Source organism: Lissotriton helveticus, chromosome 7, assembly GCF_964261635.1.
Source record: "Lissotriton helveticus chromosome 7, aLisHel1.1, whole genome shotgun sequence".
Classification (NCBI taxonomy): Eukaryota; Metazoa; Chordata; class Amphibia; order Caudata; family Salamandridae; genus Lissotriton; species Lissotriton helveticus.
This window is the reverse complement of record NC_136068.1, coordinates 668346406-668634763: the sequence shown is the minus strand read 5'-3', so window position 1 is coordinate 668634763 and position 288358 is coordinate 668346406. Positions and strand designations below refer to the sequence as shown.

Genomic DNA, 288358 nt, shown 5'->3' with positions numbered 1-288358 from the left:
GGGACTTAAGGTTCTGGGGTTTGACTCAGGGGTCTCCTAGGTCAGTGAGGCACTGTTGTTGCACTCTCAGCGGCACTAGGGCGGCCGGGTGCAGTGTTGAGGCGCAATGTTATCCTGTGGAGGATAGGGGGTCTCCCGTTGGTGGCTGCTGGAAAGCAGGCCACAAGGTTGTGGGAGCATAGCTCCTGGGGTTTAGCTCAGGCCAAGTTGGGGACCAAAGTAGCACCAAAAGTGCACCCACAGTGGCACTCGGGCGGCCGGGTGCAGGGTGCTGTTTTGAGGTCGGGTGCCCTGTGGTTTCCAATGGAGAACCTCCAGGGCAAAGAAACACTGCAGGCTTGGACACGAAGATCTTCCAGGTACGACCACCACTTCGAGTGGTAAGTTGGGATGTCGTGGTTGGTTAGGCACTGTTGGTTTGGGTTCACAAGGCTGCGGGGCACCGGGTGCAGGGGTGTCTTGGGATGTTGGATTTTCTTATTTGCTCTGGTCACGGTGTCTGGATTGAGGCTGCAGGCGTTGTCTGGTGGCTTGAGGGAGGTCAGGGGTTGTGAGAAAGTGCCATCTTTCTTGCATGGTATGCCCCCACTTTTTGCTCCATTCCTGGGCCCTGTACGTGCAGTGCTGTCATTAAGAGTATATGGTGCTGGGAGGTCGTCATCACAAACTTCACAGCACCATAATGGCTTCATTGAAGACTGAGAAGTTTGCTATCAAACTTCTCAGCACATTAAACCCACACTGATGCCAGTGTGAGATTTAATGTAAAATGCACAACAGAGGGCATCTTAGAGATGCCCCCTGAAACTAACCAACAACCAGCGTCCGGACTGAGTGGCTGCCTAGGCTGCCACTCAGCAGACATGTTGCTGGACCCCTGGGTCTAGAGCCATCTCCTCTCATGGGCCTGCAACAATGCACATCCTGAGGCGTGGTGCTAGGCCTCCTCCCCCAGGATGGGCCGGGGAAGCTTCAAAGGCATGCCGCCTTTGTGAGCTTCTCCAGACCACTTGATGTACCCAGCAACTGGCCCCCACCGGTTCTGACCCCCACTTTGGCGGGAAAACCTAAGTGAGGAAAGGGGGGTGCCAGCCTCTGCCAACCCCACTCCTCAGGTGGGGGAGGTGAGGTGAAGCACAACTGCGGGCTCCTGCCATCTTGAGGATGGGGAGCCCTACCCAATCAGAGACAGGCTCCTGCCCCCCCTCCCACTGGAGAGTGGCAGGATGGGGGTGTACTCACCCCAACGAAGGGACCCATTAGTCCCTGACCTTTCCCTACCTGTACGCCCCTAAATTTAGTATTTAGGGGCACCCTGTACCTTCCTTCCTCAGATTCCATTTCCGAAACTAACAAGAAGAAGACCTGCCGTGCATCTGCTAACAAGAGGACAACACCAACTGACTTAGCCCCAGCCATACCGGCCTGTCGACCCTCGAACCTGCTCCTGCTATGTCGTAATTTGGCAGTGACTAGGTTAGCATTTAGCTCAGCTACACAAACTTTCGTGTTTAAATTGACCATACTTGCGGGGGCCATTTTGTATTTCCTGGCTTCCATTTGTTAAGAACATGCGGCCTCGTGGTCAGCATGCCCTTTTGTCCTTTCTTTGTACCAATGACCATTTAGCTTGCCTAGCAACAGGGTATTTTTAGCACTGCAAAACAACAATGGGAGAGGTAGGGAGAGTCAAGGAGGCTTCTCTCAGTCCCCGGTTCAATGTAGATAAACAAAAAGAGAGAGGCCAAATCAGTCTCAGAATTGCCACTTAATTGGAGCGAGATAGATAAGGATCACACACTCACTTTGGGTGAATAGGAAAGCCCTCACACACCGACCTGGTCAGTGTCATGCTTCATCATCGGGCCCCACCAAAGAGGCCGAGTGCCTCTTTGGTGTGCTACAACGCCAGAAAGACTGCGGAGCTGGTTGTGTGAAGAAGGGCGTGTTGTGAGGGTGAGTGAAATTAAAAGTGTCTAGAAGAGTATCAAAATAAAACATTTTTAATAGATGATCCCTAAGACACGAATTTACAAGTATTATGTGTCTGAATTTAGTTGCCAAGGTTTAGGAATGGTAAAATTCAGAGAAATACAATCAATTAGTCAGTCAACATGTTTCTGCCATTTTAGAGGCGTAAATTTACCAAGGCATTCATCAGGACTATACCCCGGCGGTATGGACTCTCTAATCGTCCACCCTAACCAAGGGACGTGAAAGTGAAAAAAAGGGGTGAAAAAAGTGCATAAAAAGGGAGAGCAAAGGCTCGATCCCCAAAAAACCTCCAGATTCAGGAGAGTTTCTGCACCTGTGGAGTGAAAGTACACATACAAACACAAACAGACAACAATTAATAAATGCCATTGCGTTTGGTTGTCGTGCTCCTTATAATGTGGCAAAATTCGTGTGCCCAAAGTAACACTAGGTTTAACACCATCCATATAACCCTATAGGGATGATATCGGTAACTCTGGGAAGTGGGGTGATAAGGGTGTCTTAAAAACTCAATTGTTCTGGGAAGAAATCGTTAAAAAACATACTCAATGTACTCCTTCTGAAGGGATCAATGGACCAAAAGGTCAGTGACCCCCTAGGTTGGTAGTATCACACACAAATCTCACTTTAAAATTTGGCGCTACTTGCACCATGGGTCTCGGGAGGGGGGTTGGAGCGTGCCTGGCACATCTTGAAAATGAAAAGAGGTTTAGCCATTAGGTCCCCGATTTTCGGGCGGTACTAAGCTTCGTTTTGTAGCAGATCGGCGTTGTATATGAGCCAGGTACACTCACGCCCTAGACGCTCACAGCCCGCTAGACACCTAGGATCTCCCTCAGAACCGGACCCCGACGATGGAAAGCGGGGCCGGTAACTGAGTATTAGAGCAGGCGAGCTGCGCGTCGCGTTCTTCCTGGTGGGCGTGTCCAGCCAAGACGAGGCTTGGAACGCGCCCGCCCATTGTCGGAGAGGAGGCTTGACACGCACCAGCCCAGAATGGGAGGGACGTGGCTTCCACGAGGCAAAACCAAAACATTATTCAGTTGAATCTGAGGCTGTAAAAAATAGGAAAACGGATTGTAAATCAATTTGCCAGCGTCATGAAAACAGAAACGGGCGTCTAATAAAATTAGCCGATAGCGCCCTAGCTGTACACTTTGGTTATAGTGGTAGTGTACAAAATTGTCAGCGGTGTGAATAGTGGGAAACCTGATGCTCTGTAAAGTACAGGCACGTGGCACAGATTCTTATTACAGGTATGTGCTGAGGCAAAAAGTAAAGGGCACAAAAAAGGCATTTACTCAAAGGGAACCTTATCATTATACAGAGCAGTGAATCATATTGTCATATAGGTGCTCAGGCATCCTGCTCAAGATAATACAGTATTCCATGGGATGTCATCATTAAGGCCGTTGGTATTCGTGCCCAGACGGTACACCCAGCGTTGCTCTTTTTCAAAGAGTCTGCTTGAGATATTAGTGGTCCCTTGGAGTGCTTCAATTACAGTCCACCTCATATCATTGGGTGTGTGATTACTGTCTAGAAAATGGCGGCTCAGCTTAGTGGTTACTTTTTTGCACCTTATGTTACTCCGGTGTTCGCATATGCGCTGTTTAACCCTGCGCGTGGTCATGCCAATATAGCGAAGCTGGCACGGACAGGTAATCAGGTATACTACATTCGTTGAGTTACAGTTAGTATGTTCTCTCTGGTCCATTGATCCCTTCAGAAGGAGTACATTGAGTATGTTTTTAACGATTTCTTCCCAGAACAATTGAGTTTTTAAGACACCCTTATCACCCCACTTCCCAGAGTTACCGATATCATCCCTATAGGGTTATATGGATGGTGTTAAACCTAGTGTTACTTTGGGCACACGAATTTTGCCACATTATAAGGAGCACGACAACCAAACACAATGGCATTTATTAATTGTTGTCTGTTTGTGTTTGTGTTTGTATGTGTACTTTCACTCCACAGGTGCAGAAACTCTCCTGAATCTGGAGGTTTTTTTGGGGATCGAGCCTTTGCTCTCCCTTTTTATGCACTTTTTTCACCCCTTTTTTTCACTTTCACGTCCCTTGGTTAGGGTGGACGATTAGAGAGTCCGGGGTATAGTCCTGATGAATGCCTTGGTAAATTTACGCCTCTAAAATGGCAGAAACATGTTGACTGACTAATTGATTGTATTTCTCTGAATTTTACCATTCCTAAACCTTGGCAACTAAATTCAGACACATAATACTTGTAAATTCGTGTCTTAGGGATCATCTATTAAATTTTTTTTATTTTGATACTCTTCTAGACACTTTTAATTTCACTCACCCTCACAACACGCCCTTCTTCACACAACCAGCTCCGCAGTCTTTCTGGCGTTGTAGCACACCAAAGAGGCACTCGGCCTCTTTGGTGAGGCCCGATGATGAAGCATGACACTGACCAGGTCGGTGTGTGAGGGCTTTCCTATTCACCCAAAGTGAGTGTGTGATCCTTATCTATCTCGCTCCAATTAAGTGGCAATTCTGAGACTGATTTGGCCTCTCTCTTTTTGTTTATCTACATTGAACCGGGGACTGAGAGAAGCCTCCTTGACTCTCCCTACCTCTCCCATTGTTGTTTAGTATCATAGCAGCGCACAGCTGTGAGAGCCTAAATTTATTCAAGCAATATAATATTCTATTATTATTGTTTGTTTTAGCAACATACTCATACCTCCTTTAATTGCTATCTCACTATGGCGAACTTTGGCCTAACATTCTCCGAATCTGAAATGGAGGCTTTGATGGCCGATCCTGCAGTTTTTGCAGATCCACATATATCACAAGCAATAGCAAACACTACTGAGTGGGAAAACCTTACTGAGAAAAAAGAGAGCACATACGTACCATCCTTCATGGCACCATCCTCAAACAGTACCTTGTCTCAAACTCAGCACCAAAAGGCCTGCTGGTAACTAATGCCCCCCGCATTTTTCTCAACGATGCAGCCTTTAGAAAAGACTGGGCAATGATCGCGTGGCACTGCACGCACGACTGGTTGGTCCTGATAATAAAAACAGCACTGAGACTCTCTGAAGCACTAATGGTGGAAATCAGAGAAACTGAGTCTCATTTTAAGGCAACAATCACGGGGTACAAAAAACGGCTTGATGAAATTAACAAGGATCTAAATGAATATAAAGACAACCTCATGCAGTCGAAAGTTACTAAACTCCAGAAAGACCAGAAGAAATTTGACTTTGAGAAAGTGTACCCATACTCTGCGGCAACCTTTACCCCACCAGCACGTAATGAGAGCAAATCCGACTACACGGATGATGACTCCTCAAATAGTAGTGGGTCTAGTAACAACTCATTCAGACAGACAAAGAAAAGAGGCAACCGTGGCAATAGGAACAATAGGGGCAGGCAAGGAAACCAGGACAACCAGCGCCAATGGTATCCCCCCCAAATGGGAATGGGCCCGCACCCTTATGCCTTCCAACAGCCACAATTTCCATTCATGAGTTGGAACCCTGGTTTTATGCCTCCAACACACTTCCAGAATCAATACAGACAGCCTTTTTTAGAAAACGGCCGAAGGGGCAGAGGCAGAAGAAGAGGGAACAACAGAGTGACCTGGGAAGAGGAGGACCCTGTAGCGAATCACACCCGCAGCAACCAACAGCCGGGAACGAGCGGGATCTGAGTTTGGTGACGAACTTGTCTGACAGGTTATTAACCACCACAGAAATCCAAGTACTTGAGAAAGGCTTGGGTTTTGTCCCGTTAGCAAGACCGGACAAATTCAAGTTACATTGCGAACTTGCAGGTTTCTTTCGAAAATTAAAACTCAAAGCCTTCTTTGAAGGTAAAACAGACCCGAATGATATAGTCAGGAAAGGTGACACGGGACTTAGACCAAGTTCCACTTTCACCCCTCCTACCCATACTGTCCCGGCGGCTATCACCGCCTTTGAGCATGCCGTATTTAAAGATCTGGAAACACACCATAATCCTAAGACCTTTGGAAATTTCAGCACTGCCGAACATCAAGCGCTACGGACGTTACAGAGTGACACCTCTATAACCATAAAGCCGGCAGACAAGGGTGGAGGGATAGTTATCCAAAACACTAGAGACTACGAGCAAACCTGTAATGACCTGCTTGCAGATACCAGAAACTATACCCCACTCACCAGAGATCCCACAACAGATCTCACCAATAGGATCACAACCTTGGTCCGTCATGCAGAGGAATGCGGACATTTGTCTAAAAACGAAGCGGACTTCCTCAACAGTCCTAGCAACGTTGTACCATACTTTTACACTTTGCCCAAGATGCACAAAAACCGATTGCCACCCCCCGGACGTCCCATCGTGTCAGGGATCGGTTCGCTTCTGGAGCCCTTGTCACAATTTTGTGACCATTTTTTGAAACCTCTAGTACAATCCACTCCCACGTACCTCAGAGACACCAAGAGCCTCTTGAAACTACTATCAGAAATCACGTTCACTGAAAACTCAGTTACCCTAGTGACCCTCGATGTAGAAAGCCTCTACACGAGTATTCCACAGGACGATACCATCAATGTCCTTGGAAAATCACTAGACTCCATCGAATGGAACTACCAGACACCTAAAGCCTTTATCATTGTATGCGCCACCATAGCCCTTAAAGAGAATTTTTTCTCTTTCAAAGACAAACTGTTCCTACAATGCTCTGGGACATCTATGGGCAGTGTTTTTGCTCCCAGTGTGGCCGGATTGTATGTTGCCGATTTTGAGGCTAAATTTATATTGCCCCCCAATGCAGCTTTCTCTACTTACTTGCTTTTATGGAAGCGTTACATCGACGACATTCTGCTTCTCTGGACAGGGAGTGATAGTGAACTGGACACCTTTCTGATCTGGATCAACACGCTAGACCAGAATCTGAGATTCACCAACACTGTAAGCAAAACAGATATTGTCTTCCTCGATGTGGTCATTTCTGTTGTTGGCACTGGGCTCACTACTAAGACCCACCATAAGCCTACAGCTAAAAACAATCTTCTTGACTTTAGAAGTTTTCATCCTCGCCCACTCAAAGAGAATCTTCCGTATGGGCAATATCTGAGACTCAGAAGAAACTGTAGTGCCCTTTCTGATTTCAAGGAACAGTCCATCTGTCTTACAGAGAAACTGAAAGACAGGGGTTACCCAGCACCAATCTTGAGCAAGGGTCTGAAAAGAGCAAGAAACCAACCAAGAGAGGCACTCTTGGAAGAGAAGGTAAAGAACCCGGATTCAACACCACTGACTTGTGTGACAACATACAATAGCCTGTCCAATGTAATGAAAAAGACAATTAATAAACATTGGAATATTATTGCATCCTGCAAAGAAAACTGGGAAAAAACGATTTTTTTCTTTCAAAAAAGGTCGAAGCTTGAAAGATGCCTTAGTCCATACTCGGCCAAAAGAGAAACTTACCAACAATGTGCCGTCAATAACCGCAGCGTGGGGTCTACCTAAAATCACTGGGCACTACCCGTGTTCTGACTGCATTGTCTGCCACTTGACAGAAGCAACCAAAACTTTATCATTGGAACCAGGGAAAATCTGGGTACAGAGAGAACATACTAACTGTAACTCAACGAATGTAGTATACCTGATTACCTGTCCGTGCCAGCTTCGCTATATTGGCATGACCACGCGCAGGGTTAAACAGCGCATATGCGAACACCGGAGTAACATAAGGTGCAAAAAAGTAACCACTAAGCTGAGCCGCCATTTTCTAGACAGTAATCACACACCCAATGATATGAGGTGGACTGTAATTGAAGCACTCCAAGGGACCACTAATATCTCAAGCAGACTCTTTGAAAAAGAGCAACGCTGGGTGTACCGTCTGGGCACGAATACCAACGGCCTTAATGATGACATCCCATGGAATACTGTATTATCTTGAGCAGGATGCCTGAGCACCTATATGACAATATGATTCACTGCTCTGTATAATGATAAGGTTCCCTTTGAGTAAATGCCTTTTTTGTGCCCTTTACTTTTTGCCTCAGCACATACCCGTAATAAGAATCTGTGCCACGTGCCTGTACTTTACAGAGCATCAGGTTTCCCACTACTCACACCGCTGACAATTTTGTACACTACCACTATAACCAAAGTGTACAGCTAGGGCGCTATCTGCTAATTTTATTAGACGCCCGTTTCTGTTTTCATGACGCTGGCAAATTGATTTACAATCCGTTTTCCTATTTTTTACAGCCTCAGATTCAACTGAATAATGTTTTGGTTTTGCCTCGTGGAAGCCACGTCCCTCCCATTCTGGGCTGGTGCGTGTCAAGCCTCCTCTCCGACAATGGGCGGGCGCGTTCCAAGCCTCGTCTTGGCTGGACACGCCCACCAGGAAGAACGCGACGCGCAGCTCGCCTGCTCTAATACTCAGTTACCGGCCCCGCTTTCCATCGTCGGGGTCCGGTTCTGAGGGAGATCCTAGGTGTCTAGCGGGCTGTGAGCGTCTAGGGCGTGAGTGTACCTGGCTCATATACAACGCCGATCTGCTACAAAACGAAGCTAAGTACCGCCCGAAAATCGGGGACCTAATGGCTAAACCTCTTTTCATTTTCAGGATGTGCCAGGCACGCTCCAACCCCCCTCCCGAGACCCATGGTGCAATTAGCGCCAAATTTTAAAGTGAGATTTGTGTGTGATACTACCAACCTAGGGGGTCACTGACCTTTTGGTCCATTGATCCCTTCAGAAGGAGTACATTGAGTATGTTTTTAACGATTTCTTCCCAGAACAATTGAGTTTTTAAGACACCCTTATCACCCCACTTCCCAGAGTTACCGATATCATCCCTATAGGGTTATATGGATGGTGTTAAACCTAGTGTTACTTTGGGCACACGAATTTTGCCACATTATAAGGAGCACGACAACCAAACGCAATGGCATTTATTAATTGTTGTCTGTTTGTGTTTTTGTTTGTATGTGTACTTTCACTCCACAGGTGCAGAAACTCTCCTGAATCTGGAGGTTTTTTTGGGGATCGAGCCTTTGCTCTCCCTTTTTATGCACTTTTTTCACACCTTTTTTTCACTTTCACGTCCCTTGGTTAGGGTGGACGATTAGAGAGTCCATACCGCCGGGGTATAGTCCTGATGAATGCCTTGGTAAATTTACGCCTCTAAAATGGCAGAAACATGTTGACTGACTAATTGATTGTATTTCTCTGAATTTTACCATTCCTAAACCTTGGCAACTAAATTCAGACACATAATACTTGTAAATTCGTGTCTTAGGGATCATCTATTAAAATTTTTTTATTTTGATACTCTTCTAGACACTTTTAATTTCACTCACCCTCACAATACGCCCTTCTTCACACAACCAGCTCCGCAGTCTTTCTGGCGTTGTAGCACACCAAAGAGGCACTCGGCCTCTTTGGTGGGGCCCGATGATGAAGCATGACACTGACCAGGTCGGTGTGTGAGGGCTTTCCTATTCACCCAAAGTGAGTGTGTGATCCTTATCTATCTCGCTCCAATTAAGTGGCAATTCTGAGACTGATTTGGCCTCTCTCTTTTTGTTTATCTATGTTTAGCACTGGTCAAGCTCACGCATGCGTACTCGAACATTTAGATTAATGAGTGGTCACCTCTTAGGAATGTTCTCTAAAACTGACCAGTGGTATTAAACTCCTCCCACATGTTGGCTGTGTTCCAAAAATGCCCTTATATGTACCTAAACTGCGTAAAAGTATACCGCCTACCCTTTTTATTACTATCTAAATTGTATAAAAGAGGTCACACACCGATGTCCGGTGTGATACTTCTTGCATTACCGAAGGGTGCTGTAGGAATGTACCACCACCCCATGGGGTCTTAATAAACTTGTCTTTTGCATTTCCAGTTTCCGTGCCAACTTCTATTCTATGGTGTTCGAGAGTTTTTTGCAGAGTATGTAGACCTGACGAAACCCAATCCCACAAATTGGCGACCACGAAGGGACTCATCGGCGACTCGGATGCCCGAAGGAGTGGTCGCGACGAAGGATTGGAAACTTGCCATGGACGCATACGCTGCCACTGAGTGACCCGAGTCTTGGCACCCACGGTGTTTCTTCCTTTCCTTCTGACCTGACCTTCCAGGTGGCGCCGGTCCTCGACTGAGATCCTGATCGATTGGGTTGTCGTGCAGTGCCCGTTTGGCTGATTCGATTAAGGAACTTGGCAGTTGGAACCTGGACATTTGGGAATATTTGGTAAGCTTGTGATTGGTAAGGTAGTCTACTGACACTTACTGTGGCTTTTTGGATTTGTTTGAGTTAGCTAACATTTGGACCTATGATTTGATTTATATGTGGAGTGCACCTCACATAGACAGGTATGTAGAGATATTTCTCTGAATTTGTATTTGTTTGAACGGCACACTGTGTGTAAAACATATTAAGTGCCATTTTTGTAATATTGCGTTTTCGTGATATTTTGACATGCCTGTTCTCAGCACACTTCGAGGAATGTGCTGTCTTGAAAATGGTACCAATTATCGATTAAATGAATCTCAGCCGGCTCCCCCAGAGGGGACACCTAATTGTGAAATGTACATAAAATTTGGCCTTCCTCCCATTATGTATAGTACATTGTGGCACAAATATACGAAAACTGATCATGAATTACAATGGCCACTACATGGGTCGTTTTATTTGCGAAAGGTTCAATATGTGGAGCAGTGTTTGTTTCAGCGCAGGTCTAGACAGGATATGTTTGATTGTGTGCGTATGTGGGAGAAAGCGGTGCGTGAACGAATGAAGCGTGAACAAGCCTTGGCGGACAAAGAGCAGCGAAAGGCTGCTCGTGATAAAGCTTTACAGTTGCAGGAAAAAGAATTGCAGGAACAGAAAGAGAGGGAGATTCGAGAACGTATTTTGCAAGTTAATGGTCAGTTTCCTATTCGACGTCCTCTTTATCCTGTCCTTACTAATGAATCAGATGATTTTTCATTACTAGATCGTTGGCCGCCTCCGTATGTTCCGCCTACGGCCCCGGATGAGGACTCGGGTGAGGATGATCAGAGGGATAATCGTACCAGGCTAAGTGTTGATCGAGCCACGGAATCACGCGGGTTTGCTCGTAAACGTAATATTAGTTCTATAACTGTTTCAGAGATTGATGGCCACATGCGTAAGTGGCCCGAAAGAGAACGATTGTATTTTCTGGATCATTTTGGAGATGAAGTTGTCGAACGATTTAGACGTTATTCATCTGAGTTGGAACCTAAGGATATATCAGTTGGTCGTGATAATTTACGTAAAGGTACTTTTGTTCTTGCAGATGTGGATGAGTTTTTCCAGCGTTTGGTTCAGCTACGGGATGAGACGTTACAACTACAGGCGGCGAAAAAGGCATCGAGTTCGCCTGCGTCTGGATCAACGGAAGTATCCAAAGAGTGCCCTATCTTTGGAACAGATAAGAGCGCCGCAGTTCATGTTATGCCTATGCGAGAGGCTGCGCCTTTGTATGTCCCTCCTAAAGAGCATCACAGATGATAATAAGTTGTCTGCGGATGCGAAGGGTTATTTTATATATAATTGGGTTTATACGCCTTGGAATAGAACAGATGTTATGGCACTTAAGAATGCTCTGCCTGACCCTCGCAAAAATCCAGCAGCTTTCTATGAAGGTGTGGAAGGTGCTATTTCTTCTTGTGTTATGACATTAGTTGATATTGATCTTTTCTTTGGGTTAATACTGCCTCCTGATATGTGGAGGGTGATTCGTAAGTTCGATGATCGAACGATTTTAGGTGCAGATTGGAAGGAATTAGCCCGAGCTGATTTAGATAGAGAACCCGCATGTAAGCCATGTCAATTGATTTTAGATCTCCCGGTGGCTATTTTGAATAAATTAAAAACGCTTGTTCCTCCTAAGAAAAGTGACTGGCCGATGTTGGCTTCTTGCAAACAGAAGTCAGATGAATCGGTCTCTGACTTCTTTTCACGTTTAGAGGAAGCATTTCATGATTACAGTGGTCAATCATTAACAGAGGACACAGGCAGGCATTTGTACGTGGCTAATCTCCTACCGGAGATTGCAAAACGTTTAAAAACTAGTGAAAGTTCATGGACCACGGCAACCCCTGCTTCTTTATTGACTATGGCTCAGTATTATGAACGACAGGAATTGGAGGCTAAAGAAAGTAATGATAAGAAAGCGAAGGATTTAAAGACGAAGGTGATGTTGGCTCAGGTTTACGCTACGGAGTCGAGAGGAAATGATAGGGGTAGACGTGGATCGTATGGTACGTCTTCTGCTCGTTCCGATATTTCCGAGGATCAGTGTGCATACTGTAAACAGTTTGGACATTGGGCTTCAGATTGTCCGGTGCTTCGAGAACAGCATAATCAGCGTGGTCGAGGGAGTGGAAGGTCACGGAATAGTTATTCAGGGTCGAGGGGTGGAGCGAATGATCGCGGTAGGTTTGAAGCGAGGGGTCGTGGTCAGGCTGATCATAATACCTTTGATCGACGGAATCAGTTTCAGATAGTTGAAGGAGAGTTTACTGAGTCTCAGGATAATACTTATGCATAGGTTTGCGTAGGATGGGGTGTGGAATCGGTTGAAGTACCAGTTGATCAAAGGGGTCCATATATATCAGCACATGTTTTGGGTTCTACTGATCAGTTTCTGGTTGATACTGGAGCTACTCGTAGCTCTCTGTCCAAACACTTGGTATCAAGGGCTCCCCTGTCTGGCGAAATGATTACATCAATAGGGTTCGATGGAACACCTTCTCTTAGCCCATTGTCTCAACCCCTTGCATTTCACATTGATAAATTTACTACCCCATGCCCGTTTTTGTTATATCCAAACACGCCAGATAATATTGTGGGACTTGATATGCTTAAACATTTTCGAGGAACTATACGCTGTGCCCCTGAAGGGGTACGGGTTATTTTGAATGAGAACTACCCAGAGGTTGAGAGATTGTGCCTCATGCAGGAGGCCGATGCGTTAGCCCTTTATGGGCTACTAATGATACTGATGTGGGACAAATGATTATCCCTCCCGTACGTATTACTGTAAAGGAGGGAGTGTCTTTGCCTCGTGTACCACAGTACAAAATTTCCAGAGAAGGTGAAGTTGCCTTGACACGCATCGTAAACGACTTGATTATGGCAGGGGTGGTGGAGGAAGTCCCCTATAATGTTTGTAACAGCCCGATTCTTCCGATCCTAAAGAAAGACACAGACACTAAGATCTATCGTTTTATTATTGATTTGAGGGAAATTAATAAGATAGTAATACCCCAGTATCCGGTGGTGTCTGACATTACCACCTTACTTACCTTGATTCCACCTACAGCCACTACATTCACTGTTATCAATTTGAAGAATGCTTTCTTCTCGATTCCCATTCATCCCGATAGCCGATATTTGTTCGGCTTCACATTAAATAACAAATCATATAGATTTTGTCGAGTACCTCAAGGCTACACAGAAAGCCCTAGCATTTATAGCCAGGCTTTAAAAAGACAGCTTGATTCTTTCGACTTACAGTCTGGGGTGGCTCTTATTCAATATGTTGATGACATTTTACTTGCAGCAGACACGCAGGAACAATGTGAGGAGAGTACTTTTTCCCTGCTTTCTTTTCTTGCTAAGAATAATCACAAGGTCTCGAGGAAGAAGTTGCAATATTGTAGACCAAAGGTGACCTACCTCGGTCATCTTTTGTCTAAGGAGGGACGTGCATTGACATCAGACCGAATTCAAGCAATTTTAGATACGCCAGTCTCTTGCACTCAGAAAGATGTTCGTGCTTTCATAGGTTTGACGTCCTTTTGTAGACAGTGGATACTAGGATTTTCGCACATTATAAAACCTTTGTTAGCGTTGTTGTCCAAAACTACACCAATTCCCCTTGAATGGACAGATGAATGTCAAAATGCTTTTGAACAATTGAGACAAGCCCTTTGTTCAGCACCAGTGTTAGGTACGCCAGATTATACAAAGATATTTACGTTATATGTACACGAGAAGGATGGGTGCGCATTGTCAGTCTTAGTACAGACACACGGAGATAAACAGAGACCTTGTGCGTACTTCTCAGCAGTACTCGACCCTGTGGCTCGAGGACTGCCTGGGTGTTTTCGAGCAGTTGCAGCGACAGCTGTGGCTATAAGACAGAGTGAGGGAATAGTTTTGTCACACAAATTGTCGGTGTTAGTTCCCCATGCGGTAGATGCTTTATTGAACCAACCGAAAACACAGCATCTAACTAGCGCTCGTTTAACAGGATACGAGCTAACGCTGTTGGCGCCACATATTACACTGAAAAGGTGCGCCACTTTGAACCCTGCTACTTTATTGCCATATCCTGTTGCTGAGACCCAGAAGGAAGAACATCATGATTGTGTTTTTCTGACTGAAGAACAAACAAAGGGTCGTATCGATTTACAGGATACGCCACTTCCAGATGTAGATGGGGAACTGTGGGTTGATGGATCGTGTTTAAAGCTGCCAGATGGTACAACTTCCGCAGCCTATGCGATCACGACACTTAAGACAGTGGTAGAAACAGCACGAATACCGCAGAAATCGGCCCAGCTGAATTGATAGCCTTAACGAAAGCATGTGAGTTAAGTGCTGGATTATGTGTGAATATCCACACTGATAGTCGTTACGCTTTTGGAGTAGTGCACGATTTCGGCCTACTCTGGAAGGAACGAGGGTTTCTGACCTCGCATGGAGTACACATCATGCATGGAGAATTGGTGCGTGATCTCCTGAATGCACTATTATGTCCAAAGAAAGTGGCGATAGTCAAATGTAGTGCACATAAGAAGGTGACAGACAAAATTGGACAAGGAAACGCTTTTGCAGATCGCATAGCGAGAGAGACTGCAATGTTACAAAATGTCTCTCCTATGTATGTGGTAAAATCACAGGCTGAGCGATGGCATGATGCCAGAGAGGAAATATTAGACATACAAAAATCAGCATCTGAAGCGGAACTTGCAACCTGGGCAACAGAGGGAGTGTTGGATGATGAGGGTTGTTGGCGTAGCAAAGATATGGAGAGATGGAAATTGCCTGCCGCTTATTTGCAAGCAATGGTTCAAATGACACATGGGCTGGCACATGTTGGAGCTCTTGCAATTACTAAAATGCTTACACGAGTTTGGGAGCATCCTGAGATTGCCAGCACGGCTAAGAGAGTAGTGCAGACCTGTTTGATATGCTTACAGTACAATCCTGCTAAAGGGACTTATACTCCTAAAGGAGGGTTCATTCCACCTACTGCACCATTCAAAGTACTGCAAATGGATTACATCCAGCTTGAGCATTGTAATAATCTGAAGTATGTCTTAGTGGTGGTGTGTGCCTTCAGTAAATGGATCGAGGCCTACCCCACGAAGGATAATACAGCATTGACAACAGCTAAGGTGTTACTCAAAGAGTAATTCCTGCGTTTTGGTGTTTGTAAATTTTTGTGGAATGACAATGGTCCTCATTTTGTTGGGAAAATAGTGGAGTATTTCCTGAAAGGATTGGGAATTAAACAGAAGTTCCACGCTGTATTCCACCCGCAGTCAGCAGGTCTAGTGGAAAGGTATAATGCAACTCTGAAGCTGAAGCTAGCAAAGATCGTGTCATCCACATCTTTGAAATGGCCGGACGCTTTGCCCTTGGCATTACTGTCTATTAGATCAGTGCCACATTCCCGATCTGGCCTCACACCTTATGAAGTGGTGTTTGGAAGGCCTATGAATATATGGGGAGTCCCTAAGCCTCGCTTAGTACATGATGTGCCTTGTATAATGATGAATGATTATTTGGCACAATTAAGAAATTATTTACTTTCTATTCATCAGCAGGTTCGAGAGGCGCTCCCCGACAATTCCATTGGAGAGGCTCATGATCTCCGTCCTGGGGATCATGTAATGGTCCGCTCGTTCGAGAGAACCAGCAGTTTGGAGCCGAGGTGGCGTGGCCCTGAACAAGTATTGCTGGCAACTCGGACGGCTGTGCGAGTCACAAATAAGAAGCGGTGGGTGCATTCCACTCACTGTCGTCGTGTCTCTCCGGACCTGGTGAATCCTGCGGTGCTGTCTGATTATCGAGACATCTTGGATGCAGAGAAGAGCCTAGCTATTACGCCTCACGAATCGGAGGGAGCCTTCCCAGACCACACAGTTTCTGGTGGAGCGAAATATAACCTACGGCCAAGAAAGTAGTTGTTTTGTGCGAGACTGGTTGAGTTACCGTTCTGAGGTTTGTGAAAACGGAAGCCAAGAATATCAAGGGGGGGAGCAGTTCTGTCCAGTGTAGCGACACCCGTCTTGAATCTCGGAGAAGAAACCAGCGGCTACCTCGGAGCTCAGCACTCATTTTTATTTTTTAGCTTTGTTTTGAAACTTTTGTTCTTTGCACTATGGCACTTACTACGATGAGAAACAGAAGGATTCTTGGTGCAGTGCTTTTTGTTACGACTATAGTGGTAATAGCAGTAATAGCCTGGATCGTAGAACGATTGATTCCGGCGAGAGAATATTTACTGCCTACCACTCCAATCCCATCTGAGCATTATCATTTTACTCTGCCTTATCATGAAGAGAGACATAGACAGACTTACCTAAATAACAGCTTCATTCAAATTCTACATCATACTCATAATATGACGAACACTTCGAACTGTTGGGTATGTGGAATGTTGCCTGGACATCAGAAGAAAGGAGGAACTCCACTTATTCCTCTTCCGTTTTCTCATAATGGTTCTTGTAATGCTTGGTACACTCTACTTTTTACCTTGAGATGGCCAACAAAAGGTGCACTACTTTTTTGGCTTAATAAAGTTTGTTATAATGACAGAGATGGCTACCCACAGGCAGAAGGAACTAAATTTGAATGGGAAGAAAATCGACCGGACAATGCATCAACGCCTCGTATTTTCACTAATCAAAGAATTACAAATATGTCCAGTTTACATGTGATTACTGTTATTGATACCAAAGCCGATTTATGTGTACGAAATAAAGGTACTATTCCGGTAGGGAAGAGCGAATGTACTATTACTCTAACCTTTGACACACCCACTGGTATTGCCTTTGTAGCCTCACGAAATACTTATTTTATTTGTGGAAATAAAGGATACCATCGTCTTCCCATTGGGTGGTTAGGAACTTGTTATATATCTTTTGTGCTACCCCCTGTATTTATTGCCCCGCCTATGTATCATAATGATTTTGTATTATATCATGATTTTATATTAAATAGGGTTAAGAGAACATTAGAGATTGAGAATATTGATCAAACTGACACCTCTTTACAGCACTATGTAGATTTTAATTTAGGCCTGTTTTCCTTTGTTGGTGCTGCCTTAAATAGCAGGAAAATAAGACGGCTAACACGTGTTGTGGAAGCTGTTGCTAATTAAACTGCTTCTGCCTTAGGGAACTTGACTGAGGAACTCCAAATTAATAGAATTGTAATGCTTCAGAACCGAATGGTTCTGGACGTAGTATTAGCTGATCGTGGGGGTGCATGCCGCATTATCGGTAGTAGTTGTTGTGTGTACGCCCCAGATAATTCACCTTCTGTGTATGATGCCATTTCTAAATTGCACAAAATTGCTGCTGAAATTCATCCCGAAAATGGTACATGGACATTCTCTAATTGGTTCTGGACTTTGCTTAGTACCTGGGGTTGGAAGTTATTGACAATCCTGTGTATGATTATTGGAATACTCTTCTTCTTTAGTTTATGTATTCAATGTGGCCCTACCTTATGTTCTGTATGTATTACAGCCTGTATTCCGTCCAAACGAGCTATTGCCAAAAACGAGCAAATGATTAGCACAGAAACGATGAATATAATGTTGATTAATATTGATGATGAGTATCCTGATTACTTCCGTTATTAGGTAGCTTCAGCTAAATGCTAAAAGGACCGTCTGTCGTAATTTGACAGTGACTAGGTTAGCATTTAGCTCAGCTGCACGAACTTTCGTGTTTAAATTGACCATACTTGCGGGGGCCATTTTGTATTTCCTGGCTTCCATTTGTTATGAACATGCGGCCTCGTGGTCAGCATACCCTTTTGTCCTTTCTTTGTACCAATGACCATTTAGCTTGCCTAGCAACAGGCTATTTTTAGCACTGGTCAAGCTCACGCATGCGTACTCGAACATTTAGATTAATGAGTGGTCACCTCTTAGGAATGTTCTCTAAAACTGACCAGTGGTATTAAACTCCTCCCACATGTTGGCTGTGTTCCAAAAATGCCCTTATATATACCGCCTACCCTTTTTATTACTATCTAAATTGTATAAAAGAGGTCACACACCGATGTCCGGTGTGATACTTCTTGCATTACCGAAGGGTGCTGTAGGAATGTACCACCACCCCATGGGGTCTTAATAAACTTGTCTTTTGCATTTCCAGTTTCCGTGCCAACTTCTATTCTATGGTGTTCGAGAGTTTTTTGCAGAGTATGTAGACCTGACTAAACCCAGTACCACAGCTAAACCCCGGCCTCTCCTGTGGTCAGCAACCTCGAAAACCCCGGAGGACCGGACTGCCTTGCTCATCCAAAGACTGGGACTCCCACGAGCAGTGTTTCTGCTCAAAGATCTACAACCCCCGGTGCCAGCCAGGAACCGCAAATCCAGCATACACTGCACCCGCAGAACCCGGCCTGCGCCTGAGTGAACCAAGACCAAGAGGACATCCCCCAGCGACTGTGACCACGAATTCAGCACCCAAAGACCATCCTCGACGCTCCTAACGACGCCTGCAGCCTCACAACAAGGGACCCATCCAACCGCGACCAGCTGAGGATACGTTTTTCCGACACCAAAAGACACCCATGCACCCGGCGCCCCACGGCCCCCCTGTGTCCAACTCCTGGGTGTCTACCCAACTTACAGCTTCCCAACTTATCTCTCAAAGTGGTGGTCGCACCTAAAGAATCACCGTCCCCGAGCTTGCAGTCTTTATTCGTCTTGCAGCTTTCCCATTGAAACCCATTGGACGCCCGAAGGCCCAAAAGCACCCTGCACCCGAGTGCCATTGGAAGTGCAGCATCTGTTCTATTCTACTTCACCACTTGCACTGTGCAAGTGACCAGGAGCTCAGCTCCCACAGCCACATGGTCTGCCTGCTAGCAGCCACCAACCACAGGCTCCCTACCAGCCATTGGCTAATATTGGGCCTATTGCACCCGGCTGCCCCTGTGCCGCTGAGGGTGTAACTACTGTACCTACCTGAACTTGGGAGACCCCTGAGTCTATCCCCAGAACCTTAACTCTGCCAGTCGAGTACTTACCTGAAAACCGATAACCTACATTTTCTCCATAGGGTAACATTAACTGTTTTTCACTTGGAAATTCTTGTGTCGATTTGTGAAACATACAAATATTCCTTAAAAATCGCCTGTGTAACAAAAACAATTTGTTTTCAACTGTTTACAGGAGCTGCATCAGGGCTGAATCCAGGATCCAGCCCTGAGTATGAAAAACCTATGCAAAGTAATTGATATTGCATTTACTTAAAATTCCCCTAGACCTCAATGTTATAAGTATGTTTAACTTGCGTTGCATATTGCAACAACTGCACCTATTGCAACAACTGTATCTATTGCATCTATTGCTATTTGAAAGTATACAACTGTAGCATTTCATTCAGAGAAAGTATTTTTATACCTACTTGTGGTTCTAAAATAAAACAACAATATATTTTTATATACCAAACCATTGGCCTAGAGTTCAGTTCTTGAGTGTGTGTGACCATTTGCTGACTGAGTGTGTACAACAAATGCTTTACCCTGTCCTCTGATACTGCCTTACAGCTCAACCAATCTACCACTTGAGAGAGTAAGGTTATATCTAACTTTAACCTCTGCCAAACCTCTGGGGATTTTGGACTCTGTGCACACTGTACCATACTTTGGTGCAGTGTATACAGAGCCACTTTCTTACAGGGGTCGCCGGATCTTGGATCAGGATCGCCGTGGGGACGCCCCTCTTGGTGTTTTTCCACTTGAGCTCGGGCCGGGTTCGGCGGGTGCAGAGTGGGCTGGATTCGCTATCTCTGGCTGCCACCAGAAGCAGCAGTTTGAACAAATCTGGTGGTCACAGGCGATTCAGTCTTTGAAGTGAAGGCAGGCAGGTCCTCCGGGGTTTTTGAGGTTGCTGGCAGCAGGACACACCAGGATTTCGCTGGAGCAGGTTCGAGGGGAGACAGGCCTGTAGGGCTGGGGTCAATTTAGTGGGCGTCGTCCTCTAGTTAGCTCTGCATGGCTCTTCGTCTTTCTTATCTTCTTTTCTTGTTGTTTATGGATCTGAGGAAGGAAGGTTCAGGGTGCCCCCTAAATCCTAAATTTAGGGGCCTTTTAGCTAGGTAAAGGGCAGGGACCAATGGGTCCCTTTCCCGGGGTGGGTACACCCCCTATTCAGCCACTCTCCAGTGGGAGGGGGCAGGAGCCTGTCCCTGGTTGGCTGGATCCACCCATCCTCAAGATGACAGGGACTCGAGGTTGTGCTTCATCTCGCCTCTCCTCTCCCACCAGAAGGGTGGAGCTGGCAGAGGTGGGCACACCTCTCTTCCTCACTTGTTATTCTCACCGGTTCTCCAGCCCAAAGTTGGGGGTAGAACCAGTTTCTGAAAGCAGCAAATGGTCTGGAGAGGCTCACAAAGGCGGCATGCCTTTGAATCTTCTCCTTCGTGAACCCTGCCCATCCTGGAAGAGGAGGCTTGGCACCTCGTCCCAGGATGTGCATTGTTTCAGGCCCCCCGAGAGCAGCAGCTCTCGACCCAGGGATCCAGAAACATGTCTGGTGGTGGCAGCCTAGGCACCCACTCAGTCAGGTCACTAGAAGTTGGTCGAGTTTCAGGGGGCATCTCTAAGATGCCTTCTGTTGTGCATTTTACATTAAATCCCACACTGGCATTAGTGTGGGTTTAATGTGCAGAGAAGTTTGATACCAAACTTTTCAGTCTTCAGTGTAGCCATTATGGTGTTGTGGAGTTTGTAATGAAACTAACAGCACCATATACTCTTAATGGCAGCACTGCACTTACAGTGCCCAGGAATGGACTTGGGCACTGTAGGGGTACAGGGCTCATGCACCTGTACCCTCACTGTTGAATATTAGATTACGGAGTGAACATTACCAGCGCCATCTTGTCCCATTTTAGACCTTTGCGAGCACGTAAGCGGCAGCCATTTTAGAAACTATGGCCACTCTCGTAACATTGCCGATTACTTGCACGTCTCCCCGACCTTGCGATCATCCCCCGCGCGCTGGCGGCCCCCAAGCATCTGTCGAAGCCATAAAGCAGCTTCAGCGCGACCCAGCCCCGGAGCCACATCCCGTGCAGAACCCACATACCCTTTCATCCCTTTCACGCAAACGGATCCTTTGATAACCCCTTCCCCTGTGCCCGATTGTCCGAGCTGATCCCAGGCCATCGCCTAACCCTGCGGATGCGCTTTATTGCCCCCTTACAGTAGAAACTCGCCTCTCTTCAAAGGAGCTGAGATTAATCAATGTCTTCACACCACAAGATCCGCCCGATTACACATATTCCCGTTCCCAGCGAAGTGTCCAGCTGCGCGATTGCCATCATGCTGAGATTGGGGTGGGAACCTCTACTGTAGATATGTGTGGGAACGGGCCTGGAGCGGGGATTCCAGGGATGTCTTTCCGTACATCAAAGCATTGCCAAGAATCGGTTGTATGTAATAAAGCAATAAACCTGTGCATAAGAGGCCAGGCCTCAGAGATGTTGTCAGAGCACCTCGAGAAGATACCCTCTTGTCCGATCTGACGTGTTCTGCTCTGGAGCGAATTCAACTCTGTTTCCCGCTTTCCAATTTCCAGCGCCTGCCTCTTTATTTGATAATCGTCGAAGTGGTTTAGAGGCGACTAAAGCCAAAGCAGTGTGTAGAAAGGTAACCTGGAATAGCTGCTTTTCCACAAATTGGTGACCCAAACGTGGGGCCCATCAGCGACACGTGGATCCAGTGGGAGAGGTCCTGACGACAGAGTGAACGACTGCAACGATCGGGAAGAGCTCCCGCCTGAAAGACACTCGTCTGGCGGCCGATCATCCGAACTTCGCTGGTTCCGAACAGACCTCTCTCGAGTGATCTACGGTCCTGACTGGGCACCCTAAGGAGCGCCGGGGCAATAACGGAGAATAGAGGACGATCGGGCGCTGGAAGTGGAAGACGAGAAAACTGTCCATACAGTCCGGGTAAGGTCGTGCAGCACGACTCTCTTTGTTTGTTTGATTGTTTGAAAATACTAGTTATTATTTATTGATTGAATCACTTAACCTCGGTTGTTAAGCGACATTGATTCTTCTTGAGACATTCTCTGTCTACAAACGGTGTAGAATAGGAATATTCTCTCTCCCTTTGTGAATAGTGAAGGATAGGTAGCGCGGACTTTTTGTCCATATCGGTAAGGGCTGATAATACGACGCACCTATCTTCTCCCCATTGATTGATTGATCCTATTGGTTCTTTTGAGATATTCCCTGTTTGCAAATAACGAAGAATAGGAATATTCTGTCTAGTCTTTGCAAGTAGTGAAGGATAGGTAGTGCGGACCTTTGTCCACCATTGTTTGAAATACTTTTTATTCGTTATACGTCATGCCTATCTTCTCCCCACTGATTGGTAGTTGGTTCAGCCCGGACCGTTTATTAGAGGTAGATCATCCAGCTCCACTGGAGGGAACCCCTAATAAGGACATGCTCACGAAGTATGGATTAGTTGGCGTAGCCTACAGCAAGCTATGGCATAAAAATACCAAGAAAGATCGAGAAAGTCAGTGGCCACTGATGGGATCTTTTGATATAAAATAGAAGCACTAGAAACAGCCCTTCTTAAACAGAAAACCACGCCAACCATGCTCGATAGTCTCGGCATGTGGCGGAAAGAAGCAATGCAGCGTAAAAAGAGAGACGAAGCGAAGGTAGAAAAAGAAATGCGAAAAGCAGCCCACCTGGCTGGTCAGAAACTAGAGGAAGAGAAGAGAGGATAAAGAAAGAACGGGAGTCCGAAACATCGGGCCAATGCCCTGTTAGAACACCCTCTGTACTTTACCCTGAGCTACCATCGAAGCAAACTCCTAGGTCCCCCAATCATCTATATGCCCCATCTATATGCCCCCTCCATATGCTCCCTCCCATCCTATAGCTCAGCACCAACAACCCTCAACCCCTATTGAAGCTAGTGCTAGGGCCTCGGTACCCACGGCCTCCGCGCCGACCGAGCCTCTCGTACTAAACCCCGCATCAACTGAAGCTTCAAACCAGCCTGAAGCTGTAGGAAAGGAAATTACGAGAGCAAGCCGCTTGAACAGCCATGAACGAGTGGGTATTGACAAAATTGTGAAAATGTTAATAGGCCGAAAAGAGACAGAGGAATATATTTCAGATATATGTGATACATATACTAGCAAGTACCAACAACAAAGAATCTACAGAGTTCCCCGGAAAGAGTCAACTAAATGACTAACGTAAACCTCTCTCTCATTGAGTTCAACAGAAAAAGTGAATGTTGTGAACCCTTTACGGAATTTGGGGATGCCTCACACAGGTCACCGGTTGGACGACTATTGTCATCCCACCCGGCGATCGTCCAGCGTCATCATCGGTATCCTGCCCCTGCGACAGACTGGCGGTGCAATGCCTGTCGGGCAGCAACGGATGCTGCACTTTGGCGGGGTTCTTTTATTCCTTAGCCAAAGGGTGTGTGAGTGTGAGGGGCCTAAAAAAGTGCAATAGTGAGCGTGGGTGTGGTCTAAAAAAAGTCAGTAGAGTCCATGGGGCAAAAATTTTTAATGGTATGGCTCACTGCTTTATTAAAAGGAACGATAAGGGGTATTGAGGCGAGACAATGAAAGTAATCGGGCCTCATTCAACCCTTAGTGAACGTGTGGTCAACATGTTTCTTGCCACTCAGGCAATTCATCAGGACCAAAAAGAAGCTCATATAATTGCTATAGATCCCTCAGTAATCAGAGGAATCAAGTATACGACCTGGTGTGTGTCGTAGGGACAATCCTTCGTCCAGTCCCTCCCCAGAACCGTGATCCCAGGGTCGGAAAGCTCTCACGCTGACCTGGTGGGGCCAGAACTGGGTGTACGGAACCTGTTAGTTGCTGGCAGAGGGCGTCTAGTCACCTACCCCTCCCACATCGGTATTACCGCAGGACAGCCGATATACTAGCAGCCATAGACGACACTTTATTGTACGTTTTTGCTACCATACCCTCACAGCCTATGAGGAGAGATATCAGGACAAGAGACCTGAACGCCTTGCAAACTTGTACCGAAAGGTAGATGTAGGAGACGAGAGCGAGTGTGACGTGACGGAACTCTTCGCACGTACGCTGGAAGTCTTCCGCCTCCTCACTGAACAAGGACCGATAGCTAAAAACACGACTCCTGTAGTGACCGAACCACCGATAGGAAAAGTTGATACCATGATGCCGATAAAGGAGGCCGCTCCCTACTGGGTCCCCCCACGAGGTCAGGGAACCCATGACGACATTAACCATCAGGACGCAAAGGGGAGGGTAGTTTATAACTGGGTATCCCAACGCTGGGATCGACAGGACAACCTGACATTCCGAAAAACCTTACCGGACTTACGAAAGAACCCCACAGCCTTTTATACAGAACTAGGTACGGCCCTAGGTTCCACAGTCATGACGTTAGCAGACATCGACTTGTTTTTCGGGTTATGTCTACCAGCTGATGTGTGGAAGCAAATCCGGAAAGTCTACCACCTTGAGCTGTTCGGACATACCTGGAAACAACTTGATGACATAGATAGGCAACGAGATCCCGGACAGAAACCCCTAAAGGCTATTTTAGAACTCCCAGACAAAATTGTTCAAAAGCTAAAGACACTGATCCCTGAGAAAAAGGTAGACTGGTCAATTGTAACGGCTTGCCGTCAGAAACCCCAAGAAGATATCTCCGAATACTTTTCTCGATTCGAGACAGTGTTTTCTGACTATAGTGGTCAGGACATGACCACTGCGACCGGACATCACCTGGTTGTCCAAAATTACGTTAAAGGTCTGTTACAGGAAGTCTCACAGAAATTGCAGACTAGCGAGAGTAGTTGGGTGGCCTTCAAACCCGCGGCTATCCTTCAGATGGCCCAGTACTACGAGCATCAAAAGAATGAAAATAACAGGGCATCGGAAAAGAAGAAGAAAGACCTGAAAGAAAGAGTTATGATTGCACAGTTGCAGGGAGTGACGATAGGAAGGGAGCCCTATAAAGGAAACTACCAACCGACTACCCCTAGAAACCCACCTCCTAGAGATAACGCACCCACATCCTACGCTGGACGTAGGGATTTGACCGAGAACCAATGTGCGTTTTGTAAAGGGCTCAGACATTGGAAATTCCAGTGTCCGATTATTTTAGAAATAATCAGGAATAAAGAGACGAGAGACTCCACCAACGATCCAAGAAATAAAGGACATGGGCGAGGACACCCGAGTGACAATAACGACGAAAAGCCCAGTAAAACGAACACATTTGACCGACCCCGACAGAACCAGTGCCAACAGTCTGATCACGACAACACGTACGACTTTGCATAGGACTGCCAAAGGCAAGGAAGGGATCCAGTCGAGCTCTATGTTGACCAGCAAGGCCCTTATGTCACCGCTAAGGTCCTAGGCACGAAGTCTCCATTTTTGGTAGACACAGGAGCAACACGTAGTGCTTTATCTAAACGACTGATTCCAAAGGCACCCTTGTCTGGCTCACATGTAACATCGATAGGTTTCGATGGAACGCCCTCCACAAATCCCTTGCCCACACCAATCCCTTTTGCTTTGGAAAACCACGCTACTGACATGACATTCCTGTTGTCCTCCAACACCCCCGACGCCATTATGGGTCTCCACTTATTGAAGCATTTCCGAGCCACCATTAGATGTTCACCGGACGGAGTCCGAGTCATTTTGTACGACAATCCCAACCAGCTCAGACTTTGTCCCACACGACATATGCTCTCTGTGACTGACGCCGTCATATCATTGCTTGACACCCTACCCCTGTACTTATGGGCAAAGACCGACTCAGACGTAGGACGAATGATGATCGACCCCGTGCACATAACTGTGCGACAGGATGCGACGCTCCCAATCCTCCCACAATACAGGATATCTCCTGAAGGCGAGAAGGCACTGGTAGAGATTATTCAATCCTTAGTAGATGCAGGAGTGGTAGAGGAGGTGGTCAGCAATGTTTGTAACAGCCCCATCCTGCCGATCATCAAGAAACAAGGAGAGGGAGATGAGAAAGCGTACCGCTTCATCATAGACCTCCGAGAGGTTAACAAGGTAGTCGTGCCACAATACCCTGTGGTCTCCGACATCACCACCATCCTGACCCTGATCCCGTCCACTGCCACCACTTTCACTGTCATTGCCCTCAAGAACGCCTTCTTCTCTATCCCTATCCACCCTGACAGCCGCTAGCTTTTCGGATTTACCCTAAAATCCCAGCTTATGTAGATTTTGTCGAGCACCCCAAGGCTACACCGAAACTCCCAGCATCTATAGCCAAGCTCTCAAGAGACAGCTAGACGCAGTCCAGTTGCCAGATGAAGTGGTGTTAATCCAATACGTAGATGACATCCTCCTAGCAGCTGACACCACTCCCCTTGCAGTCACAGCCACCATCCAGCTCCTACATTTCCTTGCAAAGAATGGTCACAAGGTTTCCAAAAAGAAATTGCAGTTTTGTCAACCCCAAGTGACATACCTAGGCCACCTTTTGTCCAAAGAAGGGAGGAAACTTTCGCCCGACAGAATTCAGACCATTTTGGAAACTCCCGTCCCTAAAACCCAGAAGCAAGTCTGCTCCCTGGTAGGCCTCACCTCCTTCTGTCGACAGTGGTTGCCAAACTTCAGCCTCATTGTCAATCCATTACTTTCCCTCCTAGCCAAAGATGTCCCCTTCCCACTCCCTTGGACCCCTGAATGCCAATCTTCATTCAAAGAATTGCGAGATGCCCTCTGTTCAGCTCCTGTCCTAGGAACCCCAGACTATTCCAAGCCTTTTCCCCTTTATACTCACGAAAGGGAGGGATGCGCTTTATCTGTCCTGACGCAATCCATCGGCTTCAAACAACGCCCATGCGCTTACTTCTCTGCCACTCTTGACCCTGGAGCCAGAGGTCTGTCTGCCTGCCTTCGAGTCGTAGCTGCCGCTGTGGTCTCCATCCGACAGAGTGAAGGAATTGTGCTCTCTAATTCCCTCACTGTGCTGGTACCCCATTCTGTTGATACCCTCCTGAACCAGACCAAAACCCAACATCTGACTAGCGCACGACTGACTGGGTACGAATTGACTTTACTGGCACCCCACATAACTCTGAAAAGATGCACCACTCTGATTTCAGCAACCCTATTACCCTTGCCCGAGAATGACCCCAATTTCGCTCCCCTCCATGACTGTGTGACCCTCACTGACGAACAGACCAGGAGCAGGGTAGATCTCCGAGATACTGCTTTCCCAGAACCTGACGGTGAACTGTGGGTGGATGGTTCATGCATTAAACTCCCTGACGGTACCACTTCCGCTGCATACGCTGTTACTACAGCCCGAACTATTGTCGAGACAGCTCGCATCACACAACGATCCGCACAAGCAGCAGAACTGATTGCCCTTACACGAGCATGCATCTTAGCAGCAGGGACGACCGCTAACATATACACGGACATCCAGTATGCCTTCGGGGTGGTTCATCACTTCGGGCTCCTTTGCAAGGAGAGGGGATTCCTGACCTCACATGGCACACCGATCTTGCATGGAGACCTAGTCTCTGCCCTGACCGAAGCAGTCCTCCTCTTCAAACAACTAGCGGTAATCAAGTGCCAGGCACACAAGAAAGTCACTGACATCATAGGACAAGGGAACGCACTAGCCGACATCACTGCAAGAACTACTGCTGAGAATAGGACGACTACCCGCATGTACGTAACCCGGTCTCAAGGAGAGAAATGGAAAGACGCAAGAGAGACCAGAAGAGACATTCAAGCGACTATCACCCCACACGAACTGACTGAATGGGCGCGGGTGGGACTAAAAGACGATGAAGGCTGCTGGCGAACGAAAGACACTGACAAATGGTTGTTTATCCAATTCCTATCTGATCCCCATACTGACCATGGCACACTCCCCTGCACACATAGGATCTGCCCCCATGACTGAACTCGTCTCTAAAGTTTGGCACAATGACAAGATAGCTGACGCAGCAAAACACCTGGTTCAACAATGCCTGATATGCCTGCAACACAAGGGACTGTAGTACCCCGGGGAGGGTTTGGGGTCCCCGACCACCCCTTCGAGGTCCTCTAAATGGACTACATTCAGCTAGAAAGGTGCCATGGTCTAAAATACGTATTGGTTATTGTGTGTGCGTTCAGCAAATGGGTGGAAGCCTACCCCACTCGAGACAACACCGCCATCACCACTGCTAAGGTGTTGTTGAAAGAGTTCTTCCCCCGCTACGGCCTTTGTCGAATTTTGTGGAGCGACAACGGCCCCCACTTCGTAGCCGAAGTTATCCAACTCATACTGAAAGGGTTGGGTGTAAAACAAAAGTTCCACGCGGTCTTCCACCCTCAATCAGCAGGCCTAGTGGAACGACATAACGCCACACTGAAACTCAAGCTAGCAAAAATAGTTGCCACCACAGGGCTGAAATGGCCAGACGCTCTCCCACTGGCATTGCTATCTATGCGCTCCACTCCCACCAAGCACCACTTAACCCCCTATAAAGTTGTCTTCGGCCGACCTATGTACATATGGGCCGCGCCGAAGCCGACATCCATCCATGATGTCCTAGACATCCCAATGTCTGATTATCTGCATAATTTGACAAAAACACTAACCGTTATCCACGAACAGGTGCAGCAAGCCATTCCGGACACATCCAGGGGCCCCGGACACGACATCCAACCCGGTGATTTTGTCCTAGTGAGGAACTTCCAGAGGACGAAGACTCTGGAACCCAGGTGGACGGGCCCCTGGCAAGTCCTGATCACCACTCGAACTGCACTCCGGGTGGAAGGCAAGCGCAATTGGCTTCATGCGCACCAGTCGGCGGATCTCACCAACCCTAACGACGAACGAAAACATGGACACCCAAGAAGAGTTCCTGAAGAAAGACCGACCAGCCCTGAGTTGCTACCCTGACCCAGAGACACTTGAACTGACCGAGTCTCCCGATCCCACTGTGCCAACCAGGGAAGGGTACAACTTGCGACGAAGGGGGAGGGTTCCGGCAAAGCCGGCCACTAACTGAATCAACAGTCTCAGAACGGCAGCTAACACTACAAAGGCTGCCGGGAGAGACGCCGACAAGGTGTGTGGTTCTGCCCGCTACCGGGCCCTCCCGAAAGTGATGGAAACCCTCAACATGAAGGTGATGGAAGCAACCGGACGTCCGAAGATCAACTACAGAAATCCAAAGACTGAAAAACTGCATCAAACAAAGACAATTGCCCTCTTCATTTCTTTTCTCTTCTGCCTCCTTCTCATGGCCACCTTCTGGGTCGTGGAAGAAAATGTACCGGCCCATGAGACTTTGATACCTACTGTGCAACCCACCACCAAAAGAGAACACTATCTCATTTCACTTCTGCCCCAACTCCGAGAAAGACGTAAGGAGTTCTGGAACAATTCCTTTGTGCAATTGCTACACCAGCACAACCTCGCTGCCAATGCCACCAACTGTTGGATCTGTGGGCTGCTGCCACATGCAACTGAACATTCAATCCCCTTCATCCCTTCACCTTTCTCCGTTCATGGGTCCTGCCTTGCCTGGCTGATGCTCTTGCAGGAGAGTTACAAGGACAATGCAACTTCTGGTGAAACCATTTCACACTTCTACGATGGGTTCTGGCTGGGCAAAACCGGAAAAGCCTCCACTCCCTTTTGCCCTCAAACGCAACACTTCAACTAAACATTCCGGAGAAAGAACGGCTCGAGATGCAGGTTTTCAACAATCCAGCCAGACCCACTTTTCATATCTGCGCAAACGGACTGCTGCAACTCTGACTGTGGCCATATCTGTGGTAAATGTCTCTGGCCTGGTTTGCATCGAAGGCCTTGGGACCAAAATCGTGGGCCACCTATGTGGCACCGGCAGCATATCACAGGCAGAAGCGCTCTTTGGACATAGAACGAGCAGATTCCACCTCTTCGCAGTTCCTTGATGCTGCGAAGGGACTCATTCCTTTCTGGGGTCCGATGTCAAACAGTCGGGCCATCCGTCATTTGACCCAAGCAGTCGAAACAGCATTGAACGTCACAACCGGCATCCTTGCTAACAACACAGCTGAGCTGCAGGCGGTCCGCCTCGTGGCTTTACAGAACCGCCTTGTGCTTGACGTGGTGCTGGCGGACCGCGGAGGAGCATGCCGCATCATCGGTGCCAGCTGTTGCACCTTTGTCCCAGACTATTCGCCTTCTGTCTACAAAGCGATAGAACACCTCCACAGACTATCTTCGGAAATCCATCAGGAACAAGACGGCTGGACACTCGGAAGCTGGTTTTGGACCACTTTGAAAGACTGGGGCTGGAAATTATTGATAATTGTATTGGTGCCAATTCTTGTTTTATGTGGGTGTTGCCTGGGGATACAATGCATACCGCCCTTGTGCTCTCTGTTTACAAATTCGTTATGCCCTAAGACTTTGGACAATAGATCTGAGCACATGAAAGTTTTGTACGAAACAGAGATCCACCACATAATGAACATTGACATAAATTAACAAGATGTCGGGGTATGTTCAAAGAGTACACTGTTGAATATTAGATTACGGAGTGAACATCAACAGCGCCATCTTGTCCCATTTTAGACCTTTGCGAGCACGTAAGCGGCAGACATTTTAGAAACTATGGCCACTCTCGTAACATTGCCGATCACTTGCACGTCTCCCCGACCTTGCGATCATCCCTCGCGCGCTGGGGACCCCCAAGCATCTATCGAAGCCATAAAGCAGCTTCAGTGCGACCCAGCCCCGGAGCCACATCCCATGCAGAACCCACATACCCTTTCATCCCTATCACGCAAACGGATCCTTTGATAACCCCTTCCCCTGTGCCCGATTGTCCGAGCTGATCCCAGGCCATCACCTAACCCTGCGGATGCGGTTTATTGCCCCCTTACAGTAGAAACTCGCCTCTCTTCAAAGGAGCTGAGATTAATCAATGTCTTCACACCGCAAGATCCGCCCCATTACACATATTCCCGTTCCCAGCGGAGTGTCCAGCTGCGCGATAGCCATCATGCTGAGATTGGGGTGGGAACCTCTACAGTAGATATGTGTGGGAACGGGCCTGGAGCGGGGATTCCGGGGATGTCTTTCCGTACATGAAAGCATTACCAAGAATGTGTTGTATGTAATAAAGCAATAAACCTGTGTATAAGAGGCCAGGCCTCAGAGATGTTGTCAGAGCACCTCGAGAAGATACCCTCTTGTCCGATCTGACGTGTTCTGCTCCGGAGCGAATTAAACTGTGTCCCGCTTTCCAATTCCCAGCACCTGCCTCTTTATTTGATAATCGTCGAAGTGGTTTAGAGGCGACTAACGCCAAAGCAGTGTGTAGAAAGGTAACCTGGAATAGCTGCTTTTCCACATCACCACTGGCATAGGGCACCCAGCTAGAGGGGGGACTGATGTATGCCAGGGCAGTGATTTGTGGGCATGGCACACAGGGATGTGTACCTATTCAACGCTTCACTTTGTTCTGCTCCAAAACATGCAGCCTGCAAAGGCAGTGTGTGAGCGTCAGGGTACAGGGCCTCTAAGGGTGGCACAATAAGTCCAGAGAAGCCATTAGATGCCTTCTCTGGTCACAGTGCCCTGGGTACCTGTGGTACCATTTACCAGGGGCTGACATGTGGCCAGAAATGCCAATTGGGTTTAGGCTTCGATGCAGTTTTAGGGAAGGAACATAGGCCCTGGGTACCTGATTAGCAGGAGCCCAAGGCACACTCAGTCAAAGAACATCAGCAATTCAGCAAAACGTGAGGGCATACCATGAAAGAAAGTGGGCACTTTCTAACAGCCAAATTACATTGCCAACTACAACTTACTGGTTATGCTCACATGCAATGTTTTGAAATCTGCACATTCATTTCAAGAATATAAACATCACTCATGGACATTTTTTTAAACATCTTCTAGACGGTTGCCCAACATTTCTCCTAAACATCTGTATATATTACCAGCTTTGTAATTTGCCATAGTTTGGCTGTATTTCGGTCTGAATTTGGGGCTGAATTTTTACCTCACAAATTTGTACTTCTGCCTGTAAACATTCTGGATCATAATTTACTTTTTCCTGAAGCTACTGTCAACCTTTCTCCTAATTAGTGGCTATTCTTGTTGCTTGCCCCAGTTTGCTGCTGTTATCACGATTCTGGTCAATGGTGTCATTTTTCAGCTCAACTATAGTAAGTCTCTTCTTCCTTAAAGCCATTACAACACCTCCTCCCTTTTTACAAACTCCATGAAAATCAACTGTTAAGTTGAAGACGAAGTTTCAGTAACACATTATCTGGTAGTGTCTCTATCTAGCTGCAGATTTCTTACCTTTGAATTTCCCAGGCATCAGACTGGATCCTGAAACTTTTGCTGAGCAATACCACTTATGCGCGACGTCGGGTGGCTCCATGCAGCCCCGCGTGACGTGTTTAGCAGCGGTTATGTCCAGGTGCCTATATAGGTGCCACCCAGGCGCGAGGACTGCAGTACTTTTCATTTTTTCCACGCCAGAAGCACAGAGCCAGGAAGTAACTGACGTAGTCATGTGAAAAACTAGGTACCTGAAAAAGGGTGGGGAAACAACCCTAGTCCTACAATATCAGTACGCAAAGCGGGGAAGCATGGGTGAGGCTGTAAGGAATCTGCAGCAAGACAGAGTCTGTACCAGATAATGTGCTACCGAAGGTAAGTAACTGTTCATCGGATAGAGACTTCTATCTGCAGATTCCTTACCTCTGAATCAGATACCCGAGCCATACCATCCTGGCAGTTGGTTGCAGACTTGCATCCTAAACTAAGAAGTCTTGCAGGACTGAAAGGGCAAAATGTCCGTCCCTGGGCACCTGAGCATCAAGGCAGTAATGTATTGCGAAAGTGTGCAAAGAAGTCCACGTCGCTGCCTGAAAGATGTCTTGGACTGGGATACCCCGAGCCAAGGCTGTAGTTGCAGCCTTTCCTCTGGTGGAATGAGTTCTTAATCCCTCATGAGGCTGCTTCTTTGCCAAGGCATAGCAGATCTTGATGCAGAGAACAACCCAGTGAGATATGGTTCTTTTTGACACTGCCCTTCCCTTCTTCGCTCCCATGTACCCCACAAAGAGTTGGATGTCCACCTGAAACTCTTTTGTGAAACCAAGGTAGAACGACAACACTCTTTTTGGGTTCAGACAGTGGAGATGCTCCTCGTCCTTAGAGGGATGCGGGGGAGCAAAGGAGGTGTGAAAAGTGATGGTCTGACCCAGATGGAAGGGAGTCACAACCTTTGGCAAAAAGGAGGCCCTGGTGTGAAGCACCACCTTGTCTGGAAAGGACATAAGATAAGGAGGGGAACAAGATAACGCCTGCAACGCACTAATACTCCTGTCAGATGTAATCACCACTAAGAAAGCTGTTTCGATGGTCCACAGCCGGAGGGGACAATTGTGCAAAGGCTCAAAGGGAGAACACATCAGATAGGTAAGGACCAAATTAAGGCCCCACTAGGGCATAACAAATGGCGTGGGTGGAAACTAGTGAGTCAGCACTTTTAGAAATCTGGCAGCAGCAAAAAAGCAGAGAGAGCAGAAAGGTAACCCTTGAGAGCTCCCAAGGCAGAGCCCTGCTGGGCAAGGGTTAGTATGAATAAAAGGACAATAGAAAAAGAAGCAGAAATATGGTCAATAGACTTTTCTGTACAGTATAATACAAATATCTGCCAACGGCAGGCGTATACCGTTTTAATGGAGGGCCGCATGTACGCCAGAGTAATGTTGCAGAAGTCAGGAAGGGTCAAAAGCTATGAACTGTCGCCGCTCAATCTCCATGCATGGATGCACAGAGTTGACAGGTTCGAGTGGAGAACCCTTCCCTACTGCGGGGATGGAAGATACCCACGATGGGGTAGTCTGATTGGAGGATCGATACACATTCTCAGCAGCTCTGGATTCTCCTCACCCAGTCCGGAGCCACCAGAATGACTTTAGCCCAGTTGCTCCTGATGTTCTTCAGAACCCTGGGTAGAAGTGGTATCAGCAGAAAGGGGTACAACAGGCCTGAGGTCCACTCATGATGAAAAGCACCGGAGAGAGATAGCCACCTTGGAAACTCCAGCATGCAGTACTGCTGACACAGCCTGTTCTCGGAGGCGAACACATCAAACCAAGGTTCTCCCCATTGGTAAAAGGGACCATGTGCCACCTCCCACTGGAGATGCTACTCGTGATCTGCTAGGCATCGTCAGCTGAGTTTGTCAGCCCTGGCATTTAGAGAACCTGCCAGGTGTTGAACCACCAGGGTAATGCCCTGCTGTTCCAGCCATATCCAGAGACGCAGGGCCTCTCGGCAGAGGGACCACGACCCCACCCCGCTCTGCTTGTTGCAGTACCACAAGGCGGTGTTGTTGTCTGTGAACACCTGCACTAACTTCCCCTTGACAGAGGGAAGAAATGCCTTCAATGCCAACCAAATCGCTCAGAGCTCCAACAATTTTATGTGGAGCCCTGTCTCAGCCGGAGACCAGTGTGCCCTGATCTCCACCTCTCCCAAGTGCCACACCCCACCATCCTAGGAGTGATGAATCTGTCACAACTGTTAGGTCTGGTTGGGGAAGGTAGAGGGGTCTGCTGCTGACCCAACTGTGGTTTGTTGACCACCACTGCAGATCTTTTGTAGTGCCCTCCGAGATCTGAATCATGTCAGTGAGCTTTCCCTGATGCTGTGCCCATTGGAACTTCAAGTCCCACTGCAGAGCCAGCATACGCCATCTGGCGTGTTTTACCAACAGGATGCAGGAGGCCATGAGGCCCAACAGCATCAGAGTCAATCTCACCAAAATCCAGGATAGAGGCTGAAAGATCAGAATCATAGCCTGAATTACCTGGACTCGCTGCTCGGGAGGATAAGCCCAAAACTGCACTGTGTCCAGAACAGGTCAGATGAAAGGGAGTGTCTGAGAAGAAGTCGGGTGTGACTTCGGCACGTTTATAGAGAACCCCAGCGAATGCAGAAGGTTCGCCGTAGTATGAAGGTGGGAAATGACTGCCCGGGGCGAGGACGCCTTCAACAGCCAGTCGTCGAGGTATGGAAAGAATGAGGCCCCCTAACCTGCACAGATGAGCAGCGACCACCACTATCACCCTGGTGAAAACCTGAGGGGCACTGATAAGGCCGAAGAGGAGCACAGTAAACTGAAAGTGCTTGCGGCCTACCTTGAACCGCAAGTAAGGCCTGTAGACCACCAGAATGGGAATATGAGACAAGACCTGAGCCAGGGTGAACATTTTGAATTTTTCCTTTTTGAGGAAGAGATTGGCAGGCTGTAGCCCCTAGTTCTTCTTCGGAATCAGAAAGTAGCGGGAATAACAACCACTGCCTACTTCTGGAACTGGAATCCTTTCTATAGCACCCTTGGCCAAGAGTGCTGTAACTTTCTCTTGAAGCAACTTTAAATGATCTTCCGTCAGCCGTTCCTAGAAAAGAAAAGGTAGGGACTAGCCTCCCTGAATTATCTGCAAGACCCCCTTTTCTGATGTTACGGATCTCAAGTGGGGGGAGATGATGACAAATTCTCCCACATACTGGAGTAGTGTGGTCCTGCATAATCAGCCTAGCATTGCTTGGAGGCTGCAGCTGCTGGGGCAGTGGGGTCGATGACTTCTGGCCTCCATTCCAAACCGGAATGCACTGCATCAAAGTCCTCACATCGCTTGGGTAGTCTGTATGGGACAGTGGCTGCCATATTGCTGGCGCAGCTGGAAACCCCTTCTCTTTGCAACAAAAGGGGCGAAAGAAAGACTGGTCACGGGGGTTGGAGGAGAGGCCCAAGGATCTGGCCATAGTGTGAGATTCCTTGAACCTGACCAGGGCAGTCTGCATTATACCAAAAAAGGAGGGTTCCATGAAAGGGCATGTCTATCAAATTGGCTTGGACGTTGCCCGAGAAGCCAGTTGTAAGAAGTCAGCTGTGGCACCTTATTGCCACCGTAGTTGAAATCAATCTGCCCAGTGAATCGGTCGTATCTAGGACACACCGTATGGTGAATTCTGCTGTCTCTCCCCCATTCTTGACAGCTTGGGAGAGTACAGCCCGGGCCTCCTCCAGGACTTTTGGTAGCACTTGCGCAACCATCGCACAAAGGGAATGGTCGAAACGGCTGATTAAGCATGCAGTACCAACCACAATCCCAGGCTGTAGGAGGAAAACCACTTCTTGCTGAGTGAATCCAGCCTGCTGGATTCCCTATCCGGAGAAGTGGAAGGTAATGCGCCTTGGGACGTAGAAGCCTGCGATGGCGGCGTGCAATCGTCCTATTCAAAGGAGCCCCTGTGTTAGGTTTGGACCATGTTCCAAGAAGGACGTCTGTAACTGCCTCATTAAAGGGAAACAGCGATTCAGACATGGAAGCCTCAGGTTGAAGCACCTCAGTCTTGAGACTAGTCTTTACCTGCACCGAGGGCCTCTCCCTAGGTTCCCCATACCAGTCCAAATTCTCCTCAGAGACCTACTGGGTTTCATGAGGGTCCCCAAACCCCTCACATTCCTCTCCTGAGGCTAGGACATCCTCAAAGTGTTCTGGCGACAACATAGAACCACTGGGTACTCTCGACATTGGAATCAGCACCGATTGACGCCATTCCACCTCTGTCTCGCCGGAATGAGGATGGGCCTTGCGCCACTGATGGACAACAGTGACATCGTAGGCACTGACCTTTGATTCAACGCCCGGGAAGGCCGTATTGGCACTATCTGTGCCGAACCGGAGCCGGAGCCGGAATTGGATCCCTGGAGCCCCCAGGCGTTGGGGCCGGAGCGGACTGCGTTGAACCCAATAGGGACCCTTCTGACTCCACGGGGCACAAAGGCTCACCAGGGGGGTCGTTCTGCTCAAAGACTCAGAGCATGGACTGGTAAAACTCATCTGAGCAGGAGTAGCTCCAGCTCCCGGAAAGGGGGAACACGAAGTCAACTCTGGCTCTGCTCACCCGTGCCTAGAGCGTTGTTGCTCCTTACCTCTCGGCTCTGGACGCCAGTTGAAAAGTCAAAGTCAGCTTGGACTTCTTCTTATGCCTCTTCCTTGAGTGTCCAAAAGACCTCCAATGGGAAGAAGATGACTTAGGGCTCCGTGAGCGGTCCCACGACCTCCTCTTCTTCGATCGGGACCATGACCTCCTCGGAGTCTTGCTTGACGGTGTCGACTGCCAAGCCACGAGTAACTTCATCACCCACTCCCTCAAGATCTTCAGAGCCATCGCCCAACAGTCCGAACATGACTTCCTATCGTGGTCCCGCTCAAGACACCACAGATATATGCAGTAGGGATTGGTGACCGACATCATGAGGGAACAAGTCCTGCACGGCTCGATACCGGTCTTCCTCGAAGACATCCCTCGCACACAAAGTCAGATATCCCAAAATTTCGACAAAGGTCGAAAGAAAGTCTGCCATAAAGCAGCACAGGGGTAGCTCTTCTTGGATCAGCTCTTAACTGGCACAGAAAGAAAAGAACTGATGTCGTGCACCTATATAGGCACTGCAACATCATAACAGACGTCGACATGATGCAGCCGAATGGAGCCACCCAATGTCGCGCACAAGCGGTATTGCTCAGCAAAAGTTTCCAGATTATGCCTGGAAAATTCAAAGGTAAGGAATCTCCAGCTAGAAGTGTCTATCAGATAGAGTGGTTCAGAGCATATAATGCTTATCTTGGGGCCCTTGATGGTTAAGGGTCTAGACATTTGAGGCTGGCATCATCAGGGTTGCCTGAGAATCACTCTGAGACCAGGTTCTCACTCTCAGGTTATTAGGATGGCTGACACGGTCATACACAATAGTGATCTACAAACAGATTTAAAATCAATTTTGGAGTGACGTATGATTATTTTCAAAGAAGAAATGGGTATGGTACCTTGATTTGAGCCTATAATCAAAGTAAAATAATGGATTTTATCAATGAAACACAAATTAAATTTTGTTCTTTTAAGTGTCAGAGTGGAACGCTGTGCTCTGCGCAAAGGTTTATGCAATAACATTGTGACAGAGCCCACAGATACTGCTTTATTGTTCTCACCATAATGGGAGTTTTCAAAAGGAATGATGAATTACGAAGGTGCATAGACCTTAGGAGTCTTAATATTAGGATCTGGGTGGATGGTTATTCTCTCCCTAATATTGATGAATTGCCATCAACTTTGAATAAAGCGGCAATGCTTTATAAACTGGATTTATGCTCAGCCTGTGACCAGGTATTTCTGAGCAACGACTGGAGGCACCTTGCTGCTTTTGTAATCCTGGATGGAGTTTTCCAGTTTTGTATCATGCCATTCGGATTAGCCTCTGCAGCAGACATTGTTCAAAGAATGGATTATATTTTGCAAAGTCTCTCAGGTGTGTCTGTGTTTTCAAAGCGATGTATCAATCATGGTAGCAATCACGTGGAACACAACCGCAGACTGCATTTTGGAGTTATATGTGTGTGTGTTTGGGGTGGAAGAAGTGAAGTATTTAGGACATGTTTCTAGCATGGAGATTTCACCAAGCTTGGTCTGCTGAAAGCTATTTGAGATGTGTCTGTCCCAGATGATTGAGACAAACTGTGTGTCTTTATGGGGATTTGTGCATTTTATGCCAAGTTCATACAATTTCTTTCAACCATTTTAGATCCTTTAGTGTACTTCAGAAAAATGAAAAATCTGTATGAGGAAGAGAGCAACAGTGTGCGTCTGAGGAAATTAAGAGTGAACTACCTAAGGCACCATTACTCAGTCCATTTTTGCCTGGAGGAAAATGGTTTATTGCATGGATGCTACTTGTGTGGGGGTTGGAGATATTTTAACACAAGTTCAAGGTAACCGTTAAATACAATTGCTTTTGCTTCACGTACCTTGAAGCCTCCAGAGAAGTCTTATTCTGTCATAGAATGTGAAATGTTAGTTTGTACATGGGCAGTAGAAAAATTCAAGCTGCATATAAGGGGACTAGATTTTCAATTAAAACAGATTCAAAGCCCATGTTTCCTTTGTTGAGCAGCTCTAATGCGAATTCCAATAAAGCTACTGCCGGATTAGTAAGACTCTGTTCCAAGTTAATTGAATACCATTTTGATGTTGTCCATACTTCTGGTGGGAGAAACAAGTAGGCAGACTGGCTTGTTTACCACTACCTTTAGGCACTTTGAGTACACAGCATGAGTGTGATGATGATTAAAATGGTGAGTGTTTAATGGCCAGTGTTAGTTGGTCCAGTTTAGGATGTGTGAGTGAGCTTTACAAGAAGGTTTAACTTCAGAAAAGGGTGGTTGAATATGTCACTAATGGTTGGCCAAGAGAGAAACATTTACGGATTCACAAACATTTAGTAAAGTGTCATTTTAATTGTATGTGGTACGAGGTATTCTTTTCTGAGATGTGTCGATACCTCCTTCCGGTCTAGGAAGTTAGCAGATGTCCATTTCTCATTTGGGTAATACTTTCAAAAAGAAATGGTTGAGGAACCAGTACTGGCACCCAGGGACGTGGATGCTCTCAAAACAACAGTACCGCCATTGATGGTGCTAGATTCTATTGTGGTGTGGGAGAAAGCGGTCACTGATTTTATTGGACCATTTCAACATATTCCCTTTTAGTAGAGCTATGTCAGTGTTTTGGTTGACTTTGTCTCCAAGTGGTTGGAGGTGAGATTTGTGCATGAACCTCACACAAGTGTGATTACTTTCTTGGATGATGTTTTTGACAGAGAAAGTTTCCTTCTGAAGTGGATCCTCACAGTGGGAAGCAATTTGTTTTTTAAGAAATGAAGGAGTTCCTTGAAGGAACAGGCATTAAACAAACAATGCGGCTTGTACCATCCCAAAAGTAATGGGATGGTGAAGCGGATGAATAAGATGGTGGTTAAATGTGAGTGGGGATAGTTTGGATGGTACCAATATTGAAGATGCTGTAAGAGTAATGTGTTGAGCACATCACAATACATCCAATAATATCACGGGGTGACTCCCTTCCGTGCGCTTAGGGGGAAAAGTCTTGATTTCCTCAGTCCAGCATGGTTGTGTAGTTCTGAAATAATTGATTTTGATGTATTCCACAAGAATTTTGGTGTGGACTTTTCTTCTGAATAAGTTTGAGAACATGGCTTGAGAACAAAAAACAGATTTGAATCTATTAGAGGAACAAACAAGTTGGAAATCAACAAAAGAGCCTGGGTACGGGTGAGATTACTCAAAAGCAACCTGAGAAAAAAGAGGACGTGAGGTTCAGTGTTTCACTAGTTGTACAAGAAGTGAGTGAAAAGGCCAGTGCAGTTGAGTTGCCAAATGCTCATTAGTAGAATTGTGAAAGAATTGCAAAGCAAGTTTGAGCTGGAGTAGAAATTAGGTTTTATTTTCTCAGGACAGCAGTCATGGAAAATCTATTAGCGAAAGTTATGGGATGATTCCTACAAAATAGCAAGATTCTATTGTATTGATATATCAGCTTTGTCTCTTTAACTTGTTCTGGTTTCTTTGTACTGTGTTAAGATCTAATATTGCTTTGACTCTTTCTGTGTAGTTTAGTTATGTGTGGATCATACACTATATTTTTGTTTGGTTGTATATTGCTTTTGTTTTTTTCTTCCATATGTTCTATTATTTATTTTCCTTGTTTTTATTGAAAGATGGGAAATGTGGTGTGCTTTGGTCACTGGTTTCTAGTTTAGAATCCATCTGACATAAGTGATGAGGTCATACGGATTAGAAAATCAATGGAGCAGTTGGAGATGGACAATAGTTACTTACCTGTAATCTGTGGTTCTCCAGTATTGGTGTCTTTCATAGATTCACATGCCTGAATCATTCCCTGTCGTGGGAGTCCCACGGTATATAAAAAAGCAATAATATGCTATAATAACATTGGAAAAACCAGTCATTCCCAACCAGGAAGTAAAGTAGCCCAAGCTACAGTAGAAAAAACTTCCACACTCATGACTATCCTAGTCATTTTGTATAGTCCAAACTACAACCAATCAGGCGACAGCACCCACCAGAAGGGTCTCCCCAGAGGCTCAGGCTCTCAGATTTTCTCGCACAGGAGTGAAGCTAAAAACATCCTAGCCTAAAGAGCCTCAGAGGTGAGGTGGGCGGGTTGCATGTGAATCTATGAAAGACACCAATACTGGAGAACCACAGATTACAGGTAAGTAACTATTGTTCTTCTCCAGTATTAGGGTGTCTTTCATAGATTCACATGCCTGAATCAGAGTAGATAGCAGTACCGAAATAATGCTTGGAAGACGCTTTTTGTAACATAAGTTTGTACATAGCAAGAATATACATTCACATAATAAAATGCCAACATTCATATATGCATGAGAAAACTTGCAATCACATGAGAATGCAACCAACTAAGGCATGGAATAAGCGTCTGGAAAGCAGTACAGAGGAGGAGGGAAAAAAACAGAGACTCATCTTATCTGAAAAGATTGCGTAGAACCGCTTGACCCACTGACGTATCAGCCTCGCTGGCAGCATCCGAACAATAATGCCTGGTGAAAGTATGTCTGCTGGACCAAGTCGCTGCTCTGCAGATTTGCTGACGAGGAACTCCAGCGAAAAGAGCAGTCAAGGAAGAAACAGCTCTTGCAGAGTGAGCTCTTGGAATTGTCTGTAAATGTCTTCCAGCTTGAAGATGGCAAAAGTCAATAGCTGCAGAATCCATCTAGCTATGGTTTGTTTAGACACTGCTTGTCCTTGCCGTATCTTTCCATAGGCAATAAACAGTTGATCAGATTTGCGAATGGCAGAGGTCCTTTGCAAATAGAATTTTAAACATCTTCTGATGTCAAGGGTATGTAATGCCCTCTCCGCAGGGGATTGCGGATTAGGTAAAAATGTCTTTAAGATGACTGGTTCGTTCAGGTGAAAAACCGAAGGCACCTTAGGCATAAACCTTGGGTTTGTACGTAGCACCACAGAATTGGACGTGAATTGCCAGAAAGGTGAAATGACGGTGACAGCTTGAACATCACTGACTCTTCTAGATGAAGTTAATGCTACCAAAAGAGAAACGTTCCATGTTAGGAATTTGAAATACACCCTGTGAATTGGCTCAAATGGGTGGCGTATGAGCTGCGTTAATACTACATTAAAATGCCATGATGGAGGCGGACGACGTACAGGAGGAAACATTCTGAATAGTCCCTTAAAGAACTGTTGTATTCTTGAAGAATAAAGAGAGGTTGACCCATCCTGACGTTACCTTGAAATGGCTGCCAAAAAGACCTTCAACGTTGCATGAGATAAGCCTGATCTTGCCAAGTGCAAGAAAAAAGGTAATATCTGGTCCGGCGTTGCATGAAATGGGTGAACCCCAGCAGATTAACACCAAATGCAGATTCTTTCCCATTAAAGTCTGTATGTCTTTATTTTAGCAGGTGCTTTCGCGTAAGCCAGAACCTCCTTACAATCCGCCAAGATATTCAGATGAGCTAATTCAAGGTGCTCAGAACGCCAAGCTGCTAATTTTAGAAAAGCCGGGTCCGGATGGCAAATCCGACCATTCTGAATGGAGAGGAGATTCGGTATTGGTCGAAACTATATTGGATCGCACTCAGAGAGGAGAAGAAGTTCGGTGGACCAGTATTGGCGAAGCCACCTAGGGGCGATGAGAATCAAGCGACACAGCTCTTTCTTCATCTTCCGGAGAACCAACGGTATCGGAGGAAAGGCGTAAGCATATATTTGAGACCAGCTTATCGAAAATGCCTTCCCTTGCGAGTCCCTGTGGGGAAGCCAGCTTGCAAAGAAACAGGCATTTGCTGTTCTTTTTTGTCGCAAAGCGGTCCAGATCGGGATGACCCCACTGCTGGAAGATTCGATCCGCTGTTGGCTGATGCAATTCCTATTCGTTGTTGGACAGCGTTGACCTGCTGATGGTGTCCGCCAGCACATTTGCAACTCACGGCACATGAACAGCCAAGAGATTGATCCTGTTTCGTACCGCCCAAGCCCATATCTCTTGGGCTTCATGAGATAGAAGAACCAACCTCGTTCTTCCCTGTTTGTTTAAGTAATGCATACTTGAAGTATTGTCTGAGCGAACCAATACTGTGGCCCCTTGAATGATTGCACAAAAGGATTTGAGGGCTAAGAAGATGGCACCTAGCTCTAGCTGATTGATGTGCCAAGCCTTTTGTTGAGGGTTCCATTTCCCGCCGACCTTCAGCCCTTGAAGATATGCTCCCCAACCATCGAGGGATGCGTCTGTGGCGATTGTGTAATTTTGGCGCTTCTTGAAGGAAAAGCACACACCTTCTACAAATGTCTTTCTTGGACCCACCAAACAAAAAGGCCTCTTGCATCCGAGGAGTGATTAGAATGAGATCTTCGATTGAACTGGAGACCTGCAACCACTTCTTGTCTAGCTCCTCTAGCAATTTTCTCATGTGTAATCTGTAGTTGGGAACCAACGGGATGCAGGTGGAGGCTGTGGTCAGGAATGACTGAGAATCTTCTGAAACAGATTTTTTTGTACGTAGAAGAACCACCAAGTGGGAGCTGCAGGCCCGTCGTTCGTGTGAGACAAACACCTTTGCTAGGTTTGTATGGATTGATGCTCCGAGAAACGTTCATATCGGAGCTAGTACTAGTTGGGACTTGTCATGATTTTTGAAAACCAGGTTTTGAAACAGTGACTGACAAGTCTGGGTGTGCTGGACTGCTTGTAAACAAGAGCGAGCCCTTATTATACAGTTGCCTCAGTAATGATGAATTTGTATGCCTTGCAGACGTAGATAGGCTGCCACTGGTGCCAGGATCTATGTAAAGACACGTGAAGCCGACCTAAGTCCAAAAGGTAGGACTTTAATTGAAAATGTTTTGTACCTATTGTAAAGCGTAGCCACTTCCTGTGCTTAGGAAGAATTGGCACATCAAAATAGACATCTTGGAGGTTGAATGTAGTTATAAAGTCGTTCTGGCATAAGAAATTTAGGACTTTCTTGAGGTACAACATTGGTCAAGTTTGCGCAAAGATCTAAAATCATGCGCTACTTTCCTAATTTGCTTGTTGAGGAGGAACTGAGAGTAAACCCTAACGCTGTTGGAGATTCGGAACCACTCCGACGGTCCCTGTTTGTATCCATATAGACACTTGTGCAAACGACTCCCGTGGATGAGAAAGAACTAGTTACTTACCTGTACACTATGGTTCTCCAGTATTATCTTTCATAGATTCACATGCTTGTATCTTCCCCGTCGTCATGGTGGGAGTCTCCCGGTATATAATAACCATAGCAGTAGAAGAAAAAACTGCCTGGAAGCCATAGAGTAGTGAAACCACTAGGTAACCTCTCCTCCTCATTATGTGGCCCAAACTACAGCCAATCAGCAGCCAGCACCAGCCTACACCATTCCCAGCAGAGCCACCATACCTCAGATTTCCTACCGCCCAAGAGTGAGCTATGCAGGAAACCAGAGATAAAAAGGTGGTCTGCCTAAAGGAAACGGGGAGGCGGGAGGGCGCATGTGAATCTATGAAAGATAATACTGGAGAACCATAGTGTACAGGTAAGTAACTAGTTCTTTCTCCAGTATTCAATCTTTCATAGATTCACATGCTTGTATCAGAGTAGATAGCAGTATTTGTAGTTAGAGCGTTTCTAGGCTAGACCCCTTTCTTTTCTCGGGGCTGCGTGCCATAAATTCCTTTCAGAAAAAGAAAATACTAACAATAAAACTTTGCTATTTCAGATATTAGCACATATGGAAAAACCACATTATATAGAAAAAACATTTGAATAACATTCATAAACATGTACCTTATTTAAAAAGATGACGTAGAACTGCCTGTCCCACTGCCGCATCTGTTTTCCATTCCGTGTCCAGACAGTAATGTTTCGTGAATGTATGCACATTCGACCAAGTCGCTGCTCTGCATATGTCTGGAAGTGATACTCCTGCTAGCAATGCAGAAGACGTCACCATCTTCCTTGTATCGTGGGCACGGACTTTCATGTCGAGAGGCCTTCCTGCTTTCTCCTGACAAAAAACAATGGCGGATGCAATCCATCTGGAGATGGAGGAACGTGACAGGGCCAGACCTTTTCTGGGCCCCGAGTAGGAGACAAACAGTTGGTTTGATTTGCGAAAGCTTTTAGTCTTTTCAATGTAGAACTTTAGGCATCTGCCAATGTCTAAAGTATGGAGAGCTTTCTCAGCCGCTGTAGAAGGATTTTTAAAATATGTAGGTAGGATCACTGGTTCGTTTAGATGAAAAGACGAAGGTATTTTAGGTACAAACTTCGGATTAGTTCTTAGCATCACCTTATCTGGCCTGAATTGTATGAAGGGATCCTGTATAGAAAAAGCTTGGATCTCGCTAACCCTTCTGGCTGATGTGAGCGCCAGCAGTAATGCAACTTTCCATGACAGAAATTGCAGTTCAGATTTGTGGATAGGCTCGAACGGAGCTTTCATAAGTTGTGACAAGACTGTGTTAAGTTGCCATGTGGGTGGAGGACGCTTAATTGGAGGGAACCTTCTGAATAGTCCTTTTAAAAACTCCTTGATCAGTCTGTTAGACCACAAAGATGGACATCCTGGAGATCTTCTGTATCTAGATATTGCTGCCAAATGGACTTTAATAGACGAGTGCGCAAGCCCTGATCTGGCTAAATGCAATAAATAAGGAAGAATTTGCTCTGGAGAAGACGTCAAAGGATGTACTGCATGAGCAAGGCCCCAAATACAGAATCGCTTCCATTTAGCGGAATATGTTTTGTTGGTAGACAGCGCTGCGGAACTTTGCAAGATTTCACGACATTCCGGGGTGATATTTAATGACTGGAACTCGTGCTCAAAAGGTTCCAAGCCGACAATTTTAGAGATGTCAATTGCGGATGAAGTACTTGGCCTTTGTTCATGGAAATCAAATCCCTGGTTGGTGGTAGCTGAATTCTTGGCTCCACCGACAACTGGAGAAGCTCTGTATACCAAAACTGCCTCGGCCAGGCTGGGGCTATCAGTATTATTTGGCAAGGTTCTGATCTCATTTTCCTCAATAATAAGGGAATTAGGGGAAAGGGAGGGAAGGCATAAGCAAATATCCCTGTCCATCGGAGGTGAAGAGCATTCCCTCTCGAGCCCTGTTGGGGGAACCTGCTGGCATAATGTCTGCACTTCTTGTTGTCTCGAGTTGCAAACAGGTCCAGACTTGGCTTGCCCCACACATTGAAAATCCGATTCAGCTGGATTCGACATAGTTCCCATTCGTGGCAAATGTCGGATGACCTGCTTAACAGATCCGCTTTTGAGTTGTCTACTCCTGGAACATGTTCCACTTGCAGCGATATGTTTTGACACAGCAGCCATTTCCAGATTCTTTGTGCCTGAATCGACAGAGGTTTTGATCTCGTTCCACCTTGCTTGCGCAGGTAAAACATTGTTGTCGTGCTGTCCGTTCGCACTAAGACCGATGAACCTTGGATCCTGGGAAGGAATGCCTGAAGACCCAGGAAGACAGCTTTCAATTCCAAGAGATTGATGTGAAGTGTTGTCTCCTGAGGAGACCAAAGGCCTTGAACCTCTAGGTCTTGTAGATGTGCCCCCCAACCTCGTAATGAAGCATCTGATGTCATGACGTAGCTTGGAGATTGAGTTTCGAATACCAGGCCCTTTGTTAGGTTGCTCCTGATACCCCACCATGACATTGCACATTTGATCTGATGGGTTATGACCAGCTTGTCTTCGAAGGAACCCAGGGCTTGGACCCATTGTTTGTCCAGGGCTTCTTGCAACGGTCTCATCTGTAAACGGCAATTGGGAATCAATGGGATACAAGAGGACATCATTCCCAGTAATGACTTGAATATTCTGATGGAAGTGAACTTTTTTGTTGCTAGAGATGCAGTCAGATTCAAGATTTTTGTTACCCGTTCTTCTGATGGGTAAGCTTTCATTTCCTGAGTTTTCAAGATTGCTCCTAGGAATTGCAGAGTACAAGTCGGAAGAAAACATGATTTTTCTTTGTTTATCCGAAGGCCTAATTTGTGGAAGAGATCTGTGCACCTCCGAAGGGATCTCTGTGTTGCCTGAAACGATGGTCCTTTTATTAACCAGTCGTCCAGATATGGAAACACCTGGAGACTTTGTAGTCTTAAATGCGCCGCTATTGGAGCCATGCATTTTGTGAATATTCTGGGGGCAGACTTCAGGCCGAAAGGCAAAACTCTGAACTGGTAATGGCGCCCCGCCACCATGAATCGCAGATACTTCTTGTGTTTTTTGTGTATCGGAATGTGGAAGTATGCGTCCAACAGGTCTAGAGAGACCATGTAGTCTCCCTTGCGGAGCAGTAGAAGAATTTCCTGCAAGGACAGCATACGGAAAGAAATTTTCTTTATGTATGTGTTCAGATCTCTGAGATCCAGTACCTGCCTCCATTTTGATGATTGCTTTTTCCTTATAAGGAAGAAGTGTGAATAAAACCCTGTTCCTCGCTGGTCTGATGGGACTTCCTCTATCGCTCCTTTCAGAATGAGTGATGAGATCTCTGCTTTGAGAGCTGCCATATGTTGATGAACTCTGCAGAGAGGAGGACGATCTGGAGGCCTTTGCGAAAATTCCAGGGTGTGACCCTGTGTAATGATGTCTAATACCCATCTGTCCGATGTTATGGACTGCCAATGCGGAAGAAACTGAGAGAGGTAGTGGAACTGGTCGATCTGAAGAGGAATTGGAGGCGCCTGATAAATATCACTGTCTGCGACCAGAGTCTTGTTTCCCTCTGGCGGCGGACCTTCTTCTTCCTTGTTGTTGGAAAGAAGAGTTCGAGGACCGGTATTGCTGGTTGGAGGAGTATTGGCGGTATCCCTGTTGGTTGTAAGGTTGGTACCGATTTGATTGGTAAGAGGAACGTTGCTGTTGAAAGCGTCCTCTGGATCCTCGTCCACGAAAGGACTGATAACGACCTTGCTGTAAAGATCCCAAGGATCTAGCAGTATCAGTATCTGCTTTTATACCTTGTAACGTTTCATCAATCTGTTTACCAAAGAGGCTTTCGCCATCGAATGGCATGTCCAATATTTTAGCCTGGACTTCCGGCCGAAAGGACGTAGCCTTGAGCCATCCTTGTCTCCGTAAGGTTACCGCCCCTGCCATCTGGCGGAAAGCTATAGACACTATGTCCATTGCCACGTCTATGGACTCCGACGCCGCTCTAGCCCCATCCTGCAGGATGGTAGTCGCCTCCTCTTTCTTGTCCTCCGGAAGGTGCGACAGTAACGGAGCGATGTCAGACCACATCTGTCTATTGAATCGGCTCAGAAGGGCCATCGCGTTGGTAGCCTTGATAGAAGCTGCTGCCATGACTGCAAAACGTTTACCTATGCCGTCCATCTTCTTGCCCTCCTTATCGGGGGGCACCAGACATGTTGACATAGGGTTCTTGGAGTGCTTTTGCGCTGCTTGAGTTACAACTGAGTCCGGCCGAGGATGACCAATAAGACATGCTGGAGCCTTCTCTACAACACGATACTTTTTGTCCAGCTTGGGTATGGATGCTGGGACTGATGCAGGATTCTTCATTAGTTTGAGCCCTTCATCCCATATATGTTCAATAATAGGAATGGCTCTTACCGACTTCCTGGAGGACTCCTTGAAATCATAAAGGAAGCATTCGCTTTCCTTGATTGGCATATCCAGCTTAAATCTCTTTGCCGCTTTTCCCATCAAATCATGAAAGCTTGCTATGTCCTCTGGAGGAGAACTTGACTGAGGCAAAGGTGAAGCCGGGGACGTTGGAGCAATATATTGATCCCACTCATCTCCAACTTCCTCATCCTGAGGAAGTTCCCCTTCCTCCTCTTGATCATCCTGATCGGAATCATTTAAGTCATCACGAATTGTAATAACGTTTTGGATCTCCTTCTGAAGAGGAGGAGGCGGCGGCTGAGCCAGTGGTATTTCCTTTGCAGGTTGAGAGATTTTTCCAGTGGCCGCAGGAGCATTATCTTCAGGAAAGCGACGATAATAACTATCAATCATGCTTCTAAGGTCCGATATTAAAGAAATAGGCACCGACATGGCCTCTTCCCGCACAGGCGTATCCACCTCTTCTTCCTCATCATAGTGGTAGGCCTGGTGAAATGACTCGTATCTCATCTGGCCTTTGACCGGCCGCTCCGTAAAAGAGAAGTGTTCCTGTGCCTCCTGGTGGTCTTCCTCCTCGGAATCCTGATGTTTAATATGGAGTTGCGAAGGACTGTAAGCAACACCACAAGAACCTTCCTCCTCTGATTCCTGACAGTCCAGAATGGTAGAGGGCAGCAAGGGTGAAATTTTGGGCGTAGAAAATTCACCTTTTTTGCTCGTCAACGCTCCCGTCGACGGAGCAATGCTCTTTATAGAAATATATGTTGATGTTATTCTTGTTGGAGATGGCATCGCCAACGATTTTTTCATCGTCGACGGGGCCGTCGACGGGGCCGTCGACGGGGCCGTCGACGGGACAATCATTCGCATCGTCGGCGGGATACTCGTCGACGAAGATCTTGCCGTCGACGAAGGTCTGGCACTCACCGTCGACGGAGTCGTCGTCGTCATCGTCGTCGACGAAGCTGTCGTCGTCGAGATTGTCGTCGTCGTCGTCGTTGACGAGACGGTCGTCGTCGAGGTCGTCGACGGCCTCGTCGACGGTCTGACTGAAATTTCAGTAGATTTCGTCGACGGAAGCGACGACGGAGCCTTCTTTTCCGAGGAAGGCTTGAGAGGAGTTGGAGGGAGTGAAGTAGAAGGTTCACCTTCCTTAGATCTTCCTGATTTTTGTTTCTTCACCTCACCCTTTTCCTCAGAGGACCCTCTTTTCAATTTCTTAGAGGTGTGTCCCTTGGCTTCTCCCTCAGACTCCGAGTCATGAGTTTTCCTTTTCTGAAGCCATAACAAGAGGCGCGCTTCTCTATCCTTCAGTGTTTTAGCAGAGAAGGTGCGGCAATATTTGCAGTCCTTAGGAATATGCTTAGGGTACAAACAGTACAAGCATTCCTTGTGAGGATCTTCAGAATACAGTCTGGCCTTGCCACAGGACCTGCAAGCTCTGAAAAGGCTCTTCTTGGGGTTTTCAGCCATATTGAAAGAAATCAAGTTTGATAATGAAGAACAGTACCTGACTTCCAACTGTGAAAGGTCAAAAGTTCAGTGAAGAGAGAATAAGCTGAGCAGAGCTCAGGGAGACTCCTTCTCACACGAAGGCGGTTGGAAATCTGAGGTATGGTGGCTCTGCTGGGAATGGTGTAGGCTGGTGCTGGCTGCTGATTGGCTGTAGTTTGGGCCACATAATGAGGAGGAGAGGTTACCTAGTGGTTTCACTACTCTATGGCTTCCAGGCAGTTTTTTCTTCTACTGCTATGGTTATTATATACCGGGAGACTCCCACCATGACGACGGGGAAGATACAAGCATGTGAATCTATGAAAGATTGAATACTGGAGAATGATGGAGGTCCCTTTGGAGGTGTAGAAAAAGGGAAATTTGACAAATTCTAGAGTGTGCCCTTGGGCATGACGTTTAAAAACCCAACGGTCCTCTGTCACCTTTGACCAATTGGAAAAAAAGTGAGATATTAGACCTCCGACGTTTTTGGAGGGAATAAAGGTGGGTTCAAGGTAATCCATAGTTTTTTAGAAGAGTTGCCCCGGCTTCATTTGAGTAACGCAGTTGGTTCTGATTGTAGGAGTCAATACTGGATGGAACTCCCTTGAAAAAAGGCCGTGGATCTACGTCCTCGGCACCACGAAAAGGCTGCGATTCTATATCCAGAGGGTGCGGGCAGTATCTGTGTGCTGGCCAGAAGGGATCCTCAATCAAAAGGCAAGTGAAGTATTGAAGTCTGAACCTCCTTGCGAAAGACGTAGCATTGAAGCAAAAACGTCTTCGCCAGACTGCCCCTCTTGCGAGCTGTCGAAAACATGTACACGCAATGTCCGCTGCACAGTGTATTATTTCTGATGCACTTCTCGCTCTCTCTCCCTCCTGCAGGATCTTCAAAGTGTGAGGCATGGAGGATTCTGGAATAAGTTCTACTAGCGCCAACATGTCAGAGCATATCTGGCGGCATACCTGCCCACTGGCTTGCAAGATAATCGCTGTGCCGCCTGAGTAATGACTGAGTCAGGGTAGGCTGAGAGACTAGAACAGCAGGTGATTAGTGGGGAACTTCACACGTCTTGTCAAGGCGTGGAAAATACGCTGGCACAGAGTTTGGCCCCTGCATGAGTTTAACACCTTCTTTCTAAATAAAGTCTATCATAAGAAGTGAACGAACTTGCTTCTGTGGTTTCCCCAAGACGAGGGGAAAGGGGAAAACCGATTCGCCGCTCTCTTCATAAGGAGGGGAAAACCTCCAATATTCACCGAAGGTGAATGCAAAAGAACTCCAGTTGTAAGAGAAGACGTAATACCACCATGGCACAGGCCGTGGCAGTCTTGCTGTCAGAAATACATATTTCTGATCTGAAGAAAAAACATGCTCATACGGCTATGTGCTGTCCAAGAAGAATAATGGCGGAAGTAAAAAGCCATCACACCATCACGTGGATGTAGCGGAAAGCTGCAGTCGACAAAATAAATCGTCTACAAAAGCACTGTGCATAAAAGTCAATAGTGTGTGAAACCAACTATCAACGGGCTCAACCGTCGACGAATCCAACAGTTGACAGGGTCATCCGTTAATGAAGTCAACTGGCGTCAAAGCTGAATGTTGACGGAGCTCACCGTCTGCGGAGCTCACCGTCTGCGGAGCTCACCGTCTGCGGAGCTCACCGTCTACGGAGCTCACCGTCTACGGAGCCCACCGTCTACGGAGCCCACCGTCTACAGAGCCCACCGTCTACAGAGCCCACGGTCTACAGAGCCCACGGTCTACAGAGCCCACGGTCTACAGAGCCCACGGTCTACAGAGCCCACGGTCTACAGAGCCCACGGTCTACGGAGCCCACGGTCTACGGAGCCCACGGTCTACGGAGCCCACGGTCTACGGAGCCCACGGTCGACGGAGCCCACGGTCGACGGAGCCCACCGTCGACGGAGCTCACCGTCTACGGAGCTCACCGTCTACGGAGCTCACCGTCTACGGAGCTCACCGTCTACGGAGCCCACCGTCTACGGAGCCCACCGTCTACGGAGCCCACCGTCTACGGAGCCCACCGTCTACGGAGCCCACCATCTACGGAGCTCACCGTCTACGGAGCTCACCGTCTACGGAGCTCACCGTCTACGGAGCTCACCGTCTACGGAGCCCACCGTCTACGGAGCCCACCGTCTACGGAGCCCACCGTCTACGGAGCCCACAGTCTACGGAGCCCACAGTCTACGGAGCCCACAGTCTACGGAGCCCACAGTCTACGGAGCCCACAGTCTACGGAGCCCACAGTCTACGGAGCCCACAGTCTACGGAGCCCACAGTCTACGGAGCCCACAGTCGACGGAGCCCACAGTCGACGGAGCCCAGTCGACGGAGCCCACAGTCTACGGAGCCCACAGTCTACGGAGCCCACAGTCTACGGAGCCCAGTCGACGGAGCCCACAGTCGACGGAGCCCACAGTCGACGGAGCTCACCGTCTACGAAGCTCACTGTCTTCGGAGCTCACCGTCTACGGAGCTCACCGTCTACGGAGCTCACCGTCTACGGAGCTCACCGTCTACGGAGCTCACCGTCTACGGAGCTCACCGTCTACGGAGCTCACCGTCTACGGAGCTCACCGTCTAAGGAGCTCACAGTCTACGGAGCTCACCATCCACGGAGGTCACCATCCACGGAGGTCACCATCCACGGAGGTCACTGTCTATGGACGAGCCTACCGTCTACAGAGCTTACCGTCGACGAGCCTACCGTCGACGAGCCTACCGTCGACGAGCCTACCGTCGACGAGCCTACCGTCGACGAGCCTACCGTCGACGAGCCTACCGTCGACGAGCCTACCGTCGACGAGCCTACCGTCGACGAGCCTACCGTCGACGAGCCTACCGTCGACGAGCCTACCGTCGACGAGGCCACCGTCGACGAGGCCACCGTCGACGAGGCCACCGTCGACGAGCCTACCGTCGACGAGGCCACCGTCGGCGAGCCTACCGTCGACGAGCCTACCGTCGACGAGCCTACCGTCGACGAGGCCAACTGTCAAAGACATTTACCATCGACAAAACTCCCAGTGGTCGACGAGGCTGCAGTCGACAAGAGGGCACTGTTGTCGACGAAAGCCTGGAGGCGCTGTCATTGCAGAGCACCAGTGACGGCAGAGATTGTCCTCAGAGTACATCAACCGTATCGTCGACAAGCTGGCACATTTTCACGTAGAAAAGTGCGCAGAGTGAGTCTAGACGCCTGAGAGTAAATCTCGTGGGTGTAGATGTGGGAGGCACAGACTCAAAGAAGGCCAGAGACCCCTTAATTGTGATGTTACTTCAGCTGGTGAATTAGAGGAGAAGCATCACTTAAAACCTTAATGTGCAGGACAAACAAAAAATCCTCCCACATCAGAAGGGGGGTATAGTCTAAGCACAAGAACAACCCCTTCTCCTTCTACCATGTCAGAGACAGACAGAGTGCTGGTCCATATACTCTTCATGAGGGTTCACAGGAAAAGGTCTCAGCTTTCCACAAGTGACGCAGGGTCTGAAGGTAGACTTCATGTAAGAAGACATTACAAAACTGTGATATTATGAAGAAAAAATTGAAGAAAACTGAGCAGAGCTCAGGGAGACTCCCTTCACACGACGTGCGGTAGAAAATCTGAGAGCCTGAGCCTCTGGGGAGAACCTTCTGGTGGGTGCTGTCGCCTGATTGGCTGTAGTTTGGACTATACAAAATGACTAGGATAGTCATGAGTGTGGAAGTTTTTTCTACTGTAGCTTGGGCTACTTTACTTCCTGGTTGGGAATTACTGGTTTTTCCAATGATATTATAGCATATTATTGCTTTTTTATATACCGTGGGACTCCCACTCCGACGACAGGAAATGATTCAGGCATGTGAATCTATGAAAGACACCCTAATACTGGAGAACATTAGCTGAAGCAATGATTTCCCACAGCTGCCCTACCATCAATAAAGGAACCGTTTTATTTCTTTGGCGAGCAATGCAAAAGTGTTTCACAGAGTTGGCAGCACATACATCGCAATAGCACATACCAGTCAAAATAGCTATGCACAACTCGATCACTCACAGAAAGCTAGGCTAAACAGAACACATCCACATTTCTTAACACTGAAAAAAAATAATGCAGTCTGCTACTTTTGCCACTCAAAAGTTCAGGCTTCTCATACCAAGCATACTAATGTTTTATTCAACTGGAACTAAAATGTCCTTTACCACACACGTTCAACTAGACATGAAGTAAAGTAAAAAAGGCCCCTTTTTCTACAAGTTCAATATTGATATGAACCAATACAAACTGTTATGAAAAAATACATTAGGCAAACCAATGCGGACTATCCAAAAACAATGATATCACACAATCACAACTCTAATGGACGGAAATCCAAGACTATTTGGAAAAGGGTGTCTTGTATCAGAAAACACTACAGAGACATGCAAATGGGTTAAGTATACTCTACAAATGCTCATAACATTGTAGAAAAATAATTAACATAACTGTAAATTGGTCTGATAGGTGTAAGTGAAGATGTTCAGCAGGTTAACTCTTTATGTTGACAGGTCAACATATGGACCGGGAAAACGATAACTGCATCGTGGTCCCACAGCCTAACCCAGGATGCCTCCGGGCAGCACACCTGCTTTACAAAATGGCCCTCCGTGAGTCCTGTACAGAGCATGGTGTGAAGGTCTGACCATCCATGCTGCAAACAGCCCGCCTCATGAGGGCAAATTAAATATGTATCAACTCCTGCTGCTCAGAGTTTCACCTTGCGGGTACCTGTCTGCCAACTAAGGAGGCGCAATCCCTGAGACCCTCTACGGTTTGAAGAGGCGAAGTGCCACACGACACGCAAGTGGGTGCCATGTATGTGTGACTGCCCTACGCACTCACTGTGGCGCCAGGACCAAACCTGCCTTTATTGATCATCCCACGGCCAGCTTCTATAGTCCTACTCCCTCGAGCCCAAGACATCTCTCTGCCATCACAGTGGGGTCCTCCTGGGCCCACCCATATGCCGCCAAAGAAGACGACTAGCAAAACACCCAACAAGGTCTCAAACTTTTTCGCAACGGCGGAAATGCGCCCCTCGCCGAACTCAGCTGAGGTAGTGGACAACATGGCCCTGACGAAAGACGTTTTTCTGAGCATGTTTAGGGACTTTAAGACAAAACTTCGGCAGGACCTCAGCCAAGACATCCAGTATCTGTTTATAATCATGTAACTTTTACTGAACTACCTACCCCCTACCACTCCCCGCTCTACTCCTCCCCACTTTCCTGCTATTGATTTCTTCCTTTACCTGTCCTGGCCCTAGTCCCCACCCTGTTTACCTGTGAATTTTCCCACGTCATTTGAGAGTTAGCTATTCTGTTTGATGCCCGATGGAGCTACCTGGTTTAGCTATAGGGGAGACAGGTCGGGGATTCACTCCTTGGACGTCAATTACCCAGTCGGTCTTTAGCCAGACTTCCTTTCCTCTCTCCTGTCGTCTCTTCCCGCGTCCTCCCTCTATTTATTATCTCTACTTCTCTCCTCTCTCAATGTATTGAGACTGAACTTTTCTGTCTGATGCCCGATGGAGCTACCTGGTTTAGCTATAGGGGAGAAGGGCCGTGGACTGCCGCCTTGGTCGTCACCTACCCAGTCGGCCTTTAGACAGTTTTGATTTCGTCGCTCCTTGTTGTCTCTTCTCCTATCCTCCCTTTCTCACCTTCCCTGTCCCCTCCCCTCTTTATTTTGCCATCCATGTTCCTTAAATTGTTTGTTATTGAGACCTAGCTATTTGGCCAAAGCCCGATGGAGCTACCTGATAGCTGTAGAGGAGATGGGGAGGGGGATTTATTATGTAATTGTTGAATTTTATTTGTTACATTGGTGATTCTCTTGTAAAGCGCTCTGATACCTCCGGGTCTAGCCAGCGCTATATAAAACTCTTTAAATAAATAAAATAAATAAATATCTCTAGGGGATTTCACAATCAGCCACTTTAATTTTGTGTCATTAATGCACTGAGAGAATATAGAAAATAAACTATGCCCCATAACCTAGAATATTAAAAGGCTCCATACTCAGCCATGACACCAGAGGAATATTTTGCATTTTATCTATTGAAGGTCTGTAAGGAAACTAAGGCAATATCCAAATTGTTGTGACATTTTTGGTCTTATTGACTAATGCATCCTTGTCCCAATCACACACGAAATAACAGATTCCTAGCAAAATAATACACAGAAAATGGCAGTTTTCAATTGTTTTACTTAGTGCAGACCATATGATGGTCAGGGGGAAAGGAAATGAAGGCACATATTAAAAAAGTCAGAGAACTCATCTTCACATATCAAAGTTTTCTACAAACAAAAGCTGTATCATACAGTGATCTATGAATAAACAACCCGTTCTTGATCATCCACCCTCTTCAGTGGAAATGTTCTGCCTTCCCACAAGAAGCCTTTTAAATTAAACAGTATAAACACATGAAAAACAGTATAAGAAAAAGAGTAATTTTTAGTTTAATGCAATATCTGTACAAGAATTTTTATCATTTTATACAAGTTTCCTTCTTTATTGTGTTGTAAAAGTGCAACCAAACTCTGAGAAAGAAGCCGAGCAATCCCTCTTGTGCCAGCTGTCAACATTGTTCCCAGTCTGTCAGTCAAGCAGCCAACAAGACAGACCCAAAGAGTCAGGTGGAGGATTAAAGGAAGGAGGTGCCCCTTCTTCAAATGTAATCATCTTCCACAGGCTCACCGTTGACATCACAGTAGTGTATAAATATGGCTACCACACGCTGGAACACGCCTCTCTTCATCTGCCGCAGCTCAGAGATCTCCTCCCCAATTGTTTCCATGCAGATATCAGCAGAGAGCTGGCCCTTTCGTCGAGGTGCATAGATGGTGGCTGCAAAGAGAAAGAGTATTTTAGTTGGTAAGAAACAAAGGCGTATGGTCACCAAAAAAAACCTCTACTCTAGCCTAGAACTATCATGAACAGTAACTTATTGAAGTTTTGTCATGCCTCCCTGTATCCAAACATCCATATCACTCTCACATATATACAAGTGCACATATAAACCACACTAAATGAGCTATGGTCCCTTCCAGAGACATCTAGTATGCTAAATCAGAGAAAGTCATTAATCACAAAACAATCCATCTGTAGATGTTCTGGCTTAAAATCAACAAACGCTTACAGGCACCAGAGTAACAAGTACCCTTCAAGTTTAGTTCAAGATCCTTTCCTTGTGAAATGAGAAAAACATAGCCCTTCTCTGTAATAAACCGAGGAACTGTGCCGTCATTTTACATTGATTGACAAGGAGGCTCAAAATGAAGGTACCAGATTTATTTGAACTTGCCAGGATCATTAAGTTATCGTAGTTTATAAGGACATTTCTACTCTCATAATGAACCCTTCTTGGTAGTATGAAAGAAACTGACTGACAGTACACACAGTGCAAGCCTGTCACGTATCTTTGCCGAGCAAAATGCCTCAAAGAAAAATGCCTAAAGAAAAAGTTACTTGCCTTCAGTAACACCTTTTCTGGTAGAGAGACTAGCTGCACACTCCTCACCTTGTGAAAATCCCCAAGCGTCAGACAGAATCCAGAAACTTATGTAGCAATTCCAAGGTGCATTGGTGCAGGGAGCTGGCTCTTTTTGTGATATGTAAAAATCTGATATCCCAGGAATAGTCCTGGGGTTCCCTTAATAGTGGAGAGGGGCTTGCTATGCAATGCCAAAGTACTCTATTAGGGGGTAGCGTGGTCGAGCAGCCCTAGGCTTAACATACAGGTGTGCAAGACATTTGCAAAATACACAAATTTGTTAATAAATGACAACACACCTCAAGAAGGAGATCCACACTAATTTATGAAGATAGCAAGTATCTTTATATATATTAAGGCACCAGAGAAATATCGTTCATGTTTAAATATAAATTCTTTTCACTTTAAAAAGTGCTATTTCCTTCATCCTATCAAAGGAAGAACAAGTTCTGCAAACAGGTACAGTATATCGACTTACAGGACCAATCAACATGAATTTAGGTGAGTGGTCATGTAAGTTGATATACTGTATCAACAGTACACCATCAGTGGCATAACAGCGGCTGGGTTCGGTGTACAAAACAGTGTTAGAAGCCCAGTGTATTTCAATTAAGATTGGTTAATGCGAAAAGAGGCTGCAGGCTCTGGTTAGGAAGCCAGAACGGCTTAACCAGCAAGTGGGCTCAGGCCTTGCAATGCTTGAGGATGGGGGGACAACCTAAGTCCTCTTCTGCAAGGCCCAGGAATGAGGGGTGCAGCGGTGTCATCAAGCGTTGTTTTTTTTCCTTACCAGAGCAGTCGCAGGAGATGGCGCCTGTGTGCAGAGGCTGCAGGTGACATCAGGGATCCCAAGAGGGGTGAAAACACAATGGACTCGGGCTCTTGAGGGCTGGGTAACCTCGTTTGAATTATTGGCTCACTTCGATTTGGGCAGGAAGTGACCGGTGCAGTGGATGCTTCAGGTGTCCAGTTTTGACAGCTCCCGAGGCTCTGCTGAAAAAGGTCCACTTTTCATAGTCTTTTTAAAAAGCAGGCACTTCTCCCAAATTTCTGGAGTCACAGCGTAGGACGAGTCAATTTTGGTGCAATTTTCAACAAGGGCTACAGACAAGCCGGCTGGGCTAGGGCGCAGACAGGTGCTCTCTTCAGTATTCTCTGCTTATGCGCCTCTTCAGTGGCCGCTCTCTTTTTAGATCATCAGGATCTGCTTATCTGGTGCCAAGCACTGCCCTAAATACAGAATTTAGGGGTGTCAATCGAGTGCAGGGCATTAGCCAAGGGGCAACTGACCCTGGGGTCACTAAGCCCCTCTAGGACGACTTACTGTGTGAAGTGAGCATAACCCTGTTGCACAAGTTACTTACCTTCGGTAACGATTAGTAGTGATAGATTCCTTATCTTCAGCATTACCCCCAGGCGTCAGACAGGATCGGAAAGTTTTTTGTCAGCATTACCCCTGCGCATCGGTTGGCGTCGGGAAGACGTCGCTGAAGCTACTTAGATGCGCCCACGCGCGCTGACCTCAGTTCTGTACACGACTTTCCACGCCAGGAACGCAGAGCCATACCGAAGGTAAGTAATTTGTGCTTCTGAAAGAAACACGTAGTGATAGATTCCTTACCTTAGAATAGATAACCTAGCAATACCAACCCAGGTGGTGGGTCTGCGAACCAAGATCACACCAGAAAGTCCTGGAGACCAGAATGGCCAAAGAAGCCGTCCCTCCGGACTTGGCTTTCCAGGCAGGAGTGCTTGGTAAACATGTGCAGGGAGGCCCACGTAGCTGCCTGACAGGTGTCATGCAAGGGAACTCCCCGTCCCAGAGCAGTAGTGGCTGCCGTCGCCAAGGTAGAGTGTGCGCGCCACTCCACTGGAGGCTCCTTTTTAGCCAAGGAGGAACAAGCCTTTATGCACAGAACAACCAACCGAGAGATGGTCCGCTTGTGCACAGCCCGACCTTTCTTGGTGCCCAGGTAGCCAACAAAGAGCTGGTCGTCCACCCAGAACTGTTGTGTGCGGTCCTCAACTTTGTCCGGATGGACAGAGAGAAAAGAAGGCTTAGAAGAAAGAGCCTGAAGCTCACTCACTCTTCTGGCAGAGGTGATGGTAACCAGCAAAGCAGACTTTAGCGTGAGATAGATGCTCAGTTGCTTTCTATCTGTTTTAGCACCTCCAGCAAGCCTTTGTTCCTCTCATGAAGCATAACGACTTTACCACCTTTCTGAAATTGGCATCTTTGTTTCTTCCACGGGTGATTGCTTTTCAGAAACTCATTTTTTCTTTTTTTTTAGGCACTCCATGGGATTGCATGCTTTTTTGACTTGTCTCCCTTGTTTGCTTCTCGCTTCTCTTTGGGGTTTGTAAGGTGATCATGCAGGATACAATATTTGAGAATTTTCCTAAATCTATTCAAAGTTTTTGATAGAGTCTTGGTATGAAAGTTATTTGGGCTTAGTCTGAGTGCTGGGAAACATAGCTGTAAAACTACTAAAGTTTAACAAAAAGGGCATTTTACAGAGATCAAAAACAGACTTTTCTCTTGTGTAGGGCTGAAAGAATGAGCGTAAGACTGCTGCTGCCAGTGGGGGCGAGCAGTGGGACCTAGCAACAAGTGAGAGAGAAGGTTCTGGTAAATCATTAATGCTCTGTAACCTCTGAAGTGCCTGGAACTGTGATGGCTGTCTATTAATTAGAGGAAGGAATTTGTAAACCTGTTTACACAACATAGCTTTATGTTTTCCTTGCATGATACTGTCATGCATCCAGCTGAGCTGCACCGCTCTTCTTTGCCTTTTGGATTCATTTTTGATGTCTTCTGCTGGAATACTTCCAGAGAATGGCATTTGTTTGCATCTATAACCAACGCAATGATTTTAGAAATGTTGAAGTGAAATTATTTAGTAAAACAAATTTCTGTTTGGCTCATTTAGCAAATGCATTTGTGAGAGAAGACTGTCTTATGATATTAATCTGTTTCTCCATATAGCACTTTGACTTTGTCTAGCAGTGGTGTCTGCAGAAGCTAATTTTAGGTAGGCACACATTTGGCCACATATAAAACGGGCAGGGCCCTCTACAAAAGTCAATCATTAAGCTTATATATACATTTACAGGGTTAGACCTGCCAGCCTTACTGTGGTCTTCTTCCAAGCACTTTGTCTGCTTCCCTCAATTTTTGTGCTCACTCCCCTAAACTGTTAATTCGACTTGGCAACATAACCCCCTTGCAAGAACTAAACTCCCCTTTTATTGCACATAAGTCACTCCTAAGGTAGGGCTTAGGTAGTCAACAGGGCAGGAGGCTTTGTAATTAAAAGGTTGGACATGTACTCTTAAGTTTTACAAGTTTTGTTAGAGAAAAACTATTAGATTTGTTTTTCACTACTGTAATGCCTACCTGTCCCTTAGGATGACATTGGGTTGCCTTATAATATTTAATAAGTGCTTACTTTTGATTGGGGACGGATGAGCATTTCATGTTGGGTATCTATGCAACTGTATTTGAAAATCCTCTAATGATAATGTTGGAATTTTAATTACAATTTAGAATATGTCACTTCAAGAAAGTTGGCGTTTTTCTGCACTTGTGACCGACAGATTGTCTCTGCAGCAAGCCTGGAGCCAGAGCAGGGAAGTAGGGAAATTCCAAGCACTTCAAAGTTGAAACTTCTAGAAATTTCCACCATCTCAAAGAAGGCACCGGGTATACAAATAGGGCCCTCTGACCCACTCTTTAGTTCACTTTACGGGCCTGCGGATGGATTCTCAGTAGACTGCCTGCTGCTGTGGCCTGCTGCATACTCCACAAGTCTGCTTTGCTGTATGGAGCCTGCGTTAAGCCTTGCTTCTTCTCCTGGACCCAGGACTACCAGAGCAACTCATAGGGCTAGTTTGCTGGTCTCCTGTTCAGAGCCCCTGGGACATAACCGGATCCCACCATCTTGAACGTGCATCTGGGCCCAACCTAAGTGAATGCTGATACCCCAAGTGGTGCTCCTCCAATACTGGACCCTTGGTGGTGGTGCCAAAGGCACCTGAATAGTCAAAATCCAAAACCTGGGACGTTGTGGCTAGAAACTGCTCTGAGAACCGAGAGTAGCCCCCTCCCAACCTGCTTGTGTATCTGCCAGACTAACTTTGCAGAAGGACCCCTATGCTCTTCAACACAGGAGCAAATTCTGTTAAGCGGTCTTCGCCAAAGTGGTATCCGGCCTTCTGAAACTCTTGTTGGCTACAGTTTCCTGCATCGTCCCGCTGGAGATTTTTGACTTTCATAAAAGTGACTAAGTCCAAACGTGGAAATCTCTGACACCGTCTGCAGCCTTGCTTCGCTAAATTTTACCTTCTCAGAATACTTTTGTGAGAAAATGGTGATCTGTTGCAGTACCCCCTCCCAACACACTTTTTGCCTGGCTTTTGACGCAACTTTCACTGTAGAGTACTGGGTCCCTGCAGTCCAGTTCCCAGCACCAGTGTTCCTTTCCTAAAACTGTTCCACAAATGGCCCTTCAAGTCTTTTAGTACCTAGTAAATGGTACATGGGTGCCTAGGGCATTGGGACTTTAGAGGGTCCCCTAGGGACCCCTCACCTAGGACATGCAGACTGCCACTACAGCATGCATGGCCTGGTGTGAACAAAAAACAAAGTTGACATGGCACACTGCCTGTATGCCATGCCAACTAGCACAGCCTAATGCACAAGTTACTTACCTTCTTGTACATAGCCTTCCGTGCCAGGAACGCAGAGCCATGCCAGAGACAGACACTGGTGCCATGAAACTAGGGCCCTGAAAGGGATGTCCTTAACCCTAGATATCGGTTCGCAGAACGGGGAGGATGGGTGGGGCGGTAAGGAATCTAACACTAACTATTGTTTCTTACATATATATCGTTACCGAAGGTAAGTAACTTATGCATCTGAAAGAAACAGGTTAGTGTTAGATTCCTTACCTTAGAATAGATACTCCAGCAATACCAAACCCGGTGGTGGGTCTGCAAACCAAGATCACACCAGAAAGTCCCGGAGAGTGAAACGGCCGAAAAAGCCATCTCTCCGGACTTGGCTGTCCAGGCAGTAGTGTCTAGCAAACGTGTGCAGTGAAGCCCACGTAGCTGCCTGACAGATGTCCTGCGAGGGGACTCCCCGATCCAGGGCAGTGGTAGCCGCTGTGGCTCAAATAGAATGGGCCCTCAGCCCAACAGGAGGCTCCTTCCTCGCTAAGGAGTAACAGACCTTGATGCACAACACGACCCAGAGATGGTCTATTTGTGCACCGTCCGTCCCTTCTTCACGCCCACGTAACCAACAAAGAGCTGGTCGTCCACCCGGAACTGGTGATTGCGGTCTAGATAAAAAGAGAGCGCACGTTTTGGGTCTAGATCGTGGCGCCTCTCTTCCTCCTTCAAGGGATGCGGAGGCGGAAAGAAGGTGGGCAAGGTGATGGACTGCCCAATATGAAAGGTTGTGACCACTTTGGGTAAGAAAGAAGGACGAGTTTTCAAGACAACTTTGTCTGGATGGACAGAAAGGAAAGGAGGCTTAGAAGAAAGAGCCTGGAGCTCACTCACTCTCCTGGCAGAGGTGATGGCAACCAGGAATGCAGTCTTAAGAGTCAGAAGAGGTAGAGGGCAATTGTAAAGTGGCTCGAAAGGAGCACCCATCAAATTTGTTAAGAACAAGGTTCAAGTCCCACTGAGGCATCACAAAAGGAACAGGAGGAAACATGTGCGAGATGCCTTTCAAGAATCTATTTACAACAGGGGACTTAAAAAGAGAAGGCTGATCAGGAAGCCTCAAGAAGGAGAAATGGCAGAGAGGTAGCCCTTAAGAGTGCCCAAAGCAGAGCTCGGCTGGGCAAGAGAAAGAAGGAAGAGGAGGACCTCTGAAAGGGGGAAGAGGATCCTCAACCTTTGCTGTGCACCATGCCACAAATTTGTTCCACCTGCAGGCGTATACCGATTTTGTGGAGGGACACCTGCCTACCAGAATTACATCACAGACATCAGGAGGAAAGTCAAATGGCCTCAACTGCCGCGGCTCAATCTCAACGTGTGGAGGTGGAGGCTGGACAGGTTCGGGTGAAGGACCGTCCAAGGCTCCTGCAACAGAAGGTCCTCCTGAACAGGCAGACAAATCGGGGGATCGACTGACATGCTGAGTAGCTCGGGATACCAGTAGCTTCGTGCCCAGTCCGGAGCCTTAAGGATGACTTGGGCCAGGTCGACCTGATCTTCTTCAGCACTCTGGGCAGAAGTGGTATGGGCGGAAATGTATACAACAGACCGCAGCTCCACTCGCGACGAAAAGCGTCTCCGAGCGAGTGCCACCTTGGAAATTCCAACACGCAGAACGGATGACATTGCGCGTTCTCTTCAGTCGAAAAGATCTAACCAAGGCTCTCCCCACTGCTGAAAGAGGCCTTGCGCCACGTCTGAGTTCAGATGCCATTCGTGATCCATCATGCAGCGGTGGCTGAGTTCGTCCCCCCTGGCGTTCAGGGAACCTGCCATTTGTTGAACCACCAGGGTGACGCCCTGGTGTTCCAGCCATGTCCAGAGGCGCAGAGCCTCCCGACAAAGGGTCCACGACCCCACCCCGCCCTGTTTGTTGCAGTACCACATGGCGGTGGTGTTGTCCGTGAACACCTGCACTACACTTCCCTGGACAGAGGGAGGAAATGCCTTCAGTGCAAGCCGGATCGCCCGCAGCTCTAGAAGGTTGCTGTGAAGCCGGGACTCCGCCGGAGACCAGAGGCCTCTGATCTCCCGCTCTCCAATGTGGCCCCCCCCCCATCCCAGGAGTGACGCATTCGTCAGCACTACGTGCTCCGGTTGGGGTAGGGCGAGAGAGCTGCCGCTAACCCAATCGCGGTTCGTGAGCCACCACTACAACTGTCTTGCAGTGCCCTCCGAGATCCGGACGTGGTCGGACAGGTTGCCCTGATGCAGTGCCCACTGAAAATTCAGGTCCCACTGCAGAGCCCGCATCCGCCACCTGGTGTGATGCACCAGAAGGATGCAGAAAGCCATCAACCCCAGGAGCCGCAGCGTCAACCTGACCGAAACTTGGAATAAAGGCTGAAAAATCGGAATCAGAGCCTAAATATCCTGAACCCGCTGTTCGGGGGGATAAACCCGAAACTGCGCTGAGTCCAGAACCGCTCCGATGAGAGGGGCACAGGTGTGACTTCGGCACGTTGATGGAGAACCCCAGCGAGTGCAGGAGGTCGGCCTTAATCTGGAGATGGAAGACGACTGTCTGGGGCGAGCCCGCCTTCAACAACCAATTGTCGAGATTGGGGAAGACTGAAACCCCTAATCTGCGCAGATGAGCTGCGACCACCGCCATCACTTTCGTGAACACCCGTGGGGCACTGGTAAGGCCGAAGGGGAGGACCGTGGCCTACCCTGAACCGCAGGTAAAGCCGGTGGGCCGGCAGGACGGGGATGTGGAAATATGCGTCCTGCAAGTCCAACGCTACCATCCAGTCTTCTGGGCCCAGGGCAGCTAGGACTTGAGCCAAAGTCAGCATCTTCAACTTCTCCTTCCAGTGGAAGCCGTTGACGCTCCGTAGGTCCAAGATAGGGCGTAGGCCTCCTTTGCCCTTCTTGGGTACCAGAAAGTAGTGGGAATAGCAACCACGTCCTACTTCTGGCTCAGGAACGCACTTGACGGCCCCCTTGGCCAAGAGGGCCATAACTTCTTCCTGTAGAAGTCGTAAGTGATCCCCCGACATGCGGTCGTACTGCGGTGGCATGGCTTGAGGGGTCGCTTCGAAGGGGATGGAGTAGCCCCTTCAGACGATTTGCAGCACCCACCTGTCCGATGTGATGAGCACCAGTGAAGGAGGTGATGGCGAACCCTGCCCCCCACTGGCGTCGAATGGGCCTGAAAATTTGGACTAGGAGGATTTTGAGGCAGATGCTGCGGGGGCGGGTGTGGATTGACTTTGCCGTGCCCCCCAGCACCGCCATGGCAGTTACCATGTCCGCGACCGCCTTGAGGTAAGTTCTGCGGCCTGTTGGTAGCTGGACATTTGGGGGCGCCCCTTCCTTGGTCACGAAAGGCGGAAGTTTGCTGGTGTTGGCCAAGGCCCAAGGACTTGGCCGTAGCCCTGGAGTCCTTAAAACGCTCCAGAGCACTGTCCGCCTTGTCGCCAAAGAGGTGACGGCCATCAAAGGGCATGTCCATAAGGGTGGCTTGGACATCCCCCCAAAAATTGGCGGACCTCAGCCAGGCGTTGCGGCCAACCGCCACCGTCGTCGCAATCGCCCTGCGAGTCCATGGTATCAAGTTCACACCGAATCGAATAGCGTGCTGTATCCCGTCCCTCTGCTAGGGCTTGGGTAAGCTTTGCCTGGACCTCCACCGGGCACTGCAGCAGCACTTCCACAACCGTATCCGACAGAGAGTGGGAGTAACGGCCCGAAAGGCAGGCGGTGTTGACAGACCGCAACCCCAAACTCAGTGCGGAGAACAGTTTTTTCCCAAACTGATCGTACCTTTTGGATTCCCGATCCGGGGGAGCGGTCGGGAATGCGGTCTGGGAGGTAGAGGCCTGGATCACCAGGCTCTCGGGGTGGGGTAAACGGACAGGAAGCTTGGGTCGCCCGAAGCCGGCGTCGGGCCACGTTCCGATTTACAGGGAGGCCTGTAGAGGGCTTGGACCAGCTGCTCACCAGAACGTCAGTGAGGGCTTCGTTAAACGGCAGTAGAGGCTCCGAGGAGCTTGCCTGCGGTTTGAGCACCTCAGTGAGGAGGTTAGTCCTCACGGCCGCGACCAGGAGCTCAAGAGCCAAGGTCTTGGCTGCCCTAGTCAACACCACGCTGTAAGTAGCCCCCTCCTCCGTAGCCACATAGGAGGGGAGACAAATCCAGTGTCAGGCGAAGTGTCCAGACCACTGGCCTCCCCCAGCTCGCCTGCCCAGACCTGGCTCAACTGGCACTGCAGTGCCAAAGGGTCCTCAGACCCCTCCCAGTCCCCCTCGTCTTCCATCTCCTGATAGTCAGGAATAAATGATGGAGTCGGGTCGTCAGTGAAGGGCTCACCGATCGGCGTCAAAGACGGAGCTGGGCGGTGCCGGTCTGACGCCGGGGCTGGGACCGGGGACGTCGTCGGAGGTAACACCCTTGGTGACAGCGCCAGCGGAGGGGTCATAAGGTCGACGCCACGACGGTTTGCGACGGAGGGAAGCGCAACCTCATGGCTGTGAGGAAGAGACTGATCTCCTCCGGCGTCGCGTGCAGCCCAGGGACCGGAGGGTGTGGAGCTGGACGCGGCGCTTGCGGCTCCGGTGGAGCCGCTTGGGAGGTGTCGCTTGGGAGGTGTCGCCCGAACCCCCGGCCGTGTCACGCGAGTGTCGGGGGGAGTCAGAAGAGCGATGTCACTTCTTTGACTTCTTGTGCCTCGACTTACCTGAGGACTTTGAGCCCGACGAGCGGTGTTGACTCGTCGAGCGATAACTGTGGCCCGGCGACCGGTCCCTCGACCTCCTTCTGGACCGGGACCTCAAGCGGCGCGGGCCGACTGCCGGAGCTCGAGACGCATACGGGACCGCTCCTGCCTAGCTTTCGAAGTCAGGGCCCGGCAGTCCGGGCACGACTTGTCATCGTGGTCGGCCCCGAGACAGTAAAGGCACCGACGGTGGGGGTCGGTCACCGACATCAAGCGGTGGCAATCGTCGCAGGGTATGAACCCGGGCATCCCTATCGGCACCGCAAGTCAAATTATCAACTCGAGAGGGATCCAAAAGAGATCAAAAAGTTTAGTCAAAAATTGACTAGGAGTACTGCTCTTCCCAGATCTGCGCTTGCTGGCGCGGAAAAAAGCGTGCGAGGGCAGTGTCTAAGTACTCAGACGATGTCATCCAGGCGACCACGACGCCAGACATGGTGGAGCCGCAGATGAAGTCTACCGACGCGCAGGGGTACTGCTACGCAAAACTTTCCGGATCCAGTCTGACGCCTGGGGATATTCTAAGGTAAGGAATCTAACACTACCGGTTTCTTTCAGATGTATAGGTAAAGTCACCCCTCTAGCAAGTCATACAGCCTAAGGCAGGGTGCACTATTACACAGGCGTGGGTATATCTGCATAGGCAGATATGCCCCTACAATATTGAAGTCCATTCTTTGATATTGTAAGTGCCAGGGAAGCTATATGGAGTACACGGGGTTGTACTCGACAACTCGTGTTCCCCAGCACTATGATGGCTTCTCTGAACCAGGTAAAGTGCCCACTGGCCCTCCTTGTTTCTCCCATAAAACGTCCCCAAATTTAGAACTTAGGTGGCTCCCCCAGACCATGAAACTAGTTCCACCCAAACTAAGAAGAAAAAGGGTGAAGAAGAGGCCGTGCAGAACACTGAAGATTCCTAATGACTTGGCCCCAGCCCTACGAGCCGGTCTGCAACCCTCGAAAATCCTGCAAAGAAACGGGGCCTGTCCAGCAGTCAGCAACCTCCATGAACCCTGGGAAGACTGCCTGCCTCTGAAGAAGACCAGAACTCCAGAGGAAGGCGACTCTGTCCACAAAGGAAAATACACCAAGGACTTTAGTGCCCTACGGATCCGTGATCCTTAACCACTCTGCAACCGACACCTCCCGTCTGTGTCCAGGTGGCCCACCGATCCAGAAAAGGTTCCCCAGAGATCCTGAGTCCAAGTCCAGCGTTGGCTGAACCCTCCTGGACTACACAACGACGCCAGCAGTGTGAAACCAAAGGCTCCTGCCAGCCAAAACCAGCAAGAAGAATCTGACGTCCAAAGGCACCCCTGCACCTGACGCCCCTTTGCCTTGGGGAGCTTGACCGACGGTGTTCCTATGAACCCCAACGTCTCACCTTACCTCTGCTGTCACTGGTTCCCTTTGTGCAGGCTCCTGCTCCACGTCTAAAGCATGTTTGTCCATCCAAGTTTCCCTGTTGAAAAGCATTGGGCGTCCGACGCTGTATTAACACCCTGCACCCAGCCGCCCCTGTGCCGCTGGTAGCGTGTTTGGTGCTGCCTTGTGGCTCCCCTTGCCTGCTCCAACCCATGGAGCTTGACCCTTGCAACCGATTTACCTACATGCAAGCAGCGTGGCTTCAAACACCCCCAGTGTCCATTGAAACGCATAAGGCCTATCTTCAAATAGCCACCCGACCGCCGTTTGCCACTGGTGGTGCAGACTTTGTGCTTCCGAGAACTGGCCCTCTGCTGACCTTAAAACCTGAAGGCTGGAAATGCAAGTTGGGTACTTACCCGTGAAACGGCATTGTTGTTTTCCGCCATAGGATAACATTGAACTGTATGAAAACTGCACTTTAATGTTAATTAGCCCCCATGGGAGTCAAATCCCGGGGTCTTTATAAAAATAAAGTGTGGGGGGGCCCAATCCCCCCACACTGCCCCGGGGACCGCCACCCCCCAAGGCAAAGTATGTATTATAGCGGGGGGCTTAAATGTATAATGAGGGGGGCCTCTAAGGCCACTCGATCCCCGGGGACCGCCACCCCGAGGCTTTAATATGCTGTATGCGGGGGGGCTCACGGCCCCCCCACATGCACCAGGGACCGCCACCTCCCAGGGCACTACATATTTAAATTGGCGGGTCCATGACGGACCCCCCAGCCCCGGGGACCACCACCCCCAGGGCTTTTAAATGTTGGGAGGGGGGCCACGCGCCCCCCCTCCTGGAGCCTTGTGGTGGCCCTGGGGACCGCCACCCCGCAGGGCTGGCTCCTGCAGTGTCCCGGGGTGCCCACCCCCGGGACACTGTAGTTTGCTATGGTTTTTGAAAGAGAGAGCAGGAAACCTGCTCTCTCTTTCAAAAACCAAAGCAGATTGCTTTTCTACATGGGGAGTAGCATGTTAGCTGCTCCCCATGCAGAAAAGCAATGTCGGCAGGGACCGTGGGTGGCTTGGGGACCCCCCCACAGTCCCCAACGGAGAGGGCCAGAAGTGGCCCAGGAGGGGGGCCACGCAGCCCCCCTCCCCTAATAATAAAAAAAGAGGCAGGCCGGCCCCGGGGGATGGGGTCCCCAGGACTTTAAGTGGCCTGAGGAGGCCTTAAAAATATATTTTAACAAGCATTGGAAATGCAATAGGTCTCGCATTAGGAAAGTTTGAGCTATTGGTATTGTAAATTACAATTTTTTTTATTTATGTGTTGGTTTTGAAAATAGCGAAATTAGTAGCATTGTTATTTACAATGCCAATAGTTATAACTTTCACAAATGTGACACCTATAGCATTTGTAATGCAATATGTGTTGTATTTACGTGACTTACATGTATTGATATTACAAATAACAATGGCTTTTAATTTTGTTTCAATAATTAATACTTAAATAAAAGTTATTGTAATTGATAATGGCAATAGCTTAAAGTTTTGTAATTAAGTTTTGTGAAGATTATTTTCAGTGTATTTTATTGTGACGAAAATCCAAGAACAGAAGTGAAATATTAACATTTTTTTGTGACATTTGTCATAAAGCTTGAAACATTGAGAGAACATATTTGAACCAGTTGTTGTTGAATGGTTGCACAGATTGATGCTGTGGTGGCGCTGAGTGATGTTGTGGTGGCGACGAGTGATGCAGTGGGGTTCAGTGATGCTGTGGAAGAGCATAGTGATGTTGTGGTGCCCCTGAGTGATGCTGTGGTCGTGCTGAGTGATGCTGTATGCTATGTTTTGTTTTGCTATCCTATGTTTTGTTTTGTTATGCTATGGTATGTTTTGCTATCCTATGCTTTGATTTGTTATGCTATGCTGTGTTTTGTTATGCTATGTTTTGTTATGCTATGTTTTGTTGTGTTTGATATGCTATGCTATGTTTTGCTATGCTATAATATGTTGCGTTTTGTTAAGCTATGCTACGTTTTGTTGTGTTTTGCTGTGTTTTGTTATGCTATGTGTTGTGTTTTGTTATGCTGTGTTTTGTTATGCTATGTTTTGTTATGCTATGTTTTGTTTTGCTATACTATGTTTTATTTTGTTATGCTATGCTATGCTATGTTTTGCTATTGTATGCTTTGATTTATTATGCTATGCTATGTTATGCTATGCTGTTTTGCTATGCTATGTTATGCTATGCTATGTTTTGCTATGCTATGTTTTGCTATGCTACGCTTTGCTATGTTTTGTTATGCTATGCTATGTTTTGTTATGCTATGCTATGTTTTGTTGTGTTTTATAATGCTATGCTTTGTTTTGCTATGCTATGTTTTGTTATGCTATGTTTTGTTATGCTATGTTTTGTTGTGCTATGCTACGTTTTGTTGTGCTATGCTATGTTTTGTTGTGCTATGCTATGTTTTGTTGTGTTTTGTTATGCTCTGTTTTTTGTGTTTCGTTATGCTATACTATGTTTTGTTATGCTATGCTATGTTTTGTTATGCTATGCTATGTTTTGTTTTGCTATGCTATGTTTTGCTACCCTGGGGTGTGGTTGTGTGTTTGTGGGGTTGTGTGTGTGGGGTTGTGTGTGTGTGGTTGTGTGTGTGTGGCTGTGTGTGGTTGTTGTTGTGTGTGTGGGGATGTGTGTGTGGGGTTGTGTGTGTGGGGTTGTGTGTGTGTGGGGTTGTGTGTGTGTATGGGGTTGTGTGTGAGGGGGTTGTGTGTGTGGGGGGGTTGTGTGTGTGTGTGTGGTTGTGTGTGTGGGTATGTGTGTGTGGGTATGTGTGTGGGTATGTGTGTGGGTATGTGTCTGTGGTTGTGTGTGTGTGTGGCAAAACCATGCACAAATTGTTTAAACAAAGGTAAGCCACTCACCTCTGTCTCCTACCTGTAATCCATTCCACGGGCAAACATTTCTTTATTTAAAACCACCTTTTAGCTAAGTGAAATACTTTAATCTTGAGAGCCACTGGACATTGCACTATTAATTATCGACCAGGTATTGCTTTATATACATTCAAATGAGTTGAAAAGTGTGAGGAGCCACGGCACATTATTGGCTGCACCCCACAGCTGCCGGAAGGAAGGAAGTAGGGCTTTGGAAATAAACAGATGTGATGAGTTTCACCTCGGCAGCTGTCTGTGGACAATTAAAGGAGACCCCGCGGCTTTCACAGAGCGGAAGACTGTCCGGTCTGCAGAAAGAGGTTTTACGACAACTTGCCTTTGATCCTGCAGTTTTATCACAGAGGAATCTGCCGTGGGGACACAACAGGCGGTGACTTTAGAAGTTAAGCTGCTCCCTCCCGTTGGGAGCCGGGAGCCTAGCGTATGGGCACTGAATGGCAGCAAAGTGGGGCTGAGACATCTGGAGGCCTGCACGAAGCCCCCACAACATTGCTGTCCATGTTAAATACACTCATGGCGGACCGCGACGCAGTTGCTATTGTCCACTTGGGAGCTGGAGGTGACCCCTTTGTGTATGCTGTGCCCCCTGTCTGTCCCAGTAACACTTGTGCAGTGAGCCAACGGGAAGAAGAGGGCAGCCAGCATGTAAAAATAGCCCTGAAAATGTAATAGAATTATGTGTCTGGCTCCCTGTGGCTCTGAAAGCCACTGCAAAGACGGCTTCTATTCAGAGAAGTGGCGATGGACCTGGGGAGTTGACAAATTTGTAGGGGAGTGGGAAGTTGAGTGTACTCAACTGCAAAACAAGTCATTTTTCAGAACACTGCTACAATGTTTTAAGTATTATAAAAAGGAGGAGTGTGTTTTCAACAAAAGAGGCATGTTTTCTGAACCTCACTAAGATTAAAAACAAGTATTAAGCAAAGAACTGTGAAAGCTGAACACCGTTCTGTTATCTTTCACAGGCATTAAATAAAACCAAGCGCACACACAAACAACTGTAAAAGATGAAGACAATTCGGGCATGCGTGTCTGATGTTGGCTGCGCTGTCAGAACGCCTGTCATTAGCACATGCCTTGGCGACATAAAGGAGGTAAATAAAGCCATATGACTGACGCTCTTTATTTCGGTCAGCCTACTTTGTTGTGCCACTGTGCATATTTCGTGATCACAAATACTGCCAGTGCCTGTCAGCGGGCGACTGGGACATATGGATGCACGTAATGCATTCATGAAATATTTCCCAAACCTACCTTCAGGTCGAGTTTGCGCTATATAAAATGAGTAAGAGCAATTTCCATATGCATTAAGTAGGTGTAACGGGTAATTTCCTGCCAAAACATTTATTTGTGGTATTCATTCAAAAAATTTAGTCTGCATTTGTTGGGAACGTTATGGCACCGGTACAAACAAAGCCACGGAATAACTGTGTGATCGCTGGCAGTTATGCTAAGTTAGGCCACACACAAAGTGAAGGAAGACAAATGATCACAAATCCTGCTCTTGCCAGTCAGCGGGCAGCTGGGACATGTGGCTGCAAGCGAGGGAAAGCCACCGACAGTTGATCCTGGGAATTGTTTCGGCCTTTCATCAACGTAAATGTAGGTGGCGCCAGTTAGAATGAAGGAATGGCTCTGCAGGATATCGAGACCTGTGTTTAGGCCACAGTGTGCTGTTTGAGGGGGTGGGGAGGGGTGTTAGCAATAAGAGTAATGCTAAATCGCTAAAGGAGGAGGCAGCTGAACACATTTTTTGTTTTATTTCACCGTCCTTAAAGTAAACCAAGAGTGCACGCAAAGAACTGTGAAAGATGAAGACAATTCGGGCGTGCACGCAAAGAACTGTGAAAGATGAAGACAATTCGGGCGCCCTTAAAGAAAACAAACACGCACACACAAAAGAGGTAACCAGTCACGGCGGTGGAAAAGGGGTGCGGGGAGGTAGTGCTGCAGTGATCGGGGAAAGGCTCGCGATAGAAGGGAGAGCCCGTGCTGGGAGACGGGCGAGGCATGGAAAGCAAACCACTGAGGAGGGCAGGTGAAGTGCGGCCGGGGAAGGAGGCTAGCCAGTGCTGTGGGTGGCTGGAGGGACAGTCGAGGTGAAGGAGAGGGAAAGGGGCGGCCACAAAAAGGGAAGGGTTGCAGTGCTGAAAGTGTGGCTTGATCCCGGGGAAGAGGCCGTAAGAGTGAGAAGAGGGAGTGCCAGTGTTATTGTGTATCGGAGGCGTTGTAGAGGGAGTGAAGGACTATGTATTTGTGCTGTTTGTTATAGCGCCAATCTTCACCCAAATGTGATAGAGCGCTTTACATATGATGATTGAGTACCAGGAGGCCCCAGAGAGTCCGTGGTGCAGGACGATAAAAGTGGGACAGTATAGAGTCAGTGAAAAGGGGAGAAAAAGTGATGCCTGGGAGACGGGCGAGGCATGGAAATGGAAAGGCAGAGAAGGGGAGGGGGGAGGAGAAATACGACACAGCGGGCAGGGGAGGGGGCGGAGCGGGGAGAGCGGCCTTTGAAGCGCACTTTACACGGCCGGCCGGCAGTGAAACTGAAAGCACGGCCGGCCGTGAAAGCCTTTGATGACGCAGCAGGGGGAACAGACGGCGAGAGGGTGTGAAAGCAGCAGGGGCAGGCAGGCGGCTGGGGGCATGTGCACGCGCTTTTAAGCGCATGCGCATTAAGCTTGTATTTCACGGGCACTGCAAGGAATCGCCACGATTGCTTGCAAGTTGGTTAAAGACTGTTTAAGCCCCAATAGTCTCGCAAGCTCGATGCGCATGCGCATCGACAGGCGAGACCTAAAAATGAACCCCCTTCCCGTTAATTAAAAAAAATATATATATATTTGGAGGTCAGGCCCTGGGGGATGGAGTCCCCAAGGCCCAAAGAAAAGAAAAAGAAGGGGGGCTGTTCAGCCCCCTTCTAAAAAAAAAAACCAGGATCGGGAGGAGGCCACGCCCCTTCCCTGCACCCCTATGCAAACGCGCCCCCTGGAGCGTTTGCAGAGAGGGAAGAAATTCCCCTTGAATACTGGGGGTACCTGGGGGCCAAGTAGCCAACCAGGAACCTCCTGGGGGCTGCGTTACAGAGAGATGTAATGAGGCCACGCCCCTTTTTACACCTCTCTGCAACGCAGCCCCCTGGCGCATATTGGAGGTTCCTGGTGGGCTAGTTGGCCCCCAGGGACCCCCAGTATTCAAGGGAAATTAGTTCCCCTCTGGAAACACTACGCCAGGGGGCTGCGTTGCAGAGAGGTGTAATGAGGCCACACCCCTTTTTACACCTCTCTCCAACGCAGAACCCTGGCGCATACTGGAGGTTCCTGGTGGGCTAGTTGGCCCCCAGGGTCCCCCAGTATTCAAAGGGCATTAGTTCCCCCTCTGGAAACGCGCCAGGGGGCTGCGTTGCAGAGAGGTGTAATGAGGCCATGCCCCTTTTTACACCTCTCTGCAACGCAGCAGCCCCCTGGTCCATACTGGAGGTTCCTGGTGGGCTAGATGGCCCCCAGGGACCCCCAGTATTCAAGGGGATTTAGTTCCCACTCTGTAAACGTGCCAGGGGGCTGTGTTGCAGAGAGGTCTAATGAGGCCACGCCCCTTTTTACACCTCTCTGCAATGCAGCCCCCTGGTCCAAACTGGAGGTTCCTGGTGGGCTAGTTGGCCCCCTGGGACCCCCAGTATGCAAGGGTACTTAATCACCACAATTAGAACGCGCTACAGGGCACGTTTGCACAGTGATGAAGGTAGGGGGGGCGGGACTTGAGGTGATATGTGTGCAACCACGCCCTGTGGCGCGTTTCAAGTTGGGGAATTAATTCCTCTTCAATCCAGAGGTCCCCTAGGGGCCAACTAGCCCACCAGGTAACTCCAGCAATCGCCACGGAGTTTTGTTCCAGAGTGTTGTAAAAAGGGGCGTGGCCTCTGAACACCTCTCTGCAATGCAGCTCCCTGGCGTATACTGGAGGTACCTGGTGGTCTAGTTGGCCCTTAGGGGACCTCTGTATTGAAGAGGAATTAATTCCCCATCTTAAAACGCGCCACAGGGCGTGTTTGCACACGTCACCTCAGGCCCGGCCCCCTTCCTTCACTATTGAGCAAAATATTCCTCTAAAATCAGCCGAACTACGAATTCCGATTTACTCACCTGTAATTCTAACCATACTTAAAGTAACTTGAATTTCCTTTCATAGGCTAACATTGACTGGTTTCACTTGGAAATTCTTGTAAGTGTGGAGTTTTGGAACTTTAAAAAATTCCTCTAAAATCAGCCGAATTACGAATTACGATTTACTCACCTGTTATCAGGAGAGACCTCAGTGCTTCATCTTTCAGCCCACTACTGATCCTGAAAAGTAATTCTAACCATACTTACAGTAACTAATAGTTTCTTACCTGTCGGTGTAGTTTTGCAGCTTGAAGATCTTTCTGGATTCACTATGCTGTGCATATTCCGCAATCTGGTGGTTGGGTCCGGAATCGTAGTGTTTTTTTTTTTTTGTAGCCCAGGTGGGTGTCGACGTCCCACCATTTGGTGTACCTTTGGTGACGTTGGCATGCTTCCGGCGAAAGCTCCCACCCTTGGGCGCCATTTTCGGATTCTTTTTTCTGTCTCTTTTTTTCTTTTTTGTGTTTGTAGTGAATCCATGGCTATGTTTGTTAATCCTTCTTTCAACGTAATTCTTTTCACGTATCTTGTAAGCTTCAACTTGCCTTCTTTTCTATGTGTTTCCACCTTCTTCTCCAGCCTCATCTTTCTGGCGGAGGCGGGTGGGTTCGCTAGTGAATCCAGAAAGATCTTCAAGCTGCAAAACTACACCGACAGGTAAGAAACTATTCGTTTTGCAGCGTGAATCTTTCTGGATTCACTATGCTGTGCATAGATTTTGTAGCGGTTTTGTTACTTTTGTGGCGGCGGGGTGGAAGATGAGCGTCGGTTGTTGAATATATGTTGAAGCACTCTTTGTCCTACTTGTGCTTCCTTGTGCATCTGTACATCCACGAGATAGTGCTTAGTGAACGTGTGCACTGAAGCCCATGTTGCAGCCAGGCATATGTCCTGAATTGGTGTGTTGGCCAGAAAGGCAATTGTTGCTCCTTTCTTCCTGGTTGAGTGGGCCTGTGCCCCTCCTGTTAGCTCCTGCCCCACTTGCTTGTGGCAGAATTGTATAGTTTGTGCGATCCATTGAGCTATGGTGTTCTTAGTCACTGGTCTACCCATGTAACTGTTTGCGAAGGATACGAAGAACTGTTTTGTCTTCCTGTGTTCCTTCGTCCTTTCAATGTAGTGCATCACTGCCCTTCTTGCGTCTAGAGTGTGGAGCGCCCTCTCAGCGCTTGTCGTGGGGTTCTGGAAGAAGCTAGGAATCTGAATACTCTGATTCATGTGGAACCTTGACACCACCTTTGGCATGAAGTGCGGGTCTGTTCTCATCACGACCCTGTCACTGTGTATCTGGATGTAGGGTTCCTGCAGTGTTAGTGCCTGTAGTTCGCTCACCCTACGTAGCGAGGTGACAGCTACCAGAAAGGTCGCTTTCATCGTCAGCATTTGCAGTGATGCCTTGTGGATGGGTTCGAGAGGTGCTTTCATGAGCTCTGTCAGTACCACATTCAGGTTCCAAGCCGGCGGCGGCATCCTTTTTGGTGGCGCTATTCTCTTAGCCCCTTCCAGGAATTTTTTTACTACTTGAGATGTAAAGAAGCTTCTCCCTGTTTCTCCTCTTGTGTATGCCACAATCGCTGCCAGGTGTACCCTCAGCGAGGATGAGCTTAGCTTGGCTCTTATTAGGTGCGTGAGGTATCTTAGCACCGTTGATTCCTTGGTCAGCTTTCTCTTCGTGCAGCACCATTGAGTGAATCTTTTCCCTTTTTCCCCATAGCACTTGCGTGTGCTGGGCCTCCTTGCCTCTCGCAGCACCCGTAGGGTGCTCTCTGGTAGTTTCAGATGTGCGAACTCCATGTCCTCAGGATCCAAGCTAATAGGATGAGGCCCTCCGGCTCTGGGTGTAGAACTTCTCCGTTTTCCATGGAGAGTAGGTCTTTTCTTTTTGAGAACTTGTGGGGAGGACCCTGTGCCATCTCCATTATCTGTGAGTACCAGGTCTGCCGGACCCATTGTGGTGCCACCAGGATGAGCGTCATGTTGCTCATCATGCATTTGTTGAGAACCCTGGGAATCAGTGGTATCGGGGGAAAAGCGTAGGCAAATGTTTTTGAGCAGCTTATCCATAGGGCATTCCCTTGGGATAGTGCCTCTGGTTGTCTGGATGCAAAGTACTGGCTTTTTGCATTCTGGCGTGTTGCAAACAGGTCTATTGTCGGAGTTCCCCACCTTCTGAATAGTCTCTCGGTTTCCTGTTTGTTGAGTTCCCACTCGTGGGATGCTGAAGTTTGCTGCTGATCCAATCTGTTTCTACATTGTCCTTCCCTGGCAGGTGTATGGCTAGCAGGTCTATTTTGAGTGGTATTGCCCATCTCCAGATCTCCTGTGCCAAGCTTGACAGAGGGAATGATTGTGTTCCCCCCTGCTTGCTGATGTAAAACATCGTTGTGGTGTTGTCTGTCTGTATCAGCACCTTCTGGTTGTACAGTTGTTTCTGAAAGGCTTTGAGGGCAAGCAGCACGGTTTTCAGCTCCAGGTAAATCGATGTGTTTGACCGCATCCCCTGGGCTCCATAGACCCCTCACTCTGAGCTTGTTCATGTGTGCGCCCCATCCCTTCGGGATGTGTCTGTGGTGATGGTCACTGTTGGGTCCGGTGGCGTTAGAGGATTCCCTATTGTTATCCTTTCTTTGGTCCACCACTTTATTTCTTCCTGCACTTTGTGTGTTACAACCACTAGATCCTCTCAACTTCCTGTAGCTTGTGGCCATTGCTGTTGCAGCCACTCTTGGAGTGGTCTCATCTGCAGGAGTACATTGGGGACCAGGTGTATGCATGACGCCATCATTCCCAAGATCTTGCTCACTGTCCTCACTGTCAGAGCTCGCCCCTTCTGGTAGTGACGTTTCTCCCTCAGAAGGTTGAGTGTCCTCTTCTCGCTGGGTAAAACCCTGCATTGGACGGTGTTGATTTGAGCTCCCAGGAAGATCTTCACTTGCTCCGGTTCCATCGAGCATTTTCCCCAGTGTATGGAGAATCCCAGGCTTGCTAGCGTTCTTGTGACCTGTGCTGCATGATCTTTGCATGCTTGCCTTTACGAGCCAGTCGTCGAGGTAGGGGTACACGTGTATCCCCTCTCTTCGCAGATGTGCGGCCACTGCTGCGAGGCATTTGGTGAATACCCTTGGTGCGGACTTTAGACCGAATGCCAGGGTTGTGAATTGGTAGTGATCCTTGTTTACTGTGAATCTTAGCATGTGCTTGTGCTGCCTGTTCATGGGATGTGCAGGTTCGCATCTTTGAGGTCTATGGTGGACAAGAAGTCCCCGGCCTTTATCTGTGGGATGACCTCTTGTAGGGACATCATCTTGAATTTTTGAGTCTTTACATATTTGTTTAGGAACCGTAGATCTAGGATGGGTCTTAGGCTTTCGTCCACTTTTGGAACCAGGAAGTAGTTTGAGTACACTCCCCTGTTCCGTTCTTTGAATGGGACCGGTTCGATGGCCTCTTTGAGGAGGAGTTCTTGGGCTTCCTCTAGGAGCAATTGCAGCTCCCTTCCAGAGTGCTCTCTTTTGTTTGGCTTTCTGTTTGGTGGTCTCCTTTCCAACTCTATGCAGTATCCGAATTGTATGATGTTGAGTATCCACTTGTCTGTGGTTATTTTTCTCCACTCTCGGAGGAAAAATCTCAGCCTGCCTCCTACTGGTGTTACATGTTCCTTTGTGTCTTGTCCGTGTAGCCCTCTCCTCTTTGCTTTTCCGTGCTCTTCCCTCGGAGGGTATGAGTGGGTGAGCACCTTTTACTGTGTGAAGTCACTTAGAGGGGGGTTGTTCACCGCCTCTCCTTCTCTGGCCCCGTCCGTTTCCTCTCCAGCGAAAGGACTGACCCCTGTTCTGATAGTTCCAGTTTTGCTTCTGCTGGCCCTGGTGACCTTGGTTGTCACTCTGTTGACCCTGGTGGAAAGCCTGGTGTGGTTGTCCTTGCTGGTTTCCACCCCTTCCGTTCGGCCTCCGCGTAGGAGTGCCCCTTCTCATCCCCCTGAATTGCAGGGCCCTCATGGACCTTGCCGTCTCGTTGTCTTTCTTCAGTTGGGTGAGTTTCTCATCAACTGGGGCTCCAAACAGTGTTTCTCCATTGAAAGGGGTGTTCAGAATGTTGTTTTGAACCTCCGTCTTGAAGTCTGAGATCCTGAGCCAGGCTTGCCTTCTCTCTGTGATTCCTATAGCCATCAGCCTGCTGGATGTTTCTGCCCCGTCCAAGGCTGTCTTCAGGCACGAGTTTGCGATGCCTTTGCCCTCTTTCACGAGGTGAGCAGCTCTCTGCTGGTGTTCCTCTGGGAGGTGCTTGAGCAATTGGCCCATTTCGTCCCAATGCTGGTACTGGTGCCTGTTGAGAAGGGCGTTGGAGTTTGCCATCCTCCAGTGCATTGCTGAGTTTCTCTAAATTTTTCTGCCTGTTAGGTCCATCCTCCTGCTTTACAAAACCATTGAAATTCCCCCGTTATAATTAGTTCAACTAACTATAACTCGCGCGCCCGCAATGCACTGCTGATGACGTCACATATTACATCACTCATGACATCACTGATGACATCTCAAATGAAATCACTGATGACATCATCCAGTGAATGTGTGTCTTTCTGAAAAATATATATATTTTTTTATATATGCATATCTAAAGGTCGATGGAAGAATAAATGCATAAATAAGTGTGAAGCACAGAATTATCCCAAGTAACAATGGCTAAAAAATAAGTAAGGTGACTAATTAGCCAAGACAATGCACAATTTTAGCTCAGGAAGTGATGTATCGCAGTTACAGTTCCCCCTTAAATAAACTGCATCAAGGATGTCATTTGAGGGGTCATCAGTGTTGTCATAAATTATGTCACAGAACAAGTCATCAGTGATTTGACATGTGAGGTCATAAGGAGTGCATGTCGGGGGCACAAGTTATAGTTACCTTTGCTAACTATAAAATTGCTGAATTTCTGTCGTTTTTATGTAGTTCAAGTCGTTTATGTTATCACCAACATATTCACCTAGCTATACATTTACTTTAACCCTTGGCTTTTTTAATACATTTCTAAGTTTTCTCTTAACACAAAGCCAATCCCCCCAGTGCACAGAGTTTGCCATGCGCAGCGGGGGGGGAGGGGGGGTTAGGGGTTGCCACATGCTAGGCCCGGTGGCATACCCCACCAACAGGCAAGCAAACCATGCTGTGCACAGCTTCTCATCATGCACCGGGTGGGGTAGTCGGCAGGCCCTGGCTTGCAGCCAAGCCCTGCATCCAACTCTCCACAGACAGCCAAAGTCATACTGCACAGAGCTTTTGGCAGTGAGCAGCAGGAAGTTGGCCACAGGGCTTGACCGGACGCCAGGCCCTTTAGCCAAACCCCAAGCAGGCTGGCAACCCCAGACCATGCACAACCAATGGTGTATGCAGCGTAGGGTTGGTCTTCAGGTCTGGAGATCGCATTTTCTGGGGAAAAACATATTGGGGATGAGGACATGCAGACCCCTCCCAGACCCCAAATTAGCCCTGGCAACTCCATCTCCGGGGCTAGCGCCGAGAAAACGGGGAGCAGACTAGAGCCATGTGACCTCCCTCCCAAGCCTTAAAAGGCCCCAGGGACCCTATACTCCTGGGGCCAGGGAATAATTTAACAGGGGAGGGAGGCGCGCAGACCCCTCCCGGGCAATGTTAGGACCCAGGGACTCCAACCCCCGGAATCGCAAATGTATTCATTTTTTAAAGGGTAGGTGGGCTATGTGGTCCCCCACCCAATGGCTTCTTCAGTCGCCGGGACCCAATTCCACACAGGGCAATCCATTTTTATAAGGGGAGTATTGTACGCGGCCTACCTCCCCGAGCCTCCTTTAGCCCCAGAGAACTCATCCCCCAGGGCCGGCTATTTTTTTTTTTATAAGTGGAGAGCCACATGGCCCCCATCCCCAAACCCATATCAGGCCCTGTGGACTCTTTACCCCAGGGCTGCGTTATATTATAAAGCGGAGGGAGCCGGGTGGTCCTAATGCCCAAGCTCTATAAGACCCCAGGGTTGTGTTACATTACAAAGGGGAGGGTTCAGCGAGGCCTCCCTCCATGAGCCTTATTAGACTCTGGGGACCTCATCCCCCTGGGCCACATTTCATTTAAAACAGGAGGGAGGCCAGGCAGCCTAGTCTACTGAAGGTTATTAGGCCCCAGGGAACTCATCCCACGGGGCAAAGCAATTGAGAAATGGAGGGGGCCCGTGCCCACCTCCCTGGGCCTAATTAGGCCCCAGGGATCTCATAGCCGGGGGCCAAAATTTAGACAAAAGGGCAGGGGGCAGTGGGCATGTCCCCCAAACTTTTTTCTGACCCAGAAGTCAATTCCCCAGGAACCAATGTACTTGCTATCGGTAGAGGGCCCCCTGTAGAATTCGTCCCCAGGTACTCCATCCCAAGGGGCAAAATCTACTTATTTAGGGGAGTGGGTATGCAGCCAACCTCCCCAGGACATATTTGGTCCTGGAGACCTCATTCCTGGGGCTCAATATATTTATATGGGGAGAGAGGGCTACTCAGACCCCCCCCCCCCCCTCCCTGAGCCGTATTAGGCGCTGGGGACCCCATTGCGTGAGGCATGATTCAATACGTGGAAAGAGAGTGCATAGACCTCCCCCCAGAGCAGTTTTTTGGCCCAGGGGAGCTCTACCCTGGTGCCCTATGTATTTAACTAGGGAAGGGGGTGTGCAACCCATTCCCAAGCATTGAAAAGGCCCTGGGGTCCCATCCACAAAGGTGGCTACTTAAATTAAAAGGGAGGGGGGCTCCTACCTGCCGTATATTGGCTGAGGGAGGAGAGCTGTGCAGCCATCCCAATTCTTAACGGATTTCAACCCCAGGGGTGGGCACACCGGGGCTTCTAATAGCTTAGGAGGGGGTTAGTGCCAACCCTTCTCATATTTGATGATTTGGGCCCCAGGGAGATAGGGTGCCTGGGGCAGAATAAGGCACAGGGAGGGGGCCGTTCGCTCCCCTCCCCTGAATTACACAATTTGGGTGGGTCTGGATGCCATTTTTGTGGGATCCTGAGGCAGTCCAGAAAGATCTTGGCATTAATTGCCAATTCTTTTTTATTTTGGCACGGGGGGTCCCCTATGCGCATAGGGTGGCAGCGTATCCCTACCTTGTCCCATTATATCTTTTTTTTTGCAAGTTCAGGACTATGTTCCAGAGTCCTGTAATGGCTGCCAGCAACGTTTCTGATGTAGCTGGCAGCCAATCACAGGGCTCGCTACCGCAGGAGCAATTTGGCCAAATGGGAAATAAAACGTCCTGGGTCAATCAAAATACTTTTAAACTTGGGACCCTCGCCTCTCCATATTTACTAATGTTTGGCCGTTAATTTCCCAAAAATTAAAATTTACTGAACAGATTTACACCAAATCACAACAAGCACTTACAGTGCAATAGGTCTCACATTTACTAGAGTTTGATCTATTGGCATTGTAAATGCTACTTCCTTTTATTTATACTTTTATAAAACCTGGAAGCGGCGTTTGCGCACCGCTTGCAGGTTTTGTACACATATATAAAAGGCATCATCATTTACAATGCTAATAGATCAAACTCTAGCAAATGCGAGACCTATTACACTGCAAGTGCTTGTTTTAGGTGGCATTCGTTTCACGCTCAGCTTTGAAGTTGTAATGCTCCCTACCAGTCCAGAAACTCTATTGAAGCATTCTCCTCCTATATGCAGGTAAGCTATATCCTCTGCTCAAACACTCAGAAAACAAGGAATGCCTCTGATATTTACTTTATTTCTTGGCTACAGCCGTACGAAGAGCCGCAGAATCTCTTTTCTCTAATCCCACCTACAGGCTACAGCTATGGCACAGAGAAGGTGTGGCGCGTGCAAGCTTCTGCCCGGAGCGGAGTGCGCCCCTCTGGCTTCCCCCAGGAAAGGCACCCAAATTAGGTGCGCGCTCAGCCAGTCGTGGAGCTGTGCCAGGCCAGAGGAGACCCGCGCAGCAGCAAGAATCCCTGGGAGTGGGAGGTGAGCTTTCTCTGGCCGCAGAAAGCGCGCACCCTTGTAAGACGCCGTGCGCGAAAGCTACATCGACCAGGAGATGTGCACGCGTATTTCTTTTTCTTTTTTTTTTTACACGCGACATGCATAGGCACACGAAAGCTACATCGGGACAGGAGATGTGCACACGTACACGACCAGTACGCGTGCACATCAACTGTCCGGGCGCGCACATGTTGTGTCCCCTTCGCGCACCAAACTGACAACAATAGTCTCGCCAAGGCGAAGCAGCGCATGCGTTGCGTTCGCTAGGCGAGACCTAAAAAGCATAATCAATGGACAAAAATCGAGCTTCCTGCTTAATCTAGTGTCGTTTTTGCGGTGGCGCTTTTTAAATTCGTCTTTGCAAAATGCATGGGGATTTTGCATTTTGGGACACCCTTTTTTCTCAGGCCCTGCGAGACGGATCGCCCTAAAAGCACAAGTTACTACTTGTGTAACGATATATCTGTAAGAGACATTAGTTAGTATTAGATTCCTTACCTTAGAATATCCCCAGGCGTCAGACTGGATCCGGATATTTTTGCGTAGCAGTACCCTTGCGCGTCGTTAGGCATCATCTGCGGCTCCGCATCCGTCGTCGGCGTCGTGGGCGCCGTGATGACGTCGTCGGAGTACTTAGACGCCGCCTCCGCGTGCTGACGTCAGTTCTTAGACACAGCTTTTCCGCGCCAGAAACGCAGAGCCATGTTAAAAACCAACACTGGTGCCATTGAACCTAGGGCCCTGAAAGGGGATAACCCTAACCCTAGATATCGGTTCGCAGAACGGGGAGGATGGGTGGGTCGGTAAGGAATCTAATACTAACTAATGTCTCTTACAGATATATCGTTACACAAGTAGTAACTTGTGCATCTGAAAGAGACACGTTAGTATTAGATTCCTTACCTTAGAATAGATACCCCAGCCCCGGAGGTAGGTCTGCAAACCAATAATCACACCAGAAAGTCCTGGAGGACGGAAAGGTCAAAGAGCCATCCCTCCGGACTTGACTGTCCAGGCAGTAGTGTCTTGCAAACGTGTGCAGCGATGCCCACGTAGCTGCCTGACAGATATCCTGTAAGGGCACACCCCGGCCCAGGGCAGTTGTAGTCGCCGTGGCTCGGGTGGAATGAGCCCGTAATCCAACAGGGGCTCCTTTCTAGCCAAGGAGTAGCATGCCTGGATACACAAGATGATCCACCGGGAGATGGTCCTCTTGTGCACCGCTTTCCCCTTCTTAGCGCCCACGTAACCAACAAAGAGTTGGTCATCCACCCGGAACTGGCGTGTGCGATCCAAGTAAAATGAGAGCGCACGTTTTGGGTCCAGGCGGTGGAGCCGCTCTTCCTCTTTAGAGGGATGCGGTGGCGGGAAGAAGGTTGGCAAGGTGATAGACTGCCAGATGTGGAAGGCCGTGACAACCTTGGGCAGGAAAGATGGTTTGGTACGCAGCACCACTTTGTCCGGATGGACAGAAAGGAAAGGCGGAGTACAAGAAAGGGCCTGGATCTCACTCACTCTCCTGGCAGAGGTGATGGCAACCAGGAAATCAGTCTTCAAAGTCAGAAGGCGAAGAGGACAGTTGTGAAGTGGCTCAAAGGGAGCGCACATCAGAAACGTAAGAACCAGGTTCAAGTCCCACTGAGGCATCACAAACGGAACAGGAGGAAACGCGTGAGTGATGCCCTTTAGAAATCTATTTACAATAGGGGACTTGAACAAAGAAGGTTGATCAGGCAGCCTCAGAAAGGCCGAAAGGGCAGAAAGATAGCCCTTGATAGTGCCCAGAGCAGAGCCCTGCTGGGCAAGAGAAAGAAGAGAAGAACCTCAGAAAGAGGGTCAGCAAGAGGATCCACAGCTTCGCTGTGCACCATGCCACAAATCTGTTCCACCTGCAGGCGTATACCGACTTTGTGGAGGGATGCCTGGCTGCCAGAATGACGTTACAGACTTCAGGAGGCAAATCAAATGGCCTCAACTGTCGCCGCTCAATCTCCAAGCATGGAGGTGGAGACTGGACAGGTTCGGGTGGAGGACCGTCCCCTGCTGCTGCGACAGAAGGTCCTCCTGAAGAGGCAGACGAACCGGGGGATCGACTGACATACTGAGTAGCTCTGGATACCAGTACCTTCGTGCCCAGTCCGGAGCCACAAGGATGACTTGGGCCCGGTCGCGCTTGATCTTCTTCAGCACTCTGGGCAGAAGTGGTATAGGCGGAAAGGCGTACAGTAGACCGCAACTCCACTCGCGACGAAAAGCGTCTCCGAGCGAGTGCCGCCTTGGAAATTCCAACGCGCAGAACTGATGACATTGCGCGTTCTCTCTTCGGTGGCGAATAGATCTAACCAAGGCTCTCCCCATTGCTGAAAGAGGCCTTGCGCCACGTCCGAGTTCAGACGCCATTAGTGATCCATCATGCATCGACGGCTGAGCTCGTCCGCCCTGGGTTCAGAGAACCTGCCAGGTGTTGAGCCACCAGGGTCACGCCCTGTCGTTCCAGCCATTGCCAGAGGCACAGAGCCCCCTGGCAAAGGGTCCACGACCCCACCCCGCCCTGTTTGTTGCAGTACCACATGGCGGTGGTGTTGTCCGTGAACACCTGCACTACACTCCCCCGGACAGAGGGGAGGAATGCCTTCAGTGCTAGACGAATCGCCCGTAGCTCCAATAGGTTGATGTGGAGCCGGGCCTCCGCCGGAGACCAGAGGCCTCTGATCTCCGCCTTTCCCATGTGGCCTCCCCAGCCCTGGAGGGACGCGTCCGTCACAACTACGTTTCTCCGGTTGGGGAAGGGAGAGGGATCTGCCGCTGACCCAATCGCGGTCCGTGAGCCACCACTGCAGCTGTCTCGCAGTGCCCTCCGAGATCAGGACGTGGTCGGACAGGTTGCCCTGATGCTGGGCCCACTGAAACTTCAGGTCCCACTGCAGAGCCCGCATCCGCCACCTGGCGTGATGCACCAGAAGGATGCAGGAGGCCATCAGTCCCAGAAGCCGCAGCGTCAACCTGACCGAGACCCGGATTAACGGCTGAAAGATGGGAATCAGAGCCTGAATATCCCGGACCCGCTGTTCGGGTGGATAAACCCGAAACCGCACCAAGTCTAGAACCGCTCCGATGAAGAGGAGCTTCTGAGAGGGGCACAGGTGCGACTTTGGCACATTGATGGAGAACCCCAGCTGGTGCAGGAGATCTGCCGTAGTCTGGAGGTGGCTGACGACTGTCTGGGGCAAGCCCGCCTTCAACAACCAGTCGTCGAGGTAGGGGAAGACTGAAACCCCCAACCTGCGCAGATGAGCTGCAACCACCGCCATCACCTTTGTGAACACCCGTGGGGCGTTGGTAAGGGGAGCACGGTAAACTGAAAGTGCTCGTGGCCAACCATGAACCGCAGGTAGCGCCGGTGGGCCGGCAGGACGGGGATGTGGAAATAAGCGTCCTGCAAGTCCAACGCTACCATCCAGTCTCCTGGGTCCAGGGCAGCTAAGACCTGAGCCAGTGTCAGCATTTTGAACTTCTCCTTCCGGAGGAAGCCGTTGAGGTTCCGCAGATCCAAGATAGGGCGTAGGCCCCCTTTGCCCTTCTTGGGTACCATAATGTAGTGGGAGTAGCAACCACACCCTACTTCTGGCCCAGGAACGCGCTCGATGGCCCCCTTGGCCAAGAGGGCCATAACTTCCTCCTGCAGAAGTCGCAAATGATCCCCCGATACACGGTGGTTCTGCGGTGGCATGGCTGGAGGAGTCGCCTCGAAGAGGAGGGAGTAGCCCCTTCGGACGATTTGCAGCACCCACCTGTCCGAAGTGACGGTGCGCCAGTGGAGGTGGTGATGGCGAACCCTGCCCCCCACTGGCGTCACATGGGCCTGAAAGCACGGACTAGGAGGGTTTTGAGGCGGATGCTGCGGGGGAAGGTGTGGACTGACCTCGTCGTTGACCCCTACCGCCCGGACGGCGGTTCCCACGGCCGCCACCGCGTTGGGTATTGCCCTGCGGAGCGTGGCTGGCAGCACGTGTGGGTACACCCCTTCCGTGGCCACGATAGGAGTGAAAAGCAGCCGATTGCTGGCGCGGGGCCGAGAGGCCCAAGGACTTGGCCGTAGCCCTGGAGTCCTTAAAGCGCTCAAGCGCATGGTCTGCTTTGTCGCCAAAGAGGCGACGGCCATCGAACGGCATGTCCAGCAACGTGTTCTGGACATCTGCCGAAAAGTTGGCGGACCTCAGCCAGGCGTGGCGTCTGACCGCCACCGTCGTTGCCATCGCTCTACCTAGCGAGTCGGTGGTATCCAGCCCACACCGGATGGAATATTTGGCTGACCCCGGCACTCCACAAGGGCTTGATCGAGTTTGGCCCGTACCTCCAACGGACACTCTGGCAGCACTTCCGCGACCGTATCCCACAGAGAGTGGGTGTAACGGCCCAAGAGGCATGCGGTGTTGGAAGACCGCAGACCCAGACTAAGGGATGAGAAGATCTTTTTACCATACTGCTCATACCTCTTGGATTCCCTGTCCGGCGGTGCCGACTGGAACGCGTTCTGGGAATTGGAGGCATGGATGACCAGGCTCTCGGGGGTGGGGTGGGTGGACAGGAAACATGGGTCGCCCAGGGCTGGGTGGTGGCGTCTGGCCACGTTCCTATCTACGGGCGAACCCGTAGCGGGCTTGGACCAAGAGCCCAGAAGAACGTCGGTCAAGGCCTCATTAAAGGGCAGCAGAGGCTCGGCCGAGCTTGACTGCGGTTTAAGGATCTCTGTGAGGAGATTAGTCCTCACAGCCGCGACGGGGAGCTCAAGGCCCAAGGCCTTGGCAGCCCTTATCAACACCACACTATAGGTTGCCCCCTCCTCCGAAGCCACGGTAGGAGGGGAGACAAAACCAGTGTCTGGAGAGGTGTCCAGGCCACTGGCCTCCCCAAGGTCTCCTACCCAGTCCTCATGAGACTGATACTCTCGGGTCAGAGGGTCCTCAGACCCCTCCCAATCCTCTTCTTCACCCATCTCCTGATGCTCAGGGGTTTCAATCAATGGGGCCTGTTCATAGAAGTGAAACTCTCCAAACGACGTCTGGAGCGGCGCCCATCGGGGCCGTCCCGGCGCCGGAACAGGAACGAAGGTGGAACCGGGGACGGCGTCGCCGGAGGCGACACCTGATGGTCCGACGCCGGGGAGGTCGTAAGGTCCACCGGCAAACGACCCAGATCCCGAAGAAGGTCTAGCGGCGTCCCGCGGCGCCGGGCCCGAAGGCGCCGGCGGTGCCGGGCCGCTGAACCCTGCAGCGCCGGACCCGAAGGCACCGGCGGCGTCGGGAGAGTGGGGCCTAGCGGCGCCGGGCCCGAACGCGTCAGCGGCCGAAGCACCCGAACGCGTCGGCGGCCGAAGCACCCGACGGCGTCGGGGCCGAAGCCCCCGACCCGCTAGAGGCCACAGACGGGTCCGCTGGGCCCGAAGGCGCCGCGGAGCCCGTCGGAGGAGAGAGTTTCCTCATGGCCATGAGGAAGCGCTCGATCTCCTCCGGCGCCGCGTTTAGCCCAGGGACCATAGGGTATGGGGCTGGACGCGGCGCCCGCGACTCCGATGGAGCCGCGTGGGTGGTGTCACCCGAACCCCCGGCCGCATCGCGCGAGCGTCGGGGGGGGGGGGGGGGGGGGGGTGTCCGAAGAGCGATGACGCCTCTTGGACTTCTTGTGCATCTTACCTGACGACGACTTCGACCCGGAGGAGTGCGGCCTACTCTCGGAACTGTGGTGGCTCTGAGCCCGCGACCTCCCGTGGGACCGGGACCTCTCGCGGCGCGGGACCGACTGCCGGAGTTTGAATCGCCTGCGGGTCCGCTCCCGCCTGGCTTTCGAAGAGAGGGCCCGGCAGTCGGAGCAGGCCTTGTCGTCGTGGTCGACACCTAGACAAGTTAGACACAGGTGGTGAGGGTCCGTGACCGACATCGTGCGGTCGCAAACCTCGCAGTGTTTAAAGCCAGGCATCCCTACGGCACCGATCGGAGTCGTGAAGACTTCGAAAAATGATCAAAAAGATCCAAAAAGTTAATCAAAAATTGACTACGGGTTACTGCTTTTTCCAGATCTGCGCTTGCTGGCGCGGAAAAAAGAAGAACTGACGTCAGCACGCGGAGGCGGCGTCTAAGTACTCCGACGACGTCATCACGGCGCCCACGAGGCCGACGACGGACGCGGTGCCGCAGACGACGCCTACCGACGCGCAAGGGTACTGCTACGCAAAAATTTCCGGATACAGTCGGATGCCTGGGGATATTCTAAGGTAAGGAATCTAATACTAACGTGTCTCTTTCAGATCTTTCCACGCACAAACTAGTCAAAAAGGTAGCACCTTTTTGGAAAGATTCACAGAGATTTGTCAAACAGGGACATAGTTATAAGCAACACAAAATAATGCTTTTCCTATGGAACACCAGACCAAACTATAACTATCCAGTGGCAACCGCATGAATGCAGTGTATGGGATAGTGGCGAGTTATAAGGAGTAGTTTCTGTCCTGTAACTCCAGTTCTGTAGTAGGGGTATCTCTGTTATAGTCATAATCTAGTAAATAGTCCCGCCCATGTGCGTGGACCCCGGCAATCAAAAATAATCTCTTAAATTGTCAGAAAATTGCAGAACTGCAAAGACACTTAAGAGAAAATTTAAAGACAAATAATGCAGCCTATATCCACAGGCTACACTGTCCAGTACTTCAACTAGAAAATTCCACCAAAAATCCACAAACAGCAAAGCCTGTCCAGATTTCCCTTGCTTTTACTGCAAAACCCCTCAGAAATGATAGAGAGGAAGGCATGGACAGACAAGCCCCATAGGCTGCCATTATGTGGCTTAAATAGGATACTGTGCCTTTAAGAGAACCTTCCAGAACTTTCTCTCAGTATCCCAGAATGCATAGCAGGTCCAACTTACTTTCAGTTCTTTTTGAAGGCGTAATACGCCAGACCTGTCGCATTCCTTAAATGAATATCTCTCCACCGGGGAGGCGGGAGGGCGCTTATGACTATAACAGAGATACCCCTACTACAGAACTGGAGTTACAGGACAGAAACTACTCCTTCTGTAGTAGGGGATCTCTGTGTATAGTCATAATCTAGTGAATAGAATGGCAAGCCCATCCCCACACCAAAGCGGTGGTGGAGAAAAGAGAATTAACACCACTATTGTGCGAACAGATTTCGCAGCAAAGCCTGTCCAACCTGAGCGTCTGCCCTGGCATCAGTGTCCAGGCAGTAATGCTTAGCAAAGGTATGAACCGACTTCCAAGTAGCCGCCTTGCAGATTTCTGCAATCGGAACATTACGGAGCAAGGCTGTCGTGGCAGCCTTGCCCCTGGTGGAATGAGCCTTAGGCTTACCTCCTAAGGTCTTGTTAGCTTTCTGGTAACATAGCTGTATGCAGGACACAATCCACCTAGAGATAGACTGCTTAGAGTTCGCAAGACCCGTCCTGACTGATCCATAATTGATAAACAATTGGTCAGACCTACGAATATCTTTGGTCCTATCCAGATAAAATGTCAATCCCCTCCTAACATCCAGGGAATGTAAAGACTTTTCCGCTGGAGACGAAGGATTCTGAAAAAACGTAGGCAAAGTTATAGTCTGGTTAACATGAAAATCAGAAATAACCTTGGGAAGAAATTTAGGGTGAGTACGCATAACAACCTTAGCAGCATGAAATACAGTATAAGGTTCTTGGCAACACAACGCCTGAATTTCACTCACCCTGCGGGCCGATGTAATGGCCACGAGGAACGCCGCCTTCCAGGACAGGTGCTGCAACGAAGCCTTATGAATAGGTTCAAAAGGTTCCTTCATCAATCTGGACAGCACCACATTCAATTCCCATGAAGGCGAAGGAAGCCTAACAGGAGGGAACACTTTCTTCAAGCCTTCCAAAAAATCTTTGATCACAGGGATCTGGAAAAAAGAAGTCTGTGAAGGGCATTTCCTTTAGGCAGCAAAGCAGCAAGATGAACCTTAATAGAGTGGACATTAAGGCCAGACTGCGCCAACTGTAGGAGATAAGGAATGATGACATCTTCCTTGCATGTCGTCGGGTCATAGTTCTTGGACTTGCACCAGATACAAAACCTCTTCCACTTGTACGCATAAGAAGTCCTGGTGGAAGGTCTCTTAGACTCCTTCAGTATGTCCATACAATCTGCAGGAAGATTCAAATGGCCATATTGCACTATCTCAGGAGCCATGCTGCCAAACTCAAAGACGAGAGGTTGGGGTGCAACATCAGCCCCCCGAACTTCGTGAGAAGGTCCGGCCTGCACGGCAGCCTCATGTGAGGAAGGAGAGACCGGTGAATCAGGTCCGTGAACCACCACTGCCTGGGCCATTCCGGGGCAATCAGTATCATCTGCGCCCTGGACTGGGACAGCTTGATGAGAACCGTCGGAATCAGGGGAATTGGTGGAAAAGCTTACAGAAAGCTGTTCGACCAGTTGATCCATAACGCGTTCCCCAGCGTCCCCGGCTGGTAGTACCTGGAGGCGAAGTCTCGGCATTTGCTGTTTTCTGCGGTGGCGAACAGATCTACGTCTGGAGTTCCCCACCTTGCGAAGACTTCTCCTAGCACTTCGTCGTTTATGACCCATTCGTGGTTTTCCTGAATCAGTCTGCTCAGTGCGTCTGCCTGAACATTCTGCACACCTGGCAGATGTGTAGCCGTTATCGTCAGTCCTCGAGCCAGAAGCCAGTGCCAGATCGCCTGCGCCTCCTGCGTCAGAGTGCGTGATCTCGAGCCCCCCTGCTTGTTGAGGTAATACATCGTGGTCGTATTGTCCGTCTGTACAAGCAGAGAGTCGGTCTGGAAGGACGGATGAAAGGCCTTCAGTGCCAAGTGAACAGCTCTGAGTTCCAGGAAATTGATGTGGTACGTGGACTCCGTCGGGGACCACGTCCCTTGAATCTGTAGGTCTCCGGAGTGCGCTCCCCAGCCCTGGAGAGAAGCATCCGTCACGATAGTCTGAGTGGGAATGTCCTTGTGGAAGGGAACCCCTCTGAGGAGATTCTCCGCTGAACACCACCACTTCAGAGACTGAATAGCATGCTGAGACAGTCGTATCTTGTCGTCCCAGGATCCTCTCTTCTGATCCCACTGATCCTCCAAGCACTCCTGCAGCGGTCTCATGTGCAGCCGTGCATGTGGCGTCAGGAAGATACAAGAGGCCATCGATCCCAGTAGAGAAGACACCGTCCTCACTGTCGTAGATGGAGCGGACATGAGAGCCTGAGCCTTCCGAAGGAGTGATAATCGTCGCTCCTCCGAAGGAGACACGCTTGCCGACAGCGTATTGATGGAGGCTCCCAAGTACTGAATGCACTGGACCGGAGTCGGGACAGACTTGGACATGTTGATGTGCAACCCCAGCTTGTTCAATAGAACGCACGTCTTCTGGAAGTGAGCTTGCGCTTCCGTGAAGGAGGAGGCCTTGATCAACCAGTCGTCCAGGTACGGGTAGACAAACACCTTGTTCTTCCTCAGGTGTGCGGCTACCACCGCCATGCACTTTGAGAACGTCCTCGGCGCAGACTTCAGTCCGAATGGCAGTACTGTGTATTGATAGTGATTGGCGCCGACTTGGAACCGCAGGAACTTCCTGTGTTTGTGTGCAAAGGGCACATGGAAGTACGCATCCTGGAGGTCTATGGCACACAGCCAGTCTCCCCGTTGCAGCGGAGGATAAATCTGATGCAACGACAGCATGCTAAATTTTTCTCTGCGAATCCATTTGTTTGCCTGTCGCAAATCCAGAATGGGCCTGAACTCGTTCTTGTCCTTTTTGCGAACCAGGAAGAACCTGGAGTACAGACCTCTTCCCCTTTGAGACAGAGGTACGTCTTCTATCGCCCTTTTCCTTAACAGGATATCGGCCTCCGCCTGGAGTTCTCGCAGTTGATACTGTGAGCCTACCGGAGGAATCGATGGAGGCGGGCTGGTGAACCGAAGACTGTATCCATTGCAAACAATATTCAGCACCCACTTGTCCTGAGTAATTTTTCTCCACTCTGCCAGAAAAGATTGAATGCTTCCCCCCACCGGAGCGGGTAACAGTCGCAGGGGAAGTAAGTGCTCAGGGCCTAGACCCGGCCTGGCCTTTAGTCGTTGGGGTCGACTGATGGCCGCCTCTGCCCCTCTGACGCTTTTGGAACGGTCTTCTGAACTGCTGCTGTTGTTGTTGCTGCTGTTGCCCAGAAGATTGGCCACGTCCTCTGCCCTGGCCACCAAACCGTCGTTGGAACGGACGGTACGTTTTCTTCGTCTCCTTGGGTTTCTCCAAACCCACCGCTGTGAGAGTTTCGGCCTCCGCCTTCATGCGGGCCATTTCATCGTCAGCGTGCTTTCCAAATAGGGTCTCGCCGGAAAATGGAAGATTGGCGACCCTTTGTTGAGCGTCCGGTTTCAGAGAAGTGAGACGCACCCATGCATGTCTCCGTTGGTTAATACCATGGCAGAAACCATTGTCTCCTTTCTGGTGAAGAATTGGCTTGGTAGTTTGGTCTGCCCTGTTCCCATGATGCACTGGGCCAGGGACAGACTCATTTGCATATAGCCAGGTTCTGAGCTGGGATGGGGCAGTGAGCTAAATAACGGTGATGGATCAAGCCCTGATCTTTGGACTGGGTAAGAGTGGCCTGCTTAATTCAGACACTCTGTTCATCACCACCCCCTTTTCTGAATCGCCAGCAGTGAAGAGTCAGCAGCAGCACTGATGACTTGATTTGCCACCAACATCCCTTCATTCAGCACCTCCTGAAAATCTTTCCGCTTGTCCCGCGGTAGAAGTTCCACAAATTGTTGAAGGGATTCCCAAAGGGCTCTGTCATACCGACCCAACAAGGCGGTGGCACTAGCAGCCTTCATTGAGGTCGCAGAAGTCCCACAAACTTTTCTCGCAGATGAATCCAACCACCGAGATTCTTTATCTGGTGGAACCGTGGAGGAAGGCGTGGTGGAGTGCTGTTTGCGCGCCGCCGTCACAATCACTGAATCTGGAGGGGGTTCCACCCTCAGAAAGGCCGGATCCGAGTCCGGAGCCCGGTACTTCTTCTGTAGCCTAGAGGGGGCCGCCCTAGTCACCGCTGGGGTGAGAAAAAGATCCGTGGCCGGTTCTTTCAGACCCGGCACCAGTGGCAATAGCGGCCGAGACAAATGCTTCTGGTGTAGCGTCTCGAAGATGACAGAAGTCTTGGGAGTGGGCACTGTCAAAGTAATGCCCAATTTCGCCGCACCACGTAACAGCACGTCCTGGAATGACACCAGATCGTCAATCGGTGAGACCCTCTTATCTGGCGAATCCGACAAGGTCGGGGAGTAATCCCTGGTCCCCGACGACCTGGTCCGCGAACGAGACCTGTGCCTCCTATGGCGCCGTCTAGATCGTGTGGAGGACCTGTTGCGTGAACGTTCCCTTCTTCCGGAACGGGAGCGCGACCTCCCCGTACGTGGACGCTCCACCGGTTTCCGTGGAGGCGTCTTCCGTGGCCTATCCCGGGGCTTCGGGGTCGGAGTCCCCTTGGGAGGTGTCGGAAGCAGAGGCAGTGACACCGACCTCGGTGGCCTGACAGGAGGCCTCTCTGGCAAAGGCGCTGGTCCATGAGGTGGGACCGGCGGCGGAGGTTGCCCTGCAGGCGGAAGCGGAGGAAGTGGAGGTAGAGGTGGAGTAACCGGAGGAGCCTCCTTCGGTAGAGGAGGAGGAGGAGTCGTAGGCCGAGGCGGTGTATATAGCACCGAGTACACCGAGCCCGGTGACTTCTTCGGGGGAGGGACCTGTGACCCAGACCCTCCAGAGCGTGAGCGACGCCTCAGACGTCCTTCTCCACATCCAGCGTGACTTTTGGCGCCAGAATCTCTCCTGCGCCGCTTAGGGGAGGTTGAAACCCTCGAGGACGCTGATCTCTTCCTGCTCGACGTCGAGCGTCGTTTTTCAGGCGTGGAACGGCGATCCCCCGACTCTGGCGTCGAGCGCCGTCTCCTCGACGTCGAGTGCTTCTTCCTCGACACCGATCGCCGTCCCCTCGACGACGAACGGTCAGATTTCGACGGCGAGCGTCTACTCTTCCTCCTCGTCGACCGCTTCCTCGACGTCGAGGATCCCCTCGACGGCGATCTGGTCGATGTCGACCGGCGGTGTCGCTTCGACGGCGAGCGCCGGTGTCTCCTTCGTCGACGGCGATGTCTCGACTCCGACGACGCCGTCGGCGGTGACCTCGACGGCAGCCTACCCAGGCCTCTCGACGTCGATCTTCCACGCTGTCTCGACCCGGAGCCCCGGGGAGAAGGGGAACACACCGTCGTCATCCCTCTCGACGTCGACGGAGACCGGGACCTTTTGCTGGTCTTCCTGCCTCTGGGGAGCCCCCCAGAGGCCTCAGCAGGGGCAGAGGGAGCCTTCCCAGCCTGCCCAGACCCACCTGCAGCCTGCAGTCGCCTCTCTTCTAGGCCTTGGAGCCTAATCTTCAGCCTTTCTCTCAGGGTCCTGGTAGAAAAGGTCTGGCAGATGTCACAATCCTCAGGGACATGCTCTTCAGGGAGGCAAATAATGCAGACGTCGTGTGGATCCGACTTGGCCTTCTTCCTTCCACATGCTGGGCACTTGTCGAACAAGGCAGGCATTTTAGATCCCTAAAAGCCTGGACAAACACACAGAAGTGAAAAGGAAACACCAAGAATCAAATGAGAACACTTTTAAATCCAAAAAGTGTACAAAAACTCCAATAAACCCTTAAACAAGGGAGAGCTCAATGCACAGGGTCCTGTAAGCAGGAGCCGGAAAAAAGAACTGAAAGTAAGTTGGACCTGCTATGCATTCTGGGATACTGAGTTAAAGTTCTGGAAGGTTCTCTTAAAGGCACAGTATCCTATTTAAGCCACATAATGGCAGCCTATGGGGCTTGTCTGTCCATGCCTTCCTCTCTATCATTTCTGAGGGGTTTTGCAGTAAAAGCAAGGGAAATCTGGACAGGCTTTGCTGTTTGTGGATTTTTGGTGGAATTTTCTAGTTGAATTACTGGACAGTGTAGCCTGTGGATATAGGCTGCATTATTTGTCTTTAAATTTTCTCTTAAGTGTCTTTGCAGTTCTGCAATTTTCTGACAACTTAAGAGATTATTTTTGATTGCTGGGGTCCACGCACATGGGCGGGACTATTCACTAGATTATGACTATACACAGAGATCCCCAACTACAGAATTAGTGTTGTCTGTTTAGCGAGCTGAAAAGAATGTGTAACAAGTTCCACTACTAACAATAATTTGAAGATGGTGGATGAATTGCAAATGAAAGTTAGAATAATAACTTTAGAAAAGTTTATGTAGTTTAAATGTGTTTTGTATTGGAAAACACAGGTTCCTAACTATAACTAAGCTTTAACCTTTGGTTTATTCATTGAGATTTCACCAATTGAGTCCATCAGTAGTGCGCTCTTTGCACAGCTGGTGCTGGCCTGGAGGGTGGAATATCCAACAAAATTGTAAACAAGTCGCACTTCAAGAAAGTAGGTTTCTTCAACACAATTTATTCAACAGATGCAATCTCCATAACCCCCACCAACACGTTAATACTTTCACCCATTTCAGCCCATTAGGAGGCATTACGGGAGCTGTAAGTTTTATTTATTAATCACAAGGATATTTCTATTAATAATCTGTTGCTATTATTTATCTTTTCTTTTCTTATCTCATTGGACCCAGTGTCTTCTGGTGCCATGAGGCTAATGAGCGGGTTGGGGTACTGATCCACAGATTGATGTCTTCAAATATATTAGACTTCATTGACTTTAGGGCATTCTCTCTATTTAATAGATTACAGATATATTCTTATACGTTTCTCATTACGTCCACTTCATGCATGGTAGTGACGCTAAATGAGGTAGTTACTTCCCAGGGAGTGAGAACATTATTTGTTCATGTTTACTAAAGCACAAGTTACTTACTTGTGTAACACATATCTGTGAGACATTGGTTAGTGATAGATTCCTTACCTTAGAAAATCCACAGGAATCCGACTGGGTCCGGAAAGTTTTTGTCAGCAGTACCCCTGCGCGTCGGTAGGCGTCGTCGTACAGCTCCACGCACGTTGTTGGCGTCGTAGTCACCGAGATAACGTCGCTGGAGCTACTTAGACGCGCCCGTGGGTGCAGACGTCAGTTCTGTACACGACTTTCCACGCCAGGAAAGCAGAGACATGCAAGATACTGACCACTGGTGCATTGAAACTAGGGCCCTGAAAGGGATTACCTTAACCCTAGAAATCAGTTATCAGAACGCGGAGGATAGGTGGGGCGGTAAGGAATCTATCACTAACTAATGTCTCTTACAGATATATCGTTACACAAGTAAGTAACTTGTGTATCTGAAAGAGACAAGTTAGTGATAGATTCCTTACCTTAGAATAGATACCCCAGCAATACCAAGCATGGTGGTGGGTCTGCGAACCAGCTCCACACCAGAAAGTCACGGAGAACAGTACGGCCAAAGAAGCCATCTCTCGGGACTTGACTGCCAAGGCAATAATGCTTGGTAAAAGTGTGCAACGAGATCCACGTGGCTGCCTGACAGATGTCTTGCAGGGGGACACCACATCACAATGCAGTAGTAGCTACTATCGCCCTGGTAGAATGGGAGCGCAACCCCACCGAGGTTCCTTTTTAGCCAGAGAATAACAGGCTTTGATACACAAGACGAGCCAGCGGGAGATAGTCCAATTGTGTACAGCCCGGCCTTTCTTGGCACCCCGCGATCACGTAGCCAACAAAGAGCTGGTCATCCACCCGGAACTGTTGTTTACGAATCAGGTAAAATTAGAGCGCACATTTTGGGTCCAGACGATGGAGCCTCTCTTCCTCTCTGGAAGGGTGCGGAGGCGGAAAGAAATTGAGCAAGGTGATAGTTTGTCTGATGTGGAAGGCAGTGACAACCTTTGGCAAGAAGGAAGGACGAGCGCGAAGAACAACCTTGTCCGGATTAGCCGACATAAAAGGAGGCTTACAGGAAAGAGCCTGTAGCTCACTCACGCGCAAAGCGGAGGTGATGGCAACCAGGAAAGTAGTCTTCAAAGTTAACAAACGAAGAGGACAGTTATGAAGCGGCTCAAAAGGAGTGGACATCAGAAAAGGAAGAACCAGATTCAAGTCCCACTGTGGCATCACAAATGGAATAGGAGGGAAAAGGTGAGTAATGCCTTTGAGAAATCCATTTACGACAGGGGACTTGAAAAGAGAGGGCTGATCAGGGAGCCTGAGAAAGGCCGAAATCGCAGAAAGATAGCCCTTGATAGTGCCCACAGCAGAGCCCTGCAGGGCCAGAGAAAGAAGGAACAAAAGGACTTCTGAAAGAGGGGCAGAAAGGGGATACACAGCCTTTGCTGTGCACCATGCCACAAATTTGTTCCACCTGCAGGGGTTTACCGATTTAGTGGTGGGACGCCTGGCTGCCAAAATGATTTCACAGACTTTAGGGGGCAAGTCAAAAGGAATCAACTGTCGCCGCTCAATCTCTACACATGTAGGTGGAGGCTGGACAGGTTTGGGTGGAGGACCGTCCCCTGCTGTTGGGACAGAAGATCCTCCAGAAGAGGCAGTCGGATCGGGGGATCCATGCTTATACTGAGTAGCTTGTGATACCAAGCCCAGTCCGGGGCCACAAGAATGACTTGGGCCCGGTCGCACCTGATCTTCTTCAGCACTCTGGGTAGAAGTTGTATGGGCGGGAAGGCGCTCCACTCGTGATGAAAAGTGTCGACGAGCGAGTGCCGCGTTGGAAATTCCAACACGCAGAAGTGATGACATTGCGCGTTCTCTTCGGTGTCGAATAGATCTAGCCAAGGTTCTCCCCACTGTTGACGCCATTCGTGATCCATCAGGCACCTGCAGCTGAGTTTGTGCGCCCTGGTGTTCAAAGAACCTGCCAGGTGTTGAACAGTCAATGAAATGCCTTGACGTTCCAGCAGTGTCCAGAGGCCCAGAGCCTCCTGACATATGGTCCACGACCCCAACCTGCCTTGTTTGTTGCAATACCACATGGTGGCGGTGTTGTCTGTGAACAACTGAACCACCCTCTCCTTGACAGAGGGAAGCAATGCTTTCAGTGAAAGAAGGGTCGCCAGAACGTTGATATGGAGTCGGAACTCCGCCGGAGACCGCCGCACCCTTGTGGCCACCCCATCACAGGAGGGACGCATCCGTCACCACTGTGTGCTCCGGCTGGGGAAGGGAGAGGGATCTGCGGCTGACCCAATGTTGATTTGTGAGCCACACTGCAATTGTTGTGCAGCGCCCTTCGAGGTCTGGAAGTAGTTGGACAGGTTCCCCTGATGCTACGCCCACTGGAACTTCAGGTCCCACTGCAGAGCCCACATACGCCATCTGGCATGGTTGGTTAGCAGAAAGCAGGAGCCCATGAGGCCAAGCAGCCTCAAAGTCGTCCTGACCGTAACCCAGGACAAGGGCTAAAAGATCGGAATCATAGCCTGAATGTCCCGGACACACTGTTCGGGAGGATAAACCAGAAACTGAGCCATGTCCAGAACCGTTCCGATGAAGAGGAGGTTCTGAGAGAGAATCAGGTGCGACTTTGGCACGTCGATGGAGAACTACAGCAAATGCAGGAGGTCGACCGTAGTCGGAAGGTGACTGTATGAGGTAAGCCCGCCTTCAACAACCAGTCATCGAGATAGGTAAAGACTGAAACCCCTGATCTGTGCAGATGAGCTGCGACCACCGGCATCACTTTGGTGAACACCCGAGGGGCGATGGTTAGGCCAAAGGGGAGCACGGTGAACTGAAAATGCTCCTGCCCTGCTGTGTATTGCAGGTAACGCCGGTGGGCCGGCAGGACGGGGATATGAAAATACTCATCCTGCAGGTCCAACGCTACCAATCCAGTCTTGCGGGTCGAGGGCAGACAAGACCTGAGCAAGTGTGAGCTTCTTGAACTCCTCCTTCCGACGGAAGGCATTGACGTTCCGATGGACTAAGACCTGGAATCATTGGCGTGGGTCTCCCTTCCTCTCTACTCTCCCTATCTTCTATATTGGCTGGATTTAGATGATCTGGGTGCCGTGCCACTGCTACTCAGTGCCACAGCGCGAATGCTCCCTGTATATAAATGATTGCATGAATAAGGATAACTATAATACCTACATCGGTGTAGCCTGTTTCAATAGTGAGTTACCCTCCATTTCACTGTCGCTACTGCGAATTTGTCCATTCTCATAGGCCAGGACGGGCCAGTTAAAGATTGCTTTCTATTATCATATCAGGCCCTAGGAACCTGATAGGAACCTCAAGTTTGATATGTATATGCTCAGGACATTGTAAGGACCGTTTATATATTACATGTTTTGAAATACCTTTCCTGGAAACATGATAGTTTCTTGTCTAACCTTTACTGTAGGCTGTTGCGTGTATGTGTATTGACCGTCTGGTTTTGGAGCAGCAGGGCCAGCTGGGTCAGACCTGGCTGGAGAGAGAGAGATCGGTCTTCAGAGCATGGGGAAGGGTGACTCTGATACGAGCAGGGCCGTGCCTGGCAAGGTGAATGATGGCTCCACCTCCCACTGGGTGTCTGTTAGCAGACCCCCTCATTCTGAAAGGACAGTATGTCGCCTCATAAACCAAGTGCTCCCCGACCCCACCGAATTTTGACCGGAGTCAGTGATTTGCAACCTTAGAGAACAAAGACTTTTTAGGTATAAAATGCTGTGCTGGAACTTTGGTCAAGTGTGTTCCTTCTGGATGTCAAGACGAAACTGTCCGAGTGAACAGAGGAAAGGACTTTGCAACTTTCATCAAGCTTGCCAAAGAAACTACCAGAGGGCCTAAATCGAGAGCACCTCCTGCAGAAGTCTCAGGGATATTAGACTTCACCCTGTCAGCCGTCGGAATTTCTGTGCGAAGAGTTCTGCTTGCAGGTGAGGCCTCCGTCGAGTAATCCGGAGCCTCTAGTTCTACTGTGAGGACCACAGACTGGGCACTGCTGAACTTTTGCTAAAACTGTGCAGGCCGCTGCAGCTAAGAAAGCTGCTGCCGCTGAGAGCCCGCCTGAATCTGATTCGAGACTTTCTAAACTTTTGCTGAACCTGTGCGGGCCGCTGCAGCTACGAGAGAGCTGCTGCCGCCGCTGAGAGCCCCCCTAAATCTGTATCTTCAAACCCTTCGCTGGATCCGTGTTGGCCGCTGCAGCAGAGAATAGAGCTGCCGCCGCTGAGCGCCCGCCTGAATCTGCACCTTCTGACCTTCAGCTGAATCTGTGTGGACCGCTGCAGTTGAGAGAGAGCTGTGGCCTCTGAGCGTCCACCGTGGTGCCCGCCTGGTAAGACAATCCATTGTCGTACGGGCCACCGCAGCTGAGATGGACCTGCTGCCGCTGAGTGCCCTTTGCCACTTTGCCTCATCGTGATTTGTCCCGTGGGCCGCTGCAGCTAAGAGAGAGCTGTGACCGCTGAGCGCCTGCAGCATTGATGTCTTTTCTTCCTCGTAATTTGCCCCGTGGACCGCCACAGCTAAGAGGGAGGTGTGGCCGCTGAGCGCCTGCACCATTGACAACTTTGCATCCTTGGGATTTGTCCTGTGGGGCACCGCAGCTAGGAGAGAGCTGCTGCCCCTGTGAGCCCACCCCTTAGCTGCACAACAAGAGCCATCGCCACCACCAGCCCGGTCCGCCGCAGCCGCGTGCTGCTGCCCCTGAGTGCCCGAACCACTGTGAGTACACGCTGCAGATCTCAGCCTCCAAGACTTGTGGTCGCTGGGAGTACGCCTGTCATAAGACTATTACTGCGCAGGCCTGTGGCTCTGAAAAGAACATGCTTGGGCGCCCCTTCCTTGACCACGAAAGGAGCGAAAAGCAGAAGCGGAAGGACTGCGTGTGGCCGAAAGGCCCAAGGATTTCGCTGTAGCCCGCGAGTCCTTTGAACGCTCCAACGTGCAATCTGCCTTATTGCCAAACAGGTGAGTGCCATCAAAGGGCATGTCCATCAATGTGTTCTGGACATCCCCAGAAAAGCCAGTTGTTCTCAGTCAGGCGTGGCGACGTAGCGCCACTGTCGTGGAAATCACCCTGCCCAGCGAGCCAGTAGTTTGTTATATTGAACAGTGGTCCTTGTTAAAGCAAAAAATGGAGAGAATGAATATAGAACACAATTGATTCTATATGGTCTACCCAGCTGGATAGACAGTTTAAAATAAATGAATAAGTATTCTGTCCGAGGACAGTTGCAATATCCAGTGGGATACAGTCCTGTATCCAAAGCAATACATATAAAGTGTGACATGGTGACAGGGTGACATTTTAAACACATAAATCAACAAGCATTTACAATGCAATAGGTCTCGCAGTTGTTAGAGTTTGAGCTATTGGCATTGTAAATGGCAATGTCTTTTATTTATGTGTTGGTTTTTAAAACATAAATAAAAGGCAGTGTCATTTACAATGCCAATAGGTTAAACTCTCGCAAATGCGAGACCTATTGCATTGCAAATGCTTTTTTTTATGTAGTTGTCTGTGAAGTTCCACTTGCAAGTCATGGAGCACGCCCAGGTCAAGCAGAATCTGTGGTGTTTCTAGACAACTGAAACAGCCAATTGTTTTATGGCCATTTCTTGCAGGGGCTTCACAAAAAACAACCACGAGGACTGACAGGGGAGACCCCTCAGCAATCCTGCATATTAATATTTTAGGAGAAAAGATAGTTGCAAAAAAATACTAGGCGTGACCGTCTGGACAAGATTGGACAAAACCAAAGAAAAACAGCAGTCTTTTCCACGTTTGGGGTGTCTTTAAAGCCCTAGCCTAGCAACATTTTAACTGCACTCTGCATCTGCACTCTGCATCTGCACTCTAAATCTGCACTCTGAATCTGCACTCTGAATCTTGAATCTGCACGCTGCACTCTGCACTCTGAATCTTGAATCTGCACGCTGCACTCTTCAATCTGCACTCTTCAATCTGCACTCTTCAATCTGCACTCTTCAATCTGCACTCTTCAATCTGCACTCTTCAATCTGCACTCTTCAATCTGCACTCTTCAATCTGCACTCTTCAATCTGCACTCCGAAACTGCACTCCGAAACTGCACTCCGAAATTGCACTCCGAAACTGCACTCCGAAACTGCACTCTGAAACTGCACTCTGAAACTGCACTCTGAAACTGCACTCTGAAACTGTGCTTACCCCTCTTCTAGTGCACTTCCTCAGAGGTAAGAAGCACTATATACATTCAGCTACAATACAATACACGCCTTTCGCGAAATTATTTTCTTCCTTTGGTTGTCTGCCCTGGACTATATATATATAGATATATATATATATATATATATACTACGTGTAGAAAACAAAAAAAGCTTAACACAAAAAAGAGACAGGACGCTTTATTACAGTTTTATAAACATCAACTTTATCGACTGTTAACACCTCTCTTGGATCCGAAAAACCCAAACAGGAAATCACGATGATCATCACAAAATATGTAATTGCGCAGACAAAGCTTGAGAATACTTTCATCGTTAATAGCCCATAGCCAACAGCAAGATCTCAAATACTCTGTACCCAACAATACCTAGGGTACACTGCTAGATTGATTTAGTATGGCACTGGAAGGGGAGGTGTGTGTACGAGCCCTGTCATACTGTCTTCATAAATGTAAAAAGCCTACCTGTTGTGCTGTTCGGTAACTTTGCCCTACGGCTCCGAGAATATTTGCCGAAAGAACAAGCGGGAGGCGGCTCGGGCGAAGTACGTCGTCCGGAGACGTGCGCGTCCACAGAGCTGAGTCGGCTCGTGCACAGGCCAGTAGCGGCTCGTGCACAGCTCTAGACTCCCTTGCCAGTGAACACGGCGACTATAGAACTCGCTGGCGGGAGCGCTTCGCGCTACAACGCCAGCTCGACCTAAAAAAAGGGGGACAGCAGTGTCAAGGCCAAAACGGATCGTGAACTTTGCTGAGTCTCTCCCCTCAGCAATAGCTTGGGAGAGTACTGCCCGACCCTTCACCAGACACGGAGGCAGCACCTGCGCAACCGTATCCCACACAGAATGGGAATAACGGCCCAAGAGACATGCGGTGTTCACAGACCGCAGTCCAGAATTGGCAGAAGAAAGGAAAATGCTTCTTACCAGTATGCATCTGTTCTTGGCATGTAGTGCTGCAGAGTCCTACACTTAGCAATAGATCGCCACCTGGTGTTGGGCTCGGATGATTGCAGGTTGTTGTCTTCTTGGAAGAAGTCTTTGTAGTCACGAGATAGGTGACTCTTCCCTTGGACAATACTGCGCATGGTCATCGACTCCATCCTCAGATTGTTTTTCGCCATGATGGGAAATGATGGAGTTAGTAGAAGTAAAGAGAAAGGATGTCCATGCGTGTGCATCTAAGTAAGATGAGTACTGGAACGGATACAAGTCCAGGGGAGGCGGGAGGGCGTGTAGGACTCTGCAGCTCTACATGCAAGAACAGATGCATACTGGTAAGTAGCATTTTCCGTTTGAGGCATATGAGCTGCAGATCCTACACTTAGCAACGATTGTGCAGCAGTGCCTCCCCTAGCAGTGGTCGCTTGTATCCGTTGCAGCATACTGAAAAAGTGTTTTAAGGACAGCTTGGCCCACTGCAGCTTGCTGCTTGGCCTGCACATCAACACAATAGTGTTTAGTGAAGGTGTGTATTGTAGACCATGTTGCTGCCTTGCATATTTCCTCTAGTGGTATGTTTCCTAAGAAAGCCATAGAGGCTCCTAGTTTGCGAGTGGAGTGACCTCTAGGAGGAACTGTTATTGTACGTTTAGCTTTTTGGTAGCATATTTGAATACACTTTACAATCCATCTGGCAATTCCTCCTTTAGAGATGGGATTGCCTTTGTGTGGGGGGGAGAAAGATACAAATAGTTGTTTTGTTTTTCTGAAGGATTTAGTCGTGTCTGTGTAGTATAGTAGAGCTCTTCTAACATCTAAGGTGTGTAAGGCCCTTTCTGCAACAGAGTCCGGTTTTTGAAAAAACTCTGGTAACTCTACTGATTGGTTAAGGTGAAAAGGACTAATCACTTTTGGTAGGAATTTAGGATTGGGTCTAAGAACCACTTTGTTAGGATGCATTTGAAAAAATGGTTCTTCTATTGTGAATGCTTGTATTTCACTAACTCTTCTGAGAGAGGTGATGGCAACAAGGAAGGCAGTTTTCCATGTAAGGAATTGCAGTTCACACTTATGTAGGAGCTCAAAAGGGGGACCTATGAGTCTTGTAAGGACCACATTTAGGTTCCATACTGGAGCAGGTGGTAACCTAGGTGGGATTATCCTTTTTAATCCTTCCATAAATGCTTTTATTGCAGGTACTCTAAAGAGAGATAGATGTTGCCTATTTTGTAAATATGCTGCAATTGCTGCTAGATGCAGGCGTATGGAAGAATAAGCCAAATTGGACCTTTGTAGGTGTAAAAGGTAGCAAATCATGTTTTGGATGGAAACATCCAGTGGATCAATGTGATTGTTGTTACAGTATATTGCAAATCTTTTCCACTTAGCAGCATAACATGCTCTGGCAGTGAGTCGTCTAGCTTCTCTAATTATATTCATACAGTCTGGTGGTAAATTTAAGTAACCAAACTCTAGGACTTCACGAGCCATATCGCCAAATTCAGTTGGCTTGGTTCTGGGTGCCTTATTTCTCCATGGTTCTGTGTTAACAGGGATGGCGTGAGCCGTAATTTCTGATGTGGAACCAGTGAGAGATCTAGTAGCGTGGTGAACCACGGCTGACGAGCCCATGTGGGGGCCACTAGTATTAGTTTGAGAGACTGTTGCCTGAGTTTGCGTACTACTAGTGGAATGAGTGGGAGAGGCGGAAAAGCGTACGTAAATCTGCCTGACCAGTTCATCCATATTGCATTCCCCTCCGACCGTGGGTGTGGGAACCTGGCGGCGAAGGTTGGGCATTTTGCATTTTCGTGCGTGGCAAACAGGTCTATCTGTGGATGCCCCCACATTTGGACGAATGGTTGTAGAACTTGTGGGTGCAACTCCCATTCGTGAATCTGTTGTGACTGACGACTCAACAGATCTGCTATCTGGTTGTGAATTCCTGGAAGGTGTGCTACTGTGAGGTGTATATTTTGAGGGATGGCCCATCTCCAAATGTTCTGTGCAAGCTGGGACAGTTGCAGAGAGTGTCCCCCCCCCCCGTTTTTGTATATAATACATGGCTGTCATAGGACTAGGACAGCTTTGTTTTGTCTTTTTTTTTTTGCAGAGTTTTATTTAGCGCGAACTAGACCCGAACCGAATCAGGTATCAAAGCACTTTACATATTTTCCAGTTACGTTACACGAGGACACACTTTCATTTTTAGGCACGGGGAGATTAAGTGATTTGCCCAGAATCACAGGAGGTTTTGGCGTCGTTACCGAGACTCGAACCCAGACCCCCAGGTCCGAGGTCGAGCGCCCTAGCCGTTAGGCCAACTCCTCTCCCCGCTTCTACATTCCACTTCAGGAAGCTCAGTGTCTGCTTTCCTGTGCCTTTTTCTGTCTCAACCACAGGTTCCATTTGTATTGATTAAGGGGGGAGCACACTATTGACATTAGAACAGCTCCTATAATCCAGGAATTTAGAAAGAAAATGGAGACATCTCTTCGAAGAGTACAACAAACCTACTCAAGAACCTATCACCGGCCTCATTATAAACAGTCTTTAATCACATCTCATGTCCACAGTTGAGACTTCCTCGCTCTTCATCTAGGTTCATACCATACAGGTAAGGAATGTCCAGATAGAGGCTCAGATTCTTACTAAACAGTCGGCCAGCAGACACTCCTGCTGCAGAAGACACCACACAACAAACTCCTACTGTATTTGTACTTGAAAAGTTTTGAGTGCTAGGAAAATTGCTAGCAACTCCAAATGGTTGATGTGGAACTGTTTCTGTTGATTGTTCCACTGACCTTGTGTGGTATAATGCAAGAGATGGGCTCCCCATCCGGTGAGGGATGCATCTGTCGTGAGCACTATTTGTGAAATAGGATCTAGGAATGGCCGTCCCTCTGTTAAGTTTTTGGTGTTCCACCATTGCAGAGAGCGATATGTACGGCTGTCTACCAACACCAGGTCTGTGAGCTGACCTTGAGCCTGATTCCACTGTTGTGCCAGACATTCCTGTGGTGGGCGCATAAAGATGCAAGACGCCATCATGCCTATTAGTTTCATGAACACTCTGGCTTGGAGAGAGTGCTGGCATTGAAACAGGGAGACTAAGGTCTGAATGCATTGAATCCTGGCTTGACTGGGATACGCTAGAGCTGCAGATGTGTCTATGGTAGCTCCTAGATATTGATGAACGTGCGAAGGCTCTAGGTGCGACTTGGTGTAGTTCATCGTAAACCCTAAGTCGTGCAGTATTTGAATTGTTTGTTTCGTGTGTTGTACACACTGTTTGAACGATCTTGCTTTTATGAGCCAGTCGTTTAGATAAGGGAAGACATGTATTTGTTGCCTTCTGAGATGTGCTGCTACTACTGCTAAGCACTTTGTAAACACTCGTGGTGCTGTTGTGACCCCGAATGGAAGGGCTTTGAACTGGTAGAGTTGTCCTTGTATGACAAACCTTAGATACTTCCTGTGTGCAGGATGTATAGGAACGTGAAAATAGGCGTCCTTTAGGTCTAGTGTGGACAGAAAGTCTCCCTGTTGTAGTAATGGGAGTACTTGTTGTAAAGTGATCATGTGAAAATGATCCGATTGTATGTAGTGGTAGAGGGGCCTGAGGTCGAGAATTGGTCTCAGTGTCCCGTCCTTTTTGGGAATTAGGAAGTACAGGGAGTAAACTCCTGTTCCTTGTTCCTCTAAAGAAACTACTTGAATAGCATCTTTTTGTAGAAGTGCTAGAACTTGTTTGACACTACCAATGAGTCTAGTGGCAGATGTCCCTTGAAATAGACCGGATCAGCTGGTGCTGGTCTATACTTTTTTTCTATTCTGGGATTTAGCACCCTACATCTTACTGGATGTCCGGAGCATGTTTAATGACTCCTCTGATCATGGGTAATATTTGAGTAGACCTTTGCGACTGCTCAAATGTGTCTAGTAAGAAATCCTCCTCAATGGCATCAGAGTGCATTGATACTCTGTGGTAAAAGGGCAGCTCTGTTTAATAAATGATTAAACCCAATACTATCTTCTGGAGGGGAAAGTTTTGTTGGGTAGTACGGAGGATCAGGGATGTCTGGTGCATTGTGTGGTGTAAAACCATATGCCTCGTCCTCCTTGGGGTTGACCTCCTCCTCTAAAGGGTATGTTACGTTATCCCCCCCACCTAAATCATACTCCTCGTCAGTGTGGTGTGATGTGATGATGCAGGAGATTGAACAGGAGAAGTTATAGGTTCAATGTTAGGAAGGATAGGTGAGGAAGAAGGTGAAGGAGAGGAAGGGTGCATTGGAGAGGTTGCACAATCCTTCTTTTTGGTACGAACTACAGGTAGAAGTGGTGTGTCTGCTGGTCTCTTCTTGTAAGTATTTGCTTCCACATGTCTAGTTTTTGGGTTAATATAGACTTTTTTTTGTTTAGGATCTGGTCTAAACAGTTCTTCTTGTTCTATAATCTTCGGCGTCGATTTTTTCGGTGCCGATAGAGGTTGCTTAGTGTTCTTTGCCTTAGGAGGAGTGATTGAGTCCTGTGGCAATTTGTTCGGTGCCGAAGGTGGTTTAGGCTTGGTAGGCTTGTCAGAGGGTTTAGGCGTGTCTGTATCATGCCTTGGAGTCTTTGGTACCGATTTTGGAGATTTTGGCGTGGAGACAGGTTTTGTTGCGCCTGCGGCGCCGGAATCTGGCTTCCCTTTTTTATTTTTGGAACCGGAGGGTTTCGGAGTCAAAGTTTTTGGGTCCAGTACGGTTCTCGGCTTCGGCACCGATGTGTCTTTTGGTTCGGGTGCCGAAGGGTCGTTGTCTTTGGGCACCGAAGGGCGTATTGGCTTCGGTGTCGAAGAGTCCTTCGGTGTCGAAGGATGTTTCGGTGCCAATGGAGGAGGTGGAATTGGCACATGTTGTTTTTTCGGCGCCGAGGCACCGGAAGGCGTAGTCTTTTTCCTAGGAGCCGAGCCCGAAGGCGGGGCGTCGGAGGGTAAATCTCGGTCTCGCTGGGGCCCATGGGCGGAGAGTGCCGACCGCTGCCTTTGTCTTGGGTAGTGTATGTTGTGCGGGGGCAGTGGTACTCACGGGTTGTCAAGATGGAATCCAATCGTCCGAGACCTCTGCCCCCGATATGATCTGGCGATCAGGCGAGTCTTCCTCGGCGACGAGTGGAGCCTCGTCCTCTGAGATATCTTCGATTGGATCTTCGTCCTCGGAGAAGTCTTCTTCAACGATCTCCTCCTCAAAGATGGCCTCCGGTGCTGGCGCTGATCTCCTCGTTTCATGTGGACGGGCGCTCCGATCCCGAATGGTCTTCTTCGATCGGAAGGAGGCACAGGCTGTGCAGGTTGACTCATCGTGTTCTGGCGAGAGACAGAGGTTGCAGACCTTGTGATGGTCGCTATGAGGGAATTTTGCTCAACATACCGGGCATCTTTTGAATCGAGTTCTGTCCATGAGGCGTAGGCCGTACGGCGCCGATAGGCCCAACGGCCCGCGCCAACGCACCGGAATGTAGCTGGTGATGTCGAAAAGTCTATTCGATGTCGAAAGAAGTTTATCTAAAGTTTCTCGCTTCGAAAATGCAGAAAAACTCTTTTCTAGCCAGAGCGGAAAACTTTCATCCGAACCCAGTGGCGGAAAAAAACAATCTGAGGATGGAGTCGATGACCATGCGCAGTATTGCCAAGGGAGGAGTCACCTATCTCGTGACTACAAAGACTTCTTCCAAGAAAACAACAACCTGCAATCATCCGAGCCCAACACCAGGTGGCGATCTATTGCTAAGTGTAGGATCTGCAGCTCATATGCCTCGAACAAATCTTCTTCCCAAACTGCTCCAGTTTCTTGGATTTCCTATTGAGTGGTGCAGAAAGGAACGCGCTCGGGGACGCAGAGGTTTGGACAACCAAGCTCTCAGGGGTAGGGCGCTGGGAGAGAAAAACTGGGTAGCTCAGGATGGGTCGATGGAGTCGGGCCACGTTCTTATCCACAGGAGCCCCAGTGTTGGGCCTGGACAGGTGCCCAAAAGAACGTCTGAGATTGCATCATTAAAGGGCAGCAGTGGCTTCGTAGAAGAAGACGCCGGCCGTAGCACCTTCAGGGCTCAACAAATCCAATCGCCCGCTCGCATTTGCGAGGGAGAATGGATGAGGACGAGCTATTTTTAGGTCCTACTCGCCCTTTCTGGCAAGTAGGAAGACAAACTAACTTGTGTCCTCTATCTTTGAAAACGGAACAAAAGTGACAAGATAAGATTTAAAGGCATTTTTATTGCTCACAAAGGGACTGAGCAATAAAGAGGCCTTTAAATCTTGTTAACTTGTCACTTTTGCTCTGTTTTCAGAGACAGAGGTCAAGTTGGGTCGAGGGGATTAAGTTACTAGACCTGCAGGACTAGTACAATTTTTCAGATTTGTCGAGCCCTGACCTTTGTCAGGAGGTTAGCCCTGACGGCCACAGTAGGGAGCTCGAGGTGGAGAGCCTCGGCTGCCCTACGCAACACCATGGAATAGGAACCACCCTCCTCCGTAGCCACGGTAGAAGGAGACAGTGAGCCAGGTTCCGGAGTATAATACCAGTCACCTGCATCCCCCAGATCCTCATCCCAGTCCGGGTTTAACTCGCATTGTGCTGCGAGAGGGTCCTCAGACCCCTCCCAGTCCTCCCCGTCCTCTACATGACGAGCAGGTGGAACATAAGGAGGTGGGTGAAGAAAGGGAAAGAAATTCCACATTGGCATCGGTCGACACCCTTCTGGCTTCGGCTCCACGTCGGGGAGGAAGCTAGGGACAGCGTCAGCTGGGACTGTGGCTGGGGCCGCCGTCGATCTTACAGGGCCAACCGACATAGACGGGGATCCATGGGAGTCTCTCGGCCACGAGACCGAAGTTGTTGATGATGTCAGGGCCGGTGACGTCGAAGCATGAGGACCCCCAGTCGGGCCGGCGGGACCGAACTGTCCGAAGACACGTGCAATGGCGGAGAGAAACTCCTGCAGCTGGGCCAGAGTCGCTGATGGACCCGGAAGGGGTGGGTAGGCAATCGGCAACGCGCAGGCTCATCCGGAGCCGCAGGGGCGGCGCCACCCGCACCCTCATGGGCGACGGGTGAGGGGGAAGGCGAAGAGCGACAGCGCTTTTTGACTTTTTGTGCTTCGCCTTACCTGACTGAGTGCGAAGACTTGGAATGGTGGTGGTGGCTCCATGGCCTGTCCCTCGATTTCCAACGGGACGGGGACATGGAACGGCGCAGAGCCGACTCCCGGGTCTCTAGTCACTTTCGGAACTGCTCCCGCACAGTTTTCGGAGCCATGGCCCGGCAGTGGGGCACGACTCAGAGCCGTGGTCGCGCCCCAGGCAGTAGAGACACTCGCGGTGTGGGTCCGTAACCAACATCGTCCGGGGACATGCAAGTACTCAAAAAACAGAGACAAAAGTCCCACGATACATAGTCAAAAAATTACTGGGGGTACCACTCTCTCCGGATCTGCACTTGCTGGTGAGGAAAAATAAAGAACTGAGCGACGTCATCTCGCTGACTACGATGCCAACGACGTACGCGGATCCAGTCTGATGCATGGGGATATTTTAAGCTAAGGAATCTATCACCAACGTGTCTCTTTCAGATTGGAGTGGCATTTTCAGGGGTTCCCTTATTTTCAAAATGCATAGCTGAGTGCCTTTCATGGTGGTTTTAGTCTCCATCTATTTTCAGTGCGACCAATGTTTTAACGGATCGCCTGTACTTTATGTCATAGCCTGGTGCTAATATTTCATCAAGGTTGTAAGTACATTGTTGGTTCATATTCATTATATGGAATGGCATCATTTTCAGGGGTTCCTTTGATTTACAAAAGACATGGCTCAGTTGTGGTAGAAAAAATAAACAAGCTCTCGGTATTGGTTTGAAGTCTGATGCGGGATAGGCTCTGTGCTATGTGCACGCGCCCGGGTCACATGAACTGTACCTGATCTGCAATTTGGGTAGACTTTTGAAAGCCTTACTATAATTTCAACAAACCAGCAATGCTAAAGCAATGCTGTAGTCGAGACCTAAAAAGAAAACAAGTAGTCTCCTGAATGTGAGCAGTGGAAAGATGCAAGCCATCCAATCAAATGCATGATAAAGAAGGTATACTTCAGGGGTGAGGAATAAACACAAAAAGCGGAAGAAAAGCCATCAAATAAGTAGAAATCGAATGACACTTACAATAAAGTCTATTAACAGTAAGCAATGGCCTGGCCATAAGCCCACTGTACGTTTTTGGAATGGCCCAAAAGAGGTATTTCGCAAGCAAACTGCTAAAAGAGTTTTGCAGTTGAGACCTAAATATGAAATCGCAGATTCTGCTTTTCCTAATCCTAGAGGTCTCTTTCAAAGAAGAATTACTTCTTTGCAAGCAGAACTGCTGACACAACTCAGTACGCAACCCAAGGTTTTTACAGATCTGGCACAGGAAAAAGGCGGAAGGTCACCTCCTGTTGTGCAAAACAGAGGTAAGTAGTGCTATTGAGATTGCGAGAGAATATGGTATGGTGGATCGGCAATACTGGGAGAAAAGTGGCCTACAGCAGGAACAATGTTGTTAGCAGCAAAGGTATTTCAATTACATATCACAATTGTGTTGTTCAAGCTTAACAAACTTTTACTTTGAGGTCATAAGTTTGTACAGGGTGACAACAATGTAATACAACCTGAGAAAAACATGTTCCCCAAAGCAGCTAAATGAGCCGCTTGCTCACATCTCTGTAGCAGAAATCACAAACCATACATGCTTACCTCTTTCATCATCTTCAAAATCATATCTGGCATAGCCATTAGGTTCTGCTGTTCTAAGTGACCGGAGCCATGGGAAATCTGTCACCATAGAATATGGCGCCCCATCAACAGTGCCTAGAAAAACATTGGAGAACGTGAAGTGAAGACAGTCATGGACATGCAAACACTATGTTGTGAGGAAAACAAACCTGAGATGAGATAAGCAGTGCTTAATTGGCAAAAACCGTAAGCGCCAGGGCTCTTGTCAGGAGACCACTGCAGCTTGCACTACCCACAGCCCCTGACAGCATTGCCAACACAACTATTAACCATCACACTCCTACAAGTGTGACAATTCTGACAATTCCAGACCCCTAAAGCAAGAGAAATGGCTTGGGAGGCAGGTATTACTAATTTTAAAAAAATGTATATGAAGTTAATGAACAGCTGATTTCTAAATTAAACAGACAGTGCCACCCACTCGCAGACTGTCGTAAGAGGCAGTTTTGACATTTATGTTCAAGTGCCAAGTATTTTGGTATTTAACAAGGCACCAATAAACTAGGCTACAAAGAAAATACATGATTACCAACCAAAATGAAAAAACAGATCTTCAAAACTAATATTAGAGGCAAAATATCCAGGATGTTTCATTTTTTTGTAAAGGCTGTTTCAACACCCTTCCACACCATCTTACTGCTAGTGCCTGGGCTGAGGGTTTACATCACAAAAGGGAGTTAAAAAAAGGTTTCGAAGCAGATGACCAGAGATTCCAATATGAAGATCGTTTTTCTTAAGTATTGAAGATATTTGCCACCAAACGCAATAACTTAAATGGCCATTAATCACACAATAAAAACTCCTCTGATTGCGCGACAAAACAGGCCATCCTCTACACAACTACACAGGTAAACATACACAGTATATAAATTACTATCACGGTCTCTCTTGCAGTGCATTTTAAGAGACAATGTTCCTCAAACAGCTAAAATATGTCCACTAGTTTCTGTAGGCAATCCATGAACCTTCTCTTTTAAACAGATTAGTTTTACCACAACAATAGTTTTCTTCATCCTTGCAAGCTTAATTCATTGGCACCTGAAATATGCTACCTGCTAAATGTAAAATCTTACCTTCTAAAGTGTAAATATCTCTCCCCCATGGATACTTGGGGAATTTCTTCACATCATCCTCTGTTCTTGTGGCTTCAGGGAAGAATTCATACTTAATGAGCTCCCTGGAGGACAAAAGGCGAAAGTACAGGTTTGTAGTGCCCGTAGTAATTGCAGGAAGAGAGATAGATACAAAAGGGAAATACAAGATTAAGCCGGGCAAAAGTGTTTTGTAAGTCATTAGTCCTGGTAATGGCAAGCAAATCGGACATCTTTGCAATTGAAGGTGTCAATTGGAACAAGCATTGCAAATGCAATAGGGCTCGCATTAGGAAAGTTTGAGCTATTGGTCTTATAAATGATTTTTTTTTATTTATGTGTTATTTTTTTAAATAGTTAAATTAATAGCTTTGTCATTTGCAATGCCAATAGTTATAACTTTCGCAAATGTGACACCTATAGCATTCGTAATGCAACATGTTTTGTGTTACGTGACTTAGATGTATTGATATTACAAATAACAATGGCTTTTAATTTTTTTAAATAAGTAATACTTAAATAATTTATTTAATTTGTAATGGCAATAGTTTAAACTTTTGTAAATAACTTTTGTGAAGATGTTCAGTGTTTTTTATTGTGACGAAAATCCAAGAACAGAAGTGAAATATTAACATCATTTTGTGATTTGTAATAAAGCGTGAAAGCTTGAAAACAGCTTGAAACATTGAAAGAACATATTTGAACCAGTGATGCTGTGGTTGCGCTGAGTGATGCTGTGTTGGTGCTGAGTGATGCTGTGGTTGCGCTGAGTGATGCTGTGGTGGCGCTGAGTGGTGTGTGCATCAGTGGAGCTTAGTGGGTGCATTGGTGGAGCTGTGTGGTGGGTGCATTGGTGGGTGCATTGGTGGAGCTTAGTTGGAGCATCGGTGGAGCTGTGTGGTGGGTGCTTCGGTGGAGCTGTGTGGTGGGTGCTTCGGTGGAGCTGTGTGGTGGGTGCTTCGGTGGAGCTGTGTGGTGGGTGCATCTGTGGAGCTGTGCGGTGGGTGCCTCGGTGGAGCTGTGTGGTGGGTGCCTTGGTGGAGCTGTATGGTGGGTGCCTCGGTGGAGCTGTGTGGTGGGTGCATCGGTGGAGCTGTGTCGGTGGAGCTGTGTGGTGGCTGCATCGGTGGAGCTGTGTGGTGGGTGCATCGGTGGAGCGGTGTGGTGGGTGCATCGGTGGAGCGGTGTGGTGGGTGCATCGGTGGAGCGGTGTGGTGGGTGCCTTGGTGGAGCTGTGTGGTGGGTGCATCAGTGGAGCTGTGTGGTGGGTGCATCGGTGGAGCTGTGTAGGTGGAGCTGTGTGGTGGGTGCATCGGTGGAGCTGTGTGGTGGGTGCATCGGTGGAGCTGTGTGGTGGGTGCATCGGTGGAGCTGTGTGGTGGGTGCATCGGTGGAGCTGTGTGGTGGGTGCATCGGTGGAGCTGTGTGGTGGGTGCATCGGGGAAGCTGTGTGGTGGGTGCATCGGGGAAGCTGTGTGGTGGGTGCATCGGTGGAGCTTAGTGGGTGCATTGGAGGAGCTGTGTGGTGGGTGAATTGGTGGAGCTTAGTTGGAGCATCGTTGGGCCAGGTTGGTGGGTGCATCGGTGGAGCTGTGTGGTGGGTGCACCAGTGGAGCTGTGTGGTAGGTGCATCAGTGGAGCTGTGTCGGTGGAGCTGTGTGGTGGGTGCATCGGTGGAGCTGTGTAGGTGGAGCTGTGTGGTGGGTGCATCGGTGGAGCTGGCGGGTGGGTGCATCAGTGGATCTGTGTGGGTGGAGCTGGGTGGTGGGTGCATCAGTGGAGCTGTGTGGGTGGAGCTGTGTGGTGGGTGCCTCGGCGGAGCTGTGTGGTGGGTGCATCGGCGGAGCTGTGTGGTGGGTGCATCGGCTGTGTGGTGGGTGCCTCGGTGGAGCTGTATGGTGGGTGCCTTGGTGGAGCTGTATGGTGGGTGCCTCGGTGGAGCTGTGTGGTGGGTGCATCGGTGGAGCTGTGTCGGTGGAGCTGTGTGGTGGGTGCATCGGTGGAGCTGGGTGGTGGGTGCATTGGTGGAGCTGTGTGGTGGCTGCATCGGTGGAGCTGTGTGGTGGGTGCATCGGTGGAGTTGTGTGGTGGGTGCATCAGTGGAGCTGTGTGGTGGGTGCATCAGTGGAGCTGTGTGGTGGGTGCATCAGTGGAGCTGTGTGGTGGGTGCATCAGTGGAGCTGTGTAGGTGGAGCTGTGTGGTGGGTGCATCGGTGGAGCTGTGTGGTGGGTGCATTGGTGGAGCTGTGTAGTGGGTGCATCAGTGGAGCTGTGTGTGTGGTGGGTGCCTCGGTGGACCTCTGTGGTGGGTGCATCGGTGAAGCTGTGTGGTGGGTGCATCGGTGGAGCTTAGTGGGTGCATTGGTGGAGCTGTGTGGTGGGTGCATTGGTGGAGCTGTGTGGTGGGTGCAATGGTGGAGCTTAGTTGGAGCATCGGTGGAGGTGTGTGGTGGGTGCATCGGTGGAGCTGTGTGGTGGGTGCATCAGTGGAGTGCATCAGTGGAGCTGTGTGGTGGGTGCATCGGTGGAGCTGTGTGGTGGGTGCATCGGTGGAGCTGTGTGGTGGGTGCATCGGTGGAGCTGTGTCGGTGGAGCTGTGTGGTGGGTGCATCGGTGGAGCTGGTTGGTGGGTGCATCGGTGGAGTTGTGTAGGTGGAGCTGTGTGGTGGGTGCATCGGTGGAGCTGGGTGGTGAGTGCATCGGTAGAGCTGTGTGGTGGGTGCATCGGTAGAGCTGTGTGGTGGGTGCATCGGTTGAGCTGTGTGGTGGGTGCATCGGTTGAGCTGTGTGGTGGGTGCATCGGTTGAGCTGTGTGGTGGGTGCCTCGGCGGAGCTGTGTGGTGGGTGCATCGGTGGAGCTGTGTGGATAACATGCATTGGTTGAAACTTCTTTTTTTTTAATTGAGAGCGCAGTAAATAGAAAGGCAGTTTACTGTTTTGTGATGGGGAAGTGCAGTAGATTAATATAAGCTTGCAAGCTTTATTTTCAGATACAATGAACTTAAATGTTTTCCTATTTGGTTTCAAACACAATTCAAACAAATAACATGTGTGTAACAATCTCGCACTTTTTATAAATCATTAGTGAAAGAGATCAATGAAATTCAACTAAAACCCATATATAGCAGAAGAGGAGAAAGCTCTAGTAACGGTATTCAGGATGAATGTATTCCTTTGAAGCAAATCGCCAGCATGTGAAAGGTGTAAAATAGCAATCAGTTTAAAACGAAAATGCCAGCAAAAGACTTTATAAAATTCTGTGTGGCCCTGATAAAATAATTAGAGCATTTAATTATATCATGACCAACAACGGTTATTGTTTCAAGAGCAGCGTGCGAGATGGTTAGGTTGCAATATAAAAAAAAAAGCCCTCGGCATTGCTGTGGTGGGGAGGGGGGGCGGGGAGAGGCAAGAAGGGAAGAATAGGCGACAGTAAGGGTGAGGAGACGCACGGGGAGCAGCAGCCTTTGATGTGCCGGCCGGCCGTGGGCAGTGAATAATTAGGGGAGGAGAAATGCCAGAGGCACGCTGGGGAAAGCTTGTGGAAGGGAGGCTGGTGGCTTTGATGCTGTGCACGCGCTTTTTCACGGGCACAGCATCAAATCGCCACTTTAGTTAAGCTCTGGATAAGCCCCAGTATGTCTCAACATCTGCAATGCTTGCGCATTGCCAGAGGTCGAGCCCTAAAAAGGGCACAGGTCTCAATTACTTACAGTGACAAGCAAAGCCAGTTAATGGAGAGACTACTGCACATTCTTAAATTCAGAGGTACTCACTGGTTGACGTTGGCTATTGTATCCATCCAGCTCCGAATGCGCACCTTATTCCTCACGTTTGGGGGGTTGCTGAACTCATGGATTAGACAGATGTGATAGGGATATGGCCCACTGAAGATTTTCTTTTCCAAGGTCAGAGTATCGACCTGTAGAAATAGCAAACTTAGGCTTACATTCAACAAGGTTAAAGACAATGTCACCTAATCGAAATACTACAACATAGTTTTATAGCAAACTTTACGTTACCTAACTGAAAATCTTCATTTTGACAGTCACAAGCTAGTACATCACTTCAATAAGGCAGAAGGTGACGAAGCTAATAAAATAATTGTCTTTTTTAGGTCGAGCTTTGGCAGTGCATGCGCTGCTATGCGAGGCATGCTGAGTTCAGGTACGAAAGTTCCGCCCACCCTCGGCCCATAATTTTCATTGGATTTTGTCATTGTCCTTTGTAAACTGTGGATTTTCATTGGTCTACAGGTGTTGTAGTCCCTTCTTGGTAAAGCTTTGTCTCGTCTTGTAACCACATATATGTGTTGCTACTCTGTTGACATTAATTACAGCCTTGGAACACTATTTTTTAAAATGGTTTTCACCTGCCTGCTGTCGTAGGCAAGACACGCTTTATAAATATTTTTTTTAATTAAATAGCAGAGCACGCCATTGATGGCTGTGCCTCTGTTTTATTTGATTCTGAAAAGGGGGTGGTGATGGACAGAGCATCTGAATTAAACAGAACACTCATACCCAGTCAAAAGATCAGGGCTTGATCCATCACCGTTTTTTAGCTCACTGCACCATCCCAGCTCAGAACCTGGCTACATGCAAATTAGTCTGTCCCTGGCCCAGTGCATCATGGGAACAGGGCAGACCAAACTACCAAGCCAATTCTTTACTGGAAAGGAAACAAGCATCCGGGGACCGGTTTCTGGCATTGCAGCCGTCTTCGGCTCTGAACTGGGATGGTGCAGTGAGCTAAAAAACGGTGATGGATCAAGCCCTGATCTTTTGACTGGGTAGGAGTGTTCTGCTTAATTCAGATACTCTGTCCATCACCACCCCCTTTTTGAATCGTTTTGGCCACCACAAGTGTGGAAGGGTATGCTCAGATGTGAGTCCCTTGCTCACTGCACCATCAGGATTCAAGCAAGCCGGGCCGAAGACGGCTGTAATGCCAGAAACCGGTCCCCGGAAGCTTGTTTCCTTTCCAGTAAAGAATTGGCTTGGTAGTTTGGTCTGCCCTGTTCCCATGATGCACTGGGCCAGGGTCAGACTAATTTGCATGTAGCCAGGTTCTGAACTGGGATGGTGCAGTGAGCTAAAAAAACGGTGATGGATCAAGCCCTGATCTTTTGACTGGGTAGGAGTGTTCTGCTTAATTCAGATACTCTGTCCATCACCACCCCCTTTTTGAATCGTTTTGGCCACCACAAGTGTGGAAGGGTATGCTCAGATGTGAGTCCCTTGCTCACTGCACCATCAGGATTCAAGCAAGCCGGGCCGAAGACGGCTGTAATGCCAGAAACCGGTCCCCGGAAGCTTGTTTCCTTTCCAGTAAAGAATTGGCTTGGTAGTTTGGTCTGCCCTGTTCCCATGATGCACTGGGCTAGGGTCAGACTAATTTGCATGTAGCCAGGTTCTGAACTGGGATGGTGCAGTGAGCTAAAAAACGGTGATGGATCAAGCCCTGATCTTTTGACTGGGTAGGAGTGTTCTGCTTAATTCAGATACTCTGTCCATCACCACCCCCTTTTTGAATCGTTTTGGCCACCACAAGTGTGGAAGGGTATGCTCAGATGTGAGTCCCTTGCTCACTGCACCATCAGGATTCAAGCAAGCTGAGCCGAAGACGGCTGTAATGCCAGAAACCGGTCCCCGGAAGCTTGTTTCCTTTCCAGTAAAGAATTGGCTTGGTAGTTTGGTCTGCCCTGTTCCCATGATGCACTGGGCCAGGGTCAGACTAATTTGCATGTAGCCAGGTTCTGAACTGGGATGGTGCAGTGAGCTAAAAAACGGTGATGGATCAAGCCCTGATCTTTTGACTGGGTAGGAGTGTTCTGCTTAATTCTGATACTCTGTCCATCACCACCCCCTTTTTGAATCTGATTTTATTTGAGGCAAATGCAGCTGCATATTTATTTTACCCCTATTTATTCACTTAAAAAAAAAAAGATTTGTTTAGAAGTGCCCGTGCCAAGTTTTTACGTTTATAGAGGCCACACCCCTTTCTTTAGACAAGCCACGTCTAAAGAAGGGTGCGATGCTGCTATTAAAGTGAAACCGCTGCATAGGGCGATTTTACAAAAAACAGCAATTTGTCAACTTGACAAACAAAAGCGCCCCATACCATTCTTATACTTTAATGGCGGCTGCGCATCTTTCTTTAGACGCGGCTCATCTAAAAAGTGGCATGGCCTCTATTAACGTGAACAGGCGACATGGGGCGCTTTTATGAAAAATGTATTTGCAATGCAATAAGTCTTGCATTAACAAAAGTTTAAGCTACAGGCATTTACAATTCCAATAGCTCAAACTCTTGTGAATGCGAGACCTATTGCATTGCAAGGAAAGGAAAATGCTACTTACCAGTATGCATCTGTTCTTGGCATGTAGAGCTGCAGAGTCCTACACTTAGCAATAGATCGCCACCTGATGTTGGGCTCGGATGATTGCAGGTTGTTGTCTTCTTGGAAGAAGTCTTTGTAGTCACGAGATAGGTGACTCCTCCCTTGGACAATACTGCGCATGGTCATCCACTCCATCCTCAGATTGTTTTTCACCATGATGGGAAATGATGGAGTTAGTAGAAGTGAAGAGAAAGGATGTCCATGCTTGTGCATCTAAGTAAGATGAGTACTGGAACGGATACAAGTCCCGGGGAGGCGGGAGGGCGTGTAGGACTCTGCGGCTCTACATGCCAAGAACAGATGCATACTGGTAAGTAGCATTTTCCGTTCGAGGCATATGAGCTGCAGATCCTACACTTAGCATCGATTGTGCAGCAGTGTCTCCCCTAGCGGTGGTCGCTTGTATCCATTGCAGCATACTGAAATAGTGTTTTAACCCCTTCGACGCTCATGACGAGCAGAGCTCGTCATGAGTTACGCCTCTCGTACGCTCATGACGAGCGCAGCTCTTCATGTAACGCAGGTTTTTTAAAACCGCCGCGCACAGCGGGAAAACCGCTAGCGCGCATTCGGTTAAGGACAGCTTGGCCCACTGCAGCTTGCTGCTTGGCTTGCACATCAACACAATAGTGTTTAGTGAAGGTGTGTATTGTAGACCATGTTGCTGCCTTGCATATGTCCTCTAGTGGTATGTTTCCTAAGAAAGCCATAGAGGCTCCTAGTTTGTGAGTGGAGTGTGCTCTAGGAGGAACTGTTAGTGTACGTTTAGCTTTTTGATAGCATATTTGAATACACTTTACAATCCATCTGGCAATTCCTCCTTTAGAGATGGGATTGCCTTTGTGTGGGGGAGAGAAAGATACAAAAAGTTGTTTTGTCTTTTTGAAGGATTTAGTCCTGACTGTGTAGTATAATAGGGCTCTTCTAACATCTAAGGTGTGTAAAGCCCTTTCTGCAACAGAGTCCGGTTATTGGAAAAACACTGGTAACTCTACTGATTGGTTAAGGTGAAAAGGACTAATAACTTTTGGCAGGAATTTAGGATTGGGTCTAAGAACCACTTTGTTAGGATGTATCTGAAAAAATGATTCTTCTATTGTGAATGCTTGTATTTCACTAACTCTTCTGAGAGAGGTGATGGCAACAAGGAAGGCAGTTCTCCATGTTAGGAATTGCAGTTCACACTTATGTAAAGGGTCAAAAGGGGGGCCCATGAGTCTTGTAAGGACCACATTTATGTTCCATACTAGAGCAGGTGGTAACCTAGGTGGGATTATTCGTTTTAATCCTTCCATAAATGCTTTTATTGCAGGTATTCTAAAGAGAGATAGATGCTGTCTATTTTGTAAATATGCTGCAATTGCTGCTAGATGGAGGCGTATGGAAGAATAAGCCACATTGGACCTTTGTAGGTGTAGAAGAAAGCAGATAATATTTTGAATGGAAATATCCAGTGGATCAATGTGATTGTTGTTACAGTATATCGCAAAACTTTTCCACTTAGCAGCATAACATGCTCCGGTAGTGGGTCTTCTAGCTTCTTTAATTATATTCATACAGTCTGGTGGTAAGTTTAAGTAACCAAACTCTAGGACTTCAGGAGCCAGATCGCCAAATTCAGTTGGCTTGGTTCTGGGTGCCTTATTTCCCCATGGTTCTGTGTTAACAGGGATGGCGTGAGCCGTAATTTCTGATATGGAACCAGTGAGAGATCTAGTAGCGTGGTGAACCACGGCTGATGTGCCCATGTGGAGGCCACTAGTATTAATTTGAGAGACTGTTGTCTGAGCTTGCGTACTACTAGTGGAATGAGTGGGAGAGGCGGAAAAGCGTACGCAAATCTGCCTGACCAGTTCATCCATATTGCATTCCCCTCCGACCGTGGGTGTGGAAACCTGGCGGCGAAGGTTGGGCATTTTGCGTTTTCGTGGGTGGCAAACAGGTCTATCTGTGGATGCCCCCACATTTGGAAGAATGGTTGGAGAACTTGTGGGTCCAACTCCCATTCGTGAATCTGTTGTGACTGACGACTCAACAGATCTGCTATCTGGTTGTGAATTCCTGGAAGGTGTTCTACTGTTAGGTGTATGTTTTGAGGGATGGCCCATCTCCAAATGTTCTGTGCAAGCTGGGACAGTTGCAAAGAGTGTCCCCCCCCCCCCCCTGTTTTTGTATATAGTACATGGCTGTCATATTGTCCGTCCGGATTAGGACAGCTTTGTTTTGTATTTGTACTTGAAAAGTTTTGAGTGCTAGGAAAATTGCTAGCAACTCCAAATGGTTGATGTGGAACTGTTTCTGTTGATTGTTCCATTGGCCCTGTGTGGTGTGATGCAAGAGATGGGCTCCCCATCCTGTAAGGGATGCATCTGTCGTGAGCACTATCTGTGGAACAGGGTCTAGGAACGGCCGTCCCTTTGTTAAGTTTTTGGTGTTCCACCATTGCAGAGATCGATATGTACGGCTGTCTACCAACACCAGGTCTGTGAGCTGACCTTGAGCCTGATTCCACTGTTGTGCTAGACATTCTTGTAGTGGGCGCATTTGCAGTCTTGCGTGAGGAACTATAAAGATGCAAGATGCCATCATTCCTATTAGTTTCATGAACACTTTGGCTTGGAGAGAGTGCTGGCATTGAAAAAGGGAGACGAAGTTCTGAATACTTTGAATCCTGGCTGGACTGGGATACGCTAGAGCTGCAGATGTGTCTATGGTAGCTCCTAGATATTGATGAGCGTGCGAAGGCTCTAGGTGCGACTTGGTGTAGTTTATCGTAAACACTAAGTTGTGCAATGTTTGAATTGTTTGTTTTGTGTGTTGTACACACTGGTTGAACGATCTTGCTTTTATGAGCCAGTCATCGAGGTAAGGGAAGACATGTATTTGTTGTCTTCTGAGATGTGCTGCTACTACTGCTAAGCACTTTGTAAACACTCGTGGTGCTGTTGTTACCCCGAATGGAAGGACTTTGAACTGATAGTGTTGTCCTTCTATCACAAACCTGAGATACTTCCTGTGAGAAGGATGTATGGAAATGTGAAAGTAGTTGTCTTTGAGGTCTAGTGTAGTGAGGAAATCGCCTTGTTACAATAATGGGATTACTTGTTGTAAAGTGATCATGTGAAAATGATCTGAGTGTATGTACAGATTGAGAGGCCTCAAATCTAGAATTGGTCTTCGAGTCCCATCCTTTTTGGGTATTAGAAAGTAGAGTGAGTAGACCCCTGTTCCTTGATGTTGCAATGGAACTAGCTCTATTGCATCTTTTTGTAGCAATGAGAGAACCTCTTGTTGGAGCAGCGTTAGATGTTCTGTGGACATTGGACGCTGTCTGGGTGGTATATTTGGAGGGGTAGCTGCAAGTTCTAGGCAGTAACCATACTGGATAATTTGTCTTACCCACCTGTCTGTTGTGATGAAGTTCCAGACAGGTAGGAACTGTGTTAATCTCCCCTCTACAGGAGTGGTATGCTGTTGGGGGAGCTGAAGGAAGTCACTGTTTAGTGGTGGAAGAGGATCGATTGTTGTTGTTACCTCGACCTCTTCCCTTATTATTACCTCTGTAGCCCCCTCTAAAGAGTCCTTTATTAGGTTTCGCCTGTCGAAAGCTGCGCAAGCAGCGTTTCGCGCAGGCGAAATCTAATGAGAACAGTAATGTGGCTTGGTCACCGCCTCTCTGTACATTGGCTAGCTCCATAAATGGAGGCTAGCCATTGGAACAGAGATCTGTCAGTCATAGCCGGAGCAGATTCGTGGGCGTTCCGGCGATTTTTAGGCTTTTCGCAACGTCATGAAGACGTGTCCACTGTGGGCGTTTTTTTTTTGTTTAACTTTGTTTTCGCCATTTCGGAAGCATAGTAGCAGCATTGGGATTTGCAGAAAAGGGTTGCGTGAGGTGCCTGCCGTCGCACTGACGCCAGAAGAAAGCAGAGCGAAAAACGGGTAAGTGCATTTATTATCTTTTTGCCCCCCACTGGGCTTGTCTCTCGTTCCCCCGATGGCCCTCCAGTGTCGAGGGTCACCGTCGGCCACTGCTGCATGGTTGACTGCATCTTGACACCCAGGGTCGGCGGTTGTGCTGGAATGAGCCGTGGTAGCCTCGGCTTCCCAGGGGAGTACAATGCGGCCTATTGTCCCAGGGCAGCCTTGAGAAGGTTAGCTCTGTCTCACAACACCCCTCCTCTCCCCGCCAGATTGCATCCTTCCCAAAGCAGACAAGCCTTTGTTCATTAGGAGCTTCTGTTCATGACGCCATAACGGGCCTCGCCATTAGAAGCCTTTGAAGAAAGAGCCGCATTCCCTGAAAGCCTCTCTGTCCCTGTGTGCGCGCATGCACTGCCTTGGGTTTGTTATTGTGTCTCGGTGTTTGAGCTGCTCTGAGTCGATGCCAGCTTTTATTTTTGTGACTTCGGCCTTCAGGCCATGTGTTTGCCGCGGTTTCATCCTCTATTAATCTGGAACTTTCTTTCTTTCACATGACGCATCAACAATTGGTGTCTGCATTGCTCTTTTTATCCACCCATGACAGAGAATCCAAGTCCCCATTCGTCCCAGTGATATCTCCCTCATAAGTGCTACCTTTCCACCCAAAGCGCCGCAGCGCAACGCTTCATACTATCCATGGCCTTCGTTCTCTCTTTTTGCTTTTGTTATAGCTTGTTTTCTGCTAACATTTCCCTTTGCATCTGTGTGTATCGCATCTGGGGCTGTGGCTGTGTCTTAGCTGAGTAATGCGTCCACTGTAGGGGCCTCTGTTATACCGCATGGTCACAGGTTAAAATCCTGGCGGGTCCACTCTGCCTTTCATCCATCTGAGGTCGATAAAATGAGTACCATTGAGTTGGGTAGTAATAATCGTCTGTTATTCAGCGCCTTGATACCCTTGGGTGATACGTGCGCATATTAAATGTGGTGGTCTGTAGGTTCCTGCGCCTGGCAGTCTCTTCCTGTGTTTCCCGATTTGTATCCCCGCGTTTTATGATGTGTGGTAACCTGCCTTCCTTCTATCCAGTGACATATCGGAGTGGTATATGTTGAGGTTCCCGGTTGACTCTCCCTGGCAGCGAGGCCTTGGCTGAGCTACTGGTAACTTCAGAGCCTTGTGGGGTCTGCTATACATGCTTGTGCCTGCCTGCTGCCAACTAACAAGGGTTCTGAGTTCTTGTGATCTCTGCCTGCCAGCCCACTTCGCAGTAGGATATTTATTAAGTGCGTGCATTGATGTGTGGGGATCTGAGGGTGTTCGTTTCTTCCCTGTGGGAGAAGAATCACTGCTGGAGTCTGCGTTTTGTGCCTCTTTTCAAGCACACACTTTGTCCAGTTGGGTTTTCTTGTTATCTCCACATCCGATAACCGAGGAAGCGCAATCTGACGCTAAAGTGGAGAGGTGTAGGAGAAAATTGAAGTAGGCAGTAAAGAAAACATGGCCTCTGATCTAAAGAAGTGGACAGGCTTTCAAAAAGTGACAGGCGAGTCTGTGGCTTTATCATTCTGATAAACCTCTTTGTAGATATGTTGAATTGTAAGCTGATGGACACCTACTTTAATGTTGAGGTAGCAAACTGTTAATTGAATATTACAGTCTGAACATTTAGGATTGCAAAATGGGAAACTAAAACAAGCATGCTATATGAGGCAAAAATAAAAAGATATGATTGTAGCTTTAACTAAGTTGACAATATTTGCAACTGGAAAAGGACAAGTATCGTTCTTGGATTGATGAATCCAGGTCCTTCCCAATCGAATCCCTTTTGGATGTTCACCTCATGTGAATGACTGAATAAATAAATAAACCAGACTGGGGTTTAGCACACCTCACATACTCCTCATTTAAGGATCCGTTCAGCCACAAGTAATCTGTACGATTCAACAAAGCCTCAACTCCTGCAAACAGCCCCAAAATATTGTGCAACCTGAAATATTCACCTTTTATGCATTTGCTGTTACTTTCCAAATCAAGACCAACGAGGAGATAAAACTAAAATTACAATTTTGTTCCCCCATAATACTTCGTTGAGAGTTAATATTTCATCACAGGATCCCAATAGCCATTACCAGCGACAGGTTTCAGTGCTAGACTGGCACAATACATACCAAGAGAAACTGAACAAATTGCAGGAATGCTTGTGTTAATATTAGCCATTTGTGATTGCTCTGGACTGCATTCCATTCCATTGTTTTTAACTCATCTTTGCCCTAACACATTACTCATAAATACATCTAAAGCTCAAAGAGCTTATTAGGTAACTGCTGCCAGGTGTATTGTTTATTATAAAGGGGTTAGAGCCCGCCCTTTACTTGCCATTTGTTAGCATCATTGTCACTCTTTGCTCTCTCCTTATTGGTCCGCGTATATCGAGCGTCAGTTTTAGGTTTCGCCTGGTCGATAGCTGCGCACCGCGCAGCTTTTCGGCGCAGGCAAAATCTAATGAGAACAGTATGTGGCTTGGTCACCGCCTCTCTGTTCCATTGGCTAGCTCCATAAATGGAGGCTAGCCATTGGAACAGAGATCTGTCAGTCATAGCCGGAGCAGATTCATGGGCGTTCCGGCGGTTTTTAGGCTTTTCGCAACGTCATGAAGACGTGTCCACTGTGGGCGTGTTTTTTTTTTTTTTTAAACTTTGTTTTCGCCATTTCAGAAGTGTCCTTTGCAGGGGTGGGTTGCGCGATGTTCTGCTGTCCGTTCCCGCCCCCCTCCCGCTGTCCTTGTGCCTGATATGAGATATTCATTCACCTTTGGCGTGTTGTCTCTCTTTGAGTCTTGAAGAAAGGATTGGAAGTCGATCATCAGGCCTCGTGATCGAGAGCCTGAATGCAAATGTTACCGCCACAGCTGCTATGATGTATTGCTTTTTGGTATGAGATGACAGAGATATCGATTGCCCGGGCTTGTCAGCGTTTTGTCCCGTTAGATGCAAATCCACAGTGATGGTATCCTCTCGAGCTCACAACAACACGGCAAGTAGTTTTATTCGTGGGCCACCACTGCTGTTTACCTTTGGTGTCGCTCTGTCTGATCTCTGCATTATTTCGTTTTCATAGCACGTTATGCATCGTTCAAGATTAATGTTATCACAGTTTGCGGTGATATGCATCCTGAAACTCAGATGGATTTTACATTTATCTTTTTTACTCTGATTCATAAGAGATATAATCTGCCATCCTTAGCTCCGTGCATCACGTGCCGTATTTTGTAGCTTCTCATAAGAGACCATTAACCCAAGCATTCAGAGCTGGTGCCTTAGTGCGTATCCGCTTCTTGCACATCCGCTTCCAAGCTAAAGTGAGCAAAACAATCATTACTTCTTCCAGATTGGCATCTCACCCATGGGAAGTGTGGCTAGCCGGAAATTGTGCACAGCACTGACGCCGTTTAGTGCTTGATTATTCTGTAAACCTATCTTTAAGTGCGCGTGACTGTCCCCCAGTTTGATCGGGTAGATCTGGAGCACAAATGTTCCCATTTAGGACTGGCACTTTTTGGAGAAAGGTTTGGTATTCGATTCCAAAATTCTGGATTCATAAAGCAAAGCACATCACTTGTGCAGCGACAGTGTTAGTCCAGTGGTCCTTTACCAGGGTCCTTGCCGAGGCTTTGTTATGAAGGCTTGAAAAGAACACGTTCCAGCCTGATGCCTGGCTCCGGTTCAGCTTGAGGTTCCTTATGGACATTGGAGCCCTAAACCAGCCGATCTTTCATGTGGCGTGAGTGTGAGTGCAGAGTGCAGAGTGCAAAGTGAGCGTGCAGAGTAGTGAGTGCAGAGTGAGTGAGCAGAGTAGTGAGTGCAGAGTAGTGAGTGCAGAGTAGAGAGTGCAGAGTAGAGAGTGCAGAGTAGAGAGTGCAGAGTAGAGAGTGCAGAGTAGAGAGTGCAGAGTAGAGAGTGCAGAGTAGAGAGTGCAGAGTAGGGAGTGCAGAGTAGGGAGTGCAGAGTAGGGAGTGCAGAGTAGGGAGTGCAGAGTAGGGAGTGCAGAGTAGGGAGTGCAGAGTAGGGAGTGCAGAGTAGGGAGTGCAGAGTAGGGAGTGCAGAGTAGGGAGTGCAGAGTAGGGAGTGCAGAGTGACTGCAGAGTGCTAGGGAGTGCAGAGTGACTGCAGAGTGCTAGGGAGTGCAGAGTGACTGCAGAGTGCTAGGGAGTGCAGAGTGACTGCAGAGTGATAGGGAGTGCAGAGTGACTGCAGAGTGCTAGGGAGTGCAGAGTGACTGCAGAGTGCTAGGGAGTGCAGAGTGACTGCAGAGTGCTAGGGAGTGCAGAGTGACTAGGGAGTGCTAGGGAGTGCAGAGTGACTAGGGAGTGCAGAGTGACTAGGGAGTGCTAGGGAGTGCAGAGTGCTAGGGAGTGCAGAGTAACTAGGGAGTGCAGAGTGACTGCAGAGTGCTAGGGAGTGGAGAGTGACTGCAGAGTGCTAGGGAGTGGAGAGTGACTGCAGAGTGCTAGTGACTGCAGAGTGACTGCAGAATGCTAGGGACTGCTAGGGAGTGCAGAGTGACTAGGGAGTGCAGAGTGACTAGGGACTGCTAGGGAGTGCAGAGTGCAAGGGAGTGCAGAGTGCAAGGGAGTGCAGAGTGCAAGGGAGTGCGAGGGAGTGCAGAGTGACTAGGGAGTGCAGAGTGACTAGGGAGTGCAGAGTGACTAGGGAGTGCTAGGGAGTGCAGCGTGCAGAGGGCTAGGGAGTGCAGAGTGACTAGGGAGGGCTAGGGAGTGCACAGTGACTAGGGAGTGCTAGGGAGTGCACAGTGACTAGGGAGTGCTATGGAGTGCTAGGGACTGCAGAGTGACTGCAGAGGCTAATGGCAATGTAAATGACAATGCCATTTATTTATCTGTTTTCAAAACCAACACAAATACAAATTTTGTCATTTACAATGCCAATAGCTCTAACTTTTCCAAAGGCGAAACCATTGCATTGTAAATGCTTGTTAGAGGATGCTTGTGTGTTTGTCTTGAAGGAAGCTGAATTGTCTGCTCCAGCTTGTTTGGAGCCTCCTCCGTAGAAAGAGCGACGAAAGGAGCCTCTAGCTTTGGTGGACTGCAGAGCTCCCATATACTTGACTGTGTCCGTGTCTTTTTTCAATCTTTTCAAGGGCTGTGTCTATTTCTGGACCAAATAATTGTTGTTGGTTGAATGATTGATTTAAAATAGTGGCCTGTACCTCTTGCTTAAACCCTGAAATGCATAGCCACGTGTGACGTCTAAGAAGGACACTGGTGTTTATTGCCCTGGATGCAGTGTCTGCTACATCTAGTGCACATTTAATGGAGTCATTAGATATAAGTTTACCCTCTTGTATGAGGTCATCTGCTTGTGCCTTATATTGATCAGGTAGATGTTGTAAGAGCTTCTCTAGCTGGTCATAGTGAGCCCTATCATACCTTGCTAGGAGGGCATGTGTTAGCAATGCGCCATGCATTACTAGCTTGGGCAGCTATTTTTTTCCCTGAAGCATCTATGCTTTTGGATTCTTTATCAGGAGGTGGTGCTTCTCCTGATGTTTGTGAGTTTGCCCTTTTCCTAGCGTTTGAAACTGCTAGGGAGTCTAAGGGTAGCTGTCCTTTAATGTAAGCAGGATCCCCAGGAGCTGCTCTGTACTTTTTCTCTATCCTTGGGTTTAAGATTCTAGCCTGTACAGGATCTTTAAACACTTCTGGTGCATGTTTAATGACTCCTTTAATCATTGGCAGTATTTGCACAGATTGTTGGGATTGTTCAAAAGTGTCTAGTAAGAAGTCCTCTTCTGCCTCGTCTAAATGCATGGTGACATTGTGGTAAATGGCAGCCCTATTAATTAAGTGTCCAAACCCAATATTGTCTTCTGGAGGAGAAGGTTTAGATGGATATATATGTGGGTCAGGAATATCTGGTATATCCTGTGGGTTTGGATACTCCCAGTCTGGTGAACCTGAAGGGTAGGGAAAGTGTCATCTGGGTCTTTCCCTACCCCCATGCTATACTGATCATCATCAGCATTCTGAGGAGCTGTATGTTGTGGAGAATGAAGAGGAGAATTTTGAGGTGAAATGTTTAAAGGGATAGCAGGAGAGGGAAATACAGGAGAAGAAGGGTGCATAGGAGATGTGGCAGAGTCCTTCTGCTTGACAGGCACTGGAGGTGTAGGTGCTGTATCTGATTTCCTCTTCCTGTGTGGTGTGGTGGAAACATGTCCTGTTTCTGGGTCTATGTATATCATCTTTTGCAGAGGATCAGGTCTGAAAAGCTCTTCTTCAGAAATTGCTTTTGGGCTGATTTTTTTGGCTCCGGGCCTGGTTTTTGTTTGTCTTTAGCCTTAGGAGTTGTTGTATGATCCTGTGGCGTAGTTTTCGGCACCAAAGGTATCGTTTTCGGAGTCGAGGCCTGGTTCGAGGGCTTGGAGGCATGGGAAACAGGTTTAGTGGGTTTCGGCACCTAAGATTTTGGAGTCAACGGTTTCTGGGTCTTTTTCGGAACCAGGACTTCTTTCGTTTACGGTGCCGAGAGAGCTGGTCGTATCGGCACGTGCGGTTTGCTCGGTAAGGAGCTACCAGAAGGCTTTAATATTTTCTTCTGAGCCGGGCTCGATGGCGGGGCTTTAGAAGCAATGTCTTGGTCTCGACTGGGCCCCAAAGGCGGAGTTTTTACCTTAGCCTAAGGTTTAGGTGGTTGGGCCAGGGTAGGGGCAGTCGTAATCACGCGTTGACCTGATGGTATAGAGTCATCGGAGTCGTCTGCCTCAGATACGATCTGGAGATCATCAGAATCTTCCTCTGGGACACATGGACCTTCGTCGAAGATATCCACCGGTTCCGGAGTCGATCTCTGCATGTCGTGTCGCCGGGCCCTCCAATCTCGAATGGTCTTCTTGGATTGAAATGACGCACAAGCTGTGCAGTTCAACTCATCGTGTTCCGGTGATAAACACAGGTTACACACCTCGTGATGATCGCTGTGTGGACATTTTGCTCCACACTTGGGGCATCTTTTGAATGTTGTCCTTTCCATGAGGCGTAGGCCTCACCGCGTGGGTAGGCCCGACGGCCCGCATCGACGACCGGAATCGAAGTGATGAGGTTGAGTCTATGTATGTTGAAATTAAAGTTAGTTTTAGAAAGTTTTTGCATGTCGAAGTCTTCAAAAAGTTGATTTTCGAACCGGAGCCGAAAAGTTGCATCCAAACACAGTGGCGGAAAAAAACAATCTACGGATGGAGCCGATGCCCATGCACACTATCATGCAAGGGAGGAGTCACCTATCTCGTGACAACAAAGACTTCTTCCAAGACGACAACAACATGCAATCATCCGAGCCCAACACTAGGTGGTGATCTAATGCACAGTGTAAGATCTGCAGTTCATATGCCTCGAACATGCCTGTTTTTCATACAGACACAGTGACGTCAGCAAAGAATATTGGTAAGAAAAAACTGTAGGATCCTTACAAACCACACCACTCTGGACTTCCCCTGACAGAACAAGCTACTTGCCTTCAGTGTTGTTCTTTCTGGTACAGATTATCTAGCCTCAGATTCCACACCTTTTGAATGAACCAGTTTGTCTGGGAAGAAGGTAATGTATGGTGTATTGACATAGTTTAAAGCTTACCCACCATGCTGAACTAATGGCGACGAGAAAAACAGTCTTAATGGTAGGAAGGTAGGAAGTAAGCTGTGAAGAAGCTCGAACAGAGTGCACATCATATAAGTGAGCCCAAGGTTAGAGTCCCATTGAGGTATTACAAAGGAAGGAGGAGTATGTTGTGCCCCAATCTAAAATTGCAGCACAACCAGTGACTTAATCAAAGAGGGTTGATCTGGCAACCATTAGAAGGGTGAACGAGCCAAAAGATAGCATTTAACTGTACCCAAAGCAAAGCTTGGACAGCAAGAGACCAGACAAACAGAACGTTAGATAAGCCTGAAGTGCGTTAATCTGGCGTGTGGCACACCAATCCACAAATCTGTCCCAACAACAGGCATGTACAGTTTGTCAAGGGTCAGCTGGCTGCAAAGGTGGAAGAAGGCCGAAGATGTTCAGCTGTTGCAGATCTATCTCCCAGCATGAAGGTGGAAATTAAGAAGGCACAGGTGCAGAAACCTGCCTTGTCGCTGCAACAGCAGGCCCTCATGCAGGAGCAGCCGGCTCAGAGGACATATGTTCAAGCCCAGGATTCTGGATACCATACTCTCCATCAGTCCAATTAGGAGCCACTAGGATGAATTTGGCCCAGTCTGTAGTGATCTTCTTGAGAACTCGGGGCAGAAGTAGTATCAGCAGAAAGGCATATGGATGTCCCAAGTTCCACTCGAGGCAGAACCGGTCTCCAAGGGAGAGAAGTCTAGGAAACTCAAACATGCAGGGGTGCTGACATTGCACATTCTCAGTGGTCGCGAACTGAAAAGCCATGGTTCTCCCCATTTGCGCAAGAGGCCTCTGGGTCTAAATGCCAGACGTGATCTGCTATGCACAGATAGCTGAGTTTGTCTGCCCTGGTGTTCAAAGAACTCATCAGGTGGCTCACCACTTGAAAATTTCTAGGCAGTCCAGCCATTTCCAGAGGCCCAGCACCTCCTGGCACAGGATCCAGGACCCTACCCCATCCTGTTTGTTGCAGTGCTATGTGGCGGTGGTCCGAGTGTATCTGAACTAGCCTGCCCTGATTGGACAGAAGGAAGGCTTTCAGCGCCAAGTGGCCCTCACCGTCAGAAGGCAGACGTGGAGACCATACTCTGCTGGAACCCAGAGTTCTCGGATTTCCACCTCTCCCAGATGGCCGCCCCGACCCAGAAGCGATGCATTGGACACCACTGTCTGTTCTGGGTAGGGTTTAGTGAGGAGTCTTCCAGTGACCCAATCGTGGTCCAGCAACCAAAACTGCAGGTCTTTTGCAGTCTCCTCTGAAATCTGAATGTGGCCAGAGAGGCCCCCATGTTGTTAGGCCCACTGGGACTTCATATTGCACATCAAAGCCAACATAAGCCACCTGGAGTGCTAGACCAGTAAGATTTCAGACAAGACCTGGGTCAGGATGAGCATTTTGAATTTCTCCTTCCAGATAAACCGTTGAGAGGGTTCATGTTTAAAATTGGGCAAAGCCCTATGTCATTCTTGGGTACCAGAAAGTAGCAGGAACAGCAAGTTCTACTTCTGGAGCTGGCACCCTCTCAGCAGCCCCTTTGGCCAAAAGGGAGTACACTTCCTGCTGCAAAGATGACCCTCCGTCAGTTGCTGCAGGGTGCGGTGGAGAAGAGAGAAAGAGTAACAGCAGCACCCATGTGTCTGACATAATTGCCTGACATCCCGGGAAGAATCTGTGGATTCTGACTCCCACCGGGGGGGGGAACATCCTTTAAGACGCAACTATTACCCCGCACTACCATTACAATGCGGGGATTACAACGAAAGTCGTTACGACTTTCGCTGGAGAGCACTGTTGGATAGGGAATAGTTTAATTTTCTATCTAACACCTTCCCTACTATCCACAGGGACTGGAGTTGGAATAGAAAATGTTACTATTCCACTATCGAGCGCCCCCCAACGCAAGTCATTGTAACGACTTGTGTTGTAATGGCATGCGGGGTAAAAGCATGCGCTGTACTGACATACAACCCCACTGGGTGGCTGTTGTCTTGTAAGGGGCATGCTAAAGAGGTTTGCCAGGTGGGGCTATGGCAGGAGGAGTGGACTGAGCGACTCAAGAACTTTGACGACTGAGGCAGTGGGCAGCATGGCCTTATCAGCAAAACTGCTGGGCTCTGTGTGGAGGCTGGCGGTAAGGGGCACCTCCACCAAAGCCACAAAAGGAGCAGTTGATTGACGTGGTTGGCAAGAAGGATAGACTTGCCCAGACATCAAGCTGTAGCCCTGCACTCCTTAAAATGCTGTAGAGGAGAATCAGGCTTGCCCCTAATCAAATGACTCCCATCAAGGTGCATGCCCTTCAGAGAGGGCTGGGATTCGCTGGAGAACCCAGGCCCTTGCAGTAATGCACGGTGGCAAATGGCAATATTGGTGTGGCTAACTCGCCTGAAGGAAACAATGGTGTCCAACCCACAATGTACTGGGAACTTGCTGCTTCACAACTGTCCTGGATCACCTGAGCGGGAACAGGTTGGATACACCTAGGAGGACTGGTGCCACAGAGTCCCCAAAGGTGTCAAATACCATCCTAACAGGCAGCTGGGGCTAACCGATTGGAATACCAGGCTGGTGGAGGAAAACATGTGTGTCCCAAACATCTCCACACGCTTAAATTCCCTGTTGGGGGCAGTGGTAGGGAAAGAGTTTAGGTTAGATCTATTTGGTGGGCTTGCACCACTAGACTCTGGGGTAAGGAAGCAGGGTTGCCTGGAGAAATTGATGTTGGGTAATTTGTCAATTAACTATCAGGCCATAACAGGGATTGGCGCCTGCCCCCAATAAGATATCTGTCAATGACCTATTTAATGGAAAGAGGGGCTCAGAAGATTGTTTGCCCAAATTGGAGGACTTCTGCCAAAATATTGGTATTAACCTCCAAGGTGGGGAGCTGGAGGCCAAGGAATTCAGACGACCTACACATAACCATGATGCAGGAAGTTGATTTCTCGATGGCTGGTCAAGGGGGTTAGTTAGGCCCATTTCCAGGACCACTTGCCTCCTTTAAGTGATTGAACCAATTATCATCCGGTAGCGTTGAGCAAACTCATCACAAGGGTGACAGACTATACCATAAAGGAAATGTAATGTGTATGTTCTCCCTTGTGGAGGTGGTAAGCCAGATGGGGTAAGTGGCGCCTTGGGTATTGGGCCCAACTTCGATTGAGGTCGGACAAGCGAAGATTTGGCATCAGAGAGCACTATCTGAGTCTCATCCTGTAGGGCTGATGGAATCAGCATCAGCATAGGAGTTCCTGAGGCCACCACAGCTCCCTGTGCCTGGAGTGGGGTTGGAAGTGGAACCAGAGGCAAGGCTGACTCAGAGTGTCCAGCTGGCGCAGAGGATGAACCTGCTGGCGGTAGTATAGATGAATGGCCTCTTCCTGGGTCCAGAAGGCACACAGAGGGAATCAATGGAGAGCCGGAGAATGGTTTAGCTCAACTCTTTGATCTGACGTAGCGTAGCTGTTGGCCGCGGTTGTGCCAGAACCAGCGGCAGGATTATCTGCAAGTCTTCAGACTTTGGAAGTGAGAGTCGCAGCGCAAAGGGGCAATTCTTGTAATTCTCTGTCGACTTACTGGATGTTTTCGACAGAGACAAAGAAAGGCCTCTCAAACAGCTATGTCGACTCCAAGAACGAGACCAGGAGCAAACTTTGGAGTGGTCGCAGCAGGAAGTCTTATTATACTTGTATAGGAAAGTAGGATCTGCTTTTATGGTTACTGCCCACTTTTTGCCCGGTCCTATGCCGTATCTGGCTAATTTGACTGGGATCCTGCTAACTAGGATCCCAGTCTCTGTGATTTCTCCCTTAAATTGACTATGGTAAGTACTTGGGTATATCACAGATTGGATACTGGTGTACTCTTATAAAACCCTAGTATATGGTACTGAGGTACCTAGGGCATAGGTACACTAAAGGTCCCCCATGGGCTGAAGCATGTATTATGGCACCCATGGGTGATCACTCAAACTGTAACAACAGGTCTGCCATTGCAGCCTGTGTAAGCTGGTGCTAGCACCGCTTACGACAGAAACAGGTTTCCCTACATCTAAGGTCATTGCCTTTAAAACCTATAAGTCAACCCTTATTGAAGGCCTTTCAATCCTGAAGGCAGGGTGCTAGGTTCTAAGTGTGAGGGTGCCTCTGCATGAGCAGAACACCCCTCCAACCTTCAGAGTCCATTCTCCCCGGTTGTAAGTGCATCAGCCATTCTGACACATGGAGTGGCCATGCGTCATTATGCGATGACTATCTCTAAACTGGCTGTAATAAACCCTGTCATGTTTGGTATCAAAATGTTGGAATCATACCCTCACACTGTAAACAGTGTCAGAAGTATGATTCCATGCACTGTAAAGCTCCTCCGGGAGGCCCTAAGTGCTCCCGGTACCAGTCTTATAGACCCAGACAGGACAACATGGCTGCTGCCGAGCAGAGACACAATTCTGCCCTCCTGCTGCTGAGGCAAGCTCGAGCAGGGAAAGGCAGAACAATAGGTAGCCTGTCACAGGGAGGTGTGACCACCTCCCAGACAGTGTTTAGTGTATTGGGGATGGGTGGGAGCTCTTGCCAGCGCCATTAAATCTACTTGAGGGGCACACTTGGCAACCTCTTTGCATAGTCCAGTTCAAAACAGCTCAGGGAGCTGTTGGATCCCGCTCTGGCGCAAAACTGGACAAAGGACATGGGAGTATCCTCCCCAATGACCAACTCCATCCCCTGGGAGGGAACCCTGAATCATCCCAACCCTTTCCTTAGGGTACGTAGGGGCTTACCTGTAGGTGGGTCCCTAGATTCATTGTGGGAATAGATTCATTTCAAGACACCACTTCTTCTACCGTCTGGGCACTCCGGACTTCGCTGGACCTTGCTCTGGTCTCCGAGACTGCAACTGGGAAGACTCCTGCTGCTCCTTGTCTCGTCATCCTGCAAGACTTCTGAAACGTCTATGCCTGTGCTCCATACAGGAACCTTCCACGTCATGTGAACATCCAAGACATCTGAAGGAATCTCCCTTAAAGTGAAGGATTCACTTCCCTGCAACTGCAGGCATCGCAACAAAGATGACCGGTCTGCTGATCCTGGGCTCCCAAAGACTCTGAAAGGCTCAGCAGCACAGGTGGTAGTTCTCCATATCCCTCGAGGCCTGTCCTGTCCTCGCACCAAGTTTGAGGCTAGTATCCCTCATCGGAGCCGCAGGAACAGAACCCCTATGAACCGGGTCGACTTGCCGTCACAAAGGATTGTTGGCTTCCTTCCTCTTTGATCTTCAAGCTTCAAGTAGCCCCAACCTCAAGCATCTCCTGTGACCAAGATCTTCATCCTCCCCACATCACCTGCACCGTGGACCTGCATGTCTGGTGAGCTGCTAGAGGTCCTCTTGTGACTCCAGTGCCTCCGGTCTGTGGGTCTTTCATTTCAGTGAGCTTCCCCGATTACTTGGGGCCTGCTCTGACTCCCCTGCTTGCGGTGAGTCACCTGGACCTTGGTGGTCCCAACACTGCACCTTCTTCGCTTTCCACATTGGTTGCATTTGCCAAGACTTGTTGGTGCTCCCAACAGACACTGACCCTTCAACTCTCGACATCCGACGTGGGACAGCTCGTGAATGGCTCTTGGTCTTCCACAGTGTCGCCTTGTCTGCACAGCTGCAGGTCCAAGGTCACCGTCAACTCCCCTGGAGCACCGACATCGATGGCCATTCTTCTTTCGTGCCTCCTGGTTGCACGCTTACCTGACTAGATAATTTTCCCGCCTGTCCAGGTGCCAAGTGGACTCTGGACAAGTGGGTGGCTTTCTCTCCTGTGAAGAGAGCCAGATTTGCATTCCATGGGAGGCAGCGTTTTGAACCTTGCCGGCCATAGGAGGCTAATGAGCAGGTCATTCTGTCAGAGGGAGTGACACACCCTCTTCACAGACATGCTTTTGTTCTGGGTCTCCTGAGAGCAAAAGGCTCACACCCTAGGAGGTCAAAACAGCATCTCAGGTGGCAGGCTGGCAGAAACCAAGGACACCAGAGACTGGTAGGTTTTCAGGGTGTCGCCTCTAAGGTGCCGCCTGAGTACCTTATTGGTAAATCCAACACTGGTATCAGTGTGGAGTTACCAATACAAGATGTTTGATACCAAACATCCCTAGTTTCAGTGAAGCCATCATGTAGGTGGGGGAAATCATTTTCACCAGAGTCCCCGCACATGATTAGGTCTCGCCTTTTCCATTCCGAAGGAATGGGAAATGGAGAGAATTCAAGTGCTCAAAATACTCGTGAAACCAAGGGCTTTTTGGTGCGGTTTTCTTTGAGTTCACGTGAATCACGTGACCAAACAAGCACGCGTATCAGCCTCCCTCCCTCCCTCCTAATTGCATTTTGTTCACGGCCGCCACCACATCAAAGGGCTTCTCCCAGCGTGTGCTCTGCGGCTTCTCCTCCCCTAATTATTCAAGGCTGGCCGGTGGCCGGCCGTACTTTCAGTTTCCCGGCCGCTCATGTTGCTTGCGCTTCTTGTTAAACTTGTCTCCATTCCTGCACGGGCTCTAGCCTTGCCTACCACAAGGTTGGTAATCTCACATTAAAGCCATGTTTCCTGAGGGTTGAATCAGCTTTTACTCACAGTAGAAGCATGAAAGTCGCATGCAGACGTATTTCATGCAAAATATGACTTCCGCATATCGTATACGATGAAATGTTTCAATGTTTGGTATACTGTTGAAATATGGGATGCATGCATGTGTAGAACCCTTTCCCTGATTATACAACCATCAGAGGAGGGAACCTATAAATTCAGCACAGAGCAACTAACAGGCATTTTTGTTGCTGCTCTGTAGAAGCCCGAGCCGTGTTTGCGTGCTATTCCCGGCCGCTCTTGTTGCTTGCGCTTCTTGTTAAACTTGTCTCCATTCCTGCACGGGCTCTAGCCTTGCCTACCACAAGGTTGGTAATCTCACATTAAAGCCATGTTTCCGGAGGGTTGATTCAGCTTTTACTCACAGTAGAAGCATGAAAGTCGCATGCAGAAGTATTTCATGCAAAATATGACTTCCGCATATCGTATACGATGAAATGTTTCAATGTTTGGTATACTGTTGAAATATGGTATGCATGCGTGTGTAGAACCCTTTCCCTGATTATACAACCATCAGAGGAGGGAACCTATAAATTCAGCACAGAGCAACTAACAGGCATTTTTGTTGCTGCTCTGTAGAAGCCCGAGCCGTGTTTGCGTGCTATTTAGTTGTGCCTGAAAACAAAATGTACTGCGTTCTGGGTGTCTTGCTGCTGCTTCTCAGCGCTACTTCTTCCTCAGGGACAAAGTCTGCAGACAGCAATCGGACAACTCCCCGCTTCAGCAGCTCTCGTGACTGTCCCAAGTACGAGTTAGTATAGAAATACGATGTAAGAAGAGTGTCTTACTAAATGCTGATCTACTTTTTTAACGTTATTGAATATGTTTTTGTTTGTTTTTGTCCCAGTGTTCCCTGGCATCATTAGGCTCTGTGGAGATGTAGGTCCCACGTGCGAGTGAAAACATGTTTTTCTTTTGTGATTTTTTGTTTTGTTTTACTTTTTATATTTTTACTATTTCTGAAATCAAAATATGTCCATATGTCCAATGCATTTGCTGTCGCTGTTGAAGGTTGTGCTTCTTTGCGGTTCAAACCAAGTCATAGTAAAGTGGATTGTTGGGAAAATAGCATGACTGTATTTCTCTAAAACATTTCTTTCTGGTGGTGTTGTTTTTCAAGTTTATTTTTGCAGAGTTTACACTCGCAGAAATGCATGGGTTACGCTTGTTTGAACTTACCAGTCTGTATTGTGCGCCGCTTTGAAAAAAGAGCCTGCAGACTTAGCCGTTGTGTGTGAACGCTACAGAGATGTGTGACGAGTGCACTGGCGTTTTCTAATGGTCCCCTCTCTATTTTTCTTTCGGCTTTACACCTGTTCTCGTACTTGATTGAATTCAGAAACAAAAGATATTGATATATTTATGGAAAGATTTGAGCTTTTCAGCACTTTTTAAAAGTCGAAGCGCTATGCAAGTGTTGCTTAACTTTCTGAATTCTGAGGACCTCCAATGAATCCCTTTTAGTAGCCACTGATCTCCGCCTAACCAATTTTTATCGATGTCAATCCCCAAACAATACACCATAATACAGAAACGTGTACATCAAACAAATACATTAGGAAGTAATTTATTTAATGCACAAATCAAAACCGCAGACATTTTAATGGGGAGGTATGACCTTTTCAACATTTAGCTTTATTTCTAAAAACTGAAGCTATATGCTAGATTCTGCATATCCCTTTGTCTTCTTTGCTTCCAATACATTCTCTCTTTTTATCACTGCATGCAACTGCTGCTTCTTTTCACTTAAGTATGTGACATTGTCACCGTGTTGCGCCCCTCCCCCCCACGCATTCCCAGCCCTTTGATGCTTCTGCCGCACTCCAATTGCTCCCCTCTCCCGTGGCGTTTGTAATCCTGCCCCCTGCGTTGCCCCCTCACCCTCACACTGTGCTCGCATCTTTTTGTTCTTCTTTTCATGTGCTTGTTTGACTAATAAACGCCAATGCTTGTTGTACTTCGCTACTTTGGTGGTTGATTTAAAAAAAAAATGCCCAAAACACTGCAAAGATTTAGAACTGTTGTACCAGGGTGAACATATGCATTTTAAAGAAATGTAGTTGTTTAAATTTAGAAGAGAGTTTGTCTCATTTTTACATGATATACATGCCAAACATTTTTCGGGCTGGGCTCGTGCACACGCTCTTAGAGCCCAGGAAGACCCCTGGCTCAGCTCTGGTCCGACTCGCTGTGACTACTTTTTTTACTTCCACCCCTACATCCATAGAGTTTGTCTGGGGGGACTGAGTTGTTTTGGACTCAGCAAATTACACCCGATTGTTTACAGGATTCATTGGAAAAGGAAACAGCACCCACAGTCAAAGGTCACACAACACCCATCTGTTGACTATTTCTTTGCCTTTGACCATGTACGCATCTACTCTGTTGTCTTTTTTCCCCTACCTTCACGCTGCATTAATACCGTACACAAGCTTTAAGACACGCACACACTACCCAGCTGCCACAGCTCTCTCTCTGCCTCTCTCGCTACCTCTCTATCTCTCTCACTCTCTCTCTCTAGTCTCTACCTCTTTCTCTACCTCTCTCTCTACCTCACTCTCTAACTCTCTCTCTCTAACTCTCTCTCTCTAACTCTCTCTCTCTAACTCTCTCTCTCTCTCTACCTCTCTCTCTACCTCACTCTCTCTACCTCACTCTCTCTACCTCACTCTCTCTACCTCTCTCTCTCTCTCTCTCTCTCTACCTCTCTACACCTACCTCTACACCTCTCTCTGACTCCACCGCTCTACCTCCACCTCTCTACCTCCATCTATCTACCTCCCTACCTCTCTCCACCTCTCTCTCCACCTCTCTCTCTCCACCTCTCTCTCTCCACCTCTCTCTCTCCACCTCTCTCCCTCCACCTCTCTCCCTCCACCTCTCTCCCTCCACCTCTCTCCCTCCACCTCTCTCCCTCCACCTCTCTACCTCCACCTCTCTACCTCCACCTCTCTACCTCCACCTCTCTACCTCCACCTCTCTACCTCCACCTCTCTACCTCCACCTCTCTCTCTCTCTCTACCTCTCTACACCTACCTCTACACCTCCCTCTACCTCCACCTCTCTACCTCCACCTCTCTACCTTCACCTCTCTACCTTCACCTCTCTACCTTCACCTCTCTACCTCCACCTCTCTACCTCCACCTCTCTATCTCCACCTCTCTACCTCTCTCCCTCCACCTCTCTCCCTCTACCTCTACCTCTCCCTCTCCCTCTACCTCTCTCTCTCCCTCTACCTCTCTCCCTCTCAAATATGGCTGCGTCTACGTGGGATGCGGTGGACTTAATGGCAGCTGGAGCTGACAGCACTGCTTGTTTTTTATTCCGCACTCCCCATTGCTCTGTTACTAATTGTGGACATTGCAGATTTTTTTGAGGTCTTGCTTGCCAGCTGTCATTTGCTACCATGTGCTCTGCCACAAGAAAAGTGCTTTCATTCTCTTAAGTTTTTATTTTTTGCATTATTGAAATTTACGATCTTAGTAATGCCCATCTTAGATTGGTCAATAAAAAAAAACATAGGCAACAGCGCCATTCTGTAGGCGTGCGTAGTAACGCATGCGGGTATAAGTCATAACACATGCAGGCCATACAGCACAAGGTGACCAGCCGTCAGTGCACACTTCCACCAGGCACACACACCACCAGCCGGCAGTGCACAATTTCTACAGGCACACACACCACCAGCCATCAGTGCACACATCAATTGTTAACGCATCTACAATTAACTATTGTAGCAATCGCAGCATAGCACTCTTTACTTTTAAACATATTCATTTAAAGCGCAGCATGGCACAATTGCTACAAAAATAAATACATATTTTTTTTGGTCTACAATTTATAGACTTTTGTTGCAATTGGTGTTGCAATATTTAGCAATGCCAATAGCTCAAACTTAATTAATGCGAGACCTATTGGCAACGCCAGTGCTTGTTACTGGTAGCAATAGGACTCACCAGCACAGGGGAATATCTGGTGATGAAGGTATGCTCTCACATGTAATATTCAGCACCCTGCCTTAAGGCTGTCAGGCCTGCTGTAGGGGTGACTTAAAAATATCACATGCAGTGTTAAGCACATGGTACACAGGGATGTCTGACATGTTGGGTTTTAACTTTGGTGTGCACCAAGACACGCAACCTGCAATACCAGCCATGCATGTGCTTCATGAGGGGTCCCTTAGGGCGGCACCATTCATCCTGCTACCCTTAGGGACCCTCTTTAGTACCTCAGGCCCTCGGTACCAGGGTTACCATTTACTAGGGACTTACAGAGGGTGCTAAAGGTTTTGCCAATTGGGTGAGGGGGGGGGAGAAGAATATATTCAGTTTTGGGAAAGAGCTTTGGCACTGTGGACCTGGCTAGCAGGAACTCAGTGCACTTTCAGTCGAAATCACACCATTGGCCAGGCAAAAAGTGGGAGTGACCATGTCAAAAAGGGGCAATTTCCTACAGTCAGCAAGATCATGCCAGTGGTCCAAGAAGATCTTAAGTCTTTTTTAGTACACACAATACTTGACAGACATGACGGGCAAATTTTGTATTTGTGCTAGCTGAGTCAATACAGATTACATTGGCACGGCTATTTGGCCCACTGTGGTTTTGAGGAGGCACACATTGAATGAGGTCTACCACATTTTTAAGTGACGGTCCGACATCCTTAATAGACATGCTCTTTGATAGGTTTTGGTGAGAAGTCAGACTTAGATGTAAAGAGGATGAAATACAACCGAGTCACTGCACGATCCTTAGGACAGCTAACCCCTAAAAAACAATTTGCCCACTGTTCCGCAAAATCAGACTATATGTCAGGGGATTGGCCTATTGACAGAGGCAGCCACCGCAACCGTTGGTGCAGAATCCAGATAAGACCTTTAGGGGCGGTGGACACAACGTTGGTAGACAGCGTGCAGGGCAGCAGAGAACAGATTTCCAACTTCTCCCTGGTGCAAAGTCTACCAAGCTGCTTTATATTGTCCTCGGTGACCCATGCCAGGCCAGGGGCAGGCAGGATCCAACATTTATGCCGAGCCATTACATCATTGAAATGTGCCTTGCAGATAGTTCAAAGGAGTTCTGCCTTACACTTAATTTTCTTCCCAATCTCATTTACTTTTCAGACCAGAACAAACATCTTGCAAATCCCAACAACGGCAGACACTTCTTTTGCTCCACAAAGGTGCCCTCAGGCAAGTATCAGATTCAGAGCAAGGCTAGGTATGTTTTGCCAGCTTTTTCATCATCCTCAAAAAGTAAGGAGGTGTCGGGCCAATTTTGGACCTTCGCCTGCTAAATGTATTCCTGTGGAAGGACAAATTAAAGATGCTCACAATGGCCCAAATTCTGTCTGCTGCTGACCAAGTAGACTGGCATTGCAGGATGCACATCTTCATATACCGGCCCTGCAGTTCCCACAGGCAAAACCTGTGGCTCAACATGGGCCAAGAACACTTGCTCCACTTCCTTTTTCCCTCGGCTCATAGGGTGTTCACAAAAGTGAAGGCAGTGGTCGCCACCCATCTTCGAAGGTAGGTAGTATATGTTTTCTCGTACATCTATGACTGGCTGCTGAAGGCACACTAGCCAGTCAATCAATCAATAAAAAACTTTATTCGGTTACATATAAATAACCATAAAAGCACACAATAAAAACATTGTTAAAATATACAGGGCAGATATGGAATATGCTACTTACCAGTATGCATCTGTTCTTGGCATAGAGGGCTACAGAGTGGTACATTTATGAACAGATCGCCATCTGGTGTTGGGCTTGGATGATTGCGCTTGTTTTTCTCTTGGAGAAGTCTTTTGTAGTCACGAGACTGATGACTCCTCCCTTGGGTGCTAGTGCGCATGGGTATCGGCTCCATCCTTAGATTGTTTTGCCATAGTAGGGTTAGATGGAGTAGTATGATAGAATACAGAAAGAGATGCCCATGTAAGTGTATCTAAATAAGATATTGTTGGAACAGACGCAGGTTTCCGGGGAGGCAGGGAGGGCATGTACCACTCTGCAGCCCTCTATGCCAAGAACAGATGCATACTGGTAAGTAGCATATTCCGTTCGAGGCATATGGGCTGCAGATGGTACATTTATGAATAGATTATACAGCAGTTACCTCCCTAGCGGTGGTCACCAGTGACTGTTGCAACAGTTTGAAATAAAGCTTTTAGTACAGCCTGGCCCACTCTTGCTTGTTGTGTTGCCTGCACATCAACACAGTAGTGTTTGTTGAAGGTATGCGGTGTAGACCAAGTTGCTGCTTTGCATATGTCATCTAGGGGAATGTTTCCTAAGAATGCCATAGATGCCCCTAGTTTACGTGTAGAATGAGCTCTAGGAGGAACAGTTAATGTTCTCTTTGCTTTTGTGTAACATATCTTTATGCATTTTACGATCCACCTGGCAATGCCTGCTTTAGAGATAGGCTTGCCCTTATGTGTTGGGGAAAAAACTACAAATAGTTGTTTGGTTTTTCTGAAAGTTTGTGTTCTTTCTATGTAATACAATATTGCCCTTTTGACATCTAATGTATGTAGGGCCCTCTCTGCTACCGTCTGTGGTTTTGGAAAAAAGACTGGTAGTTCCACTGGCTGATTGATGTGGAATGCTGAAATTACTTTAGGCAAGAATTTTGGGTTTGTTCTAAGAACCACTTTATTTTGGTGTAACTGTAGGAATGGTTCTTGTATTGTCAATGCCTGTAGTTCACTCACTCTCCCGAGGGAGGTAATGGCTATAAGGAAGGCTACCTTCCATGTAAGGAATTGTATTTCACACCTATGCATAGGTTCAAAGGGTGGTCCCATTAGTCTGGTGAGCACTATGTTGAGATTCCAGACTGGGGAAGGTGGCAGTCTTGGTGGAATGACTCTTTTGAGGCCTTCCATGAAGGCTTTAATTGCTGGCACTCTAAACAGGGATAGATGTTGCCTGTTTTGCAGGTACGCTGCTATAGCTGCAAGATGTACTCTAATGGAGGTGTAAGCAAGGTTACATTGCTGCAAGTGTAGTAAGTAGCAAATAATATTTTTTGTGGATGCGTCCAGAGGGTTGATGTTGTTACTGTTACAGTATACAGCAAACCTTTTCCACTTTGCTGCATAGCATGCTCTGGTGGTGGGACGTCTTGCTTGCTTAATAATTTCCATACAGTTTGGAGGTAAATCTAAGTATCCAAATTCTAGGACCTCAGGAGCCAGATCGCTAGGTTCATTTGTTTGGGATCTGGGTGCATTATTTCTCCATGGTTCTGTGTAAGGTGCATGGGTAGGATTCTTAGTTTTTGATGTGGCACCTGTGAGAGTTGCAGGAGCGTGGTATACCACAGCTGTCTTGCCCACGTGGGTGCTACTAGTATCATGGTCATTGAATGTTGTTGCAGTTTTCGAACCACTAATGGAATTAGTGGAAGAGGGGGAAAAGCGTATGCAAATTTGTTGGACCAATTTATCCATAATGCATTGCCCTGCGACAGGTGGTGTGGGTACCTGGATGCAAAGCTTTGGCATTTTGCATTCTGATGAGCGGCAAAGAGATCTATCTCTGGTTGTCCCCATTTTTTGAAGAATGGCTGCAGTATCTGGTCGTGCAGTTCCCATTCGTGTATCTGTTCTGACTCCCTGCTTAAGATGTCTGCTATCTGATTTTGAACTCCTGGAAGGTGTTCGGCTAACAGATAGATGTTTTGAGGAATGGCCCATCTCCAAATTTCCTGCGGGAGTTTAGATAGTTGGAGAGAGTGCCCCCCTGTTTTTGTATATAATGCATTGCTGTCATGTTGTCTGTTCTGATCAGGACTGTTTTGCTGATAATCTGCACTTGAAAAGCTTTTAATGCTAGAAACACTGCCAGTAGTTCTAGATGGTTGATGTGCAGTCTTTTTTGCTGTACACTCCATCTTCCTTGTACTGTATATTTGTCCCTATGCGCTCCCCATCCTGTGAGCGATGCATCCGCTGTTAGCACCACTTGTGGAATTGGTTCTAGGAATGACCACCCCTTGGAAATGTTTGTTGTGTTCCACCACTTCAGAGAGCGATGTGTGCGGTCGTCTACCAACACCAGATCTGTAATCTGACCTTGAGCCCGATTCCACTGTGTTGCTAGACATTCTTGAAGCGGACGCATTTGTAGTCTGGCATATGGTATTAGCAGTATGCAGGATGACATCATTCCTAATAGCTGCATGAACACTCGAGCTGTTAGTGAGTGTTGTGGTTGAAATCTTTGAATCAGTGTGAGCATTGTTTGAATCCTGACTGGATTGGGGTATACTTTGGCTTTTTCTGTGTCTATAGTAGCCCCTAGATATTGTTGAACCTTGTTTGGTTGCAGGTGGGATTTGTGTAGTTCACCGTAAACCCTAGCTGGTGCAGCAACTGAATTGTCTTCTGTGTGTTTTGAAGACATTCTTGTTGTGACTTGGCCTTTATTAGCCAGTCTACCAAGCAAGGGAAGACATGTACTTGTTGTCTTCTCAGGTGTGCTGCCACCACTGCTAGGCATTTTGTGAACACCCTTGGTGCTGTTGTAACCCCAAAAGGAAGGACTTTGAGCTGGTAATGTTGTCCTTCTACCACAAACCTGAGGTATTTTCTGTGGGCTTTGTGAATTGGGATATGAAAGTAAGCGTCTTTTAGATCCAGTGTAGAAAGAAAGTCCCCTTTCTTCAGTAAAGGAAGTACTTGTTGGAGCGTGACCATGTGGAAATGTTCCGAATTTATGTATGCATTGAGAGGTCTGAGGTCTAGTATTGGCCTTAGGGACCCGTCTTTTTTGGAAAGTAGAAAGTATAGAGAGTATACTCCTGTTCCCTGTTGATGTTGTGGAACCTTCTCTATGGCATGCTTTTGTAGTAGTGGTAGTACCTCCTGTTTTAACAATGTTAGATGATCTTGACCCATTGGACGCTGTTTGGGGGGATGTTTGGTGGGGTAGCTGTTAGTTCTAGGCAATAACCATGTTGGATAATTTGTCTCACCCACCTGTCTGATGGGATGTTTTCCCAGACAGGTAGGAACTGCGATAGACGTCCCCCGACCGGTGTTACATGGTCTGGGCGGAGCTTTATGAAGTCACTGTTTTGGGGTTGTCAATTCTTGGATTTAATACCCTAGCCCTCACTGGGTCTTTAAATATGTCTGATGTGTGATTAGGAAGACCCTTAAGCATTGGTAGGGTCCCTGAGGTTCTTTGTGCAGCAGGTAGTGTTTCTAAAAGGAAATCCTCTATCTGAGGTTCTGTATGTAAGTCTACCTTGTGGTATTTTGCTGCCCTATTAATTAACTGTGCAAAACCTGTATTATCATAAGGTGGTGAAGGTTTTGAGGGATACAGGTCAGGGTCGTTATCATTATCTGATCCTGCATTATAATCTTCCGATGGGTCTGTATCTTCTGGGATAGTGTCGTTATCATCCCTAAGAAGTTCTCCCTCCCCCATGTCACTTTCTACATCTGTTTGAGGTGTAGATGGGCGTGGTGTAGTAGGAATAGCTGGCAGAATGTGAGGAAGAGGAGAAGAGGGTGTGTCTCTAGGTTGTGGAGAAAGGGGAGGAGTTGTATTTGTCCCCATTGTTCTCTTCTTAGGAGGAGGAGCTTTGTCGTCCAACTGTTCATTCTTCCTCTTTTTAGGTAGTTTTGTCACCACCTTGCCAGTTTGCGGATCAATAAACAAAGTCTTTTGTTTTGGATCTGTCTGATGCTCCTGGGTCGGTACTGAAGTTTTTGGTTCCGAAAGGTGCTTTTGCTTTTGACTTTCAGTGTTATATGTTTTCGGCACCGAATGTTTGTTCGAGTCCGATCTTTTCGGTGTCGAGGAAGTCTTCGACGTCGAAGCTTGTTTCGGTTTCGACATGGAATGTTTCGACTGCGAGCTTTCCTTGTTATGGAGCTTCGGTGTCGATGTCGATGCCGACCGTTTCTCGGATCCGACATGATGGGAGGCCAAATGTTTCGGTTTCGTTGCCGAGCCTAAAGGCGGGGCGTCGGAAACTTTTTTCGGTTGTCTGACCGGGCTCGAAGGTTGGGTCGACACCAAACGGGGTTGTTTTTTTGGTAAAGGGACGTCGTCACTCACGGTTTGATGAACGTCGATTTCTTCTACGTCGGACTCGTCCGCTTCCGACCCCGACTCGTCCTCATTTTCTTCTTCTTCTTCTGGATGTTGTGCCTCAAACAACTCCGGCATTGCCTCTGACTGCATTCTCGACGCCTCGTGTCTTCGGGCTCGACGGTTTCTAATCGTCGACTTGGAGGAGAATGCCGCACAGGCTTCACAGTCCCTGGATTCGTGCTCAGGTGATAAACTGAGGTTGCACACCTTGTGTAAGTCCTTGTGTGGGAACTTAGCACCACACTTTGGACATTTCTTAAATGGAGTCCTTTCCATGGACTCCGGGCTGGACTAAATCGAGATGGGCCTCCCGGTCTGGTCGACGTAGAAGTTGCAAATTTGTTGTTGACGTCGAAGCGCGTCGAAATGGAAATGAAATCAAGCTCGATAACAATACCGTCGAATTGGAAAGGGAATATGCACGGATTTTATTTTTTTCTCAAAGTCGATCCGGAGCGCTTCGATCCTCATCCGAACCCGATGGCGGGAAAAAACAATCTAAGGATGGAGCCGATGCCCATGCGCACTAGCACCCAAGGGAGGAGTCATCAGTCTCGTGACTACAAAAGACTTCTCCAAGAGAAAAACAAGTGCAATCATCCAAGCCCAACACCAGATGGCGATCTATTCATAAATGTACCATCTGCAGCCCATATGCCTCGAACCAGTATTTACACCAATTAACACCGTTCTTCATACACAGCAATGATTTCATTGTCGTAATTTTCACATCACAATCGTTTTCCTATATCTAAAAACATTTTTAGGTCTCGGACCGTCGCACTGCGTAGCAGTGGGCGGAGCCCGAGATGTAATGTTTCTTAGAGCGGGGCTTGGAACCCGCCCTTCTCCATTGGCTGGCCTAGTAAATGCTGGCCAGCCATTGGAGGAGAGGGGAGTCACTCGGTTCAAGCCCTGTCTTTTTCGGAGGCGTGTTTTTTGTGTTCTTTCTATCGGTGACATCATCCGTCACTCAGCTAAAAACACGCCCCCGATTCCGAAAATGTCGGACCTTTGCGGCAGCCATTTTTCTTTTTTTTTTTTTTTTTGTCAGGAACAGCCCCGCTGCCATTCCAGGTAAGTTTTTATTTTTTTCTTCTTTCTTACTGTCGCTGTGTGTTAATCCTTGGTTCCTGTTTGCTTTTATTGTCCTCCTCTAATATTTCGTGCATTACCAACAAATATCATGGTGCCTCATATTTAAATGTTCTCTAATGCGTGCTCCCGCAGTGAACACTCGACTGGAGGCACAACCCATAGTAATCACACTGCACTCTCAATTTGGGTGTTAACCAAACAGGCAAGCGTATAGAGTGGCATCATTAACACATTGCACGCAAAGAGAGTGAGTACAGTAAACCTACGGATGAGTGATTACTGGTATGGCTAAGGCTGCAGTTAAAGCCGATTTGCTCCTAGGCGGCCACTAGCATGAAGCGAGCGCACCGGTCATTTTAGAATAACCAGTGTTCGTGGGTCGGCTATTGAAGGTCAGCGAACGATCTCTCGTTTTGGTCGTTTTTGTGATTTTTTATTGTTATTACCTTCAAAACGTTCTAGACTGCGTTGTAGAATTTTGAATACTGATTTGCTGGCAGACAATATTGTTTATGTTCTAATCAAGAAACTCATAAAAGAGATACGTAATATTCGTGTTTTGTTTCTATAAATAAAAAGGCGTGTTTTACGTTATATTGGTGGTAAACGTGTGTCCGCAAAGGCGAAATCTTTCGGTATTAAGGGGGCCGAGTTGTTTGCATAGCGAAATGTAGTCTCTTTTCTCTCTCTATCAGCGGCAGGGGTATGTGTGCTGGTAGGTGGCACCAACGCTTCTTTCATGTTCCCGGTTCTGTGAGTCTCTGGAATTGATCAAGCTCAAAAACCCGTCCTGGTTACATATGCCCTCTGCCATGACAGTATACGCTCTGGTGGTCGTGTCCTATTTCCTCATCACTGGGGGTGACTGCTGCGCGAAACACTGTTCTGTTTACCCAAGACATAAAACACCTAGTCGCCTTGTCAGGAGAATGCTAAACAGGGAAATAAAAGACTCTCTCTTTGCATGAATCTCACTGGGCATATATGAACGAGCTGTAAGCCACAGCACAGATGGCTACATCTCTGTACATTGGGTACATTTTTGCATGTTTTAAGTAGGGCGAACTGGCATATGTATATTACATTATTTGTCCGGAAGCCCAGGTGTTTGAGCCAAAGCTGGGATTCTAACTTAGTTCTAAAGTTTGCAGCTCTGGCTGTGCTTGCTCTCCTGCCCCCTTGCTGTGCTTGCTCCCCTGCCCCCTGGCTGTGCTTGCTCCCCTGCCCCCTGGCTGTGCTTGCTCCCCTGCCTCCTCGCTGTGCTTGCTTCTCTGCCCCCTCGCTGTGCTTGCTTCCCGTGTGTGTGTGTGGCTCTGGGTGTGTGTGTGGCTCTGGGTGTGTGTGTGGCTCTGGGTGTGTGTGTGTGGCTCTGGGTGTGTGTGTGTGGCTCTGGGTGTGTGTGTGTGGCTCTGGGTGTGTGTGGCTGTGAGTGTGTGTGGCTGTGTGTGTGTGGGGCTCTGTGTGTGTGTGTGGGGCTCTGTGTGTGTATGTGGGGCTCTGTGTGTGTGTGGGGCTCTGTGTGTGTGGGGGGCTCTGTGTGTGTGGGGGGCTCTGTGTGTGTGTGGGGCTCTGTGTGTGTGTGGGGCTCTGTGTGTGTGTGGGGCTCTGTGTGTGTGTGTGGGGGGGGCTCTGTGTGTGTGTGTGTGTGTGTGTGTGTATGTGTGTGGGGCTCTGTGTGTGTGTGGGGCTCTGTGTGTGTGTGGGGCTCTGTGCGTGTATGTGGGGCTCTGTGCGTGTATGTGGGGCTCTGTGTGTGTGTGTGTGTGTGGGGCTCTTTGTGTGTGTGGGGGTGTGGGGGTGTGTGTCTGTGTGTGTGTAGCTCTGTGTGCATGTCTGTGGCTCTCTGTGGGTGGCTCTGTATGATTGTGAGGGTGGCTTTGTGTGTGTGTTGCTCTGTGTGGGTATAAATGCAATAGGTCATGCATTTGCGAGCTATTAAGCTATTGGCATTGTGAATGACAATGCCATTTATTTAACGATTAAGCTATTGGCAATGTAAATGACAATGCCATTTATTTATGATTTTAAAAAAAAGAAAAGTCATGAGCAATGCCAATAACTCTACCTTTAATAATGCCAAGACCATTGCATTGAAAATGCTTGTTTTTAAAGCGGAAACAGAAGCTACAACAAATACTGTATCTAACTGTTGGAGAGCCACAAAAGCTGGGCGACACAACCTCATACAAAGTGTTTTTAAGACTGGAACAATCCACCTTTTTCTCTGTACGGAGTAACATTTACAGAAAAATTCAACATCTATGGTGGACTGATCAGAAATGTCGTCACATTGGCATTTACATAGCTGTTTTGACCAGTCATTAATAGTTGGGAAACTTAGAGATCTATATAGAGTCCCGATGCGAAAGCGCATCAATAAGAATTTATCGGAGTTGTTAGTTATAAGGCATAGGTATGGCTGCATTTTAAAAGTAGTTAATGTAAGGTTGTGTGCTTGTACCGTAACCTTACTCAATTCAGCATTTGGTCTATGTTCGCTCAGATAGTATAAGCATTCGTTCTTAAGATCTTTCCTAGAGTGCCTTGCCATAGTGGGCGGATCATCATACAATTATCGATGGCCTAAATTGTATAAAAACATTTTAACATAGGTCAGCCATCTAATATTCGCCACTCCATCTAGGCCCGTACAACCTGATAGGATCCCAGGATTAAACTTTGTTTCCTCTGTTGTCCATATCCTATGCCACAGCAGAACCGGCTGAATTTTTAAGATGTCTTCCAAATATGGCAAACCTAGTTCTGTGTGGCAAACGAAAGAAGTACCATTAGGGACCATTAACGAAAAATCTCAAAAACGTATTTTCAGCTACCTGACGGGAGCTTACATCCGCATACCCCCAAATACCCGCTCCATATGAAGCTACAGTAACTCTTTTTGCCTTATAAATATTCAGTGGTTCCACCGTGGGGCGTGTACCTAGTTTCCTACTATAATTTACGAGTGCAGATAGAGTTTTTATATACAGTAATATCCTTGTTTTTACTGCCTGCACCTATGACCCCGTACGATCACATAAAATTCCTAAATAAGAGAGTATCTTAGTATTTTCGATCCGGTTTCCCTCGATAAAAATAGATCTGGTCTAAATACATCCAGCTCTACAATTTATAATACATGTTTTGGTTGAATTAATAGTAAGACCACGTTCTGTAAAACTTTACAAAGCTGGATACCACTCTTTGGATTCCTCGTGGTGTGCGGGCCATTAGGACCGCATCGTCAGCATATAACAATGCGGGAATAGGGCGTTTACCAGCCACAGGCAGGTCGTTACATTCTTTCACCAAAACCTTTTCAAAGTCGTTTATATACAAGGTGAAGAGGAACGTGGCGAGGACGCAACCTTGCCGCACACCACGTCTTATATTAAGAGGACCTGTGCATTTCCCGCCCACCCCAAATCATACTCTAGCCTTTGCCCCTAAATATAACTCTCTTAGAAAAGAAATTAAAACTGCTTCGACACCCAGCTCCTCTAGAATTAACCACAATTTATTGTGCCTCAAGCAGTCAAAAGACGAAGATAAGTCGACAAATGCCAAATACAGGGCTCCCTTTTTTGCTTTAATGTATATATTCAGTATAATATGTATCTATCTTGCTCAACAGTGCCTAGTTTCTTGCGTAAGCCAAACTGCAGATCACTTATCACAAACTGGTCCTCTGCCCAATCCTGGAGTCTATTTAATATGACCCGGCCCATAATTTTCACAGTTGAGTCCAACAAAGATATCGGACGATAACAGGCCGGGTCAGACCTATCCCCTTTTTAGGTCTCAGCCTGCGAAAGACTGGCGAGATTTAATGACTTGGAGTATTTTTCACTAGTGAGGTTAAGCTCCGCCCCTCTTTTCCATTGGCTGGCATCACCGTTCATGCTAAACGGTGGCCAGCCATTGGAGAAGAGGTCCCAGTGACGTTCTTCTTTCTCTTTTAGCTCCGTCCTTTTCAGACTGGGTTCCTTGACTACCGTTTGTGGTAAAAGCTTTCTTATCTTCTTTATGGGGCGAAACAGATAAAGAAGATAAGAAAGCTGTTTCCACACATGTAAGTCAGGCCAAGCCAGTCTGAAAGGGACGGGGCTAAAAGAGAAATTTCTTTGATTTTAGTATAAGCACGGCACCCGTGCTTTACTTTTAAAATGTTACAAGTAAAGCGCGAGTGCCACGATTATCCCAAAATTAAAGTAATAGAAAAAACATCTATTTCTTTCATTTTGGTATAATCGCGGCACCCGCACTTTAATTGAAACATTTTAAAAGTAAAGTGCAGGTGCCGCGATTATACCAAAATGAAAGAAATAGATGTTTATTTCTATTACTTTCATTTTGGGATAATCGCAGAACCCGCACTTTACTTTTAAAATGTCCGTGGGTGCCACACTTGTACCATACAGTATAGCAGCACACAACAAGTAAACAGCATAACAAAACAACAACACATTCCCATCCACTTTCCTAGCATTTTTTTTGCATGAAATGGACACTTATAATACTTGGATATGGTTCTAAAATATTTTTAGAGTAATATTTTAGGTAGTCAGTAGAATCTAAAATTAAAATTTATCTGACACAAAAAATGCATGTTGGTTCAGTTGCTTACTGAATCATTTTTTTCTGGGCTGGAACAACTACGTTCACTGACCCGATTACAAGTGAAGCTTCGAAGGTGAACTTTGTTAACGGCTTCCTCCGGCTTTAAAGACTATGTTCGCCTTCCGTGTGCTCGGAATTTCAATGTCCCCTACTCTAAAATTCCACATGGAAGATTCCATTTGTTTCTGCTCTAGGAAGTCGGTTGTTTTACAGGCTGCAGTAGCTGAACAGGCATGAGCGGAGCCGTGTTCGCCTGCAGGTGGAAGTTTGCTGCCTTTTCTGTTTGAAGAGCTGTTCACTTTCTGATGAGATTAAAGAAAGCCACTTCCTGGGACATTCTGCACAACATTTAATCAAAAGCCGCTCAGCAACCCTCATGTTCCAAGTAATCCTGACAGGGGGTAGATTAAGGAAGCCACCTCCCAGGCAACAGTTGTGAACCGGCATGGACTGAACGGTCATCTTCCCGGTTCAGCCTTTTAAACAGCGATATTTAAAAAATAAAGCAGCTTAGGAGCCAGATTTGGGGTGCTTACATCTTCGGAGCTGGTGCTCAGATGATCAAATTAGCTTTCCACCTTTAGGTCAGAGGGGGAACTTGCCAAGCCCGCGTGCTGCCTCTGATGACCAGCCTTCTCATTTTTGCACTCAGTTTATCGTTTGCTGAAGGAGTCTCCGAAGAACCGACAAATACTCTGATGTGCGTGCAAGTCGCTGCTATGCCAGAGCAATGGACTGCTTGTGCATCGTAACAACAAAGGTAAGTCGTGCACCGACAACTAGTTGCAACAGTGATATATGTGTGTGTGTGTGTGTGTGTGTGTGTCTGTGTGTGGGGGAGACTAGTTTGGCACATAATGGCTATTACATGTCCATAACCAGATCTCTCTGCTTTAAAGCTGCTTCTCTCTGCTTTGTGGCTTCAGGTTCCTGGTTAAGGCCAGTGCCCCGCACATTGCTGCTTTAAAATATCATGTTACCCGCTTCTAATTTTGGCTGGGTTGAAAGAGCCAAGTCGATATTTGAAAATGGTTGCAATCGAAATCAGTGGAACATAATACCATGCTTTTAACTACAAAGGCATAACATTAAACATGCAAGTAAACTGGAATGCTGGGCCGTTCGTGGAGCATATGTTTTGATGAAAGAGAATGTGCACAATGAATGGGTCACAGGAGCAATGAAGGATGATGGAGCGTGGGTGGTGTGTGTCGTCACAGAGGTTACAGTTCAATGACTTTGTCATCATTTATTCACTTTACTAACTACTTCTCACTCTCTACTACTACTCTCTGCTACTCACACTCTACTCCTCTCTACTCACTCTCTACTACACACTAACTACTCTCTACTACTCTCTCTACTCACAACTCACTCAATTACTTTCCACTATCTGCTACTCACTCTCTATTACACTCTAGTACTCTCTAGCACTCACTAACTACTGCTCTCCAATCGCTACTCAATTTTACTACTCATTCTCTACTACTAACTCTACTAAATCCATCTACTACTCACACTATCTACTGCTCACTCTACTACCCTCTGTTACTATATAGTACTCTTCATTACTCTCTACTACTCACTCTCTACTACTCGCTATCTCCTACACACTATCTCCTACTCACTCTATACTACTCTCTAATCTATACTACTCACTCTCTATTACTGCCTACAACTCACTACTACTCTACTCTCCATTAGTCTACTACTCACTACTACTACTCTCTACTGCTCAGCTACCGCCAATGTAAATGACAATGCCATTTATTTATCCGTTTTCAAAACCAACACATACATAAAAAATGTGTCATTCACAATGCCAATAGCTCTAACTTTTGCAAAGGGGAGACAGTTGTATTGTAAATGCTTGTTTAAATATTGGTACCAGAATGGACTCATACCATGTCGAGACAAGGCCGGCAGAGATACAGGCATTAAACACTTGTGTCAGCAATGGGCCCCATAAGGTGGTATTAGCTTTAAAGATATCGACAGGGACACCATCAGGCCTTGCTGCCTTCCCACTCGTACTTGAAGCAATGGCTGAATTTACCTTGTTTAGCTCAGAGTGGAGCAAATTTCCTTGATCCATAAGGGAACATAATTGTACTGTCCTGTGACCCCGAGCATAGCCCATCATACAACTTAGAAAAGTGCTCTATCCACTGATGTTCTGGAATTGCCACCTCAATTGTCGCTGCATTTTTGTCCCTAAAAGGCACTGGAATATCTTAAACTGGAGGCTTCACGCAGGGTTATCCATGCATCTGCTCTTAGCATGCCTCTAGTCCCTTTTAGGGCACATTTATATTCTCTCCGGTGCTCTCTGATCTCGTTCCTATCCGTTATTTTGCTGTGTAGAGCATTCTTAAGCTTTTTATAGGCCTTAGTACAATTTGAGTCAAACAACCCTTTTTTTTCTTTGATTCTTTTTCCTGTTATTTGCATTGACCGGGAGAGCCCGCGTTATATAATCTGTGATGTGAATAAAACCATCGACAACTCCTTTTGGTGAAGTGGTCTCATCCAATCAGGCCATGATATTGACATAACAGTTTGTTACAACATCGGCTGAGCAAACTCACTAGACATGTTCCCTCAATCACCCACTTGGCCACCCGGGGGGATGGATCAACAACAGGGACTATTCCTGCCCCGTCATTAGTACCAGATGGTATGGGGATTGTATTAGACGATAGGGGGTTTACGCAACTAGATTTTGGTATAGCTGGACTACACAAGACACTCGTGACAGGTGTTACGGGCCAATCAATTTTTCCCAAGATGTCCTTAATAGAACAAAGATCAGGTACAATTTGCAGTTCGAAGTTTGTTAGTCTGTCCTCAATCAGCGTAAGTCTCTCCAGGATCGGGGTCAAAGATGACAATATTATGGCCCCCAATTTGGTCAGCAAAGCCTCATAAGGTTCAGGAGGCAAAACACCATGTGGATCTTGATTAGGAACAATGTTGCCGAGGCTTGAGGGCATGGGGATTGATGACAAAGGAGATCCAGTCCCACCATTTCTGTTAGACGTTGGCCTTTTTGCACTTTTCTGCCTCTACGGGCCTCCTCCCCTCTTCCTCTTTTTGGGCACTGGCGACGTCAAGTCCATAGATGGAGGATTATGTTTAGGTGCAGATCTCGTGGCAATACGTGAGGCTATACCACTAGGTGCACCATCACGAGCATTCTCCGTGGCCAATGGACTGAGTCCTCAGTTATTATTGACCGGTCCAAGGGGATCAATGGTAACTGGGTAGCGCCTCTCGCTGGATCATGAGGCTCAATTTCAAGTACCGATAAATGCACTGGCGTACGTGCAGATTTCAGGCCACCCAGCGATGAGCGTTTACCTTGTGGGAGATCTAGAGAGAGGCGACGCTCGGTCAGTGCTATTTCATGGGCTAAGGCAGAGTTAGCTCCAATCAGAAATTGATCTAAGGTCCCTGTGACGCTCCCGCCAGGGAACACAGATTTACTCTTCCCCTCGCGAGTACTCATTATAATAAAAACATGTCCACTGCAAGGAAGGAAGAAACAGGTAGACAGGAGGAGAAGAATACCCTGAATGATGAACAGCAGTAAGCCAGAAGTACGTAAATGTCCACTAACCTGAACAGATACAGAAGTTAGAGGGTGAGCCCAGCCCAGCCTCTCCCGGCCTTTAACGGGCTCAAACGGACCTGCCCTTGGCCCGGGCTTCACCCGGCATGTGCCCGCGTGCGTTACCGCGAAGCAGGGGCGATGATGTGTTAAGTAGCAGCAGATGCAGGCTCAGGTGCGGGCAGTAACAATGCCCCCCAGGACTTGCGGTAATCCAGGCGCAGCGGCTCTCCTAGCCAGTCAGTTGTGGACCACTTCAAGACAATGGACGACCTCTTGACATTGTTGGAGTTTTCCATAAGCAAGCTTAAATCACACACTCATTCATGTGGGTGCTCCTAGCTTTGTGCATCCTACTTATCTCCTACGTCAAACATAAGATGAGGACCCTGCGTTGGAACCTCTGGTCCCAGTTGGCCCAGCATCAGGATGGACTCTGACACTGTACTGTTCTCACAGCAGACTGCTTGGGATCTACAGCAGTAGTTTGCAGATGTTCACTTGACATACATCAGACTACTATCCCTCCCACATCCAGAGCTCATGGCAGTGACAGATGCTGCAGGATTGAGTTGTAACTTAGGGGTTGTTGAGATCAAAGCTACTGGTCTCTGCTGAAAGCTAACTCCTCTTGAACCTCCAAAGGCTGCCGGTGAGCCGCGTGCCCTGAATGCCTACATGCTTTATATCAAAGGGAGCCTGCTACAGGTCCTCAAGGACAACATAACTTCCATGTGGTACTGGAACAGGAAAGGCGGAGTGAAGTCCAAGGCCTGGTTCCAGGAGGCACTATGTCTCTGGAAGCAGCTGTAATGACAAAGTCTACCTGGCCCACCCAACCACCTAGCAGGGTCCTTAAATGCCAGAGCAGATGAGTTGAGCAGTCGTCAGTCTGGTAGACCACAAGTGGTGTCTCTTTCTGTTGTTGGCACAGGGCATCTTGGATCAGTCCTCTCTAGATCCATTTGACATAGCCTTGAACATTGATTGTACATATTCCAAACACTTCCTCTCCTGTCTCGGTGCCAAAAATCAGGTAACACTGGGCTCAAGCCATTTAGATTGCCTGCGAGTGGTCTAGAAAAGTGTGTTGCACAGAACATCTGAGCTTGAAGGCGCACAAATGGAAAGAGATGAGAAACGAATGTCAGCACATAAGGGTTATTTGGCTCCTTTGTCACATCTAGGGCAGTGCAGAGCCAACAAGGAGCCACACAGTGCGACCTTCTGATGTGCAGGACAACTACTGAGAGGTTTTCCAAATTCACTCAGGTGCCTGGGGAACATTCAAGATGTGAGGAATATGCAGATTAAGTATAAACCAGAAAGAGTATTACCAAAAGTAAGTAAATTGTACATATGGTTAAAAACAGAGCACAAAGTACAGCAAAATATTTGGTTAAGAGCAATATTTTCTCTTGCTTTTTGGAAGAACAGTTTGTTCTCTGATGCGATTAAAGTCAGACATCTCTTTTCTTCATAATTAGGTAGGACAACTCACAAGAGATTTTCATTGACAATTCATTTGTACAGTATTTCTACAACCCACGCCTAGTATGCTTGTTTTTTTAACCATGTTAATACTGGCTAGAGAAGAAATGTAATGGCCTGCCTATACGTTTTAACAAATATATTCGTTAATAAGTGGATGAAGTACTTCTCTAGAAAAGCCGGTTCCTCCCAAATAAGAAGAAGATTTACCCTACCTGATGCATAGGCCGGAGGTAGACAATGCGGTTCCTCTCGGGTGGCATCCGGAGAATTTGGTCCAGGACCTGCTCAATGTTCAACTTCTTACATTGTGCGTAGTCAAATCTGTTCACAATGGGGGCATTCTCCACCTTCAAGTGCTTCAACACCCGACATCTTGTAGCTTGTGATCGCACACATAAAAATATCAGATATTACTAAAACAGGAAGCATTAAGCATGGGACAAATGTATAGCCTATCCACTCATGACATGATGCCACAACCAGATGTAGTCAGAAGACAATATATTTAATACTCTGAATCAGAAATTGTGAAAAAAATGCTAATGTCTCAGTGAAGCCCATGTCTTAAACTCACTTGTTACAGCTGTGGATGCACAGCAACAGAGCTAAAAATATTGGTTATACTTCACAAATGTGGGAGTGAAGGAGTTTACCCAGGCAAAGTGTTCAAGGGAGGTGTCCTACTATGTGATAGCTTGGGGAGATAACAGACATTGTGAAAACAGGCTTACCCCCGTAAATTATAAGGTCTTTCAGACACAGTCCTAAACACTGCCATTTTAGTTTTAGCAGCAAAATCTTAAAATATTGCAGAAGTTTGAACATTTAATGCCATTTGTCTGCCTATGTCAGACTTGCTGCTTGCTACTGGTAAAAGGTTTGGACCCATGGGTCCAATCTTAGAAAGGGACTTGCTTTTCCATATATCAGGAAACAAAAAGCTAATGCCATGGAGGTGCATATGGGTCAGCAGCAGATTCAGGAGGTGCATATCAGACAATTACATGTAAGCAATACAGCCTAGTATTTCAACGTAAACTTTATGTGGATTTAGTTTAAAGAGCAGTCGGCATTTTAGAAGAGTCTGAGATAGGGAACACTGGTCACACCTCTATGATCATTTTCTTAACTCTAGCTATGACTAACAGCAAAGAATAGCTCGATTAAAAGGGTAACAAGGGTGAGCCTTTTTTTAATGGAGGCATCAACAAATACATGCACTCAATTTGATGACCAAACACAACAAAAAGAAAAGAAAAAAAGCAGAACAGAACAAAATATCTCTTTAAATAAATGATCCAACATTCCCTTTTGTTAACAACAACTGTTATGCTTGTATATTATATAAACCATTCGTTATTTCGTTATTTAATGCTTCCTTGGTGCAAGAAGACACATGAAATCTGTTGGAGTAAAGCAGTTCGATGTCTAGAAGCTCCCAAGTGTTTGTGTGCCACTTTCTACTAAAATACACTGTCTGCAGCTATTCCGCTTGACGTTTACCTTGTTAAGGACATTCAACTCTTCCATTGACCTTTGAAGGCTTACATTTTAAAGTTGCCTTCTAGTGTTACTTTTTTAATGTTTGTGCTGACTTTTTTTTTTTTAATGTGCTACTCTGTTGTTACAACAACTCACCCTCAGCCTACCGTGTGCTTAATAACTTTTCAAATAAAAAAGACTGTGCTTCTGTTAAATTTGCTTTGCAGACCATCTTTGGTGCGTGCAGCCAAGAAAAAGAGTAATATCTTGCTGGGGGATTCTTTTAACAGAACTGTACGGTTGTTTCACTTAACAGTTGGACAGGCTGCAAGTGAAGGTACACACTTACCATGTATGAACATCATTTTGGGACAATCCTTTAGCACAAGATCAGTGATCCCACAATTTGTTAGTGTTATACCAACCAGATTTTTGGATTTAAGAGTAAGTACCTGTTGAAAAAGTATACAGAATGAGCACAGAAAAATAGAAAATTGTATGTTAAATAATTGTAGCAAATGGAATATCTAGGAGAGTTAAGTTGTAAGAGACTGAGGGGGTAGCATGTAAACATATCTGCATCCAACTCAGATAGATCAGCACACTGAAGAGATCTTATAGACCGCAGTAATAACTCAACAGCAAGAACTGGGGAGGAGGAGAAGGCGAAATACTTCACAGGAACCCAAGTGAATGTTAAAGCAAGGATTGGTGCAAAGGCTTGGTTAGAGTCCCGTCTGGTGACATGGCCCAGAAGTAATACAAAAAGGGAATTGGTAATTCACAGATCAAACTCAAATGTGAGAGCCACGTTGATGTATAGGCAGTATCTAACCATCTAAATACATGTGAGGGGAATAAATGGAAAGCAACACAGGTAGCATTTATGTGAAGGTGTGGTCCCTACCTGGATGTGATCATCTTCAATGACTGGGTCACTTGTGCTCGTTGACTTATCTGCGGTACGTTTCCTCTTTAGTGCCGGTCTAGGTTTTGGCGTGGTTGCATCTACAAATGTGAAATAAGGCACTCAATATCAGTCAGTTGAAGACCAGCTATGACTGCAACCCTCATCAGAATCTCTGTAGCTTTTTGTTAATTAGTGCAACTAAATCATATATTATTAATCCATTGTTTTTTATTGTAGAAATAGATTTTTTTAAACCATGCATCTTCTGCAATGTTTGTTCACTGTATACATAGGCATTTTATTGCTCTTCAACTTCGCCCAAAAATAAATAATTTTAGAACTCTTGCTCATTGAAGACAGTCATCCATTGCCATGACAATAACTCAGATTGCACACACATAGACTTAGTAGACTGATACACACTGCCAGGTGAACCAAAAATGTTTTGTTAGGACCAAGAAGAGCGCGTACTAATTAGATCCAAACAGAATGTGAACTCTTTCCAATTGCCCAGGATTCCTTCCAACAACCTCACTCTTTAAGCCAGGCACACCCAAGGAAATAAACAAAGGCAAAAAAGGAAAGCCGCGCAAGGCCACGCAAAAACAGAAAATGAATGCGGCCTGATTCACTAACTATTCACGCTTCCAGGAGTGACTGCCCAAAAATGCCCGAGGGGCTTTGCTCAGTCCAACGTGTTGGCAATGAAGAGGCCATGAATGGCAGGGGCTCCAACAACAATACCAAGAGAGTATGGGGGTGCTGCAGGAGTGCAGCTGCTCCCCTTCACCCTCAAGTAAGCCGACGCTAAGTTTGTAGGGTAAAAAAAAAGATAATCGCCCCAGAATATTACCTGGTTTTACAGCACTCCCGATGTTGTATCTTTTTACGCTACAGCTGGGACTGAAGTGCCCTCTAGAGGCTGTTTTTATGGCTGCCGTTTTTCTGGTCCGATTGTTGAAACAAGCATAGGAAATGCAATAGGTCTCGCATTTGTTTGATTTTGAGCTTTTCTTGTTGTAAATGGCAATGTTTTGTACCCATGTGTTATGGAGTGTATGTATGTAATGTGTAGTGGAATATTTTGAGTTGGATTATAATTGTTATTTGTGGAACACCATGAAGCATCAGGAAGGAGATTAAGGAGGTGAACAGCAGCATGAGGCACAATGACGGAGTGTGAGAAGAGAAGCGTGAAGCACAAGTAAGGAGAGTGAGGAGGAGAGCAGCATGAGGCACACTGAAAGAGAAGAACAGCATGAGGCATAAGGAGGGAGAGTGAGATTGCATGAGGCAGCAGGAAGGAGAGTAAGGAGAAGAGCAGCGTGAGTCACAAGGACGTAGAGTGAGGAGAACAGTAGTGAGGGACGCAAGGACGTAAAGTGAGGAGAAGCGCAGCACTGTATGTATAAAACCAGGTGCTGGGCTCTGCGCTGAGCCAGCAAAGCCCATCATAACAGGTCTTATATGTTATAAAGGAGTAAGTGATTTTCTGGCATGACGCATCAACCAGGCCCTGTTACACGTCTGCTAATGGACACATTTCCCTAGGATCGACCTGCTCACATTAGACAGCAAAGAGTGCCGTCTCAGACCAATGCACAAAAACACAAGCGTGGCATAGTGGGGATTTCTGAATATATGTAGGCACCTAATATGGGGGTATACAAATAGGATACCACATTGTTGCATATTGTTGTAAATAAAAGATCTTCTGTAGCCAGATGGTATATAAGTATATTGTAGATTTATTGATAAAATTACAGCTTCAAATAAGTTACTGGAAGATGTAAAGTCCAGGTGATGCCCCACCAAGAGCAACCTCCCTGCGTTTAGCCTGCACACTCCAAATGACACTCCCAAACTCACCAGGCACCCATGCATTCCACGACATCATCAATCATCCAACATTCCAGACATCTCCAAGCACACCAACACTCATTCTGGCTGAGCAGTAGGAAAGAGATACATAGGCAAAGGGGAAAGACAAACAGTAGATCATAACACATCCCCCTTCCTAAGGAAACCAAAACAATGAAAGCAATGGAAAGTACATAAGGCAATCAAAATAGAAAATACATTAGATATAAGAGATGCATGAAAAGACGTTGAGTAAATGAATCAAGGAACATATCAAATAAATGAAATGCATGACAATTCATTAAGCCAACGAATTCACACACCAAGAATCAAAATGAAAGAGTTTCATGAAAAGCATCAGGCTTAGACAATACTAAAATCCAAGTCAAACATTTCAAAAGTAAAACCAGAGAAGCTTCGTAAGAAGGTGTCTGCTTTTAACACAGTCGAAACAGGAAAAACCTTTCACCCACACAGGTGACAATCTCATATAAAGGTACACACAGAGAAGCTTCTTAAGAAGGTGTCTTCTCCTAACATAGCACAAACAGGGAAAAACCTTTCACCCACACAATCCAAACAGTGCGGGCAACCGACACAATCATGTCAAGAAATAACTACAAATCAGTGGTTGATAAACCAAAGGCTACGGGAAAACTAGGGGTGGTATTCTATAAAGGTACATACAGAGAAGCTTCATAAGAAGGTGTCTTCTCCTAACGTAGCCCAAACAGGGAAAACCCTTTCACCCACACAATCCAAACAGTGCGGGAAACCGACACAATCATGTCAACAAATAACCACAAATCAGTTGTTGAGAAACCAAAGGCTACAGGAAAACTAGGGGTGATACTCTACCCCTAAACTCAGGGTCAAATAGCGAGAGAGACCTTACACTCACACAGAGAATATTGGCAAACACACACTATGGTAATCAGGGTCAAATAGTGAGAGAGACGTTACACTCACACAGAGTATATTGACAAACACACACACTATGGTAATCAGGGTTAAATATTGAGAGACCTTACACTCCCACAGAGTATATTGACAAACACACACACTACGGTAACCAGTAACACTACAAACACTACACACTCACCTCCCCTTTTCCATACAATAGCAGAATGAAATGAAATGAAATGATGATGAAGAAATGATTACGCACTTGTATAGCGCACGACTACCCGTAGGCATCTCGGCGCTTGTACGAATACAGCCGAGGAACACTTCCTGGCTTTTCCCTGTGAGGAGCCCACTCCTAGGCACCCACAAGGTGAAGTCAGGCATCCTCAGCGTTGTTGGGGCCGTTGTAGACATTAAGCAAGCTATTGCCCAGAGGTGCAGAGTGGGACTCATGATTAGAATAGGCACCGAGGCGAGAATTATCAGGTCCGAGGAAATTGAGCCCGAGACCCGCCAAGGCAGGAATTGAACCCTGGTCCCGGCCAGACTACTGCATCAGGGTCTGCCGCTCTAACCATTGAGCCACACTTTACGAGGTACCCACTTCCCCCCCTACCAAAACTGTGTATAATTATAAAACAAAAACTACAGTCTTTCACTCCGGTGAGCGACCTCTCACCCGAAGTCCTCACCCAATTTGAAGTACTAGGCCATAAGCACCATGTAGCTGTAATCTCCTAAAGTAGTTTGGGTGCTTCCATGTTTCGCCACTCTGGCTCTGTGGCAAGAGTTTCCCTGCGCTCTCCCTGGGGGCAGCAGTCACCAGAGAACGATCATTGCCCGTCCCAGTCTGTCATGATCTCTTTGTCCAAATCTGAGGGGAAGTTGTCATTACTCTATGACTCTTGCTTTTATGTCCCTTTCAATACAGATCGCCCACTCTTCCAATTTCACTCTTCTCATGTAATCGCACCGCTAACTATGAGTAAAGCGAAGCCAAGAATATACTCGCTCTCTAGACACTGACACGGTCAATTTAGGGCTCGGCTATAGCGAGCTGAAAGCGCGTTCTCGCCAGAGAACTATTGTCGGCGTCTCAGCAGTCTGAGACGCCGAAGTGAGACAAGACCTGGCCGCGCGCAGCGTTTCCCCATAGGATAACGTTGTGCGCGCGGCCAGGTCTTGTATCCAGAGCATGCGAATGCAGCCCGGATCGCGACGCGCGCCTGCTGGTATGCAAGGGGAGTCTGCATACCAGCGCGCGGCGCTGATAACACACACATGGCTGCCCCTTCAAGCTGGCTTCTTTTCTTCATCCGCCGCCGATCGGTTGACTTTGCAGTTAGATAATTAGTTGTCTTGTGTCAAGTATGTGCTGTTCTAGGTTGCCCCACGTACCAAAAACATTCAGTACGCTGTTTCCACATTGCTAAATTTGATTTTTAATCACTGCTACTCACTCGAGCCACGACCTCGCAAAGCATACGTTCATGAATTGGAATATAATCACATTTTGTGCCACAGTCAACAGCTGGTTCCACGTTTAAACGGCGACAGGAGTCTGATACTGCCTTTTTTTCTCTCTCGCGTCATCTGGAATCAAAACATTATGCTATTCTCAGTTCCCAGGCAATTGCATCACTCCTGCTTTAATGTGCATTTCTTATCAATCTGTGTTCGTGGATGAGGTGTTAACATGGTCCTGCAAGAGGAGACTGGCGCAAGAGTCCTGCCAGTCAAGAACATTGCTAGGTCCCATTCGAAGCCTAAGACTGAATTAATGGCCTGCCTTACATTTTGATTTTGGCGTTGTGTGTTCAGTGTTCCTTACACCTAGTCTTATTGATGTGAACGCCAACTCGTAAAGAATGTAGCTCGTTGAGTGAGGTCATCTCTGAGATTCAGCTCTTGTTTGGAACCGTAAAATGGGACCTTTAAGAATCACAACTGTCAGCGCGTATACATGTGTGATGTACGTGACAGTGACTGCCACAACATGCCGGGCATCTGGGGGATAAGATGGCCGCTGCTTACTGGCTCCATTGCCTTGCCCTAACAGGGGCACTGTTCATTTTATTATTTCTTTTAATAAACAGCTTTATTGGCATTTCCAAAACTAGATGTTCAACATGAAGAAATAGCACGTGCACCATCACTATGCCAAAACGATCCAGAGTGGTGGGTACAGTATAGTATAACTTGGGTTTACCATGGATGACCACATGAATGAAAGCAGGTAAAACTAAGCATAGAAGTCGCTCATGCATGATAATGTTAGACATCCACAAGCCACACACATTTCTTATTTAAGCAAGAAACGGCCTGACAAAATGAAGTTTGCAAAATAATATACCTCTCTTGCTGCATATGGGTCTAAGCGCTACCTCAGGAGCGTCCTATATACACCTGTTCAGCGCAGTGCACCTCTTAGCAATAAACAGCCCAAAATGCGAAAACTTTTTTCCAGGAGGCCTAATAATGCAGTTCTTTGGGTCCGGGTGAACTGCCTTCCACAACATCAGATCCCTGACCTACTTGCCACAAAAGCTAGGAATTGCGCTACACTCCCATACTCCATGTGAGAATTCACCTTGTTCTGTGAGCTACAGTCAAAGCTTTTTAAATGTGCAATTTATGGTGACCTTATTTATATGAATTAATAATTTTGATGATGCATGAACCACTGCCATGCACCCACAGACAACACCACTGCCATACACACACGGACACCACCACTCCCATGCACACACGGACACCACCACTGCCATGCACACACGGACACCACCACTGCCATACACACACGGATACCACCACTGGCATACACACACGGATACCACCACTGCCGTGCACACACTGACACCACCACTGCCGTGCACACAGGCACACCACCACTGCCGTGCAGACACGCACACCACCACTGCCGTGCAGACACGGACACCACCACTGCCGTGCAGACACGGGACACCACCACTGCCGTGCAGACACGGACACCACCACTGCCATGCACACACGGACACCACCACTGCTATTCACACACGGACACCACCACTGCCATGCACACACGGACACCACCACTGCCATGCACACACGGACACCACCCGTGCTTAATTTGTTAAAAAAAAAATGCCAGGGCTTTCATTAGTAAACAATTAAGTGAAAGGGCACTCGTGAGGAGGCTAATGTAGTTTGGCATACACATTACGCGACTTTGAGCTATTGGCATTGTAAATGACAATGACTTTTATTTATGTTTCGGTTTTTAAAACATAAATAAAATACCTTGTCATTTACAATGTCAAGACCTTAAACTCGCATTCATTTACAATGCTAATAGCTCTAACTTTTGCAATGCCGAGACCGTTGCATTGTAAATGATGTTTCTTTTTTACTGCTAATCCTCGACTGTCATTCTTGCTGTTAGTCTTCATTTCGGATACCAGCTGGACCAGCGCACCCACCAAGTGACCACGAAGACAATGAGAGGCAGAGATTCCATTCACAGGATGGCAGTGCGTTCATGTGACGCACGCCGAGTGGCTTTTGAAGCTTGAAGATCTTATAGATTTACATTCTCTTCAACATACCTTTCAACTAGGGGCTGGGTCCATAGGTACTATAGTGCAACAAAAAAAATTACAACATTTTTAGGTCTCGCCTGTCGATGCGCATGCGCATCGAGCAAGCGAGACTATAGGGGCTCATCTACTCTTTATCTAACTTGCAAGGAATCGTGGCGATTCCTTGCAGTGCCCGTGACTTTTAAGCTCAATGCGCATGTGCATTGAGCTTAAAAGCGCGTGCACAGCCGCCCGCATTCCTCCGACACCTTTGAAGTGAAGCTTAGCTTCACTTCAAAGGCCCGGCTTCTTCACACCCACATGCCGCTCTGCCCCGCTCCGCCCCCTCCCCTGAGTCATCCTGCCTGCCCCTTCCCGCCGTGTCGCATTTCTCCTCCCCCCTCCCCTCTCCCCTCTCTTCCCTCCGTCTTGTTTTCTTTGATGCTGGTATTTCCATATCTGGCAGCTTCCTGCCCTCACCCCACGCACGCTGTTTATTTATTTATATTTAATATGCAGGAGATCTCAGTTTATTTAATTTATAATTAATGATGCCGCCCACGCTGAGGCTCGAACCCTGTTCTCCTTCTCCAAAGTCGGCATCGTTATATGTTGAGCCACCTCTTCGCACCGTTTGTTTGTGCTGACTTTCTTGCTCTGCCGCTGCTGGCAGCGGCATTGCGCTTGGAGGGAACATGTAATTGACCCGTCTCGCTTCTTTTCATTTGAATTTTTTTTACATTGTCTCCTTCCTTCCGCCCCTCGCAGTTTGTTTTCCTTGCACCGTCCCTTCTTACAGTCCCTTTAACCATTTTGGTGTTGCTCAGCCCCAACTAGCATGTTATTGTCAAGCCTCCAAATATGCAGCACAAACACGACGTACAAAGAGATTAACGTGTTGCCTGGAGCACATTTCGGGAATAACATTAAATGAAAGCCCAAACCCGCTTTACCGCAACTTGCTTTCACTTGTTGTCTTTGTTTCCAGTGCTATTTTAGAGCTTTGTGCAAACTACACTCTCGTTATTTTGCTGGTAATAACTTTGAGGGAATAGCGTATTTTTGTTTTTTAAATAGCTGGCAGCTTCCTGCCCTCACCCCACGCACGCTGTTTATTTATTTATATTTAATATGCAGGAGATCTCAGTTTATTTCATTTATAATTAATGATGCCGCCCACGCTGAGGCTCGAACCCTGTTCTCCTTCTCCAAAGTCGGCATCGTTATATGTTGAGCCACCTCTTCGCACCGTTTGTTTGTGCTGACTTTCTTGCTCTGCCGCTGCTGGCAGCGGCATTGCGCTTGGAGGGAACATGTAATTGACCCGTCTCGCTTCTTTTCATTTGAATTTTTTTTACATTGTCTCCTTCCTTCCGCCCCTCGCAGTTTGTTTTCCTTGCACCGTCCCTTCTTACAGTCCCTTTAACCATTTTGGTGTTGCTCAGCCCCAACTAGCATGTTATTGTCAAGCCTCCAAATATGCAGCACAAACACGACGTACAAAGAGATTAACGTGTTGCCTGGAGCACATTTCGGGAATAACATTAAATGAAAGCCCAAACCCGCTTTACCGCAACTTGCTTTCACTTGTCTTTGTTTCCAGTGCTATTTTAGAGCTTTGTGCAAACTACACTCTCGTTATTTTGCTGGTAATAACTTTGAGGGAATAGCGTATTTTTGTTTTTTAAATAGCATGCACGAAAACAGTATAATTTCAATTTGCACCACTTATTTCCCATGTTTGTGTCAATGTAAAAATCGACCCTGCACACCCAGCACCAGGGCCGTGTGCCTCAATGATGCAGTACACGCACCAGTAACTGAAATATGACGAAAGACTGAAAGGAGTAGCTACAAGCTGTGCTCTAGTTCTGCTCTCCAAAAAATCAGCAAAGAAACAAGCAATTAAGAACATTTCATTGAAGAAACCATTGAGCAGGAAACAGAAGGAAATCCTACAGAAAGAATCCTAGAGAAAGAAGCTTGAGGTATGTAAACACTTTTATTATGCAAAGGACGTCAATTTCAGGATGCTCAGATGCTCTCATTGGAGTGAAGCGATGGCTTACGTTGAATGAAGAAGCAGCTCTGAGCACTTCAAGAACAGCTGTAGTTTACCACAAGGCACAGAGGCTCTGGCAAGCTTGCATAATGTGGCGGTAGTCCACATCTCGTCATCTAGTGCCCCTCCCTCTGACCACATTATAACACGTTTGTGCCGAGTTGGCTCTATGGTTTATGCAGGAATGAAAAGAAACAAGTAAAATGCATCAGAGATGAGAAAATAAAAAACAGCGAATCTTTCGTACTAAAAAGATGTATGTGAAATAGTTACGAATCTGTTAAAATATGAGCGACAATCCTCAAGTCATCCACAACTTACACTGGTGCTGTTCACTGAAGGGTTCACACTCTGCTTATTCAATTGTTGGCCTCTTGCTGAGATGGTGAATAAAAAGCTATTTAGTGTTCATTTGTATTACAGCATGAATTACAAGATCAGCGAGTAGTAGTGAGACCACCCAACAATTCTCCATCAGTTGGCAAGTAAGGGGCCATTCTAAAATGGCAACACCCAGATCCTGGACTGCCTAACTCTCGGCCCACCCATAGTATAGTCTGGTAAAGATGATGCTCACGAGTGCCTGTGCAGCAACAAAAAATATCAAAAATGCATAATCTCGCCGGCGCTGAACTATGGATCGATAATTATTTGTCAAATACATTTTTAAAACATAAATGTTCCTCTAAGGCACATGGCAGATGCTATCTGTAGCCTTGAAAGTCCATAGGCCCTGAGAAGTGAAAGGTGATTGGTGAGGGCAAGTTGTGCTAAGACATACTCCTAAGCTTGTGTGCTCACCCTCACCCTCAAACCTTCACCCTCAACCCCTCACTCACCCTCACTCTCACTCACCCTCACTCAGCCTCAACTACTCTCACTCACCCTCAACCCCTCACCCTAACTCACCCTCACCCTCACTCACCCTCAACACCTCACTCACCCTCACCCTCACTCACCCTCACCCTCACTCACCCTCAACACCTCACCCTCAACCCCTCACCCTCACTCACCCTCACTCTCACTCACCCTCAACCCCTCACCCTCACTCACCCTCACTCACCCTCACTCACCCTCACTCTCACTCACCCTCAACCCCTCACCCTCACTCACCCTCAACCCCTCACCCTCACTCACCCTCACCCACTCTCACCCTCACCCTCACTCATCCTCAACCCCTCACCCTCACACAGTGCAATAGGTCTCAGACCATTTCAGTTAGAGCTTTAAGAAATGTTTATGGCTTTTTTTATTTGTAATTCTTTAGCATTGGCTACAGGAAACAAAAATGCTAAACATTTACAAAAAAAACCCATAAACAATTCTAAAAGCACTAACTCTAATGGTGCGAGACCTATTGCATTTCCAATGCTTGTTCTAAGTTTAGTGGGTGTAGACATAGGTAGAGCCTTGGCAGGACGCCGACGGTAAGCCAAGAATGCCACAGTATTTGACCATCTTTTCATATTTATTTTTGTAATTGATTTCACTATAGCCGCTCTTTTTGGGAAAAGGGGAGGCTGGCCTATTGAATCTCGAAGATCTTAGAGCTGCAAAACCATGACTACTGGTAAGTAACTGGTTTATTTTGCAGCGTGAAGCGTCCTAGATCACGTAGGAGTGGTCTAGGAGTTCTGACTAAGCAGCAGAATACTAATCAATTCCTGCAACACCGACTTTGCGGTGGTTACTCAGCTATTACCTTAACAGGGGCTTGACTCCCCTCCTTCCAATTAAGCCTCCTGATAATTGGAGTCTCCCTCTTACTCAAGCCATCGGGCCACCGAAGCTCCTAGACCACACCTAGGTGGGTGGTCCCTTAATGATAATCGAAGGCTTATCTCTCTCAGGCACCAACCATTCCAAATGCCGTGCACGACCAGGATTTGTTTTGCTGAATACTACATGATCACAACTCTGTCCTGATGAAGATCTCAATTTCTTGAGATTGAAACGCGATCGACCCCTTTACAACTAAACTCCTTAATTTAAAAAAAAAAGAAAAAAGTATCAATGAGTTTCGCTCATGTTGACAATGCGATGTATATTCTAAAAAATATTTCCTTCACTCACCACATCACGTTCCTTTTTACTATAGCACTGGATCTATAATCCGCCTGTTATGATAATATGAATATTGTTAACTAAATTAACCATCTTACAATGTTCACGTGTCCCTTCCAACATTTATTTCGAAAAGTGCCTTCTGCCAGAGGCTAATTAATTTAAACATTCATTTTCTTGAGATCATATATCTCTTCCAGCACTGATTCGCCGTGTATGAACCATTGTGCTCAACTGAGATAGTCTGCCTGGGCGTTAATTGTGTGTTATTGGGGCAGAACAAAAAAATCATCACGGTCTGCTGACTGAGACCACGAGTTACCATCCTTAAGGGCTTGGTGAGAAGAAAGATGTTAAATGGATTAAGGTCAGGGATGGTTCAGAAAGCGACATTACGGTTCTTTTTAATTAATGCAATGTATCTAAAGAATAAGCAATGCCAAAGGGTATGGTATGGGTATGGGTATGGCTTCCAAGGTGCATTTTCTTGAGATCATATATCTCTTCCAGGGCTGATTGGGCGTGTATGAACCATTGTGTTCTACTGTGCTAGTCTGCCTGGGCGTTATCAACTCCTTGCACATGGTGTATTATTAATTGTGTGTGTATTGCTATTGACAACTTGCAAATGTACTGAGCTATTCTGAACAGTGAAAACTGAACTGTCACTCCTGCTTGATTAGGTAAAACATAGCAGTTGTTTTCTCTGTAAGAATTTGGACTCTTCTCTTGCTCTTGGCCCTGGCATGCCTTCAGAGCTAAGAAAATATTTATACCTCCAGGCACTGGATTGCATGTTAGCCTCTTGGTTGAACCATATCACTCTTAATTTCAGTTGTCAGAGATCTGTGATGAATATATTTTACATTGTTATGATGGCCTGTTACAAATAAATTGAGAGGTCTTCCTTCCGCATGATTTCTGTGGTCTACCACTTTAATACCTTGGTGTATTTCTGCGAGAACCACTGGTTCCTACCATTTCCCTTTAGTTTGTGAGCCACTGATTGTTCAACCTTTCTTGAAGGTGTTTCACTTGTAACCATTGTTTGGGATCAATTATACACATACAGCCATCATGCACAGCAGCGTGATCACTGTTCTCACCATCGGAGATAGAGATCTGCGGTAAAGCTAAGCCTGTCCTTCCAATGTTGTATTTTCATCGGATATGCAGTTGCTTTTAGAGCACAGATCCCTACCCTCATGAAAGTATTTTGAATCTCTGGGGAAGGGGATGGATTTTTCCAAATTATCCAAAACCATAAGTGGTAACAAAGATGACCAACCTTTAACAGAAATTTCTTGCACTGCTTTAATGTCCTCACCCTTAACAGCTAATGGTCTAGATAGGGATACACATGAATACATTGGTTTTCTGAGGTGTGCTGCAACCACTGGTATTTTGATAAACGTGCTTGAATGCAGACTATGCAGACTTTAGGAGAAAGGGTAACAGTTGATAATGCATCCTATTTAACACAAACCGTTGGTAGATTTTGTGTACTTTGCAAACATAATATGTGGGAGAACTTACTTTGTGGATAGAGGATTTTCGGTGTATAACAGATAGGAAGAAGACAGGAAATTACCAGATGTTTTATATAAACATCATAAGTCCAGATCACTGAAGAGACAGATGTTCATAAACGTTTGGAAAGTACAACATTAAAGTGAGGGGTGTAATCCTTTTATTTAGCAGTTCATGGAACATGTATTAAGCTAGATGACGCGTTACTTATAAAATAATGCATGCACAATATAGTGCACACACAGGACCATGGAAGGGTATATCCTGTGTATTGCTCTCTCCACATTGTGAGCACGTGTGGGTGGGTTAAATTTATATTTCCCACCTGGAGCTTACACCTGGATGTATTACAAAATGGTTGCGATAGAAGGTGCCTTGGTGACAAATTTTTGCCCAAGTTCACGCATAATGAGATCCAGATTGTGATGTACTGAAGCTGCTGATACTGGAATTTGCACTAGCAAAACTAACTTCTAATAGACCAAACATATTACTATGAAAGAAGAAAATAACAAAAATGAAAAGACAGATGGTGTTAGGCCATGATGCTGCATCAGAATTAGATGGCAAAAAGAAACTGCTCATCAATAGACCTCTTGCAGAAATCTAAGCAGAGAGTGTACAGGCAAAGACTGAATAGTGTGAAAGATAAGACAGGTACATTGATGTTGTGGCTGCTGATTTCGGATTCAGGTCCTACACATGTGGTGCCTGTGAATGACACTTTGGGTGAAACAATGTACATGCACTTTGCCATCAATGAAAAACAAGCATTTGCAATGCAATAGGTCTCGCATTAGGAAAGTTTGAGCTATTGGTACTGTAAATGACATTTTTTATTTATGTGTTGGTTTTGAAAATAGCGAAATTAATAGTGCCAATAGTTTTAACTTTTGCAAATGTGACACCTATAGCGTTTGTAAGGCAATATGTGTTGTATTTACGTGGCTCCCCGCTCCCCTCAGAACGGAGATGCAGGGGCTCTAAAAAGGGTGACAACACTGCGAAGCCTCGTTAACAACTGAGTGTCTTTCACCGACCTTTGAAGTACTCGGGTGCGGCTGCAATCAGACAGTCGCCAGCCCTGGGAGCTGTCTCGGCTCGGGCTAGCACACACAACGGGAGAGAGAGTGGTGGAGATATGGCTCTGATGCGTGCCAGCACCTTATTTTGTCCCTCTTTGTGGAGAAAGTCTGTTACAAACACAAATTACCAAGGGCTTGTGTGTGCCCAAGACTAATATGCGAGATTGCTCCTTTGGGAGCACTTTTTTTTATGGTATTGTACACTGTGCGCCCCACATGTATGCAGTGGGGGAGGGGGGGGGGGGGCTTCCAGATGGGAGAATATGTTCGTGTGGAAAGCAGCATGCAAGACACCAATTTTATTTTCATAAAACGTACCTACCTGTTTATGTAAACATGTGCAATAGTCTGTAAACTATGTTGCACTGTTTGTAATGGTTACAAGGAAATATTGCATGAAATGCTATTATATTTTAATATGATAGTGGAGAAAGAAATATTTTTAGGGAAGTGGTAATCTTGCATTGCACTGAATAGAAATCATTTCCATGCGTGCGCTTTCCGACATGGTTTTGAGGGACTGACTATTCATGTGCCGGAGTTCTTCAGTGCAGTCCGTCTTCAACAAGACTAGTCCGGACTTGTTGCTAGAGACCTCGGAAGGAGGCATCTGTACCCGCAGGGGTCGTTCACATGACCCTGAGGTGCAGAGCACTGAATGAATTTTAACCTTTGAAGCCGTTCTTGTCAGTGCGCGAGCCTGTCAAGTACAGGGCCCACATCGGCCAATCTCCTCCTGCTCTGTCAATGAGCCATTCCAAGACAAAGACTGCAGTCTGATACACCCCCGATTCCAGAGGTCAGGATACATGCAAGCTCTGCAAACAAGAACACAGACCAAAGAGCGCGCATAAAAGTACCTGGCACCGCACAACATAAGGAAGGCGCTAACCCTGCACTCACAGAGTGTACCAAATAAAAGTACAAAATAAAAAGATTTAGAACAGAAGCCTCTGCATGGAAGAGTCTTTTCTCTAATCCTAGATACGGACAACCTCAGTACCGAGACTAAGCAGATATCTATCAGGAGAACAAGACACAGTATTAATACAAGTTCACCCCTGTAAGATGGTGTTCCACTGGCCGCCAAGAGCACTGGTATGAAGTAATTTGTCCAGGATCACACGGTTACATTGTTAAACAAGTGCAGTAATTAATGCGCAGAAGTGCATTCTCTCCCTTCCAAAACAAAAGCAAAAAGAAAAGGAAGAAAACAAATTGAAAGGCAGAAAAGCAAAGTGAAAAGCAAAACTACGTCATATATAAAACAAACTCACCGCCGCAGCCCGGCTTCAACAGGAAGCCAGGCAACCTTTGTTGGGACGGGGGCGGGGCCGGACACGCGACCGGAGCTTCCCAGGAGGCAGGCTGCAGTGGCTGGCGCATGGCTCCGGTGCAGAGAGAGGAGAGCCCTGCGTGCAGCCGGCGTCCGCCCGGGAAGCCAAGGAGCGGAGTGCCGGTGTCCCTGTGCCCGTTGACGTCGGAAGAGTCCTGCGGAGTAGAAGTCCCGGTGAGTGGGGCTGCAGCGTGTGTATGTGTGTGTGTGTGTGTACGCGCGCGCGCCTGTGTGTCCCAGTGTGCGCGCCGTGTTTGCATGCAAGGTCTGCGCAAGCGCGCTCGCTCCCGCGGTGAAATCCGACACTGGGAAAGCTCGTGACACTTTGGTGTCCACTCTCCCAAATACGGATAGCATTAGTTGGCGAGCTGACAGCATTCATGCTTTGCATGAATGCTAACGTCAGCTCGCCCTAAAAAGTGGAATGGTGCACCCTTAAGCGAATAGAACGAGTCCAGGTCCTGCCTGCTCCAAAAATTGCGACAACTTCACTCATCCTGCAGCTGTGCAACCCGACTCATCCTGAGGGTCAGATCCATCCGCACACCAAGTTTGGAGACACCAGGACCCCCAAGAGCAGCCCTGCAACAATACCCGAGGCACTGGACCCCTTGCAGCAACCAAGGCTAGTTTAGTGTTCAGCCTGGACATCAACACCATCAAGAGCGACCTGCCGACATGGGACTTCCGCACCAGAGTGGCCATCAACAAGGGTGCCCTGCTGAAAGAATTGCTGTGTAAAAGCACATTTTGGCTTGACTGTAAAAATTGATAACTCAAAAAAGACTTACCTAATTCTGAAGATCTTGGTGTTAAAAATAATTTTAAAATCCTACTTGTTTATCTAAATTAGTCTATAGTTTCCTCTTGAGTGTGCAGCTCATTTATTGACTGTGGGTGTAAAACAAATGTTTAACACAACCCTCTGCTAAGCCTTCACTGCTCGCCTACACTACCATAAAAGAGCATTTGGGATTATTAATTTGAGTCCTGTTAGTCTTTAAGGGTTGTCTGAACTTTCTGCGTAGTGTACCTCATTTTGGGTCATTACCTAAAAAGGCCAGTTTCCTACAGAAGAGGCATGCTGAGAAAATTCCATCCAAATAGCAATTCGATACGAGATGTGACCAAAATCTGGTCACAAAACTCTGAAATTTCTATGATTCCCAAGTTGGAGTGGTAAGTCATTTGTAAAAGTATGGTAGACAAAAGGTTTGTTGGAAATAGGCAGTGGTCCAGAGGACCATTACTTACTTTAAAACAATAAAAAAAATAAAAAAAATAGAACAGCACCTTCTCCTTTCTTATTGAAAAGCAATCACAGATATGGTAATTTGCTGACCCTATGAGACCACCACCCCTTCAATGGTCACCAATCGTAGTGAGTCGCAATTTGTGACTTTTTTCCATTTACATTCATGAGACATGTCCGACTGCCACTCACTCCGAATTTTAAAAATAACCTAAAAGCACACAGGTCATTCATAGAATTCTTTAGCAGACGCACATTTTATTTAGTTTTTAGTATATCAGACCTCATGTTAGTTAAGAAAACAAATCCTTAATTTAAAAAAAAACATAAAAGAAGCATCTGCTGAATTGTTACTGTGACTCCGAAACAACTTGCATTGCAGCTTAGACCTGCTCCTACATTGAGCAAATTCCTAAATGCCTCACCACACCACAATCTGGTTACAATCCTAGAACGCATTCCTTCTCTCACCTGGCTAACCCCACAACGACACACTGTTTCATCACTTGATCGTCATATCCTCAGTTCCTCTTATAAACATAACTGAATGTCTCTATTCACTGCTACATACATTTTTCCTATGCACAGCAACTTCTGCATACTGCAATTTATGAACACTTTCAATATCAGTTTTCTTTAAAAATCCCAAACATTCTGACAATGTTCTAGCATGGATATGCTATGATGTATTGCACACTAAGCAGTGTGCTTCTTATAGGATTCAAATCTCTTACCTGAATCAGATAGCAGTGGGACATGGGACAGCCGGCTCTGTGCTCGTGTCAGTGGCCTGTGAGAGTTCTCATTGCAGTCTCTCCAGCAACTCCTTGTTGGAGTTATGCAGCTTGCCTCTCCAAGAGGCTGGCAGTTTCCCACCCTTGTTCTCTCCCCATGCACCAACTCTTGAGACCTGCAGTACACTGGAGTCCTGTGTGATGGTTCAGGGCCATTAGAAGAGCAGAGGCCACTTGACAGCTGCTCAACTTCGGAGCACCCACTAGTCCTTCTTCCTTGCTCCCGAGACCTACTCCTGGGGCAGCTGTTGCATATTGAGCACACTTCCTGACCCCTATCTGTTCGGGCACTTAGGCCTTCTGTTGTGCTCCTAGAACAGCTGCAGCGCTGAGTAGACTGATTCAAATCTGCATGGGTACCATTGTGTGTTCTGGCAGAGTCCTGATTATGGGACACTGAACTGGAGGAGTTTGTGGGTTCTTCTGCCACAGTACCAGTGTCTTTACTCCGGGTTTTCTCAGGTGTGTCACTTGCTGCTTTCATGTCAGCTTTGATTTGTTCACTTGTTACCTGGCAGCCTTTCTCACAGCTGCTCTCCTCAACTGGTGCCAACTGCTTTGCTTGTTCCACATGATTGGTGCTACACTTTCTCCGCAACGGGGCTTTTCCTTTACCACTTACGCCTGTGTTGTAATGAAATTAGAGGTTAGAAAACTTTAACCAGGAACAATTTAACATAAATTTGAAATGTTTTGCGAGGAATAGGAATTCTTCAATTCAAATTAAATTTATTCCAACAGATGAATCGAATAAAAAGTCTTTTGAGGGAAAACATTTTATGCCCTGCTTAGAGAATGGTAGTTGGCTTATTGCCATCCCTGGGTCAATCCAACAGTCTGCTTTCAAACAGGAGAGAGTTTCCATACCTGGACCAGGACCCTACCTCTATCTGCCGGAAAAACGAATGGCTACAAAGAGGCTGCTTCAGGGAGCTGTGTACTAATAAGATCCTTGACCAACTGTGAGATGCTGAGCACTGAAAACTCAACTGTCGTAAGACTGCTGAACCCTTTTTAAACTTCTCATAACGATTCAATGATCCCCACATCACAGAGGTAATTAGTCAAACCGAGGTAACTGACTTTTGCATTCCCTATATGGCTTGTGTGATGTGTGTCTGTTTCTATTTCTAAGAAAAATCTTAATGCATAGCTCTCTCCTAGCAAATATTTAGGGTGAAGACAATTACAATAAATACATTATTATCTTGTTATAAGTGTGTCGATTTTGATGTGCTGTATTATTTATCACTTTCATTTTGCTATATATTACTTGCCAATTTTGATAATAACCTATTAGCAAAAAATGTAATCCTGGAGTACTCTACACTACCCATGTAAGGTCTAAATAATAGCAAACCCCTTTTGTTGACTGGCAATAGATGGATGACCACTTCCCCTTTCTGTCCTGTGTCCCTCCCCTCTCAAAAAAGGAACATCTTTTAAAAAATATATATATATTTGGGTGAAGAATTGTGGAAATCATTTGTCAGTTTGTACATAGATACATTCATATGTGATACCACTGCAACACTTAGACCAATTGCTCTATAAATTAAAAGTTTGAAAAGCAGAGTCTTTCCTTTTACAAAATGATAAAGAAGCATTTGCAATGCAATAGGTCTCGCATTAGGAAAGTTTGAGCTATTGGTATTGTAAATGACACATTTTTTATTTAGGTTTTGTTCTTGAAAATAGCAAAATTAATAGCTTTGTCATTTACAATGCCAATAGTTATAACTTTCACAAATGTGACACCTATAGCATTTGTAATGCAATATGTGTTTTATTTACGTGACTTACATGTATTGATATTACAAATAACAATGGCTTTTACTTTTTTTCAATAATTAATACTTAAATAAAAGTTATTGTAATTCATAATGGCAATAGCTTAAAGTGTTGTAAATAACTTTTGAGAAGATTATGTTCAGTGTATTTTAATGTGACGAAAATCTAAGAACAGAAGTGAAATATTAACATATTTTTGTTATAAAGCTTGAAACATTGAGAGAACATATTTGAACCAGGTGTTGTTGAATGGTTGCACAGATTGATGCTGTGGTGGCACTGAGTGATATTGTGATGGCAAACGAGTGATGCTGTGGCGTTCAGTGATGCTGTGGTAGCGCATAGTGATGTTGTGTGCCCCTGAATGATGCTGTGGAGTGATGCTGTATGCTATGTTTTGTTTTGCTATCCTATGTTTTGATTTGTTATGCTATGCTATATTTTGCTATGCTTTGTTATGCTATGCTATTTTATGATATGCTATGCTATGTTTTGTTGTGTTTTATTATGCTATGCTTTGTTTTTCTATGCTATGTTTGGTTATGCTATGTTGTGTTTGGTATGCTATGTTTTGCTATGCTATTATAGGTTTTGTTTTGCTATGCTATGTTTTGTTGTGTTTTGCTACGCTATGCTTTGTTACGCTATGCTATGTTTTGTTATGCTATGCTATGCTTTGTTTTGCTATGCTATGTTTTGTTATGCTATGCTATGCTTTGTTGTGTTTTGTTATGCTATGCTGTTTTGTTATGCTAGGCTATGGTATGTTTTGTTCTACTATGCTATGTTTTGCTATGCTTCGTTTTGTTATGCTATGTTGTCTTTTGCTATGCTATGTTTTGTTTTGTTATGATATGTTTTGTTATGCTATGCTATGTTTTGTTATGCTAAGCTATGTTTTGTTATGCTATGCTATGTTTTGCTATGCTGGTGAGGGTGTGTGAGTGAGGGTAAGTGAGGGTGAGTGTGAGTGTGGGTGAGTGTGGGTGAGTGTGGGTGAGTGTGGGTGAGTGTGGGTGAGTGTGGGGGTGTGTGGGGGTGTGTGGGGGTGTGTGGGGGTGTGTGAGGGTGAGTGAGGGTGAGTGAGGGTGAGTGAGGGTGAGTGAGGGTGAGTGAGGGTGAGTGAGGGGGTGAGAGGGGGGTGAGAGGGGGGTGAGAGGGGGGTGAGAGGGGGGTGAGAGGGGGGTGAGAGGGGGGTGAGAGGGGTTGAAAGGGTGAGTGAGGGTGGGTGAGAGTGTATGGGTGGGTGAGGGTGAGAGGGTGTGTGAGGGTGGATGAGAGTGTATGGGTGGGTGAGGGTGAGAGGGAGGGTGAGAGGGTGGGTGAGGGTGGGTGTGAGGGTGAGTGACGGTGAGGGGGGTGTGAGGGTGAGGGGGTGTGAGGGTGGGTGAGGGTGTGTGAGGGTGAGGTGGTGTGTGAGGGGGTGGGTGAGGGGATGTGAGGGTAGGTGAGAGGGGGTGTGAGGGTAGGTGAGAGGGGGTGTGAGGGTGGGTGTGAGGGTGGGTGAGAGGGGGTGTGAGAGGGGGTGTGAGAGGGGGTGTGAGGGTGAGGGTGGGTGAGAGTGTGTATGGGTGGGTGAGGGTGAGAGGGTGGGTGAGAGGGTGAGTGAGGGGGAGGGGGTGTGAGGGGGAGGGGGTGTGAGGGGGAGGGGGTGTGAGGGGGAGGGGCTGTGAGGAGGAGGGGGTGTGAGGGGGAGGGGGTGTGAGGGGGTGTGAGGGTGAGGGGGTGTGAGGGTGAGGGGCTGTGAGGGTGAGGGGGTGTGTGAGGGTGAGGGGGTGTGTGAGGGTGAGAGGGTGTGTGAGGGTGAGAGGGTGTGTGAGGGTGAGAGGGTGTGTGAGGGTGAGAGGGTGTGTGAGGGTGAGAGGGTGTGTGAGGGTGTGAGGGTGAGAGCGTGGGTGAGGGTGTGTGTGGGTGAGGGTGAGGGGGTGTGAGGGTGATGCAGGGTGAAAGTGAGAGGGTTGTGAGGGTGAGGGGTGTGAGGGTGAGGGGTGTGAGGGTGAGGGGTGTGAGGGTGAGGGTGTGTGAGGGTGAGTGTGTGAGGGTGAGGAGGGGTGAGGGTCCGAAGTAAATGGTGGCAGGGCAGACATCATAAGACAAAGAGAAGAGACTGCGTGGTGACTGCATTGGTCAGTTTCAGAATCAGGAGGGGCAGAGGCAGCACAGTCTGCGAGGGATCAACGTGACTAGAGCCAAAGCATAGCGGATGTAGCATTGCAGCTAGCAAGTTGAGTGTTTTCAAGCCGAGTGTCCCTAGAGAGATGGCAACACAGCAACAGCATTTGAGGAGCAAGGCTACTGTAAACAAGCACGGTAGGCTTTCACTTTCGTCCAGAACGCCGAACAAAACACGGCTTCCCCGCGAAATGGATGCAAAAAACCCCAAGCTCTCGCCATTGCTGTGGCGGGGGCGGGCACATTCCTTTGAAGTCTGATGCCAAGGCTCAGACAAATGGTGGTGTGTGATATGCACGCGGGGGGGCGGGGAGCGGCAGCCTTTGAAGTCTGATACTGAGGCACAGACAAATTGTGGTGTGTGATGTGGCTGGCTCTGTGCACGCACATAGCTCACATGAACTGTACGCGACCAGCAGGCTAGGTAGACTTTTCTTTTCCGCTTACTATAATCTCGCCTATTTATCCCTGCGGGATATAATAGGTGAGACCTAACAAGGAAACGTATGTGTGTTGAAAAAAGCCACTACAATTTATTTGCGCCTCCTTCTTAGAGAATTTCCTAATTCATGGCAGTAACAGGGCCCCATTCTGTGTAATTTTGCATGCCGTAGGCCCATCCCATTTTTCTCCCTAAACAGGCCTTGGCCCATCTTTTCTTACCATTTGGGTTTGAGGCATACATGGAGGGCTTTATTGAAAGCACATACTGTGAACTATTGTATCCGCTTATTTGGGGAAATTGGGGCTCAGTAAGATTTCGAATAGGATAACAAGGACATGCCAGCCATTTACCAATTTATTGTTAGAATTCCCTTTCCACACTAGCACATATTTTCACAATATGGAACTGGGCAATCCATCATAAAGCAGCCAATAATGCCCTTTGTCCAACCTTCATGAACAATTCCATTTTGGAGGAAGATAGTATAGGCCCACAGGCTCTCATGCCCTTTGTTCAGCTGGTTTTGTGTACTCACCCAATGGTACTCTTAACTCAGCCGTGTGACTTGGTCTCTCGTCATTGTCAGAGTAGTTTTGGGCAGTGCTGTTGCAATGGCTGACTTGAGAAGGACGTGTATGATCCTCTTCATCCTCACTGTCTGTATCATGCACGGTAATTTGCGTCTCCTTCACTACAGGCTGCAGACCACTTGGTCCTGTAATGGAAGAAAGACACAAGCAGATTAAAAGTAGAGGATACTTGAGAGTGTTGAGGAAGTAAGGTTCAACAGCCAGAACTAGTTAGATTGATTAAACAGGTAATAAAATGGAACCCAAAGTAATACTTTAAGGAAATGTTCAAGAATATCCTGGATGAGATTGTAGCTGCATAATACCATGACTAATTTTTACCCAATACATAAAGGTTAGGAGGCTGATGCATCTTTCTTCTCCCCAAAACTGTGAAAACATAAGTCTGTCTGCCTGCTCGGACCCGCTAATAAAATAAAATTGTTTTCCCAAAATATAAACTCAAAATATAGGGAGGAAGAGCCTCCTCCACCTTATCATAAGCCAAAGAGTTCGGAACTCTCAAGAGCATAAAGTGAATCTTCTCAAATTCAGAGCACAGCTTACAACATAGCTTTTCATCTAATAGTTGGAATGGTCAGAGATGGATGTGGGTACTGTCAGGTGTGGTAGCTAGAGACTGTATTCTAAGAGTGGTAGCACCCATTCTCTTCCAGGAGCTACTCATCCATAGTCATAAGCATTGAATAGTCCCGCCCACGCACGAGGACCGCAGAGCATTTAGAAATAAATAAATAGGCATAAAAATAATATATATATATATATATATATATATATATATATATATATATATATTAATGCATGTCCAACAGGTCTAAGGACTAGTCCTGTGGAGTTATATATATATATATATATATATGAAAATCCTCGCTTCTTTCAATCTCTCCTCTGAGACAAACGAGAGTGGACCCAGATTCAGTGCTTAATTATTAGGTGTATTCATGCACAAACGATTCCGAAGTTGCCTGCCTTGATCACATGACAACGTTGTGTGTTTTGGGACGCCACAATAAAAGTGACAGTGCACAATAGCCAATTCATGGATATAGAAAAAATACTCATATTTACAATATACAATGATTGCTCAAATGCACAATAAAAAATGGTATAAATAAATGTATAGAAGGACCCTTGAATGCATTTAATATGTTGCATGCAATTGGAAACATTAACCTTTGATACAGATTAATACCTCATCAATTGGTCAATTGTAAGTTTAAAAAATTGACAGAAACTTTCTAAGCAAAAAGCAGGCAATGATACCCTATGGAAGGAAATGCAGGCTACTGGTAAGTACGGTTAGAATTACTTTTCAGGGTCAGTACTGGGCTCAAAGATGCAGCACTGAGGACTCTCCTGATAGCAGGTGAGTAAATCGGAATTTGTAGTTCGGCTGATTTTAGGTGGATATTTTAAAGTTCCAAAACTCCACACTTTGAAGAATTTCCAAGTGAAACCAGTCAAGGTTAGCCTATGGAAGAAAAGTGAGTTATCGGCTGTTAGGCAAGGACTTGACTGGCAGAGTTAAGGTTCTGGGCATAGACTCAGGGGTCTCCCAGGGTCAGGTAGGTACAGTTGGTACACTCTCAGCGGCACAGGGGCAGCTGGGTGCAGAGGTAATTAGGTCCAATGTTATCCAATGAGAGGCAGGGGGTCTTCGGTTGGTGGCTGCTGGCTAGCAAGCCACACAGCTGTGGGAGCTGGGCTCCTGGTCACTTGGTCAGCACAAATGGATGGGGAAGTAGGATAGGACAAAGGTTGCACTGCAATGGGCACTCAGGCGGCTGGGTGCAGGGTGCTTTCGAGCCTTCGGGCGCTCAATGTTATTTCAGTGGAGCAATATAGTGCGGTGACAAATTATGGCAGCAATCTCATTATATAAAGGCTCTGATAGTAGCCTCTCTCATTATGCCAGGGCTCATACCATAGTAGGGGTTGAATAGTAGCAATTCCCTCATGTTGCCACATTTCCACAGATCTGCATACTGGCGCTGAAGGTAGTGGAAAGCAATTGTTCAAGGGTCGGAATGCCCTTTTGAGTCTGTACAAACCTACTAACTTGCATGTTTTAAGGGTTTTCAACAACTCTTCTCCAATGTTTTTCCATACTGAGAAATGTTGAAAATGTACTCCTGATGCTGCAGACGTAAACCTTCTTCCAGAGTTGGGGAAACAAGTGGTTGAAGGGAAAGTGAGCTTCCGGGCTCTAAAAATAAAATAATTGTTTCTAGACCTGTAGGTCTAGCAACTTTAAAAAATCTACTCTGCCTACCTGTAACGCATGTGACCTCTGTCTCTAAAAGCCGAGCAAATATGACAAGTTAACAAGATTTAAAGACATGTTTATTGCTCATTCGATTTGTGAGCAATAAAGATGTCATTAAATCTTGCTATCTTGTCACATTTGTTCTGCTTTCAGAGATAGAGGTCAAAAGTCGATTTGTCTTCCTACTCACCAGAAAGGGCGAGGAGGACCTAAAAATAGCTCGACCTAATTAAATATGGCTCGCAAATGTGAGCGGGTGAGTGGATTATTTGAGAGTTGCGCTGGCAAACACTCAGATTTTCACATGAGCAAATCTAAGCATGCATATTTGCTCATGCTAAAATGCATTCACATATATTTTCTAGGAGTACTTTTTCTTCTTAAGTTGTAAAAAAATGCAGACCAGCACAGACACTTAAGAGAGAATTTAAAGACAGATAATGCAGCCTATATTAACAGGCTACACTGTCCAGTACTTCAACTAGAAATTCCACCAAAAAAAACACAAACAGCACAGCCTGTCCAGCTTTCTCCACAGAGAAAGCTTTCCTTTACCAGCAAAAGCCTCTGGAATGATAGAGAGGAAGGAGTGGACAGACAAGCCCCATAGGCTGCCATTATGTGGCTCAGAACAGGATACTGTGCCTTTAAGAGAACTTTCCAGAACTTTCTCAGTATCCCAGAATGCACAGCAGGTCCCTTTTACTTTCAGTTCTTTTTGAAGGCGTAACACGCCAGACCTGTAGCATTCCTTACATGAACATCTTTCTCCACCGGGGAGGAGGGCGGGCGCTTATGACTATAACAAAGATACCCCTACTACAGAACTGGAGTTACAGGACAGAAACTACTCCTTCTGTAGTAGGGGATCTCTGTGTATAGTCATAATCTAGTGAATAGAATGGCAAACCTATCCCCACACCAAAGCGGGGGGGAGAGAAGAGAAATAACACCACTACTGTGCGAACAGATTTAGCAGCGAAGCCTGCCCAACCTGAGCGTCTGTCCTGGCATCAGTGTCCAGACAGTAATGCTTAGCAAAGGTATGGACCGACTTCCAAGTGGCCGCCTTGCAGAATTCCGCAATTGGAACATTACGAAACAAAGCAGTCGTGGCAGCTTTGCCCCTGGTGGAATGAGCCTTAGGTTTACCCCCTAAGGTCTTATTAGCCTTCTGGTAACACAACTGTATACAGGACACAATCCACCTCGAGATGGACTGTTTCGAGGTAGGAAGACCGGTCCTGACTGATCCATAATTGATAAACAATTGGTCTGACCTACGAATAGCTTTGGTTTTATCCAGATAAAATTTCAACACCCTCCTAACATCCAGGGAATGCAGAGACCTTTCCGCTGGAGATGAAGGATTCTGAAAAAACGTAGGTAGTTATGGTCTGGTTAACATGGAAATCCGAGATAACCTTTGGAAGAAATTTAGTGTGAGTACGCATAACAACCTTAGCAGCATGAAATACAGTATAAGGTTCTTGGCAACACAACGCCTGAATTTCACTCACCCTGCGGTCCGATGTGATGGCCACGAGGAACGCCGCCTTCCAGGACAGGTGCTGCAACGAAGCCTTATGAATAGGTTCAAAAGGCTCCTTTATCAATCTGGACAGCACCACATTCAATTCCCATGAAGGCGAAGGAAGCCGGACAAGAGGGAACACTTTCTTCAAGCCTTCCAAAAATCCTTGATCACAGGGAACTGGAAAAAGGAAGTCTGTGAAGGGCATTTCCTGTACGCAGTCAGCGCAGAGAGATGAACCTTAATGGAATGGACATTAAGGCCAGACTGCGCCAATTGTAGAAGATACGGAAGGATGACATCTTCCTTACACGTCGTTGGATCATAGTTCTTGGTCTTGCACCAGATGCAGAATCTCTTCCACTTGTAAGCTTAGGAAGTCCTAGTGGAAGGTCGCTTAGCCTCCTTCAGTATGTCCATACAATCTTCTGGTAGATTCAAATGGCCATTCATTGCAGTAGACGCTGTCCCACAGACCTTCCTGCCCGCCGAGTCTAACCAGCTGCTCTCCTTATCAGGAGGTACCGTAGACGACGGGGTGGTGGCATGCTGCTTCCTAGCCGCCGTCACTATGACGGAGTCCGGTGCCGGATCCATCCTGATAAAAGCAGGGTCAGAATCTGGAGCGCGGTACTTCTTAAGGAGCCTGGAGGGAGCCGCCTTCATCACCGCCGGAGTGAGAAACAACTCCTTGGCGGGCTCTCGTCCCCGGGGATTCCGACAAAGTCGGCGAGTATTCCCTGGTCCTAGAAGAGTCTGTGTGGGATCTGGACCAGCGCCTCCTGTGGCGTCGTCTGGATCTCGTCGACGACCTATGACGACTCCGGCCGGAGCAAGAGCGCGATCTCCTCGGCTTCGGACGCTCCACAGGTCTCAAAGGAGCAGGTGACTGCGGCCTGACCGGGCCCCTCGGCTGAGGAGCCCCCTTAGGCGCCGGCGGGTACCGTGGTAGTGAAGCCGTCCTCGGCGGAACAACAGGTGGTTTAGAAAGAGGGTGCAGAGGCTGGGAATGAGGAGGAGGCAGTAGTGGAAGCGGAGGCGGAGTGGGAGTTTGCGGCGGGGGGTCCTTGGGCAAGGGCGGAGGAGGGGGAGTCGACCTCGGCTTAGGAGGTGTATATACCTCGGAGTACACAGATCCCTGTGACTCCCTCTTCTTCTTAGGTGGAGGCAACGGAGAGGCCGTGTCTCCTATCGGCGAACGTCGCCGGCGCGCCCCAGCGGACCCAGAGGAATCCCTGGCACCAGAACTCCTTCTGCGCTTCCTTGGCGTCAAAGAACGCCGTCTCGACGTCGAGGAACGCCGCCTCGACGTCGACCGGCGTCTCGACGTTGAGCCTCGCCTGGACGTCGAACGTCTCCTCCGCGACGGCGACCGTCATCCTCTCGACGTCGAACGTCTCCTTCTTGATGTCGACCGTCTCCTCCTCGACGTCGAACACCTGCGAGTCTTCGACATCGAGGATCCCCTCGACGCCGACCTCATCCTCTTCGCCGACAGCGACCGGCGGTGTCGCCTCGACGGCGAGCGCCGACGCCGGGCCGAACTCTCTCCACATCGATGACTCGATGACGCAGACGACGGCGAGGACTCAGTCGACGGCGATCTCTTCCTGCCCCTGGGAAGCCCCCAGAGGCCTCAGCATGGGCAGATGGAGTATGCCCAGACACACCTTGTGCCTTCAGTCTTCTATCTTCCAGGCCTTGGAGCCTGATCTTCAACCTCTCTCTCAGGGTCCTGGAAGAGAAGCCCTGGCAAATGTCACACTCCTCTGGGACATGAGATGAGGGAAGGCAGATGATGCACACCTCATGTGGGTCAGACTTGGCCTTCTTCCTCGAACACTCTGGGCATTTGTCAAACAAAGCAGGCATTTTGACAAATAAAAGAGTGCTCAGAGACACACACCAGGAAGAAAACACCAAAGTAATTCAAATGAAAGCACTCAAACACTTGAAAAAGTGAAAAATCACTAAATAAACCCTTAAAAGGGAGAGTTCAATGCTCCAGGGTCCTGCTAGCAGGAGCCGGAAAAAAGAACTGAAAGTAAAAGGGACCTGCTGTGCATTCTGGGATACTGAGGAAGTTCTCTTAAAGGTCCAGTATCATCATGGCAGCCTATGGGGCTTGTCTGTCCACTCCTTCCTCTCTATCATCCAAGAGGCTTTTGCTGGTAAAGGAAAGCTTTCTCTGTGGAGAAAGCTGGACAGGCTGTGCTAGTTGTGGTTTTTTTTGTGAAATTTCTAGTTGAAGTACTGGACAGTGTAGCCTGTGGATATAGACTGCATTATCTGTCTTTAAATTCTCTTTTAAGTGCAGGTCTGCATTTTTTGACAACTTAAGAGATTATTTTTGATTGCTCCGGGGTCCATGCACATGGGCGGGACTATTCACTGGATTATGACTATACACAGAGATCCCCTACTACAGAACTACTATGGCAGTGTGTGCTTTTTGAGACCAAAAAAAAGTTTGCTTTTGCTAACGTTTGTTATAACGGAGAGAGACGGGTAGCTCCCACACCAATACGGTTTTACAAAAACCATGCCAAAACAAGTTATACATTAACAAAACTAAAAACCTGACCACCAAGTACGGACCTACTGACTTTGCCAAGGCTTGCTTATTTTTATGCTTCCCATAATCTTATTGAAACTGGTTACACTCATATTCCATTATGAATATTCTTGGAAAATGCTAGCATGCATCAACACATTTTACTAAAATGATACTGCAAAGAAATGGTACCTGATATTTTAGAGTAGTTTAGTGAAATGTTTTTTTTCCTAATTTCATATTTGTTTTATGAACACATTTTAAAAGCAAAGAATCACTAATCTTGTTTCCAAGCTTCTCCAAATATTTGCATCTACTCAGAGAGCATTCTAGGAGCATTATACAGAGCCTAATATTGCTAAACATTGAAAACTGTGTGTACACATTTTTATACTGGAACCACTGTCAGTAGTGTGGTCAGAGATTACAACATTTGGTTAGTGCGCTAGGCCTAATAATAAAGGCTTTCAATTAATGAACCATGAATACGAGTTTGAACATCATTAACTTATGGACCCAAATATTACCTTAACTGTAGACAGTGCCCCTCCCTGATTCATAATATGGTATTTCAAACGCAGCCAAAATACACATGAAAACTTGTTGCCCTTGACCCCAAACAATATGTCTTGGGCTTCGGGCTATAGGAATTCGACATCCCTGAGTTTATGTTCTAAAAATAAGGTGCAAGAAGAGCACTTGTAGCAACCTCTAGGGTTGAAATATGGAATTGTTTTTTTTATATGTACGCACATGTATATCTTTTTATGTAGTTATGTTGCTATGTACTTATTACTTTACTCCTACTGTCATAAAAAGAGAAAGAAACCTTCAACTCCCTCCAATTCCCTACTCATCCTATAACTCTTTCAATATAACCTCTACTGCACCTCAGACTCGTCCCAAAACTCATTTTACTACTATGATCACCCAAATTAATACTTTGTAGACTCCTCCTTCCTCTATCATACTCAATCCAACTAACATGTCCAGCACTCAAATGAACAACTTCCATTTCCCTATACTAATCTATTACTAATCCGTTTGGGTTACGAATTAGTGTGCTAATCGCCCAAAAAAAACACAATGCCTCATCAGGGTAAGTAAGTGCAACATAAATACAGTTATAACAAGATAAATTGCAGCACATAATGTAGGTCTGCACAACAACTCTTCTAACTGAATTACCTGCTTGCTCCTCATCCAAATCCATTGGCTCTTCTGGCGGATGCTGGCCTGTGGTCTCTGACACACTATCCCCAGCTGCCTCCTCTGCAGCCTCTTCCATTTCATTCAAAGCTGCAGAGTAAAATTATAAAATATCTTGACTGTTTCCATAGCAGATGGCAAATAACATTCATTGCGTCCTCTCCAAAGGCAATAGGCCCCAGATTTAACCTCTCCTGTGACTCCTTCGCTGTAGAGCGATTTAACACTTTTAAAAAACATGGTCGTTTTCCAAAACAGGTTCTTGAAGGAGTGCTTTACATTTCTTATTTGACACATCACTACTTGAATTATTGTGTGATCTTGTCTTTAATTAGATTCTGTACAGCATCTGACAATTAAGTTATGCAAAATAGAGGGAATACCTGCTGACTTCCCAACATTTTTTCAAGTATTCATTTAATTTCTGCCAGACACTGGTCAGCAAAAAAAAAAAGAGGGCGAATGAGTGGGTCATCGACGGATTTTCGACAGAGGCCAAGCACATTGAAAGTAAAGGAAATATATAACAGGGATCTGCTGCCCTCCACCCCACCAAGTCTTCCCACAGCAGTGCAGCAGAGTTGTACATAATGCAGAGTACATGAATTTGATTGGTGGTGTGTAACTGCAGAATAGGTGAGAACAATGATCCTTTGTCAAAAGCAGCAGTTTTTTCAGGGCCCTTGGTGAAGTTAATGTCACAATGTTAACTACACTTGAGCACAGCTCAGTCCCTAGGTTTTCACCATTGCCTCGGAGTCAGTCTTACAAAGGAGAAGCGATGGGGAACTGGAATGAACACAAGGTATACAGAATCCATTTCTGCCATAACAAATCCATGTTATACTTTGCCTACTCATAGCTTTATGACCAGCAGCAACTTAATTGTCAGCTATCCTGTACCTTACCTATTGCTATTGGATTACACGTTTCCCTTGGACACCTTCATCATTGTCCAACCCTCTGCCAGCCTTTGGAGTGAACCAAAGTGGAAGGAGAGGTGGGAGAGTAGAGTTGAAGGCGGAGAGGAGGAAGAACAGCAGAACAGGGAGAGAAAAAGGCAGGAACGGGAAGAGAAAGACAGCGATGGAGGGGAAAAGAGAAAAGGACAGAGACAGGCAGAGGGTGTGGGTGAGGGAAATGGAAAAGGTATTATCGTCAAAGTAGAGGAGTGAGACTGTGCGAGGGGACAGGGTTCTAATCCCAGCAGCACACTGGCATGCTCTTGCATAATGTTGGCCTATTGTGGATATCCTTGGCATAACGTAGATCTCCTTGGTGTCAACATTGTAAATAGAGAGGATTCAGGAAAAGTGAAGGCATCCTTAGAGCATTGTTCCAAGGACACTCAACTCACATACTGAAAACATCCTGAGCGTATTGTATCCATGTGGGGCCATCCCTAATCTAATTAAGCCCACTACTTAGCATTACGGTCAACACATCTTTAAGATGAAGGCTTTACAACACTATCCCCAGAATAATGGTAGAATGTTTTTTATCCTTGGCTTTTTGAGAACCTCCTTTACATTATGAGTGCCAGCATAGCATACAGGTGGCCAATTCTGACATGATGCTTATTGTTCTGGAACAACTGTGGCCCGTGTCATGCCCATTACAGTAAGTTCTGAAATAATGCTGCCATTGTATACCATATGTGTTCTAGCAGGCCATAGGTGTTTAAGGTATGTTATTCCTGATATGGTAACTGCATTTAGTCTGTGTGCGATGTGTGTGTATTTTATGTATAAACAGTGCTGTAATAGATCAGTTTCTAGTTGATCTTGCCTCCCTTTCTCCTCTTTTTAATACTTTCCTTGTATTGCTTATAAGTAATAAAGGACATAGTACTGCCAGCTAGTCTGAATAAATATGCAGGTATAAAATATTTTTCGCTGAATTGAGCCCAAGGGGTACTTTGCTTTTCTGTTGTAGTGATTTACCCCAGCCCTTTGAGTAAAGGAGTAACCTCAATCTCTGTGCTGAAATATCTTTACGACAGTAGTAACGTAAGTCTACTCAGGGGTACATACAGTACTCTAGAATGGATAATAAACCTGCTGGCACATAGATGTGTATCCAGCATACAAAAGCATTTGAGGGAGCACATAGTCTGTCTAGGTGTCATCAGCATCATCATCCTTGCAAAGTCAACCCGATACAGGGAACTTCTGAGGTAATAAAATCTAGAAAAAGACCCATGACTGATAAGCTCGTTCTTGGAGATACTCAGCAAATCTGGGGCCACAACGAAGTTTATTGTACCCAATACAACCTTGATTCTATATCGCTGTAGGGGTCACACAAGCCGGTGTTTGAGAGACAACAGGGAAAATAATTGTTTTGGAATGTCTCTATCTGTGCTTTGGAAATGAAAGAAAGAGGGAAGCTTACATCATGTATGAGAATGTCTTGGAGAGTCTGGTTGAGGAACGAAGAGGATGCAAACTGCTCCATGGATCTTCTTGTTTTTTTTCCTTAGAGTGGGAGGAACAGTGTGATTTTTGTTGTTTATGGTGCTTTTTTACGCTATTTCTCTGCCGAACAACCTCCAAAGAGTTTCCACAGTTTTAAAGGGGTACTCACAATTTTCTTAATATTATAATGATCAGGTTAGCGTCCAGCTAACTAATCGCCTTAGGGTTCATCTGGGCAAACTTGTCCCCTCATTCAACTAGGATTAGCTAGCAACTTGCATGATATTTCATCACAAACATATCTGTGAGACTTTGTGCAGGGCCAAAAGGCTGAAAACGTCAGTGGCAACATGTTCGATACAGAGGAAAGGTTGATTTAATGCCAAAAGAATAAAAACAAAATACCAGCAACATCTCTGAGTAGGAATGTGCCCCTTTTTAGGTCTCGTCCTGAGCCAGCGCATGCGCTGCTCTGGATCCTGCCAGCCTGCCACCCGACAACTTTCTGACCTCCAAGGGTGAGAGCATTTTGCTCTCAGAGGTCAGAAACAAAAGTCTTTCTGGGAAGAGGGTGCAACAACCCCTTCCACACGATGCCCTGCTGATTAGCCTCTTTGGGCTGGTGAGCTTCAAAGGAGCAGCTACTTATAGAATGCAAATCTGGCTTCAATAAAAGGAGAGGAAGCCACTCGCTTCTCCCCCGTCCAGAGACCACTTGGCACCTGGAAAGGCGTAGATTAAACAAAAAGAGCCCCACCAAATCTGGGTCATCCGTATAACAGACCAATCAAAAAGGTATAGTATCCCAATTTAAATACATATACCTAGGGTGTGTAAAATAACACTACTCCTACGGTCAGGATGTATGAATGACTTGACACCACAAAAACACAGGCCAACACATTCAAAAGCTAGAAAAAATTTGAAAAATATGTGAAGTATAGAGTGAGTGCCTCACAGTAGCAACACCCGAGGGGGTTCCCGGTTAGTAATCACCGGTATACCCACTTCTCATCATTGGTCACTCACTCTATGTAAAGAAAACAGAAGTGCACATAAACACAATACACAGTGCACAAGTGAGAATAGCGACAAAGACAAACGAGTGTATACAAATAAACACTACTGAACACAAATGTGTAGACATAAACCCCCACACAGACAAATATAAAAACTTGGCAAGGTTTTGCCGGCTACTTATCCTTTGTTCTGGTGCTGCAAAACCTCCCGAGTTAAAAATGGTTAATCAAATACCATGCAGATTCCTCCTCAAGCCGACATGTTTCATTGCTCTCATTTAAGCAATTTCATCAGGGCATATGAGGCTTTCCTATTCTCAATCTTCACATATAAAATGTATAGTAGGACCTTATGGTGAACCAATCATTGTATACCGGTCACCAAATGTTGGACCCCGTGTCACTAGATCACTCGTCCGCCGAATTCTCCTCAATGATGCGAGCCACTCCTGCCGAGTCCCTCCGGCGCTTCCGACGATCCTCCTGGAAAGGCGATACAAATTAGCTAGACAGATAGGCATGCCACAGCCAGGCTAGTGCCAACCCTAAGGTAAGCTAACTGCGAGATGGACACAATTTTTCAAAAGGTGGCCATCTTTGTGATGCATACCTATGAATTCTGGGACAGGGTTATGTCCACTTCCCACAGGAAGTGGTCATATATGGGGGTTAGTGACCCCCAGGTTCAGTAGCCCATTGACTGCTCCCCTATACTCCACGAACGCCAATGAATTCAGTAATTAGGGGAGTCCCTGGCACCAGAGAAGCAGATGCTGATGACCGTAAAAGAGAGATGGCACAGAAGAGCCACAAAAGCGAAGACGACTGCTGAGAGCACCCGACTTGGACCAGGCCCCACCAGCCTGTCTGCAGCCCCCAGCAAAAACTGCACCAAGGTTAACTTGTCCTGCAGCTGCAACTCCAGAAATTTGGAAGTACTGCCTGCCTTCAAAAGTGACTCCGGATCTCCCGTGAACAGCAGACCAGTTTAGCAGAAACTCCAAAATTCAGACTCCGAGGCTTCCAGAACTGCCAAAACTGGACACCTGAAGCAGCTACTGCACCAGTCGCCTCCAGCCTGAGTTGAAGTAGGCCAACGGTGCCAACAAGGGTACCCAGCCCTCCAGAGCTTGAGTCCATCATGGTTTCACCCCTCCCTCCTGGACCCCCTGACGTCTGCACCTCTGCACCCAGGCCCCCTCTACTATGACTGGGCTGGTAAGGAAGCACAAGTTACTTACCTTCGGTAACGATATATCTGTAAGAAACAGTAGTTAGTATTAGATTCCTTACCTTAGAATATCCCCAGGCGTCAGTCTGGATCCGAAAATTTTTGCGTAGCAGTACCCCTGCATGTCGGTAGGCGTCGTCTGCGTCTCCACGTCCGTCTTCGGCGTCGTTGGCGCTGGGATGACGTCGCCCTCGCGCGATGACAACAGTTCTTATACATAGCTTTTCCGCGCCAGAAACGCAGAGCCATGATAAATACCAACACTGGTGCCATGAAACTAGGGCCCTGAAAGGGGATGACCTTAACCCTAGATGTCGGTTCGCAGAACAGGGAGGATGGGTGGGGCGGTAAGGAATCTAATACCAACTACTGTTTCTTACAGATATATCGTTACCGAAGGTAAGTAACTTGTGCATCTGAAAGAAACAGGTTTAGGTAAGATTCCTTACCTTAGAATAGATACCCCAGCAATACCAACCCCAGTGGTGGGTCTGCAAACCAATAATCACACCAGAAAGTCCGGGAGAACGGAACGGCCGAAAAAGCCATCTCTCCTGACTTGGCTGTCCAGGCAGTAGTGTCTGGCAAACGTTTGCAGCGAGGCCCACGTAGCTGCCTGACAGATGTCTGTAGGAGAGTGGGGTCTGCAATCCTATGGTCACCCCAGATTTTTGCTTTTTGCTTCACTGGTTTACGACTTTCCCTGGCTGTGGGCCTGCTAATCAGACCCACAGCCTAGCTGCTCTCTCTCTAAATTGACAACCATGTACCTTAGGTGCATTTACCAGTTGGTACTGGGCCACCTTATCAGTCCCTGTACAGTATACCTTAGGTATCCAGGGCATAGGTGTACCCAGGGCCTACCAGGGGCTGAAGCATGTATTATGCCACCCCTGGCTGGCCATCTAAAACTGACAACTGGCTGCACGACAGCTGGGGCAAGGTGGTGTAATCACCCTTTGCTGTAGATATAGTATACCTATATCTAACCCCAAAATGGACACATATATTCCTATCAGTCACTCCTATGGCAGGCCTTAACAATCCTAAAGGCAGAGTGCTTGGAATTATGTGAGATGGGGCTCTGGCATGAGCTGAGCCCGTTTGCAGCTTGCGGAACCAAGTCCTAATAGCTGTTCCATGATAACGCTATACCATATACTCTTAAGTGCATTATAATCCTCGATGTTAAATGATAACTCTGGTATAACATTATCAAAACATGTCGAGTAAGGTGTCATACGATTTGGAATACTACCCCCTCGCCAATTCTGGCGACGGGGGTAGCATTCCACCCTTCTAGAGGGACACGACATGTATGTAACTGTGAACCCCGGTTAAAGTTAACTCGAGCCTCAGCATCACAAAATGGATGCTGCCACCACAGACACAAGTCTGACCTCCTGCTGCTGGGAGTCCTTACAGCGAGGACGGCTTGGACAAAGGGTTTCCTGCCTTGGGAGGTGCTAGCACCACCCCAGACAGGATTTTGTGTACTGGGTAGGGTAGGCTTGAAAGGAATGAGACATGCCTGGGGCACACAAGGTGTCCCTGTGCATACACCGGTTCAAACCAGTTGCTGGGGCATCCCTGCCCCAGCTCTGGCGCGAAACCGGACAAAGGATAGGGGGTGTAACCACCCCCCCTTCCTGGTCCCAGCCAGGGGAGGCACCTAGTCAGTAGTGCAGCCCCCTTTAGGAGAATAAAGGTAGGAGCTGGTCCCATTCCAAATTAGATTATCCTGAACTATTCGACAAGAAGAAACTCTGGCCTTCTACGTTCTGCTCCGCAGAAGACTGAAGAATCTCCCTTGTGGGCAAGGAGTGTCCACCCTGCACAAGCAGGCACCATCAAGCATCCAGCGGCTTCCCTTTGTCGTCTTCCCTCGAGGATCCAGACTTCAGAGCCCGACGAGACTCGGATTCCCAGACCTCTCCGACCTCAACTCACATCTGCAGCAAAGCTGAGACCCGTGGGTGCGACGAGACACGTGGGACCGGCCATCTTGGAAGAAACTGCACTTCGCTTCCAGCACGACTCCCGAGGTAAACTCAACCAAGTGCTTTGGGGACTGAGAAGCCCCAGCCCCGAGCAGCCCCTGCACCGAAGTTCAGCCCTCCAGCATCCACGAGATCTGCGTGGGGCCCTTCTGCTTGGTTCCTGCTCGACGCGTTGTCTGGTCACTTGCCGGCTGGCTAGTGGCCTCCTAGACGACAAACCTTTGAATTTTCACTGCTGATCTGGTTGCTCCAGATTGGCCCTAGCTCCCTTCCAAAAGAGGGGCACCCCGGACTCTCCTAGTCCGCACCAGACGCTTTCTTCACTCACCGCGTGGGTTGCCTTTGCCAAGGCCTGCTGCCTCCAAACCCGGATCCAACACCGCCGACAGCGAGAGCCTGCGTGGGACAGCTCGTGCCTCCATCCTGGTCGTCGAAGACGCCACCTGGTCCACGTGGCTGCAGAGTCAAGCGTCCACTCTTCACCTGATCGCGACGACGACATCTGGTTCCTTCCTGGTTCCACTCCAGTCACTGGCTAGTGACTGAACATTGTCCCCTCTGCTTTCAGGTCTCCTTCTTCAACAATCCACCCTTGGATTGCACCGGACATCTTCCTCCTGGTCGCCTGCAGCATCTTTTCTTTCAGGCTCCATAGACTTTAACGCGAGAACCCGACGCACTTTGACACCTGTGCACCCGCGGCCCGTGGGTGAGGTAACGAGAGCATCTCGGTGCTTAAGGGTAGTTTAACTGTCCTAGTGTCCAGTTCCACAGTCGTTTTAGTCCTATCCAGTCAGAATTGTCCGTACTCACCTTTAACTTGAACTGTACTGTCCATAGACGTTGTTACGCATCTCGCGTGTGAGTTCACACTCTGCACACGCGTTCCGTGGGCCTCCTATTACTTACCTGAAGTTAGTATAGCGTGGTCCCATCGATCCTACAGCCTCTGGACAGCTCCATTTCCTTTATCGACTTTCACATTCCACCTACTTAGTATATGGTTTGTCGTGCCCCTAGGGCACCAATGTAATTTTGGGCAACTTGTCGTATTTTTCGTAAGAGATTGTCATGTGCTTAGCCCTCTGACCTCATAAAGAGTTCAGAGGTGTTGTTATTAATAAATAGACTGTTTATTTTCATAACAACCTGTGTGGTGTCCTTTCATCTGGTATTCAAGGGGTTATATTGTGGTAAAACAGCTGGCTTCACATGCCAAAAGAGTTTAGCCTAAGACTGCTTTCTCCATGCTACCATTAGGATAGCTGGTCTATAAGGTTGACTTACAACCAAACCCCATAAGGGTTGTTTGGACTGATACAAGGTGATCACTAGAACTAGTGAGCATCATATATCAGGCCAACTTCTCACAATGTCCTGCAAGGGGACTCCCCGACCCAGGGCAGTGGTAGCCGCCATGGCCCGAGTGGAATGGGCATGTAGCCCCACAGGAGGCTCCCTTTTAGCCAGTGAATAACAAGCCTTGATGCACAAGACGACCCATCGGGAAATGGTCCGTTTGTGCACCACGCTTCCCTTCTTAGCGCCCACGTAACCAACAAAGAGTTGGTCATCCACCCGGAACTGGCGTGTGCAATCCAGATAGTATGAGAGAGCACATTTTGGGTGCAGGCGGTGGAGCCTCTCTTCCTCTTTTGAAGGATGCGGAGGCGGAAAGAAGGTGGGCAAGGTGATGGACTGCCCCATGTGGAAGGCTGTGACTACCTTGGGCAGGAAAGAGGGTCGCGTCCGCAACACAACTTTGTCCGGATGGACAGAAAGGAAAGGAGGCCGTGATGAAAGGGCCTGGAGCTCACTCACTCTCCTGGCAGAGGTGATGGCAACCAGGAATGCAGTCTTAAGGGTAAGAAGACAAAGAGGACAGTTATGAAGTGGCTCGAAGGGAGCGCACATAAGATAAGTCAGAACAAGGTTCAAGTCCCACTGAGGCATCACGAAAGGAACAGGGGGGGAACTAAGAGTGATGCCCTTCAAGAACCTATTTACAACTGGGGATTTGAACAAAGAGGGCTGATCAGGGAGCCTTAAGAAGGCGGAAATGGCAGAGAGGTAGCCCTTGATAGTGCCCAGAGCAGAGCCCTGCTGGTCAAGAGAAAGAGGAGAGCCTCAGAAAGAGGGGCAGAGAGTGGATCCACAGCCTTTGCTGTGCACCAGGTCACAAATTTGTTCCACCTGCAGGCGTATACCGATTTTGTGGAGGGACGCCTGGCTGACAGAATAACATCACAGACTTCAGGAGGCAAGTCAAATGGCCTCAACTGTCGCCGCTCAATCTCCACGTATGGAGGTGGAGGCTGGGCAGGTTCGGGTGGAGGACCGTCCCCTGCTGCTGCGACAGAAGGTCCTCCTGAAGAGGCAGACGAATCGGGGGATCGACTAACATGCCGAGTAGCTCGGGATACCAGTCAGTACCTTCGTGCCCAGTCCGGAGCCACAAGGATGACTTGGGCCCAGTCGTGCCTGATCTTCTTCAGCACTCTGGGCAGAAGTGGTATAGGCGGAAAGGCGTACAACAGACCGCAACTCCACTTGCGACGAAAAGCGTCTCCGAGCGAGTGCCGCCTTGGAAATTCCAACGTGCAGAACTGATGAAATTGTGCGTTCTCTTCTGTGGCGAGTAGATCTAACCAAGGCTCTCCCCACTGCTAAAAGAGACCTTGCGCCACGTCCGGGTTCATACGCCATTCGTGATCGATCATGCACCGACGGCTGAGTTTGTCCGACCAGGCATTCAGGGAACCTGCCAGGTGTGGAACCACCAAGGTCACGCCCTGATGGTCCAGCCACTGCCAGAGGCGCAGAGCCTCCTGGCATAGGGTCCACGACTCCACCCTGCCCTGTTTGTTGGGAGTACTACATGGCGGTGGTGTTGTCTGTGAACCCCTGCACTACACTCCCCCGGACAGAAGGGAGGAATGCCTTCAGTGCAAGCCGGATCGCCCGCAGCTCCAGAAGGTTGATGTGGACCCGGGACTCCGCCGGAGACCAGAGGCCTCTGATCTCCGCCTATCCCATGTGGCCCCCCCAGCCCTGGAGAGACACGTCCGTCACAACTACGTGCTCCGGTTGGGGTAGGGAGAGGGATCTGCCGCTGACCCAATCGCGGTCCGTGAGCCACCACTGCAACTGTCTTGCAGTGCCCTCTGAGATCAAGACATGGTCGGACAAGTTGCCCTGATGCTGGGCCCACTGAAACTTCAGGTCCCACTGCAGAGCCCGCATCCGCCATCTGGCGTGATGCACCAGAAGGATGCAGGAGGCCATCAGCCCCAGAAGCCGCAGTGTCAACCTGACCGAGACTCGGGATAACGGCTGAAATATCGTAATCAGAGCCTGAATATCCCGAACCCGCTGTTCGAGAGGATAAACCCGAAACAGCGCCGAGTCTAGAACCGCTCCGATGAAGGGGAGCTTCTGAGAGGGACACAGGTGCGACTTCGGCACATTGATAAAGAACCCCAGCAGGTGCAGGAGGTCGGCCGTAGTCTGGAGGTGGCTGACGACTGTCTGGGGCGAGCCCGCCTTCAACAACCAGTCGTCGAGGTAGGGGAAGACTGAAACCCATAACCTGCGCAGATGAGCTGCGACCACCGCCATCACTTTCGTGAACACCCGTGGGGCGCTGGTAAGGCCGAAGGGGAGCGCGGTAAACTGAAAGTGCTCGTGGCCTACCGTGAACCGCAGGTAGCGCCAGTGGGCCAGCAGGACGGGAATGTGGAAATAGGCGTCCTGCAAGTCCAACGCTACCATCCAGTCTCCCGGGTCTAGAGCAGCTAAGACCTGAGCCAAAGTCAGCATCTTGAACTTTTCCTTCCGGAGGAAGCCGTTGACGTTCCGCAGGTCCAAGATAGGGCGTAGGTCCCCTTTGCCCTTCTTGGGAACCAGAAAGTAGTGGGAGTAACAACCACACCCTACTTCTGGCCCAGGAACACACTCGATGGCCCCCTAGGCCAGGAGGGCCGTAACTTCCTATTGCAGAAGTTGCAAGTGATCCCCCGACACGCGGTGGTACTGCGGTGGCATGGCTGGAGGGGTCGCCTCGAAGGGGAGGGAGTGACCCCTTCGGACGATTTGCAGCACCCACCTGTCCGATGTGATTGAGCGCCAGTGGAGGAGGTGATGGCGAACCCTGCCCCCCACTGGCGTCAAATGGGCCTGAAAGCTCGGACTAGGAAGGCTTTGAGGCGGATGCTGCGGGGGTAGATGTGGACTGGCCGCGCCATTGTCCCCTGTTACCGCCGCGATGGTAACCACACCCGCCGCTGCGCTGAATGGTAGTCTACGGCCCATGGATGGCAGGACGTGTGGGGGTGCCCCTTCCGTGGCCACGAAAGGAGCGCTGGGCAGAAGATTGCTGGCGCGGGGCCGACAGGCCCAAGGACTTGGCCGTAGCCCTGGAGTCCTTAAAGCGTTCCAGCGCACTATCTGCCTTGCCACCGAAGAGGTGGCTGCCATCGAACGACATGTCCATAAGGGTGTTCTGGACATCGGCCGAGAAGTTGGCGGACCTCAGCTAGGCGTGGCGGCGAACCGCCACAGACGTGGAAATCGCTCTCCCCAGCGAGTCCGTGGTATCCAGCCCACATCGTATGGAATACCGCGCTGCGTCTCGTCCCTCCGCGAGGGCTTGAGCGAGCTTCACCCGGGTTCCCTCCGGGCACTCAGGCAGCACGGCCGCAAACGTATCCCACAGGGAGTGGATGTAACGGACCAAGAGGCACGCGGTGTTGACCGACCGCAACCCCAAACTAAGGGAGGATAACATCTTCTTGCCGAATTGCTCATACCTCTTGGATTCCCGATCTGGAGGTGCAGTCGGGAATGCGGATTGGGAAGTAGAGGCCTGGATAACCAGGCTCTCGGGGGTGGGGTGGGTGGACAAGAAACTAGGGTCCCCGGGGTAGGGCGGTGGTGCCTAGCGAAGTTCCTATCTACAGGGGCACATGTAGCAGGCCTGGAACAAGTGCCCAACAGGACGTCCGTGAGAGCCTCATTAAACGGCAGTGGAGGCTCTGGGGAGATTACCTGCGGTTTAAGGACCTCTGTGAGGAAGTTAGACCTCACCTCTGCAACGGGGAGCTCAATAGCCAAGGCATTGGCCGCCCTCGTCAGCACCACACTATAAGTAGCCCCCTCCTCCGTAGCCACGGCAGGGGGGAGACAAAACCAGTGTCTGGGGGGGTATCCAGGCCACAGGCGTCCCATAGTTCTTGTGTCCACGTGCCAGAGGGTCCTCAGAACCCTCCCAGTGTCCCTCGTCGTCCATCACCTGGTATTCAGGGGTAAAGGATGGACCCAGCTCCTCGAAGAAATCCTCTTCGGCCGGCGCCGAGTGCGGCGTCGAGCGACGCCGCTCCGACGCCGGATCCGGACCGAGGGGTGGACCAGGGACGGCGCCGTGTGGGGACGGCGCTGGGGGGCAACACCCTAGGGATCGACGCTGGCGGGGTCGTAAGGTCGACCAGCGGCGACCTGGATCCGGATCCAGTGGAGCCATGCGGCGCCAGGACCGAAGTCGCCGACGGCACCAGGGCCGAAGCACCCGCCGGCGCCGGGGCCGAAGAACCTGGCTTGCTTGGGCTCCCAGTCGGGGCCGCGGAGCCGGAAGGCACCGCGGAACCCGGCGGAGGAGTGAGCGACCTCATCGCCATGAGGAAGGCATCGATCTCCTCCGGCGTCGCTTTCTGCCCAGGGACCGGCGGGTATGGAGCAGGCCGCGACGCCAGCGGCTCCGGTGGAGTCAGAATAGCGATGGCGCCTCTTCGACTTCTTGTGCCTCTTACCTGAGGACTTGGAGCCCGACAAGTGGTGTCGACTCGCCGAGCTGTGATGACTACGGCCCCGCGACCGGCCCCGCGACCGGCCCCGCGACCTCCTTCCGGACTGGGACCTCTAACAGCGCGGGCTGACTGCCGAAGCTCGAGGCGCTTACAGGACTGCTCCCGCCTAGCCTTCGACATCAAGGCCCGACAGTCGGGGCACGACGTGTCATCGTGGTCAGGCCCCAGGCAATGTAGGCACCGGCGATGGGGGTGGGTAACCAATCAGTCGGTTGCAATTGGCACAGGGCTTGTACCAGGGCATCCCTAACGACACCAATGGAGTCGTACGACTCGAAAAAGGATCGAAAAAGCTTAGTCAAAAAGTGACTAAAGGGTACCACTTTCTCCGGACCTGCGCTTGCTGGCGCAGAAAAAAGAAGAACTGACGTCAGCGTGCGAGGGCGGCGTCAAGTACTCCGGCGACGTCATCCCGGCACCAACGACGCCGACGACGGACGCGGAGCCGCAGACAACGCCTACCGACACGCAGGGGTACTGCTACGCAAAAATTTCCGAATCCAGACTGACCCCTGGGGATATTCTAAGGTAAGGAATCTAATACTAACCTGTTTCTTTCAGATAAACCCAGCACCTAAAGACAACTCCAGACCCGTTGCCCCTGGGCCTTGGAGAAGTGGAACAAAGGTGCACCCGAGCAACGCAAAGCCTGAGGCCACTTGTTGGTTCAACTGGCTTCCTAGCCAGAACCTACAGCCTCTCAATACAGAGACTAATCCCCATTAAAATGCATTGGGCTCCCAATACTGATTTGCACCCTGCATCCAGCCGCTGGAGTGCCGCTGGTGGTATACTATTGGTGCTGCCTTGGACCTTGCCCGCCATTCACCTTGATTCCTGGAGATTGGTCATGTAAGTCAATGTTATGTACCCGTCTGCAGAACTTGTTCTTCCTTCCATAGGATAACATTCCAAAACTCAAGAATTGCACAGTGTCCATTTTTTGACGTGAAAAGAATTTATGTAAAAACGTACATCTCTGATGCTGTAGGAAGCTGGCTGTGTATTTACTACACCAAAATGATGTATAGTGTGCTCAGAGTCCGGTGGAACCCCAAAGGTAGCCAGAGAAAAAGTAGATAGCACCTTACTCTCCATTTGTGGTGGTGTGGGCGAGGAGTAAAGCTTTATCAGAGGGTAGTGATAAGCATTTGTTGAACTCACTTAATCAGCAAATTATGTTACACACTCAAAAAATGAATTCAGACCACTTTTGTTTGTATAAAAATATTAAGTTATTTTATTTCTAGAACCAAGCCAAGCTTGGCACAGGTAAGTGAAATAAATGCTTTGCAAAATATTATACAATGTTTACAATTGAATGCAAGTTCAAATGTAGGTATTTGAAACACAGGTAAGTCAAGGTTTTGAAACTACTGTACAGATTACTTTTCAGTTACTTTTTAAGTTACTTTTTCTACTCAGTGTGAAATGCCTAGATATCACACTGGGTCATTTCCTAGAGAAAAGGTAAATTAAATTAATTTTGTATAGTTGTAGCTTTTCAGGTTTTCATACAATACAACTCCACATATGCAACAATTTTCACGGAAAAACAGTCAATGTATTCAAATGGAGAGAAATTAAGTTATTGGTTAAAAGGTAAGTACCTGATCTATGCGGTTGAGTTTCTGGGGTTCGAACAAGGGTTCCCCCAGGGTCAAGGATGCACTCTCAAAGCACCCTCAGCTGCACTAGGGCCGACAGGTGCAGAGTGCTGAGGCCCAATGCTATCCAATAGGAATAGGGGGCCTCCGGTTGATGGTTGCTCACAAGCAGGTGACAAGGTAGTGGAAACAAAGTTCCTGTTAGGCTCAAGGCAAGGGGGGGTGCTGTTTAGCACACAAAGTGCACCCGCAGGGTGATGGGTTGGGGTTGGGTGTCCTGTTAATTTCAATGGGGATTCTCCAGTTTCGACAAAGACTGCAGGCTCGGGGACTTAGATCTTATAGAGGTGACCACTGGTTGGAGGGGTAAGTTAGGATGCTGGGACACCGTAGGTTGGACCACCCAAAGCCATTGTACCTCGGGTCCAGGGGTGTCTTTAGGCATCGGGTTTTCCTTACAAGCTCCAGTCGGGGTGGGGGGACCCTCCAGAAAAAGGCTGCAGGTGTCGCTGGGAGATTCGAGGCACATCAGAGATCACCAGACATTGGGTCAGGATCACCGGGGAGACCTCCTCGTGGTGTTGGGCCACTCAAACTCGGGCCGTGGACACTGGTGCAGAGTGGTGCAGCCTTGCAGATTTGGCTGGAGCCACAATCTGTTGGTGAGCAAATCTGGTGCTCATGGGAGACAGAGTCTTTTCTGTGGTAGGCAGAGCAAGGTTCTTGAGGTTGCTGGCTGCAGGACACATTGGAATGTTCGAGGGTGCAGGTTCGAGGTGGGGACAGGCCGGTAGGGCTGAGACCGAGTCAGTCGGTGTCCTCCTCTTCTTAGCTTTGGCACGGCTTCTTTGGTCCTTCTTCTTTTCTTCTTACTCGATTCTTATCAGGGGAGGCAAGGTTCAGGGGTGCCCCCTAAATACTAGATTTAGGGGCGTTACAGGTAAGTAAAGGTTGGGACCAATGGGTCCCTTCCTTGGGGCCGGTACACCCTCTATTATGCCACCCTCCAGTGGGAGAGGGGCATATGCCTCTCTGGTTGGCTGGGTTCCCCCCATCTGCAAGATGGCAGGGACTGAGAGTTGTGCTTCACCTCACCTACTCCACCTGGGGGGTGGGGTTGGCAAAGGTGGGCACACCTCCCTCCTCACTTGGTTTTCCCGCAAAAAGTGGGGGTCAGAACCAGTGGGGGCCAGTTGCTGGAAGAGGAAAAGGGCCCGGGGAAGCTCACAAAGGCGGCAAGCCTTTAAAGATTCCCCTTCAAGGTACCTGCCCATCCTAGTGGAGGAGGCTTGGCACCTTGTGCCAGGATGTGCATTGTTTCAGATCCCCCTAGAGCAGCAGGCTCTCAAACTAGGGGCGTGGGCAACATGTCTTGTGGTGGCAGCTGGTGAGCAGCCACTCAGCCGGGACACTAGTGTTAGGTCATTTTTCAGGGGGCATCTCTAAGATACCCTCTGAGTGAATTTTTAATTACATCTCACACTGGTATCAGTGTGGGTTTAATGTGCTGAAAAGTTTGATACCAAACTTCCTAGTTTTCAGTAAAGCCATTATGGTACTGTGGAGTTTGTAATGACAAACTCCCAGCACCATATTCTCTTAATTGCATTTCTGCACTTACAATGTCTACAAATTGGCTTAGACGCTGTAGGGGTACAGGGCTCATGCACCTGTACCCTCATCACTGGTATAGTACACCCAGCTAGAGGGATGGCTGACCTATGCCAGAGCAGTGGGTTGAAGGCATGGCCCACAGGGATGTGTGCCATGTCGACTTTTCACTTTGTTCTGCTCAAAACATGCAGCTTGCAAAGGCAGTGTATGTGTAAAGGTATAGGCCTCTAAGGGTGGCACAATAAGTGCTGCAGCCCTTGGGAGCCTTCCCTGGCCACAGTGCCCTTCGTACCTGTGGTACCATTTACAGGGGACTGCCCTGTGGCCAAAGAGTGTCAATTGGGTTTTGTTCTCGATGCACTTTAGGGAAAGAACATAGGCCCTGGGTACCTGTTTGGAAGGAGCCCAAGGTAGTTTAGCAAAAAGTGGGGCAACCATGCAAAAAGAGGGCACTTTCTTACAGATGCCTAAACATATATAAAAATACTTGCTTTTTTCATAAATTAGAGTAGCTCTCCTTCTTGAGTAGTGCCATAATTTATTAATCATTGTGTGTATTAGCAAATGTTTTACGCTCCTCTGTGCTAAGCCGAAGGCTGCTCGGCCACACTACTCCCTAACAGAGCACTTTGGGATTGCATAGCAAGCCTGTGTCCACTAGTAAGGGAACCCCTGGATTCTTACACAGATATGTGATATATCAGATTACTGATATATCCACCAGCTTCCAGAATGGAAAGTTGTAAAGTGCCTGTTTAGAAAAAGAGAAATTAGCACCGGGTTATGTGCACATATTTACATCATACTAGTGAACGCTAAAAAAATAAAGTCAATGCCTAGATGAATTTAATAGGAAAATATTTTCCTTTTATTTTATTTTGATTATAAACTGTATTCCCATATTTGAATCAATTAGTGTCTGATTAGAAGGTTATTTACATGTGTATAATACAGTTAGTGCTTTACAATTCAAAAACAATTTGCAAATAAACTATTTCAAATAATACAGAATTAATTCCCCTATTAATTAGAAGCTCATCGAAAGTTTCCGGGAACAGAGATCAATCAAGGCTCCCTCCAGCCTTGCCAAAAGTATCAACTTGTACATACAGAGTTCCTGAGGAAGGCCAACCGCCGAAACGCGTTGAAGGGGAATTAATTCTGTATTATTTGAAATAGTTTATTTGCAAATTGTTTTTGAATTGTAAAGCACTAACTGTATTATACACATGTAAATAACCTTCTAATCAGACACTAATTGATTCAAATATGGGAATACAGTTTATAATCAAAATAAAATAAAAGAAAAATATTTTCCTATTAAATTCATCTAGGCATTGACTTTATTTTTTTAGCGTTCACTAGTATGATGTAAATATGTGCACATAACCCGGTGCTAATTTCTCTTTTTCTAAACAAGTATAATTTCCTTGCTAGGGTTTATCCTTTAAGGCAGGGGCCCCTGTTTTTCCACAATGAAGTTGTAAAGTGCCACCATAGTTCAGTGACTGAAAATGGACACGAAAATATTCTGGATTAAGCTTCCATAATTTTCATTCAACGATAAAAATGGGATCCAAATCACTATGAGCTACAAGATGTAAAATGTGCAGTGCTGTGGGACCTCCATTCAACTATCCTTCATATGCCAAAAGCCCACACTGCAGACATGGCCAGAAACAATGAGAAGTCATCTTCAATAAAAGGGCTGTGATGGTACAGAAGGAGCACATGAAGAAAGAAGTGCACTGAAAAAACAAACTTGTAAAACAGTGTAGAGAGAGATGTAGAAGCATATAAAATGTTGGAGGGGACATTTGCAAAGGCATGATCCTTGCAGCAACTTTACTTCGCATGGTATGAACAGAAATTAAAAGACTGCTCATTCAATGCTCCCTGCTTTCTATCACACGTGTATTTATAAGTATAGTGAATTAATGTACTACCTATTGGCCTATTAGTATTATGATGACCATTGAGGCACAATGAAACTTGTGCAGGAATGACGTTTATCCCACAAAGCATTTGCTCTGTGAAGGATGTCGCCTTTAGAGAAACATAGGAATCTGCCACAAGAGAACTACATTATTGCTCAAGGGATAAGATATGGTATGCTGACAAAGCACCAAGAGGTACACTCACAGACACAAAGGAGTATTTTCAGTGCAGCTTTGTAGTAACATTTCTCAACAACAATATCTGATCCTGAAATACCTATGCTTACCATCAGCTGGTATGTGCTGCTCCTCTGCTTGCTCCTCTGCTCCCAGTTCATTCTCTCCATTCTGCGGCTGATGATTCTGGTTTAGATTCGGGTGGTTATTGTTGTTTATTTGGTGGTTGTTGTTTTCATTTTCATTGTTGGAGTTTTGATTACTCACTAGAGCAGAGGACACACCGATGCCAGTGCCAGCGCTAAGGCCCACCCTTGCACAACCCTAAATCAAAGCACACACAAATTATGAAATTGCACCCATAAGGAGCACCTTGAAAGAGAAACATACAAACTAAAATGCTGGTCTGAAGATGTCACTCATTCCAAATCAGGATTGCTGTGACATGAGCAAATTGTTAGCAGTCTGCTCTGTAGAAGAAGCAGTTCTTAAAACCTTAACCACCAAGTTGCTAATGTAAGCTGCCTATTGCCTGTGTGGGGGCCAATTTTAGTAGCCTGTTTCCCACAAAAATCAGTTAAAAGTAAGCCTTTTACTGACCACAGAAGCCTCCTATTACCACTTAATCTCGCCCGCTACACGGAAGCACTAGTGAGCTGTGCCCTCACCAACAATTTGCATAAATTTAAAACTGTGGCATTATTTCTCGACTCTTAGTGCTGTCAAACTTCCTTCATTAATCTAATCCCACAATTCTCTCAAATCCTCTGAGGCTCCCAACCCTTGGCAATAGAGGTTCCGTCCCTAACAACCTCAGAAAAGTCCCCCTCTCGCTAGAAGGCTCGACCACCCTTCTCACTCCCAAACTCAAATGCATCCTACTCAATTGCAGATCGGCCCAGAGACACTCCTCCGACATCGCTGATCTCGTCTCAGCAATGGATCTGGACCTAGCCATTCTGACTGAAACGTGGCTTACTGAAGCCTCTACCCCGATAATGGACATACTAGTCCCCCCCCAATTATCACATCATTAGACTGGACAGGCCTGGCAAGACGGGCGGGGGAATTGCATGCATTTTTAGGAGCAACCTCTCCGTTACTAAAGCCACCTCCCCTCCCTCACTTCCTGTGAACTCCTCTGCCTCGATATCACCAGCGAAGGCAAACAAGTTTGTGCTTTACATCTCATCTATCACCCGCCTGGTGACAACCTCATATTCACCCAACAACTCATGGACACGATCACATCCAATGCCGGTCGGCAGATCACCCAAGTCTACCTGGGTGACTTTAATCTCCACTGGAACGATCAGAAAGACACAGTGGTGAATAGTCTCAAAACTTTCCTTAATGCACTTGACCTCACCCAAATATGCGATAGACCAACACACGACAAAGGCTCGATACTCGATCTCATCATCGCCAAAGAGGACTCTACCCAACTGGAGGCGATCCAACCCTGCGACTGGTCAGATCACCACATTATCACCTTCTTTATCAACGAAAAAGTTAAACCTAACCCGGCTCAACCCACCAAATCCAAAACCTGGAAGAGGGACATGAAGAATCTTAACCCCACTACCCTGCCTCCCCACATCGGCAATCTCCTCCTTCCCCCTTCAGGTGCCTCGGATGTTCAATCACTGACCGACCACTACCTTGACTCTATGAATTCAATAGTCAATGAAGTCGCCCCATTGCAACTGAAGAGAGTCTCCACCAAAAGTTCTAACCCCTGGTATGACGGCAGACTCAATGACGACAGGCGTACTATGCGAATGGCAGAGCGTACCTGGAGATCTGACCCCTCATCCCTGCATCTAAAAACGCTTAAGAACAAGAGAAATGCCTACTTTAGGAAAATAAAGCGCACAAAGTCGGACTTCTTTAGCCGCCAGCTGGACCAAGCAAAAAACAGGCCAAGAAAACTGTTCGAACTAATCAAGACTCAAACAAAGACACAACCCTTACAATCAAACAGCACAACAAGCGACACCCCACACTGTGAAGCCTTCTCCGCTTTCTTTAAGCTAAAGACCGACAACATAAGAAATGACCTCATCATGGATGTAAGCCGATTCCCCAACCACACCAGAATGTCTAACATTCAACCTAAAAACAAGGCATCGTGGCTGTACTTCGACACCTACTCGGAAGAAGCAATACACAAACTGCTCTGCACCTTGAAACCCTCTAATCACCTCATAGACCCCCTACCTGCTAATGCTGTAAAAGACTTCATCCCCTTGCTCCTCCCTCTTTGGACCAAAATCATCAACAGCTCCCTTCAACAAGGTCTCATTCCAGACTCCCTCAAGGTGGGGCAAGTCACGCCTATACTCAAGAAACCTACAGCTGACCCGAACAATTACCGTCCTATCACCAATATCCCCACCCTGGCCAAACTGCTGGAGAAATGTGTCCAACTCCAACTAACAAAACACATTGACCAATTTGACCTCCTCAACCCCCATCAATCAGGCTTCCGAGCGAAACATAGCACGGAAACAGCTATGACACACATAATTGATGACGCCCTCCAAATCCTTGATCGCAATGAGTCCTGCCTCCTCATCCTTCTTGACCTCTCTTCAGCATTTGACACGGTCAAACATGAGAACTTACTGGAACTGCTAAGCACTAGAATGGGTCTATCGGGAACTGTTCTCAAATGGTTTTCTTCCTTCCTTCATAACCGGTCTCAGAAGTTCAAGATCGACAATGTGCTATCTACACCTGTGCCTGCAGATCTAGGTGTTCCACAAGGATCCTCCCTCTCCCCCACACTGTTCAACCTCGTCATGGAACCGCTCGCCACCTTGCTCGAAGCATCCAATGTTCAATTCCATATGTACGCCGATGACACACAACTTTACCTAAAGCTACAATCCCCGGAAGATATCAAACTTCTGAATTCCACACTTAGTAACACTCAATCTTGGTTGGCCGATAATCACCTCAAACTAAATGCGCTGAAAACTGAGTTCCTACTCATCTCACCCCCGGCGAAAATTTCCACCACCTAAACCTGGCTCAATAACCTAACAGCACTCAATGTCCAAACTACCATCGTGGATTCTGCGAAATGCCTAGGCATCACACTCGACGCCAAGCTCAACATGCAACAGCACGTTAGCAAAGCCACAAAAGGAGCTAATTTCCAAATCAACACACTGAGGAAACTTAAACCCTTCCTCCCGGCCAAAGACTTCCAAACTGCTGTACAAGCTTTAGTCATCCCTCGCATAGACTACGGAATTGTGGCCCTCAGCGGACTCCCGCTATCCACAACAGCACCCCTAAGAGCCTCCCTGAACGCTGCCGCGAGACTCATTACTGGCTCAAGAAAACATTCGCATATATCCCCAGACTTAAAGTCTCTAAAATGGCTGCCATTTGAAGCTAGAATACAGCTAAAAATTGCAGTTATGACACACTCGGCCGTGCACCACAATGCACCCAACTACCTCGCTCAAAAGTTGTCTATATCAGGAGGGTCGAGATCCAATAGAAGCACAAAAAATCTACTCCTGAAACCTCGTAGATTCCGGAAAGAAAAAACATACAAGCGCTCCTTCTCAGGAATGGCACCCAGGATCTGGAATGCGCTCCCTCCTGAAACCAGGCTTATCTCCTCCACTGCACTCTTCAAGAAAGAGGTGAAAACAATCCTTCTGGCCAAGATCTCCTGAACTTTATAGGTGCTGGATCTGAGACTCTGCATCGCTTTGTATCACTGATCACCTTGTCCTTTGGCACTATACTCCTACTTGATGGTGACACTACTACGCTACTCTCTTACTACCGACCAATATATGATACACTTTGGTTTATTGAATCACCCTCCCGATGCCCCCACCCAGTGTTCTCTCTATCCTAAGAAATTGGTATAAGCCATCCACACATCCAAGGTTTACCTGAACCCTTCTGTAGTGGGATCAATGACTTGTGCCGTCTTATATTACTTGTTTACCTGATTGTATATTGATATGTTTCTGTACATTACTGTGTTAGTGATTACTATATTGCTCCCATTATCTTTGTTCATTCCTGTTGCCCCTACCCCTGTCTCTGTGAAGCGCTCTGATATCTGTAAGGATCTTGTTCGCGCTATATAAAACTTTGAATAAATAAATAAACCCATCAGTTCTTGACCTGTGCTTTGGGACATCTTGGGGTTCACAACGCCTATTTAGGGGTCCACAACTGCTTAAAAAAATTAAATAACTAACAGATTGATAACTTGTATATACTTATAGAAGAAAAATGCAATGTTAAACATTTTTAAATGTTTCGTAAATGTGAAGACATTTTTTAATTTGAGGCTAAAAATTAAGTCTGTGTGCTCAGATTAATTTGTGGAAGCTGTGCAAAAACATCAAACAGAATTCAGTATGGACAATGGGTGGCCTCAGTCGGCTTTAGGAGAGCCCCGACTTTCCAATTAATATGAAAATTTAGATTTTATATTTGTTTGTGAATTAACTTTAATATGTCATAATTCATGTGTTTGTTTGAGGAATGCTTTTTCTGTATTTTGTGTATTATTTTGAAGCGCTTAAGTAGGGGTCCCTTTTCCTATAATGACTCAAAGGGGTCCCAGATTCCAGGGGACCCTGGATTCCAATAATGATTAAGTGGCTAACACAATTCAAAAGGTTAAGAACCAGTGCCGTGATCTAAAACATAGGCACCCATGAAAACACATTTTCTACATGATCACAACCTAGAGCAAATTTTCTCCACAAAAGTGAAAACTATAACAAAATACAACTCACAATTAATCTTAAGGTTAAAAAAAAAACACAACAACAAACAAAAGTAGAAAGACCTTCAAGAACAAATGTGTGACAAGACATACGTTTGAAACGTCACTCCATACATATACAAAGGCTCAGTAACAAGATTCTAACAAACCACATCACAATCTTGCAGGACCACAAATGTACAAGGCAACCCACTACCAAATCAAGGACGCTGAAACACCATCTATGCATTATTTAGAGAAAATCTAGGTAAAGAAAGAACAACCCACATTATTCTTCCATTTCTTGAACACCAGCGCACAGAAGCTACAGCATCAACACCACTTCAACCCAAGGCTGTGGTACATGTAAACTCAAACCGAAACATATTTAAACAATATGAGCATATGCACCTCTTTACATCAGCAAATCTACAGTTGCTAACATGAAAATATTAATAGACATGCATGTAAACATGTGCAACAGCATAGGCACGTATGCACACACACTTCAACAACAAAACGGTCCAGCTACCATTCGCTACCAGCCGCCATTGCCATTCGCTCTCCTCTCTACATCATTATGGTAAAAGCAGTGATAACACCCACGTCCATCTTCACTCACACAGCCTCAGCCAGTAAGTTTAAAAAAGTTGCAGATACAACAGTACACAGCATATTAGAAGGCATCCAGTTCACTGGGATCACAATCAGGCTGCAGCCCTCAGATTCCTAGATTACGCTACTGCCTTCCACAAGGTCTGCAATGTGATCAAACATGGATCTATACCTTCCAACCCGTTTTTTTTTTTTACTTGGAACAGTCTATTTTATAATCCGAGCAAGGCCTTTCGATCCAGAATTTTGCATTCATTAACTGTTCAGGACTCAGTAATGAAAACAAGGACAGGGGGCTTCTCTTCTTACCCCATTACAACCCTCCGTAGGAGCAAAGCACCCTTACTTTATACAAAGCCATACAAATATGCATCTTCCTACAAGCACTCGCCATTGGTCAGAATTGTTGAACTGATCATCTTTCTCTGCGCCTAGCAACAATTACGTTTCTGATATGCACTTTGCAAATGCTCATATCATTCAAGATCTGTAAGAAAGATGTTTTTTTTAATTCTACAGAAAAACCCACTTCATTTTGCGTTGTAACTTGGTTTCGTATTGTGCCAGTCTAAAGTGGTACATGAACCTAGCAGTTAAATAGAAGGCTTAAAGTATGCCTAGAAGCAAACCATACTTTTGGAGGTTCCCGGAACATCTGGTCCAAAGAGATGAATTCTAGGCTCGGCAAAAGTTCGATGAATTGGCTAAAGGATTCAAGCTTTATTGCATGGCAGCGCACCAGCGTGAGATCAACAAGCCGGCTCCATCGAGAATGTTCTGCAGGATAAGGAGACAAAGACCCAAACACTTCAATGAATTGCAAGTACAATGCGTATGATCATACAGCAGTGACCAAGGATTGGTAGAGTCCGCCCCTTAAGGAGTACAAGTAGACATCTCCAATACCAACACAGGGACCTCCTACTGCACTTATTGCGCACAGATGCTGGCAAGCACACAGCCTCATGAGTAATGCAGACTGCTCTTCACCATCATCATTATCAAAATCTTTATTCGATTTGCAACAGCAATCAAAAAAGTAGAATAAAAAGCATTTGTAACAGCAATAAAACCATAATCAGTCAGGTCATTACAATTTCATAAATGAGCATTATACACCCCGTTAAATACGAGCTAAAAAGCAGACTGCTCTTAAAAGACGTGATTTATGAAATTGCAGAAAGCATGTGGATAAACAGTATTAGTTTAGAAAATGCAATCTGTGGTCACCGTGCCCTAATAACCATATTTTTTCCCTTTTCATCTGTGTTTTGCTATGAACCCTTACCTCTGGGACCTGACAGTTATTGGTTTCTGCGCCGTACGCATTGAGGGTTTGTTGGAAACTGGTCTTCCAATGCCTCACTTACTACTGCACTCTAGCTGTATACCAAAGTTAGCCCCTTTGTACTCCGAGCTAACTAGGTCGTACAATTGAGGATTAATTCAGGATAGGAGATAATTTTTTACTCAAGAGGTCTGTTCCTATGAATGACTCCAAAATGTAGTCTGAGCCACTGGATCAAGGAAATAACAGAGAACCAGGCAACAGTCCTGCAAACTGGCAAGACCACAACTCCTAGTAAGAAAGCGCAAGTGGCACTCATACATACCTCTGACTTAGAGAGGCTGAAAACAGTTAGACTTGACCAAAACAAACCATGGGGATGTCTTGATGACTTTTGTAAATGAAAGATCCCATAGAGCAGAATGCCTAAATATTTCCTCGGTGTCTTTAGATCAAAACTGAAGTAAAAGAATGAACAATCATCTTAAAACCTACTGTTACTTAAAAACAATGGGTAATATAAAGGCCCGTTTCATCTTTACCGGTGAACTCATGCAATGCTACTGCTTATGCCAGAAAACACAACTTGGTGCTAGTGAACCCACTAAAAGTTTTCAAAGTCCAGTGTGGTCCCAAGAAAATGGTTCAAGTAAGGCAGCTGCTCACCAACTTCCATTCTTTTCCAGACACAATAAAACCTAGCCTTCCACCTTGAGAAGGAAACCCCCAACAACTCTCCACAACTCTCCTCTTCCCTCTCTTCTTCAACAGATGTCTCACACTTTCTAACTCACCCAGTCGACTGGCTTTCAAGTTTGTGGTTACCATAACACTATGAAAATATATGTATTGTTTTCTAAGCCATAGACTACCTTTGCCCGTAAGGTGTTTTGTTAAGTTTTATGGTGCAGAAGGGCTACATAAAACTGTTAAAGAAATAAACAAATGAGAAAGAAGAGGATGCAGTGACTGAATAAAATGAGAAGTGGGGTAGTAGGAATGTGGATAAAGAAGGAGGTATGACGGAGGGAGCATAACAGAGAAAGATGGGGAATGGTACAAAAAGATGAGATGACAGAACAAAATAGCACAGAGATGAACATGTGCTACAGAAAGCAGGGGGGGGAACATACACTGAAAAGAGACTGGGTTGTTGCACTGCTAAGGATCTGATACCTGTGATCCAGTGGATTGGGTTATGTAGATGAGGGCAGTTATAAATAACCAAATACTTGATGCAGGAAAAAACTTCATTCACTGCTTTCATGCCTATGTCCGTGATGATGCCAGGATTTTCGGCTACATCTGCCAGGCCATACTTCATGAGGTCAGCATTGGTCATCTTACCTGTAAAGTAAAAAGCATCCGGCTGAGGAATAAGACATCCAAGTAGAGTCAGAGATAAATGCAAGAGTATGTATGGCTGCCCTACCCTTAAGTCAGGAATGTGTAACAGACCATGGCAAGGTTTTAGGAATATCAACAGAAAATGCATTCACATAATTGAATGTAACTAATTTACCTAGTCATTGTAGATCCCTAACATCTGGCATGGGTTGGCCGTGCTGCACTTTGTTAACTAAATTTCAATAGGTTAAACTCAGCTGGGAAGCTTTTCACAATTTTACATAGTCTTGTTAACAGCCACTGTTTACAAGTGTACCCGATCTACCTTTTACAACTTGGCTTTTTATCACAGTCTTTGTGATCATTTCCACAGGGAGACAATGAAGCTGTTTGTTCATAGTGTGCAGTACTTTGATGTGGAATTAACAGATGGGAGGTTTGGTACTTTCCAACATATTACCAAGACATTTACCAACAGATGTTCAATGCAAAAATAATTCCTGGTCTTAAAGTATAATAAACATCAGAACTAACCCTTTTATCATGACACACACAAGGATTTAACAGCACTGTTCTGCAATGTGGCGCATCTAGCTACCACAGACTCAACAGATACAAACTCCAAACAGAGCCAAACAATTATTATTCCCTTAAACATAATAACATGAAAAAGCCGTCAGTTGAAACTTCCACAAAACACATCTAATTTTCCTTTATATGGGTTTTAAAAAAAAAGAATCAAAGTTAGAAGCTACAGGTGTGGCCCACTATTTTCAATTTCTCTCAGCTGAAATTAATGGCAATTAAAAGAGGTTATATGTTAAAAGGAATGTTTTTGCCACCCCAAACACATGCCGCAACTAAAATCATGTGAAGAATTGGATGAGGTTAGACAAAATGACGCACGTACACTGTAGAAGGAACTCATCTACGAATCCCAGGTGAAGGGTTTCGAACTGGGGGAACTCCAGCTCGGCCATCTTCAGTGCAGAAAATACTCCATCTTTAGTCAGGGAAGGCTGTATTCGCACCTCATGTAATCTATCAAAAACAAGTTCTACATTAACAAAATACAAGAGGCTTTCTTACCATCCGTTAATTCAGAGTCGTAGACATGTTGCCTTTAAACACGAAATCAAATCAGAGTAATACAGTAAATAATTTAGGTGTTCCAGTGGTATATTGCATAGATCTCTACAGCTAAAAAAATGCTCTTAAACACAATGAAGGTGAACATCAACAAATCATGTAGATACATGAGCACTGAGTGCAAACCTACATAAACTAGACCAAAAGAGATGAAGTGAAAGAGAAGCGCAAGCTTGGTGAATATAAAGCAAGGAGCAACTAAAAGAGAAAACACTTACAGAGTCATACGTGTCAATAGTGGTATGAAGAGAACAAAAGCGCATGTGCAATATAACCAAATGTAGACTACATTAATCAAAATGCAATATATTAGGATATGAGTAAGTAGATTTACGCAATAAGTATCAACAGTGATTGTCTAAACAGAAGCTCTGCAATAGCCAATCAATATTCACGAAGTGTCTGGAATTCCTTTCCCTGCTTGGTTAACTGTTCATATTTTCAAATATATTTGCTTTAATTTTATTTTCTGAAATGCTTTTACGTTTTAAATCAACAAACTATGATGTTGAGCTGCAAAATGAATTATTGAACCATGCAGTCATCTGAAAAGTATGTAAATAACAAAAAGACTGCAAAATATGAAATAAATAGAAGTATGAACAATCTGCGAACAGTGGAAAGTGCAGGGTAAATGCATGCCATAGACTAAATGAATCTCCTTTATATGAACAGACATAATAGGTAACGAATTTCCATAGCTTTGCACTTCAAGTGAAACTAAATATTGCATGCTAATGTCATACAATAAATAAGTGCGGAACTTTCTCAGAATGAAAGATGCTAGTGAATCAGAAAGCTGAACATTTATACCCAATCATATGTGTGCGCCCTTTCTTCACATATTTAGAGTCAACCCTGAGACAAGACTATAGATTGCCCAATGAAAGCATCAGACTAAGTGTGTATAGTCGAAAGAGGACAGTCCCGTAAACACTTTAGCTCAATGAGAAACATATGAAAACAGAGCGGTATTTATTCTGTAGGAAAGCAGAAAAGCCTTGAACAGTCAGTCAATCAGGATGGACGGGTAGTTTGTGGAAGTGCTTTACCTTTACTCTGCATACAAAAATACCTTCGCTCTATCAATGTAGTAATCCTAAGTAGATGAGTGAGTGGTCCTTGTGGTTATCAGGCTATACTTAAGTAAGACTCCGACCAATGAAGAGCAGAGAAAAGAAAAGAACAATGTTGATACCTTCGGGCAGCTGTGATGATGAGGTAGCCAAGGTCGACTTCCAGGGCATTTTTACACGCTCCCACGACGACAGTATGCAGATTCCTAAAGCCACCTACCAAATAAACAGTAACACAGATGTCTCTCAAAAGGGTTTCCAGAAGCAGCAATCTAAGGAAATGCACACTCTCTGCTTAATATGAACAGCAAACGTAAAGGTGAAAATACACCAAACACTCAGTAAGAGGTAACACAATTTGTAGGTTCGAGGTTCTTGTAAGTAAGGTTAAAGGGTGCAACATGTATTTCAAGGTGACCTCTTAAGAGAAAATCCCAATTTTATTTAAAGAACAGAAGCTAGTATAATTTATTGGCTTCTCTGTACTCCATGAACGAGCACAAACATAAAACAAAAATTCTCAATTGCTCAAAGGCGTGGGATATACATTTTTAAATCACCCAACCTGTTACATCAATGGCCGTTCAATGTGCTGTTCCAGCAGAAGAGAGATTTCACTTTTTATTCAGCACATACAGGGCCGGATGTACGTCTGTGGAAATAGCACCACGCAAATCGCAAGTTTTTTGTGACTCGCAATTTGCGAGGCGCTATTTCCAATGTACAACAGTGTATTTCACACTGTTAGCGATTCCCAATAGGGTTGCATATTGAGAGGCTCATGAATATAAATGAGCCTCTCGCAATTTGGACCCATTGTGAATGGCAGGCCCTCCCAGGTATGGTGGCCTGCTGGGCTCAGCAGTCCACCATAGCTGGGACTACTTTTAAATAAAGCAGTTGTTTAGGTCGAGCTTAGCGCAGCGCGCATGCGCTAAACTTGGAAAACGACCTCTTGGAATCACTCTAGACTTTTCACACGCTCGTGCATGTGTTTTTTTTCTTTTAGCATTTTTAGGTAGGAGCATAGAGCAGCACGCATGCGATGCCCTAGGAAAACAACCTCTTGCAATTACTCTGGACTTTCTCTTACTCGTGTGTGGGTTTTTTTTGCGTTTTTTCTATTGGGCTTTGCGAGTGTCTTTATAAAAAGGCAGCAAGCATTTGGGCAAAAACGGGTGCATGTCCCACCTTTCCCAGGGAATGTATCCGCCCACGGCTTGCGGTTACGAGCAGGGTCGCCATCTGTTCAGGGTCATGTCACCATCTGTTTTTAATTAGTGCATTCGCTGCACTGCCGTGCTCACTCGCCCCGCTTCTCTCTCGCGCCATTATTTGCTTTTCGGGAAATGTTTACTCCCAGAGCGTTTTGCTCTCGGGAGCCAGCAGCAGCAGAGCACATCTGTTTTGGGCCAGGTTTCATTTCCTGACCATGCCGCTTTCATTATAAGGCGCGTCCCCCACACCCCACCTCCACAAGAGTGCGCTTTCATGGTCTCTAAAACACAAAGGAACAGAAACAAAATCAATTACGGTGACATCTTACTTTTCAGTGGAATCGTCAGCACCGTCTAATGAGCAGGCCTTGGCCAAAGCCTCACGGGAAATTACAAATAAGCTTATTATGTGTATCCACACTACTTTCAAATGACTCCAGACTGCAGTGTCCGGTTGAACGTGAAAACCTTGCATTTTAGCCGCTGCTTCTCTAGAAACACAAGGCAGCACAAAAATACCGACAGTAGGCCAGACTCCGTTAGCCTGCCCGGTCTGCTCTGGTCCAAGCCTATTCTGTTGGCTCAGTGGGCTGAAGCTTCCACCCTATTAATCTTATGTTTGACCTCACAACCGCAGGTTCAAACCCCAGCACGTCTGCTCAGCCTTTCTTCTTAAGAGGCCGCCAGCTAATTAACATTCATTTGGTTGGCAATAAAAGAAAATGCTACTTACCAGTATGCATCTGTTCTAGGCATGTAGAGCTGCAGATTTCTACACTTTGCATTAGATCGCCACCTGGTGTTGGGCTCGGATGATTGCATGTTGTCTTGGAAGAAGTCTTTGTAGTCACGGGATTGGTGACTCCTCCCTTGGACGATAGAACGCATGGGAATCTGCTCCATCCTAAGATTGTCTTTCGCCATGATGGGAAATGATGGAGTTAGTAGAAAGATAGAAGGGATGTCCATGCGTTTATATCTAATTAAGATAAAACTGGAACAGATACAGGTCCAGGTCCCGGGGAGGCAGGAGGGCATGTTGAAATCTGCAGCTCTACATGCCAAGAACAGATGCATACTGATAAGTAGCATTTTCCGTTCGAGGCATATGAGCTGCAGATTCTACACTTTGCATCGATTGTGCAGCAGTGTCTTCCCTAGCAGTGGTCACCTGTATCCGTTGCAGTAGTTTGAAAGAGAGTTTTGAGGACAGCTTGGCATAATGCAGCTTGCTGCTTGGCTTGCACATCAACACAATAGTGTTTAGTGAAGGTGTGTGTTGTAGACCATGTTGCTGCCTTGCAGATGTCTTCTAGGGGAATGTTCCCTAAGAAAGCCACGGAGGCTCCTAGTCTGCGTGTGGAGTGCGCTCTAGGAGGAACTGTTAATGTGCGTTTTCCCTTGTGATAGCATATTTGTATGCATTTAACAATCCACCTTGCAAACCCTGATTTAGAATTGGGGTTGCCTTTATGTGGTGGAGAGAAAGCTACAAATAGTTGCTTTGTTTTGCGAAAGGATTTGGTTCTATTGATGTAATAGAGAAGAGCTCTTTTGACATCTAGTGTGTGTAGAGCTCCGTCTGCTACAGAGTCTGGGTGTTGAAAAACACTGGTAACTCTACAGATTGGTTTAGATGAAAAGGAGTAATTACTTTAGGAAGGAATTTAGGATTAGTCCTTAGGACCACTTTGTGACAGTGTAATTGTAAGAATGGTTCTTGTATGGTAAAAGCATGAATCTCACTAACTCTTCTAAGAGAGGTAATAGCAATGAGGAAAGCTGTTTTCCATGTGAGAAATTGCAGTTCACATTTGTGTAAAGGTTCAAAAGGGGGGCCCATGAGCCTAGTAAGAACAATGTTTAGGTTCCACCCTGGAGAGGGTGGTAACCTAGGAGGAATCATTTTATTGCTGGTACTCTAAACAACGACATATGTTGCCTGTTTTGTAGATATGCCGCAATGGCTGCAAGATTTAAGCGTATAGATGAATATGCTAGATTACATCTCTGTAAATGGAGAAGGTAACAGATAATATTTTGGATGGAAGCATCTAAAGGATCAATTTGATTATTAGTGCAGTAAATGGCAAATCTTTTCCATTTAGCATCATAGCAAGCTCTAGTAGTAGGTCTTCTGGCTTCTTTAATGATATTCATACAGTCTGGTGGTAGGTTAAGGTAACCAAACTCAGACTTCAGGAGCCAGATTGCCAGATTCAGTTGACTTGGATCTGGATGCCTGATGTCTCCATGGTTCTGCGTTAGCATGGATGGTGTCAGAAATAGTTTTTGGTGTGGCACTAGAGAGAGTTCTAGCAGTGTGGTGAACCACAGTTGGCGTGCCCATGTGGGAGCTACTAAGATCAGTTTGAGAGACTGGTGTCTGAGCTTGCATACCACTAGTGGTATTAGTGGGATTGGCGGAAAAGCGTACGCAAATCTGCCTGAGCTGTTCATCCATATCGCATTGCCCTTGGACAACAGGTGTGGAAACCTGGCAGCGAAGGTTGGGCATTTTGCGTTTTCGTGTGTGGCAAACAGGTCTATGTCTGGATTACCCCACTTGTGAAAGAATGGTTGAAGAACTTGCAGATGTAGTTCCCATTCGTGAATCTGTTATGTCTGTCGACTTAACAGATCGACTATCTGATTGTGAACTCCTGGACGGTGTTCTGCGAGCAGATATATCTTTTGTGGAATGGCCCATCTCCAAATGTTTTGTGCGAGCTGGGACAGTTGCAGGGAATGTGTGCCTCCTTGTTTTTGTATGTAGTACATAGCTGTCATGTTGTCCGTCCGGATTAAGACAGCTTTGTTATGTATGTGCACTTGGAAGGACGTCAGTGCTAGGAAAACTGACAGCAACGCTAAGTGATTGATGTGAAGCACCTTTTGTTGAGCAGTCCATCTTCCCCGAGTTGTGTGGTGGAGCAGATGTGCTCCCCATCCTGTCAGGGATGCGTCTGTTGTCAGTACTATCTGTGGAACTGGCTTGAGGAACGTCCGCCCTTTGGACAAGTTTTTGGTGTTCCACCACTGCAGAGAGCGATGTGTGCGGCTGTCCACCAACACCAGGTCTGTTAGTGCCGGATTCCACTGATGTGCTAGACATTCCTGCAATGATCGCTTTTGCAGTCTTGCATATAGTACAATAAAGATGCAATATGCCATCATGCCTATTAATTGCATGAACACTCTGGCTGGGAGAGAGTGTTGGTTTTGAAACCTTGTAACCAAGGGTTGAATGCTCTGTATCCTGGCTGGACTGGGATAAGCTACAGCTGTATTGGTGTTTATGGTAGCTCCTAGGTATTTATGTACATGAGAGGGCTGGAGATGTGACTTGGTGTAGTTGATTGTAAATCCCAAGTCGTGCAGTGTTTGAATCATTTGAGATGTGTGTTGGACACACTGATTGAATGACTTGGCTTTTATGAGCCAATCGTCTAAGTATGGGAAGACGTGGATATGTTGTCTTCTGAGATGTGCTGCTACTACTGCTAGGCACTTCGTTAACACTCGTGGTGCAGTTGTGGCCCCAAATGGAAGGTCTTTGAACTGATAGTGTTGTCCTTCTAGTACAAATCTGAGGCTTTCTGTGAGAAGGATGTATGGGAATGTGGAAGTAGGCATCCTTGAGGTCTAGTGTAGTTAGGAAATCGCCTTGTTGCAACAATGGGAGCACTTGTTGTAAAGTGATCATGTGAAAATGCTCTGAGTTTATATACAGATTGAGAGGCCTTCGGTCTAGAATTGGTCTTAGTGTCCTTTTTGGGTATTAGGAAATAGAGTGAGTAAACCCCTGTTCCTTGATGTTGCAATGGAACTAGCTCTATTGCATCTTTTTGGAGCAATGAGAGAACCTCTTTTTGGAGCAGCATTAGAGGTTCTGTGGACATTGGACGCTGTTTGGGTAGTATATGTGGAGGGGTAGCTGTAAGCTCTAGGCAGTAACCATACTGGATAATTTGTCTTACCCACTTGTCTGTTGTGATGCGATTCCAGACAGGTAGGCACTGTGTTAGTCTGCCCCCTACAGGAGTGGAATGCCGTTGAGGGAGCAGAAGAAAGTATTATTATATTATTATTATAGTAGTATTGCTAGCTTGGGCAACTATTCTTTTTCCTGAAGCATCTATGATCTTTGATTCTTTATCAGGAGTTGGTGCTTCACCTGATGTTTGGGAATTTGCTCTTTTCCTAGCGTTTGAAACTACTAGGGAGTCTAAGGGTAGCTGTCCTTTAATGTAGTACAAAAGGGGGTGGTGATGGACGGAGCATCTGAACCAATCAAACACTCACACCCAGTCAACAGATCTGGGTTTAATCCATCACCGTTCTTTAGCCCACTCTGCCACCCCAATTCAGACATGGCCATATGTAAATCAGTCTGACCCTGTGCCTCATGGGAACAGTCCAGCCGGAACTGCCAAGCCATGCCTTCCCTGAACCGGAAACAAGCTTCCTAGGACCGGTTTCTGGCATTCCAGCCGTCTTCGGCCAGGCTTGCTTGAATCCAGTGGCAAAGTGAGCAAGGGACTCACGTCTGAGCATACCCTGCCAACTTATGGCGACAAAGCGGTACAAAAGGGGGTGGTGATGGACGGAGCATCTGAACCAATCAAACACTCACACCCAGTCAACAGATCTGGGTTTAATCCATCACCGTTCTTTAGCCCACTCTGCCACCCGAGTTCAGACATGGCCATATGCAAATCAATCTGACCCTGTGCCTCTTGGGAACAGTCCAGCCCGAACTGCCAAGCCGTGCCTTCCCTGGACCGGATACAAGCTTCCTAGGACTGGTTTCTGGCATTCCAGCCGTCTTCAGCCAGGCTTGCTTGAATCCACTGGAATGCCAGAAACCAGTCCTAGGAAGCTTGTTTCCGGTCCAGGGAAGGCATGGCTTGGCATGAGGCACAGGGTCAAACTGTCTGTCTGAACTGGGGTGGCAGAGTGGGCTAAAGAACGGTGATGGATTAAACCCAGATCTGTTGACTGGGTGTGAGTGTTTGATTGGTTCAGATGCTCCGTCCATCACCACCCCCTTTTGTACCGCTTTATTCGCCATAATTTGGCAGGGTATGCTCAGACGTGAGTCCCTTGTTCACTTTGCCACTGGATTCAAGCAAGCCTGGCTAAAGACGGCTGTAATGGCAGAAACCGGTCCTAGGAAGCTTGTTTCCGGTCCAGGGAAGGCATGGCTTGGCAGTTCGGGTTGGACTGTTCCCATGAGGCACAGGGTCAGACTGATTTGCATATGGCCATGTCTGAACTGGGGTAGCAGAGTGGGCTAAAGAATGGTGATGGATTAAACCCAGATCTGTTGACTGGGTGTGAGTGTTTGATTGGTTCAGATGCTACGTCCATCACCACCCCCTTTTGTACCGCTTTGTCCTTTCATGTAGGCAGGATTCCCAGGAGCTGCTCTGTACTTTTTCTCTATCCTTGGGTTTATGATTCTAGCTGTTAGAGGATCTTTAAACACTTCTGGTGCATGTTTAATGACTCCTTTAAGCATTGGCAGTATTTGCACAGATTTTTGAGAGTGTTCAAAAGTGTCTAGTAAGAAATCTTCCTCTGCCTCATCTGAATGCATGGTGACATTGTGATAGATGGCATCCCTATTAAGTGTCCGAACCCAATATTGTCTTCTGGAGGAGAAGGATGCATAGGAGATGTGGCAGAGTCCTTCTTCTTGACAGGCACTGGAGGTGTAGGTGCTGTATCGGACTTCCTCTTCCTGTGTGGTGGAAACATGTCCTGTTTCTGGATCAATGTAGATCCTTTTTTGTAAAGGATGTGGTTGGAAAAGCTCCTCTTCTTCAGGCACAGCCTTCGGCGCCGATCTTTTCGGTTCCGAACCTGTTTGTTGCTTGTCTTTAGCCTTAGGAGCCGATTTTGAGTCCTTTGGCATAGATTATGGCACCAAAGGTATTGTCTTTGGAGCTGAAGCCTGTTTCGTGGACTTGTAAGGATCGGAAGCAGGATTGGTTTGTTTCGGCATCGAGGGTATCGGCTTCGGAGTGGAAGGTGTTTTCGGGGCATCGGACACAGGCTTCGTTGTTTTCGGAGTCGCTTTGTCTCTCGGAGTCGACGGTGTCGGAGTATCTTTCGGAACCGGGACTTTTTTGTTTCGGTGATGAGGGAGCAGGTGGTATCGGCACATACGATTTGCTCGGTATGGAGCTACCAGAAGGCTTCATTATTTTCTTCTGAGCCGGGCTCGGTGGTGGGGCTTTCAAAGTGTTTTTTTGGTCTCGACTGGGCCCCGCAGGCGGAGTGTTGACCTTTGCCTTTGGTTTTTGGGCTGGGGTAGGGGCAGTGGTACTCATCGGAGTCATCTGCCTCGGATACGTTCTGGAGATCGGAATCTTCCCCTGGGACACATGGACCTTCGTAGAAGATATCCACTGGTTCCGGCGCTGATCTCGGCACGTCGCGTCGACGGGCCCTCCGATCCCGAATGGTCTTTTTCGTTCGAAAGGATGCACAGGCTGTGTAGCTGGATTTGTTGTGGTCTGGCGATAAGCATAGGTTACAGACCTCGTGGTGGTCACTGTGTGGAAATTTAGCGCCACACTCTGGGCATCTTTTGAATGGCGTCCTTTCCATGAGGTGTAGGCCTCACGGCGTGGGTAGGCCCAACGGCCCGCGTCGATGACCGGAATCGAGTTGACGAAGTCTAGTCAATGTTTATTGGTATCGAAAGTTGTTTGGTGAAATTTGAAGTAGATTTCGAACCGGAGCGGAAAAGTTTCATCCGAACCCAGTGGCGGAAAAAACAATCTAAGGATGGAGCCGATGCCCATGCGCAGTATAGTCCAAGGGAGGAGTCACCTATTTCGTGACTTAAAAAGACTTCTTCCAAGACGACAACAACATGCAATCATCCGAGCCTAACACCAGGTGGCGATCTAATGCAAAGTGTATAATCTGCAGCTCATATGCCTCGAACCATCTGTTACTCGGCATCAAGATACAGCATACTCCAGCCCCACCTATACTTGCACACTGGGATAACTCACTTTCGCCTCCTTTCAATTTGGCTCCTGATTTTCTGTACTGTGCTCGCTTTCTGATTTGGTACTGGCATTATATAATGCAATCTTATCTATCTTTAAGGTCCCCCACCTCAGAAATCTGCAAGCACTTCTCCTTTTATTCCTTTTTTTTTGCATTATGTAGCGCGAATGAAGGTATCAAAGCACTTTACATAGATACTAGTTCCATTACAGAAATCTGCCCGGTGGGTGATAATGTGCTGCATGGCTAATCACTTATAAGGTTCCAAAGGCGAGACCTATTGGCTATGCCAATCTTGCTTTTCAATGCAGCCCGTTTTCCTTATAGGCAAACGGAATGAATTTGAGAAAAGAAAAATTGGGAAATGTTTTCTTTTCATTTTTAAAGGGCATGTAGGGGTCCCTGGGACCATTGCCTGCCCTTAAATAATATTTTCACCTGTATTTGCAAAGGGGAAGGGGTGCCCTAGGGTCCCCATCCCTTTTGCGAGTGCATTACCACCCCCTTGAAGAGGGTGGTAATTTGCGAGTGTTCTGCACCTGCAATTGCGGACACAAAACATTCTTACATAGGGTTGCGCTCACGATTAGGAAGGGAACACCCCTTCCTAATAGCGAATCTCAAAAATCTATTTTGCGAGTCGCAAAATAGGGTTTGTACATTCCTCACGCTGTTTTTGCATGCGCAAACGAGTTTGCAAACCTATTTGCGCATGCAAATATGGTCATACATCTGGCCTTGTGTCCAGTAAAAATACATGAGACCACCAGTAGCGGGAATGTGGTTTACAGAAGCATGACATATAACATTTTAGGATAATTTTTTGAAAGAATAATTTCACCTTCATAGTGGCTCAGTTACATTTTGACTGCATGCATTTTCCTGTTTTCAACCTTGTGGATACCGTTCCAGCTAGTTGTGCTGCTGGAAACCACCTGAGAAGTTATAAAGTCTTTGGTCTTCACGGTATTTCCAAGCATGATTTCATGCATAATAGAAGCCCCACCCCCCCTCACCTGATCCAGTTGTGAAAAAGGAGCCAATCAGTAAGCAGTCTGGCCAAATCATGAGGTGCTGGAGTGTGTGGGAGAGTTGATGTCGGTAAAAAGTCCAGGGACCAACAGCAATGGAGTAACCATAAACGTAACTACACCCTACTTTTGAGTATTGGTTTGTTAGGCCAATTCTCTAAAGCTTGCACATCTCAATGACAGCTAAGCAATATTTGCATAACCTATTGTCACTGTCAAAGGAGACTCAAAATACAGACACTATTGTGGCCTCACTGAAATGCCATAAACTTTTTAGGCTTATAGTACAAAGGGCTGCGGGGCTAGGTCTGCCCAGCAGTGTGCAGCATGTGTGGAGTAAGTAATTAAATTAACACAAGCATGACTTGCAGTTAATAAAGCACCATGCTGATTGTACATTAATCCATAAAAAAATGTTAATATGCTTCAGAGAAAGGACATATGCAGGAGAGTGCGCTCCTCAATGCACTGACAGTAGAAGAGATTTCAGTCTTATCACACACTACCTCTTACAAGACCAACCAAGTAGAAGAATTATGCTATAAAAATGCAGGCAATCAGTCAGATGGAACATACTAGAAACCTTAGCACTAGGCAGATGACAAATCACTGCAAAACATAGTGGTACACCACATCATTTTTGAAAGATTTCACCACTCCGTCCATCAGCTCGTTGAGTTTACACTACATCTCTTAGGTCCCCCCAAAAAGTTGCCAACCAACTCCAGAAGGAATGGAAAGGGGGTGCAAACCTTAATTGTCCTTAACATTCCTGCTGTGAATGTTGATGGTCCGACTGAGGCAGCCAAATATTAAAGAACAAAGACACAAATGCAAGGAGTTTACAAAATATGTACAGGAAGGTTAAATGGCTCCATACTGAGCACTGCTGTCCACTGAGTACAGCATTATTGTTTATGTTTTGGCATAGGGAAGGACTCATCACTGTACGTGTACTAAAACAAAACTAGACTTGGGAGTTGCTTTCCTTGAGACACACTCCAGCAGTGCAATAGATCTAAGATACCGTTGTCAGTAAAATCTGCTTTATGCTCTTCCAGGGTACATATTTGGGTGATCAGACTTATCAAGCCATTAAATGAAGGTCAGAATTTAGTTTGAAAGCATACCTTATAATCCACATGTGAATACATAAAAGAAGGGTGGCGCGGCCTGGATAAAGATCGCCAAGAAAGCTAGTTCCAGAGGCTCCTGGGCAGTTGCTTTGATCCACAAAACTCCTGAGGCAGTGGATCACCCTAAAGTGAGTGGAGGGTGTCCTAGCTCTGAGAGGGCTTATGTGTAAGGGAGAGGAGCCACAGGGCGACGCCAGAACAAGAAAGATCAAGGAGGGCATCTGTTACCATACTTCTAAGATAGGAGCTGGTATTGGAATTTAGCGGCGAAGGCACAGTAAGATTGTAAAGACCAGACATAGATCATGGTGCAACGTGGGGAATACACCCAACTGGCGCAGTCTTGCTCGATAAAAGCAGAGGTGTGTAGCTGGTGATTTTTTTTGTTGGTGCACAATGGGGGTGCTGTGTATTGGGTATAATGGCGGAAGTCAAGGGAAAGACCTATTGGAGGGGTGCCTCTTGCAAATCTGGCCTACCCCTGAGAAGTGTTGCAGTGCCTGCTGGAGGGCCATGCCTTCCACCAGACCGGTAATGGTGGAGGGAGTTGGCAAACAACTGCGCAGAGCGGCCATGACCACCACCATAAGTGAAGCCTGGGAAGCAAGATAGAAGACATCGGACTACACATCAACCTGTGAGGGTGTTACTCAGAGGGAAGAAAAACATTAAAAAGAGTACTAGCTGCATGGAGGGATACAAGTAGTGGCTGCTGAGGCCCCCTCCTCGAAAAGGAAGGGCAGACCGTACAACACCTTGCTCATACTATAGGATCCTGGCTCCGTGGACCATTTAACTGCCAGAGAAGGGACCCACAGGCACGGTGATTGGGGTCCGCAATGAAATCAGAAGAACAATCAATGGAACACAGAGGCGGGGTGAGGTGCTTTCCCTCCCACGGAAGCTAGGAGATTGTGGTGGTAGAACCCAGATACTGCTGCAGAGGCACTCTGTGACCGCTTTTCAGCTGCCTACCCAGACTGAACCCAAGTCAGATTTGGCACAATGTACTACTAATAAGACATGACTCCCACAACTATAACCATGCTCTAAGACCAATGAAAATTTCCCAGGCACAACTCTATGAAAGTGATCCATTGAGTAAGCAAGAAAGAAGACAGTTTGAATAAAACCATACTCAAACTGCTCCTTAGCCACTCTAAGTGGTGACCCCAGCCTCTGCTGCTAGCACCCCCCGGTTCAAACCGCCACTTTTGGTGAGAGAACCAGTAGGAAAACTTAGTGAGGAAAGGAAGTGTGTCCCCCTTCGCCACCTCCACCCCTCAGGTGCTGGAGGCGAAGTACAGCACATTTTTCAGTGCCCACCATCTTGAAGATGGTGAGACTTATCCAGTAAGGGGTAGGACTATGCCCCACTCCTACAGGAGGGTGGCATAATAGTGGATGTAGTCACCCCAGGTAAGAGGCCCATTGCTCCCTACTCATTATTCCCCTGTAATGCCCTTAAATCTTGTATTTAGGTGGTAGCCCCAGACCCAAAAATCAGATCTGCAACAACCTAAAAAGCCCCGACACTGAAGAGCTGCACCAGCACGAGAGAAGAAGAACCAGTGATTGACTCTGCACCAGCCCTGCCAGACTGTCTGCTGCCTTTCGCCTCTGCTATAAAAAGGCAACTCGTCCTTCAGGCCTAGCGACCTACAAAACCCTTAAAGGACTGCCTGCCTTCCGTAAAGACTGTAAAAGTGGACCGGTCCAGAAGAAATCATCTACAAAGAAAAGAACTCTACCCTGAGGACCCCCAAACTCACGTCCAGATCCATCTCTGCACCAAACACCCACAGCCAGAGTCCAAGTGGCCCACCTGTGTCAAAGTAAGGTTCACCAGCACTTCTGAGCCAGAGTCCACCCCTGGCTGTCCCCTGCCAGACTCCTCCTTGACGCTTGCAGCATCAACTTGAAGACTCCCCCTGCTACCTGCTTGGTAAGATCTTTCAGATGCCTAAGGACACCCTTGACCCTGATACCCCTGGGCATTGGTGAGCTCAACCTGGCCTGGGCCTGCAGCCTTTCTTCAAGACTTATTTCCCCCATTGAATTGCATTGCATTGAGGGCTTGTCTTCTTTCGTCCTTCTGGCCCGAGCCTGCAGCATTTCTTAAAGACCAATCTACCCTAATTGGTTTGCATTCGGTGCCCGACGCTGTGTTGGCACTCTGCACCCAGCCGCGCCTGTGTCGCTGAGGGTGTAAGTTGGTGCTGCCTTGGGCCGCCCCCTGTACATACCTTAACTCCAGGAGATCAACCAGCACCACTTTACTCACCTGTGAGCAACGCAACTTTAATTAATAGGGGAGAGGGGTTGGCCTAACGGCTAGGGCGCTCGACCTCGGACCTGGGGTTCTGGGTTCGAGTCTCGGTAACGACGCCAAAAACCTCCTGTGATTCTGGGCAAATCACTTAATCTCTCCGTGCCTAAAAAATGAAAGTGTGTCGTAACGTAACTGGAAAAATATGTAAAGCGCTCTGATACCCGATTCGGTTCGGGTCTAGTTCGCGCTATATAAAACTCTGCAAAAAAAATTAAAAATGACCCCTTTCTCCATTGATTAATATTGGGCGCCTAACCGCGAATTTGACCTCTGCACCTGGCCCCCATGTGACCCTGGAGGTGCAGTCTTGGTGCTAATTTGAACCTTGCCTAGTGTTGACCCCAGAAACAGAAGACTACATTTCTAAGTTGAGTACAAAGCTTGAAAATTGCACTATGTCCACTTTTTAAAGTGTAAAGTATTTTTCTTGAAAAAAGTGCTTACCTTTTTGCGTACATCTTAATCTTAAAATAAAACGTGAGATGCATATCTGGCTGGCACCTAGTAAAGGGCGGATGCAAGGCTGACAAAAATAAAAGGAAGAAGGGAAGACAAAACGGACTGAGGGAACTGCAGATGCAAAGAGATTGGGAAAGAGCAGTACTAGCACTCTGCACTTTATCCCTTGAGGGCGCCGTGTAGCGGATCCAGCGCACACGAGCCACCCTCCACGCCGCTTCCTTCGCGCTTGGCCACGCCCACTCAGAGGCCACGCCCCCTTCCCGCCCTACTTAACCCGCTGACCTACGAGCGCCCAGTTGGTCCGTTCTCCTGAGGCAAAACAGCCGGGAGCAGCTAATTTTAAAACTGTATTTGTGTTTTATGTACTTTTACAAAGCTTACCTGACTGTCACTAGCACTCTGCACTTTATCCCTTGAGGGCGCCGTGTAGCGGATCCAGCGCACACGAGCCACCCTCCACGCCGCTTCCTTCACGCTTGGCCACGCCCACTCAGAGGCCACGCCCCCTTCCCGCCCTACTTAACGCGCTGACCTACGAGCGCCCAGTTGGTCCGTTCTCCTGAGGCAAAACAGCCGGGAGCAGCTAATTTTAAAACTGTATTTGTGTTTTATGTACTTTTACAAAGCTTACCTGACTGTCACTAGCACTCTGAACTTTATCCCTTGAGGGCGCCTTGTAGCGGATCCAGCGCACACGAGCCACCCTCCACGCCGTTTCCTTCGCGCTTGGCCACGCCCACTCAGAGGCCACGCCCCCTTCCCGCCCTAGAGTTTTTCCTTTATCAATGTGCAACCCCAGAACGTGCAGCGGACGTGCGCAGCGGGCGCGCCGTTTGCGCGCCGAAGGCAAGCCCGTCTGCGCCCGTCCGCGGCCGGACGGGGCTAGGGGCACGTCCCCATGCCAATTTTTTGTGCTTCACCTCTGAGGAGCTGACCTCTCTCCAGGGCCATTGGCCACTCTCAGATTCCATCGGAAGGCACATTGCGTCGTTAGATCTCACCCCCTCTTCTACCCTTACACTGCTGCCGCCATTGTCGGCCCCGCCGTTGCCTTGCCCCTCCTTATCTGACTCTCCTCCCTCCACTCCTCCGTTATCTGTCATCTTACTCAGCACCAGATCTGCGGTTAAACACCACCATGAGCTATCTGTCCTCCTTGACTCGGAGAAGCCGGATCTATTGCTCTTGACCGAGACCTGGTTTTGCGACTCGTCCCTCCCTGTCCTCCTGGCCACCCTCCTATGTTGCCCTACGCGCTGACCGCCCGGCGGGCAGGACAGGCGGTGGCGTGGCATTGATTGCCCGGGCGGATTTAAATTTTCAAATCCTTTCATCTCCCTCTATCCTTCCCTCTGAATTCCTTGTTGCCCGATCCCTTTATTTCTCTCCCCCTATCACCTGTCTCCTGATGTATCGCCCACCCCAGCCCTCGCCCCTATTCCTACCTGCGTTCCAGGACCTACTGGCCACCCTGGTGGTCAACTACGCCTCGGTCCTGGTCCTCGGTGATTTTAATTATTGGCCATCCGACCCTTTCGAGTGCGCCACTTCGAAAGAATTCACAGAAACTCTTCTCTCCCTGAACTTTGTGTCGCATATTTCGGTTCCCACCCATTCCCACGGTCACATTCTCGACCAGGTATGGTCCCTTAACCTCCCAATCTCTCAGGTGACTGTCTCTCCTTGCCCCTGGTCGGATCATGCTCTTATTTCCTTTTTCATCTTTACTGAACCAGCGCCTAAAATCCCACGCGCCAAAAACACATGGGCCCGAAATTGGAATAGAGTAGACTTTCCTGCTTTGACCTCCCTGCTCCGGAATTCCACCCCGACCCTCACTGGCCTCTCGTCAAACTCTCAAGCCGAGGCAATTAATGCCTGGCTAGCCAGAGGCTGTGACTCTGAAGCTCCCTTGCGCCGTATTTCCATCCGTCGACCCAAGGATTCAAATAGATGGTTTGATGGCAACCTAAAAACACTCAAATTGACCGTCCGTCAAGCAGAGAGACATTGGAGGAAGGACTATTGTCCTTCATTAAAAACCCTCTACCTCTCTGCACTTGCCAAATATAAAACGGCAATCCTTGATGCCAAAACCGCCTATTTTTCTACCAAAATCACGTCAGCTGAAAACAAGCCCAGGGAGATTTTCAGCATAGTGAATGATCTAGCCTTCTCTGACAGAGCCTCACCCCAAATTCCTCCATCCCAGTCTTTATGTGCCCAACTCAATTCATATTTCCGAGACAAGATTGTTACCATCAAGGCTAACATCCCTCCCCCTTCATCTGCCTTCGTTGACCCTCCCCCCCCGACCGTCCCATGTTGTCTTACCTCTATTCCCCCTCTTACCCAGGAAGCTTTCTTGGAGATTCTCCCCAAGGTTAAATCGGGTTCCCCCGCAAATGTCTGTCCTGCACGCATTCTGCAACAAATCTACTCCTTCTGCCCTGAACCCCCCGTCACTTTCTTGAATAACTCTTTGACCCAGGGAGTCGTGACTCCTGCACTTAAATCTGCCACCATAGTGCCAATACTGAAGAAGCCTGGCGCGGACCCATCCATCTCAGCCAATTATCGCCCCATTTCCCTACTGCCCTTCCTGGCCAAGGTGCTAGAGCGCCACGTCACCGCAGCACTCAGCGCCCACGTAGAGGCAAATGGGGGACTGGCTTCCCGCCAGGCTGGCTTTCGTCCCAGGCACTCGACCGAATCAGTCGTGGTATCGGTCCTAGATAAACTCAGGAAGGGAATGGATCATAACCAACACCAGGCGCTGGTGCTCCTGGATCTCTCCGCCGCTTTTGACACGGTTGACCACAACATCCTCTTGTCCCGTGTCAGGGCGGCCGGAATCCAGGGAACAGCCCTGGTTTGGCTTTCCTCCTTCCTGAGGGACCGTACCCAGGCGGTTCGGCTGGGAGCATTCACGACCACCTCACTCCCCGTCACCTGTGGTGTCCCTCAGGGCTCTTCTCTTTCTCCTCTACTATTCAACCTTTATATCTCCCCTCTTATTTTCGCTCTTCAGCAGCTGGAGGTCACTGTATTTAATTATGCAGATGACCTCCAGCTCATCTTTGATCTTTCTTCCTCCTCTCTCTCTGTTTCCAATTTTCAGTCCATTATGATTTTTATCAGGGATTGGATGAACCACAACCACCTCAAATTGAACCCGGAGAAGACCGAGTTGGTTCTTACTGGTGGTTCATCCAGTCCCTGGAACCCCCATTTCTGGCCCCCCACTCTTGGTCCCGCCCCTTCCCCTTCAGTCACAGTAAAAACACTGGGAGTGAAAATGAACAGTCACCTCACTCTCCACTCCCAAATCAGTTCCGTAGTCTCCTCTTGCTTCCTCACCCTTCGAACAATCCATACTGTTTCCCGTTTTTTTTCCCCCCAGGCTCTCAAACTCATCATGGCCGCATTGGTCATCTCGCGGCTGGATTATGCTAATGCCCTCTATAATGGCATTCCGGCATACAGCTTACGGAGGCTCCAGGTGGTGCAGAACCACGCGGCCCGGCTTATTTACGGTCTCCCACGCTACCATCATTCCTCCCCTCTTCTTAGGGAGCTCCACTGGCTGCCTATCAGGGAGCGTTCCCTTTTTAAGACCGCCTGTATGACCTTCCAGGCCCGGCAAGGCACTGCCCCGGCCTTCATTTCTTCGCTGATAAGCGAATATGTCCCCTCCAGAGAGCTCCGGTCCTCCTCCAAAGCTCTCCTCCAAACCCCACGCTTTAAGCGAAAAAAGTGGGGTGGTGCCAATTTCTCTACCTTGGCCCCCACCCTTTGGAATTCCTTGCCTGATCACCTACGTTTTGCCACCCACTATGCCTCTTTTCGAAAAGACCTCAAAACGTTCCTGTTTAGACAGGCCTTCCCTTCATAAACTCGCTCACCCCTGCAACCCTCAGTAATTCGGACCTTGTTAGCGCCAAGAAACCGCTCGGTGGACGTTGCGCTCTACAAATGTTTTTTAAATTAAATTAATAGCAGAAACTGAGCTAATGGAGAGAAATGGAAGGGGAAGACATAGTGAAAACAACTGGAAAAGACAGAGACTCTTACCAGGCTCCATAGTCAGAGAAAGTATCCTCTACCCCAACGAGGACTCCTGGAATGGCGCATGACATGATATGATAATTGATAATCAATCTCACATCTTAACTAAGGATGGGGGGGGGGGGCATTGCACCCGTGTGGACTATGAGCAGAATCTGTGTCAAAGATTGTGAGCGATGTAAAAAATTAATGGATTGGGTCAGGCCAGCAGAGCTTTTGGATAGCTAGTAATGGGTGCAAACACCCCCCCCCCCCCATGGTGTACTGCTATTAGTATTACATAGTTTAGGTTATGGAGTCGGTTTGAATTGATTTATATTTTGTTTGAGCAATTTGTCATGGATCAAGGGTTTTTTCCTTTCAGTCTTTGAGAAGAGGAATTAGGGGAGTTACATATCCAGGTAAGAAGTAACGCACCACTCCTGAGCAAAGCATAGTCAAGAACCTGCAAATAGGGAGGGCAATGAAGAGAACGCAAGAGCTGGGTCAACTCAGACCCACACATAACAGTGGAACAGAGGCCCTCCCCTGATAGATTTCCATTTAAGATAGGATGCAAAGACAAGCAGGAAGGTATAGAATCATGTAGTGGAATGTCAGGGGCTAAAACAACCCAGATAAGAGATACAAAATACAATCCTACAGAACGGTATAGAAAAAAAAAAATCACATAGCCCACCTACAAGAAACCCACCTCACCCATACAGAGGGTAAGGCTCAACAGAAAGTGGTGGGGAGCAAGTTTATTACACTAACTACTCTGCATATGAGAAGGGAGTATTAGCCTGGATAACGCAGAAGGTACTATTTTAGATTAGTATGACCAGCATAGAAAAAGGTTGGGAAATGTGTGGTGGTATGTGGTAGACTGGAAGTAAGGGACATTATCCTGCTCAATACATATGCCCCAAATCACAATTAAAGAACTTTTTGGGCAACCATATCTTCATAACTAGCTGGGCTCACAGAGTACCCCAATATGATCGGTGGAACTTCAATGGTGTTCCTAATTGAAATCTAGATAGATCACACCAGCAGATGCCTTCTTCAGTAATGGTGAGAACTGCAGCCGAGGTTAGGTTTTGACAATCACACTAGGGGCCTGAAAAATTCATGAAGAAATCAAAACACCCATACTAAAGATTATTTATATTATGCCCTTGATGTTAAATTGAACAGGACTCTGTCCACAACACAACTGCACAAGCATGTAGAAAGCACTGAATTCCTCCATAGAACGTTCTTTGATCGCAACCTGTTAATGGTTAATTGTGTGGTGGTCCAGACAGAGAGTAACAATTTCAACCTGGAGACTTTAAATTACGTCACTTGAAGACCAGGTATTCCGACTGCAGAGCCACAATGCAATATAACACACCTTTGCAGAAAATAGAGCCACAGACTCATCACTATTAATAGACGGGGAAAAATTCAGAACTGTTATTGGAGGGTATTCAAAATGGCATCTTAGGTTGGGATCCACATACTTTAAAAACTTTTATGTTTCTTTTTTCACGCGTTTATTTAAATTTCTTATTTAAATTTACCGTTATTTTGCCAATAATTTGGTTGAGAGGGGAGCCTCCCAGAAGGAAAGTGAGCTACTGGGCTCCAGTAATAGGGGTTCTTTGCCCCCTTCCCCATGTCTATCGAGGTCTGCCACGCCCAGTCCTAGCCGCACCCTCTTGAAGGCGCACTATTTAGTTATGGCAGCTGCACAGCCGCGCAGCGGACCCGCTGCTGGCACACCTAAGGCAAGCAAGTATGTCCGTCCGTGGCTAGACCACGCGGGGTGCCAGGACCCCTGCCCGTTAGATAAACATTAGGCAAAAGATGGCAAATTCAATCCTGAAATCTTGCAACTTGTCCCTTCTAGTGTCTGAGAATGCCTACATTCTAGGGACATTTCTCTCAATATAGAGGGCTGAGGTAAGTGCAGGTTTGTGTTCTGTAAGAGTGGGTCTGCTCCCTTTATGGCATCCTGTTATTCATTGAATTGCCACTCTCTGGTGAAGCATTGGGCTGAGGTTTTTGATTTCTTAGTCGATCATCAGCCAGACACACTATTTTTATCTGAGACCTGGCTAACTGAAAATTCAGCACCTGAAATTCTTGTCCCCATTCTGCATGCCTTTTTTAAGCTGACTTCATCATGTAATCTTACATTAGTGTGGTTTTTGATCTACCGCCTGCTTGGCTTAGCTTTTAATTTTATAACTGCATTACCGGACATTTTGCCATCTTTTTTGCTGCGATACACTAATTTTCTAGTTTTAGGTGATCATCTTTATTTCAAGGAGGCATCTTGTCGTCTGGCTACTACTCTCATTGAGGATCTAGAAAACCTCCAGTTTACGAAAGTGGAACGTACTCCAACGCAGAATGTGGGCTATATGCTGGATCCCATTTTCTCCAATTCTACTGAAGTGACAGTGAGCACTCTGGAATAACTGAGGTACGTGTTGTGATTAAGTGCCTCTTGAAATGGTTAGGCCCCACTTTTTGTCTGGAAAATTATAAGGTTTAGATTGAAGTGCACAGGGTACCTGCCAACTAGGTCCTCTGTGCCAGTGCTTCTTCCCTAAACCTATTCCACAATTGGTCCTTCAGGGCCCTTTTAAGTCCCTAGTAAATGGTACCTAGATACCTAGGGCATTGGGATTGAAAAGGGTCCCTTAGGTATCCCTCACTTGGGCCCTGCAGACAAAACGACAAAATCGACATGGCACACTGCCTGTGTGCTATGCCAACTTGCACTGCCTAAGGTATAGGTAAGTCACCCCTCTAACAGGCCTTCCAACCCAAAGGCAGGGCACGCTATACCACAGGTGTGGGCATATGTGCACGAGCAGATATGCCCCTACAATATTTAAGTCCATTCTTAAAAGTGTAAGTGCTAGGGAAGACATGGAGAGTACATGGGCTGGAAACTCAACAACTCAATTTCAATATCTCCAAGATGGCTTCTCTGAAACCAGGAGTGATTGGTACCAAGATACTCCTCTCAATAAACCCACACTAATGCCAGTGTGGGATTTATTGAACCATGTACTCAGAGGGCACCTCAGAGGTGTCCCTTGAAAACCTACCAAGCCTGGTGTGGCCACAGACTGGCTGTAGGCAGCCTGCCATCACCAGACATGATTCTGGACCCCTGGGTCAAGAGGCTCTGCTTTCTGGGACCAGAAACAATGCACATCCTGGGTAATGGTGTCACACTTGCTCATCCCAGGATGGGCACAGTGCTTGAGAGAGAAGCTTCCAAGAACTGCCCTGCCACCTTTGTAATGCGACCTCCAGCCTCCGCTGCTAGCAGCGGATGGCAGTCCCTGGTTTACACACCCACTTTGGGTAGTAAAACCAACGGGAAAACCTAGGAAGGATAGGAGGTGTGCACATATTTCAGTCCCCACCATCTTGAAGATGGGGAAATTAGAAGAATCCTCCAATCAGAGTTAAAACTATGCACCCTCCCACAGGAGGGTGGCATAATTGAGTGTGTAGTCACCCCAGGTAAGGTGCTCATTAGCCCTACCAGACACTCCTGTAAAACACCCCTAAATGTTGTATTACGGTGGCTCCCCCAGACCTGGAAACTAGATCCTGTTGGCATACAAAGGACGACGAAGAAGATGCCGTGCAGCGAAACCGGAGGACACCTACTGACTTGGCACCAGTCCTAATGGCCTATCTCCAGTTTCAAAGACCCTGCAAAAGAAGACAACGCCTGTCCTGCAGCCAGCAACTACCATAACACAAAGAAGACTGCTTCCCCTTCGACAAAGACAAGACACTCCCAAGGACAGGGAATCGGTCCCCAAGAAAACTACATGAAGGACTTTGGTGCCCTCCGGAACCGCAAGTCCTGCCCACTCTGCACCGACGCCTCCGGCCAGTATGGTGGTGCAGACTTTTTAGTTACCTGAAACTTGCCCTCTGCTGATCTTAAACCCTTAAGACTGGATCTGTAAGTTGGATACTTACCCGTGAAATCGCATTGTTGTTTTCCTCTATTGGATTACCCTGAACTCTTTGAAAAGTGTCGACTCTTTACAAAGATCTTGGTCTTAAAAAAACTTACACAAAGCATATTTTTGTAAAATTGGTTTGACTCTTCTTTTTGAGCCGTGTGTGTGTGGTGTTCCTCTCCTGTGAGTGGAGTCAGATTTGCATTTCAAAGGCGGCAGGTTTTGAAGCTTGCCAGCCTAGGAAAGCTAATCAGCCGGTCATCCTATGGGAAGGGGTGTACTACGCTCTCACTGGATAGACATTTGTTCTGGGTCTCCTGAGAGTAGAATCCTCTCACCCTAGGACATCAGAACAGTGACTCGATAGCAGGCTGGCAGAAACCAGTCAGTGAGCACACCAGAGGCTGGTAGGTTTTTAGGGGGCATCTCCAAGGTGCCCACTGTGTGCATGTGTTGGTAAATCCCACAATGGAATCAGTGTGGGTTTATCAATAAGACATCTCATACCATACATCCTTTTTTTCAGTGGTGTCATCATGTAGCTGGGGAACTCGTTTTCACCAGTGTCCAGAACATTTTCTAAAATGGCTTCCCTGTTCACTTGCACTGGCAGTAATGGAAATGACCAGCACAGAGACATACCTGCTCAAGGGGGACCCTCTTTAGTACCTCAGGCCCGAAGTACCAGGGCTACCATTTACTAGGGTCTTATTGCGGGTGCTAAAGATATTGACGATTGGGAGAATTAATGTACAGTTTTAGGAAAGAGATATTTCACTGGGGACCTGGTTAGCAGGAACCCAGTGCACTTTCAGTCGAAATCACATTATGAACCAGGCAAAAAGTGGGGATGACCACGTCACAAAGGCGTACTTTCCTACATACCCCCCAAATGAAAGGGATTAAAATAACCTTTCCCAAGAGTTTTTATCTCCAAAGTGGAAAAACCTGTAAAGGCCATCCGTACAGGCATAGTCAGTCCCAGGTCTGTGCTCCACTTTACAGGCTAAAGCCTGGAGGGAAATGGTTCACCTCAAAAGTTTGGGGTGTTCACCTGTCATGTGCATTAGCCACCTGAGAGGCCTGTGGTCAGTTTGAACAAGGAAGTGGAGCCAAACAAATATGGCCTCATCTTCTTACAGGACCAATACACAGCAAAGGCTTCCTCACAATGGCACTCCCAAAAGTGGGGGCGTAAACCCGGGCCTGCCATATGCTTCTAGCAGTAGAGGCAGAGGGTAGCAATACAAAGACAACAGGCCTTTGAAGCTTCCCTCTTGAGCACTGCGTCCATCCTAGGGGACGAGGTGTGACACCTCCATCTAGGACATGGGTACTCACAAACTTTCTCTCGGGGGCCAAATTTACAGTGTGGTTTGTGGCCGAGGGCCACACCGGTGGGGGCGGGGTCAGAGGGAGAGGGGCGGGGCTAAAGAAAAAAAAATTGTAACCATGAGGTTGAACACAGGTCCCTGCAGCAGACACCTTCATCCACTGAGCCACCAGACCCAGCATACACACATCTCTTTCTCTCTCTCTCTCTCTCTCGACCCCTCCCTCCTTCTCTCCCTCTCTCCCTCGCTCTCCCTCTCTCCATCTCACTCCCTCTCTCTCCCTCTGTCTGTCTCCCTCCCTTTCTGTCTCCCTCTCCCTCCCTCTGTCTCCCTCCCTCTGTCTCCCTCCCTCTGTCTCCCTCCCTCTGCCTCTCTCCCTCTGCCTCCCTCCCTCCCTCTGCCTCCCTCCCTCCCTCCCTCCCTCTGCCTCTCTCCCTCCCTCTGCCTCCCTCCCTCCCTCTGCCTCCCTCCCTCCCTCTGCCTCCCTCCCTCTGCCTCTCTCCCTCTCTCTGTCCCCCTCTCTGTCTCCCTCACTCACTCTGTCGCCCTTCCTCCCTCTCTCTGTCTCCCCCTCTCTGTCTCCCCCTCTCTGTCTCCCCCTCTCTGTCTCCCCCCCTCTGTCTCCCCCCCCCTCTGTCTCCCCCCCCCCTCTGTCTCCCCCCCCTCTGTCTCCCCCCCCCTCTGTCTCCCCCCCCCTCTGTCTCCCCCCCCCTCTGTCTCCCCCCCCCTCTGTCTCCCCCCCCCTCTGTCTCCCCCCCCTCTGTGTGTCCCCCCCTCTGTGTGTCCCCCCCCTCTGCCCCCCCCCCTCTGTCTCCCCCCCTCTGTCTCCCCCCTCTGCCTCCCTCCTACGGTCTCTCTCCCTCGGTCTCTCTCCCTCTTCTGTTGCTCTCTCTCTGTCCCCCTCTCTGTCTCCCTCCCTCCCTCTATCGCCCTCCTCCCTCTGTTGCTCTCCTCCCTTTGTTGCCCTCCTCCCTTTGTCACCCTCCTCCCTTTGTCTCCCTCTCTGTCTCCCTCTGTCTCCCTCCCTCTGTCTCCCTCCCTCGGTCTCCCTCCCACCACCTCCCTCCCTCCCTCTGTCTATCTGTCTCTCTTCCCCTCCCTCCGCCTCCCTCCCTCTATCACCCTCCCTCCCTCTCCCTCCCTTTGTGTCCCTCCCTATCCCTCCGTCCCTCTCCCTCCCTCTGTTTCCCTCCCTATCCCTCCGTCCCTCACCCTCTGTCGCCCTCCCTGTCTCCCTCTGTCTCCCTCTCTCTCTGCCTCCCTCTCTCTGTCTCTCTCGGTCTCCCTTCCTCTCCCTCTGTCACCCTCCCTCCCTCCCTCTGTCACCCTCCCTCCCTCTGTCACCCTCCCTCCCTCTGTCACCCTCCCTCCCTCTCCCTCTGTCCCCCTCTCCCTCCCTCACCCTCCATGGCTGCCAAGGTTTCAGATTGATATGTGTGACATTTTCATAGTTTCAGTGTAATTATGAGTGACATTTCCACTAATATGAGTGACACTTCCTCGTAAACCTAATCAAGCACTGAAGACAAGGGAAACGTATAAATATCAGACATTACACCCATTTGAACGACGAGAAATTGTAAGAAGGTCTTAAAAGTACTGCATAGCACCAAAAATGGAAGAGCACCGTGGGACCCAACTGTAATAACCAGGATGTGAGAGGCCATACTTCCTGCAATTGAGCCTCATGTTCCATTATGCTCTGCCCACCCCACTCCCGGGCATGTCATATCTGAATGCATGTGGGATTTTTCTGTATTATAAATACACAGGAACAAGTGTTTTTTTAAAGCAGACTCAAGCTTGGAGTTAATGTAAATTATCCCTGCTGCAGGAGTGTAATCCTCTGAAGCTGGAAAAAGGATTCCCCGACTGTCACCACTGCGTGGGAATGATTTGTTCTATGCTTTTAGCCTGGCACCGTGACCTCATCACCCTGTTCCCTAGAAGGAGATCCTCGTCTGCCGAAAGGAATGAAGGAAAGTAATATCTGCCATTGCAGGGGAGGCAATGAGTGCAATGCGAAGAAACCGGGAAGGAAACATGAGTTCTGTGAAGGCTCACCCTCTGTCATCTCACCCGTGTGTGTGTCAGCCCTCAGCGACAGCCGGGGCTGAGAAGGCTTCCTCAGCGCGCACACACACAGCCTCACCCCAGTACTTCACAGGTCTGTAAAAGACCATTTACATGTTAATGAGGCTTTGTTGTACTTCAGCTCTTAGCGCCCCTGCAGCTCCTCTCTGACAATCACTGAAATCCCCCTCTCCGGCCCCCACAGAGCAGAGTCTCTTGTCCGAGGTGCTGAGGCGGTATTTGCGAACGCAATTTAATTATTATTTTTTTTAAACACGGGTGTCTACAAGGTCCGCGGGCTGCCCGGGAAGGCTTGTCGGGCCGCTGGCGGCCCGCGGGCCGTACTATGAGTACCCCTGATCTAGGATGTGCATTGTTTCTGGTCCCAGAGAGCAGAGGCTCTTGACCCAGGGATCCAAATAAATGTCTGGTGGTGGAAGCTGCCTAGAGCAAGGCTGTGATCACACCTGGGTTGCTAGGTTTCCAGGGGGCATCTCTCAGGTGCCCTTTGAGTACACGGTTTAGTAAATCCCACAGTAGCATCAGAGGGGGTTTGATGGGAGTAGTTTGGTATCAAACACTCCTGGTTTCAGAGAAGCCATCATGGTGCTGGGGAACTGGAATTTCCATCCCATGTACCCTCTATGGTTTCCCTGGTACATACACTATCTAAGAATGGACTTAAATATTGTGGTATTGTGTACCCTGCCTTAGGCCTGGAAGGCCTGCTAGATTGGTGACTTACCATTTACTAGGGACTTCAGGGGGCCTAAAGGACCAATTGTGGAATCGTTTTAGGGGAAAAGCTCTAGCACAGGGGATCAGTTTGGCAGGTATCCTGTGCACTAGAATCAAAACCACATCAAATACAAGGCAAAAATTGTGGGCAAACCATGCGAAAAGAGGCCCTTTCTCACAACCAGTGTCCAGCACATATTCTAAAATGGCTTCCCTGTTCATTGCACTAGCAGTAATGCCACGGGGCAACCCAGGGGATTTTCTGCCCATACAGGTATGCCCTCGCATGTAATACCAATCGCCCTGCTTTAGGGCTGTAAGGCCTGTTGTAGGGGAGACTAATATGTACTACATGCAGCGTTAGTAGGCCTAAAACACAGAAATTTTTGTCAGGTCGTGCTTTCACTTTTGTCTGCATCAAAACATGCTGCTGCAATAGCAGCACTGCTGGAGTTTGGTGAAGGGTCACTTGGGGTGGCACAATTTGTGCTGCAGAACGTGGGGGACCCTCTTTAGTACCTCAGGCCATAGGTATCATGGGCACCATTTACTAGGGCCTTATAGATGGTGCTAAAGGTATTGCCAATTGGGGGAACAATTCTACTATTTTGGAAATGAGATCTGGCACTAGAGACTTGGTTAGCAGGAACCCAGCGCAGTTCCAGTGAAAATCACATCATGTACCAGGCAAAAAGTGGGCGTGACCATGTAAAAAATGAGTACTTCCCAACACACAATAAAATAAAACTATAAAAAAGATGTTAAAAAAGTGAATACATACAAGAAACTACTTGTGCACTGAAAAGGAAAATCATTCAGAATTAGCGTCCAATGTATCCATAAGAACACAAAAGGAGAATTTCCATATTTTAATTACAGAATTGGCATACAGAACTAAAAAACAGTTAAAAAATATGGTTAAAGGCAATAATACTGGCAAAATACCATTTGAGGATAACACAATCCTACCTCCAAAGAAGAGGAAGGATATTAAAATAAACGCACAAATTCGCTCAAAAAGGAAAAAAAAAATCAACAGTCTACTGAATCAGGCAAGCAACAAAAGCAAGTATGGGTCACAATGTTAAACAGAAGCAAAAACAGCCAGATGTTTTGGTTCTTGGCATAAATAGCGCTATATCTGTGAGATACTCTCGTAAAGCTCGGAAAAATTCCTACCTGATCGCCAGCTGTCCTCCACGACATGCTGGATCAGACCCCCAAGGAATGGTACCCGGACCAGCTCTAAGTGCTCGAGGTTGCGTGCTGATGCCAGGCCGGTCACCAATGGGACATATTTTAAGGAGTTGGTGGGTCCTGAAAGTAAAGAAATTATGTTAGTCCTGCAGTGGTCATGATGACCAACCGTTCGCAATGTAAACAACACAAAAGCCATCAGTGCAGATCTCAGGAGGTAAACGAAGAAACCGTGGATGTTTCTGATAAGGACAGTATCAAGACAGCAAAAAAGGGAAAGGAAAGATGCACAAAACCTGAGGGACTACAACCTTCTGCTAGCACTGAGCTGTGACAACAAATGTCATGAGGAAGTTGCATTGGGAACCTGCGTTTATCCATCAGTTGGAATCATGACTATTTTTTCAATCTATACCTGGTGCTCCAATATTGTATTTTCCTTATTACTGAACAAAGCAGAGGTTATAAGCTGTTTTGTGTAGATGGACGCACATACTGTGGGTAGTGGGGGAGTAGAATGGCCCAGCAGTGCTCAACACTGGATTAACTTGTAATTCCATCAGCAAGTCCAGCATATGACCCCTCTACCTCCAAATGAATGTTTGTGTACTATGGGTAATAGTAGTGATAGGAAGACTGCACGGAATTTTTACCAATCAGACTGGTTACTATGTGACAAATCAGATTGGACTTAAGTCAATGCTCCCAGACGCCTTGCCCAAATAGTGTTAAGGAGTTTCTTTACCAGGAACTTCTGCAATGTGATTTTGAGAATGGAATCTCTCATTTCGTTCTTGAGCAGGAAGACTGGAATTCATCGTAGTCTGCATTTGTAAAGAAACATTACTACAGTGTTTTCCCCCCAGAGCATCTTCAATAAGATGTTCTAGAAAAGGTTGAGTGATCTGTGACTGGGGGTGAATGTTTTGCCACTGTGCCACATTCTGTCCATCATCTTCTGTGTTTTGCTGTTCACCCTATGTGGGAAGGGTATACCCAGACGTGGGTCCCGTGGGAAGGGTATACCCAGGCGTGGGCCCCGTACTCACGACGCCACTGGAGTCAAGCTATCCTGGCTGAAGACGGCTGATAGCCAGAAACCGGTCCTAGGATGCTTGATTCCGGTCCAGGGAAGACATGGCTTGGCAGTTCAGGCTGGACTGTTCCCATGAGGCACAGGGTCAAGACTAATTTGCATAGGGCCATGTCTGAACTGGGGTGGCTTGGTGAGCAAAATAACGATGGATTAAGCCCAGATCTGTGACTGTAGATGAATGTTTTGCCATTGAGCAACATTCCGTCCATCATCTTGTGTGTTTTACTAGAAAAGGTTGAGTGACACCAATGAACATTTACACTAGCTCTGAATTCAATGTCTGAACTACATCAACTGTTACTACATTGTATCTCAAAAGGCACTTAGGCAAGGTGGCCAAACACTAAATTAATGATTTCCACGCACCTTATAGATGTGAACACCTCCTGAAGTTTCAAGCATCTGGGAAGGTTTACCATATGATTAGATAACTGCGGTCCCTCACCTCAATTTTAAAACTAACACACAGTCACTGCTTAACTCATCAAGAAACACGAGTCACTCATGCTCACATGAGAACATCTATTCATGTAGACATTTGCCTCGGTGCTTCAGCCACCAGACATGTGGTAAATGTAGTCCTCTTGGTTTGGCAGTCACTACATTTAGACATTACTCCAGTGAGCACAGTCCACATGAAAATGTCTCAACCTGCTTAGCTCAGCTGTAAAGAACTGTTAGCTTGCTGTCTATAGGGCATGTTGCTCAACAAATAACCATACTGATTTTCGTTGCAGTAACAATCTTGTTGAGAGGGGACCTCAGATCGAAACATATTTTACATTTGCGGAAGAAGGCATTGTCCTCTCACCTGCACAGTTCCTCATGACAAAGGTTCGTAAGCTGATGCAGAGAAAATCTTTAAAAGGCTGTGGTTTAGTGAGCCGTACCCACTTCAAGTACAGATGCCTCAGCATTGGGATGCAAGGAATTTCTGGAACATTCACTCCTGAAACAAAAGTCACAAAAATAAATAAATACTACCATAAAAAACATCAAAGAAACACCACTCCAACAGGAACTACCATCATGCATGCAAACATTGCGAGTGCCCAAAAAGATAGTTCATAACAAACCAACAGGTAGTTCATTATTAAACTTTGGTTATAGTGATTAGGAAGCAAACAGTGAACTGTCAATTTACTGTGCAGAAATAAACTTGTAATCAATAAGGTGAAACTCAGACTGCGGTATTGAGCAGAACCTTCAAAACAGATTAATGGTGGACAGCAGGATGATGTCTCATGCTGATCTATACAAATAGTTGGGATTATTTATACCATACCTCACCCACAAGCAGATGATGAGTAGGATAACCTGTCTACAAAGAACATGCCATTTAAATGTAATCTAAATATTGAAATAGGCCATTCATCCCTTTGATTAAGACCAAACGTGGTCAAGTTGGGACTATTCTAGTATGTTGTTTCTCCATTTTCACCCTCTAATTCTAAAATGGCATGACAGTGTTGGAAGGGAATTATTGTAAATGCATCTTATTGATCCCAAAAAGTACAGGCGTAAAGTTTTCCGAGAGGCAGACCTAAAATAACTGGTGGGTACTCAGATTCCAGGTGAAATCCAGGACTTCCAAAATGACCCAACTATTAACTTTCTGGTTTGAAGTTTCTACTGTCGGTACTGATATTCTAAACAATGCAATCTCTCTTTGGACTAAGTTTGTTGGCACAGCAGTTCTTTAAATCGAAGGAAGGAAGAGGTAAAACATTCTGAGCACAAAGACAGAACATACTTAAGAGTGCTGAAAAGATTAACATTTACATGATATGGTGATTTAGAAGAAGGCACAAATTGAATTCTGGTAGCAGAATATTTAGAGAATTGTATTTTCAAAAGAATATGCATATCGCAAAGAAAAATTCATACTGATCGCGTATGCCTTTTTTTATTTTTATTTAAGCCATGTAGGAACAAGAGACCTTCATATTTTTCCCCTCATCGATACTTTGCCTTGAAGGTGTGCTCATACTTTTGTTACATTCTTATAAGGCCTTGACAGACGGTGAGAAACCAGATTGGTTATACCACTGTAGAGAACACTTGAAATAAAGGTCATTCTAGATCTCACAGATATGACATCTTTGGAAAAGCAAAAGTATTTGAAACAGGTCAACACTGCATTACATTGGTGGATCCTGTACTGGTGAGTGGCATTCAGAGGCTTTGAGGACCTATTATAGTTGCAATTGCTGTAAGAGAGCGGTCCGTGTCTAAACAAGGGTTAGATCTATCCTGGTCAGCAATAACAAAGGAAATCCATGAAATCATTTTAATTACAAACCAAAACTCTAAGCAAGCAATTTACTTGTATCTACTCCCTTCTGTACCTTGTCACAGCCCCCATATACCCCCCTGCCCTCCTATCCTCTCCAACACCCTTCTTCCTACCTCCCAAAGGGCAAAGGAAAGCCACAAAATAAAACCTCACATTGAATCCGAAATGAACAATGGCTTCTTTAAAGTGCTATGCCTAACAAACAGCATTACTTGGGGTGACAGAGTTTCCAAATAAACACAAAGATTCCCCATAATCAAGTATATACATGAAAACTACCAGCATCCACAAATGAATAAGTATAGGGAGTGGACTTTTGCAAGTCAAACCTCAAACTCATGAGGCACACTACCACCTCCATTATCAAACAGCACCCTCAGTGTGTTCTGTGCATACATAACAAGTACTACTCTGCCATATGCCCTTAAATTAATACTTTGCAATTTCATTGCTGAAAGGTAGTTCTGTAGCACTACAGAAAGAAAAATAAATAAAAGACACAGCTTCATAACACATTTTACCACTTTTCAGGAACAAATACTTACCTACTAAGTGCAAAGTCTGGATTTTGGCTCCAATTGGAATTCTGAGCTTGTTCTCGGGAGGAATAGGAAAGGCGCCATTGCGGTTTCGAAATTTGCCAAGTATATGAACTTGGGACATGTGGGTCCAGATGGTTTCCACCAATTCCAAGTGTGATGTTTCCACACCCTGGACCGAAGCAGAGAATGTGAATGTAAATACAGCTTGCATTTATGGATGGAGAATTACCTTTTGTAAAATACAAACAGTTTCAAAATGTACATGTCCCTGTCCCAGCACCTTTTATTCTAATCAACAAAAATCAAATGTGGCACAAAGCATACGCTTTGATCATTCCATAGATTCCTACACAGGGCAATATTGCAATGACCAAGATCTCAACGTCTCATTCTTACACAAGGACAACCCTTAAAGGTAAAGATGAGAAACTGAACTACTAATGACATGTAGTCAAGGTAATCATAAGTGAAAGAACAGTATATTACTGGTAATATGATGGAGGAACCAGAAACAAAAGCTTTCATTTTTGAAGGAAAGCACATTAAAGGTAAAAACACATGGGGCATGTGCTTAAAAACTCACAATTTATACTAGCATTTAATATATTGTATTATCAAAGCACTTCATGTAAATTATGTTTGTTCACACATCAGAAATCCTCCAATGATTCATTAGGGTGTGTTTTCACAGACAAAGTACGTTGTATGTACTATGCTGTTATGAGTTCATCGCACCATTTTATTGTACAGGTCTTAGGTGACTCCTTTAACTAGAGCCTGGAATGAAACCTGAATGAGCGTAGTGCATACTTGCAGAGGATAAGCTTTTGTAGGACTTGCTCTAGCTCTTTTAACACTGTTGGACATATGGCAACAAACCCGGAACAAAATCCTTTAGCCCCATGTTTTAATATCCATTGCAACGGCTCTCTTCCCAGCAGTACAATTTCAGGAGAAGAGGACACACTAATGTAATCATGATCATACCTACAGGCTCAATGTAGACTTTAGACAAGATGAGTGACAAAAGGACTCTAGACTTTGATAAACCTCCTTCACATGTGCACTAATTAAGTGAACAAAAAGAAATCTTTACGCACTGTTTAAGAAGCACCACACAAGCCATATCATAAGCAAATATCCAACCAACCAACCAAGGACCACAAATTGATAAGCAGAACACAGGATATAAGTACATGAAGAGTAAATGTAAGATAAGTAACATGTGAACCTCTTACTCCTCTTCACTTCAATATATGCAGTTAGGAGTTTAGCATGACATGACTGGAGCACGCACCACTGTGGCCTTCACTCAACAGCAAAACTCTTAAACCAAGGGCCACATTGGAAGCTAAACATTCTACTACCCATGTACAACAGATTAGACGTGCTTATCTGCCCAAAAGTTATTTGAAGCCCGGAAAGGGATGAGGCAACACATAAATTAAACAAATAGAATCCCATAAAATGGCTCTGGTTGCAGTTTGTATCAATAATGGGATGACAAGTAAATAACATGTCAACGGGCTTACTAGCAGTCATGAAGGGCGGCAACCAGCAAATTTTAATTGGAAAGTAGTTCTCAGAGGAAGGCTTCAAAACGTCAAATGGAACACAACTTCTTACTATGATGACTGCTACTTTAATATTTTTTCCAAAGCCTGACTGAGCAATGGAAAGAAGTGAAAGAATTGCAAAAGTAATTTCAGACTTTTTTTGTCAGACCTCACCACAAGAAGTTTGATGATCCGTAAAGGGCAGTTTTCAGGAATTAATCTGGAAATAAGACTACTCACCAACAGGTTTGGGCAGGCCTGCAGAGCTTCCAGGACACCAGGAATGCTAAAGGCTTCGTGTCCCCGCACACGTCGTCTTTCAAGATATCTAGGGTGAAGGCCATAAAGCTGCTCGATATCCGGCATCTTTCTCAGAAGCGTCAGGAAACTGGAATCTGTAAAGCCTGCAAGGAGGAAGTAGAAATGGCAGAGGAAGGGCAGTAAGAGGAATCAGAATCAGAAATTAGGAAGAATTAAAGGAGCATGGAAGAGTGATAGTAGAGCAAGGGTGAAAAAGAATCACAGGATGAGCAAAGCACAAGAAGAAGGCAGGGAAAAAGAAAGGGGAAAAGGATGGGCAATGCAATGAGGCTGTGCAGACGACTTAGTGGGCGGATACAAAAATGTATGTACAGAAAGAAGATGCGGGAAAAGAAAAACAGGTGAAAAGGCAGAAAATCAAAGGAGAGGATGGAACGTAGGGTCAAAAAAAGTTGGATAGCAAAGTGACTGAATGGGGAGAGGAGCATAGACAAGAGGGAAGGAAAAAGTTGACCGGAAAAGAACACAGAGTGATTAAGAAGCGGGGAGGTTGGTTTATAAAAAGCCAAGGCGGGGCAGTGACAGATGGCCTAACAAAAAATCCTAGAGGTTGGCTCCCTGTCCTAAAAAGGAACACCATGAGGAAGCACATCAAATTCTCTTTGAAATGACGAGAACGATGGCAGGAAGTAAGGAAAATATTAATAGGAGAGCACAATGTAAGGAGGCAAATTCTGCTTTTAATGTAGATGGGGTGGGTTTAAATTTGATTTTTGCTGCAATGGACAGATAATGGAGTGCTGTAGCAATGAGGTTTCCTCTACTGGTGAACATTGGGAACTCTGCAGCTATATGCATTAGTGATGAGCCAACTGGGTGGTTACTCAAAGAAGACCATTTCAACTGCTGCCTGTGGAGGGTAATTGTCACATATATATTGTGAGCTGTATCCAAAAGGGAAAGACTTCACTCCAAGGTAAGATGCTGGCATTACTACATTTATTCAAGTCCAATATGTGACAGTTCAAGGTATATTTAATTTCGCAGAAAGATTCAGCGACCTATATCAGTATTATTGCATTCTGTGATCTTGTATGACTATGCCAGTGAATTTCTTTATACACTATCACTAGAAAAGCAATAGTCAATTGTAGGAAAGTACTCATTTTCGACATGGTCACCCCCATTTTTTGCCCGGTACATGATGTGCATGCCCAGTGCCAGATCTCGTTCCCAAAACTCTACAGTTGTTACCCCAATTAGCAATGTCTTTACCACCCTCTACAAGCCCCTAGTAAATGGTACCACTGGTACACAGGGCCGGAGGTGCTAAAGAGGTTCGCCCTAAGGCTGCAGCCTGACTTGTCCCACCTTAAGAGACCCCCCCACTAAACTAATGCAAGGTTGCTACTGCAGGCTTCATGTTTTGTGCACACATAAATGAAAACACGACCGAGATACATCCATGTGTGCCAGATCCCCTAACACTGCACGTAGCACTGTTAAGTCCACCCCTCACAGTAGGCCTTACAGCCCTATGGCAAGGTGCTTGGTATTACATGTGAGGTCATTGCTGAATGAGCAGATATCCCACTCTGCTTGTCAGTTACATTACTGCCAGGGCAAGTGAACAGGGAAGCCATTTTAGAACATGTTCCTGGGCACTGGTGAAAACATGTTCCCCAGCTACATGATGGCTTCCCTAACAAGCATTGGCATAGCCTATAGGTCTCGCCTTTGGGACTTTATATAAGTGATTAGTTATCCAGCACAATATCCTTGGTGCAACAACATCAAGTGTTGCATGGCTAAACACTTATAAGGTCCCAAAGGCGAAACCTATTGGCTATGCCAATGCTGGATTGTTTCCTTCGTGCTTTTAGCAGACTGCCTTCCATTTCTGAGCGACTCTGTAGTCCTGACTCAGCTACCCTCTAATCCCATTAGGCATTTCTCATCACGGGGTTGCTCAACTGCTCCCTATTGCATAAAGAAGTGGTGCTCGGTTTCAAGCAGGAAGATGGAGAAAGTGTACGGGCAGCACATCCTGGAATAGTGGCTGGCTGGGTACTGTGGCACCTTGCTCGTTGGAGGAAGCTGCACATGTGAGGTGCTACCACAGTGACTATTCTTTGAGTTGAAATCCCAGTTTTCCAGACTTCAGGCCATATCTCGCTCATCTGCCGCAGTTTTATACATCTCTCAGTGCGTATAGGAAGGAGACTTGATGTGCTGCGTTGCCACAGGGAACAAAAGGTTTTTTGGATGCTTTGTACTGCGACGGTGCTTTAATAGAAATTTCCCCCTCAACTTGTTTCTACTGCTCTGCGCTCCCATATCACTCTTCTGAGAGCCTTCTGTTTACACTTCACATTATAGCACTAATTCGTAGAGAAGGGGTAAATGTGCCTAACTGGTAGCTCCCGGCACAAAGTTGTGGAATTTCTCTTAGGATTACTATATTTATGGAAGAGAGTAGATTGATGGTCCTTTTTCTGTTGTGTCTGGACCTACCAATTACTTATCCAAGTTTTTTTTCAGGTGAATGTACAAATGAAGCTGTTGTCAGACGTGAACAGTTTAGTAAAGCAGAATCCTTTCCTCCAGTTCTTAATATGGTTTTTAGGGATGTTCTTCTGTACACTCACCAGCACAGGGCATATACCTAGTCCTTTTAGTCAGCACTAATCTCTATAAACCTAAAGGAGTCCGTCTCTGTTTTTGATTCAAAGTTTCCTTATGTTAAGCTTGACTTCATATATGCAACCCTCTTATTTACTGGGGGGACTTTATTAATGACACTTTGCTCATCTTAAAGACACCCAAAGACACCACCTGTCTACAGAACCCATTAGAGAAATTGCATAAGGTCTGTGAATAGAAGGACCTAGCCATTAGTACTGCTAAAACAAAATTGATGATGTTTAGACCTCACAAGAAGTTTGAGAATTATTTTAAACTGGACAATTCAACTCTTGAACAAGGGCAAGATTGTGTGTATCTGGACATTAATGTGTTATCCGATATAAAATGGGGAGAAAAACACATATTGATTTTACAGAACCTACTTGGACAGTGTTTGGATGTGATTCTCTGCTTCACTAGTGAGTGAGGTCTATATCCCTTGCCCTAGTTGTCTATAGGCTACAGTTTTGCCTCACTCTCTGGAGCACAAATTTGGGGAACCCACCAGTATCCATATGTGAGAACAATTTCCTAAAACAATTGTTGAGTTTACCAAGTAGTAGCCCCGCAGCTCCATTGCTTTTGGCCCTTTTTATTGTGTGTGGTTCATCTTTAGCTAGTTAAAGACCACTATTGTATGGTCAGAGTATGGGAAGGCCCAAGTTAAATCATTATAGGGAGGCTCTGAATGATGTATTTATTGGTCTCTTCAGGCAGTTGATCCACTGGTCGGTCTTGGTAGTTCTGTGCATCCTCTCTGGCAGATATATATCTGTTTTACCTATGGTCTTTTACTTAATCCATTATCACCACTACATCATCTGAGGTTAAATCCACATACTAACTATGGTTACTAGAGAAATTGTTTGCAAAGACCGCCCAAGGAAACCTGCCAAAGTTGTTCTTACTTATAAATGTGTAAGCAGATGTGAGCTCTTTTTAGATGAGGTAGAGCCAAGGGCCCGTAAAATTAACTTCAGGGTTGGCATTAAGCCTCTGAATTTTTATACAGAACAATCACTAGGTCATGCCATCGCCCACACAAAGCAGTGCCACAGTCATCTAGTTTGCTAGAAGACGAGTTGCGTAGTTCGTTCTTCTGTCTAGTGTATGCCATCCCAATGGCTCCTGCTTTTGCTGAGAAATCTTGAAAGCCTTAACCCCTCCGGTAAACAGACCTGTGATGTTTGCAGCATCACATTATTTGTTGGCCACCTTGATAATCATGGTACTTTTTTTAGACCAATGACCAACATGCTATCAACATTATTGCACATCCTTGAGATATGTTTTATTGTATGTTAATGTTGTTTTGTGGGTGTAATCCAGTATAATCGTATTACTGATATGATTGCATGAAATAAAAATACAAGACAACATGAAACGTGACCAGGTAACTGAAATGATCACATATTCAAGGAGTCCTAGTTCATCCACATTGCTGCTATTCCCAGCTCCCACGCTTCTATTATCCCTTTGCTGCAGAAAATGTCATTGCTCGTTTTAAGTGCTGATCAGATAGCACAACGCACAACAGATTCTAAAACATTAGGAACCAAGAGTGCATGTTGGAAAGTAGTTTAATGTTTTGTACTAGGCTGTCTCTTTACTATCCGCTTACTCACAGTGGCATCCTCACTTTGTAGTTTCTGCTCTCACTTCTGAGAACTGAAGCTCGCTATGAAATTGCACCATCGCTGGTTGCAGCTGCCTATTGTGTTCTGTAAATAAGCATTATGTACTTAAAAGGTATCTGCTAATTACGAAACTAAAACAACAAGAATGTGTTGCTGCTTTACATTGCCACTAGCCTTGTCGGACAAGATTCTGGCAGTACCTTGATGCCCGAGGGCTAGTGATTTGAAACTATTTCACCTCGGTACCTATCCTTGAAACAGACCTCCTAGCACAGCAGTATCCAACCCAATGGGATGCATCGGAGGCAAGTGAGGCTAAAATAAAAGACTAAAACCAACGTTCTCATGGTCTTGGGCCCTCAAAGGAGATTCCTATTGCATTCAGTTTCAGGTTTTGGATATCAGGAAACAAATACATTAACTAACAGTTTCAAAAGTAGTGAGTGTAATGGAAAAACCTAATTTATTTTTGCACCTTTTAATTCACGGAGTGGAGCAGTAATTATTTTAAAAACTTTGCAAGACAGCTGAAGTGATTTTGAATATATCACCCATCACCCCAATAAAGTGAGTTTCCTCACCCTTCTTTCACAGTTAATTCCGCTTACATGCTTCGTCTACCAGAGCTATAGGGCTGAAAGAAATGTGACATTGCGGGCCAGTGGGTGTGTGATATATATTTTTTTTTTTCGCAGAGTTTTATATAGTGCAAACTAGACCCGAACTGAATCAGGTATCAGAGCGCTTTACATAGCACCAGTTACGTTACATGAGGACACGCATTCATTTTTAGGCACAGGGAGATTAAGTGATTTGCCCAGAATCACAGGAGGTTTTTGGCGTCGTTACCGAGACTCGAACCCAGATCCCCAGGTCCGAGGTCGAGCGCCCTAGCCGTTAGGCCAACTCCTCTCCGTACCGTCTCCAAGGAGACTGCCTGACAGGGTGTCAGATTGGTTAGACATAGAGAGAACGATTATCACCTGCACTGTCTATGTCCTGTTTGGCTTTATGATCAGAAGTTATTGTCCAAATACATGGACTGAAGAGGCTTTGGGATCCCGGACAGCCTAGCGAAGTGACGCAAATCCAGGGTTTGGAGGAAAACTGTTTATTAGTCAAACAAGCACACGGAAAAACGCGTGCACAGTGGAGGGCGGAGGGGCAACGAGGGGGCAGGATTACAAACGCCACGGGAGAGGGGAGCAATAGGAGAGCGGCGGAAGCATCAGAAGGCAGGGAATGAGTGGGGGGAAGGGGAGCAACACGGTGGGTGGAGGGAAGGGAAGCAATCTAACAGGGAGAGAGTAACATGGAGAAAGTTGGCGGCTGCGCGCATGCACGTGAACGCAAGCGCTAGGCCAGCAGAAGCCTGGGGAAGCACTTTTAAAAGCACACTACAAAATGTCTCGAAGCGCATGCGCGGACTCAGCGAGACCTACAAATAGGGAATGGTGGATTTGTAAATACATGCACACAGAGGGCGTGTAGGAAGCTTACTCTGTATATGATATACAACTAGGTGATTATATTGTGCCAAGAGTCCAGTGGTTCCCCCAGAAGTGTACAGGACTCAATGCAAACCCAAAGTGCTCTGTTTGTGGTAGTGTGGTCAAGCAACTTTAGGCCTAACACAGAGGAGTGTAAAACATTAGCTATACACACATTGACCGATAAATAACACGACTCAAAAAGGATATCCACATCAATTTTAGAAGAATAAGCGTCTCTCAGGTTTTATCTTAAGTTCAAGATGTAAACGAAAAGGTAAGTACTTTTTTTCAGGAAAAATACTTTACACTCTAAAAAGTGGACACGATGCAATTTAAAGGCTTTGCAATGTTAACCTGTGGGAGGAAAACAGGGATGCAGTATTGCAGGTAAGTACTCAACTTACAAATTCAGTCTCCAGGTTCGTGGGTCAATACCAGGAAAGGGTCAAATCAACACGAAGACTGCACCATGAGCAGCAGCCAGGTGCAGATGTCAAATTCAGGGTCAGGTGCACAATGTTAACCAATGTTTTTTTTTTTATTGAATTAATTAATTAAAACAGGCTGACAAAATCTCATAATGCATTACATGTATACATAATTAACCATTTCAATACATTGTTGTTCAAAGCAGTGTTCAAGGCCAGCGCCCCATTTAGATCACATCCCAGCTTCAGTGTTAACCAATGTTAACCAATGGAGACAGTGAGGCAATCGAAGTGTATGGGGTCGGTCTCCTGGAGTTAAGGTAAGTACGGGGGTGCAACAAGGCAGCACCAAACTTACACCCTCAACGGCACAGGGGCAGCTGGGTGCCGAGTGTCAACACAGGGTCTGGTGCCCAATGCAATTCAATGGGGGAAGATTGGTCTTGAAGAAAGGCTGCATACTGAGGCCTGGAGGCCAAACTAAGAAAAACCACACCTTCCCAAGTAAGTAGAGATGGTAGGGAACCTTGGGACATTGTTGGTCAAGTTCCCCAAGGCCCAGGGTCTTCGGGTGCAAGGGTGTCCTTTGGCGTTGCGAAACAGCTTACCAGGCACGTCACGTTCAGGGGGAGTCTTCGAGTTGAGGCTGCAGGCGTCAAAGTGGGGTCCAGCAGGGGTCAGCACATGGTAGACTCTGGCTCAGAAACGCTGCAGAACCTTCGCTGGACCATTGGGCTACGTTGGCTTCATGTGCAGAGGTGGGTCCGAAAGGCGGTTTCACAGTTCCTCAGAGCAGAGTTATTTTTCTTTTAAGTTGGTTTCTTCTGGACAAGTCCTCTTACCACAGGGAATTTGGAGTATTTGTTGAAGGCAGGCAGTGCTCTTAGGGCTTTGGAGGTCCCTATGTTGGAGCAAGGACAAAATACAGCAGCCAGGCCGGCAGAGTTGGCATCAAGTCAGTCGCTGGTCCTTTTTAGGTCTCGGCTAGCGTAGCCTGCGCTTGCGCAGTCTCGCTGGCGAGATTTTATGTTTTCTAGTAGTGGGGCTGAAACCAGCCCCTCATCTCCATTGGCTGGCTTCCTAAACGGCGGCCAGCCATTGGAGAAGAGGGTTGTCTGTCAATTTAAGCCCCGTCTTTTTCAGAATGGGGGGCGTGTTTTTTTGATTATTTCTCTCTGACGTCTTCAGTCAATCAAAAAAACACGCCCCCAGTCTGAAAAGAACGGGGCTTAGTTCCTGGTTGTGCTCACTTTTCTTGTTAACCACCGGAACCAGGCTCCTTTCTTTCACCCGGGCTTGAGAAGCACTCAAGTAGGTGGCCTCGGACTCGGCCTGTGGGCTCTACCGCCGGGGGGCCGAAGCTACCCCGCGACGCGCAGCTCAGACGGCTGGGCCTGCTCCGGGAGAATCTGCGGCCTGCCGCTTGGGTGATTTGTCCCCCTGCCCTCTCTCGCCTCAGCGCTGCTGCATACTCTCGGACCCTCCTTTCTCCTGGGGTCTCCTCTCTCCCCCATACCCTACGCTCCCCTCCGCCCAACGGAAGAAAAATGGGCCTGCTCCAGGAGAATCTGCGGCCTGCCGCTTGGGTGATTTGTCCCCCCGCCCTCTCTCGCCTCAGCGCTGCTGCATACTCTCGGCCCCTCCTTTCTCCTGGGGTCTCCCCCCCCCACCCTACGCTCCCCTCCGCCCAACGGAAGAAAAATGGGCCTGCTCCAGGAGAATCTGCGGCCTGCCGCTTGGATGATTCGTCCCTCTCTCGCCTCAGCGCTGCTGCATACTCTCGGCCCCTCTCTTCTCTTGGGCTCTCCCCCCACCCTACGCTCTCCTCCGACCAACGGAAGAAAAAAAAAACAAGCGGGGAATTCTCAATCGGTGCGAGTACACTTCACGAATCAGAGATACCAAGACAGAAACTTTTGAGGGTAGGCCTGGTCACGGAGCGGCCTGCACAAGGGGGCCAGGCCGGTAGTGGGAGAAGAGGATTTTCTATGGACCAACCGCAGGTAGGTGTAACGAGGCGACGGCGGCGCATTCCCGAATCCTTTCCCGTTGTGGAACTATAAGTGGTTGATAGGGACAACGATTCGCGCGGGCAAAGAGGGGAGGGAGGTGGTGAATGGTCAAGGCCTACCCCCGGCGCTACAGGCCTCGAGGAGGCCGCAGCTAGGCCTCGGAGGAAGACAGCACGCGTACTTATAACAAAAGGGCCGCTGTAGGCCTGCGGCCTCTTAGTTGTATTACTTCTGTTTATATCCAGTTTTCAGTTTAAATGTATATTTATTTTATTTCTGTAATTATATTTTCTAGTCTGCACTCTCACTTGTGTGATATGACTGATCATCAAATCGGTCATTTTCAGGTTTGTCTACGGTGTGCTAAAAACACATCAAGATGGCGACGCCTCCCCCGGGAGGAGGGACTCCGGCGCCATCTTGAAGTTGGTGACGCGCTCGTTCGTGGGCGGAGATAGTGTTCCTCATTTTTCCCCTCTTTTTATCATAATTTTTTATTTCACAAAAAATGCTAACTCGGCTTCCCTTCGTTAATCACCGTCTTGGTTGAAGATCAGTTATGTATACTTATATAAAAGTGTGTTTAACAAACGCAAGTAGAGGGTTCACCCTCTTACTCCAGCAGTTGCGTCACATTTACTGACTAGAGGGGGTATTTCGCGCCTTCCTTCCCCAAAGGTCTTTTTACTGTGTTCTGTCACTGCCAATGTGCACACTGTTTAAACGTAGTTAATCCGACGCAATTTGAAAATGTAAAGGCCCATTAGAAATATAAAATGTGGTGGGAGTTGTGGGGCAAGGGAATGGTAAAGATACATGACTTTTCTGTTTCTAGTACGCCCCCACTATTGACCATTGTAGTTTCTGCGCCGCCCTTAAATCGGGTTCCTGCCCCCACCGCGGAGAAGCAAGGGAGAATGTCAGAGTCCTCCGCCCCAGCCGGTAGGTTCAAAGGGAGCCCGGGGGGGGGGGGGGGGGGGGGGTGGGGAGGGTGCGGGGGAGAGAGACAGAGTCAGAGCGGCCCCGGGCGCTCAATGGGCCGCTCCAACGTTTGGGCGGGTTTTGTAAAGAGCCCCAGAGAAGGGTCTAAGTAATGTTAAAGGGCCCAGAGGGGCCCATGTCTTCCTTCCCCGGTGCCCATTTTCAGAGTTGCCCTGCAAGTGCGCAGGCAACTCCAACGTTAGGGACAAGTGTGTGTGTGTTTGTGTGTGGCTCTGTGTGTTTGTGTAGCTCGGAGTGTGTTTGTGTAGCTCCGTGTGTGTTTGTGTAGCTCCGTGTGTGTTTGTGTAGCTCCGAGTGTGTTTGTGTAGCTCCGAGTGTGTTTGTGTAGCTCCGAGTGTGTTTGTGTAGCTCCGAGTGTGTGTGTGTAGCTCCGAGTGTGTTTGTGTGTAGCTCAGAGTGTGTGTGTGTGTAGCTCAGAGTGTGTGTGTGTGTGTGTAGCTCTGTGTGTGTGTTTGTGTAGCTCCGAGTGTGTGTGTGTGTGTGTGTGTAGCTCTGTGTGTGTGTGTGTAGCTCTGAGTGTGTGTGTGTGTGTGTAGCTCTGAGTGTGTGTGTGTGTGTGTAGCTCTGAGTGTGTGTGTGTGTAGCTCTGAGTGTGTGTGTGTGCGTGTAGCTCTGAGTGTGTGTGTGTGCGTGTAGCTCTGAGTGTGTGGGGCTCTGAGTGCGTGGGGCTCTGTGTGGGGGGCTCTGTGTGTGTGGGGGGCTCTGTGTGTGTGGGGGGCTCTGTGTGTGTGGGGGGCTCTGTGTGTGTGGGGGGCTCTGAGGGTGTGGGGGGCTCTGAGGGTGTGGGGGGCTCTGAGGGTGTGGGGGGCTCTGAGGGTGTGGGGGGCTCTGAGGGTGTGGGGGGCTCTGAGGGTGTGGGGGGCTCTGAGGGTGTGGGGGGCTCTGAGGGTGTGGGGGGCTCTGAGGGTGTGGGGGCTCTGAGGGTGTGGGGGGCTCTGTGGGTGTGGGGGGCTCTGTGGGTGTGGGGGGCTCTGTGGGTGTGGGGGGCTCTGTGGGTGTGGGGGGCTCTGTGGGTGTGGGGGGCTCTGCGTGTGGGGGGGCTCTGCGTGTGGGGGGGCTCTGCGTGTGGGGGGGCTCTGCGTGTGGGGGGGCTGTGTGTGTGGGGGGGCTCTGTGTGTGTGGGGGGGGCTCTGTGTGTGTGGGGGGGGCTGTGTGTGTGTGGGGGGGCTCTGTGTGTGGGGGGGGCTCTGTGTGTGTGGGGGGGCTCTGTGTGTGTGGGGGGGCTCTGTGTGTGTGGGGGGGCTCTGTGTGTGGGGGGGGCTCTGTGTGTGTGGGGGGGCTCTGTGTGTGTGGGGGGGCTGTGTGAGTGGGGGGGCTGTGTGAGTGGGGGGGCTGTGTGAGTGGGGGCTCTGTGAGTAGGGGCTCTGTGTGTGTGTGGGGGGGCTCTGTGTGTGTGTGGGGGGCTCTGTGTGTGTGGGGGGGCTCTGTGTGTGTGGGGGGGCTCTGTGTGTGTGGGGGGGCTCTGTGGGGGGGCTCTGTGTGGGGGGGCTCTGTGTGGGGGGGCTCTGTGTGTGTGAGGGGGGCTCTGTGTGTGTGGGGGGGGCTCTGTGTGTGTGTGGGGGGCTCTGTGTGTGTGGGGGGCTGTGTGTGTGGGGGCTCTGTGTGTGTGGGGGGCTCTGTGTGTGGGGGGGCTGTGTGAGTGGGGGGGCTGTGTGAGTGGGGGGGCTGTGTGAGTGGGGGGGCTGTGTGAGTGGGGGGCTCTGTTTGAGTGGGGGGCTCTGTGTGTGTGTGGGGGGCTCTGTGTGTGTGTGGGGGGCTCTGTGTGTGTGGGGGGCTGTGTGTGTGGGGGGCTGTGTGTGTGTGGGGGGCTCTGTGTGTGGGGGGGCTCTGTGTGTGTGGGGGGGCTCTGTGTGTGTGGGGGGGCTCTGTGTGTGTGGGGGGGCTCTGTGTGTGTGGGGGGGGCTCTGTGTGTGTGTGTGGGGGGCTCTGTGTGTGTGGGGGGCTCTGTGTGTGGGGGGCTGTGTGAGTGGGGGGGCTGTGTGAGTGGGGGGCTCTGTTTGAGTGGGGGGCTCTGTTTGAGTGGGGGGCTCTGTTTGAGTGGGGGGCTCTGTGTGTGTGGGGGGGCTCTGTGTGTGTGGGGGGGCTCTGTGTGTGTGTGGGGTGCTCTGTGTGTGTGTGGGGGGCTCTGTGTGTGTGGGGGGGCTCTGTGTGTGTGGGGGGGCTCTGTGTGTGTGGGGGGGCTCTGTGTGTGTGGGGGGGCTCTGTGGGGGGGCTCTGTGTGGGGGGGCTCTGTGTGTGTGTGGGGGGGCTCTGTGTGTGTGTGGGGGGGCTCTGTGTATGTGTGGGGGGACTCATGTGTATGTGTGGGGCTCTGTGTGTGTGTGTGGGACTGTGTGTTTGTGTGAGTCATTTGCGAGAGATTAAGCTATTGGCATTGTAAATGACAATGCCATTTATTTTTCTGTTTTCAAAACCAACACACAAATGAAAATGTTGTCATTTACAATGACAATAGTTCTAACGTTTGCAAAGGCAAGACCGTTGCATTGTAACTGCTTGTTATTTCTTTATGGAGACAGCTCTTCAGCATCCAGGCTTCGTAGATCGTCAGGAATCTGATTTCAGGGTCTGAGGGAGGAACCGAAATACTAGATTTAGGAGTGTTACAGGGGAGTAACAGGTAGGGACCAATGGGTTTCTTACCTGGGGGGGCTACACCCACTTTTTGTCACCATCCTGTGGGAGGGGGGCACAGCCCTAGCCCTGATTGGATACGTACCACAGTCTTAAAAACGGTGGACACTGAAAATGTGCTTTACCTCGCCTCCGGCACCTGAGAGGTGGAGTTGGTGAAGGGGGGCACACCTACTATTTTTACTACTTTTCCCACTGGTTCCCCCACCAAAAGTGGAGGTTTGAACCGGGGTCTATCATCTGCTGCTAGCAGCAGAGGGTGGAGTCACATTACAAAGGTGGCACGGGCCTTTGGAGCATCCCTCTCGAACACTGTCCTCATCCTGTGGGAGGAGGTGCGACACCTCTGACCAGGATGTGCTGTGGTTCTGCCCTCGGAGAGCAAAGGCTTTTGGTCAAGGGGTACAGAAACAGGTCTGGTGGTGGCAGCTGCCTAAAGCCAGCCAGTGACCACACCATGGGTCTTTAGGTTATTGGGGGCACCTCCGAGGTGCCCTCGGAGTACATATTTGAATAACTCCCAACACTGGCATGAGTGGTGGTTTATTATGAAGAGTTGTTTGGGACCAAACACTCCTGGGTTTAGTTAAGCAATCATGGTGCTGGGGAACTCGAGTTGTCGAGTTTACAGTCCATGTACATTCCATGGCTTCCCTGGCACTTAAATATTAAGAATAGACACATATTGTTGGGGCATATCAGCTCATGCAGATATGCCTACACCTGAGATATAGTGCACCCAGCCTTTGGGCTTGTAAGGCATCCTAGAGGGGTGACAACTATACCTTGGACAGTGATGCAGGACATGGCGCATATGCAATGTGCTATGTCGACTTTGTCGTTATCGTTTTCCACTGCACCAAGGCAATCAAGCTACAGTGATATTGGCCTTAGTGAGGGGAGCCCCTTCAGTGCCCATGCCCCAGTTACCAAGGGCTCCATTTACATGGGGCTTACAGGGTGCTGAAGCTGCAAATCATGGTCCAGTTTTTGGGCATGAGCTCTGGCACAAGAGCCTCATTGTAGGTACACAGGGTACCTGCCAATCAAAACCACATTTTCTAGGCAAAAAGTAACCATGTCAAAAGAGGCACTTTCTCACAGGGCAGCATATCAATCAATCAAATCAAATCAAATCAAATCAAAATAAGCTTTATTCGATATTACCAAAGAATATCATATAAGCATACAGTAACAGAAAAATAATACAGTACATTTAGACAATTTCATTCAAATAAAAAGGTAAAGAAAAAGATGATCATCATTTAAAAAGAAAAATCGAAAGAAACAGTGGCAGACTAAATAAAAGAAAAAAAGGTTAAAAAGTCTAAAAGGAGGAGTAAATTTAGGTATGACCCTGCAAAGTTCAACATCACTCCGTGATTGCCAAGTCCAATCTAATCCAAAAAACAGTAGGACAAAGTCCCAAAGATAATTTGTTCCCTTCCACCCCCGGGTTGAGATGGTGAAAATGGGGGTTAGAATTAGTTATTACCACTCCCAGTATTTCCCAGAAAGATCATAATGTAAACCGATCATGTAGGGTATGATTTCGAACAAGGGGGAACACCAGGGATTGAGGGATAAAAGTCATATAAGTCCCATATAGATATTGGGCCGTCTGTCTCTTGTGGCGGCCAGGTTTTCAAGTAAGGGACAATGTTTGTGTCTCTGAATCTCACGAGTACCAGGTCCCCAGGAAGATCCTTATGAAGGGAACCCAGCCAGTCCACCCTCCTGACACTCCTTATTGCTCCATATAGATGACGAGGCAGTGGCCTATTTTTTGACAGCCAGAATTTGGTTTTGTTTAGTAAGTCATGTTGGCTCTCCATTTTTCCAGGGGGAAGAGCAGGGACGCCAGCAAGTATGCACACGAATGGGGCCGCTTCTGGTGGTAGATGGATTGATTTAATCTTATCATGAACTGCTCTAGGTGCGGTCAACTGGGGAAAGGAGACACTTAGAGAATGTTTGGTTACTTTTTGCCCCCCTGTACTAGGGCCAGATAATTGTATTTGGCAGCCTTTATCTCGTATAAAGCCTTCGTGAGTAGGAGGTGACTTTGGACGGTTAAATGTGTCACAGTGTTTGTCAGCCGACACATTTGCCTTGATTGCTGACTCTAATCCAATGAGCCTATCCCCTAACATGTTAATTTTGTCCAACAACGGGGCTATCAGAGAACTAAGCAATTTTTCAATGAGCGGTAATAAATGCGGATGTATAAGAGGGATTAAGGGATCTTGGGCCTCATCTGTCGATGGCATCGTTGGGGAATTAATGCGTGAGGCTGGAGGCGGTGTTTGGGTCCTTTTCACCAATGAAACCTGGAGGGGTGCGATATGAGGACTACAAGTTTTATTAAGTAATGTGGGCTGCTCCGAAAGGGTGGAGTTAGCTGATAGTACGATGTCGCTTATGGGCGAAGGGGGGGTTTCTGATGGTGCATAGGTGGTTTGACATAAGAGGTTTAGCTCCTCTAACCATGAAAACATTTGCCCAGATCCTGCAGCGCTAGCTGGGTGATCCACTTTAGAAGTCATAATAATAAGGGAATACCACCAAATAGATGAAAAATAGTCTTTACCCTCGAGATGTGGTATCAGATGTGAAAGCCAAGGGGGGTGGCCCGCCCCGTCCTCCTCAGGTCCTCTGAGGGCCACAGAGGGCCCGCCCTTTGCCCGGGCTTAGCCCGGGGCAGTCCCGCGCGCGTTCCGCGACGCGGAGGGAGCCTCCTCCTTTTCTGCGCCTCCGGGCGCGCTGGGCCAGGAAGTGACCCGCTCGGCCTGCTGGGAGCTGTAGTTCCCCGGCGGCCGTGAGGCAGGAAATGACCGGCGGCAGGGGGAACAGGCAGCGTGTGGGCCCCAGCGGCGTGTGGACAGAGTCCCAGGTATGCCCCAAAGTTTTTGCCCCCGCTCCTCAGTGGGAGCCTCCTCCTTTTCTGCGCCTCCGGGCGCGCTGGGCCAGGAAGTGACCCGCTCGGCCTGCTGGGAGCTGTAGTTCCCCGGCGGCCGTGAGGCAGGAAATGACCGGCGTTAGGGGGGAACAGGCAGCGTGTGGGCCCCAGCGGCGTGTGGACAGAGTCCCAGGTATGCCCCAAACAAAGTTTTTGCCCCCGCTCCTCAGTGGGAGCCTCCTCCTTTTCTGCGCCTCCGGGCGCGCTGGGCCAGGAAGTGACCCGCTCGGCCTGCTGGGAGCTGTAGTTCCCCGGCGGCCGTGAGGCAGGAAATGACCGGCGGCAGGGGGAACAGGCAGCGTGTGGGCCCCAGCGGCGTGTGGACAGAGTCCCAGGTATGCCCCAAACAAAGTTTTTGCCCAATCAATCAATCAATCAATCAGAGAACTTGTAAAGCGCGCTACTCACCCGTGAGGGTCTCAAGGCTCTGAGGGGAGGGGGGTGCTGCTACTGCTCGAAGAGCCAGGTCTTTAGTAGTCTTCTGAAGACGAGTAGGTCTTGGGTCTGCCGTAGGTGGGCAGGAAGGGTATTCAAGGTCTTGGCGGCAAGGTAGGAGAAGGATCTGCCGCCGGAGGTCGTTCGTTGGATGCGGGGGACAGCGGCGAGGGCGAGGCTGGCGGGTGGGAGTGTAGAAGCGGAGTCTGCTGTTCAGGAAGGTTGGTCCGGTGTTGTGGAGTGCTTTGTGTGCGTGGGTGAGGAGCTTAAATGTGATCCTCTTGTTGACGGGGAGCCAGTGTAGGTCTCTCAGGTGGGGGGGTGATGTGGCTGCGGCAGGGGGCGTTGAGGATCAGTCGGGCGGAGGAGTTTTGGATGCGTTGTAGTCGTCTTAGGTGTTTGGCTGGGATTCCTGCGAAGAGTGCGTTGCCGTAGTCCAGTCTGCTGCTAACGAGGGCCTGTGTCACCGTTCTTCTTGTTTCAGTCGGGATCCACTTGTAGATCCTGCGCAGCATGCGGAGGGTGTTGTAGCAGGAGGAGGAGACGGCGTTGACCTGTTTGGACATGGAGAGGGAGGAGTCGAGGATGAATCCTAGGTTGCGTGCATGGTTGGTGGGTGTCGGTGCTGGTCCCAGTGTGGTCGGCCACCAGGAGTCGTCCCAGGCTGGGAGGGTGGGTCCAAGGATGAGGACCTCCATCTTGTCCGAGTTCAGTTTCAGACGGCTGCTTCTCATCCAGTCGGCGACAGCCTTCATTCCCTCGTGGAGGTTGTTTTTGGCGGTGTGTGGGTCCTTGGTGAGGGAGAGGATGAGCTGGGTGTTGTCGGCATAGGAGATGATGTTGAGGTCGTGGTTGCGGGCCACTTGTGCGAGGGGGGCCATGTAGACGTTGAACAGCGTCGGGCTGAGGGATGAGGCCTGGGGGACACCGCAGATGATTTTGATGGCTTCGGATCAATAGGGTGGGAGGCGGACGCTCTGGGTTCTGCCGGAGAGGAAGGACGTGGTCCAGTCGAGGGCCTTCTCTTGGATTCCGCTTCTTGGAGGTGTGTCTTTAGGGTGCAATGGCAGACCGTGTCGAAGGCGGCTGACAGGTCCAGGAGGATGAGGGCTGATGTTTCGCCGTTGTCTAGTTGGTGCCTGATGTCGTCTGTGGCGGCGATGAGGGCTGTGGCTTTGTCTGAATCCGGACTGGGACGGGTCCAAGATGTTGTTGTCTTCGAGGTGGCGGGCCAATTGTATGTTGACTATTTACTCGATGACCTTCGCCGGGAACGGGAGCAGGGAGATGGGCCAGAAGTTCTTGAGGTCCTTGGGATCTGCCTTGGGCTTCTTGAGGAGGGTGTTGATTTCGGCGTGCTTCCAGCTTTCCGGGAATGTCGCTGTTTCGAAGGAGATGTTGATGACCTTCCGTACTTGGGGTGCGATGGCTGAGTCCGCTTTGTTGAATACGTGGTGTGGGCAAGGGTCTGCCGGAGATCGTGAGTGGATGGAGTTCATGACCGTGCGTGTCTCGTCGTCCTTGACGTTGGACCAGGAGGTCAGGCGGTTGGTGCTGATGGTGTTCGCAGGGGAGGTGGAGTCTGGTGTAGTCGGGCAGTCGTGGTGTTGAAGCTGTCGTGGATGACACCGATCTTGCGGTGGAAGAAGGTGGCCAGTGAGTCGCACAGTTCTTGTGAGGGCGGGATGTCGTTGGCGCTGGCGTTGGAGAGTTCCTTTACGATGCTGAAGAGCTCTTTGCTACCGTGCATTGATATCCAGGCGGTCTTTGAAGGAGACTCTCTAGGCTAGTCTGATGAGGTGGTGATGTCTGCGGGTGGCATCCTTGTGGGCTACGTGGCTGTCCGGTGTGTGTTCGTGGAGCCATTTCTTCTCCAGTTTCTGGAATGCACGTTTGGAGGTCTGGAGCTCGTTGGTGAACCAGGTGGCTCTCTTGCTGGCGTGGTTGTTGGAGGGTTTCTTTAGCGGGTGAGGGTGTTGGCGCAGTCATCGATACAGAAGGCAAAAGGGTACAGAGGGGGGAAAAAGAACGAGTGGCACAGAGCACAAAAACGGGGCACAGGCAAAAGGGGCACAAAGGGGGGAACGAGTGGCACAGATGACAAAAACAGGGCACACAGGCAAAAGGGGCACAAAAGGGGGGGGGAGAACGAGTGGCACAGAGCGCAAAAACAGGGCACACAGGCCAAAAGGGGCACAAGGGGGGGGGGACGAGTGGCACAGAGCACAAAATGTGCTCTGTGGGGTCACAGAGGGGAGCAGTGGCACAGAAGCCAAGGACAATTACCAGCGAGTCGGCGGCGGCAGCAGGGGCACACAGTTGGAGCTGCGTGGAGGGGGAGCGACCTACCAGCCTCTGGTGTGTTAGCTAACTGGTCTCTGCCAGTCTGCCACACAAGACAGATTTCTGACCTCCTAGGGTGAGGGCCTTTGCTCGCAGGAGGTCAGAAACAAAGCCTGCATGGGAAGAGGGTGTTCACATACCCTCCCTCAGGATGACTTACTGATTAGCACTCCCAGACTGAAGAGCTTCAAAGAAGCCCGTACCTTTCAAATAACAATCTGGCTCACATCAAAGGAGAGGAGGCCGAACCCCTTTTGTCGAGAACCCTTTGGCATCTAAACAGGTGAGAAATTAGCTAGTCGAGTAGGTGTGCCCACCCTTCAGGCTAGTACCACCCCTAAGGTGGCCTAACCTGAAGTGGATCAAATCTTTCAGAAGTGGCCATATTTGTGTTGACACACTTAGGAACTCTGGGGCAGGGTTATGCCCACTTCCTACAGGAAGTGGCCATATAGGGGATGTAGTGACCCCAAGGGTAAATAGCCCTTTGGCTACTACCCCACACTACACTGAATTCAATATTAAAGGGTGCCCCCGGCACCAGGAAATCAGATCCTGCTGACCTGAAAGACAAAGAAGGGCGTGGTGGCATCCTACAAGAACTGACATCCCAGCAACCGTCCTGGAGCTTGGTCCCATAAGTCACTGTACTGTAGCTGGATGCCGCATTGGCTTTTCCTCCCTTAGAATAGCATTGAAGCTTCAAAAACTGCACTAAGTGTTGACTTACTGAACTGAAAACAATTCCTATTTAAAAATGTACTTACCTGAACAAACTACTTCTGGTGCCCTAACATATATAAAGATATGTGTTAATTTTATCAATTGGTGTAGATATTCTTATTGAGTCACATGTCTCATCTATTGACCAGTGTGTGTATTTTCAAATGTCTTACACACCTCAGTGATAAGCCTAAGTCTGCTCGACCACACTACCCCTTAGAAGAGCACCTTGGGATTGCCACAGCAAGCCCCTGTGCAATCATAAGGGGACCCCGGGACTCTTTTGAGGATATATCAAAACGAGATATATTGTGTAAAGAGTCGGATTCCTACACCAATGACAGCCGACTGTAGTGTAGTTCCAATAGTTCCCTTCATGCAGGACCTACGCATTTGCGGATAACAAACTGTGGGTCTGGTGGCAGACTGACTCCGTGCATCCCCGCCGAATATGTTAGTCTGTTTTCGCATTAGCTAGCTCGTAGCGCTACTAGAATCTCCTGTTATCAGAGAGATTTGTTTTTGAAACCTCAGAACATAACCTCAGACGCGTGGAAACAATATGCTACTTTTCACCCAGTCACTCATGCTTGCTTGTTTTGCTCTCAGAAAGATACACAGAAGAAACAGTCGGGCGAGTTACAATAAGAATTTATTGTACCGTTGTTCTTCTCATGTAAAATGTGTGTGCTGCTACAACTGTAATACAATAGCAGAGATATAGTATCAGCAGTACAGTGAATAAAAGGGAATACAGCTCTACCATTTTTCAATAGGCATGAACCTCAAATGCATTTATAAAATAAAGTGCGTACTCCTAAGATGCCTGTCTAGATGTACCGGAGTGTACCTAGCAGGTGAGTAGGTGCTAAAAGAGCTAATAAGCCTAAGAGCCTTTATAGTCCAAGAGCCTAGAATCTAAGACCCAAGAATCCAACGAGGATTTAACCGAACCCCCATACATGAATAGTGAGAGTGTGTGACATCGTCCTGGACTTAAGTTGGATACCCTGCATGGGATGGTTAGACCAGTGTCAGCTGGAGTGATGGCATGCCGGAGCCGCAGCGTCTCTGGTCAGTGTATCAGCTTTGAAGTCTTGTTTCCCTCCTGCCTACTGATAGCAAGAGGTGCTGTATTTATACAGTCTATGTAGGTGTGTTACCCATTGTTAATATGATGACGTTGGGGATTAAACCTTTGTGCTTAGATAGGAGAGGTGAAGTATGCCCCCCCTGGAGAGTGTACTCATAAATTATTCATATGTTCTACGGTTGACATCTATTGTTTGGGCAACCCACCCTCGTCTTGAAACTAGGTGAAAGGTTTAGTCCTTAAAAGGCATCAGTCCTTATAAGGCGTTCAGTCCCCATAAGGCATTCTGTCCTTATTTGGAGGTTTGTCCTTATAAGGCTCGTTCATATGAAATGAAGCGGAGATGATGCAGGGAAAGAGTACGATGTTCTCTAAACCTATGTCAGGGTACCGATATGAAATATAACACAACAAGTTTGCTGTGTAGGTTAATTCACGTCATTACAAGTGTGACATGAAAGGAAGAAGGAACGGTTGACCCTTACATCCTTCAGAGATCAGTAAACCAATTTCCAATGAGTTGGGTGATAGTGTTACATATTACGGTAACTGTACAGGTCCTCTTTTCTAAAGCTTAAAGGAACAAATTGCGATTACAGGAAGCACCTATCAAGAACATTTAAGAAACAACGTGGGCACACAAAAGCTAGCAAAAAGTCATCAGATGAAACGCTGGAAATACACTGGCACAGGCGGCATGTGATTAAGTATACACATGCCTAAAGAGTCATAAAGCACAGGTAAACGTTGGCTGGTACAACAAACAGGAAGTAAATGCTTGGCATACAACAGCACATGCAACCATGAATATGACTTCGAATTATTCCCTAGAGGGCCACATACTGGCCTTTATACAGGCAAACGGGCCAGCTCGTGGTTTTAGCGGCAATACTTTGTTTATGGGAAACGTGGTCTTCAAATAAAATGGATGAGGGAGGAACCACAAAACTCAAACTGGCAATGACCAACGGGCAGCTGGAAAACACATGGCATTAGAAACAAGCCTTTCAATAGGCTAAACTGATCTCCTCATCTATAAAGGGTGCTTATGAAAAGAATTGTCTATCAGTCGGAAAGGAAATATAGGCCACAGGTTACATTTTTCTTTGTAGTTATTGTTCAAAATGCAACGTGTGCCAGAGAGAAATGTAAGATATGCACCACGTGTAAGTAAGATGTGCTCTTCGGACTCCAGATCTCTGGGCACTAATGGAGCGTCTGTGCTGTCTGTCAATAATGTCATACCCGCTTCAACAATCATCCCCAAAAAGCATAGATTTATCATATGAGCTTTCCATTTTCTCGAGTCCAGATTCCATTTCATACACGTTCTCAGTAACAGAAGCACCACTGGAGGCAGTGCATTTCTGAGGGATTACTGTGCTTCTTGGGTGGTGCAGTCACTTGGCCTTCGGCCGTATGCGTCATAATGCACCGTGGGCACGCTGCGCACTAATCTCCCAGAAATGCGCGGCTCCGACACTCGCGCTCTCAGCTCGGACTGTGCGTGTATTGTACGTGCTGTGTGTGAACTTGAATGCCTACGCAGCAGGCCAGCGCTGTAATTACACTTACAGTCAGTGTTTCATGTTTGGTGCTTTTCTAGAACTAAAAATCGTTTATTTTGATGCACGATAAAAAGATAAACTAGACATAACCAGAGAGACAGGAGATTGGGAACGCGCGCGGCCGGCTCCGATCGCTTTCCTGAGCGTGCGCGTGCCAGTCTCCTGTCTCCTGGGAAGCAGACCCGGCAACTATAGTATCGCGCCTGCGCGATGCGCATATGGCTTCGCCATATGCATCGCAGGCGCGAGACCTAAAAAGACTGTATTTACCTGTGGGCATGTACTCCCACCAGCGACCGGCACAGAGATCCACCACCTTAACTACCCTCAAGTAGAGAGTTACAGCTTCCTTCAGCTTACGGGATAGGCACTCCATACACATGATGTCCTGCAGAGGCAGGTACCTGTGGGAAAAGGAACAGACAAAATTGCAACAACGAATCAGGAACAAACCAATTACATAATGCTCAATTCAGGACAGGCAGATGGAGACACAGTGCAGCAACCACTACAGCCAGAACCTTCAACTCATATTTAGCAAGACTGGCACAGACTTCCACAATTTCAACTCCACCTTCCCGTGAGCGAATGGGCTACACCAATCTGAATAGTCAGCCCTCACTGAGTGGGCTAGAAGTGTTAAATCACCAGAAAGATACATTTAACACTGAAGAATTACCCTATTAAATATAAAGAAGTACTTCTTATTCACAAGTGTCTTTTTGACTGAGTCACTTCCTTCCTGTCCTGAACAGCTAAATTCTGTTTAGCTTCTTTAAAAAAAGATAAGCATTCCTCAGCTAAATGGAAAAACGTGTAACTGAAAATTCACAAACTAGTGCAAATAGAGCACATTGGTGGTGGTTAATATCATTTTTAAATGCAAGAAATCAAACCAGGCTAAACTGATTCAATGTGGTGAGGTGCTTTAAATAAATCTTCCAAATTAAATAAATGAATGAATACCAAAAGAAAACCATAATCCCCACTCCGCCTCAGTACACGGCGGCTTTACAACAGCATAATGTTAAAGGCCACCTTTACTACATCCTTCTGATGTTTATGGACCAAGTCCTAAAGTAGGCTATGAGAGGACATCCTGAACAAACAGCTCACATCGGAACAAGAAGTAAATTACCGAAATATGTGACACAGCACTTCATGGGAGAGCTGGTTCATATAGTCTTTGGGTCCATCTCCTTTCAGAAGCACAGAGACATCACTACCAGGAATACAGGGTTTGACAAACTTCCTCCGAGGCCCCATGTTTGGGATGGTCCTGGAGCCAGATGGTAAAAACCTTGTGGTGGGACGCAGGATAAGTTCAAGTGTGAAGGAAAAACAATTCCCCCCAGGAAGACCTGAAGAACAAAAGAGAAGACAGATAACTGTCAAAGCATGAATTTATACATTTAATGACGAAGTATACTGGGTGTGTTTCATTTTGAAAACGTCCTTTTAGCAGAAACCACGCACTGGTTTTCCTATTGCAAGCAAGTAATACATAGAATTGTTGTCTTGTTAACATGAGGAGCAAGCGACCAGCAACAGCTAAAATTGAAAGCAAGATAGCAGACCATACAAAGAACCCATACTGGTCAGCGAGAAGACAAAGCTCACTATATTAAGTTGATCGACAACAATTACGATTTCTGTGCTGCAGCTTGAACCAGCTATTTGCCATCCAAATGGCACGATCCATTATGCAGTATCTAAATGTGATAGCAGCGCCAATATTTCTACTCTCAAAACTCATGATAATAGTGTGTCCTTAGCCTTTACGTAAAAAGTGAACAAATAGGTCTTTACCATCCAGGAAAATGGCAAAACCACGAAGTGGAAGAATGTTACAAGACATTCTCAGTAATTGAGCAATTCCACCAGATACACACAGGAACATTCTAATCTAATAATGACTTGACTAAGAGGGAAGGGGGTTATGATGGATTGGCATAGTTTACATAACCCTATTAGGCATATTGATTCAATTTGTAGAACACAAAAACTCATTAAGACAATAGTGAATATTATAACGCTTCCCTGGAAGCTCCAGAACAAGGGGGAAAGAGAGAATTAGATTTTATTAAAGTAGTCTCAAAATAATAAATTATGGTATTATATTGAAGGAAATATTCAATTAGACAATAATAATTACACTGCCAGTAAAGTCATAAGAGGAGTCGGGAGTAGTGTTGCTGTTTTTTTGAGGAGACGGAAATAATTTCCACTGGCCACTAACGCGCGAGTCGTGAATAGTTGTCACCAAGATGCTTGTGAAGTACATTTGCATAAACGTTCTGGAATGCTATGTAAGTGCCAGGAGGCAGTCTACCACTGCCTGATCCCTTCTGGATTCAGCCAACTACGAAATGAGGCAGCCTGGTGCTCACTTCTGGAACATCTTATCAACAGGAGTGGGACATCCCTAATCATGTTACACTCATATGGGAAGGACCGGGAGAAATTCAATGTCATCACCTACATCACTCCCCCCAGGATCAGATTTCCCAGGCTTACAGGAAAGGCTACAGGCAGATACCACTGGCACAAGCTCATTTTCAGCCATGTCCACCAGCTCGATGCACTTTTACTCAAGATGTGAGAGGAAGGGAGGTGCGGATGAGGGCAAGAGGGGCAGCCCAAATCCTCCTACCAATAGAGGAGTCACAAGGTGGAGGAATGAAAGTGGAATGACTAGACCCACAAGTCTGATATCCCCACACTCAAAATAGGAGCACACGCGTATGTCAACTCTTGGTATGGACTTCTCCCTACAAAAGGAAAACTGAAAAGAATTACATTTTTGGAGAAAAGCTTCTCAAAAAGGACCATGGTATAGCACTCAATATGGTATAGCAGTGGGAGCAACAATGGAACAAACAAATAACTATGTATCTAGTGTAGGGGGCAGAGAGGCTCTCAAAGATTCTCTGCAGGTGGCACTATACTTCAATGTGCCTGGTGAAAATGGGAAGTGAAAGCCAGATGTGTTGGAAGGTGTGTGATGAGGAGGAGACAATGATGCACATCCTCTGGTCATGCCTGGTACTGCATCCCTCTAGTCAAGCCCAGTCCTGCATCACTGGTTCAGCTCTAGTTCACTGCCCAGGAGTGGTCCTCTTGGCCCACCCGGCCGCAAACATATTCCCACTGAACAAAACTACTTTGTGTGCCAATATACTGCTGGTGAAAGAGCAGAATACTGTCAATCGAAGTGAAGCCAGCCAACAGAGAGGGAGAGAGAGAGAGACAGACAGACATACAGAATGTTAATAAATACAAAAGGTCATGGTTAATGCCAGACCTAATTAGGGGCCCAATTATTAAAGAAAGTCTAAAAAGTGCACCCATGGCATATGTCCTTGCATTAAGTGCAGATTTAAGGCTGTCATGAATTCATAAGTATTTACAGAAGTAGGCCAAGCCATAGTGCTCCTAGAAAATATGCAAAATATGCATTTAAACATGAGCAAATGTGCATGTGTAGATTTGCTCATGTGAAAATCTGTTCAGTTTTTACAAGTTCACTTTCCCTCCAACAATGTATTTCCCAGCCCTGGAAGACGTTTTACGCCTGACATTGTCAGGAGAACATTTTCAACTTTTCTCAGTATGGGAAAAGATTAAAGAAGAATTGGTAAAACCCCTTAAAACATACAAGATCATAGGATTGCATAGACCCAAAAGGGCATGCCAACCCTGGAACTACTGCTTACCACTATCTTCAGCCCCAGCATGTAGATCTGCAAAAAAGTGGCAAAATAAGAGAATTGCTAGTATTCAAACCCTACTATGGAAGGAGCCCTGGCACAATCAAAGAGGCTATATCGGAGCTCTTATATAATGAGATTTCTGCCACAATTTGTCTGCGCATTACATGGCACAAAAGGGACATGTGGATTTTGCTACAGGACAAGTAGAATTATGAAGCACTTACCCCATGGACAAGTAGATATTTTATTAAATTCCACAAGCCTGAAAACAAAACAGTAATTCCTTGACCTACTGTGTTATTACCTACACAGGCCTGCTGGAAGAGGCTTTCTTACGACTCTGCTGGGTTCCTCCTATACTCTAACTACTCATGCAAGAGTACATTCACTGCCTCTATATCTAAAGGAAATCATCACTCCCTGCAAGGCCAACTTCAATGCCACCCATAAGTAGGATTCTATAACAAACTAGCCCGATTTCACACTTTCAGGATTGAAAATCCATGGGGACTCTTATGCTAGCTTTAAAAAAAAGAAAAAGAAAAAGTGTGCTCTCTGAATATCGGAACCACAATTAAATGAAACAATATCATGGAAAGAATATCGAAAATAAAATCTCGACAATTATCATCTAGATGTACTATTTCTAATGCCACAGTATGCATCTACCTACGTGGTACATATATCTTCAAAGTACGTATATGTAGGGTAAGGAACATTAAATATATGCTTCCCTATATGCATTTGCTTTTAGATATGTTGTCCCTCACTACTGTTAGTGTCGATGTTCAGTAGTACAATCTTCAATGAAAAATGTCAGACCCAGTTGTGGGATACTATTAGGCTTATAGAAAGACACACGTTTCTTCTTCTACTGAAAAATGTTAATAAGGCCTGGGCAGTGAACTTCACTCCGTTGGCAGAGTTTGCAGAGTTTTCTACACTTCGCACTCCTCTGAGTTCAGAAAACTCTGCTTCGCGAAGTGCAGCGGAGGTTTTTTCCCGCTCGCGATCAGTAGGTTTGCGATCGCGAATGGTAAGTTCGCAAGCTGCCGCTAGGGTAGAATTTCTACCCAAGCAGCAGGAATACCGGCACAAACTGCAGTTCACACTGCACTCCGAAACTTGCGGAACTTCACGTAGTTTTTTGTAACTTCGCGGAGTTTCACGTAGCTAAACTCAGCGACCTATACCCAGACCTGATAATGTTGCGAAGAGAACTTCTCACAGTTCGGATTTCGCTGCAACTACAGCTCTGAGACCGCCATCCTCACCGCCACCGATGACATCCGCATGCTACTTGACCAGGGCCACACTGCGGCCCTCATCCTACTGCACCTCTCAGCAGCCTTCAACACCGTCTAACACCGCACTCTCGCAGCCAGACTCCACGACGCCGGTATATGAGAAACTGTCCTCGACTAGATCTGCTCCTTTCTCTCTGGCAGAACCCAAAGGATCAGACTCCCACCGTTCCTCTCTGAACCAAAAGCGATGAACTGTGGAGTACCATAAGGATCCTCGCTCAGCCCCATTCTCTTTAACATCTATATAAGACACTAGACCATGGGTACTCACAAACTTTCTCTCGGGGGCCAAATTTACAGTGTGGTTTGCGGCCGAGGGCTGCACCGGTGGGGGCGGGGTCAGAGGGGGAGGGGGCAGGGCGAAAGCACAAAAAAATTGTGACCATGAGGTTAAACACAGGTCCCTGCAGCAGACACCTTCGTCCACTGAGCCACCAGACCCAGCATGCACACATCTTTCTCTCACTCTCCCTCCTTCTCTCTCTCTCCCCGTCTCTCCCTGTGTCTCCCTCCCTCTCTCTCCCTGTGTCTCCTTCCCTCTTTCCCTCCCTCTCCCTCCCTCCGCGTCTCGCTCCCTCTGCGTCTCCCTCCCTCTGAGTCTCCCTCCCTCTGAGTCTCCCTCCCTCTCTGTCTCCCTCCCTCTCTGTCTCCCTCCCTCTCTGTCTCCCTCCCTCTCTGTCTCCCTCCATCCCTCCCTCTGTGTCTCCCTCCCTCTGTGCCTCCCTCCCTGTCTCCCACTCTCTCTTTGTGTCTCCCTCCCTGTCTCCCACTCTCCCTCCCTGTCTCCCTCCCTCCCTCTGTGTCTCCCTCCCCGTCTCCCACTCTCCCTCCCTGTCTCCCACTCTCTGTGTCTCCCTCCCCGTCTCCCACTCTCCCTCCCTGTCTCCCTCTGTGTCTCCCTCCCTGTCTCCCACTCTGTTTCCCTCCCTCCCGCTGTGTCTCCATCCCTCCTTCTGTGTCTCCCTCCCTCTGTGTCTCCCTCTGTGTTTCCCTCCCTCCCTCTGTGTCTCCCTCCCTGTCTCCCACTCTTGTTTCCCTCCCTCCCTCTGTGTCTCCATCCCTCCCTCCTCTGTGTCTCCATCCCTCCCTCCGTGTCTCCATCCCTCTGTGTCTCCCTCCCTCCCTCTGTGTCTCCCTCCCTCCCTCTGTGTCTCCCTCCCTCCCTCTGTGTTTCCCTCCCTCCCTCTGTGTTTCCCTCCCTCCCTCTGTGTTTCCCTCCCTCCCTCCCTCTGTTTCCCTCCCTCCCTCTCTGTCTCCCTCCCTCCCTCTCTGTCTCCCTCCCTCCCTCTCTGTCTCCCTCCCTCCCTCTCTGTCTCCCTCCCTCCCTCTGTGTCTCCCTCCCTCCCTCTGTGTCTCCCTCCCACTCTCTCCGTTTCCCTCCCTCTCCCTCTCACCTGTGTGTGTGTGTGTGTGTGTGTGTGTGTGTGTGTCAGCCCTCTGCCCGGGCAGCGACAGGTTCCTCAGCTCGCGCACACACAGCCACACCAAGTACTTCACGGGTCTTTAAAAGACCATTTAGATGTTAATGAGGCTTTGTTGAATTTCACCTCTTAGGCCCCTGCAGCTCCCCTCTGACAATACTGGAATCCCCCGGCCCCCACAGAGCAGAGTCTGAATCCGCGCTGCTGCGGCTGTATTTGCAAACACTATCGATTTTTTTTTAACACGTGTCTGCAAGGTCCGCGGGCCGCCCAGGAAGGCTTGCCGGGCCGCCCCCGGCCCGCACTATGAGAACCCCTGCACTTGACTCTGCTTCCAGGAAGAAATTAAGAATGTCGCAGCCTGGATGAACAACAGCTGTCTGAAGCTCAACTCGGAGAAGACAGAGGTCCTCGGGCCATCCTCCACCGCCTGGGACAACACCCGGTGGCCTTGCGCGCTCGGAAACCCACCCACTCCATCAGACCATGCCGAAACCTCGGCATCAGACTCCTCCCTCACCATGACAAGCCAGATCAACGCTGTCGCCTCCACCTGCTTCAACTCCCTCTGCAAGACCTTCAGGTGGATTCTCCCCCCGAATGCAGAAAGACCATCACCCACGCGCTCATAACCAGCAGACTGGAATACGGCAATGCCCTCTATGCCGAAATCAACCGAACCCTGCTACACAAGCTCCAAACCACCCAGAACCCCGCAGCCAGACTCGTCCTCGGAACCCCACGACACGAGCACATGACCCAGCACCAACGAGACCTCCACTGGCCGAGAAGAGAGTAACCTTCAAGCTACTCACCCACGCCTACAAATCCCTCCACAACATCGGACCCAAATACCTCAACGAGAGCCTCCTTCCACGTACCCAAAAGGAACCTCCGCTCCGCCGACCTCGCCCTGGCAGAGACCCCGCGCATCCGCAGAACTAGAGCAGGCGGAAGAGCCTTCTCGTACGTTGCAGCAAAGACCTGGAATGAGCTTCCACTCAACATCAGATGCTCCCCTACTCTGCACACCTTCAGGAAGAGCCTCAAGACCAGGCTCTTCAACTGATCCGGAGCTGCACCCGACCCCCCACACCCACCCCCATCCCCAAAGCATCTGGAGACCCTCAGGGGTGAGTAGCACGCTTTATAAAACCCTGACTGATTGATTGAAAATAATACAGGAATCAAAAAATACATTCCTGCATTAAAACAAAACAAACAAACAAAATCAATAACTGCTATACAGTCTATGTAATTGCTTAACTTCTCACCCAGGCAGCCAAGGCTTTTCATTTATTCATAAAGGGGGCATTAGCTGCCCCAGTAGTGGATGTAGGAGTGGCCTCTGAAGTTAAATCTGTGCTTTCTTTTATCACAGTGTAATAAAATATTGAATACTTTTCAACTTCCCCTCCACTTGGTGGCCCGATGACCTTGACCCTCCTCCTCTCCCAGTGGCCAAAGTTAAAAATCTTGCTGTCTTAATAGATCCCCAACTGACCTTCTGCCAATAAGTCAATGCCACAATCTCCTTCTGCTTCTATCTTCTTAGGGTCATTAGAAAATCATCATGTTCATCTCAGTCTCTACTAGAAAGACAGTAATCACAGCCCTGATACTTTCCAAACCGGATTACTGTAATGGCCTTTATGTCAACTTGGTCAAAAATCTCTCAACCAACCGCAAATGGTGCAGAACGCCGCTGCCAGGCTGTTGTTAGGTATCCCTAAATTCAAATCTATCTCTGTGGAGATCAGACACCTTCATTGGCTCCCTGTAAGAAGCTGGTTTAAGTTCAAGGTCCTTTGTATGGACTTCAAGGCACTTTGTGACTCTGGATCAGACTTTCTCAAAAAATCATTGCAATGGCACGTTCCCAGCCATTTACACTGCTCCTCCGGAGCCTTGCTTGCTCCTGAAGGTGCCCAGATTTGATAAGACCAACTAGGAGGTAGGAGCTTCACTGTTTCCACTGCTAAGCTCTGGAAGGATCTCCACCTCAAAACACAAGATGATGGACGGAATGTTGCTCATACATTTGAGCCTCACCTACTCTGCCGACTTTCAGAAAGGAGCTGAAAACTTGTCTCTTTAACATCTTGCCATGTTCCTATTAGGCACCTCTTTGTCCTCAGCAGCAGTCTCAGTATCATGACACCGTTGGGCAGATGCATGCTCCATAAAGTCCTTTAACATAACAATGAACACTAAGAAATTATGGTCTGAAAAAACAAGCCTACGGTCTTGTGGTGTTCGAGACAACTGCAACATCAGTAGCTTTTCAAAGACATGCATGTGTGCAAGTTTATGGATTTTTTGTTAATGTGGGCAGTGTACTGCATTAGTGGACAACATGAGCAAACATAAACTAAGCAAAAAGTGAGTTAAAAGGAAAATAAGTACAATAGCAGGCAATGTCCAGGTGGCTTCTACAAAAAAGGAGAACCATGGCACTTATATTGCCAATCTTGGCAGGCATTGAGCAGTTTGGTGGAAAATGAATAGGATGAATGGTACAGTATATCAGGACAGCAATGTGTAGGTATTGCTGATAGTGAGCGGCCTCTCTTACTAAAGTGCCCGCTTAGTATGAAGGAGGTTTGTTTGTCTGCTTCGGTCCTGAACCTCTTGAGTAGCAGTAGAACTCTAAAAAGCAATTGCTGGCAGAAAGTATAGTACAATAATGCATGTTTTGTAGAGAGATCTCACTGTTCCTATGTCAGTGCACACTTACGTGTGCGGTTATGTCCTAGTGAAAACACTGCACACTGTGCCTTACACTGAAGTGCAAACTTTTCAATAACGAACTGTACAATATCCACCATTTGAACACATTTTTTAAAAAATTCTTGCGGCGGAAGATTCCCACGCACACTCCTTTTTCAGTCTTCACTCGCTTGCTCATTATACTCCAGCATAACATTTCCGCCCCGCCACTATTAAAATCCAACAGCTGTCACTAGCACCAGGCTTAATGATTAATTATCATGCCACAAACTGAAAAGTGGATAACGTAGACATGCTTAGCATTCCTACTAGGTGGGACGTCAGAAAACAGCATCAGGTCACTGGGTACCTCAGACTGTAATGTGGCAAGAAACTTATTTCACATATTTAAAAAGTATTTTTAAGGCCCTTGCGTTTTTAAAGTTCTTCCTAACGGACAGTATTAAAACTGGCGAGCGAGGGCGTGGCAGTTAGAGAAGTTCTGTTCTACGAGGTGAAAAGCGCATTTAGGGTTTCAACTGGATGCATACTTTTTTGTTTGCATATGTGTTGCTGCTGCTAGTGACTGTGCCAACAAAAACTGGAAGTGTAAGAATGTGGCACGAGGTCCACTTGATGTAATCATGTTAGACCTCTGGCCCTGTAGCAACCATTAGTAATGTAGCGCTGCAAAATGCACAATGACACTAGCATATTTTGTGGTGGGGAAGATGGTCCAAAATATTATACTCCCACTTCCTTCGTCGTCACACGATTCCTTACTCTTTCCAATGGCCGAACAATGTATATCCGATGAAGAATTTTGAAGCAGATGTCTTTTCCAAGACTGTCATTCACATCGGAGTTTCCCTTCTCCTGAGAAAACACTGCATGAGGGCATTTCCCTTCTTATGCAAAGATCCCGCTGCCCCGTTTCCGACTCCCCTAACTGAAAATCTATTAAATTGTCCTTTCCCAACATTAAAAAACACACACACACAATCCTGAATCCTCTCACCTCAGCCCTCCTTCTCCCTCCTATGTTATTGTTGCCGTCCTGTGGGGGAATAAGCCAGACGGACACTTCCGAATCGCTTTCACTTCCTGTAACGTCACAAGGCACCCTCAGGACGGAAACGGTCGTTCACTATCGCCATCTTGCAGGTGGCAAGCATGGAAATAGAAGACAAACTACTGCCGACTTTGCCTATTAAACATGCGACTAGAAAGGGGGCACTCCACAAAGGTGTATATCTCTGCTAGAAACACATCAATAAATTGCACACAAAAAATGAAGCTGATTTATTAACTGAAACCTTTTGAAATTGTAAAACAATGTGCATGTAGGTTCGAGCATGAAAGCATTCATTTTTTTTTAGTTTTAGTTTTTTTTCAGATTGTCCCTATAAGTAAACGCTAATTGCATATATATGGAGTAGGTGTCAAGGATGGGAATACCCTAAGGTTCTGTCCAAAAGATGTTTATTTAAGCTGACCAACGGGAACAGGCAAGAGCCAGGAAACGCAGCTTCCACTCCAACACACTGCCAACCGAATGTCCTGGACTGGAACTCCGTGAAAGAAATGAATGCAAACAAGCATTCCTTACAAACTCCCTGCTACGCTTTGAGCTAATACAATATTTATTTATTTATTTATTTATTTCAAAGGTTTTATATAGCGCTACTGGACCCAAGAGTATCAGAGCGCTTTACAAGGCAGGTGAAAACAAACAATGAAATAAACTAAAAATTAAGAAGAACAAGTTACAAAATGATAGTGTATTCAACATGTCTAATGGGGCAAAGAGACATAGAGATAGAAATTAAGATGGAAATGGATAATGAAGTTAGGAGAGAGAGGGGGGTGAAGAGAGGGGGAGTAAGAATATGAGGGCATAGAGAGAGGGGGGGGGGGTGAAGAGGAGTGCATAATAGAGGAGAAAGGAGTGAACATGTAAGGTGTCACTAACATTAGATACCTGTTGAAAAGAATACAGGCTCTCACTGGAATGGTTCAGATTGAATGTTTATTTCCAAAGAAGGAAAGACAGCTTAACAACCACTTAGGACTGGCAGGGAGTTCAGTCAGACTTCAACTGATTCCCCAAGAACACAGAGTCATAGAATCAACAATAACATTCTACATTCTACAGCCTACAGCCTGCATACAACATAATGAGAATACCACACACCTCCCCCCTTTGAAAAAAAAACCAAAGAAGAAAACAAAAAAATTAAATTAAAAAATTAAATTAAAAAAAATCCAAAAAAGAAGCTAAGAAAATGGAGACTGGGATCGCTTACGGTATCTAGCACACAAGCATATAACTATCTTGGAGTATGGCTCAGCGAAACTGGTCGGCCACAGGTTCATCGATTCAAGCTCATGCAGTAAGCCAAAATGGTAACTTATGCCATTTGCAAACTAAACGCCACCTTGGAAAGCCCGACCACCATGGCCATCCAACGGGTTTTGAAAGCAAAACTATTACCCTCCATCAATTACGGCATACAGGCGTTCCCAGGTAAATTGGGACAAGACCTCGAAAAGATCAACTGTGCAGCCTATAAAAAGTTATTTTGTCTTCCATCTTGCACAAGGAACACTTTAATTCGCTTGGAATTCAATTTCACCCGGCAACCTTTGGAAGAACTGGCAAGCATGGCTAAAATACTATTATCTAACAACCATAGCACCAGAGAATTAGATGAATCAAGTAATGAATAAAATATTCACAATGTCAGGCAACCCGTGGTCAGCCAGCCTAACTCTAGCCAAAGCGCATCTGGATTTAGCAATAGAAAACTGGGACCCTAACATTATAAAATATACAAACATCAAATCAGTTACGAAAAAGCAAGTAAGAACCTGCTCACGAAAACTGGACATTGAAGCCTTGACGATCAGAGGCTTCCACGAGTCCCAAAGCTCTCCGCATACTCTAAATGGCCCAAAACCACCCCCTGTACAGTCGCTGGGCAGGCAAGCCCTTCAAAGGATTCTGGCTGCAAGATTGCATGTGCTCCCCTTAAAACAGCTGTACCCTTCTGTCAAAGTTGGCCCAGCGATCATGGAATGTCGCCTCTGTCATTATAAGCGTGAAACTTTATCTCACATCCTATTATGTTGTCCTGCCCTGCTATCCGTTCGTAGAATCCATCTAAGGCCCATTCTTCTCCAACTAGGAGTAAGGACGGTAAAAGAGGCAGTTCTCCAATTATATCTGTTGGACACTGTGAAGCACATGGCTAACTTCGCCAAATTCATCTACCATGCGCGAATAGCATTATTGGACAAGACAACCATGGTATAAACTGACTTTTAACTGGCGGTAGCTTCCATGTAGTATATGCTTCCCCAACACACATTGTCTTACTTACATTTTAAATATCTTTTTATATTGATTGCTCTTTTTTATATTAATTGCTCTCTTTTGTATTGATTTTTATTAATCACTCAAATAAAGTATTGTCATAGTCAATAAAAAAAATCAACTAAAATCTAACATAATCTCTCATTTTCATAGGAGCATGTTTAATACGTGCGCTCCTCCTTACATCATTTTCCAGATTGTCATAATGCACAACAGATTCCAAGGACCTTTGTACAGAATCTGCCAAACTCTGTTCAATAACAGGAGAATCATCATTACTAACATTCTCTGCATCAACACAAGAACCATTTACTACTTCTGTATTGATACTAGTATTAACAGGAATATGTTGAGTATTTTGCAAAGAATCAAAATCATCCATGAAATTTTGAATATCTTCCCCATCAAATGTTTGAGGTTCCAACATTTTGGAGTTGAGCACAGACTTGTCAGACCTAACAATAGATACAGGTCTAAAATTCCATATCTTGCCTCCCTGAACTCTAACAGCTTTACTGAATACTTCTATCACCTTCAGTGGATCCGACCATTTAGACCATCTGTTTGAAGTAGAACCTCCCAATTTCACACGTACAAAATCGCCAATCCGAACTTTATGACTAGCAAACCTGTCTATTAGGTTTCTTACACATTTTATCCTGATACTTCTTAACACGTTCCCTTACCTTGTTAAAATCCAAATTAGACATATCAGATTCATTAGATTTCAACCACCATGGCAATACCTTGGAACCTGCTTTCCTGCCCCTTAACAACTCAAATGGAGAACAACACATGACAAAATTTGGATAAGTGTGATAAGTTGGTAAGGTGGCACGTAAAGCTTTATTCCAATCCAAACCACTCTTCACAACCAACTGAATAGCTTCTTTAATGACTCTATTTAAAGCACTCAACTTGAACATTGGCCTGTGGGTTATAATTTGAGACTCTCTTATGGATAATGCCTTGTTCTTTGAAGAACAATTCAATTTCCCTGCTAATAAATTGTGTACCATTGTCTGAAATTATTTCAGAAGGTAAACCTTCGCAACTAAACACATTGTTAAGAAAATCTATTACCTGAAAAGAAGTAATTTTTTCCCCAATTTTAATTTCAGGCCATTTCGAGAAATAGTCAATTAAAACCAAACCGTAAACTTCTTTAGAATTAGAAATACTTAAAGGTCCAATTATATCAATTCCTAATTTCCTCCATGGACCCCGAGCACATTCAAACGGAGAAACCTGCACCGATAACGGTTTAACAGATTTGTCACTTTTTGAACATGGAACACATTCCCTGACCCATCTATCAACCATGGTGTCAATTCAAGGCCACCAATAAAATTCACGTAAACGCCTTTTAGTAGTAGACATCCCCATATGTTCCTCATGGGCAATCTTAATAAGATCTTTCCTAACATTGAACGGAGGAACAATTTTTTCACCTCTAGTTATAATGGTGTGTGAACACATACGTTCATCCCTGATTTTAAAAAACAAACTAATATCACCAATTCATTTCCTCTCCTCTGGCCAGCCATCTTCTAAATAATTCATAACGGAACACAAGATATCATCATCAGACATAGCCCTCTTCCATGTCTCCTCTGAAATCACCTCAGCATCAGATCCATTTATATCCTGCATGGTATATGCTACATCACATTCATCGACACACTCATCATGTGTTGAGGCAACGACAACCTGGACATACAATCTGCGTGTACATATAATCTACCAGGAATGTACTCTACAGTACACTGATATTCTTGTAGTTTAGCTGCTAATCTAGCCAATCTAGCAGTTAGAACCCTACCACCACCTGCAGCTAACATGTTCACTAAAGGTTTATGGTCTGTCCTGAGGAAAAATTTTGTGCCCCATAAAAATTGACGAAAGTGTTGAGCAGCCCAGGTACAAGCTAATAATTCTTTTTCAATTGGAGAATAATTATATTCAGTACCTCGTAAAGTTCTAGATGCATAGGACACAATATTTTCTTCACCAGCACTTTTTTGTAAGAGTATAGCCCCTAAACATGTGTTACTGAGAGCGGTGGATGGAACTAATCTGTCATCTTGTCCCATCACTCACGAAACGGAGAAAATCCAATTGACTGGATTGAGTGGACATACTGAAATTTTAGTTTTTAACCTCATTGACGCCCCTCAGTTCCAATTAATTTTAGGACTCCCTTGGTTAACGGAGCATAACCCACCCATTGATTGGGAGAAGAGAACTGTCACCATGGATTCTACCTTTTGTAAAGAAAATTGTTTTCGCGCACCTTTTCTATCTGCGGAAGATTCTCCAGCTTGAAACTTGGCCGATCATCCAGCTCTGATATGCTCTATTGAAACTCAGGAGATTCCAGTAGAATACCAAGATCTATCTGCGGTTTTTGATAAAAAAGAGGCCGAAAAACTTCCACCACATCTTCCGTACGACTGC

General features: G+C 47.4%; 1 protein-coding gene across 1 annotated transcript; it reads right to left on the bottom strand.

The window, feature by feature from the left end:
- Positions 1–56644: 56644 nt before the first annotated feature.
- Positions 56645–283641, bottom strand: FBXO38 (F-box protein 38). Its single transcript, XM_078652963.1, has 22 exons — positions 283544–283641; positions 274514–274736; positions 273646–273779; positions 252343–252506; positions 250550–250715; positions 248520–248657; positions 246595–246732; positions 220150–220243; positions 218713–218843; positions 217632–217802; positions 215802–215944; positions 209913–210126; positions 191919–192029; positions 184322–184501; positions 179319–180002; positions 162930–163030; positions 162372–162474; positions 160753–160919; positions 118740–118885; positions 114946–115049; positions 113834–113947; positions 56645–57306 (listed from the first exon to the last, which is right to left on the bottom strand). Exons 2-22 carry the CDS (start codon positions 274639–274641, stop codon positions 57128–57130), a joined length of 3510 nt encoding a protein of 1169 aa, XP_078509089.1. The 5' UTR covers positions 274642–274736; positions 283544–283641; the 3' UTR covers positions 56645–57127.
- Between the last annotated feature and the right edge of the window lie 4717 nt (positions 283642–288358).

Coding starts and splice junctions, on each gene's coding strand:
- FBXO38 (XM_078652963.1), bottom strand. CDS start 274,641: ATGGGGCCTCGGAGGAAGTTTGTCAAACCCTGTATTCCTGGTAGTGAT. Junction 252,507..273,645: donor GTGGGAGTACATGCCCACAG/GTAAATACAGTC, acceptor TCCTCCTTGCAG/GCTTTACAGATTCCAGTTTC. Junction 217,803..218,712: donor AGATGAGTTCCTTCTACAGT/GTACGTGCGTCA, acceptor TTTACTTTACAG/GTAAGATGACCAATGCTGAC.